We start from the raw sequence: 288,358 nt of genomic DNA, 5'->3' as shown, positions 1-288,358 counted from the left end.
CTAAGAGAATTCAGCACCACCAAACCAGCTCTACAACAAATGCTAAAGGAACTTCTCTAAGTGGGAGACACAAGAGAAGAAAAGGATCTACAAAAAACAAACCCATAACAATTAAGAAAATGGTCATAGGAACAGACATATCGATAATTACCTTAAACATGAATGGATTAAATGCTCCAACCAAAAGACACAGGCTCCCTGAATGGATACAAAAACAAGACCCATATATATGCTGTCTACAAGAGACCCACTTCAGACCTAGGGACACATACACACTGAAAGTGAGGGGATGGAAAAAGATATTCCATGCAAATGGAAATCAAAAGAAAGCTGGAGTAGCAATACTCATATCAGATAAAATAGACTTTAAAATAAAGAATGTTACAAGAGACAAGGAAAGACACTACATAATGATAAAGGGATCAATCCAAGAAGAAGATATAACAATTATAAATATATATGCACCCAACATAGGAGCACCTCAATACATAAGGCAACTGCTAACAGCTATAAAAGAGGAAATCGACGGTAACACAATAATAGTGGGGGACTTTAACACCTCACTTACACCAATGGACAGATCATCCAAAATGAAAATAAATAAGGCAACAGAAACTTTAAATGACACAATAGACCAGATAGATTTAATTGATATTTATAGGACATTCCATCCAAAAACAGCAGATTACACTTTCTTCTCAAGTGCTCACGGAACATTCTCCAGGATAGATCACATCTTGGGTCACAATTCAAGCCTCAGTAAATTTAAGAAAATTGAAATCATATCAAACATCTTTTCTGACCACAATGCTATGAGATTACAAATGAATTACAGGGAAAAAAACGTAAAAAACACAAACATACGGAGGCTAAACAATACGTTACTAAATAACCAAGAGATCACTGAGGAAATCAAAGAGGAAATCAAAAAATACCTAGAGACAAATGACAATGAAAACACAATGACCCAAAACCTATGGGAGGCAGCAAAAGCAGTTCTAAGAGGGAAGTTTATAGCAATACAATCCTACCTCAAGAAACAAGAAAAATCTCAAATAAACAATCTAACCTTACACCTAAAGGAACTAGAGAAAGAAGAACAAACAAAATCCCAAGTTAGTAGAAGGAAAGAAATCATAAAATCAGAGCAGAAATAAATGAAATAGAAACAAAGAAAACAATAGCAAAGATAAATAAAACTAAAAGCTGGTTCTCTGAGAAGGTAAACAAAATTGATAAACCTTTAGCCAGACTCATCAAGAAAAAGAGGGAGAGGACTCAAATCAATAAAATTAGAAATGAAAAAGGAGAAGTTACAGTGGACACCGCAGAAATACAAAGCATCATAAGAGACTACTATAAGCAACTCTATGCCAATAAAATGGACAACCTGGAAGAAATGGACAAATTCTTAGAAAGGTATAACCTTCCAAGACTGAACCAGGAAGAAATAGAAAATATGAACAGACCAATCACAAGTAATGAAATTGAAACTGTGATTAAAAATCTTCCAACAAACAAAAGTCCAGGACCAGGCTGCTTCACAGGTGAATTCTATCAAACATTTATAGAAGAGCTAACACCCATCCTTCTCAAACTCTTCCAGAAAATCTCAGAGGAAGGAACACTCCCAAACTCATTCTATGAGGCCACCATCACCCTGATACCAAAACCAGACAAAGGTACTACAAAAAAAGAAAATTACAGACCAATATCATTGATGAATATAGATGCAAAAATCCCTAACACAATACTAGCAAACAGAATCCAACAACACATTAAAAGGATCATACACCATGATCAAATGGGATTTATCCCAGTGATGCAATGATTCTTCAATATACGCAAATCAATCAATGTGATACACCATAGTAACAAACTGAAGAATAAAAACCATATGATCATCTTAATAGATGCAGAAAAAGCTTTTGACAAAATTCAATGCCCATTTATGGTAAAAACTCTCCAGAAAGTGGGCATAGAGGGAACCTACCTCAACATAATAAAGGCCATATATGAAAAACCCACAGCAAACATCATTCTCAATGGTGAAAAACTGAAAGCATTTCCTCTAAGATCAGGAACAAGATAAGGATGTCCACTCTCGCCACTATTATTCAACACAGTTTTGGAAGTCCTAGCCACGGCAATCAGAGAAGAAAAAGAAATAAAAGGAATACAAATAGGAAAAGAAGGTGTAAAACTGTGACTGTTTGCAGATGACATGATACTATACATAGATAATCCTAAAGATGCCACCAGAAAACTACTAGAGCTAATCAATGAATCTGGTAAAGTGCAGGATACAAAATTAATGCACAGAAATCTCTTGCATTCCTGTACACTAACAATGAAAGATCAGAAAGAGAAATTAAGGAAACAATCCCATTTACCATTGCAACAGAAAGAATAAAATACCTAGGAATAAACCTACCTAGGGAGGTAAAAGACCTGTACTCAGAAAACTATAAGACACTGATAAAAGAAATCAAAGATAACACAAACAGATGGAGAGATATACCATGTTCTTGGATTGGAAGAATCAATATTGTGAAAATGACTATACTACCCAAAGCAATCTACAGATTCAATGCAATCCCTATCAAATTACCAGTGGCTTTTTTTACAGAACTAGAACAAAAAATCATAAAATTTGTATGGAGACACAAAAGACCCCGAATAGCCAAAACAGTCTTGAGGGAAAAAAATGGAGCTGGAGGAATCAGCCTCCCTGACTTCAGACTATACTACAAAGCTACAGTAATCAAGACAATATGGTACTGGCACAAAAACAGAAATAGATATCAATGGAACAGGATAGAAAGCCCAGAGATAAACCCACACACCTATGGTCAACTAATCTATGACAAAGGAGGCAAGGATATACAATGGAGAAAAGACAGCCTCTTCAATAAGTGGTGCTGGGAAAACTGGACAGCTACATGGAAAAGAATGAAATTAGAACACTCCCTAACACCATACACAGAAATAAACTCAAAATGGATTAGAGACCTAAATGTAAGACCGGACACTATAAAACTCTTAGAGGAAAACATAAGAAGAACACTCTTTGACATAAATCACAGCAAGATCTTTTTTGATCCACCTCCTAGAGTAATGGAAATAAAAACAAAAATAAACACATGGGACCTAATGAAACTTAAAAGCTTTTGCACAGCAAAGCAAACTACAAACAAGATGAAAAGACAACCCTCAGAATGGGAGAAAATATTTGCAAATGAATCAATGGACAAAGGATTAATCTCCAAAATATATAAACAGCTCATGCAGCTCAATATCAAAAAAACAAACAACCCAGTCAAAAAATGGGCAGAAGACCTAAATAGACATCTCTCCAAAGAAGACATACAGATGGCCAAGAAGCACATGAAAAGCTGCTCAACATCACTAATTATTAGAGAAATGCAAATCAAAACTACAATGAGGTATCACCTCACACCAGTTAGAATGGGCATCATCAGAAAATCTACAAACAACAAATGTTGGAGAGGATGTGGAGAAAAGGGAACCCTCTTGCACTGTTGGTGGGAATGTAAATTGATACAGTCACTATGGAGAACAGTATGGAGGTTCCTTAAAAAACTAAAAATAGAATTACCATATGACCCAGCAATCGCACTACTTGGCATATACCCAGAGGAAACCATAATTCAAAAAGACACATGCACCCCAATGTTCATTGCAGCACTATTTACAATAGTCAGGTCATGGAAGCAACCTAAATGCCCATCGACAGATGAATGGATAAAGAAGTTGTGGTACATATATACAATGGAATATTGCTCAGCCATAAAAAGGAACGAAATTGGGTCATTGTTGAGATGTGGATGGATCTAGAGACTGTCATATAGAGTGAAGTAAGTCAGAAAGAGAAAAACAAATATCGTATATTAACGCATATATGTGGAACCTAGAAAAATGGTACAAATGAACCAGTTTGCAGGGCAGAAATAGAGACACAGATGTAGAGAACAAACGTATGGACACCAAGGGGGAAAGCGGCGGGGGTGGTGGTGGGAGGAATTGGGAGATTGGGATTGACATATATACACTAATATGTATAAAATAGATAAATAATAAGAACCTGCTGTATAAAAAATAAATAAAATAAAATTCAAAGATTAAAAAAAAAGTATTACAGAGGTGTGTCAGGCAGTTACAGATTTTGTGATGTTGGTCAGCTTTTAAAATTCCTAACTTGTGATTTCTTTCCTTGGTTGAAATAAATATAAATTTTATACCTAATTTGATATTCATAATTTTGCATATTTTTCTTTTTAAACATTCCCCTAATTATAAAAGTTTTAGACCCTAGTGAGCCCATGGTGCCCCTTGGCTGCATAAGTGAGCCAAGACACTTAGGAATGAAGTCTAGGTCTTCAACAGTCAGGGTCAAGAAAAAGAATGACAAAATATGGACATGGGAAAAGCTGGCCATCCCATGGGCCAGGACAGCTGAGCCTTCCCTTAAACAGGTTGCTGACCATGGGCCTTTGTTAAGATAAGATCCCTGCTTTGCCAATAATGTAACTTCAGTTGTTGTATTTGTTATTTTACTAAGCACATGGTACTAGTGATTCATTCAATAAACATTCAGTGACAACACTGCCTATGTGTTAGGCATCTTGCTGGGCATAGCTGGAAATAATAAGTAAGACAAAGTCTTCAACTCCAAGGAACCTACACTGCAGAGAGTGTGATAAGATAGGGAGGTACATGGATGATTACCAATGGAATGCGACAGGAGCTCTGGGGCCATAAAATTCTTCAGGAGAGACTTATTCTTTCTTGAGGGGTCAGGGAAGGCTTCATAGAGAAAGGGATATTTGGATTGGGTCTTGACATATGAGTAGAAGTATGCCAGGCAGAGAAAGGGTCATTTCTGTTAAGGGAGTAGGGTGGCTGTATTAGTAAGACAGGGTTGTGAAAGGGCCCGCCAGGGACATCAGGACACCTAAGGGGTTCAACGAGGCCAAAAATGTAATTGTGATTCTTTCAGTATCTTTTCCTAGATTAACAGTTCCTGTGCCAGATTCATCTTTATAACTCTAGCACCTTGACAGTTTACAGTGAAAAGTAGGTGCTCAAGAACAGTTGTTCAGTGAATAAAAGAAAACATGCAACACTTGTTCTAAATTGACTTCTTCAATGAATGTGAATATTTGGCTATAAAGATGTCCAGTATAGCATTATATATAATAATAAAAATCTCAAAAGAATCTAAATTTCCAGGCAAAGTGGATTGGTTAGACAAAGTGTGGTATATTCATTAATACAATAGAATTCAAAGTAGCTAATAATAACAATAAAGTTATATTTGGTAATATGAAACAGTAGTTATAGTATATTATTGAGTGGGAAGAGATTACAAAACAAAATAAACAATATGAGCCCAGTTTTGTAAATTATGTGTGTGTGTGTCTGTGTGTGTGTACACATGCATTCATGAATGTCTATATATGAAAAATTTGGAAGGATTTTTATAAATAAATTACAGATTATTTCAATTTTCTCCTTTTGCCCCCTAATTTCTCTATAATGCATATACATTAAATATGTAAAAAGAAACATGTTTTTTGAAGACTCACATTTTGGCAAAAAATGTTTATTGAAAAAACATAAAATAGTAACTGAAAGAGTTCCCTATTAAAATGCTGATACTTGTGCAGGCACGGGTGTATGCATGTGTATACAGTGTAGCTATATCAATATTTTAACACCTTGACTCACATTGAATGGTCTTTTCCTACGCATCGTCTCATTTAATCTTCACTACATGCCTGGGTTAGAGGCCAGGATGGCATTATTGTGGGTGAGAAGAAGTAAGTGCTGGTAACCGATGCTCACAGCCTCAGTCTTACCTGTGTGCACACAGCTGGTAACTGGTTGAACTGGAACACATCCATAAGCCTCTTGACTCCAGGGGTCAGAGCATTTTTCTTTATTATTCTAGAGATTATCCTGGGAGAGGCAAAAAATAGCCATATTAGTAAACCAGGGCTTTTTCCTGATGTCATAGCCCTTAAAAATCATGCTGTAGAATATTTGATGATATGCAAACATTTCCATAAAAATTCTTAAGTGAAAAAAGCAAATTACAAAAGTATGATCCCATTTTAGTAAAAAACTAAAATGTTTGCATAAACACATGAAAAAACTTGAACTAGGATATATTGTCAAGTGCAAAATGCTAGATGCAGTACATGTAATATGCTGCCTTTTACAGTAAGAAAGGTGTAAAATAAGAATTTATGTTTGTATTTGTATCTTCATTAAGGAACAATAGAAGGATACACAAACGACCAAAAGTGTTCACCTAAGAGGGTGGGAGTGGGAGAGAAACATGATAGAGGGAGGAGGGGTGGAGACAACACTTCTTAAGGAATATCTTTTTATTTATTTATTTATTTATTTTTGGCTGTGTTGGGTCTTCGTTTCTGTGCGAGGGCTTTCTCTAGTTGTGGCAAGCGGGGGCCTCTCTTCATCGCGGTGCGCGGGCCTCTCACTATGGCGGCCTCTCTTGTCGCGGAGCACAAGCTCCAGACACGCAGGCTCAGTAGTTGTGGCTCACGGGCCTAGTTGCTCCGCGGCATGTGGGATCTTCCTAGACCAGGGCTCGAACCCGTGTCCCCTGCATTGGCAGGCAGATTCTCAACCACTGCGCCACCAGGGAAGCCCAGGAATATCTTTTTAATACCACTTTGATTTTGAACTATTCAAAAACCTAAAATTTAAAAAATCTAGTAAACATACCAAAATGCATATTTTTGGATGGTGGAGAAACATATAATGTTTATTTCCTTCTCTTGGTACATCTGTATTTTCTCAGTGTTTTACATGTGTAAGAAAAGGAGTTATTTTAAAACCATTTCTTCTAAACTTATTAAAGTCTTTGTACCCTTGGTCGAAAAGAGGACTTGAACGAGATTTCTAAAGAATTTTGGGAAAAGGGCATTCTGTAGTATACTGTAAATGTGAATTCTTTTTTCACCTGAAACTGTTTATAACTTTAGTCTACCAAGCTACATTCTGGACCTGGTTTCCATTGTAAGAAAAGCAGTAGTCCCCAGAACTCCTCCTAGAATTACATTCAAAACATGGCTCCAGCTGAAAGATGAAATGCAGATTTCCCACTGAAGGCCAGTCCTCCCCACCCTCCACCCCTGCATGTTGATTCAGGTAATGCTTTAAAAAAAAATCCCTTACCACTTATTCTCAGGGAAATGGAAGAAGTCTAATCCAAAGATATTCCCTGAGCTGTTAGCATTTTTGATTGATTGTGAATTTAATATATTTTTAACTCAATTCAAGTGCTTTTCTCTCAAGAGACTGCTCCTCTGTTTCTGGTCTGTGTTGCCTGAGTTGTAGGCAGTGAAGTCTGGCTGGGTGTTTGTGGACACATTTTCTGGGCAACACTATTTGAGAAATACTGACATTTCCCCTAGCTTTCTCCTTAGGCATCAACCCAGTTTGTCTCCCCATCCCTGTTGGGGCTCCAGTCTCTTTCTTGGAAGATAAGAGTCTGCTTTCGTCTTCACAGTCTCTCTCAGATTTTTTTCTTTCTCTCCTTCTCCAGACTTGTCTCTATTCCACAGCCTGGGTCTCTGCCCAGCCAGCTTCCAAACCATGCTGTCTTCCTAAGCACAGAGGCCTCTGCTTCAAATTTGGAGGGACCTCAGAGACTTTTTAGTTTGCAAATCAGGAATTTCCTCTACCACATCTTTGCCGGAGAGTCCTCCAATGTCTCCTTAAACACCCCTAGTGACAGAGCTGACTACCTTTCAAATCAGTTGTCCATCCCATCGCTGGTGTCAGAAAGCTGTTTTGTAAGGAAGCTGAGAGCAAGCCTGTGGTCCTCTTGTTTGTTCTTTAGTTGATTTCTGATCTGGTCTGAGAGAAGGAGGATGGGGAAGAAACGTTGTTGCCCAGCCTGACCAAAGGGAGCGGGTCCAAGACTGGCACTTGTCCACAAGGCAATGGGGGGCAGTGGGGAGGGGACCTGAAAAGAGCTCTGAATTTGGCCTCAGGAGACAAGGCTTCGTCCCAGCTCCATCTTTCAACTACTGACCTAGTTATCTCGGGCAAGTCATTTGTACTCTGAATCTAGTTTCTCTCATTTATGAAAGTGGAGTTGTAGAAATAATGATGTCACAAGGTTAACGGGAGGATTGAATGAAATCATGCAGGTGAAAATGCTTTGTACCTAAAAAGAGTTTTACAAACAAGAGCACAGTTACCATCTAAGATGCTAGATGCCTAGCTTAGTGAATCTGTGAACCAGCCCAGCCCAAGGAGTTTACAAAGTGGAGAGTTTTGGGATTTACTCTACCTATACCTGTGTGTCATTGGCAGAATCAGCTCATGGCCACTGTTGGCTTTCTCTGAGGGGCCAAGCACATGTGATGACAGAATCTGGGCAAGTCAAAGACTGAAGGATGTGAATTTCCATCTGGTATAAAATGCTCATTTTCAAGATGAATGAGAAGGATTGGTGACTTGCCCAGTCACATAGTTCAATAATGGTGGGCCGGACCTTGATCCCAGGAGTCAGATTTCTAGGCACAGCTCCTGGAAGTTTTCCTGACAGAAGGGCATTTGGTGTTTTGGACAGTGCTCTTTTCATTGTTCAGGTCTTCCTGGCCACTGTAGCAAGTTTAACACCTGTTCCCCATCCATTAAATGGCAGTAGCATCCCCTTGTCTTATGACAATCAAAAAGGCTCCTACACATCTGCTATGGCTTCGAGGGGACAGTACCTCCTCTGGTTGACAACTTCAGTGATAGCTCCTATAAAACATTGAATTGGGGGTTAGAAAATGATGTTTGCCATTAACTAGCTCTGTAATCTAAAGAACTTTATGTCTCCAAGCCTTAGTTTCCTCATCTAAGAAATGAGAGCGTAGGCCTAGAGGCCCTCTGGAGTCTCCTGCATGCCTCTGTGCTCCCGGCCTCCCCTTAGCCTGCCTGCACCTGAAATACCTCCATCAGTGAGCCTTGGTGGTTAGGTCTTAACAGCATGAGTGATTTGTGTTTGTATTTATATAAACCGTTCTGCATTCTACATGTATTCTACATGTATGGAATGTGTATTATTTTCACAGTCACAGTCATTTCCTCATTCTTTCTATTCTGTTTCATTTTTGCTCTTTCTCACCCTCTCCCCCATTCTTCATGCTGTCCCCTCCACCGACATCGTCCCATTGGTATTTAAGTACGCTCAAGTTTCTGTCGTTCAAAAAACCAAAAAAAAAAAAAAAAACCCCAAAAAAACCCCAACCTTTGACCAACTTCTCTCTCTTTCCTCATCACAATCAAAGCTGTTTAAGAATTACAAAAATAGTACAAAGAATTCCCACATACTCTTCACCCAGATTTCCCAAATGTTTGCATTTTATATTTGCTTCCTCTCTCTAATTTAATATAAACGCATAAACATGTTTATATTTATATATATTTTATTTTTCCCTTTCTTTCATTATGTCTTTGATTTCTTCTTATTTCCACTATTTTTCCAATGTGTTTTCTAACACATGGATTTATTCTTATATATATTTTCTTGAACTATTGCACATAGGATGCTCCTTTACCCCTAAATACTTAATTTTCTATAAACATAAGTACAATTATCAAAATAAGAAAATTAATATTAACATATTATTTAATCTGCAGACCTTATTCAGATTTACCCACTGTCCCAATAATGTCCTTTATAGCAAAGGAAAATTCTGGATCATGCTTTGCATTCATCTGTCATGCTTCTTTAGAAGTTTTTTTGTTTTTGTTTTTTGTTTGTTTAAATTGAACAGTTCCTCAGTTTTTTCTTTGTGTTTCATGACACTGACAGTTTAAAAACTGTAGTGGCCAAGGGTTTTTGTTTGTTTGTTTGTTTTTGGTCTGGTTGTTTTTGTAGAAAATCCCTCAATTTAAGTTTGTCTGACGTTTTCTTATGATTTGAATAAGGTTATACTTCTTTGGGAGGAATACCACAAAAGTGATGCTGTGTTTTCTCAGTGCATCATACCAAGAGGCACAGGATGTTGATTTGTCCTATTATCGGTGATATTAATGTTCATCACTTGGTGGTGTTAACAGGTTTTTCCACTATAAAGTTACTACTTTTTCCATTGTAATTAGTAAGTATCTTTGGGGAGATACGCTGAGACTTTGCAAATATCCTGTTAGCCCTCAAACTTTTCACATACTAATTTTAGCACCCATTGATGATTCTTAGCTTGAATTAATTATATTACCATAATGGTTGCCAAATGATGATTTTCTAATTCCTTCATTCCTTCTACATTTATTAGTGATTTAAATGCATGCTCTTTTACTTTTGTCAAATACCTTTTCAGTGTCTATCATATTATTTTTCCTCTTAGGTCTATTAAATTATACTGATAGATTTGCTAGTATTGAACCATCCATGCGTTCACAGAGTAAAACTCACATAGGCTTTATTATTATTTTTTAAATTAATTAATTAACTAATTAATTAATTTTTGGCTGCATTGGGTCTTCGTTGCTGCACGTGGGCTTTCTCTAGCTGTGGCAAGCGGGGGCTACTCTTCGTTGCGATGCGCGGGCTTCTCATTGCGGTGGCTTCTCTTGTTGTGGAGCATGGGCTCTAGGCACATGGGCTTCAGTAGTTGTGGTATGTAGGCTCAGCAGTTGTGGCACACAGGCTCTAGAGCACAGGCTCAGTAGTTGCGGTGCATGGGCTTAGCTGCTCTGTGGCGGCATGTGGGATCTTCCTGGACCAGGGCTCAAACCCGTGTCCCCTGCATTGGCAGGCAGATTCTTAACCACTGTGCCACCAGGGAAGTCCCAGGCTTTATTATTATTTTTTAAAACTGCTGTTGGGTCTATTTGTTAATATTTTATTTATGATTTTTGCACCCATATTTATAAATCAGATTTATTTATATCTTTTGTGTATTCAGTTTGTTATTTATGTGTATCGATATTATATTCTTATTATGAAAAACATTTACAAGGTTTCTTTTTTTTTTTCCTAAGCTGTGGAACAGTTTAAATAACATTGGCATTATCAACTCGAACGGCTGGTAAAAATTCCCTGTGAAATTCTCTGAGTGTGCTGCTTTTTGAGGGAGTAGCTCTCTGATAAATTTCTCACCTCCTTTTCTGGAAATTGGTCTATTTTTATCTTATATCTGCTCTGGGGTTGATTTTAGAGAATTGTATTCTCCTAGAAATGTATTCATTTCATTCAGGTTTCCAAAGTTATCTGCATAGAATTAACAAATTAGTTTCATGATTTTTAAATTTTCTCTAATGCTTGGTTGATTTCTCCCTTGTCATTTCTTATTTTGTGAAGTTTCACTTTCTCATTGTATCAGTTTTGTTGTTGTTGTTGTTTTCCTGCTGTAACAAATTACCACAAACATAGTGGCTTATTATCGTATATTTCAGTAGGTCAGAAGTCCAACTTGGGTGTCACCAGGCTAAAAATCAGCATGTCCACAGGACTGTGTTCCTTTCTGGAGGCTCTAGGAGAGAAGCAGATTCTTTGCCTTTTCCAGTTTCTAGCAGCCGCCTGCATTCCTTGGCTTATGGTCTCCTCTTTCCATCTTCAAGCCAGTAATGGCAGGACAAAGTCTCACATGTCTCTCTGACCCATCACCCATTGTTACCTCTCTCTCTGGCCTCAACCAGGAAAGGTTCTCTGATTTTAAGGACTCATGGGTTAGGTTGAATCCACCTGGATAACACAGGAAACTCTCCCCATCCTCACGTCCTTCACCCCAATCACATCTGCAAAGTTCCTTTTGCCATGGAAGGTAACATATTCACAGGTTCTAGGGATTAGAGTGTGGACATCTTCGGGAGGTCATTCTGTGTGCCATACACTTTTTTTTCTTAATAAGATCGGTTAAATTTTAAGCTATTTTTTTATTTTTTTCTTTTATTCATTTCATCTTGATTTATTCTTATTTCTATTATTTTCAGTTTCCTAACACATTGGTTTATTCTTTTTCTTTCTACTTTTCTATTCTTTATTTTGTTGTTCTTTTTATAATTTTGGAGTCATATGCTTAAATTAATTTCTCTTCTATCTTCTCTATCAGTGCAAATAAAGATATGGAATCTCCTCTGCACATTGCTTTAACTCTAGGTTCTGATATGTTGTTTTCATTATTATTGTTTCTAGATAGATTACACATTTAGTTGTTATTCTCCCTTAAGCCTAAGAAATGTTTAAGACAGAATTTTAACATTCTTTTTATTTTCTGAAGGTGGAGGGGTCTTTTTATTTTCTGATTTTCTTATTGTTACTGGTTTTATTGTACATTGATCTGAGAATGCTTTCTTACAGCCTAACACTTAGTTGAGTTTTGTAAATGTTTCATGGGCCCTTGGGGGGGGCTGGAGAAAGTATTCTTTTTTTTTCAGGGTACAGAGTTGAAATTTTATCTACCAGATTCCTTACTAATAATTATATATATATAAGATCTTATCTATCATTGTTTATCCACTTGACCTGTCATCACCGAGAGAGGTAAATTTTCCTACTAATGTGTTTGTGTCTATTTCTTCTTGTATCTTTTATAATTTATGGTATGTAATGGTTGTTATATTACTTGGTATATAGATTTTCATAACTATTATATCTTCATTGTGGACCTTTCTTATCTCATTCAGTATGATATTTTTGATGTACAAAAGCTTTTAAGGTTTTATGTGGTCAAATTTTATCAATATTATCCACTACGGTTTCTGTGTTTTGGGTCATGCTTAAATAGGCTATCTTTACTCTCAGCTTTTAAAATTATTTAGTCATGCTTTCTTCCAGTAGTTTTGTGGTTTTGTTTTTTACATAAAAATTTTTTTAAATCATCTGGAATTTATTTTGATGTAAAGAGTAAGTAGGTGCCTCCCTTCACTCCCCAACCTTAGTCTTTTCAGATGGCTTATCAGATGTCTAAGCATCTTTACTGAATAATCAGGTTATAGGAAACATCTGTTGTTTTTGCCTCCTGCCCAGAGTCCTTTGACTCTTCTTTCAATAACAGGCCCTCGATTTTCCTTGGGGAGCCACCTTTCAGTCCATACGATTTGTTTGGAACTGACACTAGCTCCTGCTCCAGGGTTGGGTATATAAATCAACCTTGGTATCATTTCCCTGGCCATGGTTATTGGTTCAGGGCTGGGGCATGACCCAAGCTAAGATGATCAGAGTCAAGATGACTCAGCATTAAGACTTTTATTGGTATTATTTCAGAAGAGATAGTCTTTTACTGTTGGACTTGAAGCTGTAAAAGTGTAAGCCTGGGCTTTCAGGGACTACCACCATGTGTAGCCCAAGAATGAAACTAACCCAATGAAAAGCAGAGTCTGTGTGATGGAGACTAGGTACTGATGAAATTGTCTGAGCCTCTGGATCTAACTGTGTCTTACCCCTGGACTTGTCAATGATCTGAGCCAATTTATACATATACAGCTGGAGTTTTCACTTGCTAACAGAAGACCCTCTAAATGAAAAAAAATCCGCTAACTTGAAATAATGTTTTTTATCATATATAAAGTTCTGATATGAGCATATCCCTCTAATCTGTTCCATTGACCTATTTATCTGTTCTAAGGTTCATAAATTAGAGGAAATTTGTTTTCAGATAACTTTTGTTTAGTTAGCTCAATGTTTAAAAACATTTTGAATTTGAATGTTGCTGTGAGTGTTGGCTGGTAACTGATCTTGGCTGTCCCCTTCTTCAGAGAATCATTCTTGACCAAATAGGAGCCCTCCCACCATGGAGGCTATGCCCCCTGGCCACCCCAGATGCTGCTAATGACTGACTGGTGGGCGTGGCATAAAAAAAGGCCAATTCTCTTTTCTCAAAGTGAGACTGTGTTCTAGAGCATTCTTGCTTAGCTTTCTCCCTTGCCCTTTCCTACTGCCTTTACTCCTCCTCTCCTGAGAATACTTCCCAATAAATCACTTGTGCAGAATCCCAATCTCAGGCTCTACTTCTGGGGCACCTGACCTAAGAAAGAGGGAATTCTTTTCAGCTATCGTCAACACTCATTCCTATTCTCAACACTCACTAACTGGAAGGAGTAGCCTCTCTAACAGCGGAAGCAATGCAGATTAAGGACGTTAATTTTTAAAAATGTATCTCAAAGTTTTCTGGATCTACTCATCTTTCAAGGCATACCAGAAAATCAACATTGGACAATGGCCAATGGGTATATTTATTTATTCAGGCAAGATTTTCAGAGGATGATAAAACAGGCGAAATTTAGTTGAGGAATGGGCTGCTTATTAATTATGAGTAGGGAAAAAGTACTTTTTGGCATCTCTGAGTTAACCAAGTGACCGAACTCAGCATCAGTTACATCAGGGCAAATTGACATCATGTGCCTCTTGAGGTGATGTGATAGGAAGCACACAATAACACGTTAAGTAGCAGTCCTGCCAAAAATGTTTAACCTGAATGCAATCATGAGAAATCATCAAATTCAGCTTTGTGAGACTTTCTACTAGACAATAGGCTCAGAGAATGTCCTTTCGCTCAAGAGCTTGCACTTTTCACTTTTCATTGAAAAGTACATACATAGGTAGGAGGATAGATGAATTTAAATATTCACATGTGTTCATTATATTATTCTTACAGCTTTTCATAGACTTGAAATAAAAAAACAAATTTGCAAAGGAAATAAAGCATCTTTCATATAAGCACACAAAAATGTATTCTATATAAAAATCTCACGTGCTTGCAAATTTGGTGTCCATCATTCAATTAAATAGTTAAAACCTATTTTGTCAAATCATATTGTGAAATGTGCATTACGATTATAGTCAATACTCATCTTATTTCAGCTTATAATAAGATTTTCCAGCTCCTATTAACAAAAAATAAAATTATATGCTAGCTGCCAGACCAGTTAGTTTTGTAACATATATACCTTTCTTTTTAATTAAATACATGGGAAATTTAATCATAATGTCTAATGAAATAAATGGAGATATTTTGGCTTTTTAATGCATTATTTTATTGCATTATCCCCAAAAGCTTTCCACTAGAGTTCAATATTCACATGAACACACATTTACTGAAGTGTGAAGTACACATTACTTGCCTTCAGTAATAGTCATCCCGTTAATAATAATTGATAACTTTAGCCACATATCACACTGGATAATTAGAAGATAATGAATACTACCATTATCATCTTGTTTTGATAACTCCAATATGATTAATTATATTCGCTCTGCATCAGTTTGATCTTGACCTGACTGCTTTTAGTAATCTTTCTTACATTATGTGCTACAAAATATATTATTCCAAGCTTTTATATTGTTTCTTAAAATTTTTCCTAACACATTTATTTGATTTGAAAAATGACATCAGACTCTTTCTGACAAAAAGTAGTACATAGTCGGGTTTGGCTGATAGGTTTGAACATGAAGCCCAGCTTTGCCAGAGGTGTTCTAGTAAACATTTTTCAGAATGTTTAGTACTGAATGATCTAAATGGAACCTCTGAAGTTTTGATAAAATAGAGGTAAAGCATGTGATAAAACAAAAGCATTTAAACAAAAAATATTGAGTAATATGGCAGAGTATGAAGTGGCACCCATGATCCCTGTTTCCTAGGATTCCTGCCTGTGTGTCATCCTCCTCCCCACCCCTCCCTTGAGTGGGTGTGGGACCTTGGGATTGCTTCTGACCAAGAGAATACAGCAAAGATGATGGGACTGACTGATTGTGTTAATGTGATTATGTTAGATGAGGTTGTAGCACCAGTTTTGTTAGGAGAGACTCTTTCCCTTGTGTTGAAGAAGCAAGTGGCCATGCTGGGAAGACCCGTGTGGCAAGGAGCTGAGGGTGGCCCCTAGCTGGCAGACAGCAAAGAACTAAATGCTGCCAACAACCACGTGAATTTAGAAGTGGATCCTGTCCCCGTTGTGCCTCAGATGAGACTGCTGTCCCAGCTGACACCTTGATTGCAGCCGTGGGAGACCCTGAAGTAGAGGACCCAGTTAAGTCATGCCTGGACTACTGACCCGCAGAAATTGGGAGAAAATAAATGTGTGCTGTTTTAAGCCACTGTGTTTGTGGTAATAGTGTTGTGCACTAACAGATACCTAAAACAAATGGCAAAGATATGTTGAAATCCATATTTCAATATTTAAACTTTTGGAAACTATCAGATTAAGTACAAGTCCAGGTGAAAGAATTACAGACATAATGGGCAGCAGTGATTCTCAAACTTGAGCATGCATCAGAAACACCTGGAGGGCTTGCTCGTAAAACACAGACCACTGGTCCCACCCCCAGAGTTTCTGATTCAGCAGGCCTGGGGTGGGGCCTGAAACTTTGCATTTCTAACAAGTTGCCAGATGATGCTAATGCAGCTTGTCTGAAATCCACACTTTGAAAACCACTGATGTAGAGGCATTTGGAAGCTAAGTCTTGGTAAAACTTTTTTGGTATACTCATCAGAAATTGAGAAAATGATTAGATTCTAGTAACTGGTAACTTTTACTTTTGTAAGTTAAATTGTTTTCAACAGACCTAAGGAGCTGTTAGTTGATAGATCATTTAAAATAATTTCTGATGAAAGACCAGTATGTGAATTTTGGCATATAACTTGGAAAGACTTCCAAGAATGGAATGGCATTTCTATTAAAAAACGCATACACACAACTCCTTCCAACTCCTTCCATTCCTAAGTACTTGTTTAAGTGAACAAGGTATATTGGTTGGGGTAGGTTAAACTGCTGTTACAAATGGACTCAAACATGGTTCAAACATCGCCAATGTTATTTCTTAATTGGCAGGTGTTCTGCATGTGGTGAATCAGAGACCCTGGCTTCTCCAACTGGAGGAGAGCATGGAGGAAGTACACATGCTTTCTTAATAGCCCCAGCCCAGAAATAGCACACGTTATTGTCCCTCAGTGAGAACTAAGTGACATGACCACCGTAACTATCTGGGTCCAGTCAAGAGAGAAACCACGAAGTAATTTGAATAGGAAGAATTTATTAACTGTAACAGGAGATTGGAATAACAAGAGATTGGCAGTTCAGAAGTAAAGAAATAGCAGATAAAGAACAGATACTACTCACAGAGCTGAGATAGGGTGCCCATGGAAGGGTCTCTCCTTCTCCTCCACCCTCAGCACTGAGTCACCCTTGTTGGAGGGGTGTATTTGAGGGCCCTCAAAATCACACTCAGGTTCAATGATTTGTGAGAAGGACTCAAAGAACTCAGAAAAGCTGTTGTACTCAGGGTTATGGTTTATGAGAGTGAAGGTATATAGATTAAAATCAGCAAGGAAAAAGGCACTAGGGCAGAGTCCAGGGGAGACCAGATACAAGCTTCCACTTGTCCTCTCCCAGTGGAGTCATATGGACAGCATTTAATTCTCCCAGCAACGATGTGTGAAAACATTTATAAAGTACTGCCAATGAGGGAACCTCACCTGAGCCTTGCTGTCCAAGGCTTACTGCCCACATGTGTGACCTTACTTACTCAGTCTCCAGCCCTTCCAGAGGTCAGTTGATACTGTGAGGTCCAAAGCCTCCCCTCACTCTCCATATAAATCACATTGTTAGCATAGACTGCCTGCATGGCCCAAAGTCCTAGTTAAACAAAGTTACCCTTCTCAAGCAGAATATTCCAAGGACTTAGAGGTTAATTCCCAGGAGCCAGGCAAAGGCCAACCTTTTTTTGGAATGTGCAGGGTTTGGACAATGTAAAACTGCAGTAGAGGTCATGGCTATGGCTCATTGAAAGGCAGAGGAATGTCTGGCTGGTGGAACTTGATGGAAATCCACCCTTTTGGATGCCAGAGAAAGCTGCTCAAGGCTCTTTGCTACAAAACTGCCTGGGAGGGTATGATGCCAGGGGAGCTGCTCATTGCTGGGTGCTGCTGGCTACTGTGCATTGCAGGAGCCCTCACAGGAACTGGAGAAGCTATGAGCATGGCAGGGGGCAGAGGCACTCTGCTACAAAATCACCCAAGATAAGTGGCACCAGAGAAAACTGCTGGAAGCTGACTGTTGTGCACTGCAGTAGCTGGACACTGGAGAAGCTGTGGTCACATCAGCAGTCTGCACACAGGATCTAGGAAGTAAACCCTCTTCTCCTTTAATGTCACACCAGTGCCCTCTACTGACAAAGCTTCAGTGCCAACTAGCAAAGGAAAGATGTTTAAAGGGCCCAGATCCATTTCACAGAGCAAACAAAAAGGACGAATTTGAGCTGAGAGGCAATAAATTGACAACCGGCACAGCCAACTACAAGGGATGCTGGGGAATGTAGTCCAGCCAGATATCTGGCTGCAATCTTATTACCAAGAGAGGAGAAGAAAAATGACTTTGGTGGACAGCTAGCACTCTGTCACATGATATTTCTTAGCACTTACTTGAAATTGAAAATCAGGAATGAATTGATGGTAAACCCTATCTCATTCTTGCAATGAACAAATGGAAAAAACAATAACACTCCCACCCTGATGAGATCATCGAGAGATTTATTTCTGATAAATTTTTACTTTTTCTGTTTCATAATTATACATCAGATTTGGCTATATATTTATGTTGTCTTGATCAATTATGAACTAATAGTTATAATAATCACTCAATACAGAATAATATTTAACTTGTAAAGCCTTATCATCAAAGGAAATTATTTAAAATAATTTGTTGTGTACAAGTATGATAAGTAAGATATAAAAGCAGGATAAAGACTTCCAAGCATAAAAATATATTGGGATAAAATTTGGGGGGTGGGCACACATGGAAATATGGATTCAAGAATAAAAAGGAATGACAAAATTCTGTTAAGGAAGAGATTGTGTATTTTGGTGATAGTTAATGGTGATAATTTAGTGATGGTGGTAATTACATTGCTGGTATATATAGAATCCATTGTTAAATTGGAATAATTATAGTTTAAAATGTCATAATTTGCAATATATTGGAAATTATATACTTTTCAACTTTTAACAATGTGATGGAAAATACTAAATGTCAATTTAAAATAGTGCTAAAGGGTGCCTTGCTTTTCAAAATTCTTTTAGAGGGTATGTAAGCAAAAAATGTGAAAACTACTGATCTAATTCATCCACCTTGGTACATGGTATGTAACAGGTGCTCAATAACATTTGAATAAAGAAAGAAGAGACGGGAATGGTAAATAGATGTGTAAATGTAAATAATGCCCAGTGTAGACAGAGGTTGTAAGAACCAGGTAGTCCCCTACTGATACAGGTACAAATTAATACAATCTTTTTGGTGGGCCTTTTGCAGTTCATATAAATAACCTTAAAATGTGCCTACCCTTTGCCCAAACAATCTATCTTCTAGGAATTTATCCTGAAAGTCATATATGAATAAAGATGCATATTACTGTATTTACTTGTTCAATAGATATTTTACAATCATCTACTCTGTGTTGGAGAGAAAGCAGTAGCAAAATAGATATGGTCCTGCCTTCATGGAATTTATAGTCTATTGGGGAAGACAATCAACTAATCTTTCAAATAAGTGAATAATTCAGAATTGTGAGACGTGCTATGAAAAAAAGATAGTGAGTGCTGAAAAAGTATACAATGGTAGAAAAGAACATATCTAGGAAGGTCAGGCAATTAAAATTATTCACTTAGGACTTCCCTGGTGGCACGGTGGTTAAGAATCTGCCTGCCAACGCAGGGGACACGGGTTCGAGCCCTGGTCCAGGAAGATCCCACCTGCTGCGGAGCAACTAAGCCCGTGCGCCACAACTACTGAGCCTGTGCTCTAGAGCCCACAAGCCACAACTACTGAGCCCACGTGCCACAACTACTGAAGCCCGTGCACCGCAAGGAAGAGTAGCGCAGGCTCGCCACAACTAGAGAAAGCCCGCGCGCAGTAAGGAAGACCCAATGCAACCAAAAATAAAAAATAATAAATTAATTTAAAAAAATTATTCACTTATTTGCTGGATTAGTAGATTGTCTTCACCTGCAGAGACCTCGGAATTGGGATTAAAGTATGTGTGGAGGTTGAGCTGGTTGGAGGTTAGGGATGGACTTGGAGGCGGTGTAACATTTCAGGTCCAGGCAACAGTTTGCCTCAGGGCTGGAGCAAGAGGGAGCAATATACAGCTGAGACACCAGAAGAAGGCCAGGGGCACTGGAACAAATAAGGGAGAGAATTGTGCAGGGTGAAGCTGAAGAGATAGGCAAGGACTTGCCTTGTAAGGCCAAGTTAAGGATTTTGGTTTTATCCCAAGAAATGACTATACGTATTTTTTTGAGGAATAATTAATGTAAAATAAAATGCCTGGGCTTCTCTGGTGGTGCAGTGGTTGAGAATCCGCCTGCCAATGCAGGGGACACGGGTTCGAGCCCTGGTCTGGGAAGATCCCACATGCCGCGGAGCAACTGGGCCCGTGAGCCATGACTACTGAGCCTGCGCGTCTGGAGCCTGTGCTCCACAACAAGAGAGGCCGCGACAGTGAGAGGCCCGCGCACCGCGATGAAGAGTGGACCCCGCTCGCCACAACTAGAGAAAGCCCTCGCACAGAAACGAAGACCCAACACAGCCAAAAATAAATAAATAAAATAAATAAATAAATAAATAAATAAATAAATAAATAAAATGCCTACCCAACCCTTGCTACCACTTTCTGATCTCTATCACCATAGTTCATTCTTTTTTTTATTGCTGAGTAGTATTCTGTTCTATGGATACCACACCTTGTTTATCTGATCTCCTGTTGATGGACATTTGGGTTGTTTTGGTGGCTAGTGTGAATAAAGCTTATATAAATGTTCTTGCAGAGGTCTTTTTGTGAACACGTTTATCTCTCTCATGCATAAATACTTAAAATTAAAATTGCTGGATCATAGAGTATATGTATTTACTTTGATAAGAAATTGCCAAACACTGGAGCACTGCCACACTGTGTCATGCCACGTGGCTTTCGAAGAGCCACTAAAACTTTCTGTGCCTAGATCTCCCCATCTGTAGAATGGGGTCGATACCACCTACCTCACCTACCTCACAGGGTTGTTGTGAAGACTTAGAAGAACAATGTCAAATGGTTTCAATACTTTGGCGAGAGAGATGGCATAAATGAAACCAGTACTTCATGAGTTACACAAAAATGGACATTTGGTTCACTGTACCAGATACCGGAAATGTGTGTTCAGAAAAGCATTTTACCAACTCAAAATACTACTTATTTCTAGAAAAAAGAGAAATTGCCAAACAGTTTTCCAGAGTGGTTGTACCGTTTTATAGTCCCACAAGCATTGCATCCTTGCCAACATTTGGTGTTGTTAGTCTTTTTAAATTTTAAATACCTAAACCTGGGTATCATTAAAGTCTCAAGAAGGGGAATGACTTGGGCTTAAAAAAGAATCCCTCTGACTACAATATGGAGAAGGGGTGGGAGTGGGATAAGAGTGGATGTGGTGAGACTGTTAGGTGGCGATTGCAACAGTCCAGGTGAGAGATGATGGCGAATTGGTTATGGCAGTGATGACGGAGATGGGTCTGAGAAATATTTAGAAGGTAAAATTAATAGGAGTTGGCTGCTAATTGGGAACACTAGGAAAAGCCCAAATTGTTATTTTTTGTTTATTTGATTTTGGGGGATGAAGATCACTTGGCTTGGTTTTGGATATATATTTGTGGTGCCTTAATCTCCAGTAAAGGGGACTGCTTAAATATGTCATATTACATACGTACTTTGGGATAGCATGCAGGCAGGTATTGTAGGAGAATATTTCATGATATGGAAAGATGTTCAAAATATATTGTTAAAAAATAAACTTCAAAACTACGTACAATATATAGTATAACCACATTTTCCATTTGAATAACAGTACAGAGAAAAGACATCTGAAACGAAGTAAAGTGTTAACTGTGATCTCCATGTTGAGTTTTCAGAGTAGTTTTAAATTTGGGCTATGTCTTTTTCTGTTTTTCTACAAAGAACATATGCTAATTGTGTAATATGAAAAAAAGTTATTTAAAAAACACTTAACATTTCAAGAAAAGAAATTTAAGAGCACAAAACAAGAATAGAATCTCATAGGGATGGGAAAGGTGTTGGTAACAGCATCCTCACCTCTTCTCCTTTATCCTCAAGTGGCTCACCCTATACCTTCTGGGCAGGATACCTGGCCGGGATTCCTAAGCCTCTCTCAGATTTTGAGAATCTGAGAATGGAAGGGCTTAGTGAGAGAGACTGGGCTGAACTCAAACCCAGGATTTTGGAATCCATGGAGATTTCTCTGATCCCTGTCCCCAACTGAGAGTAAACGCAAACCTCCTTTGGATTCCAGTAGTATCAACCAGTTCTGTCTATGATCTCTCTCACTCCATGGAAATGGCTTGTGCGAGTTACCCATGACCTCCATTGTTGCCAACTCAGTCCCCATCCTCACCCTACTTGACACATCAGAAGCACCCGTTGATCTGTCTCCTGGAAATATCCTCCTGGTTATCCCTACTTCACCAGACACTCTTTTGCAGTCTCCTCTGTTCTTCATCTCCCCAACCTCTTAATCTTGGAGCGTCTCAGGGCTTTCTTTTTTCTCCCTAGACCTATTCCCTTAGTGATCTCATCCAGTCTCAGCTTTAAATACTCTCTTACATACTGATGACTCCTAATTTCTCTCTCCAGCCTGGATCTCTCCCCTAAACTCCAGACTTGTATATCCAAGTCGACATTTCCATTTGGATTTCTAATAGGCATCTCAAAGTTATTTTGTCTAAAACACAGTGCCTCTTCTTCCCCTACTCCCACCCTCCGTTTGTCTTCCTCAGGCTTTTCCATCTCAGTAAATGGCAACCTCACGCTTCCCTGTACTCAGGCCAAAAACCTTGGAGTCGTAACTGACTCCAAGGAAGAAATTCCTCTCACTCTACAATCCAAAACCTATTGGCTCTACCTAAAAATATATCCAGAATATGACCTCCTCGTGCCCTGGTCCAGACCACCATCTCGCCCCACCTGGATTACTGCAATAGCCTACTCCTTGGTCTTGTTTCCTTCCTTACTCCCCTGCAATCGATTTCAACTCATCAGCCAGTGATCCTTTAAAATATAAATCAGATTATGTCACTTCTCTGCTCAAGACCTCTAACAGCTAAACATTGACAGAGTAAATGCCAGAGTCCTTAAAAAACCTACAGGGCCCTAGATGATATGTCCCCAGTTACTTTTCTGACTTTCTCTCTTACTGTGCCCTGTCTCACTCCCTCTGACCCATTGTCACAGGCCTTGCTATTCCATAAATAGTCCAAGCATGTTCAAAGTCTCACGGCTTGCTCTTCCCTCTGGCTACATGCTTTCCCTTCAGATAACCATCTGGCTACTTCTGTATTTATTGTCAAGTCTTTGCTCAACTGTGAGGTCTTCCCTGACCTTCCTATTTAAAATTGCAACCCCCATCCCCATCACTCATCATATCCCGTCCCTGCTTAATTTTTCTCCATGGTACTTAACATCAACTAATGAATACTTTTATTACTTTCATTTATTTGTTTCATTTGTTTTTTTGCTCCCTTCCCCAGATGTAAGATCCTCAGCAAAGATTTATATCTATTTTTTCCCCTCCACTAATCCTAGAGCAGTACCTGGCATAGAACAGGCACTATTTATTGGGTGAGTAATACTCAGTATGCTATAACTTGTATTCTAGTTTCATGCAGACAAATGTTTCCCCCACTAGCCTGTGAGCTGTCTAAGGGGAGGGTGGGTTTCACTGCGAGGTCCCTCTCCCCACCCCCTGCGGAAACGTCTATCATGGTGTCTCACAAACAATAGATGTTTGATATATGTTTGTTAATGGAATGATGGAAGCAAAGAATCACCCACCTTAAGTATGGAGACAAAGAAGCCAGGTCATGCAGGAGAGCCCTGCTAGTGTTAAAGGTGGGCATAGCGAACACCATGATGTCTGCTCCAGGTCTCCTTGGCCCCCTGAGTTACTGTATCTGCCAGCAGTGCCCAGCACACTGATACCTGCTCTTCTTTTCTTCCTGGAAGGAAGTACATTGGAGTGTTAGCCTCCCTGGGGTTGACCCTCAACCAGTAGGGGCAGGAATTGGTGGATAAATGTCCCAGCCTCCTTGGCCTCTGGTCAATGTGGTCAGAATAAGACAATGCCAGTAGTGTTGAAGTAGGAGCTGGAGAGTAGAGCATTTAAACATTTACAAGGTCAAGAACAGGGATTTATTTGAAAATGCCATCCTAAACCTTTATTTTCAGTATCTAGCAGTGTCTGGCATCTAGTAGGTGCTCTGTGGATGCTTAGGGAATGAACAAACATATGCCTTTAATGGTGGGACTGAGCAATCTTCAGAGCTTGCTCAAAGGTGAGAATAATGTTAACTGTTAAATCTGCCTACACACTCACACACACACACACACATGCACACACACACACACACCCTTTGAATTTCCAAGGAACTCCTTTCTCCTTTACCTCCTAAGAGATTTGGTAAGTAACAATTCATCAGTGCCCTCACTGATGTAGGAGGTTAGGCCAGGATGGCCCTCTGAGATCATCTAGTCAAATCCAATCAATCCCTGAACTGAGGCCAGAGCCCCAATGTTCCACCTCCCACTGTCCAGTCCTCTTTCCACAGTAGCCACTGAGAACATTCCAAGAAAGTAATTTTGTAGGCTAACAGCCGTGAATATTTTCAGATTCAATTTCAGCAAAGTGTTACCATTTAAGAAAGTCTGCCAAAAAGATAATGCAGATGAAAATGTACTGTGTAAACTGTAAAGCGCTATCCAAACGTTAGCTATCTGAGGTCCACTGCCAAGGTCAACAAGGCCTGGGTGTAGAGCCAGCTCTTAAATTGGAGGAGCTAAGTAAAGGCTGGTCATTCAAGGGGTCCCTTCCGAATGGGACACTGGTGTCTTTGCTGGGATCAGAAGGACACAGTGGCTTGTCTGTGTGCCTCTTTCACCCCCATCCCGCTAAGTACAATACACTTGTGCTGAATAAGATCAATGCTTACATTGTATATGTGATAAAACTGATGATTTTCCAGCTTCTTCTCCTTTTGCTTGTGTTTTAGAAGCCACACACTGAGCTCCAGCCACCTGTACCACCGGGCAACGGACTGTCTCTCCAAGGTTTCCAACTGTCTGGGTACGTGAGTGTTTTTCTCCCACATTCGTTTACATTTGTCCCAGCTGCGCTACAATTTAGATTCTGCACATACTCTGGCTCTCAAAACCGCATTCTTTTGCCCTCACACTACTTCTTTGTCATCTAACAACTGAAAAAGCATTGTTTCCTTGACTTGGCTCGAGAAAGGGGACCTCGATGAAGAGTAAACTTCACATTTTCTGGGCTTTCTTATCCTAGTGCCCAACAGGAGAAGGGAGGCCCAGTGTTTGGTGACCTCCTGCATTAGGTTAACGATCTGGATATGGGCCCAGGGGGATAATGAGCCCCTGAATAATAGGGAGCTGATTGTCAAAGTCTTATCATGGTGAAGCTGAGTGGCAGAGCTTGCTTTGTCCTGGCTCCCTTGCCTTCTCCGCAAGCATCTCCTAATCTGTCGAAGCCAATGGGTTTATGTGGCAGACATTGATTCCTCACAAGCTTCGATTCAAGCGGCTGTGCACCGATTCAGGCTCAGATGTTTCTACACTTAGGGCTTGTAAAACAGTGAAAGAAAGATAGCAGATAAATTCACAGAAAGCCTTCTGTTATAGGCTTGAAAAAAGGATCTACTTATTTCTCTACTGTAACAGGAGTCTTGAAAAGCCCAAATTAAGGTGCAGAAAAAGGGTGAAATGAGAACACTAAAAGGCCTAGTACTGCAGAGAGCCCTGCAAACTTTTCCCAAGTGATATATATATTCCCGAAATCATGAGTTAAATTCATTTCACCTGCATTCACTAATCAACGTTGTTTTAAGACTTGCCATGTCCTCCAAAGAGCACGTGGCCTAAACAATGTTTGCCTGAGATATTCTCGGGAACTTGCAGTCAGCTGTGTGTACCTAGTTGGAGCTGGGCTGGTTAAGACCGGACAGGAGCACGGACCCTCCAACTGGGCATGCGCGGTGTCCGCTGGGTGACCTTTCGACAGAGGGCTGAAAACTCCACCCTCAGGATGTGCAGAGGCCTATAGCCTAGTGCAGAACCTCGATTCCCGCACCTTTTCCCAATCACCTTTCGCCGTGCTCCCCACGCCTCAGTCGGCCCTGACGCTTTATTCCTAAACCTATAAATACCCCCGCCCCTTGCCTTATAGGAGGCAGTTTTCGGACTTGTTTTCCCGTCTTCTCGCTGCTTTCCTTTTAAGCTCTCTTTTTGCTGCAAACCTCGGTGTCTCAGCATTTTGGTTTGCTGAGCGTTAGAATGAACCTGGTTCGGTAACATGGTTCAAACTCGGAAAAAGGTTTTTACTGCTCTATGGCTGGAAAGAACAAACAGCCAAAACCTTCCTAAGTTGTTGTTTTTGAGGGAACAACTATTAGTAAAATTTCTACTCCTTAAGGTCAAACCTTTTGGGGGGAAAACTAGGGAATGGGTGGTCTTCTTAACTTCTGTCTGGTTTTCCAAGAATCCATCTAAGGGGCTGAGCTGGATGCATCTTGGAACTCAGAGTCCTAGCCTAGTTAGTGATCTTTTCACGCAACCCAGGGCCCAAGCGTGAGCTATGCTTTAAAAAAAAGTTGACTAGAAGTTGGCAAGTAGGTGGGTTCAAGGAGAGGGGGTGGTGTCAGCTCACCACTGGCTAGGAAACCCTCTCTGCTTTCTACTCTCCTACTCTCTTGGGTCAAATGTTTAGCCAGAGCTTAAGAAATGAGGCGAGAGAGCAGTTGTACACAAACCATCAACTTCCACAGTCGTAAGGCTAAACAGCTGAGAGGGGGAGAGAAAGATGCCAGGTGGCTTCTGCTTGCTTCAAGATTAGACCACTAAGGGCAAGAAAGAGGCGGGTTTCAGGCACTTGGTAAACTGAAAGCAAACTTCTTTATTGTACACAGTACAGAATATAACGCAGCTTGGCAGGATGCAAACGGCCCTGCGCAGGGGAAAGTATTTCAAATCAACTGGCAGGTTAAAGCCTTTCTGCACTGTAGACTTTCCACACTCTGGAAAGAAGCAAAAACAAGAACAAAGAAACAAAACCATCAGGGAGGTGCATGAGTCCGATGGGAATGCAACGGTGATGCTGCCATCCTGTGTCCCGTGACAGCACAGGCCACGTGGCTACAGCAGGGGAGGGGAGCTCAGGCTACAGAGGATTCTTTTCGTACTTGCTAAGACAGCATAAATCCATCAAAAAAAAAAAACCCAACAAAACCCAAACCCGGATAAGTAAAGAAAGGAAAAAAATCCTATACAGCATTTACAAAAAATTAACCTCTAGCCAGCTGGGGGTAAAATATGCATCTATGTATAGACTATGTGTAGGTTAGAAAGCTATAAATACCGGTTTGGAAAGTCCTTTGATTAGAATACAATGCTAATTAAGGCCCAAGCTACAGGTTCAATAACTTTGTGGGCTAATTAGCTTCCAAGATAGGAAAATCTTGTATTTCCATAGCTATAAAATGCACCCCTTATCTCTGTGACCCTCTTCACAAATGTGCTCCTGGTCACCAGGGGGACTGTTTGAGACTACAGAGCATTCCATCAATAGAAAAACAACTCAAAGCACTGTCCTTCGCATATGAAGAGTAGCATAATCATTCTTTGTGTGCTAGGTGTCAGGGGAAGCACAGAATCCTATCAGTAGGCAGCAAGGTGCTACCACTTTCTAATTCTTTTTCCACTACTTTGAGCTTAACTTTCATATAGCTTTAGCTGGGTTATTTAAAACTTTCCCAATATAATACAGCAATCAGAGAAAACCTTTTTTAAAGTAGCAGGAAACTAAGATGCTAGTACTGCTTTACCTGTCAGTGTCGCACATAAGTCTCAAACCCTATTGAATCATATGCAGGGTTTAAAGTCCAAAAATTAAAGAAAAAGGAAAACAAAACAAACTGAAATGGAAATTGTCATCAGTCATGCCCAGGGAAGAATCCCTACCTAGGGTTTCCACCAGGTGACCAGGTTTCAAATGGACATGACATGTATTATGTACATATGCTTTCCAGAGAGGGCATGTGAGGGAACATGGGGGACTATACACATAGAATCTAAACGGTGTGTCCAGGCTGCCCTGCACACCTCAAAAATGTACAACTCAGGTGCAAATGTTCCATCAGGCTGTCTGGTGCAGAAAGCACAAAGCAGGCAATAAAAGAGGGCTTGTACTCGGCTAAGGGGACGCCCCCAGCAAAGCCCCTTTCAAGCTGCAGCGTCTTCATAAGTTGGCACTGCCCCGTTTAAAGGGCGCAGTGCACAGTTACCAAAAGGTTTGTTTTTTTGCTTTAAATACCAAAACTACAAAAATCAGTTTATAAACTGTTTTTCCAAAACAACCACCAAAACAAAACAATCCCCCGAATCAAAGCAAAACAAAATACTGTCAAAAGTATTAATCACCCCTCTCCTAAAATTAAAGCCTTCCACACACACAGCCATGTGACTGGGAAGAGAAAGGGGACTTGCTCTACTTGGTGACCACATGGCCAGAAGGTTCCCAAGGGTAGCAATGGTTTATTATTTGAGAACCACGGAGTGGGTAACAGCTGTTCATCCTTTTCCCCCTTCTTTCCAGACCAAGAGGAAACATTTCAGATTAAGCTGGAAGAGCTCTCTGAGTTTTAAGATATATTTGTAACCCTTCATGGTTTGAGCCTCCCCAACTTTGCCTACCTCCTGTTCTATGGGTTTGTGACATCTTTTTCAATAAATTGTGCAAATCAGAGCCCTTCTATGTAAAGGCATTTAGTAGTCCATGATCAATGCAGATTGTCACACACTCTGTCCTGGTTTGTGGGTACTAACCTGAACAAGGTATTGCTTTGCATATATTGTCCATGGGAAGGAGGCTCCATTTCAATTGCTTTCCCAGAAACCTTGTCAGGTTCAGAGCTGAGGCACCAGCCTTTTGGTGGTTTTCTGCCCCTCCCTGTTCCCACTCCCCCGCCAAGGTATCTGTCTTTAAGGGTGCCGATCCAGAGACAGCTTGGGTTCTCCAGATAATACTCAAAGGGCAAGCTTTGGGAACAGCCAGAAACACAAACAAAACCACTGCCCTCGTTTGCCTGAATGGGAACTGCTAGCTCTAGGGTTTGGCCGCTCAGCTGCTCGGAAACTTAGTAAGCAAAGCCTTCGGCATAGGGGAGGCTGCTGCAGCGGTCCACATCCAGGAGGTAAGCAGGGTTGTCTTCAAAGTGGGTCAGTGGCAGGGTGTCCTCCTCGCTGAGGTGGCACTCAGACTCCGCTTTCAGGAACGGACGTTGGTTGTCGGGGAAGGCCATGGAGAAAAGGGCATCGGGGTCGCAGACAAACTTGTAGACGTATCGTTCCCCGGCCACCTGAGAGAGAAAACACACCTTATGAGGCCCAGCTGGAACAGGGTGTGGGCCGGGGCCAGGGCACCAAGGGAAGAATAACGAGATATTTGTAAGTCACCAAGCTCTCAGGGAGCCAGGGACCAAGAGGCTCATTGGTAGCTGATTATCCAAATCATTCAGATTTATTTTGATAAACTGTGGGAACCTGTTACCTGCCAAGTGTTGACACCACAGCTTAGCAGTTGAAAAGAATATCTGAATTTCAAACTCATATTAGGTTCTTTTAAACGAAAGTCCTCACTGTGTTATGCTCACAGCCTAGAAACAATGGTTATGCTGATGTTGGTGCCTGATATTACGGGAAGATATAAGGATTGAAAGATGCAGGAGTCAAGACCATGTGTTCAGTTCCCTCCAAAGTTTACAGTCTTCCCAGGACAGCTTTGCTCTGAAGGGCTAGGAATTCAGAGAGCTGTGTGGGAATTTTAAGTTTGTTCCAAAACCAAACAGAACTGTGTTTTGGCTTACCTGCAGTTTTAAATTACTCATTCCATGGTTCTGCTACACTGAAGGAACTGATAACTACCTTTATATGAATTTTATGCATTATAATATTACGAGAACCAAATGGTCTTGATTAAGGGTGGCAGATGTATACAATCAATCATCCCTATTTGGGTTGTTTTGTTTGAAAGCCAGTTTACGTTAAATCTCTGGTTCCCCGGCCCAAGAGTCAGCTCACGTATGTGGAAGAAGGAAGTAGGAGGACATAGTGGCAGTGATACCAGCTCAGAAGCCAGGAGCGGATGGCTCCCAGCCTTGGCTCAGTCGCTAACAAGTCTCAACCTCTCTGAGCCTCAATTTTCCCTTTCAAAAACCGAGGGTATGGGACTACTGCTTTTCTAAGTCCCTCCCTAGACGGGCATGCTACCACTCTTTTATTTAGTTCTCATTTACTCATGGGTCATGTAATAAATATAACAATGATCTCTTACATTGGATAGCACATTACTATTTCTAGAATGTTTTCACATATATTACCCTTTGAGATTAGATTAGGGACTATTATCTACATTTTTATTGGAAACAGGCTTTGGAAGGTTGACCTTCCTTAAAGCATAAATAAATGGGAGTGCTGGATCTGAGCCCCCCAAGTCTCATTCCTGTGCCTTCCTGTACTTTTTGCCTGTTTTATTCTCAGAAAATTCTCTTCTACTTCCTTAGAAAACCTAGGGACAAGTTCATAGGGACAACTCGTTGCCATTAGTTCAATTTAACTGTGTCTTGATTACATTCCCTCAGATTGGATCTGGAGTTGGGAACAGCAAAGGAGTAATGGCCCTCCTTCCTGAGTTTAGGATTCTACCTGATAATGTTAAAACTAAAAGGGGAGAGAGTGTGTGTGAAGTTTGAGGGGAAAAAGGCAGTGACTGCTAATGGGTTCAGGGTTTCTTTTTAAGGTGATAAAATGTTCTAAAATTGATTGTGGTGACAGCTGCACTACTCTGTGCACATATTAAAGCCCCACTGAATTTAACCCTTTAAAAAAAAAGGGGGGGAGGTCGGGTGGGGTGACCACCCATCCTAGAGTATTCACTCTGTGCCAAGCACTGAAGTCAAACCCTCATTCCTGTCCTAAAGGAGCTGATACTCCTGCGGCAGATACTGACAAGCCAGGGAGTAACTTACAATACAGACAGTACGGGAAGTGATGGAGATGAGCCCAGGTGCTCTCAGAAGCAGAAGAGGGACCATGTAACTCAGCCTGAGAACTTCAGATTCTTGGAGTAAAGAGGTGATTTACTGAGAAAACAAGTAGGGGCTGGCCAGGCAATGAAGGCATTAGGAGTGTTCTTAAGTAGGACGGTAGTTTAATAGGTATTTTTTTCATTTTATAGTATGCTTGATAACTTACATGAATGATATGTATTGTTTGGTAAACAAATATATTAAGAGAAAGATGGCTATGCTAGTGAAAGCAGCCAAGTACAAGTGAGGAAATGAGGGTTTAATGGTGCCTTGAGCCTGTATGAAGCATTAAAAAGTCTGGATCTTATCCAGAAGACCATCCATGAAAAGCTGTTTTAATATTTTTTAAGGAGATGAGAAGAATATGGGGTCATATTACCACCTGCCTCTGAGAAAGATAAACCTGGCTTCAGCGTAGACAAGTTCTCAGCAGCAATGACCATATACTTCTGAGTGCATCTTGGCATCTACCATGTAGGCTGCTTAAATGTGTAAATGCTAGAATCTGGGCAACAGTACAGTATAAAATCTGGTGGCTAAGAAAAACCAATCAAAGATTTGCCATTCTCATCTTCTGCCTATCCACAGGATTTTAAGATTGTGGTTCTTCACCACCTATCACAATAAGGATTTTGTATTGGCTTCCTCAAAATTACACTTAATCCTCTTTTCTGCTACCTGCTACCAGGTGATTCTGCCATTTTGCAAACCTTGGGTTTTTAACTTGAGTTCCAGTTTCTAAGGTTCTAAAAGAGAAATAAGATTTTTTTTTACTGCCCTAACACTTTTGGGAGTATTAAACCAACATATTTGGAGGTCTCGGTGTTTCAACTAAAGACTTCGCCTAAGTTCTTATGGGAGGGGAGACCTTCAAGTCGATTCCCTCACTTGCTCCTTTATGTATATAATGGTTGGCCTAAATGTCTGGACATTTTTGTAAGTAGAGACAGTTTAAAGCAGAGGAGCCTAATTTTCCTACAGTGTCTTCCACACACAACCTTTGGCTTTCACGTACCCAACAGCATTAAAGGTGCTCTTTATTATCTCATTTAACTCAAGTTTTTCCAAGATGTTTTTCCTATCACAGAATTACTTACGAGGCTGACATTTCCCCCCAGTCATCATATACAGTTTTATTTCAGAAGCCCTTGACATTTTCTTTGAGAGTGGTCAGAGTGGTCTAAGCTTCTCTAGTAATCGCTCACCTTCTGCATGATGCCCTTTTCATAGTAATAGCGCAGAGATCGGCTGAGCTTGTCGTAGTTCATGGCTGGCCGGTTCTTCTGAATGCCCCAACGCCGAGCGACCTGAAGAGACAGGAAAGCAATGGAAACTCATTCCCTGGGCTTAGTGGTTTTCTCCCAATCCCAGGAGAGCCAGTTCTAGAACCTGACTGCTTTTGGTCAGTGACCCATTTCTCTGACCTGGAAGGAAAAGCACTTAATTCCCTCAAGACCAAACATTCAGCAAAGGTGATGATTCAGTCAAATGCTAAGAGGTGAGACCTAGAGGTGGAAAAATCCTAGCACTTTAATAAGACTGCAGAGGGCTCGGCTAGCGTCCCAGAGGAAGCAGGCTCTCTACTGTTTCTCCACATATGAATTATCGACCAATACCCATAGACCATTAGCATGTTGCCATTAAGTGCTATGGTTTCTGTAGCAGTCAATAAGGAATAATTAGAATGGTCATTCCTGAAACATTAGAAACACACTGGTGAGTTGCTAATGGGCCAGCAGAGCAAAAGTTCAATTCTAATAAGATTGGAGAGGGGCTGGGAGATGTTTACTTATAGCAGCTCATGGAGTAAAGGGGAATCGGATCATTTCGGCCTGCTGCCATCCAATCCCCTGCTCCCAGCAGACTTGCAGAATGGACATTAAAACATGTAGCACCATTATCCACTTAATGAAAAATTAACAGGGCTTCCCAAACAGTTCTGAAGTGCATTATATCCAACTTGGTCCACCTCTGAGGTGCAGTGATGGGGGGGTGTAATTGGAGCTTTGGGCAAAGAGGCCTTATAGCAAGAAAACCTCCTAGTGGAGTTCAGCAGGACAGCCAAGCAATTTCTGTTCTCAAGTATCTCAACATCCCAAATCCTACTTATAAGGATGACTGTCAAGGTAAGAGAAGAATAACCTTGGAAATATGAGGTCTTTAAATGTATGCAAACCAGGGATCATGTTTTGAACATTTTGGGTCAGTTTTAGAAACTTAAAAAACCAAAATAACTACATTCCTTTTTATTAAAAAAAAAAAAAAAAGATGACAAACATGGAATGAGAAGTAGGGAGACTGCAAGTGGAAAAGGTGGCTCATAAAACCACATTTCACTTGAAGTATTCTTTAAAAGTATTTGGGGCAGAATGAAAGCAACATCTTCTGAATTCAGGATTCTAAGATGACCTTTAATAAATACCAAAAATAATCTGATAAGTAAGGAAGAATGCATCTGTCCTAATTATATTACAGTAATTCAATAGCCACGATTCCACTCTGCCTTGCAAGAAACTGTGTGAAAGTTAAATTTCCATTCGTTTGCTTTGTGCCCCCACGGCACACATGATTATCCCTGGCTCTCCCCCTTTCTCCACATTGCACCCGTTCAACTCTTTGAAATGGTCAAAAAGGCAAAATTAACCAAAAATACATCCCCTGGTTAAAGAAGACAAACATTTTATTTTACTATTATTATTTTTGGCTGCACCGAGCAGCATGCAGGATCTTACTTTCCCGACCAGGGATCAAACGCATGTCCCCTGCAGTGGAAGCGTGGAGTCTTAACTACTGGGCTGCCAGGGAAGTCCCGAAAAGATAAAACCAATTTTTAATCAATTTCTATTTTTAACCAGTTTTTAATCAATTTCAATATTTAACCAATTTCTATTTTTAAACCAATAGAAATAGGGGTAAGAAAGAACCTGTTAAATCAATACATGTCCTTTTACCTGTTCAAAAGAAATGACACCATGAAACTGTACTTCAACTGCTGTCAGACACAAGTGATGCAGGGACCCTTAAAAGAAGCCCAGCCTCATCATTTTACTACATTCAGTGGTGGAAAACAGTTCGTGAATATTTTTCAACTTCAGCCGTGACCTCTCTTTGCTGTCACGTGCATATGCAGTAGTTTGCTGGAGAGAGGTTTTATTTATTTTTTTATTTTATTTATTTATCTTTTTAAACATCTTTATTGAAGTATAATTGCTTTACAATGGTGTGTTAGTTTCTGCTTTATAACAAAGTGAATCAGTTATACATATACATATGTTCCCATATCTCTTCCCTCTTGCATCTCCCTCCCTCCCACCCTCCCTATCCCACCCCTCTAGGTGGTCACAAAGCACCGAGCTGATCTCCCTGTGCTATGCGGCTGCTTCCCACTAGCTATCTATTTTACATTTGGTAGTGTATATATGTCCATGACACTCTCTCACCCTGTCACATCTCACCCCTCCCCCTCCCCATATCCTCAAGTCCATTCTCTAGTAGGTCTGTGTCTTTATTCCCGTCTGGAGAGAGGTTTTATATATGCACAGACTTCAAAGCAGCTCCGGTAGCCATAGTTACTGACTCATCCTCTTGGGCCAGGGCCCTCTGATTCAGTAGCCCTCACCAGGGCTGCTCCTTCTGCAGTAATCATGATGCAGCACAACTGCAGAGCAGCTGGGAATTAGGGCTGTCCCATTTCTGGGGGGAGGGGAGCAGGCAATAGCTTGCTACCAGATCCTCCTTTCTTTCATCTTTCACATTCGTTACTTTGATAGCATGCATCTTGAGGATGGAGGCCGAAGGAGTTTTAAAAACAAACAAACAAACAAAAACACCTCACGTCTCTTCCTCCCTTTTTAAGAGAGAGCAGCCGCAGCGCAGGGAGCGGCTCCTTCTAGCAGCCCGTCCTTTTAAACCTCCCCATGGCATCATTTATCTGCCACATGTTCAACAAACAACCCTACCCCCCAAAATATTCATTAATGCAGATTCACAGTTAAAATGGCTCCAGATTAAAGCCGAGTCAGTCATAATTGAGAGGGTGCTAAGCTGGATGACAATCAAAAGACATTTGATTAGGAGGCCTGCCAAAAGCAGTTCCAAAACCACAATTTCCATGCACAGTGTAATGGATATTATGGATAATTACCCAGAGTGCACTACTCAGCCACACAGCTGCCTACAATTACGGCCCAAACAGCTTCCTCCTCCGCTTCACCCTTCAAGCTTCCCCCATGACAACTTCTTACAGCTTTTTCGAGGAGTTGGTATCTTCCTGACAGTAACAAGAGTAGGGCCCTCCAAGTTACACAAGGATTAGAGAGCGAAAAAATTCAAATGCTGCATGTCCTGAGGCCAAAGTGCACATGTGGAACAGAGCTGATCCTGGGTTAAGAGAATGGAATATTCGGAGTTCATGGAATACTCGGGGATTTCAAGGTGCGGCGGAAAGAAGTACTTCCTGAAGAAACAAAGCTGTCCAACCAGCTGAGGGGAGGCTCAAGGCCACCACAGGCCTCCCCTGTGACTTGGCTGCTTGGCATTTATGTGAGCATTCTGGCTTAGTATTAGCTTCGTTATTAAGAAAGCCGGGCCCTTTGCCATCTGTTCATCATTTTCTTTACCACTGGTAGGAGAGCAGCAGATTCAATAACAGCTTTACAAAGGGTCATAACCAGGTTTACCTGCAGCTATACAGCCTGTGCTTAGGCCAGAGGCACTGGCAATAAAGTAATAAAAGCTCCTGTTTGAAATGAGATAAATCAATAAGGGCTGCCCACATGACAGACTGACTTTCAAAAAGCCTTAGTGAGTCTGGGCGACATGCTTTTCTCAAGCCTCACATAAACCAGGCCACGTTATGAGGAAAAGAATGCAGGGCGGATGCTCTCCAGTGTGGCTGGAAGCCGCAAGCACGGCTCCACCTCTAAACACGACTTAGCCAAAAAGACACCCTTAGAAAAACACAGCAGTACCAAACTCTGGCTTTGAAGGTAGACTGACTCTTAACAGAAACCGTTTACAATATGAGGTGTTGACATATTTCCATTTTTTTGTGAATGATGCAAGATCGGGAACACCATACATGTATCTTCTCTAACTGCCTTTAATGAAGCCTGCCTTCCTCTCCTATCAGTCAGGATTCTCCTTAAGTCTCCAATCCACACATTCTCCTTTGCTCATCTTAACTTTCAGGCCACTTTCTTCTTCCAAGTCTCCTGCTGTTAACCCCCATGCCCACCTGTCCCCTTGGTGTGCTAAAGTGAGCCCTGGAATTGATGGAACAACATCTACAACTGCAGTCCCTGTTCAAACTCCTTCCGAGAGCATTGGTCCCATTCCAATCACACCCAACCCAAAGATACATATTAAACCAGCAGAGCAAAACGTAACACCTAAGTACATGCTACCAAAAGAAGCATATGTCGGATTTTCAGGGAAGTTATTTCTTTTCTATTTATAATCTCTCTAGATTCTAAATCAGATAGAAATCAAATCAACCCCTTTGGGAATACCCTGGCGGTCCAGGGGTTAGGATTCCGAGCTCTCACTGCTGAGGGCCCCGGTTTAATCCCTGGTCGGGGCACTAAGATCCCATAAGCCGTGTGGTGCGGCCATAAAACCAAAACAAACAAACAAAAAAACAACCCCTTTTGAAATATGCCAAACTCAGAGCCTGATTTAATTTACTTTGTTATACTCAGGAAAGGAGGAGTTCTATGATGTCCTCCCCTTTTGAAGAAATGGTATTGGTTCTGTCCATTGGCCTTTCTGTCAATAGTGTGGGCAAACAGACAGTAACAATGTTTCTTTTTTCTATTAACAAAATAATGAAGGTTTGTGTCCTCTCTCAACCACTGTGATACTACATTTAAAAAAAAAAATCTAACTTCCTAAGATTGACCCATCTCTGATAATTTTATTTCTCTAGGTTAGAGCCATTTGAAATACACAGTGGGGTAGTTGCAACCTATAATATATTACCAAAATGTCTTACACTCTGTTCATGTAACCTCTGGTATAGGCTATGACATGAGGGCTGACACCAAAACAAGTTGGTATCACTGAAAGAACTCTTGAAAAAGACTTTCCAAGAGAGAGAGCAGACCCTATTAGAATGTAAGTCTTCATGGCCTCCCTCCCCAGAGTTTGCAGAAGTGTTACTAATACTTTTTATATATTCTGCAGTGGAGAACTCTGTCTGTGAATTATAAGTTGTCCTATTAATAGAAAAGGCACTGCCAAGCCCATTGGCCAGGCTAGAATCTGAATGAGAAGGAAGAGCATATTTAACACCGTAAAAAGGCTCAATGGAGAACAGGAACAAACATCAACAAATCAAATCATCTGATCCCAGCTTCCAGTGCTTACCTCCTCCGGTTCTATCAGCTTGAACTCCATGCCTCGGCCTGTCCAGGCAATGAAGTGGGCATTGGCTGGGTCGTCAAGAAGGGTAACCAGGAACTGCCACAGCTGAAGGGAACCTCGCCTCTGGTAAGGGGGTCCCTCCCGATACATGGTGGGCTCTTGTTTGACTTTGCCTGTTTGGGACAAAGACACATATGTGGTACTTTAGTCTCAAGTTTCTCAGCTGATTTGGGCAAATGCTAATTTGGCCTCAAGACCGATGAGCGTACTCTGACATCTTGAACCTTCCAGTTTCACAACAAACTGGATGTGGCTACTTACCTTCCAGTCTCTCAGGAACAACACAGGTGTCGTCAAAGTACAACCGGGGATCCTTCTCATATGAAAAACCTGAAGGAGAATTTAGAAAGAACATGTTGCTTAACTGTGTTCTCTGAAAACTCTGGATTTAAGGACTAAAACAGGATTCTACCATTTCAGGTCCTCAGCCTGATGAACTGCTCTATCTATGCCACACTGAATTTTGGGGGGAACTTCAACTTCACCAGGACTTAGGTGTTCTGTTCTGATGCAATCAGAACTGAACCTGCGCTTCAGTCAGAGCAGCATCAATTCCTGCTATTAGAGCTGAGACTGTAGGGAGGCACTGAGTCGTCAGTACGTTCCTTCGCATCTTGCTTACGAGGTCTGCATGGATCAGTGTGGCCGTGACTAAGCCTTTGTATCTGAAAAGACATCTCATCTATTTCAGTTGGCCTTACTGGGTGGATTTGGTTGATCTATACGTGGTCTCGCCGTGTTCCTTTTAGCAAATATTAATTTCAACCTTTCTTACTGCTTGTCCAGGCTGCCCACATACCTCATTCAATTATGAAAAAGCTTGGAGGGTAGGGAACAATGCCAAATGAGTAAAGACTTGGGCCTGTGGAGGATTTTGACAAGCAATAATTTTAAAGACAAGTTGGAGGTATTATCATCTCCAGACACTGTGGAAGGAATCTGAAGAGACTTGCTGTCAATAAAACTTATTCGTTGTATAGACAAGAAAACAAAGGGGAACTGACTGGTCCAACAACACATGTAAGTGGAAATGAAAGGCAGGCAGGGCAAAAAGTGGAAGGTGTCAAGGAGAAGGATGGCCTGGCATTCTAAACCCACCAACCCTTAATATGCATTCAACGCTGACCACCAGGTCACCAGGCACCCTGACAAGGCCAGCGGCTCAAGCCAAAGCCAGTTAGTAGACAGGCGTGATGGGACCACACCCTTGCCTGTGGTCCAGCCTGTTTCGGGGGCGAGTGCTCCAGCGTACTCCCCTCTACCCGCACACTTCTCAAGAGGAAGCGCCAGGAGCTCCTGCCTGCCCGGTGGTGCTCCCTGTGCTCGGTTCTCTGATCAGTTCGTCCGGCGTGGGGTCCAGGCCTATGAGTGTCAGGTACGCGGTAGGGGGAGGGCAGAGGAGGCTGCTCTGCAGTGAAGGGCTAGCATTAGATTTTTGAGAGCGATTTGCTCTGACTTAAAATCCTTGGGTAAAGGTGCCAAGAAAGAATCTGTTCTTTTTCTTCACAATCAGCCCGGGTCAAGTTCTTCTTGGCAGGATCAGCACAATTTTAAAGAGGCCTGGGGTCGGGAAAACACTGCCCAACCTGGAGGAAACAGACTGTTTTAAGGTTCTGTATTATTCATTTTTGTTTCCTCAGCCCCAAGCATTATTTCTCTGCTTAACTACAAAGGAAGTATATTTTATTTAGTATTTAATCCAATAAATATTTATGCCGGGCACTGTGCTAGAAGGGGGTAGATAGAAGAATACAGACGGTGCTTGCTCTCGTGGAGCTTGCATCCCAACTGGTGGAGACAGACAACAAAGTAGGGAAAAAAGAGACATGGTGTAGTGTGAAGAGTGTGGGCCCTGGAGCCAGACTGATAGACCTAGGTTAACTGTGTGACCTTGAACAAGTTAATTAATTTCTCTCAAGTTAATTTCCTCATCTGAAGACTGGGGAAGATAATAAATCCCACCTTATAGGCTTGTGAGAATTTAATGACTTGATACATATTCTGTTCCATTGACCGATTTATCTTTACAATAGAGAGCTAAGAATAGCTCCTGGTACATAAGTGTGCAATACATGATAGTTATAAGAAATTAAGACAGTAATAAGTACTTGTACATTGTGATAAGTGCTATTAAGAGATTAACTGGATAATGTGAGAGCTTTATCTTATATTCTGTCATGGATTCTAAATTCCTTTAGGATAAGGACCATATCCTGAATATCTTAGCCTCCTTATAGCACCTGGTACATAAGTGCTCAATAAGTATTTGAATAAATATGAGGGAATCTATAGTTTCCATTAAAAGATTTAAGAATGCAATACTAACTTTTAAGTTAGGGACTCAGGGACTCCTATAATTTATTTTCCAATTTGGTACTAGGAAACTGACTTATGACAAACTATTATACTTTATATTAACAAGAATTACATAATCCATCATGCTTCATGCTTTTTGCCTTGGCTACCAGGAAGCTATGTATTTCCTGACTTCCCTCATGGATTTTGCTATTCCAGTGATGTTTTAACAGCCTTATTATAAAGTCATTATAAATAAACTACAAAGTTTACACACCTGTCAAAATTGCCATGTTATTTTTAGAGCTTTTCTTCCTCTAAGGTAAAGAAAATACATTCACAGTTCACAGTATATAGGGAAAAAATGTAAATCTAGATTAAATTCTAGGTTTGGTTTTTCAAACTAATCAGATGAAGCCCTGCCCATGAGTATCGTTTTGGTGTACTTTGTGGTTTCTAGTCATTGCCACATGTGGTTCTCTAAAACATCTGGAAGATGCTGTTGGTTTAAGTGAAATTTAAGTCAGTTGAATTTGCACAGCAGTTACATCAGTTGTGGCCACAACCATCTAATCACTCAAAGGTGGCAGGAAGGAAGAACCTGTTTGAGGGACAAAGTGGAAATGAAAGATTCAAAACAGTATGCAAAGATTCCAGGTGAACGCTAAGGCAGGATGGCTGTCTTAGTAATCACAGATGCCAATCAGAAACACTTGTCTCACTATTTCACGGGCATCTGTGGTCAAGCCCATATAAGGAGGAGAGAAAAACCATGTCAGGGTAATTGAGAGCAATTAAGAATGCAGATCTCTTTGAAACTAATTTCTTCAATGTGTATGGGGTCAGGGAAGAAGTGGGGGAAAAACACAAGCTTGCAGATATTCTGTGTGTAGTAAGCAGCCCGATGTCTTACTAAAAATATTTCCTTTAAGAGCATGCTCCTTTCTAAATGTTGTAATCATGCAAAGTGTTTTCCTCCCTCTCTTCCCTCACTCCCTTCTAGTTCGCCTGCTGCAGACATCACTTGCTGCTGTAGAAACATTCGGGAACCTGGAAGAGAGCCCCACACAGCTGTGCCGATCATGGCCAGAGGTCCAGTAGACAGCCCTTCCTTCCCAGGGCTGGACACTCACTCGGAATATCCCCGGGTGCCCGTGGCAGCCACACTGGGTCTCTCCTCTAACCAAGTCAGTGGGAGGCAGCCACCCATAGAGACCACTCTTGTGAACCAATCACTCACAATAACCAGCCAATGCTTCACAGTGCTATTTTACCGGGTCTTTCAAACTTTCTCTAAAACTCTAGAACAGTGGTTGTCACCCTGGGACACATGAGAATCACCCAGGAAGCTTTACAAACTACTAATGCCTGAGCCCTACCTGAGAATTTCTGATTTAATTGCTCTGGGTGAAGCCTGGACACCAGAAGTTTTAACAGTTCCCCAGGGGATTCTAATGTGCAGCCAAAGCTGAGCCTCACGACTCTGCAGTAGTTCTCATGTGAGTGTGCATCACTATTGCCTGGAGGGCTTGTTGGAACACAGCGCTGGGCCCCTCCCCTGGAGTCTCTGATTCAGCAGGTCTGGGGTGGGTCCTGAGAATCTGCTTTTCTAACAAGTCCCAGGTGAAGCTGACTGATGCTGTAGGTTTGGGGAATCACTGCTCTAGGTATTTACGGAGAGACGTATAGGACAGAAAACAGGACATACTTCTGGGGAATGTGTTCTAAGAGAGAAATCCTTCCCTGTTTCAGCGTTCAGAAGAGAACTCTTGAAGGTACCATCTCAAGCCGTGACATAGTTCCTAAGTGCCAGTTTAGGTGATAGTGTTATCTACAGCTATATATACATAACCTCCTTGTATGGAAGGGTGGAAACCAGACGGTTCGTGTTTTCCTCGTAAAAGTTAGGGTCATTACTATGGAAAAGGATGGCAGCCCTCACAGGTCAAGAGCATGCCTCAAACCCTGTGTGCGAGATAACTGGGGATCACGATAAGTGAACTCTCGTGTTCACAAGCTAAGAAAGGTTTAAACTATGATCTCAAATCTTAGCCTGGAAACTGAGCAACTTTAAGCTTCCTTGAATATTATTATTTTTTAAAGAGCTACTCACCTTCATGGCTACTGGAGAAGTAGCCCCCTCTCATGTAGGACGACTGGCAGTTAGGCACTTCTGAAAGAGAAACAGACACACACACTCCTGTCAATAGTCTCTGCAGCTGAATCAGCACATCGGTCCAACTGCAGCACTGCGGGAAAGCCCCTAAACCTTTTCCTGCTCCAAGGTCATGTCTTTTTGGCCTTGTCTTGGAAAAGAGGTACCACTCTAGTAAGCAGCGTGGGAAACACTATAACCCACCATCTGAACGGAGGACTCGACTTGCAATCAAGAGAACTGGGAGGAAAAAATACTCACTCTCGTAATTTGCTCATTTTAGAAACTAGTTAACGTCGAACCTTGTGAGAGAGTTAATGGCAGAAAAAGAAACTGGCTTTCAAAAGGCCAACTTGGCCTTCTGCCTGTACTGACTCAGGGGCTTTGGGGTTTGGAGGGGCAGGAAGGTCACTTTAGAGCTTTCCCAGTTTGCTCTCCTTTACTGCTGATGGTCATATCCATTTCTGCTCCAAGAAGTGAGGGTATTTTTAGGTCAAAGAGATGAGGGGATTGGAAGTGATGAAGCTAGGACAAGATGGGCAGGAGTGAGGAACTGCAGCTTGGCAAGCACATTTCTACCACATTGTTACCGTTAGAATGGAACCCATGCTGAAGCGATCTCTTCTTCAGACACCATGTTATCAAGGTGTCCATCGAGACAAAAGACAGTGAGCTGAGCTGTGCCCATGTGGGATGAGGCTTCACCCTGGGAACACCTCTCAGATCAAAGCATTGTAGATACGGTAACATCTGCTGGGTGTCTTGCTTTAAGGGAGTGGGATGGGGTGAAAGACTCATAGGACCGATTGAAATGTCAGTCCCAAAGGAAAAATGCTGCTGGTCATGCCTGCTCCTGAGAAAAATACATCAAAGCCTTCAGGAGGAATGCCAGTGGACATTTTATAACCTATCGATACCTATACTTGGTAATTTTGCCATCATAAAGCAATAGACGTCTCCCTTCTGCCTACCTCCCCAGCCTTTCCCATAACCAATTTCTGCCTGAATTGAGCAATCTATGTATTATCTCAGAAGGCCAAGAGAAAATTCTATATCCTATTCCATTTGCAAAAGCCATTGAGTACATACTGCCCCACCCCCTCCCCAGGGTCTTCAAGGAAAGCACGCACAGGAAAGGTTGATAACTGACCCACCACCCTCAAATTCCTTTAGCACCAACTGCAAAAAAAAAAAAAGGAGCAAAAAAGTGTCATTTTTAAAATAAGGGGAAATGAAGAAGAGGAAAGAGTTTCTAAATGTGCAAGCTGCAAAATTCCCACTCTCCTTTCCCATAATGATCTCATTTAATAAGCCTGGCCTATAAGATATGTAGTCAGTGAATGAGTGTTCGGGTGAGGGTGGAAAGGACTCCCAAGGACAGCTTAAACTTCTTTACGTTTAAGTTTCTAGATAAGAGGTAACCCAAAAGCAAACCATAGGTGTTCTAACATGTTATACCTCTCCCTGTGTACACTGGCAACAGCTGAAGGACACAGGAATTTTCCCAGATGAAAGTACTGCAACAGAGCAGCGACTCCTATGAAGCAACCAACAGGACAAACTTTTCCATGGCGTACCCAGCACCCTATACAGCCATGACAGACCAGGCAATTTCTCAGAACACCACTCATTTCAAGAATAGAAAGAATCCCATCCTGCATGTGGACTCTCTTATATTTGTATTGGGAGTTTAATGGGTCACTGTATTAAAAAAGAAAGCCACAAAACTAGAGGCAGGACTAAAATGCAGAAATAATATCCCCTGTGTCCAGTGACTCAAAAGGTAACCGGTCTTAAGAAAGGACATCACCAAGACTGGATGGCGGCAATCTGCAGGCTCGGACTCAGATGTACTGTGCACCACTTCTGAATGCCTACTGCTCTTCCTACCATTTACATGGCTTTTCTGTTTTGTTTTGTATTCAGTTATGCATAGACATGTTTGCTTTACTAGCTCCTAAGTTCTTTGAGGGCAAATTTTATAAAACTACTCCCCAAAGCCCTGCACATAGAAGACAGTCAGTGACAACCTGACAGATGAATGAGAGACTGAAGAAAGGAACGGCATGATTTTATGCTTACCTGAATCAACGCAGTAATCCCGGGGCTCCTGCTTGATTCCCATTGGTGACTGGAATCCATGTGCTGGGGGGCCCGGCATGCCTGGGACCCCATGTTCATAGAGTGGGTCATGGTATTCTTGTTTGAATCCCTGAGGGGGTGGGGGAGGTGCAGGGACGATAGGTTCTGACATTTGCCGGTGGTAATTGGGGCGATTATCTCCAGGAACTCCTGACTGAGGAGGGAAGGGGTGGCAGGGTTCAGACAGTTGTCTCTGAAATCTGCAAGAAGGAAGTAGTAGTTACATTGTTAAGTAAGAACAAGATGAATACCTTCTATGATTTAGCATTGAGGATTAGAATCCAGATTAATGGAATTATTTGCAAAGTACTTATTAATGCTTATTTCTGGACATCTTAGACTCTTCCCAAAATTATATCGCACATTTCAAACCTCCTGAGTCAGGGACTGGCCAAAAAAATAAATAAATAAAACAATGACATGGTAGCATCTTATTTTCCATGCGTTTTTATTTCATGCACAGTCTGTGTATAGTTGGGCCAGATTACGTATCTGAATATATAAAACCAATTATTTGCAAATATCACATGTTATGCTTGTTTACTGGTTCCTTCATTCTCTAACCTGTAGACAGAATTAATTTTTAAAGACAGAGGAGTATTTAACCAGAAGTTAACCAGTTAGAAAACGTAGTTAAAAAAAAAAAAAAAAAGCCTACATGTAATAGCAATCAAAGCCATAAAATCCCTAGGAATAATCAGGATATGTGTAGGCTATACAAGAATAAAATCTTAAAACTATTTTCTAAGCAACAGATCTAATGAAAGAAAATATTTAGGACTTGGAAGGTGTTCACTCACTGAAAATTATTCTGTAAAAGCAATTCCTTCCCAACCAACTTGACAAAATGATTCTAAACTTTAAAAGATTAAGAAAGAAATAATGATCTATTAGATTGACAAATATCATAAAGCCACAATAACAGGAATACAAAGAATGAAAGATAGGCATGTCAAAGGAATCCAACGAGAAGTCACAAACTGTCAAGCACATTCCAGAATATGCTACTTGTTAAGGTTAGCATTTCAAATAAGAGGGGAAAAAGATCCCTGTTTTATACCACATGCCAAAATTTTTATATAAAGATTTCGATGTGAAACCACGATAGTAAATATATATGAAAACATATCTTGGAGTGAGGAAAAACCTTTCAATACATCATAACAACAGCAGAAATCATGAAGATAAATATGGATATATCTCCTTGTATAAATTTCTGTAAGTCAATAAACACCAGAAACCTAAAGAAAAACAATAAACTGGGGGGAAAAATCTATAATAGTCAGAAAATACCAGAAACAAGGCCCCAAATTAAACAAACTGAGGAAAAATCTCTAACAGATACAGTAATGTTAATACTGTTGATATAAAGAGCTTTTAAAAAATCAATAAAAGATGGACACGCCAACAGAAAAAATGGGTAAAGAACATAAACGGGGAAATCACTAAAGAAGGGATGCAAATGGTCATAGACAAAAAGTTTAACTTCATTAGTAATCAAAAAAGTAAGTTTTAAAAGTCAACAATGTAACCCTATAATATTAAGGTCTTACTCTCTACTTTTAGTTTGATCCTATTAATAGTTTTAATCAAATAATTTGAATTTGATCTGAATCAATCTGTGACAACAGGTGGCCAATAGATTTCTAGAACATCAAGACTTAAAATCTTAAACTGAAGAGATTTGTGTGCAGATAAAACACTGTTTAGATCAGGGTATAGCGTGGCTCTCACTCTGTGAGTCTTTACTATCTTACTAAAAGCAGCAGCACAAGACCATTTTATAACATGAAGATCACCAAACTATTTTATATATATTTATCCTTTTATCCCAGACACCAAAAGCATCAGAATCTGCCTGGCCAATTATTTAAACAAGCTTTATGAACTCTGTAAGGTTCAGTGGGCACTGAATGCATTACAGTGGATTGTCACCAGGAGCGCAATTTTCAAGGTTGCTGTTATTTAAGGAAACCCTTCTGTGGTCTTTGAAGTGTAAATCTGAAACTTGGGTTTAGGCTTGACATTTAGAATACAGGCACCAGGAGCATGCTGCACCTGATTTTTTTTTAACGCAAATTCTGAAGAAGTGGGCAGAAAAGAAAGTGAAGATACTCTTTAGGGCTTTTTAAAATAAAGTACCCAAAGTTTATGCTAGCAGGAACAGTAATGAGGGCACCCACTTTCCATGTTCTCTCCCTCCCCCGCTCTGCAACCTTCCTAGCACCTTCCAAAGTAACCTCCACAAATCACTTCTTTGATGGCTCTGAGACAGCACCGAACCGCTCAGTTCTGTAACCAGAGCCTGTGCAGCTGGCAGGCCCAATCACTGCACTTCCACTCAGCGCTCATCTTCTCACTTTCCAGAATGAAACTCGAGAGTTGGTCTTCTATGGCCCCCTCAGGAAAAGGTACTTCCAGGTGGGCACCAGCCAGCAACCCTCATCCCCTCCCCCCAGCATAACTTTAAGGATGCATGGCCTGGGATTACAGGCCTGGGATCTGCAGAACAGATTCTATAACTGGGATTGTTTTGTCCTAGTTTGTTTTGAGGGAGCGGGGGTGGCAAAGGGGAGCTTAAGGGTAGGTCACAAAACCAACATATTTGGAAGAAAGATTCTCTCAGAGCTTGCTGCCGATAATGGCTTTTATTTGCAGAGATTAGTAAAGTGATTCAGTTCTTGTCCTCAAATACATTCTGTGAACTTTACTCACTGACCTTCATTTGAACCCCCTTCCCCTTTCTGCAATCCTTCTGAAGTATCTAAGAATGTGTTGTATACATAGCACAGCTATGACAGAGATGCCTCTTGTTTACTGAGGCAGGCAATCATTTTCAGTGGAGGGGTGGCTCGGTTCCTAACAGACCTCTTCTTCCTCCTGATAACCACTCCCCCCTTCCACCACCCCCTCACCCCGTGATCCCAACAGATTTCAGGCCATAGTGAGCTCACAGTTGGTGAGCAAAAGGAGACTTCTGACTACTGAGCAAGCCTAAATTCAATAGGTTACAGATTAAGGCTTTTTTCAGTGCCAGTTTATTTAAAGAATCAGTTATTTATTTATTTGTCAGATTTATATAGCGCCTTTCCTCCCAAGAGCTCACCCACACTACCAACATTTGGTTTACATTATGAAAACCGTTAGATGCTTTTTCTGCATTTCCTTTTCGGTTTCTGCTGCCAACACATAGAGTAAACACAATCCTTAGAGAAAAAAGGAGAAAAGTGTGGATTCAACGAAGGCTACACAGTGGCTGGCTATGGGTGCCAGGTGAAGTAGGGTGACAGTTCAGAGGCTAGCCGAGAGATGATACAGAAAATTGGCTAAGAAACCACCACCACGTACTTAATATTTCCGTTAAAGCTAAGAGAAGATAGAAAATAGAGAAGCAGCATAGCTGGGTAAGAGGCTCTGGCTGCGAAGTCAGAACACACTGGGCTGAAATCCAATCTCTACCCCTTACTAGCTGTGTGACCTTGGGTTAGTTACGTAAATGCTCTGAGCCTCAGTTTCCTCATCAGGAAAATAAGGACAGTCGGGTTACTTGTCCCAAAGATCTGTCGTAAAGATTACATAAGATACTGTGTGAGACAGGGCCCAGCACGCTGTTGAGTTCTTGATTTTATGTTACCTTCAAATGTCACCATCAACTGCCCATGCCACCCTGACCCGCACAGTAAGCTAAATTCAGAAGGTATTCAAATGTAAGGGACGATCTTAAGGAACTGGGAGAAGACTTTCCTCCACACAAAGTAAGAGTCTCCTAGCTGCCTAGTCAGTCGGTCTCCTGTCTCAGAAAGAGAATGCTGACTTTTATTCCGGGTGGTAACATACCACCTAACTTCACATAATATTGATTTTCCTGACATATACCAAGAGCCAGGCACTGCTGCAAAACAAAACCCACACATTGTCCCTAAAAAGCCCACCAAAGAACTCTGAAACAGCTCTCAGGACTCTGTGAGGCCTGTTGGCATTGCTTAAACTCAAATTGGCTTAAACTCAAATTGGCCTATCTAAACTATGGTAAAACATAAAGAGATGAGGAACAAAATATGTCCTTTAAAGGCCTAGATATTTGTCTGATTTCTCATGATCTAATATGGAAGAAAAAAGGTGATGTAAATACAAGATGTTACCAGGAGATTAGATGGTGAAAGTATTAGTTTTACGTGTACAACATTAGTAAGTCTAATGATGAAAAGATTTAGGGATACAGGGAGCTTTACATTTTTAAAACTTAACATTAAACAGTGAACCAACTAAAGTTTCTGTTGTAGTATCTACATCATTTAACGAAGATTCCTTTAGGATAATTTTCTTTATAGAACATAAAAGTGATTTTTGACATAAAATTGTCATGGAAACATTGAGTACTTTCCCTGTGCCAGTGTGACTTCATCTGATTCACCCAATGAGCTAGTATTCTCCCATTTTCAGATGAAGAAACCAAAGCCTAGAAAAGTTAAATGCCTGCCTGAGGTCCACAGATAGGAGAGACGTAAGTGAGAGAGCAGTGTATTCCAAAATTCTTAGATAGGAAGTAGCAGAGCTGGGATTCAATCTCAGGCTGTTAGTCTGTCCAACTCCAGAGCCATTGGCCTAGACTATTTGTACAATTGTTTCTATAATTGTTTTTAAATACCCTCTTGATGACATTTAAATAACAGTCATGTAGTCCAGGCAGCTAGAAAACTCCCATATGTTTGGAAATCAAGAAATATATATTTTAAGAACTCCAGGATTGAAGAAATAATAGAAAACACTTGGAACTGAATTTTTTAAATACCACAAATCAGAACCTGTGGGATACAGCTAAAGCAGGACTTGGGAAGGGAGATCAAATAACTGATTGTCCCAGCCATGATATTTTGGGGAGTGAAAAGGGAAGCTATTAGCAATTACTTTCATAAACCATAAGTGACCCAGGAAAAACTGAATGTTTGGTCACCCCAGCCTTAGGAGAAATTTTATTTGGTTATATGGTTATAGTATAAAGAAAGAAAGCTAAAAAAATTAATGAGCAAATCATCCAACCAAAGAAGTTAGAAAAAACAGAATAAGCAAAGAAAATAGAGTAAAACATTTTAGTAGGAGCAGAAATCAATGAAATAGAAAACATCCAATAGAAAGAATGAGCAAAGGCAGAGTTGATTTGTTGAAAAGATGAGTGACATAATCTGCTAAGACTAAGAAGGTCTAAATAAATAGTATCAAAAATGAAAAATGGATAAACAGATGCTATAGAGGTTGTTAAAAGGACATTACGAACAGCTTTATGCCAATTAATTTTAAAACTCGTAAAACAGAAAAATTCCTAGAAAAATAATTTATTAAATTCACTCAATTAAATAGGAATCCCCAGAGCAAGACCATAAAAGGTGAAGACACTGAAGCAACCAGTAATTAAAAAATCTTCCCACAAAGAAAACATCAGGCCCAAATGGTTTTACTGGTAAATTCTTCCAAAAATTCAAGGAATGAAAAACCCCAAATTCACACGAGCTATTCTGGAATATGTAGAAAGGAGAATACCCTCTACTCATTTGGTGAGTATAACCTCAATGCTAAAACCCAACAAGGACAATATAAGAAAGAGAAAGTATACATTATTCTTAATCATAAATACAAATGCAGAAGTCCTAAATATATATTGGAAAACCTAGCCCAGCAATGTATAAATGATAATACATAACAAATAATTTTGCCTTATCACAAGTATATGAGGTTGGCTTCATATAACTCAATGTAATTCATAACATTGAAAAATTAAAGGAGAAAATTTGTTTGATCCTCTCAATAGAGGCAGAAAAAGTGTTTGATAAGACTCAGTATGTAGTCATATTAAAAAATGTCAGTACACTAGGGAAAGAAGGAAATTTCCTTTAGCTTGATAAAAGGTAAAAAAAATTTAAAAACCCAAAAACAACCCCCCACCCCCCAAAAAAACCTATAGTAAACACGGGGAAATGCAGAAAACAAGCCCTTTTAAGATTCAGAACCAAAAAAACCCCATACTCGAACCATTAGAAGTACATTATTCAGTTTGTCAAAGAAGGTTCCATTAAGCATCTATGAAACTCAGTTTTGGATCCTAAAGTGAATTTGCGCTGCCACACATAACACGCTGTTAACAGGAGTGCGTGGAGAGGCATGCGTCAGACAGGCTACAAGTGTGACTCACTGTCAAGTTCTTCCCTCTCTAAAAACTACAAAATATGAAGGACAAAAATGAATAGCCATTTATTAGGGATGGACTTTAAGAGAGGAAGTAGAAGCAAGAGAAAAACTTGCATTTATTACATCTCTTAATCTAGCATCTTTAGGGAATAAATAGTTTTCTATTAAATCACAATTCTAGAAAACGTAGGCTCATCCTTTAAGCTCTGAAGTTTCGATCATAACCACTGAGGGAACCTTCTCAATCAGGCCATTCACTCCTTTAGATTGTGTGGTACACAACGGACCCTTTCTTGATGACTCTGGGGACTCGGTTCTGACTATCGATTTCAGTGTGATAGCCTATTGCGATACTGATGCCCTTAGGAAGCATCAAGAAGCAGAGGATTTTTCCACCATCAGGGGTATCTCCTTAAATTTTGTCTTTTCTTGAGTTTTTGCTTCTTGATGCCACGTAAGTGTGACAGCAGTGTATTCCAAAATTCTTAGATGATGTTTTTCTTAGTGGAGCCTCTTCAGTTGAATTGTGGGGACTCAACTTGAGATGGAATGACAAATGGAATAGTAAAGATGAAAACATATCTGGCCAGGACTATGGGCATAACATAGGAATGTTTTCTAAGTTCCTCCACCCAGCACATGTAAACATCGTAAACAGCACAGTGAAAACTCCTGTGAGAGTGGAAAAGCTGCATGAGAAGCACTCTTCCTTTTCAAGGAGCAGCTGCTCTTTAAGGATAAATGGAACATGTCTGAACATGCCAAATTGCATGGTTTTTTTTTTTTTCTCCTCCTTGAGGGGAGGAAATAACGAACATAAATCACGGCTTTCAAACACAGTATTTATCTTCTAAAAATGAATTTTGAGTTGTAAAGAATTATATACTAAGATTATACAAAACATTAAGAATGTACTCTTGACTGGATTATATTTTACTTGTTTAAAGTATAATCTTAGCAAACAATCGCTATCAATAAACATTGAAGACAAGATACTGAGCTAAATGTGGTCTAAAGAAAGGGGTCTAAGTCATGATTTTTAAACCTCAAAGAGTTTGCTCTATTCAACTGAAGAAATAAGGCACTCTGTGAGCAAAACAGAAAATATAGGTGTTACAATGTGGGCTTAGATAAGTGATGTGGGAATTAAGTAGGATTTTGTAGTTTAAGAGATGGATAAAGTTCTGGTAGTTTAGGAGATAAAGAGATAGATAAAATTCAAGGTCGAAATGGATTTCTCAAGGTCCCTTACTCAGCTTTCAGTAGATTGTTAGCAACCTCCCTCCTGCAAGCATAACCAAAATGGTGTACTTATATGTTAATGTTTTGGCTTCTAAATGTAGGACCCTGTATTTGGCTATGTGACCTTTAGGAAGTCCTTTAGATGCTCTGAGGTCTGATTTTTTTTCCTTATCTGTAAAACGGGGTTTTTGTTTTTTTACTCTGCCTTGGTTACAGAGCTGTTAAAAAAAAAGCTCAAATAAGACTATATTTCCTTCTATCCTGCAAAATATCACATTTTTGTTATGGGGTTAGTTTTGAAGCAATATTCCCTCTAATTTAAATTAAAAGTCAGCAAAGAACAAGCTACAGTTACAAACTAAAGTAATCTCCCCCACTTTCAGGCACGTATAAGTTATTGAATATGTAATTATTAAGCTTGTAATCATACATGACTACAATTCCTATTACTTTTACAAAATCAGACTAGGGATTTTAGTTTGTCTCATTTTATGCACGCTATCCAGTATCTACAAGCAAAATCAATTGTCATGTTTTTGATGTATTCTGCATCACACAGATATCAAATCTCATTAATAACAGACAAGGGCAATAAGAACAAAATTCAGAGTATTGGGTACTTGCTGCTTAAAAAGAAAAAAAAGATGGGTTGGAGTAGGCGTGGGGGGTAGAAGAGAGGGTGGCACCATGATGTCCCAAAGTGTGACAATAATATTTCCAGGTCCTGCCCCAAAACCACAACTCCATCTCTGGGGTAGAGCAAGAAATCTGCATTATTAATAGCCCCCCACGGGGACTCTTGTGTACCCTCAGCTTGGAGACTACAGTGGTCTGGGGTAGAAGCCTAAGCACCCAGTCTTGCTTGTATTTTACCTCCCTAGGCGCCTGCCCTTCACCCCAATTTTCTCAAGGATCTCTATCACTCCCGTGTGTATGAGGTCTTTTTATTTCAGACCCACCATTCCTAAAGGCAGAGGGTAAGGGGAAGTGAGTGCAAGGCGGACAAGCAGATTTCAGGGAGGAATCACCCCCCAAAAGAAATACCTACTTTCTGGCTCCTGCCTTTGGACACCTGAGGACAGACACTCAAATCTCAGGGATCAAATGTCCTCCTTTTGGGAGGAGGCAAACCTACTTCATCACTGAGACTAAGGCTCCCTGTCTGCCAGGGCTGCAAGGGGATGAATAACCACAGCAGAACTAGGGGATTTCTCCCCCAGTGTAGTTAGCCATTGACACCATCTGTTTACACAGGCCCCTGGATAAGAAACAGAGATTGGGAGGAAATAGGAATAAAATAGACTGAACACAAAGTAATTTTCCTTTCTATATGGTGTAATAAATATAAAGTTTGCTAATTATTTCAAATACCAAACATATACCCCACCCCAACCCTCCTCTTCAATTAATAATCCCTGCAGAAAATCAGAAAGATACTGTTTAAAAACATAAAACCAGAAAAATTATTGAAATAAAAATGGTATCCAGGCTCAAGTTCACAAGCTGGCAGGCCTGAGGGTGATTCTGCCCCCAGAGAGGTTTTGTTTAGTCTGCAAAGTGTTACTGCTGTTTTAAATTTGAATTAGTTGCCAGCTTAAAACAAAACAAAACAAAACAAAAAAACCTCAAACAAACCTGGAATTTCTACATAAAAATCCAAATTTCCAAATTTTGAAAAACTATAAGACTATTACTACAAGGCAAGAACTAGCAAAAGCTTCATGGTAGCTGTCTCCTTCAGATGAGCTCCCTGTGGAAAGCAAGGCCCACAACTAAGCCAGCCCCCAGTAAGCACTCTCTCCTCAGGCCCCATATATCACTGGCGTTTGTGGCCCCCTGGCTTCAGCAGGGGAATAAACACTAACCAAACAAGTTATATAGTTCTTTATGGTGACTTTCACAGCAAAGGGGGAAGGGAATTGGAACCAGGCAAGAGTGTTTACTTTTCTGCATTTCATCTAGAAATAAAGAAAGTGACCTCCAATTAAATACCAGCAGGCATCTGAGTTGGACCAGGCCAGGGGAAGAAACACTCATACATCCTTCCTCTCCTGTCCTCCTCCCCCACACCCACCTATGCAGAGCAAGAAAGACAGAAAGGACAAACAACGGTCACCACCTGGCAGCCCTTGGTAACCACAGACAACTACCCGCTATGTTATCTCCTCATCCCAGAGGGACTTGAAGTAAAAAAAAGACAGGTCCGCAGAATATCCTGTATAAAGGAAGGTGACAAGCATCCAAAGTTCTAGAATACTGCAGATAATGGACTTTGAAGGCTGGGACCTAAGAGGTTAAGTTTGGTGTTTGCAGAGTAGATTCCGTTTACATCTTAGTTTTTCTGAGAATTAATGACTTTGGATAAGTTATTCCTGATGCCTCAATTTCCTTATTAAGAATGTAGAACTACCTGGAGTGAAGTCAAGATCTCTATCTCAAAAGTGAAAAATTATAAATAAGGTCCTTGGGTAATCCCCTACTGTAAAAATGTGTTAAAAATCAAATGAGTAATAATACCTCCTATAACTCAGCAATCTTCCCTAATACGTAAGTAAAATGGTAATAAAGTATTTATGGGTAGCATAAACCAAAGTGCAATTCTAGCAGGCAGCATCCAATGAGGAGCCAGGAAACCTGCCCTCAGCCATGGTCAACGGACTGTGCATCCTGGGCAGGCCCCTCTTCCTCTGCCTCTGCAATGGGGAGAGTACCAGCTACCTCTCCCCTACCTACTTCACAAGGAGGTCGTAATGTCTATAACCCATGTGCAGTACCTCAAGTACAGGGTGATATATAAACAGGTCATATTCATATTATTAGTAGTCTTACCTCACAAGATGTCTCAATGGAATGAGAACTTTATAGGTACCTGGTAAATATGACTAACTGCTTCCCCTCTCCCTGGGAGGTAAAGGGGAGGGGGAAGGAGGCAGTAAAGGAAGCCCAGATATGCACCCACCTCTGTTCTGATGGATACTGGCTTTCAGGCATCATCTTTGGCATCTGCAGGGGCTGATGTGGCGGCCGGGGGACCGCAAAGGTTTGCTGCTGTGGTCCAGGTTCTGGAAGTGAATGAGGGCTGGGGGTGGGGCCCACACCTGGTACTGGGCCAGCTGCAGGGGCATGTGCCGAGGTGGGCAGAGTTGCCTGAGGCGGGGGAAATAGGGAATTCTGATGGGTAGGCGACAGTGGGGTGGTAGGAGGGGTTAATGGCTTGAACCCAGAGGGAGGCTTCCTATCATAGGCACTGTAAACAGAAAAAGAGAAGGAACCATTTAGCTGCAATGAAGCCATTAGCATGGTCACCAGGTCCAGCTTGCAGCCCACGGTTGCCAGGAAATGACAGCATTAACATAGTTAAATTGCTGGCAGCCCCGAGGGAATATTTGTACCTCTGAAAAGTGACAAACACACTGCGTCACAGGGACTTGTTTAACACTTCTAGTGATTCTTCTCAAAGATAATTTTAGCCTCTGCTTCCGGTTTCCTTTTTCCCCTTTTCTAAAAGAATTCTCCATGTATGCGTGTGCAGGCGTGGATAGATGAGGGGAGAAAGTATGCCTTGGGAGGAGTTTTCTGGCCCCCTCTCCAAGAATTCCAGGGTTCCCAGGAATTAGAATCTTTATTGAAGATAAATTTCTGCTGTAACATCACTGAACTCTTCTCCTCCCCCTTTCAGGCAGGTCTGTGTTTATCTTCCAGAGCAAAGAATGATTTAAAATTAAAGCTTCATTCCTGGGGCCTGGATATTCTTAAGTAAAGGGCACAAGCATGGGGACTTTTTCATATATTCTGATTTGAAGATTACTTCTTTGGTGCTTAAAGTTCACATTAACATATGATAGACATGAAGAAGCATATATTCCCTCCCTCGAAGCCACAGATCAAATATCCCAGCATTCAAGGTTCTTTCCCTTAGGAGGGCTCAGTACCCCATGAACTCAGTACCCCCGGAGAGCCGATTTAACAGTTTTGCATTTTACGTGCAGACAAAGCCGCATTTGGACTGGCTACACCTAGAGGATCATTACACTGCCACGAAAGATGGGGTGCGCTACACTGAGCATCTGCTGAATAATACTGAAAGCAATCAGCGTGCCGGCCACTTCCAGGCCAGCCTTCCTCTGGCTCCACTTACCAATAGTTGTAGAGGCACTTTTCTCCATAATTAGCACCGAGAGCCTGTTCATGGCTACAGGACGACAGCTCAGAGGAGGGGCTGTGCAGCTCCCGTTTGATCTTGGCTGGAGGTGGGGCATGAAGCACCACTAAAATCAGAAGAGGGATGAGGGAGGAACAGAGGACAGCTGATTAACAGGGAGCACAATGCTTCCTTCTGCAAACCCTATACTAGCTGATTGTTCTTGGAACTCGTGTCAAATCACATGCCAGAGAAAGCCCAACCCTTAACACAGAGCCTACCATCTAAAACCAATGAAAAGTTCTTTAAAGTCAGAAATCATCATCTGACACTTTACATTAGCCAAGTCTGTTTTCACCAAACTTCTTTGGTGTTGGGTCTGCTTCCTAGCAGTTCTGAGGCCCTTAAAGATCCTGTAGGTGATGAAAAATCTTCAAGAAAAATGCAGGTGTGATAGAATACCAAGGATTGCAGATAAGAACAATTTTGTTTCTGAAAAGGACAAAACAACACCAAAAATATACTGGTAGACATTACACATTAGCTTATCAAAGGCTTAAAATTGCTGTGGCAAAATACAGGGGCATATATACAAATTAAATATATGACTTTAAAAAAAATACATGATTTTGAAAAGTCCTTCCTCAAGCAACTAAATATTAGCTCTGAGTAAGAAATACTCAATTTTAGGGGCATTTCAAAATTTTAAAAGCAAAGGAATACAACGATGGACCAAACCACAACCGAGGAGAGGTTAACTGCATACAGGAGGAGGCCTGGAAACCTCTGTGCTCATGTCGGCTCCATGCCTGTCCTAGTACCCAGCCACGAAGGGCAGGCTCTCATAACCAATCCTTTCACAGATGGTGCCAATTACTTTTCCTAAATTGATAGCATACAGAGCTGTTGCTTTATGTTTAGAAGTCGACTGCACATTCCATATGTGATTCTGAGAGGGCAGAGGAGTAAGAGTTTTTCAAACCAAGGTGACTTAACACGCAGTGGCAAAACCCAACCAGTTTTGTCTTTTCTGCTGTATCTAGGAGCTAACTCATTTTAGAGAGGGCGTTTTACCCAAAGTAGAAGGGCAAACTCTAAAGATGCTGGATCGTAAGGGTTGTCTTCTAGCTACGGGCTAGAATTGCTACTCTCTGTCCAGCATCTGGGAAGGAGAGGGAGGGGAACGAGTTAAGCTTTCCTGCCAGCTGTTCTCCACTGGATCCAAATTCTCATTAAATAGCTAACAGAGCTTAGTGCTCTGGTGACCCACTAAAGTTTTCTGTTCCACTCAATCTTTACTTATAAGCCATCTTCCAGGAGCTTGGTTTTCTTAGTGATTCTATTAGGGAGAATTAGCTAAAGGATCATCCCTTTCCTGTCTGGAAAGACTGAACAATCTTCCCACCAACTGGTTTCTCAGGTGCCTCCTCCAACCACTGAATTCTGGACTCAGAAGTGAACAAATGAGACTGAAGACTAGATCACAGATGACAAGTTTATAAAGCAAAGTCCTGCCAGGGACTGACTGGCAAGGGCAGGTTTTCATTATTCCTTTCCTACATAATGCCAACTGCTTTTCCCGAACATGCAAAATAAGTTCAGAACTGGCAGATTATATTTAGAAGTCATTAGAGTCTCTCTTGTGATTTTTTGATGGTGACATCATGGCAGCCAACCCTCAATTGCTATCAAATGTTTTCAGACATTCAGACACAGAAAATGGCTAAGCTTGTTGTTGTTAGAATGTTGTTAGTAAACGAGAAGGGAGAACTGACGACTTGACACAGAAAACCATTTCTCCAATGCAGTGGATGCTCTGGTGGTTCTCGGCACTGCCCCTGTGTCATTGCTTCTCCTCTTACCAGTCTTCTGCCATAAAAGTTTTGGCAAGATAATGAGGGAAGGTGATGATGCCCCAGCGTAAACAGAAGTTACATGTCCTGGAAAGTACTTTTCTGACTTTATCTAAAGAAAATCATTTATAATCACTGTTTTACCGAAGTTTGGAGAGTAAACAAGTTATGGCATTATTCAATTTTCTCACTTCAGGTTTTAGAAATGTTTTGACATTTTCACAATATTGTTATACAAGTTACCAGCTCTGCTGACAGAACTAACACCAGAGGGTAAACCAAAGTTTCCCAGAAAGCAAACTTTCATAATGTCTTCAGGAATAGTATATACCCATTTTGAAAGAGAATCTAAGCTTTTGGCTAATTGGATGTCCTGATTCCCTCAAATCTACACAGTACTCTTAGTGTGTACTACACCATTTTGGCTCTTGATTGTATGGTATCTTCTACCACACCAAACTGTCCTATACCTGGAATCTTATGTTCTCTAACCAAAGGAGGAGTTCAAGAAATAGCTGATGAGTGCTACGGTCTGAATGTTTGTGACCCCCAAAATTCATATGTTGAAATCCTAATGCCCTATGTGATATTAGGGGGAGGGGCTTTTGGGAGGTGATTAGGTCACAAGGGCACAGCTATCTGAGGACACAAGTCTGTGACCTGGAGGGGAGCCCTCACCCAACCATGCTGGCAAACTTGATCTCAAACTTCCAGCCTCCAGAACAGTGAGAAATAAATTTCTGTTGTTTGTTAGCTCCCCAGTCTGTGGTACTATAGCAGCCTGAATCAACTACGATAATAAGTGATTGAATGGGTTATATTTCCAATTAATTCTTAACCTTGAAGGTAGGGACCACATTTACCCTTCAAGGCTAGACACGATGTTAGTCATAAATATTCTTTCCCTCAGGAATCAACCATTCGAAGGAGGGAGAGAGAGGAGAGTGGTACAGAGCAGGAATGAGAATTGGAAGTTTCACAGATAACTGACAGGAAAGCCAGTAGGGGCCCTGTGAGGGGTTAGGACGAAGGCTCGGTCTCCAAAGGGACTGCTGGGCCAGAGGATGTATGAAGGAGCCTGACGGTGGTATGCACTAGTCAGAGCCAGTCGTGTATTTTAAGCAGGAACTTAGAAGTCCAAGGAATGCTCCTTGCTTTCAGCCTGTTCCCTCTTTGTAAAATGAGATAGGTGATGCTGCCTTCAGAAGTTAAGAAAATGGCACAGCACCTTGCAGATGGTGCTATGATGTTGTGTAATTATACACTGTGCTTTCAAAAACAGAGTATTTACCTTCGCATGGGCGACTTACTAAACGATGACAAAGACTGAGGACTATGAAGCACGGCAATGAACTGCAATTAAAAGAGGAGCATGAACTTCTTAGGAAGTTTGAAAAGAGATGCTACTTGACTATTTGAGTTGATAAACATTTTCTACAATTAGAAACTTTGAGTTTAAGCTCAGTTATAGAAGATGAGCCCATAAAGCCAACAGTGCCCTGAGAACAATTCCTGGCAAACGTGGGCCACCTTCCTTGTTGTAAAAATTTCTTTCATTCATTCATCCAATCATTCATTCATTGAACATCTTCCATGGGTCAGGCATCCTGAAGGTGTTGGGGATATGACGGTAAACAAAACAGACATGGCAGTCCTTTCTTCAGGGCATGCATAATTTAGTGAGAGGTCTGACTTTCAGCATCTTCCCACAGATGTAATTAGAGTTGGACTACGGCCTCACGATCCACTTAATTCAGGCCCTTACATTTATAGATAAGGACCCTGAGGCCCAGAGGAGTTAAAGGAATTGCTCAAGGTCTTGGAGCTTCTGATATTGGAGGGGAAAGGAGGCAAGAGCCCCCCACTGTCATTTCAGTGATCTACCACATTGACAGCAATGGGAGGTACTGCACTCACCCACTTTGTACATCAAAAATAGAGGACATAGACCTTTTTTTCAATGAAAACAACAAAAATACCACATTACATCTGGTTTAGAGAAAGTGTTCTAGAACAAAGGAATAATGGATAAGAACTAACACCTCTGGAAAAGAACCAGGTAGACCAAGAGAGAGGCAGCCAGACAGACCCCTTATCATTGGCTTTGGCCAGTTTGTTTATATACATTATTTTATTCAATCTTCCCAACCCAGTGAGAAAGCTACTTTCACTGTCTGCATTTTAGAGATGAGAAAATCAAGGCTCAAATGGTAAGTAATCTGCCACAGTCTCATAGCTGTAAGTGATCAGGATACTGTCCTAAACAGTTGTTAGTCATTCCATCATATTGCTTCCCAGAGGGAATCTGAGAGAAAAAGACTAAATCAAAAAGGGATTAAAAGAAATACAGAAAGAGGTCGAGAAAGAAGACAACACCAGAGAAGAAGATGAAGGAATACTATTTGCCAATTATCAGGGTCTGTGTCCTCATGTTTACTCTGCACTCGCCAGCTGGAGGCACACCTGATACACCTGAATCCACTCAAGGGCTTACACCTTCCCCATCTCTAGGCCACCAAAATACCCAGGATCCCTGCCTCACTCCTACTGGCAACTAACATCTCTTGACTCCAGTGGCCTCTACTTCTTACAGTCTTTGCCTCCCATCCTAGCATTCCATCTAGAAGATCTCATTCTCCCTTCTATATCCTGCTGATCAAAATCTTCTCATTCAGATAGCTGCAGGCACTTTGGAAGGCCTGGCATCTTCTACAGCCAGTCACTGACCAGCCAGATGCCACACTGTTGCCATGGATACCATCTCGCACCCCAAATGCCCCACCCCTCCTGAAACTGCTTCTTGACATTCCCTCTTAATGCCACCTCTGAGGCAAGAACACTTTGAGTGAGCTGTCTGGACCCCTATTTGACTATAAGAACTCTGTTAAGGATTCATGCACAAATATATGAGAGTCTCTGCTTGTCAGGGGTAGGAAAGACAAGGGTGGCTGGCTGACAAGATATAAGTCCATACCTGTGGGCATGCATTACAAAGTACAATGTGCTGCTTTGTAGACCATCATAATACCATCTAAAATTTAGATACGATGTTCACAGATCAACCAACTTAACTTCACAGTTGCTTTTCTTACTAGGGAACTCCTTGGAATATTTTTCTATCTGACACAGTGATCAAAAATCAAGCCTGATCCTAGCCAATGCAGTAAGTTAAGAAAAATGAATAGAAGGCAAAAAGATTAGAAAGAAAAATGTAACTCTCATTATTCACAGATGGCCTGGTTGGGTACACAGAAAATATTAAAGAATCCACAAAGTATAATAATCAATAAGCTAATTTACCAAGATCATTGGCTACAAGGCCAGTACATAAAAAGAACGATTTATATACACAGTAACTAAAACAACGTGACATTCAAAAAATACATTTACAATAGCAACAGATAACATCAAATACCTAGGAACACACCTAATAAAAGACATGCAAGATATCTAAACTGAAAACTATAAAACCATGAGGAAAATCAAAGAACTCTCAATAAATGGAAGAATATATTATGTTCATAGGTTGGAAGGTTGATACTGTAAAGATACCAATTCTTCGCAAATTTATGTATAGGCTCAATGTAATCTCAAACAAAATTTCAATACTACACAGAAATGAGAATGAAGAAATTACAATCACACTTAACAACACGGACTCATAAATAAAAGCCAGACACTACAAAAAAAGCCAGACACTACATGAACCCATTTACAATAACATTCAAAAGGAAACAAAATTACTCAAAATTACTCTAGGATGGAGGTTACTCCTGAGTCTGGGGGTGATGCCTGTTCAGGGGGCACATGGAGTCTCCTTGTATTTTGATAAGTTCTATGTCTTGATCTAAAGGCTTGTATAGTTTGAAAATTTATCAAGCTGTACTCTTATGATTGCTATGTGTTATTTCAATTGTTCCTATTTTTAAAAAAAACAGCCCTCTCCTGGTCAAATAGCATCACTGAGTTAATACTAAGATTTCTCAAACTTTAGAAAATCTTTCTTCTGTGATGGTGTAGAAGCAGTCTTTCAAAGATATAACCCAATTGTTTCAAAATAGAAAAAAAAAATAGACAAACTAGTCCATTCAAGAGAAATAATAATTCCCTCTGCTGACAAAATCTGTTTCCTGCCCACAAGTACAGGCCTGTGGATTCTGTCCAAGGCAGCTACCCCATGCCAGTGCTGGCAGTGAACTTCACTATTACAGCACAGAGGATCAAAACAAAGGAAAACACTTTGTTGAATGTTATGATGCACGACAGTTTGAGTCAAAAGGAATTTTTTTCAGAAAGACAAAAACCACCTTGTCTAATAATAAGCCTTTCCTTTGGTGTTTCGTGATCATCAAAATTTCAATTCGCCACAGTCTTTGTTGTGAATACATACAGCATTTATGTAGTCGCTGAGTGTTAAAGAAATTGCCAATCAGTTATACCGCGGTCTGCGCGGGAGAGAGACCAAGACCATCCTACTTCTGCATCACACACGGGCTCTGCCTGCCTTCTGTCGGGTGCCGCCGCTCTGATTTGGTTTTGGGGTTTTCCTCTCCACCTTCTTCAGTTTCATTACTTGCATCTGGAACAGACTCATCTTTCCCAAATCAGCTGTGCAGGCATGACCTCAGGGTAGGACCTTATGTGGTCACGATTGACAGCACGATCTTCTTACTGTACATGGAAGGTTGACTTTGGGCATGTCCATGAGGCTATGTCCCAGGTGGCCAGCCCGTGTCTCCAGAGCCTCTCACAGCACTCGTGAACAAACGTGGTGTGGATGTACACGGTCATGGCTGAGACACTTCTCAGGATTCCAGAGCCATAATCCTAAAGGGAAGGTCCATTCCTAAGCTTACTACTCCCTGTGCCACCAGCTTTGGGTCACTGTTCCTCTCTTAGGCCACTACCATCCTGCTTCATTTCCCTCCATAGTATGGAATACATACTGTTTAGTTCAAGAATGATGGTGGGGGGGAGCCCGAGACACCTGCCTGTACTGCTTTTTGGCTGTGGCTGTCAGTAGAACTCAAGGAAAGAGGGCAGAGGGACACATGAACTTAAAAATGACACTGGCAAAACAGAAATGCAGAAGCCGTCTGGAAGGAGCAGGTATGGCCTCTTCTCCCCTGATTACTCTTAACTTGTGAGGGTACCCAGTTGGCAAAGACCAGAGGGCTTTAAGTCACCAGGTGCAGTGTCCCTTGAGTTCTGTGCACAACAAAACCAAAAGGCTTACTTTCCAACATACTGCTGCCTTTCCTTAATGCTGGCCTGTTTTGGACAAATTCTGAGACAAAGCATAGATAGCTAGTGAGTAAGAAAAAAGGGGTAGACAGGCTGACGTTTATTTTAAGTTCTACCATACTACTAGAAGAGGTCAGAAATATGTCTTTATTTTAGGCCTGAGTAGATTAGAAATTCATTTCAAGCATAAAATATATTCCTAATCTCAATATTCTTTGCAATTGCTATAGCAAATGACAAGGACAGGAGATAATACCCTGGTCTGGGAACCAAAGAGGTTTAAGGGAGATGAGATAAGTGGACAGGTTCTGGCACTTAAAAAGAGTATCTGGAAAAGGAGATGCCTTTTAGATTTCTAAACCAAATAAGAGACATGCTCAAACCCGTTTGAATGGATGGTTAACATTGATTCTGCCTGGCAACAGTTGCCAAAAATAAAAATTTGAAATGTTATCAAATTTAGTTAAGGGGCACAAGTACTAAAAGCAGAATTGGTGGAGATATGGGGGACTATGTCATTTTCTTTAATATATGATACAGCTAACCTTTGTAAACATAAATTCAAAAATTGAATATAGCAAAAAATCATCCATAAATAGTAAAATCAACTATTTAGTAAGCTTTGCTAAAAAATTGTAATGAATCCCTCAAAAGCTCTCTCCTTTTGAGGGATTCATTTACTTAGTTATATGCATGTTTAGTTCTCTCCAGGAACTAAACATGCATGTAACTAAGTAAACATGCACAAACTCTCTCCATCTGATTCACTCTGTTCTTCTACCAGTGTTTCGAGGTCAACATAATAACATGGATATGAGAGGTGAGAAAACCCAAAACATAGGGAATTTCCAGGCCTAAGGTCAGCAGTTCTGTATGTTGTTTGCATTTCTACATATCCTTTAGAAATGTACCCTAAAAAAGTCAACAACTACAAAACAACTGGCCAGGACCCTTCAAAAAAAGTCAGTGTTTTTTGTTTTTTTTTAAAAATCTGTATTGGAGTATAATTGCTTCACAATACTGTGTTAGTTTCTGTTGCACAACAAAGCGAATCAGGCATAGGCATACATATGTCCCCATATCCCCTCCCTCTTGAGCCTCCCCTCCCATCCTCCCTATCCTATGCCCCTCTAGGTCATCGCAAAGCACCGAGCAGATCTCCCTGTGCTATGCTGCTGCTTCCCACCAGCCAACTATTTTACATTCGGTAGTGTATATATGTCGATGCCACTCTCACTTCGCCCCAGCTTTGCCCTCCCACCCCATGTCCTCAAGTCCATTCTCTATGTCTACCTCTTTATTCCTGCCCTGCAACTAGGTTCCTCAGTACCGTTTTTTTTTTTTAGATTCCATATATATGCGTTAGCATACGGTATTTGTTTTTCTCTTTCTGACTTACTTCACTCTGTATAACAGACTCTAGGTCCATCCACCTCACTACAAATAACTCAATTTCATTCCTTAAAAAAGGTCAATGTTATTGGGGGGAGGGGGCAAGGTAGGCAGATTGTTATAGATTGAAGATAAAAGAGGCATAACAATAAACATAATGTGTGATTCTTAATCAAATCCTATATCAGTAACAATGTCAATATCAGTTGTAAAAGACAGCTTGGGAATATTACTGAATAAAAGTTAATTTTCTTGACTATGTAGAAGAACGTCCTTCGGAGATGCACACCGAAGTATCTGGGGGGTGAAATGTCATAATGCCTGCAACTTACTTTCCAATAACTTGGAAAAAAAATATCTATACACAGAGAAATGAAGTAAATGTAGCAATATGTTTTAAAAATAAATTGATAAAACAGCTATTATATCTCATCTCCTCCAAGATACTTGGAGAAAAAAATTATCTTACGGTTGACTAACAGGTCAGTAGACGTGCTAAGAACTTCAAAACCATGCATTTACACACGAAGGAAGTCACCCCTGGCCTATTACTAAACTGGAAGGAGACTGCCCTGTTTATACTGTACCTTTACCATGTCTGGATAATACAGCCCTGGCAATCTAAAATTACACAAGGACAAATGTTGTCATACTCTAACATCTAAGTCAGTGATTCTCAAATATTTTTTTGCCCCTGGCCCACTTAGAAAGGAGAAGGGAACACCCAAGAGAGGGCAAAATGAAAACTGCCACTACTATCACCATGACTACTGCCCAGTGCCACCTCTACTATGGCCTGGGTAAAAAGACAGCAATTACACAAGTACAAAATATTAACAAAAGTAAAATTGATCAGTAGTTCCATATACATATTACTACACATATAACAGGAACTAACACATAAGCTCAACTCAAGATCACAAAGCATTTTTGGACAAAAAAGAAATGGAGAATGTCCACTCCTTGTGAATGTATATGCACAACAGGTTTAGAACACTACCAGAACAGATGAACAACTCATTAGATTTCATCCCGAGTCCTCAGAAGGGCACAATGCAGCCATCATCAAGCTGTGAAGGCTGGCAGAATTAAAAGGAATTAAAGTTCTCTTCCTCGAGGTTCTCCTTCATTCTTCCCTCCAAGCAGCTGGTTTGGCTCCTCCTGCGCATAAAGGCTGAGCAGGGCCAGGGCCAGGAGAGGAAGCTTGAAATGGGTGGCCTGGACTTTTGGTGCCCTGAGCCTTGGGGAAAAAAGGCACAAGAGTTTCTGGGAGCGACAGCTGGTCCAACCTAGCTTATTAAGCTAAGAGATCAGAAAGGAGTGTGTGGAGCTGGAGACCTAAATTGTGTTCAAGTCTGTTGGCTTGGAGAATCCCCTGTGCATTTATGTTTTGGGAATCAAGAATGGCAGCAGGACTCTGGTATGGAAACAGGCTCTCCACATAACTCATGGGAAATATGACAAACATCTGGTACAGCCAACATCTGGGTGAGCATACCACATACAGGGGCTGAGATTTCAGGGTAGGTTCATTCTGAATCTCAAATGGCAAGAATAGCTGCATTTGTCCTGGGCAAAGTCCTACATGGAGAAAGCAAGGCTTCTGTTCTGGGATAGAATCTGGTATCAGTAGGTATAGGGAAAGATCTCTTCACAATTGTCACAGTGGCAGTATTCAAGATTTTATTTATTTAAAGTAACTTTTGTTTTCATCACACTAATAAATTCACATAGTTTAATAAATCAAATAGAACTACAAGGTTTATGACGATGAGTAACAGTGGTAGTATTCAGGGTTTTAGATTGGAGATTGATGGTGGTGGGGGGATATGTTGATTATTCCAGCTTATTCTTTCCTTACTTGTCCTGTTTCTCAGTAAGGACCAAAGGACTGACTATCACCCTGGTGATATATTTCAGGGCCCCAGGACGTAAGATCAACCATGAAGTAGCAGAATTCATCAATTAACAATTAAAGAAGTCTTCCCTATATGGCCAATATCATCTTCTGTACAATAAATAGCGCAAGAGCCAAATTAGGAACTGATAAAAACTAGTTCCTGGAACATCTGGCTCCAGGAATCAGATTTCTCCCAAGCAGTGGGAAAAACCTACAGTCAGCAGAAGAGAGGCTTCAGGAATTGGTGTGTGGACAAAAAAACCCACTCTGTTTTTCATGATTTAGAGCTAGAAACTTGGGGTAACATAATCAGCTCAAGAAAAAAGCCTTTGAACTTATCATGACATGGACTATGGGAAAAGACCGTCAGATCCAACAAATAGGGTTATAATTACATTGGTATTGGAACAGGACCAGCCCAAGAGCGAGATTCAAATCTTGATGACCCTGCATGAAGATGGCTGGGTAATACCAAAGTGAAATAATAACCTACAAAACTAGAGCCAGGTCTTGCTACAGTGGGAAAAGAGGTGAGGGAGGAAAACACCTTTCTTACTCATAAGAGTAAATGAGGTTATATCAAGTATTTGGAATTCTAGAGCTGGAAACTTTGGGGGATGCAAACCCAGGAATATTTTGTTGGTGAGTTCCTATAAAAAATGATAGGCACTTACTTGAAAGATGGTGTGGATTGGGAGTTTGGGATTGACATGTACACACTGCTATATTTAAAATGGATAACCAATAAGGACCTACTATATAGCACAGGGAACTCTGCTCAATACTCTGTAACAGCCTAAATGGGAAAAGAATTTGAAAAAGAATAGATGCATGTATATGTATCACTGAATCACTCTGCTGTATACCTGAAACTAATACAACACTGTTAATCAACTATGCTCCAATATAAAATAAAAATTTTTTAAAAAGGTGGTATGGAGACTGTCTCCAGAGAGACCCCTCTCAATTCACAAATGGGGTGGCAGAAAAACAGGGTTAGCAGGGACATGAGACGATCACTTCAGAATTCTGAAAATGGAAACCTAGAGGTCTTGAATACAAGAGTTAGAAATTAAAGGGAAGAAAAGGAGCTTAAAAAAAACTGGCCCAACTTTGAAAAGGTATAAATAGCATTAGTAAAGAGTGGTATCTGAAACTTCTGAGAGGTCACCTGCAAAGGCAGTGAAATTTCTCCCAGGAGACAGGAATTAGAGTTATTGATAGAATGTCTCCCACCTGGGTTTTAAATTAGACAACAGAATTGATACCATGAAGAAGTTAAAACCATGAGGCCATGCTCTGTAGGCCTCTCTTCCATTTTGTTTACCTTGGATGACCCTAAATCTCTGCTATGGACTCGAGCTGACAAGAGCAACATGGGTCTAGGTTGTGCCCCAGATCAAGTATTGGGCTTGTAGAATGCTGCTTTCTCAGGGGGAAAGGCTGGCTGTATGTGAGATTGGTGCTTCGATGACAAGAAGCTGCAGTGTTCACACTGGCTCTGGAAAGTGAAATGTTGCTAAATTTTGTTTGGATGGGCCTGTGTTATGGTATTTTATGCTCTTACTGCTCCCTGGAATGTGGAATATATGACACAAGATAGATTCAACAATGGAGAAACCCAGCTCCAAAGATGCCAAAGCTCCAGCTTAAGGGGCCCCGAGGCGTAGCTTCCTTTAGACCCCCAAACAAAGCCCTTCTGGCTAGGGTAAAAGCAGGAAGAGATGAAAATGGTGGTTTTACACTTATAAAGGGATTTAAATTTCTCTGTGGAAAAGAGGGCCTGACTGGACAAGGGGGTTATACTTTATAGGAAAGGGCTTTATTGGGGGCATTCTTACACTGCTGGGGTCTTATATGAACTAGAGTGTTTATATTATCTAGTAACTTCATAGAATGGGGAGGGGAGGTCGGTGATTTGGAGGTTTGCTTCTGCTAGGCCCAGCTCCATGATATCATCCCACAAAAAGTTTCCTCCCTCCCCTGCCCCCTCTTCCACTGCCTCTTCCAGCAATGGCAGCCACTGGTGGCACAACCAGGACACGGTATCTCAAAATCAAATCACCAGCTGAAATACTATTGGGCAGAAGATGAAAAACTAAATTTTGCCCATGGAAGTCAGTTTGGCAGGTCACTGTATAACGTACACTTGCAACCCAAAAGGTAGAACAGTACCACCCAGGCTGACCACTCAAAATGTGGGGGGCACTCTAGCCTCCAGGGGGTGCTCCAGGCTTCCCCTACCTCTTTACCCTGCCTCCGGAGAGGAGAAAACGTGACCCAAGACAAGGGTGATGCCCAGGTCCTAAAGCGCAGACAGAGCGAGGATAGCTTTGGCTAGGAAGAGAAGTGGTCCTCGAGGCCATCTATTTGCTACTTCTATTTGCCAGGGTAAAGAGGTTGGCTGGTCATGTCCTTGGTCATCAACTAGGAAGAGCAGTTGCTAAATGGAATTTATAGGACATTGGCCTTATCCTTTCTTCACCTCTACCAGTACTAACAATAATGACAGGTGATTTTTTTAAGGACTTCTATTCTAAATCTGGCTAAAATAGAAGGAAAAAGATTCTTTGTATTAATGCCTTCTTTCTCCTCCCAAAAGAAGTGGTCATGTTAGTAAGAGGAACCCACCTTGGCTGAATGTACTAAATCAGGAATGTCCTGACTCAGAGGGGAACTGCAGGTCAGAAAGGGGGCCTATCATGGAACAGCTGCCTCTCGTTGAAACTGCATCTTTCAAACAGTCATTTTTAAATAGAAAACTGGTTACTCGAATAAGGAAGATAATTTAATGCCAATGGTAGTAGAGAGGTTTTTTGGGTTTTCTTTTGACCCAGAAGAACTAGTTTCAGATTTACTTCAAGTTTACACTCTCTCCACACTTTAGTATTATTCTTGAAACAGCTTGGATTTGTACAGTTCATTTTCTTTCAGGGACTCATTCATCCTAACAATTTAGGATTGTTATTTTAGAATTCCAAAAATGGAAACCCAGAGGCCTTGAATATAAGAGTTAGAAATGAAAGGGAGAAAAAGGAGCTTAGAAAAGATCTGGCCCAACTCTGACTGAGGTAGGCTGGTGTATTATAATACGGGGCTCTGCCATTAAAGTATTTTGTACAGAACGAATATTTCTAATTGCATCAGAGTGTCACATCCCAAAACTCTAGGCCACAGAGAAACTAATATGATAGACAACTTATTTGCTTAACTTTTACCATGGAGAGAGAGAACTAAATAGAGCCCTGTTCTCCCAACTCGGGTTCGGTTAGAGGTGAAAGGCTGGCTCCCCCCACTGTGGGCTTTCCGTCAGCCACAGCAAATTCTACCACGAAGGGCTGCTCACGGGGGAACACACCATCAGGGAAGGGGGAAACAGCGCATTCCTCCTGAATGGAAAAAAATGCAAGACCAAACCTTACACCCCTTCTATAATTTATTCCCAGTTTATTTGATTTTCATCTAAACTGGCATTAAAGCATCAACAATATTTGAAGTGGGATTTAATCACTGTGGAAAATTTTACCTTCAAGTTTAAAATTCATCTTAAAAGTCTGACGGGAGAAAACTCAAACCCTAGAGAAATAGGCTTCTCCTACGAGAGAACCATTCCCTTCTATTTATAACCCCGACGCTCCTGAGAGCAGAAACGCACCAAGTGTGTCAAGGGTACCTAAACTGTGACTTGTCCCCTCACACATACAGCCTTACTGGGGAACAGCATTAGCCACACAAAGTCTAGATGCAGCCTGGGAAGACCTGGCTAGTGTATGTGTTTAAAAGAGGAATCAGAAAATGAGAAATAGCGCTAGCTAGTTTTTTTCTATCTATCACTAAGGTCATCCCATGGGCTTTCAGAACTCATGTTACAAACTTACTTCCCTGCAGGCTGGAGGCTGGTGTTGGGGCCTGCTGAGCAACAGGGCGGGGAGGGAACAGAACAGAGAGCGGTGGTGTGCAAAACACTCCCCAAGTGTCGGCTGCGCGCAGAGCGCCATGCTACAGCTCAGGCAGACGTGAAGAAACACATGACAGGGGTTCTCTGCTTTTGGACACACTTAGAGCCTGAGAGAAACTGTTTGCTTCTTGTTTCGACAGGAATGGAAATTGGGAAGCAGAGACCTTGTTTAATATGTCAAAATACAGAATACATTAAAGCCCTACGCTGTTTTCTCCTTATTCCCCAAGAAATAAGATCCCAGGCTGGTGGGGAAGGAAAGGAAAGAGAACGAAGTTGAAGAGGAGCAGAAATGTTCTGACTCTGCTGAGGTCCCCTCAGCACAGTGACATTATCCCTACGGAATTATTCTCTGTTAAAATTCAGATTAGGAAACTTGGGGTAGGCCTTCCAGGATCTGGTCTTTACTGTGGGCAGCCAAGTAGAAGAGACATCCCCCCTCTTCTATTCTACCTTTTCTATGGGAAAAGTATAAAAGACCCTCGTTAAGTGCCCTTTCAGGCAATTACAAAGCATTTCCAGGCACTCAGCTGAAAAGTGTTTATGTAAGCTAAGTCCTCCTCAGCCCCTCTGGAGGAGCACAAGTATCAGCATCCTCTTACACAGCCAATATCTAGGGTTACCTCCTGAGAGGTTTCAAACTCTCTCACAAAAGGACAATCTGCCCAGGCCTGTTCTTTTTTTAATAGGGAAGGGAAGACATTCTTGCAAGACCAATTTACAGCAAGGGAAACATTTCAGGAAAAAAAAAATCCTTACAGCAAAAACACAAATGCAAACAGCCTTGTTAGGTTGTGAGGATGAGAAGCAGGAACTAAGAAGAGCTCTTAATTTAAAACCCTGAGGAAATGGCACCAGATCATTACTATTTTGTTTTTTTAAAGGATTGTCCTTTTTATGCTTATCATACAGCCCTGGTCTAGCCCACATGGCCCTTTGAGGTGGGGAAGGGGGGGGGGTATGTCTGCGAGCTGTTAGCCAAGAGGTTGGAAGATGTTTAGGGTGGGCGATCCTGAGTCAAGTGTACCCCTAGAACCTGGCCTAGTTTGGGGGTGAGAAAGCCACTCTGGTGTTGGGGTTCCTCAGAGGCTGGGTTCTTTCTGGTACTTCCTGGGATGTTAATTGAGGAGAAAAGGCATTTGATGAGTACCCCATGGGAGGGTTGCTGCCATAGTGAGGCTCCCCCATAGCTGAGGCCCAGTCTGGGAAGGGTCATTTTAAAATGACAGGTATCTGACCACAGTGGGAAATTAACCGGGAGAGAGAAGGCCAAGGAGTCGAGAAATTACAGCTAGGTCCCTCCCATGTTAAAATGTTAAGTAGAAGTGCTATAGCAGAAAAACACCTGTTCTTCAGGCCTGGAGTAAAGACTGGAGAAGAAGAGCAGGCAGGACTCTTCAGTGGGGAGATAAAGCCACAGCCCCACGGGAACCAAGAGATAAAAGGGTAATATCCTCAGATCAAGTCTCAACACCTCTCTCTCCAGGGAAGCTAAACCACCCTCTCTTATTATCACTCCCTTTACACAGCTACAGTCTAAAATGGGAGACACAGAAAGGGGGGGCGGGCCCATGGGTCAGTAGCAGCCCTTCGCCTAAGCCCAGGCCCCCAGCCTGGCAGTTGGAGGGTTAAAGTCAGCACTTAAAAGAAAACTCAAACCCCATTAAGCCCAGGCTTGGAGAACAGGGAGCAGCAGGGAAGCCAAAGGAAACTAATTTTGGAGGTTCTCCAAACTGCCAATCACCAGCATATTTCTAACAGTCCCAGTGTTGTTTGAGTTGGTTGTTTTTCCACAGCCTGCACAATGGGGTCTGGTTATTCATTGAAAAAGTCTGCAAGGGAGCCCCGCCCTCCATTCACAACCAATTTGGAATGCTCCATTCAGGCCAGGGGGGGTACTCAGCCGCTCAGCTCGCTGGGGCCGACGGAGCAGAGCCCAGCTGTCGCCGCAGGGACGCTTGCTCGGCCGGCGCGCTGTGTTTATGTAAGAAATTCAGACCCTGCAGGCGTGCTCTGCACTCTCCCTGATTCAGATGGTCAAGACGCTGGCTGAAATCCGCAAGGGTGTGCAAGTCAGCTCCAAGTGAGGTCGGCAAGTGCCCTCTGGCAAAAGAAATCTGTCTTGTGCGGCCCACTTCAGACTCTGACTGTAGCTACCAGCTGAGAGAAACAGACTTCAGCGGTATTTCTCCTGCCCTCAGGGACGAACTGGTTTGCATTAGAGGACAGCTCCCTATGGAAGCCAGCCTTTCCAGACTCCTTGCTTTTCCATTCATTGCCAATAGCTGTATCGGGAGCCACCTGGCTTCCTCCCCAAGGGAGTGGGTCTCTGGAGACACCCACTACTAGATTCTGGCTGCAGAGGGGGAGGGGTCGAGCTACCTATTATGAACAGTTTCACAGTTCCTTTTCCTGGCTTTGCATCCGGCCTGAAAAGTTTATAATACCCCCCGGGCATGCTCATGAGACATCAAAAGAGAAGGGCAGGAGATCTGGGGGCGGGGGTGGGAGTGAAATCTACTCCAAGGACAACACAAAGTACAAGGCTAAAAACTGGTTGGGTTTCTATTCTTCTCAAACCTTCAATAATCACCCTAAGGGAGACCTTATGAAGCCAGTGTGACAACTAGACTTTATTTCAAGGCAGAATATACTACTTTAGGAAAATTTATCTCCAGGAGATAAATTTTAGCACATGGGTTTTTCTTCTTTTTCGAAACATACTGGACTATTTTCAAATGTCTTATGTGGACCTCTTCTCACTGCCTGCCCCCATTCCCACAGCCAGTGAACTCAGATAGTGACACCGGAAGCATTTCTCTGCATCTTTCTAACTACAGACTCTCCATTCAACGCCTTGAGTGCTCTGCAGATCAGTCTCAAACTCCTGGCCTTTTAATAGCTAGATCTTATCCTGCTCCCTGGAATCTTCACCCTTGGCTGCAACTTTCCTCTAGATGTTTCTTTCTGTTAGGCAGCGGAGCCTCCTTCATGAGGGGGCTCTTCTCAACTTTAACATCTGAGTTGCTAACATCTGTCATTTATCTGCCAAGCCCAAAGGTATACTTACCTTGTGATTACACACACACACACACCCCCCTGTGCGGGCATCCACCCACAGACACACTCGGGGCTTAGTGTCTTGTCTCTCCTTTATTTTAAGCTGAGCCTCTTAGAGGGATGGGACAATGATAGAAACTGACGACCAAAGCCTCTGTTAAATGAGCTTGATGAGTTCACAAAATGAATTTTTAAAAAAGAAACCTAATCCGGTACTGGCATCAACATGCCTGGCACTTGTCCAAGAGCTGGGAGCTGCAACATGACAAGACTCTGAGCTCCTTGGATTCCAAGTGGAGAAGCACTGTGTGCCAGGGCACAGATGGGGCCCAAGCTGCCTCAAGGGCAGCCATGTGCCCGAGAGGGGGCTGTCAGCCTCTGAGCCCGGATGTGCTTTACCACCATGAAAACCGCAGAAACACGTGGAGGGAACAGTCTCTGGGTAGAGAATTACACACCCCACCCTACCCCACCAGCGCTAATATTTTTTTCTAGGATTGAAATTAAAACAATGATACTACTAGATGGTTGAAATGGCAGATAGTACAAATCCTCAGCTTTATCAGTCTACCCATGTCTTAATCTTATAAAGCCGAAGAATGTTGAAAAACAGGGGATAGACTGTAATTTCTTGATTGATGCCAGGATTTTGTTACCTCTGGAATCTACAAAAGTGATCTGCCCGGCAGACGCAGATGTAATTCCCCATTCCAAGTCTTTTGGGCCAAACACAAATGATTGGAAAGGATACTGGGTTTTATTAGAGGACTGAGAGCAGACAGACATAGAAGAGGAAGAGAAAAAAAATCTATTGTTTTTAATAAGCCTAACTGAATTAAAGTCAGATGAAAAGAGATTTCGTGTAAACATATGGCTCTGTTTGATAAATGGGAACACTAGGTCTTGGGTCCTTAGGAGTCCAGCATCTTAGGGATCTTGGAGGCTATCAAAACAGGAAGGATTTCAAATCATTTAGTCCCTTCTCAGTGGTAAGGTGGTGAGTGGGCTAGCTAACAAAGACTTTGAAAGGTTTGTAAAACTTGGAGTCAAATAACCTCCAGTTTTCATCCTCTTGCTTTAGCACGCTTGTTTCTTCTCCCTACCTTCAGAGCTACCAGCTCTGGATAAGGATAAAATGATAGGCTTGACTCCCTCAAGCCTCTTATTTTTAAAGTGCCTACTGTTTTCTCTCTTACCTTTTATAACAAAAAGACTTTAGGATGCTCCTTTCATACAGAAATGGCCCAAGGACACAGAGCAAGTAAATGTACAGTTTTGCTACATCATGTCTGGGGCCAAAATGATGTGCCCTCTGCCAAAGGAAGGCACTCCCTCTACCATATCAACCTCCTATGCAGTAAACAAACAAACAAAAAAACCAGATGAATAATATCATATAGAAACAGGATTAAGATCAATGTATGGCAGGCTCAAGGGCTGCCATAACAGTTAATCCTATTTCCCCAGTCATCTATTGCAATGTATTTATGAAATGTCGATTTTTATCAGTTAATTAGCCAGTCCTTAGGAAATTACCCTTACTTCCTCCAGTCGGTCCATTCTTTTTGAAGCACAGATCTAAAAAGAACACTTCCAGGGGAAAATAAGGTCATTCAGATTTTAAAACAATTCTTCAAATTATATTTGGTACAGAGACCATCTTTTAAAATAAGATTTTACCACACCTTCTCCCCAGCATAAAATATTTTAGTTATTCAAAATGCTGACAGGTAAAACAGTCACAATATCACAATTCAAACAAATGAGTGAGATTTTTAAAAATCAGAACTGAAATCTGCATTAAAAAAAAAACCCATTTATATATGCTAAAATCTAGTAATTACCCTAAGGTGCCCAAACAGTCAGCTCAGAAAAATGAATGTCGACTACCCACCCCTACCCCACATCTAAGCACTTTGAGTTCCATTCTTATCCATGGTTTTGATTTGCAGCTAATTCTGTGAAAATGTGTAGTAAAAATGTGTGGTACACATCTATCTACTGACCCACATTCCGTGGTTTCGTAGCTCTGTGTGTTAAGGCACATGTAGCTACACACACATTTATAATATACAGGATATATATTCATAGTTTTATCTGTATACACACTAATGTCTTCTAGGAAACATGTCTGTTTCATAATTTTTCTGTTTTATAATTTCTTTCTTCCAAATCCTACATGAAAAAACTCAAAGCACCAAGATACTGAATTGGCTTCTTGGGATTGTAGAATGAAGAGAACTGTGGGTTAGACTGGGCAGCCAGCGCTCTCCCAGGCCTTCTTGAGGGCCAGCTCCAGGTATCTGAAATAATGAGGGAGAGCCCTGAGCAGCCCTGAGCGTGACAGTGCTCCCTGGCTCTGCAGCTTTGTGAGAGCTTCTTCAAGGATATGATTTTATACATTTTCCCCCCTCATTTCACTTAACCCCTCCCACTTGCCCCCAATCACTAGTCAGTCTCCCCAGCTATCTGGACCTTGTCATAAGTAAAATGAAAGGGTTAGGCAAGACCCTTTAGTAAAATGAAAGGTTTAGGCAAGACCATCTCTACAAGGGACCTCTAGCTCAAACAATCTGGGATCTTCAGGATTATTTATCAGGATCAAGGGACGATGGATGGCATTGGCAGAACGCCTATGTCTATAGGTTAAACTTTCTATTCCCTTGAATGTAACCTTTAGGAGTTTCCAGGTGGGGGATACTTTACTAATGTCTGAATTTGTGATGTAAGGGGAAATCTATACAACTAGAAGTAGGCTGGGCATTTCTATAAGACTTATAAGAACAGTGGTTTCATTTACTTAAATCACACTTATAGATGGATGTCTACGGGTAGGAACCCAAATCTAGAAAATTTACAAAATATAATCTCTTTAGAAGTTGAGCTTACAGTGTTTTATCAAAAAAAGGTAAGCCATAATCTTCAAACCTGACGTTCTAAAATAAAACGTTACCCACATTACTTGGTATTTCTTTTTCTCTCTCACACACACACTAAAACTCTCACACATACAAGATGGAAAATTAATCAAATCATCAGTAATAGGAAAGGTAGACTACTACTCGTGGCAGGCCACAGAAGAATATTTGCAGAAACAAACATTTCTGCTACCCTAGGGAAGATGTTTGCTTTACCTAGCAAGTGTGAGTTTGGTTTATAGTTCATTGATCGGGTGATTCAAACCAATTCATAAGATTTCATTAAATTTAAATGAGCTTCCCCCCCTCCCCTGGAACAATCATGGGTTCTTCCAGAAGGTGACTGGAGTGGAAGCTGATCCTCAGCAGGAGGTTGTGAGATGCACTCACAGAGAGTTTGCCCAGCCCTGGGCTCTGCCAGCTCCCATCAGTCTACACTGCCTGTCTCAACTGCAGTCAAAGCAGTTACACATGTAACAGCAAGGATAAATGGCTCAAGGATACACCTCCCCACATTTGTGTTCCAGACTAACCTCTATTTGAATCTATCCTTCTTGAAGCTCCATCTCCAGAAATAAGAGTCAGAGAGGGGGAAAGAATTATTAAGAGACTTTTTGAGGCTACTCAACCATCTGCTTTATCCTTAAAAGACAGAAAAGCTCAACCTTAAGAAGTTAAAGCAAAAAGCAAACAAAGTAAGAAACACATCACACTTGGTAAGCAGAAACATCTCCCAAAGCAGCTCCATTTTAGGTATGGCACTTTAATTAAAGAAGTTAGCACATTCTATTTGCTGAGCAGGAATTATTTCTAAGGAGCCAAAACACATTTATTGATTCCTTCACTTTAGCTTCTTCCTGCAGATAAATATCTCTCCAAATATAAATCCTGTTTGCTGACATCTTAATCTAAAGAACATACCTTTGATTCAGCACATGAAATCAACCTGAATGCAGTCATCTCACCTTCCTTTTAACTCTTTTGGGTTACAGAGAAACGAAAGTGTCATAAAAGCATTACCTCTGCCAAGAAAGCCACCTCCCAAACAGACTGCAGTTTATGCTGCTCTGAGCAAGAACCGGAAAGGCTGGGCAAAATTGTCAACACGGAACGAAGTAGGATTACAAATCCTGTCTTTTATCTTGCAAACACACACACACACACACACACACAATTTAGGTTATCTTTATTTAGTCTTTTAGTGGCAAGCTTCCCAATCACTTGAAAGCAATCAGAGGGCAATAATTAACACGCATTTACTCTCCTATAGAAAACATTCACAGCAAGCTGTGACAAAGCTAAGGTAACCATGCATCTGTGGGTTACAGTTTGTTCCCTTTCAAAGTTTCCCAGCACTGCACCTTGAACACGAGGCCTATCATTAAAGAATGTTTAGCTGGTACCTCTGGTCTTTCATTTATTGATTTAGAACACCCAACTTTTACTTAGACCCAAAGATAAGCTCTCTCCCAGTGGCATTTTTACACACACACACACACACACACACAAGATAAAACAAAGCTGGGAAGAATGTGTTGGTGCAAAATGAGAAATCGAATCCTTGCCTGGCTCAGGTGCTTGCTATTATAAACTATGACTAAGACACGAATTTCTCTATGATGCAACTCTCAAGAGAGGCAGCATTTTTCTCCAGGCCTCTCTTAAACCTGCTCATTCGCCAGTAACTAATGCTCTCTAGAGCTGCCCTGTGCTGCTCAAATTTCATCAGCCAGCTTTGTCCTTGATAGCTCTTCCTGGACCATAAAATCTCCCAGACCTGTTGAGGACAGCCCCAAAAGATCAGCGTAATGCGAACCGCGCCTGTGCCAGCACAGAGAGCCATCTTTTGAGCTCCCACTGCATTTGTTATCTCAGTGATATGAGCACTTAAAGACCATTTTAAGAAAGTTTTTACTCTTCTCTGAATGATAAAGTCCTGACAACTACATGAAAAATAAGTGTAAATCAGGTCACTCTGTGACCACTTTTTGTCAACTTTGAACTAGAAACAAAACTGACAACATGTTTGGTGAAGCGACAATTAACTGGAATCTTCCATTAACTATTTTCTGCACCTTTAAAAGAAAAAAAAGTCAGGCTCATGATTTGCATCAAGGATTTAATTTATAAAACAAACCGCAAAAAACCACTGTAAAAGGAAGACTGATTTATGGATGCTTGGTCCAACAACTTATATATTTCAATTAATTTATCATTTGGATCTTGAAGCCTTGCAAAATTCTTAGGCAAAAAGACATTTTAAGATAAAATCATGTTCAGTAAATCTCACCTGCAATACAATAAAAGCACTTTAGAAATAATTTCAATAAGGAATGAAACAAATTCGGAGGGAGGTTAACTTTGAATTATTAAAAGAAACCAAACACATTCCACTGTCCAAATATGCTGGCTACAACTGGAAAGAGTATTCTAGACTTGGATGATCCAAGACCAAACAATTTCAGAACACATGTGCCACCACCAGAAAGGTACTTACAGTTATCAGACTGAAAATCTGGGACAAACTGTTCGTCATCAGGAACTTGTGCTGGAAAAGAGATTTTTATTTTAGACCTTTAAGTTTTATTAAAAAGCACAGTAAAATGTTTTATGTGGAAAATAGGACAGCCAAGAAACTTGCCTTCAGCTAACCAAGCCTCTTGAAGTTGACTGAGATCCTGAAACAACTCTGGAATTGAAAACAGAAGACACCAGAATGAGGAGAATTCTTCTGCTAGGGAGAAGAGGGAAGAGCTGGCTGCATGCAGCTTTCGCGGGGAGCCATGTGAACAAGCCACAACAGAGGGGAAAGCTTCACTACCTTCAGAATCATGAGCCAGATCTGTGTCCAAAAACTTCCTCTTTCTGTCAATCACAGGCCGCCCTCTACTCTCCTCTGACCGAGATTTCTGAAAGAGGCCAACAGACAGTGAAGACTCAAGTGTAATAAAGGGGTCCAAAGGGGGTTGTGCCATAAACCAATAAGGAGAAGACTCATGTTCGAAGAGGGAAGACAAAACAAACCAAAAGCCACATAAACTTACCCCTGGGACCATAAAAGGGACTTGTTGATCATAAAAACCATCCATGGTGCTTCCAATGTCTCTAATGTCACTTTGGAAGGTCTCAGCATTGAGTAATTTCTGGGGGGAAAGGGGTCCTCCTGTAATATGAATTTGGGAGATTTTAACCGAGAGGGGGGAAGAAAGAGAAATGAAGTAATTTTATATTGCTTGTCCTTTTAGGGCCTGTGCAAAATCACTACCTTTCTCTGAGGTAATTAAAGCCCACTTCAAGGTGTAAGCTTTACAGACTAACGCTGGGCTTGATTAAGGGCATCAAAGATTCATGGTGTACTTAGTGCCAAATCCATTCAGCTAGTCAGTCTTTTAATCTTTTTCTCTCTCTTTTATTTAATCATTAAAATTATAGGTTTACTACTACCTGTCCCTTACCAAAAAAAAAAAAAAAGGCCTTATTTTCGTTAAAAAGGGCTATTTCAAGATTCTCTCCATAAGAATATTCCCCAGGGCGTTTGCAGTGTTAGGGTTTTTTTTTTTTAGACATAATTTAATTTTTGACAGTACAGTGACAGGAAGGAGAAAAACTGGGTTTAAGCATTCCAAATTATTTGCAATTAAGAATCTGACATACATAGTGTTTCTAAAAGTATTTTGTAGGTCAGTGGTAAAACACTAAAAATAGTTCCAGGAATACAACGATCAGTGGTATACTTATCTTCATACACAACTTTTTATTAAAACTTAAACCTTCTGTCCAAACAGCTGTAGTGTCTGTAATGTCACAGATATCTCTGTGGCAACTTACAGAGATGTCTGTGATATCTCCAACTTCTTAAAGAATAAAGTAGCTATGAAAAGTAACGCATAAAGTTAACTAAATTCCACTGCACATATTTTAAATGCATCTCTACCACAGATCTTTAAAAAGCATTAAAAGCAAAAGATCCATGGAAAGAGAAATGAGTTTATTATAGTGAAATCATTTTTTCTCAAACATGACCAAAAAATAAAATTAAACTTGTTTCAGCACTGTCAAGTGTTGGGGCTGGGAAGGGAGGTTGGGGGTCAGAATGGAGAGGAGGAACTTTTTCTAATTTGAGAGGTATAAACTAACAATTTTAGGAAAGTGCCATTTTCCTGAACACTTTTATTCTTCAAACAAAAACGTAGTTAAGTCAACAAAATGGGGGAAACATTAATTTCACTCATCCCAGCTCTAAGCAATGCGAAACACTTCAGGATAAATCTTTTCTTTAACTTGTGTAAAATTTTTAGATAGGGAACTTTTTCTCAGTGGGCAATTCCATCCAATTTGTTTTTCACACTGTGTGAAACATATGCAATTTTTGTAAGTTAGCAGGATACGAGGAAACCCTTCACGGCCAGCCTCCTCTCAGCACTTTGGTCCAAGTAATAAGATATTTTCCAAGTCAAAGAGAAAGAGGGAGAGGAACAAAACTGCACACTTCATAACTTCCTAGAAAAACACTTCGGCTAGCCTGCCTGCGTGCCTTCCAAACAGCGCTAAAACGTTCAGAATAAAGCTTCTTTCCCAAATGTCACCAACCCGTAAACAAAATCTGAGGGGCATCAGCAGTGAGTTGAGGGGCAAGAAAATGAGTTCTCTGCAGCCTTCAAAAATCTGTCAGATTAAATAAATCGTGGCCTTAGAAATTCTGTAAATGTCTATTGGGAGAAGGGGACAACGGGTAGGAGATCGGAGGGAGAGATATTTTCAGAGTCTCACGATGAAATACGTTGCAAAAATACTTCACCATGAAGAGCAAAAATACCTTTTAAAAAATTAAATGAAAGAAAGAAGCGAACCCAAAAGAGGAATCAAGGATCTTTAACGCAGCTCTCAAAGTTCAAGGGCTAGAAAAATCGTGTTCAAAGTGTAATTTTTTTTTAAAGCCTGAAGGGAAGGCTCGAGTTCATCCAGGAGTTTAAACCACTTCCTTTGTGCCCCCCCCCCCTTCCCGGGGCCCCCAGGAAAAACTTTAACACAGCGCAGCGGCGCGATCGAGGCCCCACCCCCGCGGCGCGCAGCGGGCCCGGTTTTATGAATGAGAGAGAGCCGCGGCCGCCACATCAGGTAAAGGCTGTAACTGGATCCCTCTCACTGGGCCCCATTCACAAAACAAGACACACTTCCACCCAATTCCCAGCCTTCTCCATTCAAGAAAACTCCTTCAGATGCGCCCCCGCCCCCACTCCCAAAGCACGCCCAGCCTCCGACGCAGGCCCCTCACCCCAGCGTCCTAGGAAGAAAGCTCAATGCTTCATTCACAAAAAGGGAAAGAAAAAAAAGCCGCAGGGAGCGGCGAGCCAACGAAAGAAACCCGCTTCATTCATAAAGTCACCCACATTCATAAAAACGAGCTGCGGCGCCAGGCGCTACCAACCGCCTCCAATAGCCCCCCCCCAAAAAACACCCTTCCAAACATCTCTTTGGCACCCCTCCTCAATCAGGACTTCGGCTCCCCCAGAGGTCCCCTCCCCTCTGAAAACGCGGTCAGATCCCAAATCCAGCGCGAGGCTCCAGCATCTCTCCATCCCCCGCCCTCCGCACCCATTTTTTTTCTTTTCCACCATCCCCAGGCCGCGGTTCTGATGCTCTCCTATTTCTCGAGAATCGCCATGCAGCCTGACGCCCTCAGTCTGCTGGGGGTGGGAGTGGGGGGATTGGGTGTCCGCTTTCCACAACCTGAAACTTGCAAGGCCTTCATAAGTTCCTGGCCGACCCCCAACCCCGGAGGCTGCACATGCCTATGTCACTTAACCCCTCCAGGTGCTGGGGTGGGGGTGCATCACTCTCAAACATTCCCCCTAAGCTGCTTCAGCCCTCTCCTCCCCCCTGCAAAGATCTGACGAGTGCCTCTTCTCGCGAGCCTCCAAGTCCCCTCGGGGCTCTCAGGTCTCCAGAGACTGTAAAGCCCGCAACTCCCCGCCCCTCCATCTCCACCCGGGAGCCTCCGCACCTCGCGCTCCCGCTCGCCTTCCCCGCGACGTGCGGAAACCCGCTCTCCGCTAGCTCCGGAACCGTTAGCCGCCCCCGCCCGACGCATCCCAGGAACCGAACCGGACCCGGCCGCGGGAGGAGGGGGTGGTCAGCCTCGGGAGGGAAGGGGACCCAACCCCAATAGAAAGTGCACCCGGACTCTGAGGATTCTGAATCAGCCAGTGAACTCTCGCCGGCTGGGCCCTTCCTGGACACCCCCTCCTAAGCCCCCTTGTCTCCTCGACGCCCCCTCACCTGAGGCAGTGGCTCTCCTCCCCTTGCAGCGGCCCCGGGGCGCAGGCGCGCTCACGCACGCGCGCACCGGGCCTGGGCGCCTAGGCTAATGGCTGGGCCGAACCGCTCCGGGGACGCTGAACCGCTCCGCGAACCAGCCGCTGGACTCTGCGCCGCAGCTGCCAACCAGGCTGGAGCGCTGGCCCGGCCCCCAGCGGCCTGCCGCTCCGCCCTCTGCTATTGGCCCGCGGCTATAGCCCAGCAGCGTTCCCATTGGCCCGAGGCCGCTCCAGCGGCTGTCCATCACCTCTTGTTTACCCTCTCTGCGGGCAAATCCAGCCAAGCCGCCCCATCAACTCCGGTCCCCATTGGTCAACAGCGCGTCCCTCCCCCCATCTCAGGGGTCTGTTTTACATAATTTATGCACCGGGGGCCATTGGCCAATCAGCACAGGCTTGTTTATATAATGAATGTAAGGACGTTTTTCATTCATAAAAAACGCGACCTGAGGGGGAAGCTTAGCTGAGTCAGTGAAGAACTTAAAGGGGCCGAGGGCCTCGAGGAGCCGCAATTCCTTCCTTCCCTGCAGCTCTCCCAACTTTTTACCGAGGCTTGGCTCTTTCCCCTTCCCCATTCACCCCTAACTTCTCTCCCCCACCCCCCCCGCCCCCCAGCAACACCACTGCCAGGACTGGGCCGCTGGGCGCCAGTCGTTTGCAGCTGCAGCACCAAGCGAAGTTATCATTTTAGAATTCGGGCTACAGGAATCCGTCATTCCACCCGGAGAGAAACTCGCTGACCGACCTGGGCGTTCGGCCCATAGAAACACAGAAAACGGAAACCGAGCGCTCTAATCTTAGTTACCTTTAAGAGAGGCCTTAATTTCCTTTAACTATGTTTCCAGTGGGGGAAGAATTAGCACCATCTCCCTTTAAAATCTGAGCTCTCAAACAGACTTTAGTTACTATTTTATACTGGCCGGCCAAGGCCCAACCAAATCCCGTTTTCTCCCCACGTCTAATTGCGGTTTATAACCGCCAGAGTGGGTTTTGGACCCGAGATGAGGGAGGGTCGGCGCTCAAAGAAATCCTCTCCGAGGACTGCACCAACCAGTCCGCAAACCTAGAAATAGAAACATAAAGCCCTCCGAAACGGGCTTGCAGAGTTAGATCGCCTGCCTCCCTCCCGGGGCTGCTGTTTTCCATTTAAGTGTTGAATGCAAGATGGTGTGTTTGCGAATTAGATCCCGTGCAGCTGGGAACGACGAGAAGCTACTCCGCTTGCCAAACGACCGGGCACTAACTGCAATTGCTGAGATTCTTAACAGGGTGTTCCGGGAAACAAATAAGCAGTCCTCTCCCCTCTCCGCCCCCTCTGCCCCCTCCTGCAAGGCCGTGGGGCGGCTCTGTGCTCTCCCCCAGGATGCTGGGGCTTGTGAGGGAGCTCTTCTGTTCTCGTTCTGTTCGTGTGCCCTGCCGTTCACCCCCGTGTGCCGGCGGTGGGGAAGAAACACGCCAAGTATCAGGGGAGTGCGCCTACAAAAGGGAGCCCCAGGCAACTCTGGGGCTGCCTCATACCACCACCATGGGGAATGCAGTGTGGCTTTCTGGGAAAAAAATTTTAAGTAAAAATTTGCCCACTTTCTTTTCTGCTTCCGCTTATGGGTTCTTGGTCTGTTTATAGCCAAGAAATGTTGGAATTCACCAAAGGAAACCGGGAGTTTGGAGGCCCAGTGCTGACCAGGCATGAGACTTTGCAAGAGAGTGGGGTGGGCATGAGCGGGTGGGTGGGAAAGCACTCTGAACTTTTAACAAGCAGTTCCATGATATTTAATTTCCTAGGAGAGCAATTTGCTACCTACCCCAGCTCCAGTGGAGTTTTCCCTTAGTGCCTCTCCAGGAGTGCCATTTCTGTTTGGCGGCTAGAGTACAGCCCTAGCCCAGTTGTGCTCCCAGTGTGTTGCTGAGGGCTGTCTCCCTGGCTAGACTCAGGGACCAGATTAGCTCCCCAGTCCTCCTCCTCCCCAGCTTGTCTGCCCCCATCCTGCCCCACCTCATCCCATCTCATCCTGCTCTCTGATCTAGTTTCTCCAGAAGAGCTTTTGAATTCCTCTTCGCTTCAATCTGTCTTCAGGCCTCAGCCTGGTAGGCCTGCAGCCCATGGGGCCACATAAACCTTGGTGCATCATCACACTGGCTATAGGGAAACAGTGCGGGACACTTCACAGCGACTTCCTCCATGGGGTTGGACTTGAGGCCTGGAGTGTGACTTGGATGACCTTTGCCTCGAGCCAAGGCTCTCCATCCCACCTTGGGAAGAAAAGCTGATATTTCTGGATTAAATAGTAATAAATAGCAGCTTAGTTGGGGGGAGGGGAGGAGTTGAGGGAGGGGTTTTTATGAGAAGATTGTCACAGACACGAGATCATGGAGGGATTTACATCAGAGTAAAGCTCTTGCCAATTAATTATTTAGTCATTCGGTAAACATTTATTTTGTACTCAATACTCAGCCAAACCCTGTGCTCAGCAAAAAAGTTACAGAGATGAGTAAGATCCAGTCTTTGTCTTGGAGGAGCCCACCATCTATTGTACCATTTCAACGGCTGAAGTTTACTTAATGTATAACCTGTTCATGCCATGTATAATTCTCTACAGATTATCTCATCTAGTCCTCATAAGAATAGTACTGAAGTGGTCTCTACTGTTAATATCTGCACTTTATAGACAAGAAACGGAGGCACAGAGAGATTAAGTAACTTGCCAATAGTTGCACAGCTTGTAGGTTTCTGAACCTGGATAAGCACTAAGGCAGGCAGGCTCCAGAGCCCATAAGTGGCCGACTTAGCATGTGCCTTTGTTGCTCAGAAAACACCAGGAAATATCATTTGAACCCCAAATGGTAGAGGGCAGAACTGGTTGAAGTCACAGGGAGGCAGATTTTTAGCTCAGTATCGGGTTCGGAAGAACTTTGGAATGTTTGGAGTGGCCCCAAAAGGAATACTGCTGCTGGTAATGAGTCTCCTGTCACAAGAGGCATTTACGCAGAAAGATTTAGTGCAGAGATACTACTGCACTGGGTGGCGTAGATGAACTCAGAGGATTGCTCCAGCTCTGAGAAGAACATGACTCGTGTTGGACAGGGGTTCAGGCCCTGGGCCCAGGCACCTTGCCTCTGCTGTGAAATGTGAGGGTATAACTCATGATGAACTACCTTGCCAGACTGACGCCTGGGCCCAGAGTTTGTTCCTTACTGTTAAGTGTTTATGAGGTTTTTTTTTCCACACCTCTTCTTTCTTTTCTTCTGCTTCTCCTTCTTAGTGACTTACCTCCCCCGCTCCCGTCCCCATCCCACTCCCCTGTCTTCTTGAATTATCTTTGCCTTTAAAAAGAGTTAAGGGTCGGTATTTAGAAGTTCGTTGTTTAGTACACCGAGTCCTTCCTCCTAAGAACATTACTTACATTGGAGGATTTGTCCAGCCTCTGTTCTGATGTACCATTCCCTCTCCTTCAGGAGAGAAATGGGACTGGAAAAGATAACAAAAAGAGAGACCAGCCCTCTGGAACATTCATCTAGTGTCAATCTAGCCTTTGTTCTCTGGCAACAGCAAAACTCAATCACAGTAGGATAACTAGCCCCTTGTTCTTCGATTTGCAGTGTGTTTTCAGAGGAATAACACAGAAGGATAGAAAAACAAGTCCCTTGCCCCCAGCCTGAAAGCTTCTGTTTCCCTTTAGAGGACTGCTTTTAAAGTCTTCCCCTAAAACCCCAAAAGCGAGTTAAAGTATAATGCAGGTAACCCTGCCTTGAGCTGATCACCAAGATGGCAGTGGGCAATGTGGCAGCATGGTGATCTTGGTCTCTCTCACAGTGGGACAGTGCCTCCCCTTCCTCTGATCGAAATGCTGCAGGGAGTGTGGCCCTGTCTGGAGGTGAGGGTGTGGGCTACATGACCCTGGCGGGGGTGGTCCTTTCCCATTCTTGTATAATACAGGGGAAGGGACTCGAGGACTGCGTCAAAAAGGTGCAGCAACGTTTTTCTTGTCTTCAAGGGATAAAGGATTCTATCTGGTTGTCACACCTTCCTTTGTAAAATTCAGATATAAATACCCTAAAAACTGAGGCAAGAAAAGAAAATCTTTTAGATTCAACGTCTCTTCAAACGAATAGGTGCCATATTGTCTTCAGGGTTCTTTGTAGTCAGGGAATAATAATAGCTGACATTTACTGAGTGCTTAATATGAGCCAGACACTTTTCCAAACACTTCACATGTATTAGCACGTTTAGTCCCAACAACAGCCCTCTGAGGGAGGTACTATTATTATCACCTACACTTTTCACAGATGAGGAAGGTTAGGTGCAGGGAGGTTACATAAATCGCTACATGGCTAGCACACAGTCAGAGGGAGACTGTACCCACGGGACCCCCTCCAGAGTCTGGCCAGTAACCACTCTGCTGGGCTGTCTCAGCTCCAGAGAAGGTGTGTGTGCTTAGTGACAGTAGCTGACACCAAAAAATCATGTTACTGCACCAGGCCATTTAGGGGCTTTGCCTATACTAACCCCCTTGATTCTCCTAACAACCCTGTGATGTAGATACCATTATTATCCCTATTTCATGCATGATGAAACTGAGGCACAGAGAAGTTAAGTAACTTGCTCAAGATCGCATAGCCAGTAAGAGTTGGAGTCAGGAGCCCATCGCAGATCTTGTACAGAGTCCTTGCTCCGAAGCACTTTACTATGAAGTCTTAGCTCCAGCCATCTTCCAACTCTGTCGTCTTCCCTCATCTTGCCTTTGGAGCTCTGGCTGCTTCCTTGCCATTCCCCTGGGAGTCACTGTGCTTCCTTGGGAACATGTTCCAGCAAATCCAGGCAGACTTCTGAATTATTATCTTGGGCCAGCTCGAATTTGTCTTCATTAGAGCCATGTCAGAAAGAGACTAGAAATTACCTGTACTGAGCATCCCCTAGATGCCAGACTCTGTGCTAAGACACTTCACATACATTGTCATTTAGTGCTCCCATTCCTTCTTGGAGGTGGTGATAATACCCAGTTTGCAGATGTGAAAACAGAGGGTCAAAGTGAGATTTTAAAAACCATGTCTGAGGCTTCACAGTCAGGAAAGACAAGCCAGGCCTCTGATCCAATAGGTTGATCCTGTGACCCACTGGCCTAGTGGGGCCTCATTCTTCTCCCGGCTCATTTCCTGAGCTTGAGGACACCCTCTCTCCTACCTCTTTCTCCTAATTCTCAATTCTTAGACTTTGTAAAACATCCATTATCAAGAAAACTTGGGGGCACATGTTATATTTAGATTCCTGACTGCTGAGGAATTTCTTCCTTAAGCCCCAACCCTTACCAGAACCATAGGGTGAAAATCTTTGGAAACTTCCCATGGCTTCTTATTGCCTTCAGAAAGGAGTCCAGCTCCAGAACAGGATCTTTACTGCTCCCTGGTGACTCCGCAGCCTCTCTCGAGCCTCCTAGACCTTGGGTCCGGCCATGCAGGACAGAGCTGCCTGTTCCTTGAGCCCGTCACCCATCAGCATCCTGCTCTACCTCTGAGGCCTGTGAAGGGTCCCTGCATGAAAGAGCCTCAGATTGCTGGGCTTCTGGGGGATCCCATGTCTGATCTTTAGAGTTTTCCTGCTCCTTTTCCATAGCAGGTTGTCAAGTGGAACTTCTCAATACATAAAGAACACGCTTTTCCAGCAGCCCCTCATATTCGCTGGGATTTTCTGCCTCCGATGTACCACGTGCTTGGAAATCAACAAACCAAGGGAGTTTGAAACGGGTGTCCACGGGTTCTGAGTGAGAGCTAAAGGGCCCCCTCCAATGAGGAAGTGGATGAACTTGAATGTGTAGACTTGGCAAAATCTATTTTGACCTTTCGGAGTCCTCTTTTTGCTTCCTTCTGTGCTGTTAGTGGAGAGTTTCCTATGGCCAGGGGTTAACCCTTGCTTGGATGTGCTCAGATTTGAGCCCCTGAAATCTGAGTAGCATGGTAACCTAGAACTTGCCCTCCTCCAGCTGTGAAAGGCTTGTGGCGTTGCCCCACCATCCTACTGGGCGAGCAGGCTGAGGGGATGGTGGGGCTGGGAGGTGCAGTCTCTCATGGGCCTGCTTCACCGTGGCAGCTGGAGAGCGGGTGGTGAGGGGGGTGGTTCTTTCAGCTCTTGGCTTGGTTTGTGAGTGCCCACCCCCGCTCGGGCTCTGTCAGGCCTGTGAAGGGGGCTGTATTTATTTGGAGTTGGACAAAGGGAAGATCAACTCTGCCCAACTGGTAATAGAGCCCTCAGGTGAAATGCTCCACCAGTGTGGATTCTATCACAAGGCTTCAGATGGGGCGTCCAGCCTGCCCGTTCACCCTGCAGCAGTCTCCCGCCTATTGCCACCTGAAGCCAAACAATCAGCGTGTTTAAAACAAGTAGGTGGCTTCTGCTGACCTTTCCCCACCTAGATTCTTGCTAATAGTCTGTCTCTGGCCCCCAACCTCTGGGACGTAGGGCAGCTTCCATTTAAACCAGAGCCCACCTGAAAACCTCTCCGCACCCCTGTTCCTCTCCCTTTTTTGCCTTCTCGCCCTTTAAAAAGCCAAACTACTTGGCTGGAAAGGTAGACTCTGAGCACAGCATCTCGTCCCAGGAAAGCTCTGGCTCCTCAGCAGCACAGAGGTGCCGGGTGCTCTGCAGTCAGGCTCTGCCTCTGGCAGGACGCAGGTGCTCATAAAACCATTAGGGACCATGGTTTAGATGCCATCTCCCGCTGCTGTGCCATCGCTGGATATCTAGGAGGCTAGAAGTTCGGCATCTGACTCTTAAGAGGGATTATCAGCTTGATGTAAGCGAATGCTCAGGCATCTCATTTGTGGCTTATTTCGTGTGTTTGTTTACTTTTTACTGAAGTATAACATACATACAGGAAAGTACACAAATCATAAGTGTGGAGCTTGATGAATTTTCACAAAGCAAGCACCTCTGTGCATCTAGCATCCAGATTACAGAATATTTTCAGCTCACCCCCCAAAGGACCCCTCATCCCCTCCTCTAGTCTAGTGGCTGCCCCTCCCCCCGCTCCACAAGGGTAGTCACCGTCCTGGCTTCCAGCATCACAGATCAATTTTGCCTGGTTTTGTACATTATATAGATGGAATCATACAGGACACACTCTTTTGCATCTGGCTTCTTCAACATTATGTTTGGAAGAGTCATCCATTTTGTAGTGTGTACTTGTGTTTTGTTCTCTTCGCTGTACAGTGTCCCACTGTATGAATATATTACAACTGATTTTTCCATTTAATTGTTAATGGACATTTGGGCAGTTTCCAGTTTTTTGCTATTATTAATGACGTTGCTTTGAACACTCTAGTGAGACTCTAGTGTATGTCCTTTGGTAAACTGCAACCTGATTTTCATTGTTCATTTAAGATATAGTCACAGAATTCATTTTCTTGTCTTATTTCTTTGAAAAGTGGCAGAGACTCATGACAAAAATCTCAAGATCACAGAAAGGTACAGAATGGAAAATAAACACCCCACATCACCTCCCGGCCCTACCCACTCTTCAGAATCATGCACTATTAACAGTTTCTCAATATGTTCTACTGCCTAGACAATCATATCTAAGTATATGCATTATAGCCTTTAAAAAACCACAAATTGGACTTTACCACACTGTTTTTCTGCCCCCTGCCCTTGCTCCCGCCACCCATAGCACTGTAGAGGCCAGGTAATAAGTGGATGGGAGTGTTTGGCCATGAAAGGCAAACGACCCTTCCCACCTCTTAGACTAGGCTGGGCTATAACTTTTAATAGGCCCTTACCTTATTAAGGTAAGACGCACGGGAGTTTACACAGCCGTAAATTTCAGTTCCACGTCCAAAAACATTTGTTGAGTGGCCGGTGTCCTCGGTGTGAGGCTTGTCCGAGAAGAGCTCCCAGTCTGGTGGGAGGTGGGCGAAAGGCACAGGAACAAATAGCTATTATACAATGTTTGCAGGTGTCGTAACCGAGGCCTGTAAATGGGTTCTGGGAGTACAAACGAAGGAGCAGTGAGTACATCCTGTTCGGGTCAAGGAAGGCACCAGAGAGGCTTGACATTTGGGCCAACCCTTGAGTGATTAATTACTAGGACTTTGCTGGGCAGAGTGAGGAGGGAAGGGCCTTCCAGGCAGATAGAACAGCGTTCACACACACCGAGGCCTCGCGGTCCCTGGAGGGTCCAGGGACTGGCAGTTGTTCACGTGTGGCTGAACTGTAGATGTTCAGGCCGGGAGGAGATGTGACTGAGAGGGGGCTAGAATGGATACTTGGGGACAGGGTGTCAGGCGTCTTATATAGTCATTCGAGGGGCGATCATTCACACTGTGGAATCATGGGATACACCTCATAGATGCTTACAGATATCAACCAAAAGGCACACGAAGACTGCTTCCAACATCATACCTCTGTATTGCCCTCCATTACAGCATATATCACATTGTTCATGTGTCCGTCTCATCCATGGGACAAATTCCTCTAATAGGGACACTTTGGACGCCTGTCTGAATTACCCAGCCCCAAACATAGCACCTGGCACTTAGCAAGAGGTCACCAAAGGATGAATGAACATGTGAATATGCAAGCGATTTCTACCGAACAGCAAACCCTCTGCTCGAGAAAGGGGGTGGCTGGGTTACCCTCTCTTGGTGGATTTGTTTTTATGCATGGCCTGCTTCGGCCTGCCCACCTGGTAGGCGAGGACTGAGAAGCGGGTGACCTGGGCTCTGCCATAGCTCAGGTTGTGGGCTGAGAGAGGTGCTGCATTTTCTTAGCAGCAACACCTGGGCCCTGGGACACTGCGTTTCATTTCAGCCAGATCTGGGGTGACATGGAGCTTGGTGGGACCCTAAAGCCTCATCACGGCCCTTAGCAACCCAGAGCAATTCATACTGCACCAGAACGCCCCAATCTCCCATTTGCATTTTGGAAATCCAGGCCTTGTTCAGAAGGAGGGGATCAGCCTCCTCATCGACTTGTTCAACCCAGATCCTCCCCAACAGGTGCCCCCTTGCCCATTGGGCTGGCAATCTTGAACAGCTTTCCGTTTCTCCTTGGGCCTGCCTGCTCCTCCTAAGTGTGGCCAGCTTTCTGGGATAGACTCCAGGGCACCTAGACCATCTCCTTTAGGCAGGCAAGAAAGATCAACATTTCAGTCTGACCACTGAGGAATTTTCTTCATCAGGTAGCATCCTGGTTGGGAGGATTTCATGTGCCCTTTGACTTGAACTACCTTTGAAATCTTTCCTCACTCTTGTTACTCCTCTCTCCACAACCTAATTGTTTCGGATATTTATCTGGGTTTCAGCTGGACCTTCCCACCTAGGAATGTTCATCTTGAACCAGGAAACTGATCTCAGGGTCTGTCCTGACAAGGTTGTCTCTGCCACAATAGAATATAAAAGCTAAATATGGTCTTCCTCTTCCTCCCTATATCTTAAACTGCTTTCAATGACAAGATGTACTTTCTCATTACGGGATCCATGTTTTATCCTTTCCAACCCACGCATCCTGACTGGAATGCAGGCAGCATTCATTTACAACTATGTGTACACCTTGCAAATGTAAATTGTAATGAGGTAATCCATATGGTAATATGGTAATAGCTCTATAGACTCCCTTCTGGAACCAGTTCTTGATTTATTCAAAGATCTTCAGTGGGTTAAACTACCTCCCCCTGCTTCCCAGATTCACAGCCTTCTCTTGCAGTTACTAAGTTACATCTGCACTCCTTGTGTGGTGAATCGAGGGTGGACATGAAGAGCCAAACCCCCATTTCTTAGCTCACCTCCATCACTACTAACTGACACAGGCTGGGACCTGGGACCCTCTGCTGCAGTGCTTGCACCTGGACAAATGTCTCCTCGAGCAACAAAATACAAAGAAAGCATAAGGGACTAAAGATAACAGCGTGCATGCGCAGTTGGGGCAAATTCTTGATACAAGACACAAAAAGACCAAAAAAACCCCAGCTGCCGCTTCTGAAGAGCTGGAAGCAAAAACAGGGTGTCCGGAGCAAAAGCAGGGCACTGCTCATGCCCCCTGCACTCAACACCACCAAAGGGGTGGGCAGACCACCTCAGCCACCCCTCTAGCCTGACCCCTGGACCCACCCCTACCCTCGCCCCATATAAGGAACCAGCTCACCAACCCCCTTGGGGAGTGAGCAAGGGAACACTTGTTTTTGCTCCCCCTCTGCTGCAGCAGGGACCCCAATAGAGCCTTGCCGGAATTTCTTGTCTGGCCTCTAGTCAATTTCTCTTGATTGCGGAAGGCCAAGAACCCTGGCCAGTATCATAACTACGTGACTGTTGGCAGGCCATTTCACTTCTCTGCACGTCAGTCTCCTACTCGAAAAACGGGAATCACAACTCCTGCCTCACAGAGCTGTTGGATTGTTCAGTGACAGCCTGAGTGACGATATCCAGTGCCTAGTAGGTGTGGGCAGTGAACCTGGATTTCCCTCATGGCTCTGCCACTTGCTCAGTGGGTGAATTTGGGCAAATTCAATCTCTCTGAGACTCAGTCTTATCGTTTGTAGAATAGAGATAATGCAAACCTTAAGATTTCCGAGGAGGAATAAATACAATATTCAAAAAGCACATAACGGAATGTCTGGCAAGAGTAAAAACATAATACATCTTCTCCCTCCCCTCTTCTCTGTATGAATGCAGCCACTAGGTGCTAACCTTTCATGACCACTACTGACTCTGTCAGTATCCGCCCCCACCAACCCTGGTAAATTAAAGAGTTCCCAACATTTTACTTCTCAATGTATTATTTCCTCCCTTGTAGATTTCACTTAGTGTTTTCTTCTTAACTACTTTTCTCTGATGTCTAGTGTTTCTTCTTCATTGATTTCTGGAGGAACTAAAGGAGTTGGGTTGTATCTCGGGACAGAGGGCAGAAAGCCTTCATGAAGGCTGTGCTGTTTGAATGGGACCTTGTGGAATGCAGAGGGGTTTAGAGATCATAGGCAGAACAGTGTGATAAAGGCACAAATGTGCCTGAGTGTGTGATACGTTGGCGGAAAAGGGGTGTCATGTGTCTGAAGCAATGGTTTGTAAAGTCACCCAGGTGTCCTGGCTCATAGCAATCATAATTTTCTTAGCAGACCACGAAGATTTTTTTTTTTTTTTTAAAAGACTACCACACCTAGAAAAATGGTACAGATGAACTGGTTTGCAGGGCAGAAATTGAGACACAGATGTAGAGAACAAACGTATGGACACCAACAGGGGAAAGCGGCAGGGGGCAGGGGTGGTGATGGTGGGATGAATTGGGCGTTTGGGATTGACAAGTATACACAGATGTGTATAAAATTGATGACTAATAAGAACCTGCTGTATAAAAAAAAAATAAAATTCAAAAATAAATAAATAAATAAATCCTTAAAAAGACTACCACAAAAGCATGTGGTATATAATTCTATCACATGAACCAATAACAATTTTATTAGTAGAAAATGGGAATTTATTTTACGTGTACATATAAAACCACAAGCATGAGCACATGTCTGTGAAATAAACAAGCTGTTAAAGACACGTGATGGGCTCTTCCTGAGGCTTTTCCATGAATTTTCACCAGGGACTTGTTTTTTTGCTTTGCCATCTGTAGGCTCTCACTAGCGCTAGGCAGAGCTGCTGGTGCCAAAGGTTTAACAAAAGTTGATGGGAGAAAACTTAACATTGGGGAAAATTGTATCTTTGAGCACAATTTGGACAAGACTCCATTATTCCATTTTAGTAAAGGAACATTTCTTTCCATTGGATGGGACTTCTGAGGGCCACTGAAATGCAGCCTGCCAGACAGGAGGGCTGGGCTGGATGCTGGGGTGGGTGGTAGGGAGGGTGGGGGAGGTGGAGGGCAGAGGAAGGTGAGTTTGGAGGGAGTTGGGTAGGGACTGTGTGTTGGTGATCTGAGGAATCTGGATCTGATTCCCTGAGCAAGAGGGAGCCAAGGTAAGTAGTCCTGGAGTAGGGGAGGGACAAGTGGAGAGGGGAAATCTGCAGAAGACAAATCAAATGGGTGAAGGGTGGCTTGAAGCGCATCAGAGCAGAGAGGTGAGAGGAAAATCATGCAGCTTTCAGATGAAGAGATAGGGGGATCGGAAAAGCATCTGTTAGGTGCCTTCTTGCCCAGGGCCAGATCACTCCAAAGTGCAAATAAACAGGATGGAGTCCACAGGAAGGATGGGGAAGGCTGTCTATGGGCTGCTGGTGCTCTGAGTGCCTCAGAATGACTGGCATCAACCCAGCACACCCTTCTGCTGCTGCTTTCTGCCTCTGCTGGCTGGCAGAGAGGAGGGAGAAAGGAGGTCTAAATTCCTTCAGTGAGTTAAGTGACTAAGCACACACCAGGCTGGGGACAGAGACTCATGTTTGCTCCTCCCCCCTGCCTCCCTGCCCCCCACACACCAGGGATTTCTTCCAGGGGCCCTTCATCAAGGCTGACCATGAATGGTAGAGGTCAATTCAAGCTGTTTTCCACCCAAGTCCACGGTTGACAAGTAACAGAATCCTGCACACTGTTACATTTGTTATTTTTAAAGACTTGGTACATTATTATTTGTTAAGGGAGTGGGGATCAGAAGTAGAATTTGTTCTTTTCAACAGGCAGGCATGCATATCTATCATGATACTTAAAATTTTTTTAAATTTATGGCCTAATTCCAATCAGAGAAATTTTGGATATTTAATACTCGCTTTTTTAGTAGTTTCCCTCAAATTGTTTTTAATTTTTTAAATGAGTCTTCTTAATTCACCCAAACTGAGAATTTCACCTTTGAAAAGTTTTTAAAACATTACAGATGATAAAATCATTATATACCCATTGTGTACAATTAGAAAAATACAAAAAACAATTAATAAATGAACAGGTACCCATAATTCTAGAAATGAATACTGTTGACATTTAAACATATTTTTTCCCTGTCTTTTTTTTTGGTCGGGGGGAGGGCACTGTTTTGCACAATGGAGATTTTTTTTAACAGAACTTTGCATTTTACCTAGCATGATATCATAGACATGTCCCCCAGGGCATTAAACATTCTTCATAAATTCCATTTTTAAATTTTGCCTAATGTACCTTCTTATGGCTATAACATCATTTACTTGTTCCCCTGCTGTTGGATATTAGGCTGTTTCCAATTTTTTGAGGTTAGAAACAACACTACCATGAACATTGTGTGTGTGTGTGTGTGTGTGTGTGAGAGTATAGGTGTGACTGTTGGAAATCTGGCCATACTTTGTTGCCTATCTCAGATGAGGGTCAAAGGCTCCCTCCCATTGTGAATGACAGCTGTCAGGCAAAGGGAGGGCTGGGCCAGAGGCATCCATCTGGCTCCTGGGAGAGGCAATAAGACTCAGAGCACAGGGGTATTATCAACATCAGGGAGGTCTTGCAGTTCCACTTGGTAATGGGGGAATCTAAAAGACAATTTTCAAAGGAAACATAGAGGTTTTCAAAAAGTCATTTGAATTGATTGGGTTAGTATTGTTTGGCTTTTAAATTACATGTGTTAAAAGATAGAGGATCTAATGAGTAGAGAGTAGCAGTTGCTTTGAATAAAAACTGGTAGGAATAGGCAGACATTGTCTTCTGTGCAGGCCGGCTCCCTTGGTGAAGCGGTCCCCCGGGAAGGAGCTTTGGGGTCAGCAAATCGGAATTCTGACTCGAGCTGAGCTATCTCGGGGCAAGTTGCTTGGCCTCTCTGAGCCTCAGATTCCTCACTTACAAACTGAGGTGGATGAGGACACCGTCATGGCTCACCTGCAGTTTGTTGAGAGGAACTGAACACCAAGTAAGGGGGAGGAAGTGGTGGCTGAGGCTGTGCCCTGAGGAGTGGCTGAGGCATGTTCCTGACCCAGAATTCTAAATAGATGTGCCCGTCCTCAGGACAGCCCAACCCAAAGACTCCCGCTTAACAGGACATGGAAATGAAAGGGGAGTCCTGGGTTATATTTTCAGAATCCACTGCAGGGATCTTAAGCGATCTCTCTTCAGGCGTTTAATAAATGGTTTAATTTGCGCACACTGGGTTTCCATAACTGATAGTTCAACGCTGTGCTTCCCACGCCTGCACCCCCCCCAGCCTGGTGGGGGACAGGGCTGGGCTAAGAGAACGCTGAAACATTGCATTCCTCCCTCAGACACTTTAAAACCCTGCAATCAAAGCTGAGGCCTTATTCGGAAACAACGGTATCCGATGACAGCTTATTATGGAAGGTTCTGAACTTCTAAGAATTCCTTAGTAGGAAACAAACAAAATACAAAGATCTCTTCCGAATTTTCTGCCACTAAAAATTTTTATCTTTCTGACTTCTCCAACCGTGCTGCATGTTTGCTAAAACGTAGGCACCCAGATACAGGGCATGTGATGCTTGGGTGGGCAGAAGGCTAGCTTCGGTGGGCCAGGGAGCTGGAGAAAGTTTGGTTCAACTCCCACGCATTCCTGGGAGGTAGATTTCTCCATTAGCTCACCGTGGACATCAAGTAAAGATTTCTGATGGGAGTGTGTTGGTGTGTTTTCAGATCCCAGGCACTTCTGAATCTGTAGAATGATAGGAAAGAAAATCTTGATCACCTGTCAGGTATGGGATGCTGACAGGCCCCAGGAGGTTTTATTTAGAGATATTCCAGGGGGAACTTACCATCCTGGCTTCATCTGCTCTGCTCTCTCAGGAGGAAAGAGTTATGCTTTTCCTGCTCCCACCCTGGACGTTTTATTTTTACAGTTCTTTGAAGTGCCCTCAGAGAGCTAAGCCTCAGGCTGAAGGCTCTGTGTATCTTTGCAACAGATTAGAACACATTCACATTTTATTTGTTCCCAGAGCAAATATTTCCCTTGGAATGAAACCGAGGCAGCGGAACAGGATCAGGCAGGACCGGCCACCAAAGAGAGCCCCGCCCAGCCCCCAGGGCCTACACAGTTGGTTCTCCCCTATTGGCTCACTTAGGCCATAGAGACCCATATTGATTCCTTGATTCATTCAGAAATAATCAGTGAGTGCCACCCATGAACCAAGCACTGTGCAGGTTACAGAAGTAAAAAGAGAAACAGATTCTGTCCTCAAGGGCTCATAGTCAAGTAGAGGAGATAAGAGGTGTTTGTATATGAATGACTCTAATCTAGGTGAGAAAGAAAAAAGTCTTCAGAACTCAGGAGATCAAATGTTCTGAGGTGGGTGATTATTCTGTGTGTGTGTGTTAAGGGTGGGAGGACAAGCGGAAGGTTGTGATGTGTATGTGCCTCTGTGTGTGGGGGGCTGTGTGTGCATGTTAACGGGAGTAAGCCTATGTGTACGTAGTAAGTGGTGGTAGTGAATGTGGGTGTGACTGTGTGGTAGTGGAGGTGGTATGTATGCGTGTGTGCATGAGTGTGTGTGTGTGTATTGATCATGCTGGTGGTAGAAATGAGGTAGGAAAGACTTTTAGGCGAAGGGGGGTGGGTAGGAAAAAGATGGGTGGGGTATATGTGTATGGTGAGGTTTGTGTGTGTGTGTGTGCGCGCATGCGTTGTCCTCGGTCGTGGTAGGGCTGAGAGGGAAGGTCTACTGGCAAGTGCAGACGGGGAGGAGGAGGAGGGCCCAGCAGGCAGGGGAGTTGTGCCAGCAAAGCCACGGAGATGGGACAGCTCTGGGGGGCACGTGCAGGGGGAGGGTGGGTGGTAGGAACTACGCTAGGAGGGAGGGTTTAGTTTTGATAAATGCTTTCTGATCAAGACAATGACCATTTGGCACACACCAACTGTCCCTCATCCTAAGCTCCTGCTAGGATCTTGGGTTAAAGGAGTCTTTTCCTTCCCTGAAGGTCAGACCCCAGCTAGAAGTCAGGCCTCCTGACTGACTCTCCGAGCGTTCACCGGGCCCCTTCTCAACCGGCACTGCTGCACCAGGGGTGCTTCTTACGGTTTCCAGCCTCCCGAGACCTCAGGATAGCGAAGGTGGATTCTACTGGGCTCGGGGCAGAGGAGGGCTAAATGCTAGGATCCCTGAGGCAAAGGTTAGAAACCAGGCAGTGTGTAGCTACCTGCCAGCAGAGCAAGGGGATCTCTAGCACCCTCACAATTCACGGGCTGCCTGGGCTAGGATCTGCATTTTGTGGAGCTTTTTAAAGAACAAACAAGGAGGCAGATGGTAGGAGCTGGCTCCCTTTCTCAAATTTTGGTTTGCTTTTCATTACTTTCCCCTTTCTAGATAGGGTCAAAGCTGCCGCATGATTAAACCTTGGCCAGATAAGAATGTTTTATTTCCATTTAATTAGACAAGGAAAAGAAACTAACATTTATAGAAAGTCTAATATTTGCAAGATACATGTCCTCTTCATAGTTCTCTGAGAGGTAAATATCATCATCTTCATTTTAGAGATGAGAAAATTAGGGCTAAGAGAATTAAGGTAACTAGCACAAAATCACTCTGATAACTTCTGTAGTGAGTTCCCCATCACTGATCTCCTAGCTGAAGCTTGAACCTGTCTGTTTGGCATAAAAGACCATGCTCTTTTTATAACGCTTCCTGAAGTTTAGGTGGCAGCATGATATAGTGAGGTGATGGTGCATTTTATCATCAGATGGACATGGTTTCAAACCCAAGCTCTTCCCTGTACTGATTGGGTATGTGAGCTTGTATTCCTTCCTTCCTTGGCAAATATTCAAGGGCCTGTTATATTCATGTTAAGCACTGAGCTGGGAACATATCAGTTAACTCCACAATCCCTGGCCTCTCAGAGCTCCAGTGTGATGGATAGTGCAGACCATGAAACAGGCAATTGCAATGTAGTTTGAGAAGTGCTGTGATGGGGAGGGCACCAGGTGCTATGGGAGCTTCTCTGTCCAACATGGTAGCCACTGACCCCAGGCTAGTGCTGCCAATGTAAAATAAATACTGGATTTTGAAGACTTAGTATGAAAAAAATAATGTTAAGTAACTCATGAATAATTTTTATATTGAGTACGGGTTGAAATGATAATATTGGGTTGGCCAAAATGTCCGTTTGGGTTTTTCTGTAACATGAAAAACCCGAACAAACTTTTTGGCCAACCCAATATTTGGGATATGCTGAGTTAAATAAAATATGTGATTAAAGTTAATTTCACCTGTTCCTCTTTACTCCTTTTATGTGCCTACTAAGAAATTTAAACTTACATATGTGGCTCACATTATATTTCGATTGAACAGCTCCACTCTGGAAGAATAAAGACATGGGATGATATTTCCTTAGTGCAATGATCTAAGAACACTTATCACGTGACTGCCCCAGGAAGGCACACAAGAGTTGCTTAACAAGTAGGAGTTTCTTTCCTTTTCCACATCATCTAAGTGGCCACTGTGGAAAGGGTTGTTCATTGTGGGACCCTCGGTCCTCTGATGTGAAGAGGGTGTCAGGCGACAGCTCCAGAGCCTCTAGTTCAGCCCCCCTGAGGATTCCTTAGTCTTTGGGTCCTACTTCTTGAGAGGTAGCTGTTGTAATCCTTCTCTCCCCTCCCCCCAATAAAACCAGGGCTGGCAATCAGATGAAATAAATGTTGCTTATTGCCATGACCCCAAGCCATCTTTGCTTTTCTTTATTTTAGCAGAGGAAAGTCATGTGCAATATTTTGAGTCTGATGTTCAATATCTTCATTGAGTTGAAAGAAAAGAGGAACTGTTGGATTAACGATAAGGTCTTTTTTACCTATTAGATTCATAAAACTGGGAAAGGTCTTGGGAATTGACTAGTCTCACGGAGATGCTTGCTTCTCAGAAAGTGAGGCTCTGAGAGGCTAGGTGGCTGGCCTTGGGTAACAGAGCCAGCCAAGCTGGATGGGACCGGGAACCCACTCTCCCAATCTCCCTGTTCAACACGCATCTGCCACCCCACATTACCCATTCTTCTCTGAGATGCTCCCTTCCAGCTCCTGCCTCCCAAAGGCTCTCCCTGTTTGGCACTTCGTCCTCTTCTGCTGCCTTCTCTCTCTGACTTGGTGTCTTCCCTTTAATGTCAGAAATGGGAGTCAAAAGATGGACATAGGATAAAGGATGGGAAGAAATTAACAAGACAAAGTGGAACAGAAAAAAAAAAAAGAGATTTTGAATAGACATTAACAAATGAAGCCAGGGAGACTTTCTTGGCTTTAACAGAGGTTCAAGTGAGAAGACAACATGGGTGTGTTTAGAGGAGCATGGATTTGGCTTGAGCCTGGCCATATGGCTTTGGAAAAACCTTAGTTTCCTCATCTTTAATCAACTTCACTGGGCTGTAGTGAGGAGTAAAAGAGACCATGTTTCTGAAAGGACTTTGTGATCTGTGAAGCACCACACCCATGGTTGTTATTAGCACTCATTAGAGGATAGGAGATGTCGGCTGTGAGAGCAGGATGAATTAGCAGGGTGATACAGGTGCCAAAGAAAGCTAACGTGGCATCCAGAGCGAGGATGCGGCTCTGCACTTGTCCACCCGTTTCTGTGCTGTGTTCAGTTCTGGGAATCGCAGTTTAAGAGGGACCTTGGCAAACTGTTGTCAGTCGCTCCACAGAAAGTTGCAAGAATAGCTTAGGGTCTGGGAGTCATGACATATAAGGGATGATTCAAGGATTTAGAGGATGTTTAGTCTGGAGGGAAAAAAATAAAGAGTTAGGACAAGGGAGCTGTTTCCAAATATCTGAAAGCTGTCCTGGAGAAGAGAGGAGAGATTTATTGTGTGTTGCTAGTGGCCAAGTCAGGGCCCAACGATGGGAGTGAATGGCTGGCGGATTTGGGTGCAAGAGGAGCCTATCTAAGGTTCAGAAAACCACTCCCAAATGGGCTGCCTGGGAAGGTGGTGGGCTGCCCATCAGCGGAAATCTTCAAGCAGATGTGGGTGTGCACAGACAGATGTGGTGCTGGGGAATCTGGCTCTGGCTGGAGGAAGCGCTAAGTGCTCTCTGGGAGCCCTCCCATTCTGAGACCACGACCATGTCCTTCTGATCTCGCTGATCTTTCTTTGCTGCTTCCATCACCACTTTTTGCTGCCTTTTGACTTTTTGTCCCCCCTGTGAATGGCTTTAGAGTTTTAGATTCAGAAATATTTCTGAATAATATGTGATAGTCTGGTTTAATGGAAAGTAGGAGGCAAGAACATCTAAAAACAGTCAGTTTTGTTACTTTTAAGGGCACACAGTAACCTGTTACGTGGGGGAAGGAGCAGGAACATGGTCCCCTGTGTTAGAAAATCTTGTAAATGTTACAGCAAATGGCTCATTCTTCACTATTGTTTAAAACACAAACACAACTGCTTAAGGCCTTTGTTCTTGAATGCACCAGCATTTTCCTTGTTTACCCAATTCTTTTGTTAGCTACAGAGATTCAAGAAAACACTCACTGTAAGAATTCAGTATCATAAACAACTTTCCAGATTCATAATTTCAGTGTTTTGCTGATTTGGTAACATGAAATTCTGTACAAGAGGGGTTTTCTTGAACTCTTGCCTCTAGAAGAGTCATTTTCTTGAGGAAAATATTTTTCATGCATAGTTAGTGTTTCAGCTGGGAGGGTGATAGCTGAATCTCCCCAGCTGAGTGGGCAGCTAAGCTATTTCCAGCATTTTCTTCTGCCCCCAAGTAGCAATTATGCATCTGTCTCACAGTGGCCCTGCCTCAAACATCCTAACCAACATTTCAGAAACCTCCATCTAGACTCAGAGGCACAAAATAGAACTCGGTAGATCCAGGTGGAAGGGGGAGGGAATGGGTAGGAGTGAGTAACATTTTGCGTAGGTTCCCTGAGGTTGGAGTCCATGCCCATCCCCGAGGATGACAGCAGGGACATGGAGAAGACTGAGGGTTCCAGGCGTGAGTTCCAGGGCTTTTGTGGCAGGAAGAGCCTGGAGAGCAGACAGCAATGGCTCTTCAAACCCTGGGGAGTGGCCAGTCAGGCCAGGCTGGCCAGGGAGATGGGGGCTGAGAAGGCAGCAGGAGCCTGCGGCGAGCAGCTGCCAAGCATCCTTGGCTCCATCCTCGGGGGCTGCTGCCCCACGGCAGCGCCCAGTCCCCGAGGCTGCTGTGTTGGGCCCACACCTCCTTGCCCAGCCGCATCCAGGTGTGACCCTGGACCCTTGGCTCAGGACAGCCTCCACCTGGAGACCAGCGGAGGGACTTGTTCTTGGGGTCTGAGTTCTGGGGCGAGGGGCAGCCAACTCTGATGTGGAGTCCACGGCCTCGCTTCCCCTTCGCCCTTTCATTGCAGACCAGCTTCCTCTCCCGGTCTCTTCTGTCTAAGTGTGCTCTTCTGCAGGCTCCTCCCAGAGTGGTCCTGCCCTCTAGCAGGTGTGGTACAATGGTTCTCAAGCTTTCGGGGGCACAAGGATCTATCAACAGTCCCAGGTTATAAATGTCAGGTCTCAGGGTCCTACTCTCAGAGATCATGATTCAGGAGATCTGAGTGGGGTGCAGGAATCTGGACTCCCAAATGTTTCTGATGGTAAGCAGTCCATGGGCCACACTTGGAGAAACACTAGTTTAGAGGCAAGAACCTGAATCTGGGGGTATGAGAGAGACAGAACTAGGATACTTATTGTGTTACTTGTTGAGTAAGCTCATCACTTTTTCTGCGTCTTTGTTTCCTAATCTATAAAATGCTAACCACTTCATAAGGGACTCTTCAGATGTCAATGACATTGTGTACATAAAATGTTTAGCAGGTGCTTCTTTAATAGAATTTTTGGCTTCCTCTCCCTCTCCTTCAATCTCAGGCAAGTGGCAGTAGAGTTTCCCTTCTTCCCTGTTTTGGCGTATCAGTGGTACCCGGCTCCCCCAGCAGTGGGCAACTGTGGAGAGGCTACAGAACAGTCTAGAGAAACATGCACAGCTCCAGTGCTCTTGGCTGACCAGACAATCCTGATTTCTCAAGCCATGGCATGAAAAAAAAACCCACCAGGAGGTCAGAGGCCAGCCATCTGCTACCATTTTTATTTGCAGTAAACCACAGAGTCAGACATACACACACACCGTATGTTACAGAACAAGTCCACGGCACTCTAGGCAGGCAGATAGGCAGGCTGGTGCAGGCACCCACCATTACAGAACAACATATCTATGGGTGGGCGCGTGGGCAGTGGAGGTGGACAAGCCGGGAGGGAGGGATCTGGGCCCTGGCACTGTCTAGCTAGTTGCTGCCTCAGTCTCAGCTGGTAGAGTCTGCATTTAGGGCCTGCAGTTGAGGGGTGTTAGAACCTTTAGCTTCATTCAACCTGAGCCCAGAGTCACCCCCAAACATGGAGGTTTGGCTAAGTTCCCTAAGAGGAAGCAGTGCTTTTCTGTTGGTGGGACTGAATTTTCTCCGAATACACTGGCAATTAGGAAGGGTAAAAGAGGTCTGATACACAGAAGGGAAAATGTTTACACTTCAGCGATTGGGTATGTGTGTCTGTATTTGTGTGTGTGTGTGTAAATGTGTGTATAGGTGGAGGGCTTATCAAAGAGTTTCCTTGTAGTGTTTTTTTTCCATGTTGGCCCCCCCAAATCAGCTGATTTCTGAGCACTATCAATCCTCAAAAGGGAAGGAAGGTAGATTCTCGGCTGAGGGGGTAGGAGTAGCCCTCTGGGGTCAGCAGGGCTGGGGGGAGCCTTGGGGCTGGTGGAAGACCCACGAGAACAAGGATGGCAGCGTTTACTCCAGGTGAAGGCAAGATTGGTGAAGTGGGAAGGTCTTCAGAGCCCTCCTTGTGTGATAGATGGAGAAAGAGATGTCCCAGAAGGCTACAGGACATGTCCAAGGCCACATGGCTGAGACAGGACTGTAGCCCCCTCCCCGTGTTGCTCTTGTTTCCCAGGCAGGATTTCTTCCTTCAAACCACCATAGCTTCCTTCCTCAGCAGCCTCGATGGAACATTTGCCAGATTTTTCCAAGATAGAAGGGTCTTGTTTTCTGCAGAGAGAGAAAAGCATCCATCAGAACCTCCTTAACAGGTGGTGGCTTCTTGGAATTATGGTTACTTGCTAACAATAATCCTTTCTCTGAGGTCTCTACCGAGCATTGAGGATGACGGTACAGAGAGGAACACAAGGTGACTTCTTCCCATTCTACAGGAGAGGGCAGCTGTGCTGTACGCTGGGTCAGCAACTTGCTGTTGGATCCTCTTCTCTTTAGTTGGATCTCCTGCCTCTTGCCATCTGGAGAAGGAAAAAAAAGATGCTGCAGGTTTTGAAATCTGCTTCCTTGTCAGGTGACCTGCCCATTAGAGAACACGGCCTCTATCAAGACCATAGGCTACCTTGGCAGGTTCAAATAGATCAAAAGGGGCACATTCTGGGGCACCAGGCCCTGTCCAAGCATTGACCTGGCCTGCTCCCTACCTAAGGGCCTGGGAAAATGGCTTTGGAGAGGAATTCTGTATATGGTGACATAGGAACCAAGGCTGAATGACCACCACCTATTATTCAACGACCATCAGCAGAGCACAGACATTATGCCACGTGGGCTACCAACTTGGTGTGAAAGGTTGGACTCAATTACATCTAAGGAAGGGCTTTTCCAACAAGAGGGGCCTATGATTCCACAGCTCCCTGTTCAATGGACTTTTCAGATCAATTGAGATAGTCTATCAAATTGTGACTCAAGAAGGGTTATGCTTGTGGGATTTTGCTTATTTGTTCTCTTTTTGTTGATTTTTATAGAATTCAAACCCTCTTAACTGCCATGGCCTCTTGTCCCTTCTTGTTCCTGATTCTGTTGTTTTTACACTGAAACTAATATACTTATGGTCTAGGATGTTGAACTATGTCATTTTGGGTTAAACGTCCCAACGGTTCTGTCCCCACAAAGGTGCTTTACGGCTGAGATGTGACTCAAAAGGTAAAGAGGAAAAGGAGTGTAGTATTGAACAGGGGGTAAGTGAGACATTGAGGACGAGTTCTTGACGGGAGAAGCTGTGAGACGCTGAAATGCATCCTGAGACTGGGCTCTGGACTATGTCCTCTGATCTTTTAAGCACAGACTTGCCTGGAGATAACAAAGTGGGTAGATATCTCTTATGATCCCTCTCATCCTCCGATTTTATGTAGAAACACTCTAGAAAGAGAATCACGGGGGGGGGGGGGAAATGAAGAGAAACATCATGAGGATAAAAGGAAGAAGAAAAAGTAGAAGCAGCGGACCCTGGGGGTGGGTGGAGGTTGAGAAAAGCAGAATGTGATGGGAAAAAGTGGAGAAAAGTAAGAGAACTGCACTGAAACATGTTAAGAGGTTAAGGTACATGCTTAGCAAATAGACTCCTTATTGATGAATACATGAATAGATGCATTAACTATCCTCTCTAGCCCCATTTTACAGGTGGAAAACCTGAGATATAATTTGACTTGCCCAAGTCCCTGCTGCTAACTGGTGTCAGGGTGGGAAGGGGAGTCGGCCCACGAGAGGAGCAGTGCAGAGCTGAGTAGAGGCAGGAGAGCGCTCTTCCCCCGCCCCGAGGCTGCGTGGGGAGGAGTTGCCCTTGGGTTGTGGCCTGTGAGGCTCTGAAGGAGACAGGCTGAGGCCCCAGCCTTCTCTGGCTTTGCCTCCCACTAACCAGGCCTGGAGTAACTGAGGCAGCAGCGTGGAGCACGTTACTGCCGAGGGCCTCACGGGTCCTCCCCGTCCCTTTCTTTTCCTTGATGGCCACAGAAGAACCAAACCCTGACCTAAAATCTTCCCTCCTCCTCTAGGGAGCCATGTGAAACATCCACTGGATTTGGAGGTTGGGCTCCTGGCCTTCCCTTACTTTCTCTGTCTCCTCACGTTTCTTTGAGTCTTCTGAGTGCAGTTCCCAAAAGTTTCTCTCCTCCCTCAAGAAAATGGAGGCTGGGCAAGGACAGGAGTTCTTCCCAAGTCACGTGGAGGCAGGATCAATTTCCTGCAGATGGCCTGCCTCTGGGGACATCTGACAGATTTCCATAAATCCCCTTCTTTTCATCCCTTTGGGGGAAGACAGGAATTCCCATCTATTTTCTCTCCCTCTGCCCCAGACCCTGCTCACAGACATCTCAGAAGGTACACTTGAGCTGGCATCCTTCGAGTCATCAAGAAGGCTTCTGTCCAGGGAGATCAGCTCGGTGCTTTGTGCCCACATAGAGGGGTGGGATAGGTAGGGTGGGAGGGAGGGGATATGGGGATATATGTATATGTATAGCTGATTCACTTTGTTATACGGCAGAAACTGTTATACAGTATAAAGCAGTTATACTCCAATAAAGATGTTAAAAAAAAAAAAGACTTCTGTCCTCCGATCCCGTTTTATTTCTCTCTTTGCTCCTCTGTTGAGATCCCAAGCAGGATGGGCTTATCACGGAAAAGAGCCGAGGAAAGGGCAGTGCCACTGGGAAGAGGGCTCAACATATGCAAGTGAACTTCGTCTCTGTTACTCCCCCTCAGGAGACCGTGCCCATTTAGAGCACTGGGATACAGGAGGGGACCCTGTGCTTCCTCTTCCCTGCTACCAAATGACTCACGAACAACAGTATAGACAGGCCTCTGGTTCCAAGCAGACAGAGAAAAGGCAAGTCATGTTGCCCAGAGGAGGCAGCAGGGGTGTGCAGACCTGGCCCGCCGTCGTCTCCGGGAAGGCCTGTCAAGAGCTCTTCTCCAAGCCCCAGGGAGCTCATGTGTTTTCACGCCCATCAGTGGGTCCTGGGCTTCAGGGTGCCGGGGGTTAGGCTGGAGGAGGGAGCTCAGAAGACACTGTGTTCTTCCAAAGAGTGGGTGCTCTGGGAAGAAAACATGTTCCCCCTGGCAGGAGGATGAAAACAATCTTCATTCCCATCTTAGTCAACACCGACTCTCATTCCTCATGGCAGCAGTGTCAGGAAAGGAGAAGGTGGTACTTGGTCTTATGAGCCCCACGATGTTGGGAGATGGCGTGGTGGGCTGGGGTGTTTAATGAGTCAGAGGTCTGCAGCAGTGCACTGGGGGTAGAGATGAGAAAGCGTTTCTTCCTAACGTGTGGGAAGTCGGATGGGTGCTCAGTTAGGTCCACCGGCCACCGGCTGGGAATCAGGCCTTGGGTGAATACCAGGCCTTGCTTCCCAGTTGTTGCTGCCACCTAGGCTGTTCTTAAACAATAAACTCATTTCATTCATTGACTGAGATGGGCTGAATATTCTGAAACCTGCTGTCATTCATTTTACCATCCTCCCTTTGGTTGGGCAGAGTCACTTTTGAAAGCAAGCCAACCAACCACCTTGCCCACCATCTTGTCCAGAACGTCTGCAGTCAGCCCGCCCTGACCCCAGCAGCCGAGCACAGAGCACGTGAAGCGTTACCTGCTCCCCTTACACTTTGCCCATTGAAACTGATAGCTCGCCCTGCTAAGTGGGCCTCCCAGATGGTCTCTCGGGGCTTGACACAGCTCCAGTTCAGTTGCCCCAGCGGAGGGGGAGGGCCTGTCTGTACATCTCAGCAGCTGTCTCCTCCCCCAGTCTAGCTTTCTCGTCTTCACGTGGTGGGGGCAATAACGAGAACTGGTTTTTATATGGTTTTTAAACGAACCTGCAGATATGATGTTACTGTTTTATTTGTCCCAACTAGTACTGTGCCTTGTCTTCCTGTAACTCCTACTGTTTTAAACAATATTTATTTCAAAAATTAGAACATGCATCCTTCAGGTACATTTCTAACTCCTCCAAGTGCTTTGCGTTTTCTCTCTGGCATCATCAGTGCTTATAACACTCCCCGATTTAGTGTCTTTTGAGAATTTAGTTAACGTGCTGTTTACCTTCCTCTTTCCAGATCAATCAGGAATGTTTTGAATACAGCTAAGATCTTCCTTGGGTTCCATCCAAAACTTTCTCCTATCAGTGACAGAGCAATGTCCTGGTTAACATCTACTTGTGACAACTGGATTCAGTCAGTTGAGAAATGACTGAGCTCAGATGCACAACACCCTGAAATCTTCCTTCAGCAACATGGATGATACACACAATGTTTAACACTTAAAGAAGGGATCCCCCATAATGATGTATGTGTAATATTTTGGTGTGAGGTGTCATGACATCTATAATTTAAAGTATTCCAGTAGAAAAAAAGATGAAGCAAATATGGCAAAACGATAACAACTGTTGAATCTAAGTGATGGGTCTATGGGTTCTCGTTATACTTATGGCTCTACTTTTCCGTATGTTTGAAAATTGTCGTAATAGAAACTATTCCCAGATGGTCTAATTCCAGGAAGTATATGTAACAGGGGGTGGGAGCTCCAGGAGGCTGATGGGGTGGATGGGAGTGGGAATTACTTAGTCCTCATAAGTTTATGATCATTACCTTAATGCCTGGTGGTAGCACAGTGTGATGACAGCAAACCCCACACAGCAATTCAATGACATCCTCTATCATTAACACCTTCCATGCACGGATGGTTCTCTAAGTTAAAAGCTCTAGTTCTCAACCTTTTTACCTCAAGGATGTTGGGGAGAGAGGAAATATTCACCAGGAAAATTTTTCTTTTCTTGAAGATCATGCCATTTTCTGGTAACCACTTGTTACCAGTTGTTTTTTTTTTTTTTCTTTAAAGAAAAGGACAAGAAAAATAAAAGTTCATTAATTACTTTGAAAGTACTGTTGTTTAGTCCCTCCACAGCAGACTTTCTGGAATATTTCTCTGGATTGCCACTTATATTGTGACATTTATAAATTCTTTTTTTTGGTATTATCTAACATAAAAAGAAATTACCATTTTTATTGCCCCTCACTTGTAATTCTTGCGAAGATTCCATTTTAAAAATAATTTTTTTTTTGGAAGGGAAAAAGTTTTTTTGCATTTTTCTAGAAGCAGTCTTTTTACTCCAAATTATGATTCACTCAACACATTTTTAAAAGGACACTTCAAGTCTCCATCCCACCTTTAGATATCAGGTACTAAATTCTGATGTTTGACTGCCCGACCTCACTTCACTGGACCTTTGATGTGGTCTCTGTGTGTCTTTTAATACGATCTTTAATATTCTGTGAATACTCTGATCTGGCTGAACACCAAGGTGTTCACGTTGCTGCTCTGTTCTCTGATCGGTGTCTTAGGAGGCGGCCCCGGCCCCACTGTGCCTGGGGGAAAGGGCCTAAGGGAGGTGGGCAAGGTGTGTATGGACTTGCTGCCGCCCAGACCTGCTCTGGCCACTGTGCCACTGTGCCCAAGCTAATGCCGTTTCCCACTCCAGCTCTGTGGAAGGGGGAGGGGAGGGACTTGGATTTCGTTTTGAGAAGGAAGTAATCATGCACAGGGGTGGGGTGGGGGTGGGTTTGGGTGTAGTAAATCCCTGTCACCGTGCTTGAAGCTCAGCGGCCTCAGCCAGGGCACTGCCGGCACGAACATGGGCTCTGAAAGGCAGATCCTGACAGATCTGAATCCCAGATCTGCCCCATGAGATTTGCTCTGTTTCCTCATTTGTCCAATGGGGAACCGTATAGCTCTGACTTCATAAGGTTCTGGTGAAGTTTAAAAGTGGTCATAAAAGCAATAGGCTTTGGACTGGACAATAAATGATAGTTGTTATTTAATAACCATTTCATCAATGCCTGGACATTTCCATTTTACCATGAACTCAACGTTAAGCTTTTTTAAGAAAAAAGGATTTCTTAGTCCTTTCTTCCATTTTTGGACTGAGTGTTCAGGCTCATCTCCCTTGCCCAAATAAACCTGCTAGAAAACCCAGTTCTCTATCTCTTTTCATCTCATGAGTCTGTATCTTATTATGCTGATCTCTTATTGTGTTGTAATTCCACTTCTGTGCTGTCTTTTTTTGTTTTGTCAGTTCTGACCTGACCTCTCAGAAGTAGACTGCAAATATTTCTGTCTTTTTGTCCAAGTTGAATTTCATATTTTCTGAATCATGAAGCTACCCTCCATGTGACCTAGAAAGCCCTTTGATGATCCATATTTAGCTGTATCCATCACTCAACAGATGTCTGAGTAGTTAAAGGCCCTCATGAGCTCCCTCTACATCCTGTGGTTTCAAGTTTCCGAGTTGTTAGTTAAAAAGCTTTAATCCCTTCTACCCACTTTCCCCTACCCATTCCAGGGTAGAAGGACAGATACCCATTTTAGCTATTCATTCATTCAACAAGTATTTACTCATTACCTGCTACATGCTTGATACTGGGTTAGATGTTATCCTCTTTGCTTCCAAATTGCATTTTCTAATTTGACCCATTTAGACGAGTACTCTAAGTTTTATGATTATTCCTCTAGAATCTTCACTGAGCATCCAATTAAATGGTCTCTTCTACCTGTAGTGTTTCCTGACCCCTGGGAGACTCGGAGGCTTAATCGCAAACCCTGGTGCCTTGCTATAAGGCACCTGCCATTGCATCTACAGATTCCAAGATAACATAGGTTCAGCTTGGGTTCCATCTCAGGGAGTTTAGTTAGCAGGTAAGTCTGCAGGGCTCTGCGTGTTGGCTTCCACCATGAACATGAAGAATGAAGTGGTAGCAAGGGTGAAATGCCCTGCAAGTTAAGCAGCTAGTTTCCAAAACCCCGTGGTTTTCTGTGTCCCTGGTTTCCCACAGAGATGCCCAGGAGGAAAGATGCCTCTCTGATTTTTGAGCTCTCTGGATCTTGCCATTAGATAGCATCTCTTGGCATCTGAAAGGCAGCCTGCCATTCTGTTCTCCCGTGGAACACAGATGGCCCAGCCCACGTCTATCACTAATGAGGATCACATGCAGAGCCTTCTTGCTGGAGGCTCCCTTCCACAACCCTAGCTCTCCTTCCCCGTGCAGGCCAGTCACTGCTGACCATGGCATTTAATTCTGAGAAGGCTGCTTGCTGCTCTCCCACTCACAGAGTTGAATAGAAAAATCTATTAGGTGTGCCTTGGGAAACGATTCTCAATCAGCTAGAATGTGAAACATTGAGGGTTAAGGGATGGCTGCCAGTTTGATTGCAAGGGTGAAGTTTTGGGTTCTAGCTGCCCAAGGAGGCTGTTGAGTTTCCATATGAGCAAGCACTGGAAGTTCTTCAGTAGGAACATGAGTAGATGGCCAAACAGAGGTTGACCAGATAGGACATCAATTTTTCACTGCTGTGTAATCTCACCCAGGATGATGGTAGGGTTGGAAATAGTGAGATAAGAAGGTTAAAGGCATTAAAATATAGTAGAAAAAGCATAAATGTTGATGTAAGACAGACCCATGTCAAGTCTTTGCTCTACTACTTGCTATCTGTTTGACCTTGGACAAGGTACTTCACCTTTCTATGCACTAACTCCTTTTTCTGTGAAACAAGCAAAATGCCCAGATCATGAGGATTAAATGGGATAGCACATGAAAAGGCCTTGACACAGTGCCTTGTACTCAGCAAGCCATAAATGAGAATTCCCTTTCCTGTTTTCTTTCTATAGTAGAAATTTAAAAGATGTACTTGAGTATGGTGGAACGTTAAAGTGAGCTAAAAATGATGGCCCCATGTGAAATTCTACACAATTCTGTTCATCTGTTTTATGCAAAACTTGACTGATATTTGAGGTGTAGGATAGTTTCTTTTTCCTTGCTATTTATTGCAAGTCAGATGCAGGTCTGGTACTCGTGACTAGGAGAACAGTTCCAAACTGCTAATATGAACACCAACAGAAATGCAAAATCTCTTTTGGGCTTAACACTGTAACTCATTCCTTTAACTTTCAGAGCTGCCAAGGAAAGATCACCACCACCACTAGCTGCCCTTGAGGGCGCCAATGATTCTGGTCAATCCCGCCATGTACAAGTGTGGTCTAACTGGTCAGTACCAGTTAGACCAGAAAGTACTTTTCTAGAACAAGGAGAAAAGTACTTTAGAAAAGTACTTTATGAATATTATTTTCTGATCCAGAGATCTCTCTGGGAGTCATCTTTCACTCTTTCAGAAAACAATGGACACTGAGGTTTGCTGCTCAAAAGGAAGTACTAGACCTATTGATTTAACACTGATGCCTACAAAAATAGTTTCAACAGCTTTTAAACAAGGTAGATCAATCACCGCTTGTTCCTCCTCAACTAGGTCAAGGCTCTTCCTATAAGAGCAGGTGGCTGTTCATTCCCTCACAAGTCAGCTCTTTCCATATTCAGCCAGCTAGCTCCAAGAGCGGTCATTAAATTGAATAAACATCGATCCTTTCCACAACTGTGTTCTTTAGACCTGGTTCTGTCCTCTAGGTCTACACAGATGAAATCTGACCCCTGGCAGCTATCCTGTTTTCCCCTTAATTTTTCCCCAATCCCTTCTCTACTCAGGAAGCAAAGAGGCCAGATCCTTGATTCTTGCTTGAAGACACGTAGAGGGGAACAATAAAAGTAGTTAAACAATCACAGAAGAAACTAGAAAGAGTGTCTTAAGAAGAGAAGTTCCTTGTCCTAGAAAAGTACTTTATGGAATATTATTGCAGAGGATGGTTACTTCCATGTTCCCATCTCCACGGAGAACAAAAAGAAGAAATGGTGGGCTTAAGGCAGTGTTTCTAATCTATGGACATCAAGAGACAAATCAAAGCCCACCATTTCTTCTAGAATGGGATCTAGTACCTGACCACAGAACTCTTTTGTTCATGGAGCATTTTACGGATACTGGTATTGTGTGAAACACATTTTAGGAAATTACGGTTTCAGATATGCTGCAGAAACTTAAACTAGACTTTTGAAATAACTTCCTGATTGATTATGGTCAGATCCTGGGACTGGTGGCCAAGGAACACTGAAGTTTCCTTCCTTGGAGGGTTGGTAGACTCTTCCTCTCTCCCCTTCTCTCTCCCTTTAATATCAGCATTAGACATCCATCTGCCTGGGAGCCTTGGGGTGTAGGTCGGTGACACAGGGAATCTGGGAGTCTAGATCCTTCCCATCCCCAGAATCTATTTTTATGGATCTCAATCATGGTAGTGTTCCACGGAAGGTACAGCCTAGCTAGGGCTGAGGGTTTTGGCTAAGAGGAGAGGGGGCTAGAGATGGGAAAAGTTGATGCAATTATTTTTGGCAGGAGTTGGAACCAAAGCAGCAGGAGAGAGTAAGTTTTAAGACTCTCTGGCAAAGTAACTTCCTAATCTGTCACTGGGTATGTGTAAAAAAGTGATTAGTGGGTCTCTATATTTATCATGATTACTCACAAATATGTAATTTACATAATATATACAGCACATTAAGTACTATGTCACCTTATATAATGTCCATATGTATAATGTATATGCATGTTATGTAACGCCAGTCTGGAGGTTCTTCCAGATTCTGCCAAGTATTTCCTAATTTATTTGGCAATTTTAACATATCTTTTCCATCTGTGGAAAGAACTCTCTTGAGAGGAGCTGGTCTCTGACCTGAAATATAATCATTCTACCAAGTCTGTCTCCATTCTCAACTCACTGGAGGAAACCTACAAAGACCAAGTCATAATGAGATGCAACGCCTAGCCCATTAGTCCAGGGACAACATAATGTATTGAAGACTTCCTGTTTCATTCTTTTTACTGCTAGAGGGGTAGAACTGTGGGGGCAGGTGAGAACATGTCTGGGGCATGGCCAGAATCAGAATGGGATGAGGAATAAGGGAGGATTCTCCCCTGACTGCCTAACTTTGAGAAGTCACTAAATTATAGTAAGCCTTGTTTTCCTCATTATTTAGATGGGGCTAATAATATCTTCTCTGTCAACGTCAGGGGTTGCTGTGAGGAGCATTACGATGAGGTACTCCACAGTGAGAAACCACAGTCCCAGTAGTTAAGGGATGAGTTGCAAAGTCAGATTAAACACCACCACCAGACTTACTGAGGTTACAAAATTGAAAGTACAATTCCACCGATGTTTGCTATACTTTGTGGCTTTAAGGAGGACATGGGACATGTCTCTCAAGCAACACTGCCAGTCCTGTGCACCACAGTGGGCAGGCAGGGGCCAGTCTCTGACTTGTGAGTCTCTAAGGATCACTTTCACCTGTTGATAGTGCCATGTCTCAACAGCCTCAATCTTGGGGGGTTGAGGCTGAAACACATGCAAGAATTTCTGCAAATGTCTTAGAATCAGTGACCCCCAAATTGAACCTGCCTTCATTTCAGAATCAAGTGGCTTCCAAGATAGTACCTGTTGTCATTCTGAGCTTGTTATTCCCATCCCCAAGGAGCCCATCATTCAGGACATTCTTCAGGTGGCCTGTTTTCCCCCTGCCCAGTGTTCTGAACTGTTAGGTTGAACAGGATGGCTCTAGATCTCTGTCTTAGACGGTCCTAGATGACTGCTTCTTTCAGAGTTAGGATCAGTTTGTACACACAATCTTAATTTTCCCTTCCTTGTGCAAAGTTCCTGACCCAGTGTTAGGAGATTAGAGGGAGCTCAGTGGAGTGACGTCGAGTGGGTCCAGGTTTCCTTTTCAGAAATCTCAGAGGGGATGGAGGCTGAAGGACCAAAGGTGCCGAGGTGAATGTTTCTTTCTACCAACAAAGCTCTCCACAGACTTGCCCTCGGGGAAGGCGGTGATGCTGTTGCCAGCTGAATGAAGCCCAGTGAACTCTGCTGAGGCCCCTCTGGGCACTGGCTGGCAGCTCCTTGCTGAGGTGCCTCTGTCCTCCTTGTGCCTCTCCACTGAGGTCATCCGGGCAGCCAGAGGTGTTTCTAGATTAAGAGACTATGATGACCATGATGAGATGACATGTGGAGAGTTTAATTTGAAGATCTGTCCGCTGCCTTCAACCCTGGACCAACTTCTCACCAGGTCAGGCCAGAGAGAGTCTCTGGGAAGTATTGGGAGGCCTCATTCTCTCATGTGGGCTTGTCCCGTCCACACGTGTGCCACACGTTCATTCCTCCCTGGCAACCCGGATCCAAATGGAATCGCTTCTCAGTGACCAGAAATGACCCTTTTCCAAGATGTGTAGGTTCTTTTCTCTATTACATATCTTCTTAGTGGTACCTAGTCTCTTAACTTTTCCGAGACTCAGTTTCCTTATCTGACAAATGGGAGAGTAAATCCTGCCCAGCATAGCTTTCATGGTGTTTTGAGGATCTAGAATAGAAATTCTCAGTCTCTTTATGATAAGGAGATACTTTAATTTCCCTTAAATCTCATGATCACCACGGGGCAATGTGCCTTGACAATGAAATGGCAGAAACAGGGAGTCAGAGCCTTCTTTTTCTTTCCCACTTTCTGTTCTTGTACTGCATATTTTTTTCAATCCAGAAAAATCCACCAGTAAATAAATATTTGTATATATAAATATATATATGCTACATATATGTACACACACCTAAGACCTTCAGTAGGGCCTCCAGGTCGTGCTCGGGGAGTGGTCGTTGCAGAGGCAGGAGGGAACTGCCTGACGCCTTGTCTCCTGGTCTCAGCAAAAGGCCCTTCCCTCCCATCTTCTTTGCCTTCAGGAATAGTCTGCCACCAGGGCTTGGAACTCAAACAGGAAACACGCTGTGGCTTGAAAAAGAAAGAAGCTGGGGGTGGTTTTTTTTTTTTTTTTCCTTCCCTTTTTACACAATATTATGACACCAATTTGAAAAATAAATCTCAGTTTCTCTGCTTTCCCTCCCAGGTGTTCACAGAACTAAGAAAATAAATACCACATCTAAGGTGTGCTATGTAGGCAGCTCTGGGGGCTCTTGGAGCCGGCTCTAAACAAACACACAGCCACCAGAAGGCTTCAGGAAAATCACCAGTGCCCACTGAGAGTGCGCAGAACCAAGAAGGGAAACACAGCTTTCCACAGCCTTTCTGCCTCCTCAGCAAGTTCCGGGAGAAGCTGTCACTCGAAGGACAACCGAGAAACCAGCGTGCGTATGCTGAGTCCTGCCAAGGGCTGCGATCTGAGAGTCGGAGGTGATTTTGTCTCCTCACAGAGGGACCTTTGTGAGCGTCCCCTGGAACGCAGGCTCTTTCCCTTGGCCACATCCGATCTCCCCTTAGACAGGAAACCTGCAGCCTGCTCCTTGCGAGCGGCGAAGAAACTTGCAGGGCTGGTGGAAAGAAAGGGGGGGTTTCTCCTTCAGTCTCAGAAAGTCCCGCTCAAGGTCTTCTGGGAAAGTGGAGGTTACTGCATGAGCCAGCTGCACCCTGGAGGGCCCTAAGTCCATTCACAATGTCCTGCCGGCACTGGCTCTGTTGGAGTGTGTCCATGGTTGAAATAGAATGGATGTCAGGGTGAAGCCTTCTTCCTGAAGGGTGGCTTGGCTTCCACTGGTTGGAGAAGTGTGTGTGTGTGTGTGTGTGTGTGTGTGTGTGGTGTGTATGTGTGTATGTGTGTGCTTCAGTTTCTTGTCTTCTCTCTTGGTTGAACTGGCATTGGGCATAGTGTCTAGTCTTTTGAACGGCTCTTCCTCCTCAGAGAAAAGAAGCTGCTCTTCTGGGGGGGCCCCATCATCATAGGCGCTTGGTTCTTGTGAGTAATTTTAATCTAAAAGCAAAGAGGCAGAAATGAATTAGTGGCCTGCAAATTCCGGGAGCCTATGGGAGAGTGAGCTGCAGAGAAAGGAAGGGAGGCCAGCTTCAGGCTGGAAGGAGCCCCGTGCAGAAGGACGACTGTCCTTGAACAGCTTCAAAACTGGCAACTGGACCCTGACTGGGCCTGGCGTTTGGCACTGCTGGAAGCAAGGGGCGGAAACGCTGGGGAGAGACAGGTGTGAGCTTCCCACGTGGCGATCAGCTCACACCTGTCTCATGTTCTTGCTATTCATAGTCTCTCAGAATGTCACAGCCGGAGGAGACCTCAGGGACCATCTCATTCAACCCCTCTGCAGGATAGATAAAGGAATGGAGATCTCAAGGCTCTCTTGAGCCTTGGATTAGCCTAAGGTTGCACAGAGAGGGCCGGAACAGCTAGAGCCTAGTTCTTTGGATTCCCCGCCTCCACTGCTCCTGGCCATTCCTGCCCGGGCAGTGCAGAGATGTCAACCAGTAACTCCAAACTGACCTAGAGGCTTCAGTCTGACCTCTGACCCAAGCGCTACTCAGGTGGAAAGTTTCCAAGGGAGTCTTTTAGGCGTTTCCTCTTTTCTTAGTCTTCTAGGGGAGACCCAGGTTTCTTTTAAAAGCTTTTATTTTTGTTTGAATTTTAGGTTTAATGAGTGCCTTCTCCTGCAAACTTTAAGTCAATTGGAAGTGAAAGACACTGGTGAATTCTCATTTTTTGGTCTTTCTTCCCAACCCTACCCTCAGGGTATGGCTTCAAAATGCTTACTCCCTATTTGAATGTGGCCTGGTGACACTGATGCGTTGATAATCTGCATTGTCAGTCCAGCAACATTTATCAAGTAGGAAGATGATGTGGGAACAAGAGGCACTTAGGATTCAAAGACCTGGGTTTGGGTCCTAGGACTCCCCCTTCTTTGCTGTGAACCTTTGGACAAATCATTTAGCCTTCAGAAGCAGTGCTTGCGGAACCGTAAAATGAGGATAGTAGCATTTATTCTATTTTTCTCACAAAGTTGTTGTGAAGATCAAATGACAATCTGTCAACGAAAGCCCAATGTAAACTGTAAAATGGAATGCACCAGTTAAATAATTTATCTTACACTGGAGGAGGAGAAAGATGCTTGTCAAAAGAAACACAATCTATGAACCTGTTCTCATGAGTTTTACCACCTACTGAAATGACAGTGTGACCCTAGAGAACAACAGAAGAACTCTTGAAGAGAGAGACCCATCAACAAGTTTAGATGTAGGATAAGCCAAGAGGTGTCAAAAAGAAGTTAGGTAAGGAATGAGAAGAACCTGAATGGAGCAATTGAGGAAGAATTTTAAGATATGAAAGGAAGGGAAGAAAATGTGTTGGTGAAAGAGAAAGGGAAGGCACTAGGTTGAGGGGCTACATACCAGCTGGTTGAGTGTGGACCAAAGGATGAGAAATGAGGTCAGGGATACAGGTGGGCCAGTTGGTATAGGGCTTTAAAGGGGAGGAGGCAGCAGAGATTGGGCTTAATATGAGGTAGTGGGGAACCATGATAACTTTTTAAGCTGGAGGATAACATGAAGAAAAGAGTTTGAAGGGAATTATTCAATAGCTGTTGTCAAGATGAGCTGGAGCTGGGAAGAGTCTGGCTAAGAGGGTTCTACTGCAAGCCAGGTTTAAATTTATAAGGCTCCAGGATATAGAAAGAAAAAGATGGGGCCAAAAGTCATTGTGGGGAATGAACATAACCTGGGGGAAGGAAGCTGAAAACGACTGTTAGGTTGGTTTCCATCAGCCTGGAAATCTAGGAGGGGAGTAAGTCTCTCTGTTTTGTGGTAGTCACCAGGGGAGCACACCGACGACACATCAAGTACCGTTTTGTGTTATGTGCCTTATTATGGGCATTGTCTTTATCTCAGAATTCAGGGAAGTGAGGCACTTATCTGTGGTGTGCAATTTAGCCCCATCTGATGGTAGTGATTTGTGGCACATTTCCTGTGGTAAGCCTTGTCCCACTCCGGAGCACAGGAGCCCCGAGGGGAAGAAGACATTCATCTTATTCACCTTGGTATTCCCTGAGCCAGCGCAGAGCCTGTACCTGCTATGGAAGTACTGACTAGTTAGCACAGCCAAGAAGAACGGGGGAACGTTCTGGCAGTGGAGCTGCCCATGCTTGGGACAGAGAGTGGCAGCTGTGGCACCGCTTACATTTCCCACTGATGGAGTCCATTTTTTTAGACCGTGGAAGATCCTTGTTTCTCCTTTTTCTCCCTCTAGCTGACCAGTTTATTTGCTTGTTAGCACCTCCAGGGCAAAGGGGAGGAGGTGAAACTCAAATCCCTTTCATTTGGGTTTTCAGCAGTTTTGACAAAGGTTTTGATGGGGCAGGAGTTTGGAGATGCTGGGTAACGTGAGGTTTTGATGTGGTTTGTGGATTCTACTTCTACAGATAACTGGGAGTTCACTGTATGTACATACACTGGGGGCAAGAAGTATGAGATCATGTCCTCATCTCGAGTCAAAGAAATGTCAGTATCTTACCCCCTCATCCTCAAATTAGGAGGGGCTAGTGGGTTAAATAGGTAAGATCCCATTTTAGGAGGTAGTTGGATGTGGTTAAATCTGCCTTTTCAACCCCTGAGAGAGCATCCCACATTTCTGTAGTTAGAACCCAAACTTCTCTGGTCAGGCAATTAACTAAAGTCTGTATGATTGTCTTAAAAACCCTTCATCACATTTATAACATCTGGCAAGCACTAGGGACAGCAGCCCCATGCTCTTAGTTTTCTGTTTTATTACAGAGAAAATTTGTTAACAGTTAAACATGTCACATTTTCCTTAGAAAGTCCTTGTTCATAGTGTAATAATAGTCACCCATTTTCCCCTTCCCTAGGTAAGTAACATTTAATTCTTTAATGGAATTGGAGATTTTTTGGGTTTTTTTTGGAGTATACTTTGAGGTGAGAGGTTACTATACAGTTATCCCTTGGTATCCATAGGGAATTGGTTCCAGGACCCCTGGCGATACCAAAATCCATGGATGCTGGTTCTATACAAGTCTCTTGTGTAAGATGGTATAGTATTTGCATATAACCTATGCACTTCCCGTATACTTTAATCATTTCTAGATTACTTATAATACCTAATGCAGCGTAAACGCTATGTAAATAGTTGTAAGTATAATGTAAATGCTATGTAAATAGTTGCCAGCACACAGCAAATTCTAGTTTTGCTTTTTGGAACTTTCTGGAATTTTTTTTCCTGAATATTTTCTATTCAAGGTTGGTTGAACCCAAGGATGCGAAGCCCATGGATGTGGAGGGCCGACTGTATAATGGCACTTTCCCAAACAGGCAATTTCTTGGATACCATATGTTAAACAGTCCATTACTTTCAAATTAGTTTATGATCTTTCTTCTCTCCTTCATTAGTTTTTATGTATACTAGGGTTTCTTAGGGCTCTCTTCTGTACTATTATCTATCCAATATTGCGTCAATTGCTGTGGTTTTATAACTATTTTAATATCTTGTGGGAAGTCCTTCTTCACAGTTCTTTTATAAAATGCCTTAGCTATTGCATTGTTTTGTCAAGTAAAAAAAACTGCATTAGAATTTTGTCTGGGGGTTCCTATTTAGAAACATAGGATGTTTCTAAATTCAAATCTTTTAAAAAATATTACTTAAGTCTTGAAATCTTCTTCATCTATTTTTCACAATTCAGTTTGGTATTTTGTTTTTGTCTGTTGCCATTATAATACTTAAACTTTTTTCTATTATATTCCTCTGATTGGTTATTGCTGGTATGTACAAAAGCTATTAACTTTTGTCTATCTTTCTGTACAGCTTCATTGAAATAATTTAACCTATGAGGTTTTCCGTTGATTTTATTAGCTTTCTATATACATAACTATATTATCCGCAAATAATGACAGTTTTGATTCTTTTCCAAATAGTTATATTTCTTTTCTGCTTCATGTGTTTTGCATTGGTTAGAACTTCCAAATAACATTAGCACACATGTCTTACCCATGATTTTAATGAGAATTCCGCTAGTGTGTTACATAAAATATTACTCATTGGTTTAAGATAGATATTTTTCGGGACTTCCCTGGTGGTCTGGTGGTTAGGACTCCATGCTTCCACTGCAGGGGGCACGGGTTAGATCCTTGGTCAGGGAACTAAGATCCTGCATGCTGCGTAGCACGGCCAAAAAAAAAAGGAGATTTTTTTTCTGTTTTTTTCTTTTGAGGAAGTGCCTTTCTGGTCTGAGTTTTCATCTTTAAAAATCAGAAACGTTGAATGTAATTGAGTATTTTGGGGTCATCTATTCATATTATCATGTGATTTTTCTATCCAAACTTATATAAGAAGACATCCTTGCATTCCTTTGATATATTCTTCTTGAGGAGTGAATGATTCTTTTAATATATTGTTCAATTCTATCTGCCAATACTTTAACTATAATTTTTGTATCATGTTCATATTTGAGATTGGTCTGTAGTTTTCTATTTTTAAGCATAGTTTTTGTTAGGTTTTTGTATCTGTCTTAATTTTATCAAATGGATTGGGTAGCTTTCTATCTTTGTTCTATGGAACAGTTTACATAAATATTTATTCCCTAGTAATATGGAAGAACTCACCAGTAAGATCATCTGTTTTAAGATCATTGTGGATGTAATTCTTTGAAAACATTTTTCATTTCATTAAGGTTGCCTAGGATTTTTATAAGACGTTCAAGTTTATTAGAATCAAGATAAAACTATATATATGTCATATAATCTTATTAAATAAAACCATTACCATATTTATATTTATATTACATATGTATTAAATATTTTAATATCTCTAATCTCTGTTTTTCTTTTTCTCTTTTTAAAATAAGGTTTTCAAACATTTGACATGTTTAAAGAACTAGTTCTAGATTTTCCTGTTTTTTAATTGTTTAATTTCTAATTTTATCTTTATTTTCTTCCTTCTGCTTCTCCTAAGTTTGTTTTATTATTCTTTTAATTTGGGGATTATTCATTACATTTTTTTCCTTTTCAAATGATGGAAGTATATGAGACTCTGAATTTACTTCCAAATACATTTTAGGCTATATTCTATAAGGTTTGAATGCGAGCCTTCTCATTTTTATTATTTTTTAAATAGTCAATAATGTTAGCTTTGATCGCCTCTTAAATCTATTATTCTTTAGGAGAATTTAAAAATCTCTGAGTGATTGGATTTTATTTATTCATTTAATCTTCTATTATTAATTTCTAGTTTTATTGCTTTGTGGTCACATAAAACAACCTTTATAATTTCTGCTTCTGGATTTTATATATATGTTTTCTTTGTGAACTAGTTTATGATCTATTTTAGTAAATATCCTATGAATCCTTGAAGAAATGAGATATTTAATTATTTAAGGCATAGTTATTTCATCCAAGTTTAATTTTTAAATTGAGGTATAATTGACATATGACATTATATTAGTTTCAGGTGTACGACTTAATGATTTGATATTTGTATATATTGTGAAATGATCACCACAATAAGTCTAGTTAACATCTGTTACCATAGTTACAAAATGTTTTCTTGTGATGGGAACTTTTAAGAGTTACTCACTTAGCAGCTTTCAAATATACAATACAGTGTTATTAACTATAGTCACTCTGCTGTATATCACATCCCAGGACTTAACTTATTTTATAATTGGAAGTTTGTACCTTTTTACCCCCTTCACCCGTCTCACCCACCCTGCTCCCCCTACCCCCACCTCTGACAACCACCAATCTGTTCTCCGTACCTATGAGCTTGTTTTTTAAAATCCAAGTTTTATGTCATTTATTTTTTTTACAGCTTGACCTCAAAGACAGAAACAAATATTTTAAAGCCTCTCAATACCTGTCTTTCTGTCAATTTTTTATATATGTATTTTTCTCAGAATATACATCTATACTGATTTTCACAGTATATATATATATATTTTTTTTTTAAAAATATTTGTTTATTTATTTATGGCTGTGTTGGGTCTTCGTTTCTGTGCGAGGGCTTTCTCTAGTTGTGGCAAGTGGGGGCCACTCTTCATTGCGGTGCGCGGGCCTCTCACTGTCGCAGCCTCTCTTGTTGCGGAGCACAGGCTCCAGACGCGCAGGCTCAGTAATTGTGGCTCACGGGCCCAGCTGCTCCGTGGCATATGGGATCTTCCCAGACCAGGGCTCGAACCCGTGTCCCCTGCATTGGCAGGCAGATTCTCAACCACTGCGCCACCAGGGAAGCCCCCACAGTATATATTTTGATTCTGTTATTAAACAACTAAAATTTTATGACCATTATATCTCAAAATTGAGAGTACTTTTTATTAAATAAAAAGTGACATTTTTATTCCACTTTATGCTTTTGGCATGTTGGAAGGTTAGTTTGCCCCAAATTATCACTTCTTACTTTTAATTTCTCTATGTTTGTTAAGGATAAGATAAAAAGATATATATACATGTCTTTCTGTTTTAGATGTATCTCTTTATAAGAAGTATATCATTGGATTTTAATTTTTAACCCAGTATGAGAGTCTTACACTTTTAATAGGGGAATTTAGCACATTTATATTTTTTTGTCATTATTGATATATTTAGCCTTAACCTCTTTTATCTTAATCAAAAAAATTTTAAATGTTTGCTTGTTATTCACTTTCTGTCTTGTGCTACACTGACAGGGTTCATTAACTTTAAATTCTCCCAGATTCGAAAGGTGTGCACCCTGTTTTTAGTGTCACTAGTAATTATCTAGTTATTAAAGTTTTCTTCAGATTTACATCCTGTAATTATCAAAGTGAAGAGAGACAGTGAAAAATTTAGCATTTTTACTATTCTTTCAACAATATCTCCCACATGCTTTCAGCCTTGGTGAACATAACTTTAGGTTTGGGATCCAAGTTATGAATGTTTACATTATATATCTTCTCTTTCAAAGAATGATTTTTGCCATTTGCATTCAGTTGCATAACCATATTTAACAGTTTTTTTTTTTACTTTATTCTAATTTAACTGGTTTTAATTTTTACCAAAAGTTCTTTTGTTGCTGTGCTGTCCCATCATTAAGCCTTCAATTAGGAATCACTTCATAGTATGTGCCTTCCAGAAAATGATTCAAAAAGGGTGCTTTTGTTTTAACTCTTTCAAGTTTAAGAATGACTTTCTGTTACCTTCTGCTGGGGACCGAATTGTGTTCCCACCTCCACGCCCCAAAATTCATATGTTGAAGCCCTAACCTCCAATGTGAGGGCATTTGGAGATATGGCCTTTAAGGAGGTAATTAAGGTTAAATGGAGTCATGAGGGTGGGCGTCCGAATCCAATAGGACCGGTGTCCATATAATAGGAAGAGACATCAGGAGTGAATGCACACAGTGAAAAGGCCATGTGAGGACAAGGTGAGAAGGCCATTGTCTGCAAGTCAGGAAGAAAGGCCTCACCAGAAAGCAACCCTGCCGACACCTTCATCTTGGACTTCCAGCCTCCAGAACTATGAAAGACTATGTTGTTTAAGCCACCCAGTCTGTGGTATTTTGTTAGGGCAGCCTGAGCTGACTAACATACCTTCCACAGACTGAACACCATAAAAATCATTGGGTCACAGTTTTTTTTTCATAGTGAGTTGTAATCTCTAAAAGGTGGCATGGAGAGAGAGTGGGGATAGGAGAAGTATCTGGCTATTTTAAAACCAGTGCTTGGATCTGGAGGAAAGCAGTCCAGTTTCCAGATACTACTGAGCTAGGTGGCCGAGGGTTTGCTTTCTTCCAGCTTTTTTTTTTTCTTTCTTTTAGGAGACAGGAGGAGCTTGGATAGATGTTTCTTAATTCAGCTCCATCAAAATTATAAGTAGTACAAATTCCCTCCATCCTTCCCAACTCTAACAAGGTGGTAAGATATTAGGTTTTGCTGTAGTGTGTTCTCATTCTTTTCTTAGACTTCATAGAAACCAAAAGATTGAGGTAAGATTTTGCAGAAAAACTTCTACTTTTGATAACCTTTATAAAAGATGACATTTCTAAAGTCTCTGTCTCTAGGGACTAGTTTTACAATTTGTAGAAGTTACATGGAACAAAGAATTATAGAAATAAACCTACAATTCAGACCTAGTAACTGTCTTATGAAAACCTCTTTTCTAGAAGACAACTTGATGTTCTGAAGGGCTCCAAATAGCAGGCTATCGAGGTATCTGAATACTCCACTAGAGTGAGGAAGCTCAGAAACACAACTTCTGTCTTGAGATTTGCATCCTCACAATAGTATTGAGGACGTTACTAATGTAGTATCCCAGTGAACATCCTGGGCCCTGAACACCAGGACAGTGGTTTATCTTTGCCATGGAATTTCTAGCTGCGTTTCTGAGAACAAAGTGCTAACAAAGGTATGGTAAGTCAGGGACTGGGGTTGTTCCCTTGATTTTTGTTTGTTCAATCCTTTATTCATTGCCAAACAAATATTAATATTATTGTGCAACTATTACAAACAAACCAGGCACAGTGCTAGGTGCTGGGTAATATGGCTCACAGAAATGCCATAAACAAAATAGATAACCCGTGTGGTTACCTTTTCAGGGGAGCTTTCAGGTGGGTCCTCGGGGCTGCAGGTGCACCTGGGGTGCAGCGTGTCTGTGCACTGTGGGAATTCTCCCCCAGGAACCCCGGTGGTCACAGCAACTAGGTGGAAGTTTGGCGGTAAGTGTGCAAATTTGGCTGCCATATAAAGAAGCACTTTCTAGTGATTAGGCTTGTTCATCAGTGGAACAGTCTTCTTTTTGGGGTGGTAAGTTCCTTGCCACTGAGTGATTCAAGCTGAGGCTCTCAAGGATACTGTAGATGAAGCCTCAGAATTCACCATCTAGAACCATAAGCTCTTTGAAGACGGGTCTATGTCTCCTTTGGTTTTGGAACTGGTGTCTCCCAGTGTCTGGCACATAGCACATATTCAATAAAAGCTTGGCAGGTAAATGAATGGGTGGATGAATAAAGTGGAAGAGAAGCTGCACTAGATGATCTCCCAAAGCTCCTGTAACTCTGAGATTCAGAGTTTCATATTAAGTCAGTGCCCCAAAGGGGCCCAAAATAAAGCTTCTCACCCTCATCTCAAAGACTGGCAAAACTTACCGTGCAAGGTGGCTGCATCCAGGGCTCTCCGTCCACTTGCATTGGCAGCAGCTTGTTCGTCCTGGAGCCCCGAGAACAGAGAGCACAGTGAGCTTCTTGGAGTCTGAGGATGAGGGTTGCCCCCACCAGGGAATAGAAGTGGGAAGACCTGACCTGCCCACCTAGGAGTGGTTCTGAAGACTCTCCTGGGGGGGTGGGGCTTGCTGAAAACAGATTTCTGAGCCACGTCAGGGGTCCCGACTTGACAGCTGTGGGCCAGGCCCAGGGGTCTGTGTTTTAATAAGCACTATGGATGATTCTGTTGCTTTGACCCCCAGACCCTACTTTGAGAAACATGGCCCTGGGTGAGCAGTGAAGTCCACAGGAGTCTGGGAAACAGCGGCCAACAAGTATGGCAGCACCACAGCTGAGTGGACCCTTAGTCAAACGATCAGCCAGAGGGCCTGTCCATGGTGCCAAAACGCCACTGTGAAATGGAAAAGGTTATGAAATGGGGAAAGGCCTGGTTTCAATGTTGAGTGAGCAGTTGCATCATGTCAGTGAGGTAACGTCTCCCACTTAAACGAGGTACAGCTCAGGTCTGAGTGTGTCTTGCCTTGCCCCCAGTCCTAAAGCATCCCCTCTTTTATCTCCTGAACAACAGTAGACGCTGCGGTTGCATGGACTGTGGACCTGGCTTAGCTGGGAAAGGGGGTCATTGGGAATGTGATCCCCATGGGTAGGCAGAGGAGAGAGGAGAAAGCGTTGCTTTCTTGCTTGGGTCAAGGCGTCTTTGGCATATGGATTATTAAAGGAGAGAGATGAGGGAGAAAAGGCAGGTCCTTTCGGAGGCCTCTGGTCTGGGCGAGCAGGGAACAGTTGCCACCCACTGGCCAGAAAGCCCTCACCTGGGTTTGGCATCTGTCCTGTTTCTGAAATTATAAAATGAGGGAGGCAGGCTACGTTTCTTTTTTCTTTTTTTTTTTTTTTCAGGCTGTGTTTTGATGTAGATGATTCTCCGACTGACTCTGAGGATATTTAATAACAAGAACCAATAAACCTAATAATAAAACAAATAAGAGGAGAGAGTGGCATTTTGGTTTTGGGGAGTGCAGAGAGTATCTGGGGAATGCCCAGGAGGCTAGGGCTTCTGACTCACCTCCTCTATTTCTATCTGGAAACAGAAAATATCCTATCTCTTATACATGTTTTTAAAAAATTCTTCAGAGACCAAATTCTCTGGTCTACATATGTTATGGCTTAGATGTGCTAATGGACTGGACCTACTCAGTGTTAGAGTCATGGGGAAAGGACAGAGAAGGAACTACAGAGGTTAACCTGGAAAACAGGGGCCCCAGCACAACAACAGCCCAGCGAAGAAGAGAAGCAAAGATTTGGGGAATAATTGAAAAGACAGAGGAGACACAGAGAGGGAATGAAGAAAGGGGGTTAGTGGGATAGATCAGGGAACCAGCTCTGAGGACCTTTCTGAAGGATGCAGGGTGGCACTGAGAACAGCGTTTCTCTGAATGTGCTCTGAGGACATTCACCCAAGAGGTTAAGCGATAAAAGGGTTCTGTGTTTAAATAACTTCGGGAAACCTGCATGTGGTGGTCCCCTCCAGGAGATCCCCAAGACACACGAATAGATTTGATCTATAGAAATTAAATGGGAAATGGAAAGGAATAAGGACTCCTGAAATAATCAGGTGGAGAAAAATCTGTGACCAGTTGCATTTATTAAACAGAAGCAACCAAAATCAGAAGATCCCCTCCATTAGACCCCATCTATTCAGGAACCTGCAGTGGCTGACCTGTGTGATCCATACTCTAGAGAATTGTCATCCTCTTAGTCAGTTATGACGGGTTTGCTGAGGTTGATGGTTTAGCTCTACAAAGGTATATGGGATTGCTAACTCTAATAAAAGTATTTCTAAGACCACTATCCAAGAAAGAGCAGAGTGGAGCACAGAGCCTGGTTTTTGTTAAAGTGTGCCCTCTGGCATGGCTTGAACAGTTCAACTTGTAAAGATAAAGAAGGCAAGGAGTTGGATATCTGGTTCTCTGGACCTCATAATATGACAATCCTATTTAGAGAATCTCACCAATTCATTCTAAGAGAACAGCAAACTGGTTGTGGTGGGACCCTTTAGTTGATGTCCTGGATGGTTGCATTATACCTGGTTAGGGAAGTGGTCTCCAAAGACATTCTTTATAAATGTTATCAAGCTTCTGCCCCACCCCACTCTCTCTGCACTGAAATCTAAAGATGGCTTCCTAGTTGTTATCTGTAAGAATATTCAGGGAGGTGGGGAGACTGGGGGGCTGCTGGGTGATGAGGAAGCATACCTGATGGAGACAGAGGAGCACTGGGCCAGCCTCCTGCCTGCACTCTTCAGGCCAGTGTAGATCTGCCCCATTTCCATGGCTCCCTCTAGCCCCACCACTTCAAGAAGCTGGTCACTGAGGTCTGTAGAGTGAGACAAGCAAAAGCAGTGCATACACATCTCTCTGTTTCCCAGTCTGGTTTGGGCCAGAAGGTCTGGTCCCTAGATGGCCAACCCAGAACTCTCAATATCCCTTCATCTCCTACCAAACAGCATTTTCATCCTCATTCTGAATAGGGAATTTCCCCAGAAGTCAATAAATGTACCTTTTCATAAACAGAAACCCGGTTCTAGTAAAAAAAAGGTTTTGATCCAGAAGGTTAACATGCATCCAATGAATAGGCTGACATATCCAGAAGCCTCTTCAAATGGAGAGTAACATAAAGGATGAACCAGCTATTTCTGAACTACAATCCCCCAGTGCAGCTAAAGACACACTGGTTTGGGATTAGGATAGGAAGGAATGCTGATGAAGGTCATTAGCCAGAGTTGGATCAGGTTTCTCTTCCCTGAATGTGTGAATAACATCTTGGCCCTACTGACGATGACTGATGCTTAATTAACTTCAAATTTGGCCTGCGGTAAGCCAGTGGTGAGCCAACCTCCTTGGACATCCTTGGGGAAGTCAGTGACCTCTTTCAGGACACCAGGTTCCTAATCTAAGCCAAGGAAAAGAATATTTCACCTACACCAGATTATTCTGGGTCCACAGTACAAAAAGAGGGATAGAAAATACGAGTCTCAGGCTCAGAGTCACACAGGATCGAGGGCTTCCCACAGGGGCAGTTGCTTCTGATTCAGCACCTAGAAGAGGTCCTTTTTTTCAAAGTTCCTGGGGCTTGGATTGTGCCTGTCCAATTTCCAGGGAAAGCAACGGCAGGATTAAGGTTTGATGGTGGGCCCAAAGACTCATTTTTACAACACAACTTTTATTTATTTAAAACAGAAGCAAATAAAAAGGCAGATTCTTTAAAAGCTTCCATTCCTTCTTTGCCTACTAAGGCAGGGGAAATTCTCTCATAGGTTGTGGCTAATCACTAACATCCTATTAATATTCACGAACTAGAAAATTGTTCTATGTTAATGTTTCTGCTTATTTGACAGATGGCTTCTGTCTTCTAAGGTGCCTCCTGATACAGTGCGATAATGTGTATTAAGACTGGCAAGGAGATATTTGGGTTTGTCTTTACTTTTTTTTTTTTTTTTTCCACACACACTGTATTTTATTTTTACAAGAGATAAATAAACTGACACCAAGCATTGTGTCTTTACTTTTTTGTTTAGAAGACTGTTGTTTAAAAAACAGTCTCTTGACGGATATACTTCTTTTTTAACATCTTTATTGGAGTATAATTGCTTTACAATGGTGTGTTAGTTTCTGCTGTATAACAAAGTGAATCAGCTGTACATAAACATATATTCCCACATCTCCTCCCTCTTGACGGATATACTTCTAATGAAAACAGTTAAACAAACTATTGGGCTGACCACAAATGTGTAAACTTCGCTGAAGTCTAACCTAATGATCACTAATGGACATCAGCTGCCAACAGAGACAAAAACTGCATTAGTCTCTCTACACCCATGGTTTTCCCCTCTACACCCACTGACACTCCCATTCTCCTTCTCTGGTACTCCTTTTTTCACAACTGTGAAAAGATACTGTCTCCTTAAACCCTCCATCTCATTTGGATTTGGAACAAGAAGCCATGAATGGGCAAAGTTTGTTTAGGAGAACGCTCCAGGCTCTCTTAAGGAACTTAGATCCAGTAAACAACAAATGTCTAAACCTCTAGTCACTTAATTAGTTCCCTTCTTACTAAAGTGTGTTGAATAACCATTGGATAGTTTTAGCTTAATGTGTCATTTTACAGTGTCTGTGAAATCAATATGGGTTGTGAATGAGAGAGAGAAGAAGAAGGAGGAGAAGGAGAAAAATGAGGAGGAGGGGGAGGAGGGAGGGGAGGGAAAGGGAGGGAGGAAAGACGTGTAGGGTGTGTTTAGGGGTGAGGAGAGTGGGGGAGTCATACTGGGGTAGGAGAAAGGAGGAGGAAAGAGAGGTAGAACTTTTTAGAAGTTTCTCTGTTGGCAGAGACACAGATGTCTTGTAAAATGTTGCTCTCTGTACCAGGCTTTGGTATCTGACAGTGCTGTGATAGTTCAGTGTTTTCCCTCCTTGAAACATTCCCTGGTAACAAAATGTTCTAAGAAGCAGGGGACTTAATAGACTCAAGTGTTTCAGCTTTTACAATGTCTTGGTCTTTTAACAAATTTTCCTGTTGAATGGCTTTAACTCGAAAAGTTGTTATCACTTCCCACACATTACCTTGCAGCTATTACTTCCCACACATTACCTTGCTTCCTGGCTCTAGAAGAGACATAATGCAGGCTGATCTCATCAGTATGGGGGGTGGGTAGGGGCAGGGGTTTACACAAATGTGGGACTCGGGAGATAAGTGCAGGGGGAGGGGCTAGGATCTTCTATGTTTCACCATTCGGCCTTTGAATCTGTACTCTGAATCTTCCCCGGCATGAAGAGGCTAGAATGACTCCTGTTTACTACTGAAGGAAGATTTGCTGGCTCTTCTGTTTCTCTTCCATTGCCTAACTGATCTTTCAACTTCCTAAAATGCCTACCAGGAAGTTCTGCAGTAAAGAAATATATTCGGGCTTCCCTGGTGGCGCAGTGGTTGAGAATCTGCCTGCCGATGCAGGGGACGCGGGTTCGAGCCCTGGTCTGGGAAGATCCCACATGCCGCGGAGCAACTAGGCCCGTGAGCCACAACTACTGAGCCTGCGCGTCTGGAGCCTGTGCTCCGCAACAAGAGAGGCCATGATAGTGAGAGGCCCGCGCACCGCGATGAAGAGTGGCCCCCGCTTGCCACAACTAGAGAAAGCCCTCGCACAGAAACGAAGACCCAACACAGCCAAAAATAAATAAAATAATAATTAAAAAAAAAAAAAAAGAAATATATTCAACTTTGTTTCCCAAACTTATTGGACCATGAGACTCTTCTTTTGTGTGATACCTAGAAACAGTTTTATAGGTATCCCTGGTAGTTTTCTTTGGAACACATTTTGGGAAATTCTGGCATCACTCAATTCCCTGTACTTCCTCTAGCACACAGATACTTATGCAGAAACTAAATCTGGGGTTAAAATGAAACAGAACAGAGCACAAGTTGATGTCCAGGCACACAGAACATTTAATGTTCAGAACTTAGAATCCAAGATCAGGACATCTGATATACCACGTGTCTGCTTTACCTTAGGTACCAATGACTCAGAGTGTGGTTTGGCAATTCATATCATCTCCATATTCTCTCTACATTCTTCAATTCGTTTGTATTTAAGATGGAATGTCCATGTACCTTAGCAAAACAGGAACTCATTAATTCACTCACTCGATCATTCAACAGTTACTGATGGCAACCAAGTGCCAGACACTGTGTTAAGAACTGGGAATGCAAAATGTTCAACTCTTGAAGGACTCTTGGCCAAGAGGGAGGAAAAGCGTTAGGTGTAGAAAATGTTGTCAGTGAACTATAGGAACGAGGAGGCCTGAGTAACCGATTATGACTGGGCAAGGTATGGAAGGAAGTGTCACAGACATTTAAGGAAGGTCTTGAAAGATGAATGCCAAGGTAATTTGCTGGGTTAAGAAGGAGAAAGAGGAAGGACATTCCAGGGACAGGGATGATTGCGTGTAGGACTGGATAGTCACTGGATGCACAAGGAAATTAATTTATCAATAAACTCACTTGGCAATGTCATTGGAAAATATAAAAAGTATCTCTCCCTAATGAGAATTACTATCTAGAGATTTTTTTTTTCCATAGAACTATGAAAAGAGGGTCTCTGGGCTGGGCACCAACTTGTTGCAACCACAGAGCTAGGTCTTTCAGCACTGCTCCTGGTAATAAAGTCTTGTGCAGTGCTCTGTGTGCAGCAAACACTTCCTCCAAGAAAGAAAAAAGAGGAAGAATGGGAACATGGGAACAGGAGAATGTGGAAGCAAAGGCGGAACAGCAAGGACAGCGATAGCAGTTCCAATCTGGTACACTTGATTCAGCCTCCAGTATGGGATTTTATAAACGCACATCTGCTCATGTCACCTCCACAGCAAAAACCCTTCAGTGGCACCAACCATGACACCAAGCACTGGGAAGGGAAGATGAAACGTGCACGCTTTCATACCTATGATCAGAGTGTAAACTGGCAGAAAAGTTTTTAGAAGTTTGGTAATAAATGTCTAAAACTTTCACACTGTTGATTCATTTCTTTCTTGATATTGATCACAGGAAACCATTGAAAAAATCTAAGTTCATACAAATATGAATATTGTGGCGTCATTTATTACAGTGAAACTTCCCCTCCCCCATTTCTACCTATATGAGAATAGTTAAATTATATGGTATCAAACTATAGAATTTTACACTGCTATTAAAATGTTTACAGATTGCAAAAACACTAAATATGTATATGTTATAACTTTAAGTGTGAAGGCAGGATATAAACTTACTTCCACAGCATGTTCTCAACTATATAACAACATGCATGGAAGAAAAGAACAAATTTTCCTAAAATCTTAAGAGTTGTGAGTTCTGTGTAATTAGATTAAAGGTGATTATTATTTTCTACTTTATGCTTTTCTAAGTGTTTTGCATGTCCTATAAGTGTATATCACTGTTATAATTTAAAAGTCATTTAAAAAACCTATCAACTGCTGTTCATACTTGTAAAGATGTTAAGTTCCCTGGCTTGATGATGCCCAAGACCCACCCCCATCTGACAAGAGGCTGCCTCTGTACTGTGATTTCCTGACATCGTAGGGATAAGTTCCTGCTCCAGACATACACAACAACACTTAGCTCCCCAATAAACCCTACTGTTTCTCTCTTTTATGCCTCTACCCATGCCGTACCCCTGCTTGAAATGCCCTCTTCCACTTTTACCTGCTCATCAAAACCCAGCTCAAGCACCGTCAACTTCAAGAAGCCTCCCTGGACTTCCATGCCTGCAGTGTGATTTAGATATTCCTCCTCAATCTTTCCCAGGTAGACATATATGGTCAAAGAAAGAACAGGGTGGTTGATGTGTTGCTGTGGGCAAGAGATGGGTGCAGTAATTACTGTACCACAGGATCTAGGTCAAACAGGGAAGGAGATGATGGACTAGGCGAAAAGGGAGAAGCCAAGTGAGAGACTTGATGAGTTCCAGGAGCAGGTGTTCTGAGACGGTGGGAGAAAGGTTTGGGAGGATGTGCTGTGAGTGGCGCTAGGATGACAAGTTCTACCTGTGGCCCCAGTGGTGGGCAGCTGAAGGAGAGGGTGGTGATAGGGATCAGAGTCAAGGAGAAGTGCGGCTAGGTCAGCAGTTCCTCCACTTTGCTGCATGTTAGAATTACCTGCGGCGGGGGGTAAAAATAATAATACCCAGGTTGCCCCCATACCAGTTAAATCAGAATGTGTGGGCCTCCTACTGTAGAGCACAGGGAACTGTATTCAATATCTTGTAATAACCTATAATGGAAAAGAATCTGAAAAAGAATACATATATGTATATATTATGTATAACAGAATCACTTTGCTGTACACCTGAAACACTGTAAATCAACAACACTTCAATTAAAGAAAAAAAAAAAAAGAATGCATGGGCCTGGGAGCTAGGCATCAGTATTCGCCTAGCTGATTTAAAGATTCCCCAGGTGATTCCAAAACGCAGACAGTTTGGGAACCGCTGGGCTAGGTTATTGGGTAGATCATCCCCATAGGCCAGCGGTTCTCAGAGCGTGGTATCAGCATCACCTGGAAACTTGTTAGAAATGGAAATCCTCAGGCCTCACCCAGATCGACTGAATCAGAAACACAGGGGGTTGGGCCTGGCAGTCTGTGTTCTAACAAGCCCTCTGGAAGATTCTGAGGCACACTCAGAATCAAGTTGGAGAACTCGAGCCTTAGGCAATAAAACTGCCAAAAACATACGCAGGAGTTGAAGAAGAATATAAACAAGTTACTTCCTGACTGCTTTGATCCAGAGCTTCTTCACTTGAAAAGGAGACGTTAGGAATAATAATACTGACCTCAAAGTGTGGTTATGAGATTAAATGGCAGAGGTGTATGTGAAAGTGCCTGGCACAGAGTGGGCTCCAAAAACATATTAGGTTCGCTTTCCTTTTCTGCCACATTCACCCTGGCAACTCCCAACAGTCTGTCTGTCTGTCTACCTTCTTAGAGCTGTGTACAAGAGTCCAGACCATAATAGGTTAAAACATCTTTAACAATCTTCAGTGTTCCTCATGGCTTCACACCTCCACACAAAGGCCGTAAATCCAGGTGAGCTTTAGATGAAGTGGGCATCCTGCTCCAGCTGTTTTTCTTTCTTTAAACTCTTCCCTGACTCTGTTCCTTTTCCCACTTCTTTGATCTCAGCCTCATTTTGCTTTTATTTCTTTAGACCTTCCCACAGTCTGGAGGAGGGGGTGGAGCTCAGTGCCAATAGGTAAAGGCTGGCAGAGCGCTCCTATTTAAGGGGCACATCTTCCCTGTTTAAACCCTCTGGAAGCCCAAGGACAACATCTCAGTTCTTAGTGAGGCATGCAAGGTCATTCGCTATCTGGCCCTGTTCCCAGCACAGGTATCCCTCTGCCTGGAGAACTCCTGTTTACCCTCCCGGGACACTCCAGGAAGTGTGCTTTTTCCTTCTCCTCTGCTCAGTGGATCTCACCCAACGACAACTGGACGCATCACTCTCCCAACCCCACTGAGAGTTGAAGGCAGGGATGTGTTCTTGTTTTGTTTATCTTTGAATCCTTAGCAACTAGCCCAGCCCTTGGCATATAGAAGGCTCCCAATAAATGTTTGTTGAATAAATTGAATAAGATACATGCTTTAGTGCCAAAGACCTTGACAGGTTTAGCCTGAAAGAGGAAAAATATAATGATTAATAATAACGATAACAACTTGCCTAGATTAAACTGGGTAACAGGTTTTCCACGAATTAACTCATTTAATCTGCATATAACAGATAATGATGACCCACTCTGGTTTTCACCTCTCTTCTTTAATGCATAATTTTTATGTTCATACTCATCTTGGCTGCTGGTTCACATTAATGAACATTCAGTCCTTTAAGATGTAAGGGATATGACGTGGGTGTCATGATTTGGGCTCCTCGCTTGTGGTGCCCTGGAGAAGCGTGGGAGATCCTTAGCCTAGCTGGGTGCTTTGCTACCCTCAATCTCACTCCCACCCTGCTTCCCCTTCTATCAGCACTCCAGGGTTCAGGTCTGAGGGCTGCAATGGGCTACCCCCGGAATCAAGCAACCCTCAGTGGAGGTGCTGAAACCCTGACTATGTGATGGCACCCAGCAAGTTTCTGAACCACCCCATTCCAGTGGTGAGGAAGGCCGCCCCATACCCTAGAGCAGCTGTGTGACATAATAAAACATGTGGGCTCTGCCCCTTTACCTGGGTTATAGCAGCACAGGTGGACTGAGGTGTTAGGTGTCTGTGCTTACTTTGGGCTAGAATCCTATCAGTTCAGCAGGTAACACCAGTCAGCTAATGCTGCTCTGAAGCTTTGACTGACAGGGGTATGTGTCTGATTAATTCGAAATGCAAAAATTTGTCACTACTTCATACGTGGCCTCTGACAGACAAATATGGCATCACAGGGATAAAGGAAAAAGCTCAGAAACTCTGCACAAGTTCTTGAGTTTGGGGCTAACAGCTCAATGGCTGTGTCCATACAGGGCAGGGCATTTGTTTTCTCTGAGTCTGTTAGTTTGCTAGGGCTGCCAGAACAAATCCCACAGGCTGGGTGGCTTAACCAACACAAATCTATTCCTTCACAGTTCTGGAGGCTGGAAGGCCAAGGTCAAGGTACGTCTTGCACCTTGCAGGGCTGGCTTCTTCTGAAGCCCTTCTCCTGGGTTTGCAGATGGCCACCCCTGGCTGCCCCTTCACACAGCCCTTCCTCTGTGCACACGCATCTCCGGTGCCTCTCTCTGTGCCCAAATGTCCTCTTCCTGTAAGGACACCAATCAGCTGGGAGTAGGGCCCACCCTAACTGCCTCATTTAAACTTAATCACCTCTTTACAGTCTCTGTCTCCGAATACAACCACATTCCGGGGTACTGGGGATGAGGGCTTCAGCGTATGAACAAAATTCCCCCCCCCCCCACAACGTCCCTGCCCATAAGAGGGACAATAATAAAACATACATCATGGGTTATTTTGAGGACAAAAGAAATAAAGAATGTGAAGGTGCTCAGTAAACAGCAATTAGGAACATCCCTTATCACTGGGCTACTGAGAAGCTGGCATGCACAGGGAGGGGCTGTGGGAGCTTCTTACTCACCTCAGAAAGCAAGGATGCAACCTCGCTCTGCCCTGCAGCACGCCAGGTTCGGCCCCCAGGTTCTGGACGGGTGAGTGACAGCTGGCAGACTCGGCCTGCCAAGCCTGTGGCAGGCATCACCTTGGGCTCCTCTCCTGCCTCCAGATTTCCATGGAGATAGGCCACGTGCCCTTGGTGGCTCAGGAACCCAGAGCCCAACATAGCCGGGCACTGATCAGCCCACCTAAGCTTCCCACTGGGTCTGGTCTGTGCAGATGAAAGGCTGCTCCCAGCTAGAGAGCTTCAAAGCCAGCTTAGAAGCATGGTGGCTTGAAAACAGGCTGGGGGTGGGGAGATGGAGATGGAGGGGGCTTTGGGGCTTCCTTGGGCACAAAAAGGTGAGCAAGGAAGGAAGGCTGTAACTTACCTGCCATGTTCCCACCTGGCCTTTCAAAGCACCAGGCCCTCAGGTATCCCAATCATAGCTTATCTGAAGGGTAATCTATGACCAGTGCTTTCCCTAGAGATCCTAACTCAGACACAGCATAAAGTCAGAGGGCTCCTTGCCGGTAAACGGAGCAGGCAGGGGGCTCACTTCCTGGCGTTCTGTAAACCCAGCGTAAAGAACGTTTTACTGTGAGCCAAGCTGTGAAGCACAGAGCACGGGCTTTGGACAGACTTAGGTCGGAGTGCCTACTGTTTGGCGCTCACTACTTCTATTACTGTGGGACAGCCTCTCCGAGTCTGTCTTTTATCAGGAAAATGTAGGTCTAGTAACCTCACTGGCAGGGTTGCTGATGAGGTTTAGAAGTGATGCCATCCAGAGCCTGCACAGAGAGCACACAGAAGGCCCTCAAGAAACAGTGGCTGTCATTGTGATTTTATGTTTCTTTAGAAAGGGTGGTCCTCAGGAAATTGTCTTTGCTACATAGTAAGTGCGTGGCCTTCTGCAGATGGTAATCAATGTAATCCAGAGAAGGTAGTCCAGGAGGAGGAAGAGGAGGGAGAGGAGAAGATGGGGGGGGGGAGGGTAGGAAAAGAAAGAGGAGAAGGGCACTGAGGAAAAGAAGAGCAGATATACCGTGACCTTGAGATTTTAGGGTGACTGTCCCTCCCGGCAAGAGAAGCATCCCTATTTCAACTTTTTTCCTTTAAAACAGGGAGCTTTTACTTGGAAATGAGTTCTTTAGTTCCTTTCCTTTCCCCGCCTTTGTGTTCGTGTGTGTGTGTGTGTGTGTGTGTGTGTGTGAGAGAGAGACAGAGAGAGAGAGACAGAGAGAGAGAGAGAGAGAGAGATACAATCCCACAACGGGCCTGGTGGCTTTCCCTTGTTCCTGGGCTGAGCAATGAGGATGCAGAGGAGGATCTGGAGACCTTACAGGCATGGCTTTGACACCCCTGGTCCAGCTGGGCACCCCTTCTGACGGGCGTTTCCTTTGTGTCCTCGTCACACTGGTTTGCAGGTATCTTCCACTCCCAGGGGTCTGTAAAGCCCCATCAGGGCATAAAAGTGGCCAGAGGGTATTGAGTAGTCTTGGACTCTGGATGATCCAGATGGAAACGGGAAGGAAAAGCAGCCCAGAGCCACTGCTTTCTGAGGAGGAGAGGGGCTGCAGGGTGGAAGGGAGAGGAAATGTGTTGGCCCAGCAGGCAGGGGCCGGGGTTTCTGCCTCTGCTCTAGCTGTCTAGTTGTATGACCTTGGGCTAGTCACTTTCCTCCACTGGGCCTATGTTTCCTTGATCGGGGGTGAGGGCATTCTATCCTTGAGTTTGGTTTGAGCTCTTCCAACAAAGGTGGAGGCTGGGTTTCCTGCCCGGCTGGGTCAAGAGTAGCTTGGCAGCAGGCCTGGCCGCTTCTCACACTGCAGAAGGCAGAACATTCTGTGCAGCCCTACACTGAGGCAAGAGGAAGAGTGAGTTTGCGCTCACAATGGCCATTGTGGCTGGTTCCTGAAAGCCTGCTTGTGCGGTGGGGCCTCTATTCTGTGTGGCTTTCTCTTCCCGGGTTTGGCAGGGCTCTGATGAAGGCTCGGTACACTGGGGGAGGGGGGCTCCTAATCCCCTCCATGCCTAAGGGCCAGGTGCTTCAGAAGGGGAGGGGCAGCGTGCTGGTGGAGTTGTGTGGTGGGGAATTTCCCCGGAAGAAATGGTCTCCTGAAATGGCTCTGAAGGGAGGGTCTGACATCATCATCATGCCTCTAAGAAAGACCAAGAGTGAGAATATCCCATATGGCTTCGGAGGCAGTGGAGCTACAGGAATCTTGACCAGGTGGTCCCAGTGAGGACATGAAGAGAATGACTATTACTGGACACAGACTCCAGGCCAGGCCTAGAGCTTTGTCAGCTTTATTGTTTTTAATCTTTGTGGCTACTCTGTTGGATAGACACTATTATCCCAACATAAAAAAAAAAAAAATCTTGAGACTCAGAGAGGTTGAGGAACTTGCCTAATGTCACAAAGCTGGCATATGGTAAAGCTGGAATTCAAACCAAGGCCGGTCTGACCCCCAAAATAAGCTCTGGATAAAGGACTCAAAGCAGAGACCAAACATCTTGGCATGGTGGGGCCTCTCAGTGCAGGGAAGGGGGCGTGGAGTGGGGTAAGCCTATCCTCAGCTCCTCGCAGGGGAGACTTCTTGTTAAATGGAATGCCGACTCTCTTGGCCTGAAGGTGAAATACTAGTTGGTTTATTATCTGGCATTACTTTGCCCACTGAGCTCAAGAAGCTTCAATTCCACATACAGTGTATGTAATAGAATCAATCAATTAGCGGTGAGATCTTCCAGTTCAACTCAAGCCTGAGTCTCAGGCATGACACACATAAGGTACATTACAGAGAGCGACACCCACCAAATGAATCACAGCTCAGAGGGACGCACATACCCAGAAAGGCAAAGCTAAAGGATAGTTGTGACTTTCTGGTTGTTGAGTCAAGATCAACCAGAAATGGGGAGGTGGGGGAGGGTACTGTGGTGTGAATGGAAAGAATGCCAGGTTTGGTATACTTGGACTTGGCTCTAGTCCCAGATCCACCAATTAGTGTGGCCTTGGACAGGTCAATTAACCTCCCTGGGCTTCATTTTTCTAATTATAAAGTGTCTCTCAGGGGTGTTGTAGGGGACTGAAACGAGATGATGAATGCAAAATATTTCTAGCATATGGTGCTAAATTCAAGTAGGTGCTTAACAAGTGTTGGACGAATTGTCCGGAAAATGGGAAGAGATGGGTGCTGGCTGCAGGCTGGAGGTGGAAAAGACACAGGGCCCTGCTTAAGGCATCCATTCTGCCAACAGCAGCCACTGGTAATGGGGAGGGCTTTGGGGTGGAGGCAGACAGGAGAGGGTTGAGCCTGTGGGCAGAAGAAGCGGGGACCCTGTTGGGTGGTTTGCGGGGAGGGAGGCATCATCCACAGGGTAGTGTCCCCTTTGTCTGTCCCCCACTTCCTGTTGGCTTTTGTCCATTTTTCCTCTTGTGCCACTGACTCCTATTCAAGGCCTCAGAGTTGTAAGCTTGTGTTCTGCACCAGCCTCCTAACTGGCCTCCTTGCTGCCAGTTCCTTTCCTTTTCCTTGAATCCAAACCGCGTGCTGCTCTCTCATCCTATTGCTCTTGGCTTAAAACCCTTCATTTCTTCCCATTATTCAAAGGATCATATACAAACTCCATGGCACATTACTCAAGGGTCTCTACGTTTCCAGTCTTCCCCTTTGCTATTTCTGTGTGCTAATGCTGTAGTCCATGTGCCTCTTCTCTCATTCAGTCCTTTCAAATCCTTTCCGGCTTCAAGTCCTGGCACACACACATTCTATCTTGTTCGTTCATTCATTCATTCAGTCAGTCAGTCATACATCAAATATTTATTGATCACCTCCTAGGTGCCTGGCACAGTGCTGGGCGGCTGGGGATTGAGTCCCTAAGGAAAGCCCTTCCTTTTCTTACTCCCCACGCTCTAACCGTACTCTGTTTCTGCCACTCCGTGGCGCTGGCCTATCATGCCAGTGGTAACATGATCGTTCTACATATATTTCTTATATTAGACTGGGATCTGCTGGAGGTTGGAACCATGTCACAATGGTGCTTGCACCCTCTATGGCACCTGGAGCACTCGGTACTTGAAGGCAGGTTTGAATCAGCTCTACTGGGTATCATCTGTATTCTTCGGCCAGTCACTTAACCCCATTAGCCTCAGCCATAAAATAGATTAAATAATTAAATAGGCAACAGCTTGGCCCATAAATAAGTGCTCAGTAAACAACAGCCCAATACATATTTTTTGATTAATTAAGAAGATGAAGCACTTTTGCACGACTTAAAAACAGATCAAGAAGCACAGGCTGTGCAGAGCGTGTGGCCAGTATGGAGTTTTGCTGTGGGCTGGGTCTTAGGAGGTGCCAGATATTAAAGCTGCTGCAGGGGAACAGGAGTTGGTGGTGGGTCAAGATGGGGCAAGCAGAAGAGGGAAAATCTAAGATGTCTAGGCCTGCCAGACAGCCAGTCTAGAAGTTTCTTTTGCATGTGAAAAATGAAAGTTTCCTTGGTTCTTTGGTTCTATTTTGAGCAACAAACCTCCTAAGGCAGGAATTCAGTTGGATTTTACCTCCAGCTTGAACCTGTATGAGCAAGTTTCCCTCTGCAGACGTGGAACAGCCTCCGGAGGCCCTATTCTGCCTCGCCCACCCCTCCCAGTCTTGGCGGGGTGTGGGGGGGTACTCAGCTGGAGGCAGAGTCCTCCTGATTCACAAGTCAGCTGGGGAAGAATGAAGGATCGCTTCACTTGAACTTCTAGTAAATGCGGGTTGGGTTAGGGACAGGCAGAAATGGGGAGGCTGGGGTGGGTGGTCTGGTGTGTATAGAAAGAATTCCATGTTTGAAATACTAGGACTTGGGCTCTAGTCCCAGGTCCTCCAGTTTGTGTGACCTTGGACGGGTCAATTAATCTCCCTAGGCCTCATTTTTCTAATCTATAAAGTATCTTCTTGGCATCTTCAGGGGCAGCAGTCAGGCCCACCAGTGCAGTGCTTTTCAAACTTGAGTAAGCATTCATCACCAGGGGATCTTGCTGACAGGCAGATTGGGCTTCAGGAGGTTTGGCCTACATTCTGACACTCTCAGGTGATGCCCTTGCTGCTGGCTGTGGACCACGTGAGGTTCTAGTGCAGGGATGGGCAAACCACGGCTCGAGGGCCAAACCCAGCCTGCTGCTTGTTTGTGTAAATAAAGGGGGACTAGGACCCAGCCATGCCATTCGCTTGCGTGTGGTCTATGGCCGCTTTCACGCTGAGTGGTTGGAGGTAAGCAGTTGTAGCCGAGACTGCATGGCCCACAAAGCCTATTTTAAGAGTTACTATGTGGTCCTTTACCGGAAAAGTTTGCCAACCTCTGCTCTAGTGGACAGAGGGCTGGCCTGTGTGAACTAAAAGACCTATATTTCAGTCCGGGTTTGGCCAAGGGCCAGCCACTTCACCTTGCTGGTTCTCCCTCTCCTTATCTAGAGGACAAAAGGATCTCTAAATTTCTAAGAGACCAGTGATTCTGGGATTTCAATACTACATAGAAAACACCACAGTTTCTACAGAAACAGGCATCTGAGAATCAGGTTGTGTGGCCTTGATTTGGAAGCTGCAAAAACACACCTAGCCTAACCCGCAGAGTCCAGCAGGCAACGCTGACAGGTACGGAGGGACTGCGTGATGCAGAGGCAGCTGGGAACACATAGGGGCTTGGAGAAGGGACCAGTGAGGATGGAAGGCAGACCTTCTGGCCTCCTGTACAGGCTGATGCTGGCACAGCAGCTCTGGAACATTGCTCACGAGCATCACACACACAAATTTCATCCCATCAAACACGATTCCCTATCTTACTGCTCCAGGTGCCCCTGACCCTGGGTGCTTTTGGTCAACCAATACTAATAAGCTCTTTCAAGGTCTCAGAGACCGTGCCAGGCACAGGGATGTAGAAGGAACTATGATATCTGGAGCAGAGGCGCTCACATTGGGCGGGAGAGACACCATGTGAGTAAATAATTACAGGAGAGTTCCATGAGCCGCTGTGACGGGAAATGCGTGACTCTGGGTCTCTAGCTTGGGCAACAGGTGATGCCATCAACAAGGCAGGGAACGTGGGGATGGGCAATGGGCTTTAGGAGAAGGGGGAGGGTGTGTAAAGAGGGAGAAGAGAATGCCTCATCTGGGTTTGGGGCATGTTGATTCCAACGTGGGTGCTTGAGGGACTGAGTGACAAAGCTGTGATTTCCTGTGAAAAGCAGAGCAGAGTCTCTCTGTAGGCCTGCCACTGTTGCAGAGGAATGACTGGTGCGTTGCCATGGTTACTTCCCAGTGCTGAGGGGCGTCCCAGTGCACACCCCCCAAGTGCCCCTCAGGCTCTTTAGGGGTCGCTAGCCTTGCTCCATCTCAGTCCCTAGGTGAGACCTTGGCCAGAGAGACCTCTGTGAAATGCACACTTTTTAGGAACATTTCTATTTTTCAACCCGAATGAGCCGTACATGGCTGGCGATTGCTCACTACGACTGTCTTTCTGGTCAGATCTCCACCAAATGGGAAAATTGGGAACATACAACCCTGGACAGCTCCTGAACCCAACCAGCCACTTTCTGTTATGGTTTCCTACAAGTGAGGAGAGAGCCCTGAGAAGCAATGAACTCATGTACTCATGATTATCCTATTGTCTCATCTGAGTTCTGGCTCACCACCCGGGAGGGTGGATCTATGACGGCTGGATGGCGTCCCTTTATCTGGCTTTGGGATTCAGGGTACGACCCATGCAATTAGTGAAGATCCACATGGGCACACAGGCAGATTGAACCCCCTGTGCCCACAAAGTAGTGGTGTCAACTGACTTTGAAGTGGGAGGGTTTTCCTCTTCCCAGGTAAGACCCTGGCATCTGGGTGGCAGATTTGATGACTGTATGCTTTTGCCAGGAGGGCGTCTGTGTGAGTGCCTGCTATTTGGTCTGAGTTCCAGGCTAGCGAGCCTATCTGTGAGCCACGCAGTGGCTGGCTGGCCTTGCTGGGGTGCTGAGTAGCCATGCCACTCTCCCCCTTAGCACTTATCACAGATGCTAATTACATGCCTATCTGTGGGATTGTTTTACTGAGGCTTGGTTCCCGCACTCCCTAATGGCTGCAGGCACTAGATCTGGTTTTGCTCATCAATGTGCCCTGGTGCCTGGCATTTGGTCGGTGTTTTAAAGGTGTGTGTTGAATAAATGACAGAAAGCCTGTCACTGCTGCTGGGAAACTGAATCAAAATGTATATCCTACCAAAGATCTCCCTGTTTTTGTTTACCAGGAATTGCAAAAATTATTACCTAGGGGAAGTCTGGGGAGATTTTGCCCTCTCTGCTTAGAATCTTGTCTAGGACACCCTGGTTTCAGTTCACACGGGGTTGACTAAGAAACCTCACTGAGGGTAAGGTAGCCAGCTCTGGGTGACACAGCCTCAAGGCTGCTGCTGGCTCAAGGCTGAAGGCTGGATGGGGGCATACACAGAGCCGCAGAGAAGAGTCTGAGAACATGTGTAGGAAGTCTCCGCATTCACATCCAGGGTGGGGCTGGAGAGAACCAATGGCAGAGCTTCCAGAGCTTCGCTCCCTAGCCTGGGGGTGGGGTGGGGGGGGGGACTGATCTAGCTTGTGCCATGCATGCCCTTGGTGCTTCAAGGCTCGGCACCCTTACCCTCACCTGGCTTCGCCGGACAGCCGCTCAGGTGGAACCTCCACATTGGCAGCAACAGCCAAACACACTTAAGCACAGTGCCAACAAGTAACCCTAGAGTTGTGGGCTGTTAGAACCATAGGTAATTTAAAGATAATCCAGACCAAATTACTGAAGCAGAAGTAAAGAGAGTGAAGTTCTAAATTTGGCCCTTTTCTCACATACTAAATACTCACCACCTTCCACTGATCACTTAACAATTTTTCTGATTACTATTGATCAAGCGCTCACCACGTTCCAGGCATTCCGCTAACTGTTCTGCATGGATGATCTCATTTAACTCTCAAAACAAGGTGACTATGCTGATGGAGAGAGATTATAATTGTTTCCATTTTGCAAGGGTTGAAATGGAGGCTTGGAAAAATGCAATGATTCAACTAACATCACATGGCTGGTGGTGGGGAGGTCTGGGTCTTCTAGCTTCTAGTTCAATGGTCAGTCCCTTACTCTACACTGACTCTCAGCTATAAGTCCTCCAGGCTATATTTGAATTACTTATTTGAAGACAGCCGGCACATCTTACTTATCAAATAAGTTTCTAATGGTTCCATGAAACTAAATTCTCAGTCTCACAAATACTTGCATCGAACTCTAATAAGACTATTTTTTTTTTTAAGATTTTTTCACTGAGGGTCTGCTCCTGTCCAGCTCCAGAATCTACTGCCCACTGTGCTCACAGGCCAAAGGCAAGATTCCTTCCCCCCTCTCTCTCTCCCTCCGACAAACATTTCTGTAGAACAACCTGAGCCAGGTAGGATGTTAGGCTTTGAAGGGGACACAGAGATGAAGAACACATGCTCCCCATTTTCCAGGTACTGGCAGGAGAAAAATATGATGAGGATACACGTGCCTACGAGACAAGGCAACCCATAATCAGTGTACTGTCAAGACAGAAGCCCAAATTAAATGCTCTAGGAATTCGGAGGCCAGACTCACTTCCAGAGGTGCCACCATAGGCTCTAGGAAGGAGATGGCCCTTGAGGTAGGTCTTGTAGGAGGAGCAGAATTCCAACCAAGTGTATATGGAGCCTTTCCTTGGACTGGAACATAAATGCTTCCTGTTTTCTGAGTGTCTGGCTTGTGCAGAACACATAGTAGGACCTCAAATAAATTTTCTAGTTGGACACTAGCCACTTGGGGCTAGGCTAGGAATCAGGGACTTGGTTCTGATGTGACCACTGGACATAAATTGTATAAGTCCTATTGCTTCTCTGGGCCTCTGTTTTTCCCAACTATGAAATAGGGACATGCAGGGGAGTGGGTATAACCTTGCTCATGGGTTTCTGGTTAGGGTTAGGTTAAGTTAATATATGAAAAACTATCTGCAAGCCAAAATGAAGTATAAATACTTGTCACTATTCTTACTGGTATTATAAAAACTAAAAAGAACCATTGCCCAGGTACCTCTCATTTATCCAATAACCTTTTTTGGACTAACTACACTGGGTCAGGCACTGGGGAAAAGATGAATAATATCCAGCCTCCATCCTTGGAATTTGAAAGGTCTAGGAAAGGAGGCAGTAGGTACAATTTATGGTATAGGTTTAATGTGCTAGGGCAAAGGCTGGGCTGGAGTTTGGCAGGATCTCTGCTCTTTCTTAGTGATAGTGCAGATAGGTGGCAATGCTGAACCTAAGAACTTCAAAATCAGGAATTCAGCTGGTATGCCCCAACATAACATAGCGTTAAAGGTGAGGAGAAAATTTATTTTAAAGTTTGAGCTTATACTATGTTCCAGGCACTCTGACATCCATCATCATGACAAGCTAGGTATTATTATGCCAATTTTACAGATGAGGAAGCTGAGACTCAGAGAGGTTGGGTAACTTTCCAAGGTTTATAAGACTAGAAAGTATAAAGCCTAAATTTAAACCCAGGTCATTCAACTGCAAGCTTGGTGCTTTTCCCAGGACCACTTCTTGCTTTCTAATCAGCCAATGGTTTTATAGAACTCATTCCATGCTCATCTTGATTGACCTGCTTTCTTGCCTTGCTTTTCCAAGGAGAAAGACTGACCTGTGATGAGATTTGACAGTAACATTTTCTGTTGTCATTTCCTTTAACACTTCCTATGGTAAACCCCCTCCCTCCCACTATTCTCTTCTGACCTCTCCCTCACCTCCAAGCCCAGTGAAACTGCCAAGGAATAACGAATTCCAACAAATAAAGAGCCTGCAGAGAAAGATCCCTACCTTCTCAGCCACTGGCCTATAAACTGAGACAAAACACACCGAAAGAAGGAAGAAACCTGCCATATAATTCTGTTCAAGGAGTCCACTAGACCAAAACCTGGCCATGCCTTAATTCTGTGAAGCTGTAAGCAACCTATGCTCTACAGGAACCTGTATGATTGGCAGATTCGCCTATTTTACAGATAATGAAAACTGAAACCCAAGAAGTTGAAAGGACTTGCCCAACATCATACACTAGTGAGAGGCAGAGTCTGGACTGGAACCCAGGACTCTTGACTCCCAGGCCAATGCTTTTCCACTTTTCAAAATGGGTTGCCTCTTTAGCGTTTCCTCATTAACATCTCATCTTAAAGGAGATCATGGCCCTTTAAGAAAGAGCTTGCACTGTAGGTTCGTTCTCTGCAAAGCCCAGAAGCCAAGACTCCCTCCTCAGCCTCTGCTCTGATCAGCTCCTGTCCTCATCTAAAGAACAGGAAGTAGCTGCATTTTTAGCTCTGAAAGCATATTCTTGGGGTGGGAAAGGGGGATTTGGGGAAGAGAGTTCCTGTACATGATGGTCATGAGCGATCAGCAGACACATTACTCTTGCTTGAAGAAGGGGAAGATACATGGTAAGACATACAAGGGAAGATGACGATCGTCCTTGAGCCCCAACCAGAACCCGTCCTCAGCAAGAGCGTCCCCCAGCCCCTGCCTGAGGGGAGGGGGATTCTGCCCTGATTCGGCTCTGCCTGGATGCCAGAGTGGCGGCTGGGGTGGGAACACCGGGGTGGGAAAGTTTGCAGGAACTTTCTACAACTTCCAATGCCTCCCCCACCCTCTGCTGGCACCCACAACTTCCCCTGCCAAGGGAGGAAGGAGGAACACATTATTCAGTTTAATAATTTATACAAATTGAAAAGTTTACTCTGAAATAAAGGGGACTTAAGAGGGAAGCAGAGAAAAAAAAAATTCCCAAGTCTTCTCTTAAAGGACACAGGTGTGGAGATTACCCCTCTTGATGACCTTGCTTCAGAATACGATAATCTGACTGTTTAATAGGTAGGTCTGGAATAAGTCAGTAACAACTCCCTCAATGGTTGGCCAAGTTTTGTCTCCTTCTACTGGTGGGATCACATCCAGCCTAGGACATCAAAGAACCCAGACCCAGATTCCTGGACACTTGTCTGTGTCAGTGGTTCTCAAACCCCGCAGCCCATCAGATCATCTGGGGAGCTCATTACAAAGTTAGATTCCCAGGAACCAACCTACAGATTGATTACGGAGCTCTGGGCTGGGGCCCAGGACTTCATTTTCGATAGGCAGGTCTGGTTTAAAAATCAATGGTCTGGTCAGTCCCATCCATTCAGTCATCAAAACTTTTATACCAGATGCTGGTTTTACGGCAAAGAAAACCAACATCCCAAAAAGTAGGTCAGTGCCAGCGCTTGGATTTGAATCCATTCTCCTGCCTCCTCAGGTGGGGTCTTTGCCAAAGCCCTCACATACGGCTTCTCCCCACACCCCTACCCTGGCTCACCAGGCCACTCAGAATCCCTGCGGATCAGCGAGGCCTGCTCATCCGATCCACAGAAGAGGCAGAGCTGCCAGGAACTTTGATTGAGGCCCGTCTGGTTCGCTGGTGGCAGTGGCTGGTAAGGGGTAGGGCTGAAGGTAGTTTTAAGGGCACTCTCAGAAAGCTGTGTCCTGTATCATGGTGGGTAGTTGATGGCCTCTAAGGCACACTACCCAGTTGTTCCAGGCAGGAAGAAGAGTCAGCTCATGGCAGGGTGGCAGAGGCAGAGGGAATGAGGGGGCAGTAAAAGAAGATGAAGTCTGGAGGTGATGAGAGGCCAAACCATCTAGGACCCTCTAGGCCACATGAAGAGCTTTAGCTTTTAATCTGAGCCACTGCAGGATTCTGAGCAGGAGAGTGGCATGGACAGACATATTTTCCCAGGGGCATTCTGATGCAGCGGTGAGAAGAGACTGTAGAGGGTGGGGGAAGAAGCAGGGAATCCAGTTGGGAGGGTTTGCAGTAATCCAGGGGACAAGGGATGGTGGCTCAGACCAAGGTGGTAGGAATCTTAGATATTTTTAAAGAGTAGAGCTAACAGATTTTTGGATGGGTTGGGTATGAGATATGAGATAAAAGGGAATCGAGGATGGTGCCAAGTGTTTTGGCTTAAGCAGCGGGCAGGTTCGAGTTATCATCAACTGAGATGGAGAAGGCTGTGGGTGGAGAAGGTTTGGGGGAGGGACGTCAGAGATCAGTTTTGGACTTGCTGAGTCACTGGCACTCACGTGGTATTTAAATAAAGTCTCACTACTTGATGAGATCATCAAAGAAGTGAGTACAGACAGAAAAGAGAAGAGGGCTGGGGACCCTCCCGCATAAAGAGGTTAGAGAGAAGATGAGGACTCAGCAAAAGAGACTAAGAAGGAGTGACCAGTGGGAAACCAGGAAGGTGTGGAGTCCTAGAAGCCGAGTGGACAGTGTTTCCAGGAAGAAGAAGTGATCAGCTGGGTCAGATGCTGCTGACAGATGAAGCAAGATCAAGATTGAGAACTGACTATTGGATTTAGCTACTGAAGGACACTGGTAACCTTGACACAAACAGCCTTTGACTCCTAACCTCATGGAGTCCCACAGTTTGACTACTGACTGTCATTTAGGGCTCCCTTATTGTAACTTTTCTCTTCTCAATTAGGTTATTAAACATTGCAGCATCAGGGATGACGAGTCAGTGTATCTCCGAGTCCTTGTAAGGCTGTAGAAGCTTCTAGAGCCTGCTGTAGACCCTAATATAGTTTGCTGCCAGACCCGCCTGAACATCCCTCCCACTGACCTAGAGCAATTTTCCTCATGCTTGGCTTACCTTGAACGCAGAATTTCAGTTCCTTGGGGTCAGTGACGACCTTCCTGCTTTCCCGGATCACAGCCCGGTTCTTCTTGGTTTCTCCCCAGAGATTGGTGCCACCGTACATGCTGGGAATGTTGAGAATAGCAATGCCTTCAAGGAAGATGCTGCTCAGGTCCACCCCAACTCCGTCACACTGAGGGGCAGGAGAAAATTTCATCCGTTAGTGTCCTCAGTATATCCCAACCCAAGGTGGCGCGCGCGTGTGTGTGCGTGTGTGTGTGTGTGTGTGTGCATGTGCATGTGTGGTGCGGGCTCTCATGGAGAATGTGAAAGGCCATCAGCCACCAGCCAGCCTCTGTCAGAAGCTGAATCTTGGGCAACGTTGCTCTGGCCTAATGGTTTGGCCACTGCAGTGGGATGAGGGAGGTCCAGTCCTGGTCAGCTCTGGGGAGACAGCACAAAGCTTCAGGAACTGTCTATAGATCTAGAAGGGCTTTAGGAATGGTTCAGAAGACAACTGCAAACTGTTCTCCAGTCCAACCTCATTATCATCAATCCTGCCCCTCCCTAACCATTGTGAAGATCTGGTGGAGCACTGAGTCCAGAACCTAACATAGCATATTCTCAACAAATGACAGAAAAGTTTCATTTTACCCCTTCTTATTTTACCCCTATTGTGAGAAGTATAAGACTTTAAGATTTGGATGGCTTTCAGAATTTTCCTGTCTCCTGTATCTCTATCGTAAGTGCAATTTTGGCATATGTGCTTGCTGATGTAGCAGAGTTTCTTTATCTAGTCTCTACCACCCACATCACTGCCAGGTACAAAAGGCCAGTAGGCTCCAATCTGCCTGTCTCACATATCTATAAAGTCAGCCTACTTTGGCATAATGCTTACCAATGCAGCAAAAAAGATATTAGCTCTGATCCTCGTTCCTCAGGATTGGAGGTAGTTTACTTCATTTACAGAAGAAAACATTACCCAGAGAGGTAAGCTAAGTTATCCAAGATTGCACAGTTGATAAATAACAGAGCAGGGGTTCAAAGTTGGGGAATCTGACTACAAAGCCCAAGCTCTTTATCTTGCTTATTGTGAGGCAGGAAAAAAATCAAAAGCATGCAACAAAAATCCACTATCTTTGAGGTTACCAACAAATCCAAACTTCCAGAGATTTCTTAACAGATGAGTAATAGAAAGGTAGGGCTTGTTGCCATTCATTTTGGCATACTTCCTGATTTCTTTGCAGCTCTCAATTTATCGTATCTTATCATCCCTATGACTTGTCTCCCCAGCTACAAAACGGTAGAGAGTGAGCTTCTTTGGTGACTGGGAATTCCTTTCTTTATTAGGAAGGTCTGATTATTTGAGAGGTCTTTTAATGTTGAACCTGATTCTCTTCCTTCCTGCTTCCACCCATTGGTCTTATTCTCCCTTCTGAAGTCAGACAGAATGAACCTCCTTCTTCTCCATGGAAGTGCCCACTGGGTACACGATGATATGCATACATCATCATCAGCATCATCATGCATATGCATTAAACATTGCCATTTGCCAGATAGGCTTTGATACGCATCTCATTTATTACCTTCATAATAATCTTATAAGTTAGTTACTAGGATTACCCTCACTGTACTTTTGGGGAAACTGAGGCACAGAGGCAGTTAAGTAACTTGCCCAAAGTCACACAACTTACAAATGGAAGTACACAGATTGATGGCAGGCTGTCGGAGCCTCAGTCTTACCCACTCCTTTCTCTCTCCTCCCTCTCACACCACCATTTAGTTGTGCCTCTGGGTTGAGCACTGTCAACTCTCTGGCTCCTCCTGTGGGACTTGCCCCGTTCTGTACACACTACGGTTTGCTACTGTCCTACTCCATAAGGTCCTGGCACTGAAAAGAACACCAATGGCAGAATCTGATGGCACAGGCGGCAACGGCACCAGCACTTCCTGGGTCTGGGATCCCCTAATGTTATCACGCCCCAGAAATGAGATAATGTGGGGAGCCCATGTAGAGGCTCAACATGTCCCCCATGATCATTATCCTTAGTGTTAAATATGATCAAGTTTGCACTAGCTCTTTTATGAGCAGCTACATGACGACTGAATCACTTCAGCTTGAGTGGGTGGTCATCTCAGGCACTCAGGCCCTCATCCTATCATCTACTTCTCAGCCCACTCTTCCCCATCCTGAACTTGTGTAGGTATTTTTAAATAACTTAGAGGGTTTTGCACTTATTTAATTTCATCTGACTTTCAGCCCAAGCCCCCACCAGTCCATCTAGTTTATATTAAATCTTCATTCTGTGACCCTATGCAATAGCTCTCTTACCATTTGGAGATTAAGTCTATTAATACCCATATATAAAGGGCAAAACAGGGAATAAGCCCTCTCCTTGGTCAGTTTAACACACCAGATATTGTGCATTAAATGGCCCTCGGGGTGTGGCTGCCTTATCAGGGCTGCATCCTCTGAACAGGACTGCCACCCAGCCCACTTTTCACTACAGTGTGGAATCATGGAACTCAGAGATGAGAGGGACCCAAGAGAACATGTCCTATCTTTCATCAGTGAGGCCCAGTGAGGTTAAGGATCTTGCCTGTGGTCACCCAACTTACTAATGGTGGAGCTAGACTAGTATCCAGGTGTTCAGACTTCAAGTCTGTGCTCTTTCCACTAAAACATAAGACATTGTGCTGAGATCACATAGCATTTCCTAAATAACCACCCTACAACCTCTATCAGAAAAGGAATAAGAGAACTCATATTAAGCCACTAATATCTGTAAAGGGCAAGTACTTGGTTAATACTTTATTCCAGAATTTTGCCAGGGGTTGGGATGAAGTATATCAGTCTGTGGTTTCCAGAATGTATCCTTTACTAATTTTTAAAAAACTGGGACATTTGTCTGTTTGCCTCTCATTGGATGGAACCCACTGTGTTTTCTGGATTTGTCAAAGTGGTCCCCGAATGCCATCTATAGGTTTGTCCAGCAACTTGGATTCAAGTGTGTATGTTTTCCAAGGCCAGTTAGTTCTCTATTGATCAGCTTTGGGCTCTGATACCCACCTTTATCATCTGTTCTTCCATTTTTGGTTAAGGCTACTCTCTCTCTGGAAAAGATAAAAAAAACTTTTTCGGAATGTCAAAGTCGTAAAGAGGTATGCTTTCCATGTTCTTTTTTGCTTCAAACATTGTCTAACATTCTGCTTGGCCTTCAGCTTGTCCAAAGCTAGGCTCACAGGTCTGAGTTGCCTTGTGCGTTTACACCTGGTTGCATGCTCACACCCTGTCTGTGAGTACGTGTACAACCCTCCAAAAGCATGGGCTCAACCCAGAGTTCCTTGTTGCTGTCATGGTGATTCTTTTTTTTTTTTAAGCTCTTTGCTGCTTTCTTCTTGATCGAATTAATGAACTGTTAAGAATTTATTTTGGAATATCTTCCATCCTTTTGTCCTTTATACATGTATTCTTTTTTTAAAAAATATTTATTTTGTTGCGCCAGGTCTTAGTTGCGGCAGGCGGGCTCCTTAGTTGCAGCTCGTGGGCTCCTTAGTTGTGGCTCGCTGGCTCCTTAGTTGTGGCACGTGGGCTTCTTAGTTGCTGCATGCATGTGGGATCTAGTTCCCTGACCAGGGATCAAACCCGGGCCCCCTCCATTGGGAGCGAGGAGTCACATCCATTGTGCCACCAGGGAAGTCCCCTTACACACATATTCTTATTTAGGGATTTATAAATAAGTCAGACTTATTCTCTGACTTATTCACTGGGTCAAACTTTTCTCCAAACTCTGAAATTAGCTTTGCTCAACCCTGTGCCCCGCATTGAGTTCTTGAACCCTTATCACCTCCTAGACCACTCAGTCACTTTCTCTGTTGGTTGTAGTTACTTCTGCATGACCTCAATTTATTCATTGTTGGCCAAAACGCCCCCTCCCTTCCAGAGGTAATAATAATAATACTAGCAGTTATTTGACAAGAGCTTCCTTGTGCATTGTGCTGGTCCTTCCCTTACATTCTCTCTTGGGATGCTCACATGAACACTGTGAGGGAGGCACCATTGCTACCCCCAAGTGACAGGGTCTCAGAGGGGTTAGGGTGCTGGCTTAAGGCTACACAACTTCCCCTCTACAGGCTGGCAGAGCTCGGTTGCAAACCTAGGCAAGCCAGATGCCAGATTCTACTCTGGAGATGAAAGAGTCAGTGCAGCAAATTGGGACTTTTGCTGATGCTAGACTTGTCGCAAAATTAAACTTCCAGCTGTTGTTTGAATAATTGAAATCTCCCACTACTACTCTGTATTGTAGAGTACTTAGAGCAGTGCCTGGCACGTCAATGTTGGTATCAGTATTATATTTTGCCTCTGTGCCAGCTTTGTGTTAAAAAAAAAAAAAAAAGTAAACCATTAGCACAGCACAGTCCTCGGCACACGGTGTTCCATAAAGTCACTTTTCTTCCCTACTGCTGTTTTAAGTGTACTCTGTCCCCTCCATCTCTAGTCATAACAAGCTAGGAGTGTTAGTTATTAACTTGGTAAGCCGTTAACCTCTCTCTGGAAGAGCAAACAGTCCTCACTCTGCTTTATGATGGAATGTCCCCTTCCCCCACTATCTCACTGAGTCATAGGTGGACTGGGGCGAGTAGAAGAGGTGGAGGGAGCCTGGGGACTGTTGGATATAGCTGCCCCCCACCTTTGGAATGCACCTATTTGAAAATTGAGAGGCAGTGCCTTGTCTTGGAAGGAGCATGCCTGGGCTTAGAGACAAAGAGATATGGGTTTAAATCCTGGCTCTGTCACTTGCCAGCTGTGCGATCCTGCATTGGTTCCTTAACCTCTTTGAGCTTTAATGTGTCATCTGTAAGATGGGGTGGGGATGGGGAAATAACATCTACTTCGAGGGTTTGACTGGTCTCTGGAAGACAGCAGCATTCCAAAACTGTCTGCATTGTTATTACAGTTAATAATAATACTACCTGTGCCATGAGGCATTTTTCAGCCTGAAATCATTCTCCCACTACCTGAGATCTTGCTGGAAGCATTTTAATGGCCCCTTGGCCCAACTCATGCTAGTGGGAGCCTTGCCTGACCATACCCGCATGCCCATTTTCCACGCTTCTTGGCCTAGACACCACACACTGATTTCTTTCAGAACCCCAGGGCTGCTTAAGGCTCGGGAAAGGTAGAAAGTTGCCCTGCTGGATCTGGGAACGTGGAGCCGAGAGAAGTACACTGTAGGCGTAAATGGAACACCGGCCCCAGGGCCGCTCCCGGCGGGTTCCTGAGCTAAATCCTCCACTAGTTCCATGACGTCATGGGGCCCCCTCCCCCTGCTGGGACCCGGGTGGGGGGCGCCTCCTGGGGAGAGCGCAAGGAGGACGGCGGTCCCTGTACGCACCATCGGCCGTCGCTAACCTAGGACCGGGCTGGCAGGCTCGCCCCTGAGCCGAGGCTGCGCTGCAGCGGAACCCAGGTATTTACAGCCGGGTATGGGTCGAAACAGAGAGCTGTTGTCCCCGGCTGCCTGGCAGCAAGCTCGCACACGCCCCAAGTTGTGCTCAGAGTGGGCGCGGGCTGCGAGGTGCCGGACGCGGGCCGCCCGGGTCCGAGGCAGCAGCGCTGCAGGCGCGGGGTGGGGTGCACCCAGGCCAGCCCGGTTCCTGCCCGCCTGGAAGCCGTTCAGGAATCTGCCGGAGCCCAGGCCGGGAGCCGCCCGCGCCCGCCTGCTCCAGGCCTTGCTGCGCCGGCCGCAGCTGTCGGCAAGTTCAACAGTCGTCCCCACTTGCGACGACAGTACCCAAAGCTCTAGTGTCTTTCTAAGCCAAGGGATGGTTTGTTTAGTGGAGGGCCGGTGGGTAGTCTTATTCATGCCATTCCCCCAACCCCCTCCCCCATCTCTCAGATCCTTAAAATCCCCATAATTCTGGGCAGAACTAGGACCCGCCAAGTTCTCCATGCTCTCTGAGGGGCAGAGAGCCGAGGAGGTGAGAGAGGGCAGTGGTGCTTCCCTGCCCGGGCCTCGGTCTTTTCCGAGACCAGGGTGCGTACCTGCCGGCCTCGGTGACCTGAAAAAGGCGGCGGATCTGAGTGAGGCCGCCTCCATTTCAGCCCGGACGATCCTATTTAGGAAGGTCCTCAGAGAAGGAGATCCCATAATTTATTTGATGACCTGTTTCAGTTTTTAGCAACTAGGAAATTCTCCCGTCTTCTAACCTCGATTCACGGTGCCACAGATTACGCTGATTTTCTCCAGTTTAGAACGCAGATTGTTTTGTTTCATACTCCTGCCATTGGGCAGTGTCTGCTCTCTGGAATGACCTCTTCCAGGCCAGATTATAAGGTGTAACCCAGGCCTCGATGCCTCTGGGGGCATTTGTCCCCTTTCAGCTTGAAATTTTCTTTCTTGGGTTCCCTGCCTCTGCATTATCTTGATTGTCTCTCCCATCTTTGGTGACTCCTTCCTGGACTTTCTTTTTAAAAATCTTTCTATTATGGATATTTTCAAATATGTAGGAAGATAAAATAATAAATCCCATGTACCCCAAATCTCAGCTTCAGCAACTAGCAATTCACAGCTAGTCTTATTTCAACTCTACCCCAGTTCATTTGAACTATTTTATAGCAAATCTCTGATATTCTATCATTTCATCTATAAATACTTCTGTATGTATCTCTAAATGATGACTCTTAAAAAAAAGAATTATCTCAATTCGCTTATCACTCTTAAAAAGTAACAATAATTCTTTAACATTGATAAATAGCCAGTAATTGTTCAAATTTCCTCAACAGTCTCATTTGAAAAAAAAAATGTTTTGTCTGAAAGGTCTACAGATTAAATTTGGTTGATATGTCTTTTAGGTTTCTTCTGATCTATAAATTCCCTGTTCTTTTTTTTTTTCTTGCCGTATAATATTTATTGAAGGAAATGGGTAATGGGTCATTTGTCCTGTACAGCAGAGCAAACTTTAACGTGCATACGAATCACTTCAGGATGATTAAAATGCAGATTCTGATTTGGGAGGTCTGAGGTGGCCTGAGACCGCATTTCTACATCCTCCCTGGTGATACTGAGGTTGCATATATGATGGACCACACTTTGAGAAGTAAGGCCATATAGCATTTTCCAGATTTTGGATATTGCTGATTGCATCTCTGAGGTGTTTTTAAAACATATTCCCAGCCTATCTGGAGGCTTGATCAAATTCAGGGTTGACATTTTGGCAAGAATACTCTATCAGTGTATTTCCTATTGCATCTCATCAGGAGGCAGATAGTTTACTTGTCTCATTTTTTGGTGATGTTCAGGTTGGTTAGTGGGTTCAGGTGTCGTCAGCCTGACTCTTCCATTATAGAGTTCTTAATCAGTGGATGATGATCCTTGTCTGGACCCATTATTACAGTCCTTTAGTGGTAGGATACACTTGAGGACACCCTAGCACCCTTTCTGTGCTCTTCTTCCAAATTTCTACAAATGCCATTTTCTCCATGAATTCTTCCTTTCCATTCTCCAAAAAGGATCTCTGTCTATCTCTCATCTCTGCATCTGTGTTCTCATGGAATCAAAGACCTTAAGAGTCTTGAAAGATCATTCAGTCTAATTACCTCATTTTATAGATGAGAAAAATGGAGGTTAAGGAGGTAAAAGGAATGGTCCATTGTCACATAGCTAATCAGAGTCATCAGATCTGGAATTAGACCTTTGGTCATTTAGATTGGCAACCAAGAGGACATGAGTGATTTTGTAAGGAGGAATTTTGGCAGCTGGATGAGGGCCAAAGCACAGAATCTTAGAATGGTAAAGCCAGATGGAACATTAGGTTTGGTAATGTCTGATTACCAAAATGAGAACAATGAGGCCTAGAGTTGGTGAGTGACCTTTCCAGATCACACGGCTGTCTCTTGCAAGAGTTAGGGCTTAATTAGGGCCACATATATAGGCCACAGAGTTGGGCCTACTTGCTTCTGTTTCTGCTGTACTCACTGCATAAACTGCCATGCAGCTCTTTTATGCGTATTAAAATCCTACCCTTCCAGCTCAAAAGCTAACTCCTCTCTGAGGCTTTTTCTATAGAGGAAATTGCTCTAGCTAGAAATTGATGTTCCCCTTCTCTGAATTTTCATGGCATTGTTTTTCTGTCGTATATGGAATGTATATTCTGCCGTAGATCATGCATATTTGCCTGTCCCCAGGAGATTTTAAGCTCCCAGAGGGGAGGGACCATATGTTACATGGCTCTGTGTTTTCCATAGTTGTGGTATGTCTTACCCATTTCAGAAGTCCAATATAACTATTTTTTAATTGGAAGAATGTGTACAGAGATCCCCAAACAAAAACCAAAGTGTTCCTTAAAGAAACCTGACAAGGTTTTTTTCCTTCCAGATGAGTTCCCGCAACTTCCCAGGATGAGTATATTGACCGAATAAAGTGGACTGAATACCCAGATTAGGGAGAAATACGGAAGGTTAATCCAAGTCTGCAAGAAATGGTCCTCTGATCACAGCTAAGGGAACTCTATATCTGAACAGCTGGTAATAAGAATAGGACACATGGGGCATGATGTATATGAGACAAACATTAAGAGACAGAAGACAAAAAGCACTCATTCATCCATCAAGAATGTTGGGAACCTACTTTGTGCTAGACCCTGGGGATGGAGTGGAAATGGGACACAGTCCCTTTCCTTAAGGGACCTCCTGCAGGTCAACGCTAGAGGCAGTGATATCCTGCTAAATGCTTAACAGCAGGATCTCCAGGAAAAAAAGAAGCTCTGATCATGGTGTTCCACAGTGTAAATATTCCCACTATGGCAAATTTCAAGCTACAAATGTGACATCACCGAAAGCAAAGGTAGGAAGAGATGTGCCAGCAAGCAAGCTGGCCCCAGCATACCACTGAGAAGGCAGTAGATATCTGCATATCTGCAGGGCCTATGGCCAGAACAGAGGAATTTATTGGGAGCGAAAGAAAAGCAGTCAGGGCAAATAGTGCTGTCTATTTTCCCTAGAGAAGAACTAGAAAGAATGTTTTTAGTGTCAATAATCTGATGTGTATCCTGAGGGAAGAAAAGGGAAGAAATTGAGTGGTGTTGATGAGTGGTGATAGCATTTCTAGAAAGACAGTCTGGTATTATCTACATTAAAAAAATTTTTTTTGGCCTGGCACGTAGCTTAATCTTCCAGAGCAGTGGCTTCCCCTGCATTCAGAGGAGCTGTCTTATAGCATTTTCAGAGCTCATGTCTTGCTGTGGGCAGTTAGATACTAATACACATGTGTTATATGATAATATTAATAGATACAATTTATTGAGTAACTATTATGAACCAGGCACTTCATATATTTTATGTCTAATCCTTACAGCCCTGCAAGGTTGGTATTTGTATCCTCCTTTTTACAGATGAGGAAACACTGAGTCAGTGAAACTGAGGAAGGTCCTTGTTTTCCCAGTTTATCCAGGTTTGTGGTGGGCTTCATGAACTTACAGGTTTCCTACAGAAGATGCAAATGACAAGATCAAGAAGACAGTCCAGCTTATAGAGCATATACCTGAGGCCTGTGAATTTTGTGCTTTGTTACCTATGAGACTACTTTTGGAGACTTCTAGATATAAGGGATTTGATTCTTCATTTTAAGGAGGACACTGGAAAAAATGGAGTCTATCAAGAGAAGAGTGGTCAGGATAGTCAGGAGTCTGTACATCAAGTTGTATAGGAACTGGGGACGTTGGCAAAGATCAATAGGAGATGACATGGAAGATAGATTTCAGCCCTATGAAGGGCAGTCGTGTGGAGGAGCAGAAAGGCATGTTCTGTGTGCCTCCAGATGGTGGAAATAGGCCCAAAGATGGGGAATTCAGTCATGCATCCCACAAACACTTATTGGGCCTCTATTTTCTTCCAAGCATTGTGCTAAGGGCTGACAAGGGAAGGATATGGCGATGAAAGGGACATACATCCTTGTTCAACATCGTGAAGAACTTTCTGAAAGTCAGAGCTTTCTAACAATGGAACAGGCTTCTGGAAAAGTAGTGAGCTTCCTACCCTCGGAGTATTCAGGCAAAGGCTGGATGTGTACTTATCAGAATGTGCCAGAATGAATCTTTTTGTTGAGCGGTACATGGGACCAGATCCCCTTCCAGTTCAGAGATTCGGAGTCTTCATTCAGCCTTGCTTCGGCAGGCTACAGTGCTGTGCTGAAAAAGTGTCATCACGGTCCCCCTCCTACCGCCCGTGTCCATCTAGCTGCATGCTCCGCGTTCTCTGACACTGAGTGGTGGCGGGCCAGTTAGACTGGAAAGTGGCTGCCATCTGTGACAGGGATGATGGCATTTTGGCGGGTTTGTGTGGGCTCCAGGAATGCAGCATTGAAGCCATGTACACACAACCTGCTTAAGAACATCCCATGGGCAGAAAATGTTTTCTTCCTCTTCATGCCTCCTCTGTTGCTGTGCCAGGCGGGCACAATGGTGCCTTTGAGAGGGGCAGCTGGAAGGGGGTGTTGGCAGGGAGGCTGGAAGTAGAACATTGCAGCTGAGGGGGAACCAAATTCATTTCCAGGAGCAAGCCTGCCCTGGATGCCAGTTTCCAAAACAAAACTGCTGCTTCTCAGAGCTCACGGTGGTGGGTTGCCTCAGAGTTGGACAGAGGGCAAAGCCGTTTCCTATCCGCTGCTCCATCCTCCCCAAGTTAAAAAAAATCCTGGTGTGTTGAGGCATTCTTGCTCTGGATGCAGATTCATGGGCTTTGCTGTCTGTCTGGGGAGCTCAGACCAACTTGGGGTGGATGGGGCTTTCTGAAGGGTCAGACTTGCTTGCAGATAGAACGGGGCTGATGGCCATAGCGGCAGGTAGGCTTCTTGGCCACCAGAGAGGGCTCAGGATGGAGACCCTTCCTTCTGCCTTTCAGAGTCACTTCTTCTGACCCCCTAGCAGCCCTGCACCCTTGCTGCCAGATGGGCTCTGCCCACTCACCGTCTTCACTCTCCTTGGTGGGAAAGAGGTGGGAGAACTCTGGCATTTCCTGTCCTGGGTTCACAGTTGTCCCAGACCCTCGGCTACTTTCAAAGTTCTCAGCAACAGCTCAGAGATGGGCGTGGGAGGTCTTCCCACTCACCTCACAGTTAGGAGAAGGCCTGAGTACCGGACTGCAAGCTCAGCCGTCTCCCACTCTGTGTTGCAGTTGGAGCAAGGTGGGTTCCCTTTTACTTTGGCGGCTTCCAACAAAAAGGTATCACTTGAGTCCGGTCAAGTAGTAATTTCTGTTAGTGTTCACACTAATTATGGGATTTTTTTACACTTGGGTTCAAATTGTACAATCAATAACTAGAGAGCAATTACTTCATTTCAGGTACTGGGGAGACAGGATGAATAAGATAGAGGCCTTGCTTCAGACAGCCGACTGCTTAAGAGATATGCCAAGTTCTGAATGGGAGCCCCACCACCAACTCAGCTGACACATACATTAGGGGGAAAGCAGAGGTGTAATGCAGAGGCCAGCTCCTACCGGGAGGGCTGTGGCATTGTGGGAGCATGTGGGCTTTCATCTGATCTGATCTTGCGGTACTTATCTTTAGGAGACTCAATTTCCTTGAGTAAATAATACACACCACGCAGAACTGTTATGAGGATTAAACCCGACAGTGTACCAAAGTGCCAGGACAGAGCTTGTGGCCAGGTGAGTGCTCAGGAAGTGACTGCTGTTGTTATTAACTTGTGGATCCCAATGGACTTGAGATACAATGTGTATGTGCACACATTATTTAACCGCTCCTTTGTTAGGTTATATGCCCTTCCTGAAAGAGTCAGTTCTTCTCCTTTCTTAATTCCTCTTCTATAGAATACTAGCATCAGCAAGTTTACGACCTCACTAAGATAGATAACCAAAGACCTATCCACTATAGCCAATGAACATATTTGTATGTAATATTCTCTGTCTGTTTCATAACCCAGTTGTAGAAGCAGAAAAGGATTGGAATAGTTCTCATCCAAGGTCCCTGAATCTCCTGAGTGTAGAGATGAAGATCATGAATTCTTTTCAATATTCTAAGAAGTCTAAGAGAAATAATACATTTCCCACTGACAGGGCCTCACAGGTCATTATTATTTAAAAGATGCATTTGTTTGGTAGACATAGCTTGGGGAAAGTTATTCTTTCACTAAGGGACCTTGGTGGGTAGAAAAGTTAAGCTTGTTGGGGCAGAGGTTAGCCAAGAGATCGCCCAGGAATCTGTGTGGGGGTGCCTTGTAGCCCAACATGCTGAGTCATGTGACCCCAGCCTCAGTCTCCTGAGACCTCCTCGGGCCTCATCTATCCACTGTGCTGCATATACCCCTGTCTGCTTTGTGAAAATGTAGGCATGAGAATTCATCCCTAAAAATTATTCTGAAGTCCTTGGGAGACACAAAGCATATGTAGCCAGGAGTCTGAAGACAAAGAAAATCAAAGCAATTCACAAAGAACAAAGGAAATGGAAAAGAACAAGAAAATAAAAGCATATGGATGAATGGAGGCTTGAAGTGAAATACAGGGTATGCATGTGTAGGGAATAAAAAAGAGGGTCATTTAAGAGAGAAAAAGTTATGTGTCAGAAACTGTAAGCAAACAATGGGATTTTTAAAGAGGAACTGACAGAAACAATTTCTTCGTAGTAGGCTGAAAGATTTTAAGGATCAGTGAAGGAAACTTATAGTCAGTGCGTGGCTGAAAGAGGTAGAGAGATGGAAAGGATGGAGCTGTGTTTAAAAATGGATAAAGATTTAGGAAATCAAAGAATCACAGAGGTCCTCCAGAGGCCTGCTTTTAAAGATACAAAGGCTAATATTATTACAGGATTGAAATAAGGTCAACATTAGAACAGTACTGATCCCTGATTGCTGAGACTGTGGGTTACTTTTCCTTTTTGCCTCTCTATGGTTTAAAATGTTCTACCATGGATTTGGATAGCTTTTATAATCAAGAAGAGAATTTAGCACACGTAGTAGGAGGGAGCAGGAAGAAACTGAGGTGGGGTATTTGGAGCAGTGAGAACTGTAGGATGGGCAAGAAGGAGAAATCTGAAGAGCAAGAGCTGCCTTGGGTGGCCTCACAGTGAGGATGCTGCTGGAAAGATGGAGCCCCTGGACTTGATGGAGGAAGTGAATGGACTCCAGAGACGGGAGAGGATGTCCTCTAAGGCCCATTCCAGTCTTTGACTCCAGGGTTTGATGCATGATCAGGTTGCCACCTTTTGTTTTCTAAGAACTCAAAATCCCCTGCAATGCTCTCCTCAACTTTCCCTTCCCCATGAATACGTTTTCGTTTCATCTCCCCTGGAATCACTGTGGCTGTGTTGATGGGCTGAGCATTTGGCTAGTTCCCACCTTCATTACTCCAAGCTCTGAAAGGCTCTACCTGCCCAAGCTGAGAAGGTGTAGATGATGCCAGAAGAGGCCAAGGTGCTTGAAGTTCTCTTCCCTCTAATTGAGGAGTGTGCAAAATTGCCAGTGGATACCAAGGCAGCCATGGGTTCTTTCCTGCCACTGACTGGCTGGGTGAACTTGGCCAAGCTACTGAACCTGTAAAGTCCTTGTTTTCGCTCTTCTGAAAAATAATGACACTTGACTGGATTGGAGTAGCTAAAGATATCTGCTCAATCTTAAAGTAATCTGATTCATTATTTACTCAGCTTCTTTACATGCACATGGCTGTGCTAAATATTAGTTTTAGAATTTAGGATTCTCATAGACAGGGCCCATCTCATGATATGGCTTCAAGATCCCTAGTACTGTGCCCAGCACATTGCCTTTTGTAAAAATCACGTTTAAAAAATTGAGATGAAATTCACCTGACACAAAATTAACCATTTTAAAATATATGATTCAGTGGCCTTTAGTACTTTCACTCACGCTATCTTTTTGAAGTGTTAGAATAACACAATCTTTGAGGTTGGTTCCGTTTTGTTTTAATAAAACAGTGCTGCACTGCACCTCCATGCTCATCCCCTTGTGAACTCACGCACAGGAAACTCTCCAGGTCTAGGACGTGAAGAACCTGCTGGGTCATTTGGCCTACAGGTGCATTTTCAGTTCAGCATTTGCCGTCAAACTGCTCTCCAGAGTGGTTTACCACTGCTGTCTGTCCCCCGGCAGTGTCTGAGAGTTTCCATTTCTGCTCCTTCTCCCATCGTGGGGTGCGATATTCCCCATCGTGGTGTGGGAGCCCCACAGCACAGAGCAGGTAAAAGAAATGAACCAGCTTCGGCAACGTCACCACGGAGAGATCTCAAGAACTAATGGTGAGTGAAAAAGGCAAGCTGCAGAGCACAAAAGGGTTGTGGGAACTCGACTCCATCCAGAAAATTTTATTTTTTGGTTACAAAGATACTTGAAGGGAATACAACAAAATATTGACAAACACCAATTCTAAGTGAGGGGGAAATGGGAGGGTTTGATCTAAAAAGTTCTCAAAACCTTGTTGTATTAAAAAAAAAATCCTCAATTAAAAGGGGGGAATTGATGTGCAGAGATTCCCAAAATATACTGGGTAACAGATTTTTTTGAAGCAGCTTCCACATTTGGACTCACTTTTCCCCATGCAGAGGTTCATATTAGTGGAGCTGGCTAGCCTTCCCTTGTGAACATTGTTTAAAAGTAGATACAATATCAAGGAATTTTGGAAGTTCTTATTTTTAACCAGTAAAATGAAAAATTTCCACAGCTTGTAATAAAATAAGTGCTCAAGCAGAAGCCTGCCTCTTTTGCTCCATGTAACTACAGCTCAAAACCTGTGCAAGGCTATTCTGGGCCTGGGGTGCAGGAGGTGACTCAGTGTGTCCCTCCCTCACCCTTCCCCCACCCGTTTATTCAGGTAAAAGCAGATTAGAATAAACATCAAAGGCCGCTTTGGAAGGGAAGGGAAGTCAGAGACGTTGAGACCAGGGCTGATGACAACCATGTGGGTGACATGCTGGCTTCTTAATTAGAGGCAACCGCAATTTATGAGCACCCATTTCCCAGGAACAGCACTAACTTTCACAGCTTCCTTTGTGTGCCCATGGAAGAAGCATTTAGAGCATGCATTCGCAATATATATATTTTTTGCTCTCTTTTTCATAAATGTAAAAGTCTCATGCCTGCTTTTAATGTTATCTGAAATGTGAAAATAAATAAATGTATGTGACTACGAGCAGATCAAGTATACCTCATACCTGTGAGAATCTCTGCTCTAGAATAAAGTGCCAGTACTGCCCTGAAACTCCCGAGTTTTGGGCAAATCTGGATTTGAAGCCTGACCTGACCACTCAGAGGCTGTGGACCTCAGGTGAGCTTCTCGCTTTCTCTTAGCTTCTATCCCCATCTCTGGAAAGGTGATATGATACCTGCCACTTGGGGCTGCTTTGTAGATTCTGTGAGGCAGTTAGCAACACTGCCAGTTAACTTAAAAAAATAACAAACCTGAAAATGTTAATCCGAATAATAGCCTTGGGAAGTAGGCTAACCCCTTTCTTCCCATTTTATAGATGAGAATACTGAGGCCCAGACAACACACTTCCACTGAGGAGGGCTAATGCTTGTCCGGGCCAAGCCCCTTTCACTGAGTCCCCCCCAGCCAAGTATCTGCAGGTGAACAGTAGATCTGGAGTCACCTTCTCCCCAGCCTTAGTCTTTGACCCCTAAATAGTGTCTAGGGTGATTGCTCATGTGGCTCCTCAAGGCCCCAGGATCCAGTTTCCTTAGCACTAGTTAAGTAAGTATTATATTAACCAGCTCTTCTTGTATGTTCTGTCAACTGGGCTGTAAGCTTTATTTCAGAGAAGGGACCAAGTCTTCTAGGCCTCAGTAGGCCACAGGCCTCTGAAAAACAGGCTGTATTCCTTGTGAGAGACTTTCAATGGAGACCTTCCCTGCATAAGCTCATTTTAGCTTTAAGTTTCACCATCCAAGTTTTACCAAGGTGACACACAGACACGAAACTAGAAATAGACTTTCCTATCTGTTCCCCTGAACCCCTTACCTTTGTGCCCTTTCTCAAGTCGCTGAACCTCTCAGCCTTAGGTTCCTCAACCATAAAGTGAGGACATTAATATCTTCCCTGCATGTTCTGTGGATCAAAATAAAATGAGATGCTGTGTGGGAAAACCTTTGGTAAACTTTAAGGCAGTTTCCCTCTCTGACTCTCCTCCTGTCCAGCCTGAGCCCCCTCCTTCCTCAAATGAGCGGTAGGACTGTGCCCTCTGTTCTCTTAAAGCATTTCTCAGCAGACCTGCCCAGCTGCCCCAGCTGAGACGGGACCAAGTGGTCTCACATTCAGTAAAGGAGGAAGAAACAGTGCGTCCATGCTGAAAAATTCGCCGAATTTCTAGTGCTTGTTAGGTCAATCTCTGTTTACTGTGTTCTAAGCTAAACTCCTTCCAGGATGCCTGAAATCTCCTGTCTTACAAGTTTTCAGCAATGAAATCTTGGTCAAGTTACTTAATGTATCTGAGCCTCAGTTTCCTCATTTAACAAAATATGATAATACTTGCCTCACTGGGTTATTGTATCAAATGAGGACACATTACAGTAGGCAGTCAGAGCCTGTGATTTTTTTTCCCCTCTTCCCTCGTTGCTTTTCTCTCCCTTCTGTTTATCTTTCTAAACCTCCGTGCCTCAGCTTGCTTTCTGTGACGAGGGGATAAGAATACCTGGCCTACTTAGCTCCCTGCTTGTTGTGTGACTCTGGAATAAAGGCTGAGGTAGGGCTTTGGAAACGATGACATGTAGTATAAATACCTGTGTGGGGTTATTCCCTGGATCGCTGACCTTGAACTGATGAGTGTGCTGGTTCTCCCAGGCCTGGGCTGTTGTGTGCAGTGGCCACATGTAGAAGGTCACTTAACATACCTTCTCTTACTGCTCTTCCTGAGGCCCCTGATGCTCTCACGTCTACCTGTGGTGCCCTGCAGCCTCCTAACACCTGCCACTCACACGCCTCCCCCTTCTGTCTCTTTCACCTCCTCTGGATCGCAAGACCCAGGACCGTCCACCCACTGCTCCCTGGATACAAAATGATGCCTGCCCCAAATCCTCCGGGCTGTCAGAAGCCGCCTATCATATGAGCCCCCCATCCTTGGCCTCATGAATAAATACTAAAAAGACTCATTATGGAGAGCTAAGGAAAATAAGACGTGCTCCCAAAGCCCCCAACGGCCCACAGTGTGAACACCCTCCCCCGCTGCAGAGGCCACCAGCCCCCTCTGCGGTTGAAGAAGAGCCACTGAGTATTGGACTCAGAGGGGCCCGGGGTGCTGCCGGCTGGGAGCTGGGAGGGCGGGGCCCACAGAGGCAGGGGGGCTGAGCTGCTCTATTCTGGGCACAGTTTCAAGGCCAGCTGCAGGGAGAACAAGCAGTCGCTGTGTGTCTGCAGCTGGCAGCGGTTAGGCCAGGGCTGTCCCTCACTTGGGGTGTATTTAAAGACACCCCAGCAGATGATCATGCCAACAGCAAAAATGCACACATAGCTCCAGCCGCGTTCAGTCTCCAGCCCAGCCCTCTCCTCCTTCCCTGAAGCTCCCTGGCCGTGGATTTACGTATCCATAGAGGATGGCGGGCTCCTCAGCCTTTCCCCAGTGGAGGTGGTACCACCTGGGGACATGTGCCCCCGGCTCCTGGGCCTCTCTGTCCTCTGACTGAGCCGGCTAAAAGTTCAGGGGATTAGCTGGGGCGGCTCCTCCCACCCTGGGGTTGGTAACCCGGCAACCGCTGGGGAGAGGCAGGCAGATGAGTCAAAGAGAAGCACAGAATCTCTGGCTTTGTGTTTTGTTTGTGAAAACTCCCTGTGAGCGCAGGGTCCCTTCTGCAGGGAGTGGCAGGGCTTTCCCACACTGCTTCAGGCGAAGTGCTCCTCCCCCAAGGGATGCCCGGGCCCCCCTTCACTGCTACTGCAGGCTTAGGGACAAAGCCCATGGGCCGAGAGGAGCCCATCCCCGCCGAACTCTCTGACCGCCTTTCACTTGTTTTTCTCAAGTGAGAACAAGACTACAGGCCTGAATCCCATGGGAAGGGGTTGGGGGGGGGCGGTGCGGGTTGGTAAACTGAGAACTATGGGCAAGGGACCCGATGGGCCTGAGGTCCAGCAGAGCAGAGACAGCAGGTGTGCAGAGAAGTTTGGGCTTTCAGGTGGCCAGAGACCAAGCAGACCTTTTCATAGAAGTGACAAGACCTCACGAGAGCAGCCCAGCAGATGCGGGGTGAGAGGTGGGAAGTGGGCAGCTTATCCGCCGGGAAGGGAAGCTGCCAAGCTAAGTGTCTGAGGCAGGCTGCTCCAAGTGCCGGCAGAGTTAGGAAAACACGAGTGCACCAGCGGGATCGTCTGTGTAATTGGAGGGGCCTGGTTCAAAATGCAAATACAGGGCCCTTTGCTAAAAAATCATCAAGAATTTCAAGACAGTGTCAGAAGAGCATTAAACCAAGGGTCCTTCTGAGCGACTGTGCAGGTTGCACACTCATGAAGCCGGCCCTGGGTGCCTGTGAGTCAGCTCCTTGAAAGCAGCGGCGGGCGAGCTGGGGGATGTCTGGCCACCTCCGGCCTCAACCCCAGACCCCTCAGCCCTGTGGCCATCAGTTCCCAGACTTTTACCAGGCTTGGGACATTGCCTCTACCCTCACAGCAGCTCCTTTCCCTGCGTGGGCAGCACCTGTCTTCACCTCTCGGAAAAGGGGAACTTTCAAGGCCACAGTGGGGAGAGGGCTGAGGGCCAGAAGGGACTGCGGCCCTGTGTCCGCTGGGCCTCTAGGTCTCAGAGCCCCAGGACTCCCTGGACGGGCCGAGAAAGGCAGGCCCCGTGACTGGAGCCTCCTGGGAGTGAGGCCGTGGATGTGTTGGGAACAGGATGGATGTACAATGGACTACACTTGGGATCACCTCTTGAGGATGCTACAGGACATGTCCTGAGGGTGTGTAACAGTCCAGGAGCAGAACCAAGGTCCAGCAAGCCTTGGGAACTCACCTCCAACTCTATGTGGTCGTGGAGTTTCTTGCAGGTGGCTGCGAAGGTCTCTGAGGTGCCGAATTCAAAGTACCACAGCTTGTTCTTCATCCTGGACCACGAAGCAGAAAGATGGCTCAGTGTTCTGTGTTTGAAATGGTCGTGTACAACAGCTCTGCTGTCGGTGTCCCCAGCCTTATGTTTTCAGCACTTGTTAATCGGATCAGGGATGGAAAATTTTTAACCAACCGTTCTTGCTATGAACTTAGAGAAAAACCCATTTATTTCTTAGACATCATGGCTACTCTGGGTGAACTGCCAACAGATCTATGAAATTCCTGGTCAGAGCAGGAGAAAGGCCTGCTTTGCCTCCGTATCTGGATCAAGGGAGGAGTTCCATGAAAGTCAACCAGAGGTGGCAAGGGACAGCATGCTCTCTGGTCACTGTCCTTTCTACTACTAACGCAGAGGAACTTCAATAGTTGGGGTACAAAGGGACGATCAGACAGCCCTTTGAGACTTGAGCGATGTACACTCTCAGGACAGAGGGGGAACAGCCCAACGTTAAACCAGCTAAAATGTGTGCTACTTTGCCTGTGCTTTGATTGGGAGAAGCAGAGTGGAGAGAATTGGACACAGATTTGCAGGCAAGGTGGAAAGAGAAGAAAAAAAGTGAGTTGTTTGCTAGCAATAGTTCCCCCCACTTCTTTCTCAACTGTGTTTGCTTAGGCTATGACAATCCTTGTTCTGTTTGCTTCAAAGTAAGAGCTCACTATTTTGAGCTTTAAAATTTTTCAACATTTTCCTTATTGGGGAAAAAAAACCCACAATGGGGTTCCCACGCAGCTGGGAGCTTTGCGAAGTCAGATGGTGTGTCCTGACACTTGGTCGTTTTGATCAGATGGGCTCACCAGGAAGTGTTTCTGAAGATATTCCATTCCTTCCATGCCAACTGTCATCCCCTCATCAGGGGCTGGCTAAGAGAAGGGACACTGTCCAGTTTATAAGCTGGCAGATTCTGCTGAGGAAGGATTAAACAAAATCACATTCTTCTTGGCACACTCTTCAGGAGAGGGGATGCCGCTTTGCGTGTTGCGGATCCTCCATCCTCAGATCTGTGGACTAAGAGGAAAGGAGCATTCTTCAAAGGGAAGAAGGCTCTTATTTCTTCCTAGTATTCCTTAGGTCATACTGTTTAGAATAACAGACAAAACTTTTCCCTCTCTATTTCTCAAAGAGTCCACCTAGAACTTGAAGATGAGACTGTGTCCTCCCATTGCGTGAAGATTTCTAAGACCTAGTTGGGAAGGTTTCTGACTCTTGGTATGCAGGAGAAGAAATGACAAATGATGAAGGAAATAAGAATAAGCAAGATTTATGGAGTTATGCTCATGAAGAAAGTTAGAAGGACTGGGTGTGCTTTAAGTAGACCAGTGCTTCTCAACCAGCGTGCTGCGGCACAGGTACGCCTGAGATACCAATCTCCTCAGCCTTCAGGGTGGCCAGGTTGGGGTCTGGGGCAGGCTGAGCACCCACCCTCCCCATGCCACAGCTGGCATTCTCTTCTGTGTGAGAGAGATGCCAAACAAGTGCTTTTGTTTTCTATGCCTGCTATGATATGCATAGGAAACACTGCTCTGATCACTAGTTCTCTGTATGCACAGTAATGTGAATACAAACTACCTGAGGATTTCACTGAAATGCAAATTCTGATTCAGTCATTCAGGATTTGGGCATAAGAATTCCTTGTTTTCTAATAAGCTGCTAATGCTGGTCCAGGGATCACACTTGGAGCCGTGAGGATCTGGAGACTACATTTGTGGTTCTGAGACATTAGTATTCATAAGAATTACTTGGCGAATGTGATTAAAATGCTAGTTCCTGGGGTCCAATTTGTAGAGATTCTGTGTGATAGCTGTGGGACGGGGCCCAGGAATACGCATTTTTATGAGTGCCCAGGTGATCATTATGCAGGTGGTCAGCTGTCAGGACTTTGAGAAACATTGCTCTAGATCCCAGTGAAATGACAGCCAAGGAAGAGGACAGACCGATTAACCCTGAAAGAGAGGATTCCTCAGGGAGGACAGAATGAGGGTCAGTTCCTTTCAATAGACTGTGATGGCAAAAGACCCAGTAATAGGAAAAACACAGATTGTCATAAATGTCAAGGTTGAGGATGCCTCTCCAGCAGTGAGAGCATCTCTGCAGCCAGGAGACCCGCATTATGATTCCATTTTCAAATATCACTGCTGGTCTGAATCATGACTTTCGAAAGTTATTGCCAGGAGATTTAGAGTTTTAATAAAAATTTCTGGAAGCCACAAGCTATTTTTGCCCAGAAGTGGCTCTTCTGATGACCTAATAAGGTTAAGAGGTCATGGTTAGGTCAGTATCGCAGAATGACTGAGAGGATCAGACAGACTGCTCTTCCATTGCTGGTTAAGTGTCCATTGCTGGCTGTGTAACCTAAGCCTCAGTTTCCTGATCTGTAAAGTGGAGATAATAAAAAGATCTGCTTCAAGGGGTAGTTGAGAAGATTAAATGGGATGACTGCAAAGTACTTCCCATAATGCTTGCTGCATGATAAATTCATCAAGACTGTCAGCTACTTACTTATCAGTTATAATTTCAATGTCTTTTGAGTTGGCATGTTTGGATAACATAATAAGGTTAAATGACAGATCAGGTTGGGTAGCCGTAGACATTATACATTCAAATTTTTCTGGGACAGAAAAATATGTGATCATATTTGTCAGATCATGTGTCTTGACTTTTGGTTAAAAATACATGTTCCCGACATGTCTAATCTAATAGATTTTTTCCAGAGTCACAGACCACACCCTAATCCTTGGTTAATTATCTTGACTGGTCACATGATTGTCCAAAGACATGATGTTGATTGCAAATATGCCTTTAAGAAAGTGCACGTCTGGTGTGAGACAAAGTAGTTATCTATTCAAGAAATATTTGTTGTGCCAGGACTAGATAGGGTGCACTAGGTGCAATGAAGAACAAAACACAGCACTCCACGGGCCAGACACCTGGGAAGGGCAGCCAAGGAAACAGATCATAGGGTCGTGTGCTAAGCACTGGGACCACCTAGGAGGTGGGACATCCAATGCTTAGTGGGACCACCACTCATCCTAGGTGGGTGATGAGTTCCGAAGGATGTGGAAAGGAATAGGGAAGGTGGAGGAAGAACATTCTAGGCAGAGGAAAAAGCCCAAGCAATGGCACAGGGTAAGAGAGGGCATAGACCTGCTAGAGGGGATCTGGAACTCAAGGAGGGGTGGATTGGCCAGATAAGGCTGGAAGGGCAGATAGGAGCAAGATTATAAAGGCTGGGATGCCATGTTTAGGTGTTTGAGCTTTATCTTAAAGTCTATAGTGTGTCATGGGCCATCCTTAAGTGGGGGTGGAGATAGGGGGTGGCAGTAGTGACCTGAACAGACTTGTGCTTTTTAAAGATCACTCTGTCCCAAGTCTGGAGAGTGGACTGCAAGGGGTGGGTACAGACTGGAGGCCTGGAGAATGGTTTTTAGGTGGTGTAGTAACTCAGGAGAAACCCAGGAGAGAATTGGGAAGGACCTGAACAAAGGTAGTGATAGTAGAGCTCAGGAGAAGAGAAGGGATTCACAAGCTAAAATATAGGAGGTGGAATTGACAGGGCTGGTTTGTTGTAAGGAGTGAGTAAGAAAGAATAGTCAAAGTGACACCCAAGTTTTTGTCTGAGATGGCATGATTGATGGCAGGTGCTGTTCACTGAGAGAGTGGCACAGGAGATCAATTCTCCAGTGGCAGTCCTCTTTGTAATTGAAGGACAGCACTTTTGTGTTGTGGCTGATCTGTCCATCCATCCATCCATCCACCCACCCACACATTCACTCATCCATCCATTCACCCATCCATACATCATCTGTTGAGCCATACTATGGACCAGGCACTGTATAAAGGCCTGGAGATAAGTGATGAGTAAGACAGGCAGGATCTCTGCCTCACAGAGTTTACATACTTTTAATAGCGTCCCCAAGATGCTAACCTCTGCCCCACAGGGAACTATGTGTTCAAAATCTGACAGCTTTTGGGACTTCCCTCGTGGTCCAGTGGTTAAGACTCCGCACTCCCAATGCAGGGGGCATGGGTTCGATCCCTGGTTGGGGAACTAAGATCCCTGCATGCCGCTTGGCGTGGCCAAAAAAAAAACAAAGACAAAATCTGACAGCTTTTATTTCTCCTCTTTTAACTCGGGCACATTTTAGTTAGAAGTAAATACATTCTATTCCTATGGTTCTTTGGTTTTGCACTCTGCTAAACATTTCACGTGTACTATCACTTTCGATTCCCTGAAGAGCCTTGTGAAGTAGGTACTATTACTACAAGTCAGGGAAGACTTGGGGGAGAAGTAAGTTGCCTAAGGCTGCAGAGCAAATAAGTGCGGAGGGGACACCCAACCCTGACTGTCGGACCCCAGAGCCTGTGCTTTGCTCCCCTGCCACGGTATCTTCTCATGCTTTTGCATGTTGTGTGGTGTGGTGTTGTGTGCTCCTATTACACTGCCTAGGCTGCCCTGGTTGTCCTTCACGAGGCTGTGAAATGGATGCAGGTGTGGGCCTGGGGTGTTAGTGGCTGCATCATGCACTAGGAAATGCTGTCTGATGAAGAGTGTGTGTGGCCCCCCGCCCCCCTCCCCCAGGTCCCAGTGGCCAGGGAGGTTCTAGAGGAGTTTCAATTGGATTTGTCACAGGAACCTCCTGGTCTTGAATCTACACAGTCTCAGAAAGTCAGGGAGACCAGAATTGATCCCTAGAAAAGCCAGATGCTCCCAGGACACGCTGCACCTTTCATTCTCTCTGCTCACCCAGAAATGAGGCAGAGGCAGTGCCCTTGCACCATCTCCTACACAGAGTGAAACAGGGAAAGCTGGGAGACAAACGTAAATTGTTCCTTGGGTACCTCCAACTTCAGCTTCAACGCCGGCCAATTTTGGCCACTCATAACAAGAGAGGGTAGTGTGGCCTAATGCAAAGACCCCACGATGGAATCGAGGAGCCCTGCCTTCAAATTCTGACTCTGCCTTTTATGGGTTGTATAACTTTGAGCATTTTTTTTACTTTTCTGAGCCTCCTTACTCATAAAATGGGTAAATACCTAATTCACAGAATGTTATAGATACTGAATGAGACATGTAAAATCATCTAGAACAGCTCTTGGTCTATAGGCCCTCATCCCCTATACACATTAAAAGTTTGTTGATTGAATGCCACCAACAGCCTGTCAATAATCAAAGTACTATCTTCCTAATGAAGGTCACATATCTTGTTTCTCAGAAAAATTGCCGCTAGCCTTATATTAGATAATATAGAGGAGGATTACTTTGGTTGCCTCTGTCCTGGCCACCAAAATGGTTGAAAGTACAAAGGCTGGGGCCATGGGGGTAGGGGCAGAAGAAGGAAGAGACTCCTCTTGGGATAAAGGTTGATCAGGTGGAGATGGCCCCCAGAACCCTGCATGACTGAGGCCCACTAATGGTGGGCCCTCAGGTGGAGGTTGCCTTCAGGCCAAGTGACACAGAGAAGACAAGACAGACCCTCTCTTTGTATATGTTGGGAGGTTGTCGCCAAGGACTTCACTGGCAGGCCTATCTGAGGCCGGGTTCCCTAAAGGTTTCTCAGCTGCTCTGAAAACAGGAAGGAAGGCAAGCTCCCAGCCTACTGTCATTGTGTACCGAGACACCAGGGAGCAGTAATCTGGATTCTTTGGTTCTGTCTACACTGGCAGAGCAGATTCGTATAGCATATAATCAACAGGTTATTTGTTGATCTGGAAGTAGAGAAAGCCTCTCATCAGGGAGGCTTTGGGCTTTTGGTTTTGCACTCTGATAAATATTTTACATATATTATCTCTTTCCATTCTTGGAAGAATCCTATAAGTAGGTACTCTTGATACAAATAAGAAATTCACAGGTTGAAGCAAATTCACCTCTGCCTCATCTTCTCTTTTCCCCTTCCCCTTTTCCCTCTACCAGCACCAGCACCTTTCCAAAGCCTTTGGTAAAAGCCAACAGGCATGTCATACCCTGTAATTTGACAAAGCCCCCACTCTTCCTGCTAAGTAGACAGCCTGACTGCCAGCGTTCCTCTTGTCTTTTGAAGATGTCTCCCCCGCCACTTTACCCTTAGCCCTTGCTGGAGGTTTGCTGCTGCTGCATGGGGCACTGGTTTTTGTCTGTTTCATTTTCAGTTGTACAGGAACATGGCATTTGGAATCCATGAGGCTAGGGTTCATGCCTGGCTCTGCCACTTCCTGGTTAGACAAGTTATTTCAGTTCTTTGACCCTTCATTTCTTCTTCTACAAAATGGGAATATTATTTTCTACCCAGCAGAGTTGTGAAGCTCACGTGGCAAATGCAAAGCACCAAGCAGGTGTTTAACACATGGGAAGTGCTCCCTCACTGTTCTGTCTTGTTGCTAGGAGACACACTCACTGGGAGACTCGTTCCCCAAAGGCTGCAGGGGTAGGGGCAGGAGCAGTGTGCCAGTCTATCCCAGGCAGCCAATATTTTTTGAAGAAAATAAAACTAACAATGTTTTAATGACTTCTGGACTGCTTTTTCTGCATCCCTCTTCCTGAGTTTTTTTTGGCCCACCATTTCTTTCCTTCTCATAATCACCTTTCAGCTGGAGATGACTAATCCTTAACCAGTTGTCCTGAGGCTGGTTTCCAGGTCCACGAAACTCCTAGGTTCACTGTCAGGGTCTAAACTACCCCGGTGAACCTGTTCTTGAGGCAGAAGCCCCTTGTCTGGGCTCCAAGGGACTCTCAGTCACATGGAGGAGCGGCAAACAGCAGCAGCGACACCATGGGTTGATTCTATTTCTGGGCTTTCTTAATTTCCCCCTGCTTTCTAAGAAAATAATATTGATTATCAGTTGAATCTTTTCATTTGACAGATGAGGGGAAAATGAGACGAATTAAAAATGTTCTTTTATATTTGTCAGCAATTTAGGGCTGGATTCAGTCACCATCCTGACAGCCTATGAATAGCCTGTCTTCAAGGATGTCCACAAGAAAAACCAAGCTAGCTGCTGGGCATTTTCACCAGCAAAGGCAACGAGCTTCTGGTGGCCCTTTTCTGATAATCTAGGAAGTTTTAAGGGCAGGAGACTTTTGAAGTCATCAAAACATGAAAACATTTCTTTGGACGTAGAAGGCTACAAAGAAGACACTAGAGCTATTTCTAGAAATAGGAGCCCTTGAAGTGAAGGTATTCCTCTTTGTGGTTTGGACTTTGATAATCAGGTTCCCTGAGTGGGTCATGACTCAATCAGTCAGTTAGGCCTCTCTCAGCCCAGGGAAGCAGACGCTGCCCACATGATGGTGCTCTGTGTTGTGTTGAGGGAGCCGAATGATATGGGGGCCATGCTGGGCCAGTGGGCAGGAGACTCCCCTCCAGCCCCAGTTCTCATACACACTAGAAGGTGATACCGCAAGAGTTACTTGGGGACTCCCAGACTCAGTTTCCTCATCCTATAATGAAGGGCTCGGAACGATGGATTTCTGAGGTTTCTCCAAGCTCCGTGAACAACTTGAGATAACAGGATACAGGGCAGGGTCGGAGGGCCCACGTGCACCACAACCAGTGCCGTGTAGAAGTGTGGGCCCAAGTATTGCCAGAGCTGCCATTTTTTACAAAGATGCCAGAAATGTGTTTTTATGTAAAATCTCCTGATTATTAAAGTTGGCAACCAGTTCAACTCTTTAAAAGAACACTGTATAGGCCAAAAACTACACATCCAGGGAGAACTATGCCTAGCCAACAGGCTACTTCAGTACACTAGCTATACATTTTCATAAGGTTCATCTCAACTAAAAAACAAAAACAAATGATCTCACTTAATACCATGGGTTTGCTGGGTTACTGGTGGTGGTATTGCTATGACTACTAAAGATAGTAGACTGGTGCCAGGTTATTAAGGAAAATAGTAATCTAGCACAACCAGACAGGTATGATAGCAGCACAGGAAGGGCAAATGCAACTTGAGCTGGATGACGACTGTTAGTAATAATACCGAGACTACTTTATCTGTTAACATTTTACATTATTTGAATCCCAAGTGCTTTTGGACGTTTAGTAATTGTGTTAACTAAAGTTTAGATCAAAGGTTTCAAAAAGAAAAATAAAAGCCAAGGTAGGTAGGCTTAGTTCTAAGGCCAGGATGTCCAGTCCTGTAAGGGACCAGTGACTGTCACCTCACAGGTGCTGCAGAGACCATCTGTGTTACCTGCACACCCAGCTGCCCTGGCCCATCAGAGAGCTTGTCACCACACGGAATCCACCCTGCATGCTGTCCCCTGCTCTCGCTGTTCACTGGAATGGCACTCGGTGACCTGCAGGCACAGAGCTGTGGATGGCAGGGGCTCTTCTAAGAGGAGGCGGTGACCCCTTTGGTACAAGGGAGAGTGAGCCCCCAGCAGTCAGGAAGCAGGCTTTATAAATAGCTGTTTCTGTTCTCTGAGTGTGACTCTTGTGCCCGCTGTTCCTGCCAACAGATTTGTCTTGGCTCAGCTCAAGGGGCGAGGTATTCCCTGGCTTTTTTCCATACTGGGGACAAGACTGGTGCTCATGGCGCTCAGAAAAATCTAGGGTGGTGAATGGACGGGAGGACTGGAGACCGGAGTCCAGGAGCGGGTGGGCAGAGGTATGGGGAACAAGAAAGAGGGGAGCGCTCAAGAAGGGTCTAAAGAAAATGAAAAGACCAAGAAAGGAGGGAGAAACCCGCCTAGCATGTGTTTTATAGTATATAGATCGAATCCTCTTTAATAACCTATGAAGACACTTCTGAAGTCATTTTCATGTGTGAAAAGTTACCTGCAAAATCACAGATGACAGAGTGTTTGCACTTAAGGGAACTTTGGGGTCCAAGGATTCCCAGCCAGGAGATCACAGGTTCCAAGGAATATTCCAAAGTATGGGAGGAGTCCATGAGTTGCTGTCAACATTTCTTAATATGTAATAGTACTTGGGCATTTACTCACAACAAAGACTGCACAGACTAACTAGTGGGTTAAAGTGTTTTGTGATGTCAAATGGAATAAAATCAATTACATCGGTTACTCTTGGCAACCAGAGGAACTGATTGAATGGCAAATGGATATTGTTGATTCATAAAGATGGAAAATGAATGATTACTTAGAACAGCCTTATGGCTGACAGAAATCTTATTCAGTATGGCACCCACGGTGGGGGGCTGGTGGTGAAGAATAAATAAAAATAGTGCACTATTGGATAGGATCTGGGTGCACGCAGAATCATCACTCCATACCAGCTCTGGATGGTGCTTCCTTTCTAAACCATAGCAGCCTTCTCAGGGTACAGATTAGGTAACTGAGACCAGTCCTCAAGGATGCAGTGGCTGGAATTCGAACCCCAGCTCCCAACTTCCCATCCTTATCCCTTACGTTTCCACTCCCCCCGCCCCTCCTGCGGCTATGCCCCAAAGGCATCTGAGAGAAGTGGAAAGGTCAGCCAAAGCCACAAGAGCTGGTGACTGCAAAGCTGCGGGCCATTCTCATGCCTGCCTGCGGGCTGGCTTTGATCGCATCTACTGCTCAGGCCACGGGAAGGCCACGAGCTCCAGCTCGAGGTTGGCCGGCTCGTTGCTCAGGACCCCGCGGTGCTTTTCCCCACAGAGTGTGCAGTCTGGGTCTCCCTATTGGTCTCCGGTCTCCACTCTTGCCCCAAAGTAACAAAGGGCCAAACCCACTGGCCTCATCCAGAGCAGTCTCTCTACCCCTTCAAGGGTAATTCTAAGCTGCAGAGAATCTGCTCCCCCTGAGCAGTGACCCTTCTCTTGCACACAAGACAGTTTGTTTCCGTGGACTAGGGACAGAGTCTCCTTTGGTCGGCGCTCCCGAATTCTGCCCGGCACCCGACAGTATCTCCTGCTAAGGGCAGGACTCCAGCACGAAGCCAGCCAAAGTCTGAAACTGGACCCTCCCCCAGTGCAGCACCCAGAGACACACCTGTGTGCAGGCACACACCCAGGCCCAAACAGGGAGGCTTCTCTCAGGCTCTCCATCCACGGGTACCGAGCACACTCACGGCCTCTGATGCTCTGAGGCCCCAGGGTCTCTCCAAAGCCCGACTTGAGAACCGCCACAGTGATGGGAATGCCACCACATGGTCCTGCCACTTTGGGGGTGACCCTCAGGAGAGACAGCTGGTGAGGCAGCTAGGGTTTTCCTCTCCTGAGGGCCTGAGTGTCTAGAGTGTCTTGCAGTCAGTATCTGTCCTTGCCAAGAGAAAACAGCTACCTTCCCCCATCCAAAAACGTAAAAATAAAAATAAAAATAAAATAAAAATCTCACCGAGTTTGGCTGTTTTTAGCAATCCTTTCTCCCTTTGAAGATTTATTTGTGGAATGAAAATCCCCTTCAGGCCTATTTGGCTGAGGCTACAGGGCTCTGAATAAGCTCGATCGCACAGTTCTCAGACAGCAAAATCCAATACGGGGACAAAAAGCAATCCTGCTCCCGGAGGGAGAGGGGCAAAGGCAGATGGGTGTGGGGTCTCTAAGGTTCTGTAACGACTGCTTAGCTGTTGTACAGCTTTTTGATTCCGAGCTACGTTTTGCCAGCACTCACACATCCATCAGCCCAGGAAGCTGGTATCTGAAGGCAGGAAGGGATGGTTAGGGCCGAGGTGGGGAGGACGGCAGATTAGAACATAGCCCTGAACACCTGGAGAAGGTAGGCTGAGGAAGCCCTCAGAAGCTCCTGCTGAGGAAGGCCACTTCCTGGGTCCTGAGCAACCAAGGTTAGAAACTGAGGAACTGTCTCGGGGAGCAGGAGGCAAGCCCCCAAAGTAGGTCCACACCCTCATCCTACCATAATTCACGCTACCAGCATTCCCAGGGAGGCCCCGAGAGAGACGGCAGAGCTTCCCCTCCCTCTCCATGCCCTCCACTCCAGCTCACCCCCAGCTGTTGGGAATCCCTCAGTCCCCACTTATCCAGTGTCTATTTTGTGCTGGACCCGCACTAGCTGCTTCAGGAGCCAAAGGGTCCCCTCACGGGGTCCTCACACCTGTCTTCTGTGGTGGGTGCTATGTGGTTATTTTGCAGATGCGTTTGGGGCTGTTGTTTCTTGGCAAATGCACGGCTGGCCTCGAGTGGTATCGTGGTGTCTGAGGGGTGCTGGTTGAATATCTCTCCCTCCCACAACCAGCCTTTCTGAGCTTGAGGCGCTGCCCCATTTGTGATAGGTCAGGTTACAAAAGTTCCATGCTTAAGCCAGTTGTTTGTCACTCGGAGCACATTTTCCCATAGAAACAATGTTATGTTGAGATTGGGTTCTCAGAGTAACTACCAAAGGCGATTAGCCTGTTAGGTATCCAATGTCTAGTTTTGGACACAGCTGGGTAGAGCTAAAAGCCCTGGTTAGAAGCTAGAAAGGCCTGGGTTCCAGCCCCAGGTCAGTTACTTACTTGCTATGTGGCCTTGGGCAAGTCATTTAGTCTCTTTCCCTTAGTTTCTTCATCTTTGAATTGGGATGATATTCCCTACCTTGCAGGGGTTGTTGGGAATATTAGTTGAGAATGTATACGTGGGTCCTCTGACATACACTCAAATAATGAAGCAATACAACTCCACTGCCACGTATAAAACTGGCTTTGTGGCCTCATGGATTCTGAGTCCCAACTTGAAATACAAATGGCACGTCTTTCCTGCTGAATTTGGATTGGAGAATATTTGCTTTCTTCAACTTCCTGGAAAAGAAACATGGGGACTCTTCCACCCTAAAATCCCTGGTGGCCACCCTTTAGTCTGGGCTGGAGTTCTGATTAGACTGGGACTGGAGTTGCCAGAGGGAAGTAAGAAGCAGAAGAGGTAGGAAGGGGAGGAAAGGGCACGACTCAAGTATGCATCGTATTTCTTCCTTTGGCTTTCATAAAACTGCACGATGATCTGGTTACTTTCTCCGAAGTTTCCTGTGCCTTCCACACCATGAGCCAGTTGGATGCTTCCTGGTCAGAATTAAATACAGAGTAAGGCAGTTTCCTCCTTGCTCCCTCTACCTTTTAAATCATGAAATTGTTTGCAAGGCAAGTCAACAATTCATTTGATGGGGCAGATACCTGAATAAATATCCTCTTCCCATCTTTATTCCATCTTCTTCCTGTGCTGCTTTGAAAAAATCTTAAATGGGAAAGCATCAGCCAGAGCCTCCCTCTGCCTGAGAAGACTGCAGTATACACCGCCAGCAAAATCCTTTCTTTTTTGCCTTTTTGAAAATCTCATCCGTATGCTCTCGGCTTTGCTTCCACTCGGACGTTTGTGACTTCTTCTACTTATGTACACACTCCTAACACCTATTTCAGTGACGGTGATCATGTGAACTTGTCACCCTGACCTAGCATGGTGTTCTGGCTGTGTGTTCTACCCACCACATCTCTGCTGTCTCGGAGGTCATGCTTGTCTCCCCTGTTCACTTTGCCCCGTCACCGTGCAGTTGGCAAACGTGTCCCCACTGTGGATGTGACCCCACTGCCAGTCCCTCGGAGAACTGCTTAGCACCCCCTTTGCCAGGCCTCATATTTCTAGCTCACACCTGCTGCCCCTCTGTGGGTTGTGATTTTAGAGTTTCATTTGAACATTCTACTTTATCCCCTTTAAATCTCATTTTAAAGCTCTCCTGTTTGGTCTTCAAGGCTCCGGCCAAAAATATTTTTCTTGGTTTATGTGACAAGCTCCCAATTCCTTGCCAAGGGGCCTGTCATTCCAGCATCCAAATCCATGGTCCAGAGGAATAGGCGTTCTCAGCTCAGTTACAGAGCAGCTCGTGTTCCCCATACACGCATGCCTGTTTCTTCTAAAATCTTGACTAATGGCTGAGGAAGAGACTAGAGCATCACCTCTGCCCCATGTCCCTTAGTTTCCTACCCAAGATACCAGAGTCACCAGAGATACTAACCAGGATTTCTCTGGATGAGTGACTTGTTCCCACACCCATGGCCAGAAGGGAGAAATAGTCTATGGGTTATTTGAGCATGTTTACTCCTTTTTGTCTTTAATGCAGGGGTTTTCACCAACGTGAATTCAGCAAAATATTGGTCTCACAAGACGCTCTGGGGTATGGGGATTCTGTGGTCAACTAAATTTGGGAGACTAAATAATTTATCCTGCTTTTGCACGGTCTCAGTAGGTTAGAATCTACATATACCAAAGGCTCTACATTATCATACAGAAAAGAAATAGATTTAACTTTGAATTTTCCCATGATTGAGCTCCCCTGTCTTCCTGTGCCTCTCCTTTTAACATCCCGTGGAATGCACTTCAACCAATGCTAATTGCTTGAAGAAGACAACCTGATTGTGACTCCCACAGGCGCTCATCAAACCTCATGATGATCCTGTTAGCTGTTCTACTTTCCCTTCTCCAGAAAGTCCAAATCTATCTCCTTCGGGTACAATCTCATACTTTAATTTTTTTCTCCCCAAAAGGGATTGGGCCTTCCCTCTTTATTTCTATGTTATATCTACTTATTAATCAAACTCTGATTCTGCTTTATGTTCTCTTTGACCTTCTGAGTGCCTTTTCTTTCTGGATCATTTCTTTTAGGATATCTAAGAACCCTTCATCAGTGCAAAGACACTGACCTCTTAGGTTTCCTCAAGCCTATTCATTCTCTCCTTCGGTAGGAGACCAGTTTACATTTGCAACACCAATAATTTGTGACCATGGTGGAGCAAAAAAAAAAAAAAAGTAATTGGCCCCCATCATATCCCTAAGTTTATATTTCCTGGGCATCAGTGTGACAACTTGGAGGCCTACAGATCTTATGAGGCTTGGAAAGGTGTTTGACTTGCACAGTGGTTTTTAAAATTGGAAGATATTTTACATAAACACCTGGAGCCCAGCTTCTCTTGAGAAATCAGATCTGTTAACACTGGGTTGCTTTCCAACCTGGCAACAATTGACCAGAGCTGAGTACTGGCTGCTCCCATTACACAGGGTATATGCTCTCCACTTTGCCAGAGTTACCACCACTCCTTAAAGCCTTATATGCTCCCACTTCCCTCATTTACATTAACTGCCTGTCTCTGCTGACATTTGGATTTGTGAGCCCCTCATATAGACCTCTGTAGTTTCCTCCTGGGAATCTTCCTAAAACTGCCTCAAAAGTGTCTCTCCCACTTCCTTCCCAATCTGATCCTTTCCATCTGTGCTCTGGTACCTTTGGTTATGAGTCCTAGTATGTGTCTGGTTTGAAGGTCTGACCAGCTGCAGGACAGTAAGAGCTGAAGCTGTTGGTATTTGTAAAGATCATGTGCACAGAAATGAAATATCAACCCAAGCCCACCTTTTTGGGGGAGAATTTTTTTCAGTTGTTCGATGTTTATAAATCAGGTACAACCTGGTAAGTTATCAACTATTCAGCAATCATGGAACACCAAGTAATGAACTTGTCCTTTAACTACTGCAGAAGTAGCTTAAGTTCATGTTTACCTTGCCCCTGAATTTCCCACTTTGCACCCATGGATGGTTATTATGAATGTTAACATTATACTATCAAGTCTTGATAATTAAGGGACAAGTTATCCAGTCCCCAAATCTCTTCTTCTTTTCTAACCCATTGACTTACTGTTGGTCATTTAATTTTTCTGTAGTACACTCATCTCCAGTTGGGTGGGGAACACGATTATAAGTACAAATCATGAACCAGGCCATCGGCTCAAGTTGGAGGGCATCCTGGTGTATTTTCCTCACCCCCAACCCTGCAAGTGTTTGCAGAAACCCTGATTATAAGCAGCCTCCACCCCTCTCCCTACCCAAGTTCAGGGACGAGGTGGGACAGAAGACAAAAGGGAGAACCTGATTAACTAGAATGCTCTGTGTTGACGGCTCCAATAAAAGTTTCACTGAGATTAACAGTTCGGGGTTTTAATTTATCCATGACATTCCTACCACCTCTTGCCCTGTGGTAACCCAAAGCTGGAGATTACAGACACACTTTCAGCTAATTGAGTTCAAAGGCAAGGTAGGGTACTTGGCTTGATTGGCACTTTGGAATGCTCTCCAAAACGGTCCACTTTCAAGATTAAAGGGACTCTTCATTCAACAGAATAGAAAACATCTTGTTACTAGACAGTGAGGAATTTCAACCTAAGTGTAGGTTCAATAAACATGAATATTCAGCAATTATGTTAAGTCCCTGATACTTTGACAACTTGAGGGTATAAGTACACTCTTGGAACGAGGAGAGCCTCTCATTCATTGAAGAACATTAGAAGATCGGGAAAAGGCTTTCTTAGTAAAATGTGAAGTGGTAAGGCAAAAAAGACAAAAAACAAAAAACAAATAAAAACCCCCACCACCACTCCTACAATCTTCAAAGTAGAGATCTGTAATCTTCAAAGTAGAGCTCTGAAGACCTCTCTCAGAGTGATGTTTGTAGAAGGGATGCTTATACTGGGAAGGGGGTTAAAACCTAAAATCCAGTCCAAAGCTAAGATTCTATATGTTGTTATTATAGGTAAGAATCACAACACTATGCATTTAAATGAGAGATTCTGCCATGTACTCACATATATACTGCTGTATGTCCTCCTGACAAATTCCTGTATAACAAATAGCATCACACCAGCACCTGAAACATTTCAAATCCATTTATTTATCTACTCTAATTCTCATAAGCATCTTGTGAGAGCATTGTAATTTCCATTTACACACCAGAAAATTAAGAATCAGAGAAGTGACTAACTCGTGAGGGATTAGCATCTACATTTCACATAAGGGTGACACAGCCTGAGATATGGAGTTGTAAAGCCATTTGCTCAGGGTTTCTTGAGAGATAATTCACTTATTTCACTAAAGAGAGTTACTGAGTTTCCTAATAAGTATAGCAAGAAGATGAATTCAGAATTTCCTTTGGCCAAATAATGAATGCAGTAAAATTTTCTTTAGCAGATGTTGATTTAAATGAGGAATTAATCACTTGAATCTTTCTTGAGAGTATCTATTACTCTTCCAAACTCCTTTTAATAAAACTTGTGCAAGTATGAAGAGTTTAAGGAAAATATATTGGAATGAATACGCTAATCACATCAGCTCTAAATATAAAGATGGACTCTGTATCACAGAAATGCCCTTATACAAAAGGACAGTAATTCTCCAACGTTTTAATTAGTAAAGTACGATTAAGGGTGAATAAGATCTGATATTCTTTTCTCTGGAGCTAAAAACAAACAAACAAAAAAACACATTCTGCTAAGTTTAAAAGCCACCTAAGTCAACTTCTGCATGAGAGAATCTGAAATTGTGGTGGCAGAAAAGAGAGAATGACTTATGGATTTTTTTTCAAAATGGATTTCTACTTCCACAAGCAAACAGCATGCATCAAGGTTCAGAGTTTGTACGAAGTTGGTTGGTTTCCATAGCTTTTCTGGCCCTGATATGTACTAACTCCCCCAGGTTAGCAGAGCTGGTTCCCCTTATTTCTATCCTCTTCTTTCCGCTTCCCCCTGGGGTTACCTCTCCTCCTCTCTCCCTGGGTCTCTGTCTGATTTAACAGCCTGCACTAGCCTAACCCTTCAGCAAGGCTCAGTATATAAAGGTCCCCGTGTTTCAGGAACCCTGACATTTTGGCTCTGGAAATACTTGGAAGAATAATTTATTCCTTCATTGATATTTTCAACATTGATATTTTCAAAAAGCATTTGCTGACTCACTACCTCACCATCCACCCGCTCACCTACAGGATAAATTGCAAACTCCTGTGCAGAGCACCGAGACCCTGCTGTAGCTGCCTTCCACCTCACCTCAGAGCCACTCTCCTTTCCTCTTGTGTTCCCGTCTTCTCACACTTCTGCCCTTGGCCCAGCCTGCTTCCCTCCTCCTAGCACACACCCAGCTCCTGTCCTCGTGAATTCCCATTTCTCTCTCAAGCTCACGCTCAAACGTAACCTTCTTTCCAAAGTCTCATCCCACTTTCTCAGTTAGGTGCTCCCACTCATTATTCATGTCCCCTTGTTAAAACAAGGCTCACCATATTATATGGTTTTTCCATCCCTTGTGAGGGTTTGAGGGAGGGTTGGTATTGGGAGTTAAGTTGTGTTCCCCAAGAAGATCTGTTGAAGTCCTAACCCCCAGTGCCTCAGCATGTGACCTTATTTGGAAATAGGGTCTTTGCAGATGTCATCAAGTTAAGAGGAGGCCATCCTGGATTAGAGCGGGCCAAATCCAATGACTGATGCCCTTATAAGAGGAGGGAAACTTGGACAGAGAGACACAGAAACACAGAGGGAGAATGCCATGTGAAGACAGAGGCGGAGATTGGAGTGATGCAGCTACAAGTCAAGGAATGCCAAGAATTGCTGGCAACCACCAGAAGCAAGCGAAGAGGCATGGAACAGATTCTCCCTCAGAGCCTGGGAAGGAACCAACCCTGCCGACATCTTGGTTGCAGACTTCTAGCCTCCAGAACTGTGAGAGAGAAATTTCTGTTGCTTTAAGCTACCCAGTTAGTGGTAATTTGTCACGGCAACCTTAGGAAACTAATACAGTTGCTAAGAGCCTCTATATATGCTCATCTTCCCAACTAGGCCCACGGACTTCGGCAAGTAGGGCCTGTGGTAATCCATCTTTCCTCTTGGCCCCAGCACCATGCTAACAGAATAGATGCTCAATACGTTCTGGCCGAATGAGGGCATGTGCTCAGCACCACCCTTCTGGTTTTAAGTCAGTGGATCCCCAAAGGGTTCAGACCCTGCTCTGAGTGAGCAAGCTTGTGAACGAGGTAGAGAGAGTTTGGTGCCAAAATGATGACTTATAGAAGACAAAGAGGAAAAATCAAAGTAGGAAAAAATGTGTCAAAAACCTTGTAGATGGATTCTAAGAAAAAGCAGAGGCCAGGGCTGGGGGTGGGCAGGGAGGGACTCTTCAGAATATTTTAGAGTGCATTTTGAAACAAGTGCTAGGTGATGATTAGGTCCCAGAAGGAGATGTCATCCTAGACTGAGAAATTAAGGGCACTTGGGGGAAGGTGGGAATAACGGAGCAAGCAAACAGTAAGACTGCCCCGGTGTTTGGGAAGGAGAACTTTATAAAGGGCCCTGAAGGCAAAGCAGGTGCATTTAAATTCTATAAAATGGGACGTGGGTTGTAGCAGCAGATTCTCATGGGGCAGAATCGCGACAAAAGCCACGAGCAGCTCCAGGTAGGGTGGGCCTGAGAGGGAAGAGCATCAGCATGGGCCAGGGGGCTGCTGAGGACATGCTGAGGAGCAGTCATCTTGGGGCCCAAGTGGGAACTGAGGAATAAAGTGGGTGAGGGGTCTCTCAGGGACCCCTGGTCATTGGTGGGGTGGAAAGCAGGGGCTCCCATTTGGTAGCACAGTGACTCACTCCTGGGCTCAGAGAAGATGATGTGTTTGTCAGCCCAGATGAATGAGGCTGTCTTCTGTTTTTAGAAATCTTTGCAAGACATTCCACAATACTTCTCTCAATAACTCATTTTAGCCTTTAATATGTCTCCAAGCCAGGCGATTCTTCCTCCCATTCCAAACGGCAATTCCTCACTTTAGAAGTACATTCTTCCCCTCGCATTCTTTCCTGAGCCGAGAGGAAGAGTAAGGAGGTGTGGTCACTATTTCCTGTTGTGAATCCTTCACACCCTTGAGGCCCATTCCCAACACATTCTCTGCTTCTCCTCTCCAGGAAAAATGATTTTTTAAAAAAGTTTTCTCATGGGCCTTGTTAATTGTCTCTGCGGCTCTTCTCTTGTCTCTTTCCTGAGTGCGCCTTTGGTCATGGGGCACCAAACTGGGCATTCAGGGAGGCAGGAAGTGTAGTGGGTTGAATGGAAGCTGTGGAGTCAGACAGACTAGGTTTGAATAGCCACTCCCCTAATTAGTTGTATGTTCTTTAGAAAGTTGTATAATCTCTCTGAGCCTCAATATTCTCATCTGTAAAATGGAGCAATAATATTTATGTGCTCCTTGGAGAATTGTACCAGTTAAAAATAATACACATAAAACTCTTGAAAGCATTCAATAAATGATGGCTCCTATTGTTAGTATGAGTTGGAGCAATGCTGATTATATTGGGCTTATCACCTTCGTGAGCACTGCAATACAGCCTGATAGTCATGCATGCTTAAAAAACTACACCACTGCAGAGTCCAGATGGCAATTCTTGCTACCTCTGATGGTCACATAAAACACAAACTGGTCTTTTTCAGATATAGCAAAACTATGTACAGGACCAGGAACTGTGCTAAGAGAATTATATCTTTTTATTTGCTCTCCACAAAAGTAGAACTGCATAACATATCAAGTAGTTATTTCATTTGCAAAGGGACTTGAGTAATACCATCTTTAAAACTCTCATATTAACTGAACAAAATCACTGGAATTTTTTTAATTGGAAAAGACAATAAAACTCCCACTGCAGATAAACTCACTCCAATCAGCTCCTTTATATCATTTTTCTTTTATAACCTGTAAGTGCTACTGGGTTAATAATGTTTTAACCCAGTGTATACCATGTGATCTTAAGTAAATAAGATTGTGCAGCAAAGTGCTGAAGGAAAATACGTTAGAATGCTAATAACGTTTACTTTTTTGGGGGGGGTACAATGTGATTTATTTTTCTACAATAAGCCTTTATTTGAATAAGGAAAATTTGTTTAAAAAATAGTACATAAAACTTTATAAGGACATATTATCATAATTATTTTAAAATATGTGTATCAAGTAAACTGCTGGAATGCACAAAATTGGCAATATTATGTTTTTGAGTGATGGGAATATGAGTGATTGGTTTTTCCTTTAACTTTTCTGAACTTTACAAATTATTTATAATGATTTTGAAATATACTATGATATCATACTATATGATATATTATTAAATTATATAATGATACCTGTACTGTTATTTTATTGAAGATACTCTGTCAAGATAAATGAAAAAAATGTCATGTTTTTTTGATGACTCCTACCCTATGACCAATAGATATTTACCTGTCCCTCTTAGAGAATCTCCAAATCTCAGAGTTTTAAGGGCTTTTCTGAGTCATTTAACATGACTATTATCTATGTGGGTTCTGTCTTTGTAATAATAAGAATGTTAATAATAATAATAGCTGGCATTGACGTGCCGAACCTCTGTAACAAGCATTTTAAATGCACTGTTTCATTGGATCTTCAAAATAATTCTACGAGGTAAGGCACTTGTGGTAGGCGGAATAATATCCTGAAGATGTCCATGTTCTAACCCCTGGAACCTGTGAATATGAATATGTTACGTTACATGGCAAAGGGCAATTGAGGTTGCAGTTGGAATTTAAACTGGCAGTCAGCTGACCTTGAGGGGTGAGATTATCCTGGGTTATCCGAGTGAATCCAATGTAATCACAAGAATCCTTTAAGGGGAAGAAGGAGGCAGAAGAGAGACTGTCAGAGGGATGCAATGTGAGAAAGACTTGACTGGCCATTGCTGGCTTTAAAGATGGAAGGCGGCTATAAGCCAAGGAACGTGGTCAGTCTCTAGATGCAGGAAAAGGCAAGGAAATTTATTTTCCCCTAGAGCCTCCAGAAAGGAATGCAACCCTGATGTGACCTTGATTTTAGCCCAGTGAGACCTATTTCAGACTTCTGCCCTCCAAAACTGTGATGTAATAAATGTGTGTTGTTTTAAACCACTAGTTTGTGGTAATCTGTTACAGCAGTCGTAGGAAACTAATACAGTATTATATTCCAATTTTACAGGTGAGCAGACTGAAGTTTACAAGAGTAGCTTGGTCAAGATCACATACAAGTGGTTAGTGCAACTCCAGCATTTGAATCCAGGTTGTCTGATGACAGAACCTGCCCTCCTGGGCACTTGGCTCCACTGGAGCTCCAAAATGATTGTCCAGCGCCTGCTTGGGCGTAACATGTGAAAACTCACCACACCTGTTCCCCTACCCATTAGCCCCCTGCACTTGAGGATGGCCTTAATCAATTCCTTGGTGGAATTGATGTCCTTTATATGGGGCTCAAATTGGTCTACCCAGTCACTTTTCCCATTGATTTTTCACTCAAAATAACCTAATTCCTCCTTTATGAGAAGCACTTTTAAAATATTTGAGGCCAATAATCACTTCTTCCTAAGTCTTCTCTTTGGGTGAAACAATCCGCAATTTAGCCCTTCCTTATAAGACATGGTTTCAGATTCCAGCACTTTCCTGACCTCTCTCTTCTGGAAAGCATCCAGACTGTCAACACCCATTTGAGGACCTAGCCAGTTCCTACCTTACTGTCAATGTGTGTACTTTGATTTTCTTCCATGAGGTTATCATGCTAACCTTAACCCTTCTGAACTTCATCATATACTATATCTTGAGCTCTTTGATGGAAATATTTCTAGAGAGCAATCAATAAATAAATACTGATAACTTTTGGAATATCTGGCCTAAAGACTTGAAAACAAAGCTGGCTTTCAAGTTCCTTCTGATATCATCACAAACTGATTCCACTCTTCGTTGACATGAATCATACCTGGCAGGATACGTTCCAGCCTGGCGGGGGCTAGAAGAAAAGGCCTGTTAAGCTACAGTAAGGAACTGTTCTGGCGAACAAGCAACTTTGTAAGGAGCCTTGAGATATCATAGGCTGCTCGTGTGTACCAGTCTGAGCAGTTGTGCTGTCTGTTCCAACGTGGACTGGGGAGCCAGGGGGAAAATGAAGGAAATGTTAAGAGTCCATGTGATTTCATATCATTTAAAACACTGTGAATCTTTAGAGCAGAGACCTGCACACAAAGATTAACAGCAGCCTCCTAAAATCTCTGACCATCCACAGCTTTAAATGATCTATGTTGCTGTTCCCTCGTTCCTGCAAATAATCAAGGGCTGACTGTAAACAAATAAGACAGCCAAAAAAACCCTGGTCTTCAGCAGTTGCGTGATGATGAACGCCTGGTGAAAAAAACACGAACCCATATTTCATTCATTTCACTAGCTGCGTCTCTCTCTAGGAGGGATGGGGGATAAAACATTTTTGTGGGCTAGTGTAGAAACATTTGACTAATTAAGTAAGTGGTTCTGTCAGACCTGACTTGAAGACTTGAAGGTACTTGAACACAAAGCATAAGGTTTGCATTTCCTTTATAAATACATAGGGGAGTAAGAATAAAAACAGAAAATGCCATAATCAACTTCACTTGGGGCTTTTCTGAATCCTACATGTTTGAAAAAAAATAGTTTATATATTAAATATATATTGAAGCAAACAGGTGCAGACAGTTTGGACTTCTGAGTCCTACCTAGGGCAGGTCTGTCTTGGGCTGCTGAGTGTTAGATAAGAAGAAGCAAACCCAATTCAGGCACAGAATGAAGATTTTAACCCTGATGTATCTGCTGCTGTTGTACATTTATGCTTTGGGAAAGTCAAAAATCTGGGCCGTAACACTGGGCTCCCTCACAGGGCTCCTGGAAAGAATAGCTTAGAATGGTCTCATTTTCAGATACAAAAAGAATATCTTAAGTAAATGGTGATACAGTTTGTGCTTGTGATTGCAGAGCATGCTACAGGTATTCAAGAGAGGAGGCCTTTTTGCTTCCAGAACTGTATGGCTTGAGCTTTGCTGGCTTCTGCTTTGCCTCCCACAGAACATCTCTGTGTCCATCTAAAGTGGGAGAAGAGATGCTCGGAGGGTGAGGGGAGAGCGAGCATCAGCGAAGGAAGGGGAATCACACCTCCAGTGTCTGACTGCCCTGGGCCACCCACCTACCCACCAACTGTGCACTCCATGGCCCCAGCTGGTAAGCCCAGATTTTCCATGGAGCGCATGGCACCTGTCCTGCAACTCCCCCTTACTCACTCCCACCCTGTTCCTCCAGTTATAATGTCAACAGGGGTCTGTGACCCCTACCTCTAGCCTGAAATTGGCATTTGGACTTAAACTCCCTGGTCTTCAGACCCCAAATCTCTGCCTCTTGAACACCCATGGAGCCAATGAAGGGAATTTTTACTACAGCTCCAGTCTGTAGAATCCAATCCAATCCTGGCTAACTGGTGCCATCTTCCCACCCCCTAAGAGGATTTGGACAGATACAATGTATCACAGCTGGCATCTCCTCCAACTTTTAGCTGTCCTCCAACTTTTCAGGTCAAGGGCCATGTCAATGAAGCAAAGACTCTATAACTGAATCCCACTTGCCACTCCACCAGAAAAGCCTTTTATTGTCAATGCCTTACTGGCAAATTTAAGGCAATGCTTTCCTTGTGCTTGTCATTCAATAATATGCAGCAACAAATATTTACTAAGAACCTACTATGTGCCATGCACTTACACATTATCTCATTAAATACTTATAGCAACCTTGTAAGATTCAGGGGAGGAAGCAAAGGATTAAAGAGATTAAGTAACTTGCCCAAGGTCACATAGCTAGTAAGTGGCAGGGCCAAGTTCTGATGCCAACTTAGACTATACCCTGCTGCCTCATTCTATAAATACCTATTAAGGGCTTAGTTATTTGCAAGATGTATTGCCAGCCTCTTAAGGACTCAGGCTTCATTAGGGCTTCTGGGGAACCCCTCATCAGCTACTCCACGGGCCTGGCTCCAAGAAAGTGAACACTCCACAGCCCGCTCGTGACTCAAGGACTTTTGGGAAAGGTGGTCAGCTTCTGGTAGGAATGAAGCTCTGTTTTCGGTCCCTTTCAAGGACCTAACAGGAAATATCTTGCTTCAGCCTAAACTGCTGAGGGACATATTCAAGTGGATGGCACTCAGCAGGTTTGGAATACCACATTCCTCAAGTGCTCTGAGTTTCTGAGCAACAGTGAAAAAATCCCATAGTTAGACTTCTCTTTCTGGATACTCACTGACAGTGACATGGGAATTAGGTAACTTATATGTATCTGTCCCATACATACAAAACGCTTCACAGAGAGTGAGTCCAGAAACTTCGTGGGGGACTGGTTCTTGGATACCTGGAAGACACTGCTGGCTCCTCTGCTAATTCTGACTACCGCCTGTTTGAGGGACTGATAATCCGTCCCCCTCCTCTCCTAACTGAAACCCTCTTTCCTCCATTCTTTTACCTTTATTGCCAACTCCTCACTCTGTGAGCCCTGGCAAATGTGTCTTCTTTTTTTGATCTCCTCTCTCCTTGCTCGGACCAGTTCATGGCTGTGAGATCTGTATAGCTGTATGGGAACCCACACTGAGAAGGGCCCTGTGGTTGGTTTAATGCTCTGCTGTCACTGACTTGAAATTCTTAATGATTTTTGAGCAAGATGCCCCACACTTCACTTTGCACTGGGCTACGCAAGTCATGTAGTCAGTCGTGCTCCTTGCTGTGGACACTGAGATAGGGAGAAGAGTCCCACCGCACAAGGTAAGAGTGGTGGGATAGCTGCGGTCCCTCTCTGGAACTCAGCAGGCACTTCCACATAGAGACCATCCATAAAGGTGGATCCAACTGATACTAGCTCCACCTTCCTCAGCCTCAATTTCTTCATCTCTAAAATGGGGACAGTAGCATTTACCCTTGCATGTCATTGCAAGCACTGGGTGGGATCATGTATAACGTACCCATCAGAATGTTTGATATACAATTGGTATTTGCTTGATGCAATCCATGGAAGACAGCAAGTGCAGAAAACAGAGTTTGAACTCTAGAATTAGAAGCTGGCTTAAATCATATCAGCCCCACTGCTTAAAAAGATGTATGACCTCGGCTGGGTGACTTGGCTTCTCCCAGCTTCAGTTCCATTATCTGGGAATGTTAGTATTTACCTCGTAGGGCAGTTTGGGGATTCAAATATTCTAATGTATTTAAAATAACTAGTTTATCACCTGGCATGTAGTAGGAGCTCAAAAAGTAACAGTTCTTAGTTTGGTTCCCTTACAACACAATTTCTGCACTCTAAACAATTCATTTACAAGTGATGTTAGGATACGACCATTATTAAGTGTCTTATATGATACAGCTTCCTGTATACTCTATGACCTACAACATGTAGCCTCCTTGTATGTGAAAATCATTTTGTAAAAAATATTTGAGGCTTATTTTTTCTTTGCTAGACTATGAATTCCTTGAAGGCAGGAACCATGTCTTATTTCCCCTTGTGTCCTAGAACACCTTCTAACACATTATATAATCTCAGGTGAATTAAATCTCTCTTTCGTTTATGCCAACGAGATGATAAATATCATAACATTACTAAGTTAGCAATTAGTAATTAGCCTGTTAATGATTAGGAAGTAGAATGAACTCAATATAGCCCTATCCCTGCCATTAAAGGTCTTCTAATACTTGACATCACACCTGGCTCATCATCCAGCATCCTTGGGTCTGGTTCTTACTCCATGAACAAAACGATTCCACAGGGAACAACAGTTTTGTGCAACCAACCACCTTCCTTGCCAACAAACAACCTATGTCGAGAGGCCACTGGGGGAAGAATTTCCTGAAACCCCAACAGTTGAGTCATAATTTGATGCCTCTTAGGACTCAAAGAGGGCTCAGAACTGTTGCTTTTAACAGTTTGAGTGGTTATGGGTCCCTTCAAGAACCTTCTGATAGTTATGGACATTCTCTCCAGAAAAATGTACTCAATGTCTTACATACAATTCCAAGGTGTCTTCAGAGCTCCTGCAGCCCTTGTACCTAGGTTAAGAATTCTTGTTATAATAGCGCAGAAAACTGAATGAGCAACGCAAAAGATTCAAGTTTCCTGATAAATTCTAGCCCTGACTAGTCGCATTCCCTTGTTCAAAACAAAGCAAAACAAAACAGTTACAAGTCCCTAGATTTAACCTCAGGGTTATCCCTGAGGGCCTAGTCCCAGGCATTAACAGTAAGGGCATCCAGCCAAGCAGTGACTACTCTTTGGAAAACCTAAGTTTAGCTGAGTAAAACTGAAGCCTTGTTTGATAATATCATTTACATTTCCAAATCCCCGTATCAAGCTTTCTTCCTATCCCTTGTGGCCCTTCCTAAATTTAGCTGCTGGTGTAATGGGGTAACCATGGCAACAACCACCTGCCTATTTAAAACCATCTCCAAAGCTAAATAAGGAATCCTGGAAAAACATGGCTGCTCGCCTGCCTCTCAGTGGACAAACTGGGCACTCCTGGGTATTTTCAACATGAGCAAGCAGGCAGGGTAGAAGCAGCATGGACTCAAAGTTCTTAATAGGAAGTGTTCTGGGACCTTGTGAAACAGGGCCTACCTCTACGCCACTATGTCTTCACTTGTTAGTAGGCACATGGATTTACATGCAAATCCCTGTGTCTGGCATCCTTAGGCGACCACATGACCTTGACCTCAACCAGGTTAAGAGTAAGATGCACACCTAACTGCAGAGAGTAGTCTTGTTGATGGAAACTGGGAAGTGGGGAGGAAAAGCAGTCATTCAGATCACAGGGAAACTGTTCATACTTGGGGTTGAAATGAACAGTTACAACTTTTTTCTGACAGAGGTAGCTTTCTAACTGTACTTAATCATGTGGATAATTGATGATTGCTCTATTTATGTCATATGTTGACTGTCTATTGATTTTTGGAGTATGGAGAAATTCTTCCCTCCTTCTGCTTCCTTGCTCTCTACAAACTACGGAGGTTTTGCTTCTTTCCACTAAAGGAGACCACACAACAGACCACACTGAATAGCTTGCTCTTGCCCAAGCAGGCTGTTTTCCATCACTCCTTTGGATCTTTTGGTACATTTGGTTCCTTCTCGCTGGGTTGACCTTCTCTTTCTGTCAACCTGGAAAGTACTTACTTGTTTTCTGTGTCTTGGTTCAGGCATCTCTCTAGTTGGAAGACCCTCCACATCAAATTCCATGCCCTTGCTTTATGTCACCTTGATTCATATCATTTAACACAAATCACTCTGCAATGCTGCTTTCCAGTCTGTCTCCACCCCTGCACTGTGAGCCCCCTACACATGTCTATCCAAAACACCTATACAACAGTGCCTGGTACTGTTTTCAAAAGATACATTCGTTGAATGAATGAACAGAACCCCCCATGGATTTCACAAACATTTGGCGTCCTATCAAGCATGTGTGCATGAGTATGCACAATGGTATCTGTGTAAAAAGAGGACCGTAAAAGTCTGGAATGGATGGAAGAGAAGGAGTATTTTTTTAAAGTGATCTTTTTGGTGTATATATTAGAGTGAAAAAGACTGTGAGAAGAGCATCAGTTGATCTGTAAGTCTGTGACTATAATAGCAGTAGGGGCTGAAAATATACACGTTAATAGTGTTCTGTGAGCTGACTTGGTGTGTGTGAGAGAAAGTACATTCTAATAAGGTTAGCTCAGCTACTATTAGACTCCACAGATCACTTTTCCTGAAGTCAAAGTAGCTTCATTACGTTCAGTTTCTGACCCCGAAAAAGACTTTCTGATTCTTGGTTAACCTCCCAGCCATGGAGTCCGGGGAAAGGAGGAGGGATGAAAATGATGGAGGTCTGTGGGAGTGCCTGGCTTTACATGAACGTGTGCGGGTAACACGGGACTTCTGCTTGGCGGGCTAAATAAAGTCAAGTCTCTTAGACTCAATCTGAGCCCAAATTAATACCCCCTCTCCTCCCCACCTGCCTGAGAGGGGGGGGGTGGGATCAAATGGTCACTTAGATAAGCTCCAACAAAAAGGAAAGAGAAAGAATGCAAATTAACCACCGAGAAGAGGAAAAGGAGGGAGAAAGGTAACTGAGCAATCCCAGGGTAGCTATATGCCACCCGCCGGCAGAATGGTTTGACTTTGCAAATGATCTGGTTTTCTTTTTGCTTGGTTTTTGGACCTCACAGCCTGCCTGCACAGGTGCGCGGGCTGAGGCTGGGCTCGGGTGGGCTCCCCGCCTCTGCAGGGCCTCCCTCTGCTGCCCTCTGCCGGCAGGGAAGGCGGAGGCGGAGGCGCCGCCCTCTCGGCCCTCTCGGCCCTCTCGGCCCTCTCGGCCCTCTCGGCCCTCTCGGCCCGGGACGCGAGCGGCCACCCCCTCCTCTTTGCGACGAGGGGAAGCTGAGGCCTCTGCCCCCTGCCAGCCCCTCACCCGAGGAATCAAGGGACTGGGGCTGGGAGCAGTTGGTTTTGAGAAAGCGGCGCGCCCCAGGAGGGGGATCCAGTTAGTCAAGCGCAGACCCCCACTCCCCAAGGCGGGCGCACCACGCCCTCCCTCCTGGCCCCAGGCCCTCCCTCTGCACATCACCCTCTGCGAGGGGACAGGCCACCAGACTGCGGCAGGTTTCTGACATTGCTTTCTTCTTGGAAATGGAAGCCCTCCTTCCGGCAACGTGGCAGGAAAAGCGCTGGGCAGCCGGGCCGAGAACATTTCGGTGAGAGCAGGTGGAGGCCTGGGACAGGCCCGTGGCCGCGCGGGCAGGGCAGGCGGGCAGTGCAGCCCCGGCTACACCCGCTGGGCCCTCTTACCTGCTGTTGAATTTTTCAGGGTGTTTCTCTCTCATCACGTGGAATCTGTGTGCGATGGAAGCATCCTGAAAGGCAAAGGAACAGAAAGCAGATCCCTGGTTAGTGGTCCTGACCCTGCATAATGTGGAAGGAAGGGAAGCGAGCACACGCTCTCACCGAAATCCCCCAGATCTCACAGGGGAGACCAGGGAGGCCCTCACAGAGGCTGGACACCAGGTCCAAGGTTAGGGGCCAGCGCCCCCCATCCTGTTAGAGTCTGCAATGTTCACTCTCTACCCGCCCGAGTTCAGGGAGAGCGAAAGGGGACGCAGCTGCCCTTTGGGGGCAGGGAGCGTGTCTGGGTCTGTGAGCAGTGAGAACACAGAAGCCCACGTGGGGCTGAGTGTGAGTGTTTGCAAATGCCTCACCCTATTCACTCTTTAAAAAAACACTTTGTATTCTGGAATATTCATAAGAAGCTGCAAAAATAGTACCGAGAGTCCCTGTGTCCCTTTCACCCAACTCCCCCCAGTGATAACATCTTGCATAACTCTCTAAACCAGAAAACTGATGTTGGTAGATGCTGTTATATATTAACTCTTAATCATCCATATCAGTAGATAGAATTGGTAGCATTGGATAACAGGCTTAGCAGATAATTAAAAATATATTTAAACTTCTGGCTTCTGCCTCTTGATCACTCCACGGAAACAACTCTCCCCAAGGTCAGTAAGAGTCTCATTATCACATTCTATGGACACTTTGCTGTCCTCCTATTAGCACATTCCTTTGCTGCACTTTGGCCACCTGCTCCTCAGAACTCACAGGATAGTTCTCATGTCACCATGCTTCCGGGCTCTCCATGCCCGGAGCAGGACTTCACAGCCCTGAGCCCGTTCTGCAGCCTACACTCCATGCCACGGGCCATCTCGAGTTCTCACAGTTGTTACTAACATGTAGCTGCTGATGTCTCCACAGTGTATCGCTCTAGAACCAAACCTGAATTTCAGTCCTAAAACTGAACTCATCTTTCTTCCTCAAATTTGGTCCTCCACCCTTGTTAATGGTCTCCTTTTCCAGCAAAAGAATGTGCTACGCCCCACCTTCACAGCTCAGGCCTCCCCCCAGCACATCTGGGGGGGGGGGCAGGTGGTGGGTTTTAGAAATAAACAGGTTAATTGAGCTAGGAATGGTGGGGGTGGGGTGGGAGAGGGTGGGAGGGGAGAGGGTGGGGGAGGGTGGGAGGGGAGGGGGTGGGGGGAGTGGCGACAGAACAAGGGAGCTGATTCAGATTTGTGCAGGGAAAAAAAAGATACAGAAACTCATTTACTGGACTGTGTAGCTAAAAGAAAACTCAAATTTCACACGGTGAATTTTCAGCTAGTGCATATTAATTCCTTTTCTTGATATGGAAATTCGACAAAAGAAAATTTCTGAAAAAAAAATTTTTTTTAACATCAGGAGGTGTAGCTCAGTGAAGAAGCTTATTTTGAGCATGTGCTGTGTGTGGGGAGTAAAATACAGGCTAAGGGTGAGGACAGAAAATCCAGAGGCAAGTTGGGGGCAAAGAGGAGCTTTTGTAATATTTGCACTTGGCAGAGAAGTAAACCCAGCTAGCAGCCCCTGTTGAAAGGCAGACAGGACAAGTCAAGGATATGGGCTTATTTTATGGTTGGCAAACACTCTTTGCTGAAACAATGTATCAGGAATTTAACATTTTAACTCTAGTTATTGATTTCTTTGTTAGTTTTTTGTTTAAGACACATCAAGAGTTGAAGTTTAGGCACCCCTGTGGACAATGGTGGGAGAGGTGCAACACCTTGCGGGGGCCTCTGTCCTCTGGGCCTATCCAGCCTGCACAGCTTCTCCAGGCAGGAGCGCTTCATGCCCCCAGTTCCCTCCTCTGAGCAAGTTTCGTGAACACTCTGAATAAGATTCATGTGACATCTGTCAAATGCTTCTTTAGAATTCAAGAAAACATTCCATCTACTTGTGTTCTTTTGAAGCACTAATTTTCTTCTGTCAGGAAAAAAGAAAGAAGAAAGAAAAGAAAAAAGCAATCACATGTTGCCTGGCACGATTTGTACTTCACTGTCCCCTGCCCCCAACACTGTTATGACTGGCTCCTGTTTTTTTAATTCCCTGGGATATGTGCACAGGCCCCTGCCCTCTGTGTAGTTCCGATTATCCTTGTTTTTCTTTTCTTTTCCATAACTAGGTTTTGCAAAGCTTCTTTTCACAAAGACCAGCCTTTACAATATTACTAGTTAAGCATGTGGTTCCTAATTTGACAATGTAATCCCGTGGTAAATACACAAAGTGGTTAGAGGGAGCTGAGCAGGTCCTTTGCTGTTCAGTTTTGAAAAGGCAATGCTGGTAAAGACTCTGACCATGTTTCTCTACCTGGGGATTAAAAAGAGAGGCAAGATTCACCTCCATCCTCTTCTGGGCTTCTCTGTGCCAGGCACTGAGCTAGCTGGCTGTACTTACATTCAGTAGTGACTTCATTTAAATTTTAGAAACCAGTGCTACCATGGTTCCAACCCTTTCTTGTAATAATTCCAGCAAAATGAGACTTCTGTTCGGACGGTGCGGGTGGAGGTGGGAATTGCACACCCATTTCTGATGGCCTCATTCTCCAAGGTCCTTTCTATGAGGTGTGCGGTGAAAAGGAGATAAAAGCAGTATGGACACATGGCTACTCTTTCCTGAACTAAAATTCCCAAGTGCAGAGTTGGACAAAAGATTCTTGTGCCCCTTCCAAATATAAGCAGTAGTCATTTGGACTCTGAGCTATTTGGATGTCTAGGCCAGTCCCGTCCAATAGAAATAAATTAAAAAAATTTTAGTAGCCACATTAAAAAAGTGAAAAGAAACAGATGGAATTAATTTTAATAATACATTTCAATTAACAAATATTATCACTACAACATGTAGTTAATCTAAAAATCATTGAGATATTTAAAATTCTTTCATACTACATTTTTGAAATTTGATGTGTATTTTATACTTATAGCATCTCTCAACTTAGAGTAACCCCATGTCAGGTGCACAATAGCCACATGTGGCTAATGGCTACCATATTGGACAACGTAGGTCTAAGTCACTTTGGCAATCTATGGAGATAAAAAAAAAACAGAAAGGAGACAATAAGACAGATTATTTGGAATTTGGCTTGTTCTGAAAAATGACAGCAGATTGGGGAATGAAAAAGAGTGTAGACCCCTTGTCCAAGACACCTCTCAGTGGGTCCCATTGTTCTAGTACCTTCTTGGCTCTCATAGGTGACAGACAAGAACCTGAGGCTGAAGGAATTTAAAAGGCTGCAGGGAAATGATGACTTTCTGACAAATTCCTTAATGGGTCTACCATTGTGGAAACTTAGCTGGTAAAGTCTAATAAGTACAGAATGTAAGGTAGAAGATGGTGTGTGGGTTAGTGTAATGACTGTGGCCTCTCCTTGGCCCCTGGGTTCCCCTAGCATCAGAAATAGATTTCATTGACTCAAGGGATTAGCTGTTTACTTATCCTGTTAAGGCTCAGTGAAAGCAGAGCCTTTGAGGTGTTCAGAATTACACATACCACAGGAATTATTTTGCAGTCCCAAACTTCCTGTCACTGATACCTGGCCATCCTGACATTTCTGCAAATCCAAAAATAAAGAGCAGGGATGAGGAGGCCAGAGAAGTCAGAGGAAGTAGCGTCCTGAATGACTGTGTTTAAAATCTCCTGCCAATGGTTGTTATCAGGTCTCAGGGCTGAGAAGGCCAACAATCTCAGCTCTTCATTGGTGGGGAGCTGGCGTGTCTTGTGGGTGATGGGAATGTGGTGACAGTGAGGCCCTCGTCACTCTCTCATTAGGGTAGGAGTCTGCCCTGTTTATCCCTCCATCTATTAAATGGGTTCTATTGGCACCAAGAGGAGTGAGTGAACTCATCGGGGTGAATTCTTTACCACCTAGGGACACCATGGCATCGGTCATTGTCACCACCTTTACAAATGCTGGGCAGCAGACATTTGATGTCAGTAAGATATTCCAGGTCCTCCAAAAGAGGCGAAGACTGCAGCTCTCTTTGCCAAAGGAGTCCGACTCTAATCATCTTAAGGAAGTAAAACTGGGGGTTGGTTTACATACTACTTCTCCTCTTACAAAGTTTGGGAAGTCAAATAGGGAGCAAGAGCTTCTGCAAATGTCAGCCCCAGATTCTCTTAGGGTTACATGTTGGCTACTTGTTTTCTCAAGAATTTCCCTTTCCAGCTTTTAAAGAGTGAGCACACAAACCCTGCAAGCATTTTATTGAGACAAGGCTAAGGGTACACTAGTGAGATAAAAACAATCCTGGTTCTTCACTGCTTTGCAATAAAATATTAAACACGCACAAGCTAAAGGTATATGAAAAAAAACAGAAAGATTTTGTGAAGTTCTTCATAATTTGAAAGATGAACCGATTGGATTATTATAGGTCAGCCCAGGGCAAATAAATATCTTGACTGCTGAATGAAATGGAGAATCTGTTCCTATGCATTTCCCTTTTTTTTTTTGCCAAACCGCACACCATGCGGGATCTTAGTTCCCCGACCAGGGATAGAACCCGAGCCCCCTGAAGTGGAAGCGCGGAGTCTTAATCACTGGACTGCCAGGGAAGTCCCTCTATGCATTTCCTTGGGGGACAATTAGTCTGTATTCTTTCCTTCTTTTCCTCCCTCCCTCCCTCCCATCCCCCCACCCACTTCCGTCTTATTTGTAAGAATGAATTAAAACCATGCTCAGTTTTGGCTTTTGGGATTAGGGCTTGGTTATCTAGTTGAGGGGAAGTTGTATCTTCCTTTTCGGCATGGTCATCCATTTGGTCAGCAATACTAAGTGAATGTCATTTTTTGCATATGGCGCTTGGCACACATGGACAGGGAGGCCTTAGGAGTCCTGCTTTTTCTGGCAGCCAGAGCTGGGCATGTTAAGAAAGAGAAGACTTGGGGCTGAGGACTCTGAAGGCAGCCGTGGGTGTAACCTGCCATCTAGAAGCTCCCAGGCAGATCACCCAGTCTTGCGGCTCAGCTCTCACTTCTGGCCCATGGCTTACAGGTGCTGCTTTCCCCTCCTTTGTATCTTTTCTCTCTGTCATCTACTTCAGATCTGGGTTCTGCTCCTGTGAAGAACCACTTCCTTTGACCATCCTTCTCTGTTCTAACGGGTTGTCTTCACTCACTGAGGACTTGATTGGGATTGTCTGCATCACAATTATCTCAGGGGCTTGTTAAAAATGCAAATTCCCAGACCTTGCCCGGACCAACTGACTCAATATGAATCAGGATCTGTCACAGGGGTGGAATCTGCATTTCTGACAAAGGGTACAGGTGGGGTATAGGCGAGCCATCATGCACTAACTTTTAAGGCCCACCTCCCCACCCAATGCTGCTGCATTCGGCAGCATGGAGATGGAGGGCTGTGCAGAGGCTGCATGGCTCAGAGTCCATAGCTAGGTGGGCTCTGGAACTTGACTCTAGTGATTCCCGGCTCTATCACTCACCAGCTTGGACTGGTCTCTATCTTTCTAAGCTACAGATCCTTCTTACAAAATATAAAAGGGCAAGGGCTATACCCACCAATAGGGACACTGTGCCTGGTGTGCATTAGGTACTCAGTACATGTCAGCAAGTTATCCTCTGGTTTAGGAAAAGGACACGAGTTTCTGTCACACTGTAAAGATGGGAAGCCCGTGCTCCAGAAGTCCTCTGACCCCCGAACACCAGACCTGTCAGTCCAGTCTGATTTGCAGAAGCTGAAGACTGCGTGAAGTGGAGCCTGAGCAGGTGGTCCCAAAGTAGAGGGGCTTTTGAGTCAAGAAGAGGAGGGAGAGGTCTGCCTAGGTCACTGGGGGAGGAGCTGGAGGGTGCTAGGGAAAGACGTCTCCCCCAATGAGGGCAGGGGAGCTGGGGAGATAAACCATATCAGGACAGCAGAGACCCCTGAATATGTTTCTCGTCCAGCGCCCCCATCCTCTCAGAGCCTGATCACAGGTCCAGCAATGCCTCTCTCTTCTGTTTTAGTAATAGAAAAAGAGGGCGGCATTGGGAGTCAGAAAATGAAGGCAAATCCCTTAGTCTAATCCTCTATTTCCTCACTTACAGAATGGAAGTAGTACTGCCCTCCAGTGTAATCATAAGAATCAAAATATCTGTGAATATGGTAAATTTTAAATCCCGTAAATATAAGGTATTATTATTCATTCCTTTTCTCTTTCACGGTTCTCCTTTTAGTTTTCTTATTAAAAAACAAAACCCTTTCCTTAACCCTGCTCTTCCCTCAAGCTACCTATCATTTCTCTTTTTCTTTCCTTTTTTTAAACCACCACCATTTGCAAAAGAGGCACAGGTGATGATTGAGAAGATCACACAGTCTTGGTCTGGAGAGGCTTATGTGCATATGAAACTGGGCAGCATAATTCCCAAGACAGGGAAGCAGAGAGGAAGGAACCTGGCTTCGGAGCAAGGCACAGTGTGTGTGCGCTTCCTCGCCCGGTGTCCTGAGGCTTCATCTGTAACATGCGGATGGTGGGGACAATAATCCCCACCTGCAGGATTGCTGTGAGGACTAAAGTCTAGCACATTGGAGAGCACGCAGTAGGTGCTCAATAAATGCTAGTATCTTTGTTGCACCTTCCTCCCAAACCCCAGTTCTATTTATGGAAATGATCGATAACTTTTCTCCCCAGTGCTGTCCCCAACAGTTTGGGAAGCAGTGTCCACCCCATGCACTTTGGACCAGAAGCTGAGTTCAACAAAACTAACTGAGCTGTGCTACATGTGATGGGAGCTAGGGGAGGAAGAGGAACGTGGTGCTGTCCTACTACCGTGTGTGTGTCTGTGTGTGTATGTGTATGGGTGCGTGCGTGTGTACGTGCACGTGTGTGTGTTTCAGGAGGGCTGAGACAGGCACATTAAAACAATCCCTTCAATCTAAGGCAGAGGTGAGCACAGAGGGCTGTGGGCGCACCAGGGGGAACACGGAGCTCAGCCTGAGGGGTCAGCCAGGAGGAGATGCCCCAGAGGCTTATGAGCACTTGGATTGTGGGGAGTGGGGCTGGGATGAGGGGAGAGAACAGGAGAGATGGAATTCTGAGAGCTAAGCCAGTAGAGCCAGCTTGAGACAACGTCTTCCCTGGAGGATCAGAATTTCCAATTCTGGAAGCTCACATGAGAGTCTCCTTCTGACCTCAGCCCTTGGTTATTTCTTGGTGTCGCTTTTCTTTAACTACTTCAAATTATCCAAAGGGTAAATAGGTCTTTTGAAAAATGTGCTGTCTTTTGAATGATAGGGGCAGGAGCTTCCTCCATAATCATGGGCGGGGCTTGGTGCGATAAGGATGTCCATGCCCAGGCCAGATGCAAGGATGCCTGGACCTGAGTCGAGGCTGGGGGCAGCCGAGATAGGTAAAGAATAGGGACCCAGAGGGGACAGTGGAAGACTAGAACCCTTCCTGCCCACCCAGGCACTTGTCTCCCATTCAGAAGAGCCATCCCTGGCCAACTCACCACGCCGATGGAGAAGTAGTTGTTCATGATGTTGTATGGGACCTGGTCCCCATTCTCCACCTCCTCTCTGGGGATGACTTCCAGATGCCAGCGGTCCAGCATCACCAAGGGGCTCTGCTCAATGTCCTTCAGGATTTTTGTCAGGCTGCCGCCTTCATAACCTGTGGAGCACAGCACTGCATTTACCCCCAGAGCAGAAAGGCTAAGTTGTTGCTGATGCAGCGGTCAGGGCAAGGAACCTCTTGGGCATCTGGGGCCAGGAGACTCCCCAGTGTGTCTGTGGGCCAGAGCCACTCAGGTTGCCTGGGCCACAGAGAAGGAGAGGACACTATGGAGTAATTAGAAAGAAGCTGGGGTGATCTGGAAGCCAGAGTAACAGGGGTAGGGCTGGGTGCCGGCCAGAGATGGGCAGGCCTGTGTAGCTGAAGTGAGCCCTGGGGAAGTGGTGGGCTGGATGGTCGGGAAGCTGCCCATGGGAGAACTAAGGATCTGTTCCAGGACTGTGTCATGATGGAGATGGACAGCACCGTAGGCAGAATTTTAAGACGGTCCCCACATTTCTTGCCCCCCGGGTATATATACCGAGCAAACCCCCAGGACCTGTGGATAAGATGGGATAGTCACGGTCATGATTTGGTATATTACATGGCACAGCTGACTTCAAGAAAGTGAAATTATCCTGAGTGGATCTGACCTAATCAGGTGTGTCCTTAGAAAGACTGGGCTTTCCCTTAAGAAATAGATTTGAAGCTTGAGAGGGATTGGAAGTAAGGGGGACTCTCTTCTGCCAACTTTGAAGATGGAGGGATCCATCGGGCGAGGAACACGGGAGGCCTCTAGGATCTAAGAGTGGTCCCAGCTGACAACCAGCAAGGAGACAGGGACCTCAGTTCTACAACCACAAAGAACTGAGTTTGGCCAACAACCTGAATGAGCTTAGAAACATATTCTTCCCCCAGAGTCTTCAGAGAGGAGCGTAGCCTGTTCAGTGCCCTGATTCTACCCTGTCAGGCCCTGAGCAGAAGACCCAGTCATGCTGTTCCAAGACTTCTGACCTACAGGACTGTGAGCTGATAAATGGATGTTTTAAGCCTCTATGTTTATAATCATTTGTTACTATTATATAGTAGCAATAGAAAATTAATGTAGCAAGTGAACTGTAAGTGAGAAGTTAGTGGGAGAGACAATCTTTTCTTTCAAATAACACTTCCATGTTCCTGCTTACCTTTGGGACAACCTTGAAGAGTATTTTCAAGTTGTCAGGGCTCTAGTCCGCTCCTTAGGGGATGCCTCACAAGACAGCAATGATACCAACAAGGTAGCTGAGGGCCTTGATGCCATCTGGGAGCACAAGGCTGTGTGAAATTTGTGCCTCGCTAGGCTGCCTAGACGCCCAGGGCATGGGGCGACAAGTCTGCCTGTCCCCTCTTGAACAGAGGGTCCTTCCCTAGCCCAGTGTGTGGTTGAGGACCCTGGGAGCTCTTCCCATGCCTGCCAACTTCCTTCTAGGGCTGGCTCCTGCTTGCTCTGCCCCTGCCCTCCAAGCATGCACACTGACCGCTGCCGGCCTGGTCTTGGATCACTCTTGGAATTGATCCGCCATCTGGAGTCTCACCCCAACTCTGCCTGCCAGACTGATCTGTCTGCTCCATGTGCTGACCTGAACCTCTCCACTCTCTGGAGCACGCCCAGCTCCACAGGGGCTGTTGCAGTTTGCAAAGTTCTCCTTAGCTCCTGCCCATTGCCCTGTAAGCTGGCTACCATTCTGAGTTCCCCCCTTAGGTGAATTTCAAAATGAGGGCCCCTGGCCATGGGGTCCTAAGATAATCTGGATGCCCCTAGTAGCTGGCAAAGTGGCTTTTTGGTCTGCATTCTGAATCCTAATTCAGAAGATCAATAGTTTGGAGAGGGGGAATTTCATGCAGAAAAATCCCTAAGTGAGCCCCTACTGGGATGAACCCTGGAGGGGAGACAGAGGAGATTCTACCCTAAAGTTGACTTGTTCTACTGGGGGAGGCAGACTTGAAGCTGAGTTTCAGGCTGATAGTAAATCTAGTGAGGGGTAGACACAGGCCTCGGCATGGAATGGAGGTTAAGGAAAAAGTATGGAGTAGAGATGATCCCAGAGTTGAGTATTACTCCGTGGAATGTGATCCCTAAGAGGGAAGTTCAGCCTAGCTCTGCAGAGCCTCCCTGTAGATTGCAGCACTTGTCTCCAGGGTAAGGCCTCTCCCACGCAGACTCACCCCCTCCCCAGCGGAGACAGCGGGCCAGGTCATTTCCCGTTCCAAGAGGCAGGACAGCCACGGGTGGATGCTTTGCGAAGTTGGCCTTATCTGCAACCCATGAAGAGGAAGAGAGAACCATATGCCATGTGATTATAGAAGGCTCAAGTTGTCTAGTTATCCCTGATCTAATGCTTGAAGCCCTCCATAGCATTCTTTGTTTGAATTCTTCTCCTGATGGGGAACTCACTACTTCCTAAAGCCATCTTTTCCATCTGCAGTGTGTTAACCACTGCAAAGGAATCTTTCAAATTGAGTTAAATCTGTCTCCCTGTAACTTGCACCTGTTTATCCTCATTTCATCCTAATTCTTTCCTTTGGGGTGAAAGCATATAGCTCAAAAACATTACTTTGCACAGTTTTAATCTTTAATGATAAGTAGCATTTACCCCATTTATCCCTCAGACAGACCCTGCAAGGTATTATCATTCTTATGGATGAAGAAATGGAGGTTCACAGAGGGAAAGTCATTCCACAGCCAGGATCCAAACCCAGATCTCTGTGGCTCCAAGTCCATGCTCCTCCTTTCTTCAGAGGCCAGGCAGGTGCATAAATAGTAAAACAGGTGGGTCTGAGATATCAGAAAATGGTGGGGCACTTGGAAAACTGAAGATGCCTCGCCTCAAGTCATTCAGGCTCAGAAGCTTAAAAATAACATTGTGTCTAATAAGCAAAACCCCCAGGTGTTATTTGGCACCCGGGTACCAGTTTGCCACTTCCACCACCTCCCAGACCTGCAAACACACCGATTCCTAATCCTATCTCCCATGATGGTTGTAAAGGAGCATCAGACTGAACTGTTAGAGAAAGCACATCAGAACATGTATGTTTTAATCTGGCTGTAGGTCTACAGCAGCATGTTGGCTGAGCTGGGAAAGTTGAAGGAAGCCAGACACCCACTGGGCTCTGGAGGACACCACTTACATAAACCTCAGTGCATCAGGTGCCGGGGGAGGATGTGAGGGATGTGATTGGGAAGCATGGCTGGGGGTTGAGCGGGGAGTGATGCAAGAATCAGCATCCTGCGTGAGGCTCATGCTAGGGCTGCCCCAGCAGAACAGGTGTTCATAGATGCCCCAGGTAGTCAGACTCATGCCGGAAGTGGCTGAGCTTAGGCAAGACTCAGGGCTGAGGTTACCACCAAGAGGGTTGAGATGGAGTAAATCAGTGGACTCTCTCATTTTCCCAGAACACACAGTCCACGTTTATGCCTCCCTGCCTTTGCATGTGCTCTTCCCTTTGCCTGGAAGGCCCTTGTTTGCTTAGGTCTGCCCCTTCTTCTGTGGTTCCCATCCCAGCAGATCAACCATCCTCACAGTGTTGAGGCTAGAAACCTGGATGTCATTCTAGATTTTTCCTTCACACACCAATTTCTATATGCTGTCCCACATCCATTTACACATCAATTTCTATATGCTGTCCCCTTAATAGCTCTCCAGGCAATCTCTCCTCTCCATCCCGTGGTGATGGCTGAGTTCTGGGACAGTACGATTCCTTCCCACTGCTATTGCTGCAGCAGACTCCTCTCTGCCTTCTCGGCCTCCAGTTCCACCCCCTGGTGTGCCCTCCACACTTCCACCCAGGTAGGAGATCCTTGCACCATGAGCCTCATCACACTGGTCCACTGCTTTCCCTTCTGTCATGGCTCCCACCACCCCTTAGCATGCAGCGAAGCCCTTCCTGGCTCTGCCTTTCTCTCTAGCCTCATCCTTCTCACGTCCTGCCTCCCACTCGACGTGTCAACCTTGCTAAAGTGCTTTCAGGGCCTTAAATCACAAGCTCTCTGTTGCTCAGCACAGAGCCCTCCCTGGTTGCCCTAGTCTGGACCTGGTGCCTCTCCACAGTGTTTCTTTAGTACCAGGGGTGATCTCATCACACTGTCTTGTAACTTACTACTTGTTTGTTCCCCAAATGTCCTGTAACCTCCCTAGGGGAACTATATCTCATTCACCATAGTATCTCCACACATATTTACTGAAGGCCTAGGTGCCGTGTTAGGTGCTCTGGCTCTAATAGCAGGCAAAAAAGCCATGGCTCCGGCTCTCATGGTACCTACAGTTGAGAGGGAGAGACAGCTATTAACAAGGTCTTCATAGATATGATGCATAATTTCAGATTCATACTGGGAAGGAAAAGGAGTGTGGTCCTGTAATGAGTTATCAGGGAAGGCTTCCCTGAGGAAGCCACACTTTGGCTGAAATCTGAAGTAGAAGCTGACCAAGCAAAGGCCAGGGGAGCAGAACAGACAGGCCCTGTGGTAGAAGGGACACTGGTGCCTTCAAGGGTCTGAGAGAGGGACTGGGTGTCTGGGTCTAGAGGGAGAGGATGGCGGTAGGAAATGAGGCTGGGTGGGCAGCTGCTAGACCACTTAGGGCCCTGTGGAGCATCTGAAGAGTTTTTAACTTTATCTAAGAATCCTGAGAAGCCACTGATACGCTTTGCACACATCACAACCCCACTGACATTCAGGAATGACCACTCTGGCTGTAGCAGGACAGCACATCAGAGAGGGGACCGAAATGGGGCGGCGGAGAGCACAGAACAAGGGCTTCAACCTCTCTTGAATGAATGAATGAAAACTGTGCAGTTATTCCTTTTACCCTTGTTTTTTAATCTTTGGGCCACTAATCTGTGAAAAAGCAGATCACCTCACATGACCTTTCTGTTCTGGGCAGCGTATATCACCTGTATCCTCTGCAGCTGAATTTTATAAAACTTATCAGCAAAGCCTACTTTCTCCTTCCCGATGGAGAGGGACCCGTGCGAGCAGCTCCAGCTACTGCAGCCATCCACCCCCTGCTGATCAGCTTCTCCTTCCTCGGCTCCCAGAGGACGCCTCCCTCCTCCCACAAACAACTCCAGAGCCCGAGGTGACAGGAGAGCGTGGGTGGCTGCTTGGCAGGGCTGTGTCCATGGAAACCAAAGTGCCTGTGGGGGAGTAGATGTGGCAGGTGTGCGGGGTGCCGGTGCCCCTCCTCCAGGTGGTCTGCTTACGACCCCTGGGGGCCCAGGCTTCTCCACCCTGTTCAGGGTCTATCCTGGCCCATCCTTGACGCCTTCCTTTCCCTCATCTCCCACATGAAGTCTGTCAGCAAATCTTGCTGGCTCCGCCTTCAAAAGACATCTGACTCCTCCTCACCACCTCCTCTGTCACTACTGTGGTCCATGGCACAGTCCCCCCTCCTCGGATTACTGCAGGAGCCTCCTAACTGGTCTCCCAGCTTCCGCCCTTTTCTGTTTCTGTAATCTGTGGTGTCCCTGCTTTGCTTAAAACCATCCAGCATCTTGGGACCTTCCCAGTATGAAAGCCACATTCCATATAATGTCCTACATGTCCTAGTGACTTGGCCCTGCATTATCTCTGCTTTATCCCCTGCCACTCTACCCTCACGCACTACACCCCAGGCACGCTCTGCAGCCTTCCCACTGCCTTTGGCAGCCTGGCCTGCTCCTACCTCAGGGCCTTTGTATTTGCTGTTCCTTCTACCCTCAGGTATCCGCAAGGCTCACCCTCCTCCAGGTCTCCATGCGAATGTCATCTGCTCCTCGAGGCCTTCGGAACCACCTGGTCTTAGATTGCAACCCCACTCCCTCCGCCGAGCTCCCTTTGCCCCTTTTCTGCTATGTTTTTATCACCTTCTGACACACTGTATGTTTCACTTATTTCTTTGTTTATTGCCTGTCTCTTCCCTCTAGAAAGGAAACTCCGTGAGGGTGGGATATTTGTCCTTTGTTCACTGCTGCATCACCAGTGCCTTGAGGGGAGCTGGGCACCTGGAGGTGCACAGGTAGGATTTGGGGAATGAAGGACGAAAAGACCAAAGCAGCGCAGGGCTTGTTGCTCTGGGTCATCTCGGACTTCGATGACCACCCTCCCCAACAATACCCCTGGCTGCTTTCCTATGCTTATGTCCCATGTCTCAGTGTTTATCTGGGTGCTCCAGGGTTAGATCTTGAATATACCCCTTGTCCCAGAATTTCAGAGTCATTCTCCATCATTTACTGGTGGTGCTGTGTCCAAGGACCTACAGATCCAGGCAGAGCTGGGCTAGACCCAGGCCTCCTGATACCCAGCCTGGGCCCTCCCTTCTCTCCCTATAGCCTTTTGGATCTCGGCATATTGGACACAGCCCACCGTGGCGCTTCTTTGCTTGCATTCATCTGTGCTTCCTAGATGTGCTTTCTGGGCTCCAGCTCCAGGTGTTCATCTCAAGGTGTCTTGCCCCGGGCTATGCATCAATGCTTAGCTCTTTGGCTTTTATCCAGCACCCTGGACCTGCCTGGAGTCCCAGTCCTGCTCCTTCTCCCCGCAACCCCCCCTCTGGCCTGTCCTGCGACTGCCTAAACCCCGGCCGTGACAGCTATTTATGAAGCAAGGCCTGAAACTAAGCTGTTACATCTGTACCATTGGGAATCCTTCCATTATCTTCTTTTATTCTTTTTTCCACCCAAAGTAGATATTTGGTCAAGCACTGGTCCAAGAGTAGAAACAAGGATGAACAAAACATGGCTCCATTTCTCTTTCTTGTTTATTGCCTTCCTCTGACTTTAAATATATTTATGATAAGTCAACTGCAAAGGCCCTTCCAGCCCATTCTTACCAATGCAATCCAAAATCCAGCCAACCGTCCCATCTCCTCCGCAGGCCAAAACACGGAAGTCTGGAGTATCACGGAAAAAGTTAAGTCTGGAAGTAGAAAGGCCAAAATGGTTTTGTTTACAGGCTGACCTTTGACACTCCTTGAGTCAGAGTCCCCCGCCCGCTCCCTTCCCTGGGAGTATGTTATGACCTTGATTCCTTTTGGGGTTGAAAGGGTCACTTAGTGTTATGAAACCAGAACTTACTAAGCAATGCCATTGAGTATGAATCCCATGGAGCCATCTTTGTATAAGGAGATGCTGACTCACCATTCAACACAGAAAATGGTTTTCTAGAAATTCTCTATGATTTAGGCAGAGGAATCCATAGTTTGCTTATTTTGGCACTGATACAACTAACCCCCGGCATTCTGACTCCTCTCCAGCTCTCTCACCTGCTCTGTCCTCACGACCTCCCCTTTAAGTCAGATGCACTGAGCTGGCGGGATCTTCATCCCACCCAGACCTAAGTGGAGTGAGCATCATCTCCCCGCAGCGGCCTTAACCCTTTAGAGCAGGGCTCTTAACCTGAGGTGCATATCTAAGGGGTCTGGGAGTAGAATCCAGAGGGCTATGAACTGGAAGAAAATGTTACACTCTTATCTTCCCTAAGCTCTAAGTGAAATTTAGCATTTCCTTCAATTATGTATGTAGGCCACAAATCACAGGGGTATTAACAATACCTGTGACTTTGTTAAGCAGCCGAAATCACAGGTATTTCGATGTTTCACTACAGTTGTGGCAGATATTTTATATCACTTCTGCTCATCACTGCTTTTAATTTACAATAGCTATTAGACCTGTCTCTGGAACTTGGTATATAGTGTCTTAGTAAATCACATATATTCTCCTATCACAAATTTGTTTTTTAACCTTTCGATAACTGTTCTTTTCAATATAATGAGTTTCCCTGTTACTCCTATATATTTCATTTTATACATTAAAAAATATTATCTTAACATTAAGAAGTGGTCTGTAGACTTCATCAGACTGCCAGATAGGTTCCTGGTGCAAAAAAGGTTCAGAACCTCTGCTTTAGCACAGACATGACCTGTGGAGGCCTTGAGGTGGGGCTTGAGAAGCTAAAGCTCAGTATTTCCTCTTTGCCCTGCATGGTGATCTGAGAAGACCCCTTCTGAGTCACCAATGCGAGCATGGACAAATTAACATCCCCTCCCCTCCCTTTCTCTTAAAGAACTCTGCTCTCCTGTATGAAGTGGGTTCTGAATGGAGGCTCCCTTCAGCTAGACAGCCTGTCTGATTACAGGCTAACATGTACAGCAGAGAGAGATACTCAGGGCACAGTGGCTCTAGAAGTAGCCACCAGGCTTGTCATCCTGGGCAAAACCAATTGAGAACAGATGCAGTTAAGTGAGAGTACTGTCTGTATTCAAGTATTAAAATGCCCTAAAAGAGAGCCGGCTGGTAAATGTATTTGTGGGCTGCTGCTCAGTCACAAGTCACAATGGAGCAGTAATTGGCAATCATGGTGACCGTGATGGCACGCGCAGCCGTATGGGTGGGCTCTATTTTGAAGTTAGTTTTACAGGTAAGTCACGGCAGAGGTGCTGAATCTACATTCATGTTTCTTTCCCCTTTACTGGGTCTTGCACCAACCCTGCCATTAATAATAGCTTTGTGTCAAACCAAAGACAGGGACAGAGTTCCTTTTTAGAGTCCTCACCCCAGCCCCTAGTAAGGTCTTGCTGAGCCCAGAGTAGAAATGCAGGTTCAGATGTTGGGCAAAGCAGCTGTGCGTTGGAAAGCCCAGCCTAGCAGGTGCAGGTCTGAGGACCTGGCACTGAGATAGCTTTGGGCCGGCTGGCAGATGTCTCTAGTGCACTGTCTCTGGCTAGTAAGAAGGTACCAGTCTTTGGGTACCTTCCAGCCCTAATGCTGGAGGGGCCTCTGATTACAGGGCTCATCATGTCCGCCACCAGCACAAGGACCAGCTCCTCCCATAGACCTTGGGTTGAGCTGCAGAGGGGCTGCCTTGTCTCCCCTCATTGTTCCCTGTCTCCTTGACACTTTGCTGATGAGCAGGGAAATAGCCAATAGGCAAATGACAGGAGGAGAAGGGCCAGGGGGAGCTTAACAACCTCAAACTTGGATGATCCAGGAAAAAAGTGATTTCATTGAACAACCAATTGTCTTGATCCTTACAGGCCCCCACAACAGAACATGCAGTGGAACTCTGAGTCAGCTGTACAGATTTCTGAAACACGGACAGACGGTGGTAAGAAAACTCCTTCCTTCTCCCTGATGATTCAGTATGAAGATACCAGCTAATATGGCCTTGCAAATAAGTTAAAGTAATCTACCAGCCCACCCTTCTTGTCAAGCCAACAAATGACATGTGCAGTTTCTCCCTCTTACAAAATCAACAACTTTTTCTGGGATAAAGCACAGGAGGCTACTTCCCAGAGTTAGCCATAATGGGTGGTCCTGAGTATCTCCAGGAGGAAGTAAGAGTAGATATGAGGAAAGAAGAGAAAAGGAGTGAAATGGCAGGAAGGACAAGTCCACTGATGAAAGAGACAAAAAAAAAAAGTGACCCCAAAAGCTATCTTCTTTAGAGATCTAAGGGGGCGGGGGAGAAATAAGAAGTAAAGATCGTATCTCCATACCCTGGAGTAGGCCCCCCATTGTCCAGGTTGAAAACTTGTTTGGGGTTGAGCAGATAGTGGAATTTCCGAAGAATTCTATGGAAAAAAAAAAAAAGAAAGAGAGAGAGAGAGAGAGAGACCGAGAGAGAGAAGGGGAATGTCATTGTGAGAAGTCACAGGAGGGCAAGTACCTCTGCAGCCCATTGATGGTGGGAACGTGGGTCCATTTATACCCAAGAGGGGAGAAGAGTGCATGCAGGCCCTGCAGACCCTGAAGTCCCAGGTCTGGCTGGCCTCACCCATGCCCTCACCCCATTTCAAGGTCTTCCCCACCATCCAGGACTCTAGTCTCCAACCCCAGGAGTAGCACCCCTTGCACAGAGGACAGGACAGAGCAACCCGGAGAACAGAATTTCCATTCTCCTAAAGACTTCTCCTTCATGGAGACCTTCTCCCAAATGTTCTGTATGTTCTAGGTAGTATGATTCTCTTCTTTGTGGGCCAGACAAAGGCACCAAGGGACTCTCTATGGAAAGGTCCCCCAAATCCTGGGATCAGGAGGACATGCAGGACGTGGGGTTGGGGCAGAGGAGGGCTGGGGGCAGTGACCACATCTAGGCTTGGTTCCAAGCTCCAGCTTGAGGCTAATCAGGTCAGTTCAGGAGGGGTGCTCTGCCCCTAGGACTGGGGTGGGGGCTCTCCTAATTCTTGCTTAAACCCTGCTTATTATTTTTTAAAACCTGGATTCCAGATCACCCTGCCATCTGTTCACTGCCCCAGAGCTGAACACTGGGAGGCAGAGCTGCTCTGCTCCTTGCCACCCCTCCCCTCCCCTTCTCGTGGGGCATCCCACAGACTGGGCGTTTCCTTCACTGAGGAGACGGGTGCCCTGCTTTCTCAAGGGTGGGATAGGTCAGGAGGTCTCAGCCAGGTGCCTCTGCCACGTCTCTTAAATCAAGAAAAGACTTGCAAGGCTGGGAAGTTAACGGACGTCTCAGAACTTGGTCTGATTCCGGGAACCATAATAATGGCCCACGTGACAGGCCCTAGGCTAGCACTGTGTTTATTTTAATGCTCACGAAACCCCTGTGGGAGGAGAAATGATTATTACCTCCATTTTACAGAGGAGGAAACCAAGGCACAAGGACATTAAGTCCCTTGGACCAGGTCATCAAGCGGTCTGTGGTAGGGTTGGGATTGGACCACAGGTCTGCCTTCTCCACAGCCCACTCGGTTATGGTTGGCCTAGCCTCTCCATCTCGAAAAAGAAGAGAACATACCTTTCTCCTTGTCTCCCTCCACTCTTGGGGTTCACCAAAACCAGCAGGGGGTGGGTACCCGGGGTGGGGATGATCTTATACTTAAAAGGCAAAAGAAAAAGAAATTAGCTCTGTTTCAGCCAATAGGAGGAATGCGATGAGAGTGGATGCTAAGACAGCTCCCGGGAGAGAAGCGGTTCCAGGCATGGAGGAGAGGAGGTCAGGAGGCAGTAGGTGCTGGTCCACTGGCTGAGTTTTCTGAGGGATTAAACAGCTAAGTGTCTCCAGCCTAATGGCCTTTAAGTAGTGTTAATGGTGACAGGCATTTGAAGTCGGGATCAGAGATGGGGCAATGGCATCACAACTTCAAATTATTCACAATGGTGTGGCATTGTGCCCACAGCACAAGATTAGATTTTGTGGGGGATACAACTGATTATGATCTTAAAAGTTAGGGCCATCTGGTCCTACGCCTAAATAAAATAACAGCCATGGAGTTAACTACACTTCCACCCCAGTACCTTCCATATCCACATTTCCAGCCCCCATTTTCCTCCTGAGCCCTGGTTCCACATTTCTCACTGTCCAGTGGGTACATTCAGCCAGATGTCTCACCAGAACACGCTCCAAACCGGACCTATCTTCTTTCCCCACAAAACTGGCCCTCTCTCCTGGCTACTCTTATTATTCATCCAGTCATCCAGGGAAGACCCTGTCCTGCCAATTCTTTCCCTGGAATGTCTCTTTATCTCCGGCAGCTGCCACAGTGCCCACACTGCTCGGGCCTTGCCCCCCTCAGGTGAAGCCCTGTATGCTGCCCCCATGCAGTTCCTTCCCAGGACGTCACTAGTCATACCACTCCTGCTCAGAAACCTTTAAAGACGTCTCATTACCCAGAGGATAAAATCCAGATCTCCTAAGCTGGCATGCAAGGCATTTAAGTGCAGCCCCAATCTACTGTTCTCTCTTAATTACTCTAACCTTCACTGCAGTTCCAGCCAAGCCTGGCTATTACCTTCTAGGGAGTTAATTCCCACCCCTTGGGGCTGCTCACACTGGTTTCTTCTCCTCCTTAATGCCCTGAAATGCCCACTTCCTTCTTAGCAACCTCTTAAAAAAGAACTCCTCATTCTCTGGGCCCAATTCAAGAGCTACTTCCTCTATGAAGTTTTCCGTGATCACTGCAACGAAAACTATTGCACTTGAAGCATATATTGGTTTGGCCAAAAGGCTCGTTAGGGTTTTTCCAGAAGATCTTATGAAAAACCAGAACCAACTTTTTGGCCAACCCAATAATATCTTCTGGGTTTCTTCTGTTATCATTTATTTGTATATGTCTTTATTTTTTATTTTCTCAGGTAAATATCACAAAACATCAAATGGATTTTAATGCCTCAGGAGCAGGGCGGGTGTGTGTATAACCTTTCTACCAAGGGCCCCATTGTCCCAGATACAAGAGTGAGTACTCAATAAATACCTGTGTCTTCAGCAGAAGGACACACCGATACAGAGATGCAGCTTTGCTCCATATTCACTATCTAATGCCTACTTTTCCAGATTGCAAGCTAAAAATTCACCAAACACAGGGCCATATTGTTTGAAATGGACAGCAGCACCCTTTATAAATTTTAGGAATTTTCTCATCTGCCAAGGGTGATTATTTGTGTGAAAGCCAGAAGCATCTTGGAGCCTAAGGAGTAATTCTTTATCTCTGCGGGTGATATTCAAAATGTTTAACAACCTGTACAGCATGGGCGCTGCCCAATCAGAACAGATGCAGGATAACCAGATAGATGTCAGCTGTAAACGACGGACATACCTGCACTGTGTGTGTGTGTGCGCTCCATCTGACTTTCTCCCTTTCAAGGTGTCTAGAGCTTTCCCACATTAAGCATCATTGCTTATGTTTTACACTCATCCACATGTTCTCATTGAATCTTGGAGCATCTATGGGAGGTGGGCAGTGCAGGGATTGCTATGCCCCCTTTCAAACAAGGAAACTTAAGGTTCAGAGGCAGAGGAGAAGGCCCCAGTGTTCTATTTCCTTTTCTGGTACTTGTTCTACCTCACCAGGCTGCCTTTCCTGCATTCCCTGGAACTTTGTGAAAGGCACAAAGAGAAGTTCATTGGTGAATCCAGCTAAAAAAATGAGTTCTGAAATATACGTTTAAGGATGAAGAAGAACTTTTGGATCTAGTTAACTCTGTTCTGGCAGATCACATTCTGGAGACAGCTTGGCAGTCCTGGAAAACCTAATTGTCTATTTTTAAGCCACATTCTTGTTATTATTCAGGGAGTATGCATATTGAAGTTTTATGCAACGTGTTCCTAAAAAGGTGATAAAGCCAGTTTGGCCAGCCACGGGATCAACCAACCTCCCTTCGCGCCACTTGCCTACAGTGTGGTTGTCAAAGGTAACCCCAGAGGCTGGAAATACAGTGTCCTGTGTGATATAATCAATCAGATAAGAAAGCAGATGTTGAGATGTGTTTCTCTAGAAGCCAAATCCTGTTCTCCCCTCCACAGCCTTGGACCAGCTTAGAACGAGTGAGTAGACTTGGGGCTTGCCGAGGTACCTGCGTTACAAGTTCATCCTTGGCTGACATGCTACCATCAGACTTCCCATCTTGCCTGTCCTATAAAAGAGAGGAAAGACAAGCATCTTTTGAAAAAAAAAAATGCCTACTACAAAAAAGGAAATCAGAAGAAAAACAAATGGTTAATATAAAGAAAGAGAATAGAAAACCAGTATAGTGTAGGGAGGAGTTTTTCAAAGTGGGACTTTGGACGTAAAAAAAGAAATGTTCCCTTTGGGTTTCTCAAGGACTCTCCAGGCAGTTGTCATCACTTGCCCTGACTTTAACTTCGAGACACTGGAAGGGACACAGTGTTTCAGAGGAAACACTGAAATGGGCAGAAATCTACTTTGTTGATTTAGAAGCTTGAGCTTTGGGAAGCAAGGTCTCAGATCTGGTTTCTCTGTTAAGCACTACCTAAATGATGTAATACTAAGTCTTATGTCCTATATTGTTTGTTTGCTTTTTCAATGTTTATTATTCATTTCATTGAGGTTTAATGTCACATATAGTAAAATGCTCAAATTTAAATCTACAGTTCTGTGAATTTCTGCATACGTATACGCCCTTGTAACTACTGCCTCTTCTGGCGTAATTCTGTTGTGACTCCTGATACCTTATTGGTTTTGCCTGGCTTTTGAATTTCATATCAATGGAATCATAGACCATATCTTTTCTGAGTCCAGGTTCTTTGGTTCAGCATTATATTTTTGGGATTATCCATATTTTTGCATCTAAGCATGGCTGTTTTCCATTGCAATGCAGTTTTCCATTATACTAATCTGCCTCAACTTATTTGCCTATTCTCTTGTCAATGGTCATTTAGCTTGTTTCCAGTGCCTGACTGTTATGAATAAAGTTGATAGGAACATTCCTGTACATGTCTTCTCGTGGAATAAATGCTCATATTTCTCACAGGAGGGCAATTGTTGAGTCATAGAGTTTGTGTATTTCCAACTTAGTAGATACTACCAAATAGTTTTTAAAGTGGTGGGTTTTTTTCTTTAGTTTTTAATAAGAAAGAAGATGGTTAAGTCAAGGGTGAGATGTGAGGAATCAGTGGAACTCAGCAGCATCTTTAACATGGAAAGAGAACAGTTAAGGTGTTTGGTGCTTGGCTTGAAAGAGGGGTATTCAACACAGGAGACAGAAAAAGTTTCAGATGGGGATAAACAGAGTTTAATTTTGCATCTTTCATTTCCAAGAAGGGCTGTGACACCCAAGTGGAAATCTTCAAGGCAGAGGAAGGTCCATGTTTGGACACAGGAGAGAGGGTGACAGGGACAAGGGAGGCCTGGGAAGCCTAGCTGTGCACAGGTGGTGACTGAGGTTCCATATATGTGATCTGCCTGCAAGGTGCTTAGAATGAATGCGCTTTCCTTGCTGGGCCATTTCAGAGCATTCTGGGTGGCCAGCGGTTGGAATCATTTTAGTCAGGGAAGTTTTCCCTCACAATCTGACTGTGCAGCACTGACCTCTTTTAAACTTGGGCTGAAAACACAAATCCTAAGAGTTGCTGAGGGAGCCCTCTGAGGGATGTGAATGTCTGAATGCTGCCTGCATCTGAAACATGAGCGGGGGTTGCAGGGGAGCCGGAGCCCCATCGGGGTGGCAGCACTTACCTGGGTGATGGGGTATATTGACGTGGGCAGCAAAATATGGTCTCTGAGCTCCCCACCGTCACACAAAGCTGACAATTCACATTTGCGGTGAAACTGGAGGGAAAAATGAAGATGAGAGTGAGTGAAAGTGATCAAGGAAATGTCAAGTATGAGGGTTTAGAAATTTACTAGGGAGGCAGGTTGTCTAGTGCTCCCCTAAATCCTGATGCACTGCTGGCTTTCACAGTATAGCAAAGAGAGAGAGAGAGAGAGTGTGTGTGTGTGTGGTGTGTAGTGTATACGGGTGTGTGTGCTTGGTTATGGGTGCCAAGTCTGCCGTGGGCAGAGAAAGGAGACCAAGTGCTGCCCATGGCAGCTGGAGCAAAACGGTCCCGAGCAGGCCTGTGGCCTGTCCGTATGGCACCCCCATGTGGATTCCAGAGCCCCCATGGGATATTTGCTCCCTAGGCTCTGAGACACGGGAAGGAAGGAGATCTTGTTGAACAAACTCATGAGAGGCTGGAGGTAAACCCCATGACTCGACCTCTGCATTTTAAGAGTTCTGCAGTCTGACACATCCTTTTTGAGGCTGATACCCAGTCAAGGGGACAAGACACGGCACTGAGTCTGCTTTGGAAGGCAGGTCAGGCAGCTCCAGGTGTCCAAGGAGGAAGTGGACATTTGTCATGGATGATGGCAGTGGGCACAGGCCTCTTGTCCAGGCAGTAGGGCTGCTGTCAGGAGTATGCCTTCCTCTGATGCAGGTGACTGAGTATCTAATTCCTCTCCCACTGTGTCAGTGCCCCCGGCCCAGATGACACCCAGGCAAAAGAAGTTAATGGTCCAGCCTGCTGTTCACAGCTGCCTGGCCACAAAGAGAGTAGATTGGTCAGCTTCTTTTTAAGCAGCCCTGGGGGGTGCCCTCTCTCTGGGCATCTTGGTGATTGCCTGGAGGAAGTTAGACTTAGGGCACTGAACAGGGGCTCTAGGCTCCCTCTCTAGCCTTGCCCACATAGCTCTGCTCATGCCCTCTGGCAGGATGTCCACTGCTGCCTGGCTGCAGCTTTGAGCAAAAAAACACACTGAAAAGCAGCAGGGCTGCCCTGGGCGCCAACCCACCGTCATCTGGCACCACAGGCAGTGCCGCGCGGTGACACTCTGGTAGCACTTGATACTTTTGTGGCACCGGTCACACTTGACAGAGGAGTTCCCTTCCACCCACGCGTGCTGCATCACCTGCAGGAGGGAAGGGAAGGATACCAGGGAAGGCTGCAGAACCACATCCCAGGGCCCTGGGCCTGAGGAGAAGGGTCTGGGAGGAGCACAGGGAGTGGGGAGGCCAGAGAGGGTTGGTTCCTGTTTAGTAGATGCACTTCTGGATGCCGGGCTGCTTTGCTGAATTGCACTGGTGTGGTCACTCCCTACCCAACCTCTATCATGCTAATCGAGGTAGATGGAAAGCCACTTTGCCTGCTCTTTGAACAGTTCATCCCCTCCGGCAGAAAAGCCTCTGAGCGTCTAGTCTGGCAGTTCATCTGTCTGTCACCGGAACTCTTTGCAAAGGGATGTGTTTGTGTGTGCCCTTTTCTGGAAGGCAGCGGGGTGCAGGGAAACGCAGGAGGGCTTGGACTACAGACAAAACTGGTTGGAGTCATTGATCTTCCACTTTGCAGCGGGGTGACCTTTGGCCAGTTCCTGGACCTCTCTGAGTCTCAGGTCCTTCATCTGCAGAAATTGGCATAAAATGCCCCACCTCTGGGTTTTCTGGGAGGATCCAATGAGACAGCACATTTGGAAGGGCCTTCCTGGCACAGTCCTGGCCCTTGGGGGGTGCCCCTGATGGGGAATCCCTTCCCCCTCTGTCTTCTATGGGCTGGTGCCTCTCAGCCTTAGCAGCCCCTCAGGACTACCTGGGCAGCATCTAGAAGTCCTAATGCCCAGCCCTCACTCCAGACAAAATAAATTAGAGTCTCTGGGGATGAGACCCGTCATTAGTATGTTTTAAAGCACCCTGAGTGATTATCATATGCAGCCAAGGCTGAGAAGCACTCAGGAAGGAAGTTAGAGAGAAAGCCCAAAGGGTTAGTGTGGGTCATCAGCCAGTGGCTTTCACGTCTGTTTCCTGGAGAGCGGGTTGTACCTGCCTCCTGGCCAGGACATGCCCCTGAAGCAGCCCAGGAACTTGGGAAGCAGGTGGGAATGCATGTGTGTGTGTGTGTGTGACAGTAAGTGCAAAGCGACCCATGACACCAAATTCTGGGGGTCTGAGCCCTCAGTTAAGTCCCCCGGGAATTCTATAGAACTCCTCAAAAAATTTTTCACCAGGGTATCCCTAATAGCAGAAGAGGTGGATATGGACTCTGGGGGAACGTGGGACATAGCCTGAAGTGCCAACTACAAGCACAATATTAAAAACACGTGGAATATTTGCATGATACCATCCATGTTTGTATTAGATGAAAGTTTTAAATTACTTATCAATTAAGTTACTGTGTCCTCCTTCCAAAAGATTTTCGGTAAAACTGTTGCTCTAGAAGATGTGTCACATTTACTTTGTAGTTTCTCCTTCTGCCATTCACCCCTGAGGGTATAAAGAACTCAGTTTGCTAATCAGTTTGTTATCTACATGGTCGCAATGAATTTGTTCTGAGATTATTATTATTTTCATTTTACAGAGAAAAAATATGAGGCTGCAGAGAGGTTAAGTAACTAGCCCTAGGTTCCAAGGCTGGTAAGTGGCCAAGCAGGGACTCATGGCCAGGTCTCCTGACTCCAAGTCCACGGTAGTCTCCCAATACCACGTTGCCTTCTCCATCCTCTTCCAGGATCAGAAGAGATGGTTGAAGACTTAGGTTGCCCCTGGAGACTCAGAAGGTCGTGAATGTGCCCTGCTGGTCCCTCAGAGGTCTCCCTCTGTTCCAAGTGTGGCAATGGCAGGAGTGCAGGCTTAGGGCCTGAGCCCAGGAGGTGCACCATATGTCCTGGTAAAAGGCATGGACATGGAACGGTGTGTGTATGGGCGTGGTACGGAAGGAGTAGACAAGAGGCCATGCGGTGTCTCACAGGCATGCATGCATGTCCCTGGAGGTGCCCTTCTCTCTCAGAGTCCTACTGGGGAGGGCTGGATACCACTCCCACCTGCTAACCATCTCCTGACTCAGATTCCTCAATGGGGTTTTCCCTCTGCAGGAACTCGGAGTGCCTTTCCCCTGCTAATTTGAAGAAGAGTCTATTTCCAGACTCAGTGAATGGTACCAGCCAATGGCCACCTTAGAAACCTGGTAGCCATTTCCAACCTCTCTCCCTCTCTCATCCCCTACATGACTGTCACCAGGTCCTGGTGGTAGGACCTTCCAAATTATCTCTCAGACTCTCCCTTTATGTCTTCCACCTTAGCCAGTGGGACAGTCAAAACACTCAACAACCGGCATGGCTGGGGGACACTCACTCAGCACAGACACAGCCATCACTGTGCTACTGCAGACATAGCAGAGCATAGTGGGTGAGTGCAGACCCCACCCCAGTCAGGCCCTAGGGCAGCATTAACTCTTGCCTGAACTGTTGCAAAAGTTTTTTTCATCCCCTCTGATCTGATCTCTCTCTGGCACCATGGTCAGAGCAATTAACCTAATTCGCACACCCAAACATCTCCTCACGTACCCAAAACTCTTCAGCGGCCCCTTAGCTACACATGAAGCCCCTTCCCAAGTCCTCAGCTGGCCTCACGAGACCTGGATCTCACCAGTTCTGCAGCACATCTCCCACCGCTTCCCTCTAAGCATCCTCTATCCCAGTCACACGGAACCAAGTACAGATCCGAGAATAAGCCGCGTCTCCATGCCTTCACACTTGAGGCTTCTCCAGCCTGGGGTGCCTTGTCCTCCTTGATTCCTTATGAAATCCTGCTGATTTGGGTTCAAGACACAACTCAAATGCCATCTTTTTGGTGAAAGCTTCCCTGTCCGCCACCCTTGGTGCCTCAACTGTATGTCCCACACAGTCCTATCGCTACTGTACAGCTCGCTACTTTGCGCTTTGCTTACATGCCTGTCTCCTCCCACTAGACTGCACAGTCCTCCAGGCTGAGGACCACCTTTTAACCTGCAAACCCCTGGCACAGGATCTGGCACACAGTGGGCACCAGGGAGATGCTAAATGGATTGACGGATGAACAAGATGGTTTAAGGGTGGTCCTCAAGGCAGAGAAGGGACTGTATAAAGCTCCCAAAGCCCCTTCCTGCCCAGGAATCTGTGGAGATGGACATGTTGCCTGGGACACAGCATGCAGGAGAACAAGGCAATAGGTATCACCAACCTCGCCGCCCCTTTTGGTTTTTGAGTTCGTTTTGATACACCCAGGAATGTTTTTGGATACACAGCGTTCATGGACAGTGTATTTACAGTCTGAAAATAAAAATAAGAAAAGTGACCGTGAGTGACCATGTAGGGAAGGTCAGCCATCCCCCTGCCCCCCACCCCAGCTGAGGCCCGTGCCTCCCTCTGCGTGGCCAGTCAGGGGCAGGGGACATATGGAGCTGGCCTTGCCTAATGGCAATTCAAGTCTCCAGTTGTTCACTGAGAAGAGTCCATGATTATCTCCCAGACATGCTCCTGCACCCTCCACCTTGCCACACTGCCTTCCACCGCGGGTGGTGAATGCAGCAGGAAAACATCCCCAGAAAGGTGCTTTCCGCTTAAGGGGAGTGAGGAGTCATCCTGGCTATGCCAATGCCACAGTATTGAATGTCAGGATGTTGGGGAGTGGATAGCAAGGCAGGGGTCTTCCTAACTCTGGAGACAGGCAGGCCTGGGGCCTGAACTCTGGCTCTGCCATTTGTAACTACCCACACGATCTAGGGTAAGTTCCTTCACTGCTCTGAAATTCAGGGTTTTCTACAAAATGGGAAGAAGATTGCTTTCTCTTTGCAGTATTACATAATTTGTATAAAGCGCCACGCATGCGGGTCAGAATAGCTATTCCACAAATGACTGTTGTTGTTACTGTTTACGACTGTGCCAACAGGCCTAGAACGTACTAGGAATGAGGCTGGCCTATGAAAAGTGGGTGAGAGCTGGATTTGAAATGGGTGCTGGAAAGACAGGTGGGCCCCTACTTTTGCCTGCTGACGCTTGCTCTTGGTGGACACTGGGCCCAGCTCTGCTACGATGACTTTTGTGGCTGAGGTTGCCTGCTGCCTGGCTCCTGTGTGCATGGCAGATAAAACATTTCGGTGACCAGCCCTGTACCCGACGGCCCTCGCTGCAGCAGCAGCTCCCCATTCCCTGGAGGGTTCAGGCTGAGTGCTTGCTGTCTGCCTCCTGAGGTGGGGGGCAGGATTCTGCACCCACGCACCCTGGGCCCTACAAAGCCTTCTTGCTGCAGCCCCTGCCCTCTCCTCCTGCTCCGCAAACCCACCCTCTTTCCTACATGACCCCTTCTTTCTTCCTTCTCCTCCATCTCTTTCTTCTGTCCTCCTTTCCAGTCTCCCTCCTTCCTTTTCCATGTGTGTTTTTTTCTCCTCTCCCATCTGACTTTACTAAATGGATTATAAAGTGAAACAAATGGATAATTTTAATTCTATTGTATATATGAATATAGTTGCTTATTAATTAAAAAAAAAAACAACAGGTTCTTCTGACCAACCAAAACATTCACTAGCAAAACTCAATTGAAATTATTATGAGATGCTTTTTAATTACATTTGAACCTTAATAACTTTTTTTCTAGGCAGTCAGGGGCCTATGATGAGACTCCAATAGGATAATATTTGTCCATTTGACTTGGGTAGAACAAAAATAGGACATGGAAGTTTTGCTTTATTTTCTGCTGTTGGAATAATATGGCAAGTCCCTCAAGCTAGGAAGCAGAGATGCCTAAACTTTTCTGGGAATGGCTCAATCATGTATAGAGCAAGACAGTTCCTGGGAAAAGGGGTTTGAAGGAAGTTTACTCACAAATGCAGCACAGGCCTTGCTTCCGAACGCCCATCAGCATGACATGGCAGAAGTTGCAGTAGGTTGGTTTCTTGAAATGCTTCATGGTCCAGGCATGCCTCCCATCCCCCTTGGAGCCCTGCGGGGACAGCAAGGGAATGAGATGCAGGCAGCCCCACTCTTTCTAAAAAGAGTCTCTTCTAATATTTGGAAAACAAGTTATTCACTTATTTTACTGTTGTAAAGATTATTTTAATAGAAATGCAAATCAAAACAAAATTCTTTGTGTGTGTGTATTTTCTAAAATAAGCAAATATTAAAAATTAGGGCCATCTGAGTGGAGTATGTGTGGGGGGGGAAGTGGAAATCAGAACAATCTTTCTTTCTTTCTCTCAATCATCTATTAATCATCTATTATCTATCAACGATCTATCATCTATCTATCCTTTAAATGTTTACAATCTTCAACTTATAAATTTCCTTTCTTGGATTCTATCCTAAAGAAATCATTTTTGAAAGATAGATGAGCATTTTTGTGCTCTGTCAGATGTTTAACCCAGCATTATTTAAAATAACTGAAAATATCCTAAAGGCCTCAAAATGACCAAAAGGTTTGTGGTACATCTGTATGATTTAATGTTAAGTGGCCATCAAGAAGATATTTATAAGAACATTGAATGGTTTGGGAATGTGCTCATGATACTAAGTTCTAAGGGAAAAAAGCAGAATGCAAATTTGATGATCTATTATGATCTCGGTTTTATACAATGATATGTTGTACGGGAAGAAAAGTCACCAAACTGTTAAGAGAGGTTAGCTATAGCTAGCAGCACTATGGATTTATTTTATTCTCTAATTTCTACCTTCTTCTGTATTTTCCAAATTTTCTACAGTGAGGAGGTACTAGTTTTATAATGAGGAAAAAATTCGCTTAGTAAAAACAATGTACTGCTCTCATCACCTTTCTGTGCACAGATAAAACAGCAAAGAGACAGAGACAGAAAGAGGGTTAAGCCATTTCCCCCTGACTTGGCTTGGAAGCAAATTCATTCTATCCACTAGATAAGCCGAGCCTCACATAATCACACACCTTCCCTGGACACGAAAGCTCCCACCTTCCAGCCCCTGGGAGCACAGGCCTGCTGGAGACTGTGGCTTCAGGAGCATCCCTCCACGTATGGTGTCCTTGACCTTTTGTCATAGGCTCCATCAAAAGAGTAACACTCTTGGGCTGTTGTTAAGGGTAGTAAAAAGTACTGTAAGGTGGTAAGGAATGAGAGTCAGGTACATGGAGTCCAACGTGCTGGATTGAAACCCACTTCTTACTTCTGCGTCCCTCTGGTTTGGGTTGGTCATGGTGGCCAGACCCATTCCTGTGCTCAACTCTTCTGCTAATGGTCTCTAGAGGAGCCCACACGCTTTTTCAAATGCTGGTCTCCTCCTGGGGCCAGGATAAGTTCTTTTCTTCTTACCACCTCAAAACCCTGCTTCTTCCAAAACCTGAGTCTTACAGAATTAAAGCCTTTTTATCTAATGGCTTCTACTTTAGTAAACGGGTTCACTAACTGATTAAATGATCCACTTAAATATCGATTCATTCATTCCTTTGACAAACATTGACCTCAAGGGATTTTTGTAAAAACTAAGTGAAATACTATAAGTGAAGCTCCTAATCCAGTGCCCGACACATTGTAAATGAAAACATTTATTAAGTTCCTACTCCGTGCTAGGCAGTAGGGGACACAAAAATAAGTAAAGAGTGTTTTCCTACATGTAAGGAGGTAGATTTATACCTGTTCTAGAAATGAAGAAGCAGAGACTCATAGAAGTTATATAAATAGCCCAAGACCACACAAATAATAAGTGACCAAGCTGAGCCCGTAGTCACAATGGGGGCTCTTGCTGGCCTCGGAGCCCATGCTCCTTCCATGCCTCTCCTGTACCTCCACAAACCAGGGTTTTCCTTCATGGACAGAAGGGAAATTACAGCACTCTTAGCAGACCCAGCTCCTTCTTCATGCAGCCCAAGGGACGGTCATTTGACCTGAAATACCTTTATCAGCACAATCAATTAGTATCTGAGAAAGGGAGCATCAGCTATTTTCATAGATACAGGGTAAGAAGCAAAGGGACCCTGACTTGGGATAAAGTAACATTTCTGGTTGGGTTATAGCACCATCATGTGGCTCCTTTATTTCTGCACGTTGGCGGCTGCAGGGTGTAGGAGTAACGTTCCTTATGCACGCCAGGTTTCGTGTTGAGGCTGCAGTTCCCTTGGGAGACAGATTGTTTCTCATACATGCCAATCAGAGATCCCCAGACTTTTCAGTGGCCGCATGTGGGTTTTGAAAAAAGCCAAACAATCAAGGTGGCTTTTAAAACATCGAGGAACACTTTCCCTAGAACCCCAACTATTAATGTGAAAACATATAATTTAGTGCCTATTTTCAAATAAATGCATAAAATTTCAATTAATAAAGACCAAATGCACATTTGCTTTTTGTTTGCATTATTCCTGAGGTAAAGTATGGTCTTAATACAAGGCTGATTTGGCATTAAGGGGGAGACACTGGGGAGAATGTTGAAGAAATAATGTCTCTCCCTCTTCCAGCCATAAAACAGTGGATCCCCTCCAAGCAAAGAGTTGGTGGCACTTTGGACTCAACAAGTCCAAAATAGGAAACAGAACTAGAAATTGGTTCCTTGTGATTAAAATGTCCCATCTCTATTTCCATGTTTCAGAGAAAAAACAGGTGCATTAGAACAGCACTCAAGCAGAACTTCCACTTTGATTCAGCTATAATGTTGAGCCTCGATAGTAGAAAGTATACCTAACCTATGTGAGCACCCCCAGGTCCTAGCTCATGTGGGTTCGTGCACACAGTAGGTTCTTGGTAAGAAATCACTGCATGAGAAGTCTGCTGTTACTGAATATGGAAGATGGCCTCTGGTACTAACTAGGTGTGTGTCCATGGGCAAGTGCCTTTACCTCTCTGGTCCTTGGTATGAAAAATGAAGGGGACAGACCAGGGAGCACCAAGTTCTCTTCCAGCTCTGACCTTCTAGGGTTATAAGGAAAAAGGAGATCCTGGTTCATTGATTTCTATTTAGCACTTGGAAAGAGCTGGACATGCTATGAGATAATTGCAGGATTCTTAGTCTTTGAGTGTTGGAGATGAGGGCTCAGCTTTAGTCCTGAATTGCAGAACCGTCAGATGCACACAGCACAGGCAACAACATCGGCTAGAGGCTAACCCAAATGAACCTCCTGTTCTGTCCCTCTCTTTTGACATTTCAATAATCTTGAAGAGGTATTGTCTTACAACCCGTGTGACTGTACTGGTAAACGCTAATGTCACCATTTGTACTTTTAGTTCTAATCTTCCCTACCTCATGTATGGTAGCTACTTTCAGATGCCAGTGATTTCACATTAAGCCTCTACATGTGTTCCCTACTCTGATCAAAACTGGGAGGTTTCTCTAAAACACCCTGAACTTTCTTTCATGTGGGTCTTTGATCAAGCTATTCTCTTGGCTGCAAACTCTCTCTTCTACCAGCCAAATCATACCCATCCTTGAGAGCCAGATCAAATATACTAGGTCTTTATCTTTATCTCAAGAATGGGATATCAAAATCCCATACATCCTTCAGAGCCAGGGCAAACACCCTCCAAAGTTTCTTCCACTGGTCTCACTCCTAAGTGTGAGATGTTTGAAAGTGCAGGTTCTTTGGAGTCAAGTACAAATAAATGCTGGCTATTCTTTTTCTTCTCCGGACTCAGAATCTCAGTTTTCCATCTGTTTAAATGGGTAAAAAAAAAAATCTACCTTATCCGGTTGTTCTGATTGTTAAATAAGATATTATCATTGAACGCCCTCTGCCTCACAACAAATCAGTATTTTTTCCTTTCTTTCTTCCTTTCCTTCCTTCCTTCCCCAACTCTCTTAGCATTTTTAAACCTAATTTGTGGAAAAGATGGAATTCTTCTCTGAATATTTTTTGCCCTTTGCCTGGTTGAGCATAAGTTTCCAGTGGGTGAATATTGTATCTGTTTTCCCTCGTAGCCCTCAGAACAGTATCTTTATTTAGTAATAATTTAGTAAACGTCTGTCAAATGAATGAATTAATATTTCAGGCACTAATAGGTAAAAAGAGAGAACTTTTGGGCTGGCCTACAGCATACGGGCTGTCCATTGGGAAGTCTGGGGCAGAAGCCAAGGATATTAACTTCCACATGGAACCTGATGCTTCTGAAAGGTGAGAGGTCTTTGACCTCAAGCTTGCAACTTACAGAGTCGTCCATGCCCAGGAGGACCAGCAATGGGATGGTGGTCATCCCTCCGTGGACCCACTCCTGGAGAGACACCAAGCCATCCCCGTCGTAGTCCATCCCTTGTAACATCTCCTTCAGTATCTGTGGAATCCATAGAGCAACCAATGTCCACTTTCATCTTCGACTTCTCTGCCCCGCCCCTGCCCCGCCCACCCTGCCCTTTTCTTTCTCTTCTGTTCTGTGTTTTCTGGCTTGGGTTTTACCCCTTTCCCCTCTGATTCGGAGTGAGTAGAGCATTGAGGGAGCAAACGGGGGTGAGGAGAACAGGGGTCCAGGCCTGGCTCTGCCCTGACCTGTGTGGCCTTCGACAAGCCACCCCAACTCTCTGGATTCTGCTTTGCTCATCTGTAAAATGGAACTAGTATTGCTATGTTCGCAGCATGGTAGTGAAGATTAGAGAAAATGTATATAAAATGCTAAATATTATATCGGACTCATAGGAGCCCCCAATGTAATTCTTATTATTAATATTATCTAATGATTGAGAAAAATCTTTAAAAGTCTTTCTAGCTCTAAATTCTCTGATCTCTGAGCTCCTGTTATAAAAATTTAGCTTTGGTGAAAGCGTTAGGGGGTATTATTATTTGAATTAGTCTACACTTTCCCCTGCTGCCTCTAATCTTTCCTATCAGGGAAGTGGGAGATCAAGGTGTAGGACCCAGAGAAGTCACCTCTAAGAAGATGATCTGGGACAGCCTGCACCGTAAACATGTGTTTCCAAGTCCCACTCTCATCTTGGAAGCTCACTGGAAAGTCACCCCTTGCTTTTGGAAACTCACAGGTCTTAGCTCCGTGGGATCCCACTCGAGATACTGGGCAATGTGTAGCATCTGGTTGACAATACGATCCATCTCCTAGAAAACATCAAGGAGAGAAGCCAACTGAAGATGTGTTTTTACGAGCAAGACTCAAAATCAAACCCCGTGGGAAGATGGGCAGGGCAGAGTGTGAGAAGCAGCTGGTACAATATACTGGCATTTCATCAAGCACTCACTATTTGTTTTTGCTCTTTATTTCTGCCTTGACCACAAAGCTCACAAGAAACACAGACCGTGGATAAGCCAGAGGTATGCAGAAAGCTCACTGAACACTGACCTCCTCCTAGACCCACCTTCCTTCCCCTATTCTGTGCTCTGACTTAGCATAGAAAGCACTCCCGTTTCCTCCTTCTTTGTGATCCTACAAATACTTACAAACCAAGGCACTTACTTCTTCCTTCTTTTCCCACCCCTCATTCCCACAGCTATAGCAACTTGGGATTCATCTATACCCCTTGGGGGTCAGTTTCAGTTGGATGTAGAGCCACTGTGTTGGTCCTTTCTCAGGCACTATGATTCAGATTCCTTTTGGCATCTCCTTTGTTTCCTTTGTATCAAGTCCTGGGACCAGGACTCTTGGAACAGGAAATTCATGAAGGGTATGTTTGCCTAATGAGTGAGCCTTTTGTTTGGTACCAAGGCCAGGCTCCATCTAAAACCTCACAGAATTGTTGGATGCTAATGAATCAGTGCACTGAGAGTCCCACTGAAACACACTGGACTGAGAAAGCACTTTCATGTCTTGGGCACCATCTAAGATGTTCATAGTAAGGTTGATTTGGGGACACAGGTTGGAGAACTGAAGCAAGGTTTAAAGGTGTTACTTTCACCAGGTAGAATGCTGGGTCAAAATAAGCAGCAAGCTAAAACCCAACAGGGATTTTTAAAATTGTATTTCATTTAAAGTAGAAAATAACCCATTGCAAAACTGCAGATGAAGTGGTAGATGGGGGTAAGGAAGTGGGCAGAATGGTGGGAACAGGGCTCAGCAGAAGTTCCAATGGAAAAGAGCTCGTGAAACTAGTTGGGTCCAAGATTCAATGTGAGCAAACGATGTGATTCAGGAATGGAGAATTAGACTCAATCTTGGGCTGTGTAAATAGGTGGGCATTTTCAGGAAGCAGAGTGGGCAGATGTCAGGAAGAACTAGTTCCCTGATGTGGATACTTAAAGAGTCCTGGAGGGGTGGGTTCAGTTCTATGCCATATTTTAAGAATGGCATTGACAAACTAGAGCTTGACCAAAGTGGAGATTTAAACCTTCCTTATGAGAAACAGTGTAGAAATTAGGAAATATGACCTTGGGGAAGATTTTTGGGAAGATGTGACAGTACCTTCAAGTACCTGAAGGCCTACTGTGTACAACTGGTACTCCACTGGTCAGCTGCCCTGGTCAGCTACAGAGTAAGCCTAAGTCAGCAGAAGAAATGGGGGTGAGGTACTCCACTGGTCAGCAGAAGTAAGCTGAGGGATGGAGGGAGGGAAGAGTTGAGGGTTGGCCTATTTTGACCTCACCACTGGGTTGGGGGAGGGGACAGAAGAGCAGAATCAGGTTTTGGATTGAAAATTTCCCTGGCAGACTAGCGATGCCTTGTGTGCGGGAGGGATGCCTTCTCTAACAGTCATCCCCAGTGGTGGAGCGGCTGTTTTAAGGTACCGGGTGAACTCTCCATTACTGGGAGTGTTCACAAAGAGGCTGGGCATCCAACTGCCAGGGGCTCTTGGTGGGAAGTTGAAAGAGAGAGAACTATTTTGAGACTCACTTCAGTCCACCAGTGTTACCTTCCAAATAGATCCAGAATTTAACCACTTCTTACCACCTGCAATGCTGCCACCCTGGTGCAAGTTACCATCATTTCTTGTCTTGCTTATTTTAATAGCCTCCTAACTGGTATCCCTGCTTGCATCCCTACAGTCTAGACTCAACGCAGCAGCTAGAGTGATCCTGTTAGGACCTAAGTCAATCATGTCACTCCTCTGCTCAGAATCTCCAATGGTTCTCTACCTCTCCAGAGTAAAAGAGAGAAAACCCTTTCAATCACCTGTAAGGCTTGATAATGCTTTGCAAACGCCCCGTCCCTTCTCATTACTTCTCTGATCTCATCTCCTATTACTCACTCCAACCTCATCTGTTCAGTCATCCTGTTCCACCCACTCTGGCCTCCTAGTTAATCTGCTAACATTCCGGGCATCCCTCAGCACCTTTGCACTTGCTGTTCCCTCTGCTTGGAAGGTGCTTCCCCGTGACTCACTCCCTTCACCTCCTTCAAGTGTCTGTTCAGATGTCCCCTCCTCAGGGAGACCTTCCTTGGCTCCTCCAGCTAAAACTGCAGCTCCCTCCAATACTTCCTTTCCCTCCTTTATTTTCCCTCTAGCACACATCTCTATCTAACACATACTTGACTATGTTTGCAGGGTGTGTGTTTGCACTAGAATGAAAGCATCATGAGGGCCTGGATCTTTGTCTGTTGGCTCACTGATACACCTCCCCCAGTGCTTAGAACAGTAGCCTGACATATATGAGATACTCAATTAATACGTGTTGATCAAATGCTTGAGAGTCTGTGATTCTCTGGTGGTTCCCTCACATGACCCAGCTCACGGAACTGCAATGTGGCTGCAGGGATCCCACAAAGACACTCGGGGGTTGAGTGGGAACCGGGACGATGCAGTTGGTCTAGTGGACTGGTTCCCTTTCTTCCTCCCTCTGGTCTGACTCAGCCCCGTGCACTTCAACCTCAGAGCCTTTCTGTTAATGAGTCCCATCTCTCACACTGCCAGTCATGAGGACAGGGCCTGTCTGATTCTCTTTGCCTTTTCTCCTCTCTGCCTTCTTCCTTTTCCATCCTTCTTCTCATTCTATGACCCCTGACCTGTCCCTGCCTCTTCCTGAGGGGAGGTGGGGATGAGACTCAGGCTTTCCCAGGTGTGGTGGGATGGGATCATGTGCTCAGAGCAGACAGAGCCAGACTCCTAGAGCTAGTGCCCTGGGGTATGAGAGGAAGGCAAGGGTGACGGCAAAGCATGCCAGCAGTTACCTGCCTTCCTCCTGTCTTCTTGCCCGGGTCTCGCTGCCTCTCCCCACCTCCTCTCCTCCACCCCTGGGCTTCAGCAGGAAATTACAGGGGGAATTTCTGAACCAGCTGGGAAGTTAAACTAGATGAGATACTAAAGCATCTCCCCAACCTGAGATTTTGCGATTTGAGCTTCTGGAATGAAAAAGCAAGTTGGAGTTCACTCTCCTCTGGGCGGCCTCTTTGGAAGTAGAAGGCGGGGGGTTCTAGTCATCTCTGCAGCTCATATTGAGACACTGCTATTCCTATGAAGATAGAGCTGAGAGTGTTCGGCCTCTCCCTTCACCTGCTCCCCTCTCCCTTCACCTGTTCCCCTCTCCCTTCACCTGCTCCCCTCTCCCACAGCCTCTCTTGGATCTTGGAGGGATATTTGGAGAGCTTACCGCTTGGTCCAGGAGACCATTCTCATCCGAATCATAGAGACGAAACATGACTGCAAGAAACACAGAGGTGAGGCTTGAGATGTCCTCCGGGTACCAGGGATGGGCTGAGACTTTGCTGCTGCCAGTTTGTAGATCAGTTCTGACCATCACTGGAGTGAAGTCCATTGCAGCCAGCTCACCCACCCTCCAAGGCACAGAGTCTGACCTTCCTCACAGTGGGAAGAGGGAGGAGAACCAAGCCACCTGGCTTCTGGGACTGTCTAAGCAATAACTCTGCAGCTGATGAGGTCTGGGTCTCGAGCGTGATTCCCTGTAGAGCATTCACACCTCTCAGCATCACAGGAACACAACTCAAAGCAGATGCCCCGCTGGTGGTGGGGCAGAGGCACCACAGTTATAGACGGGACACTACTTCTACTGCACACAGAAAGGGTGTGGAGTTAGGCAGGTTCAGACCTTGGCCCTGTCCTACCACCTCTAGGGCATCACATAAGTCATTTATCTTCTTTAGGCTCAATTTCTTCATCTGTAAGATGGAGATTATAATAGTTTCTTTATCCTAAGTTTTTTTCAAATGGAGATTAATATGTCAGTGATATGCTAAATCTATAGCACTTGGAATGTAGAGAGCACGCAACAGATGTTATTTATTTTTATTTTCTTTCATTAATGAATATTTATACATGGCATTTAATATGTACAATGTACCATCCTATGCACCTTATCATTATTACTTATTCAATCCTCAATAATGCTATGAAGTAGTTATTATTATAGAAGCTATTATATTTCTTTTTCTAAAATGTCTACATGCAATTCAGAAACATCCTCTACCATGTTCTAGCTGTAGAGAGGTGATGGAAGATAAAGATTTGGGAGTGAATTTTGGGCAAAGGACTAAATGTTCATTTATGGGATTTGGAAACTTGCCATTTCATTCATCTAAAAGGTAGAGAGCCTGTCTGTGGTCTCAGAAGTAAGCAGGGTGGGGAGCAGAGCTGAATACATCTTCATTTCCCTCCCATCCTTTAAAACCCTTCATCATGCCTGTGTTCTCTGTGGCTGACCCTTCCCTTGTGTAACTGCTCTGGACCTCTTGGGATGTACCCACAGGGTCACAGCACTCCTGTTAATTTGCCCTTGTGTTGTCACTTCCTTCTACATGTTTTATGTCTCTGGACCTTGTGTTTATTCAGTGGTGTCTCTGGTTGGAGTTTAAGTTATTTAAAAGTCATGGGCTTCCGATTCTTTGTGACTCCTCCAAATGTCCTGGTCAGAGACACTCTGGGCCCAGGTGGCTCTAACATGGAGGCCTCTTTGGTCCCACTGTGCATGAGGAGTAGAATGAGAAAGTGTGAGCAAGCATCCTATTTTTTAGCAGCATGGCCTTGGGCAAGTCATTTAACTTTTCCATGCTTTCTTACATATAAAATGAGAACAATCATGTCAACCGTCTAGGGTTACTGTGAGGTTAAAATGAGAAAATGCATTTAAAGTGCTTAGCAAAAATAAGGTGTTCAGTGATGAGTTATTATTGTTATTACATTGATGATGGGTGGGATTTCAGGCTATCATTTCCAAAAAAAAAAATACATGCTTGGTTATTTAGAAAAAAAACTTAACTTGGTTTCAATCGCTAAAATCAGAGATGATTTGAATTTATTTAATTTAATTTAAAAAAAAAAGAAAACTTTATAGGACAAATTACCAAGTTTCTGCAACAAAAAACTGTAGGGAAAAAAGTAAGCAAAAGATTAAGAGAGGTGCTTCCCCGGTGGCGCAGTGGTTGGGAATCCGCCTGCCAATGCAGGGGACACGGGTTCGTGCCCCGGTCCGGGAGGATCCCACATGCCGCAGAGCGGCTGGGCCCGTGAGCCACAGCTACTGAGCCTGCGCGTCTGGAGCCTGTGCTCCGCAACGGGAGAGGCCGCGACAGTGAGAGGCCCGCGCACCGCGATGAAGAGTGGCCCCCGCTCGCCGCAACTGGAGAAAGCCCTCGCACAGAAACGAAGACCCAACACAGCCAAAAATAAATAAATTAATTAATTAATTTAAAAAAAAAACAACTCACAAATCTCAGAGCAACTATTTAAAAAAAAAAAAAAGATCAAGAGAGACTAAAAGAGACGTAGTAACAAATGGCAATGTATGGACCTTACTTGGATCCCAATTCAAACACACAGTGCTTGAATTGTTCCCCAAGTAAGGGAAAATAATGAATACTGACTGAATATTTGATAACAGTAAGGAATCGTTTTCTTTAGATGTGATTGTGGTGTTGTGGTTATATTTAAGAAAAAGTTATATTATTTTAGAGGTACATACTGAGATATTTACAGATGAAATAATAACGATGTCTGGAATTTGCTTCAAAATAACCTGGGGCAGAAGAAATGAGTGGGAGGTATAAATAAAACACGACTGACCACAAGCTGGTAATTGTTGAAGGTGGTTGATGGGCACACGGAAGTTCTTTGTATTCTCTACTTTTATCTGTGTTTGAAATCTTCTGTAATAAAAAGCTTTTAGAAATACAGTTTCTTTTCATTACCATTACAGGACTCAGTCCGAGAGGCACTAATACGAGGAATTTGCCACATTTGCTCCTCTCTGGTAGTTATGAACAAATATAATGCCTGAAACTCAAAATCCAACTGAATGTGGGAAATAATTTGACATTTCCCTTTTAACATTAGTCAGAAGAAACAGAAATCTGGTACATTTGCTTCCAAATTAGCATTGAAGACTTGTAATTGTTAACACTTCAAACCTATGGGGGAGGTTTTAAGCTTGCTAAGAGAGCAAACTGTTTCATTTTGTTTTGGGCAAGGGTTAACCTTTGCCAGACTTTTCCTAATGCTTAAATTTCATTGACTAGTCCGATTATTAGCTGGAATTTTGACTTTTGCTATAATGTGTATGCTTTTCCCTCAGTGTCTACTAAGATCCCAAGAGATGCCAAAACAATATATATTTTTAACAAGGTCCTACCTGTTATCTGTTTCAAAGTTTGCCTGTAGGCTCGCAAAGGTCAGCGAGACCGTCCCCAGAGTGAGTCATCTGCCAGACCGCAGGCTGCTTCAGCCACTGTGGGCTTTCCTTTCTGCCCCCAGCTATTATTCTCCTTCTGAAGACATGTTTTTGAAACCAAGCTCAACTCCCTTAATTAACTAGCCCTCTTTCTCAAGAGGCCAAAACACTTGGGGTGGGGGTGGGTGAAGACATGGAAATAAGCTATAACAAGATAGAGGTTGATTAGATCTCAAGAAAAAAAGAGTTCTTCATAGTTAAAGAGTTGTTTGGGCATGGAATAGGGGAAGGAAGATAGATGTTGAAAATCTCCCCTTGAAAAATCTAAGAGGAGGCAGCAGCTTTCTGATTGGAGGCTTTCAGGAAATCCTGCCAGCAAAGGAAGGGAGTCTTCACCCTTTGCGGAGACCCCTTACCTTTCCAGATCTTGGTTCTCAATACCAAGGTCTCAAATGCACCTTCCACCCTATACAACTGGTACTGTGTTCCAGGGCAGATTCTAGGAAATATTCATGTCACTGCTGGTGACAGGGCAGAAAAGCTCCCCCAGGGAGGCAGGACCCATTCCCAGGATCCCAGATCAACCTCCAGCCTGTTTAGAACAATAGACAGGACACTAGCTCTTCCTCTAGGAAAAAGTCGAAGCCCCTTGACAGGGTGCATACTTACATTCTAGCTTATCCTGAGGTCTCCCCGTTTCCAGCAAGGACAGGTAACACATGACATCCTTCAGGTACACTATGGGGGATTCTGAGCCTGAAGACTGAGCAGCATGGTTTCCCAGGGGGGTCGCAGACACTTGGTCTTTAGTTGGCACTTGCTTCTCAGTGATCTTTGATTCTGTGACAGGCAAGAGGAAAGCATCCAAGGACACAATGTTTAGTAAACATGAAACCCTTTGTTGCCCTATTCTTTTCACGGTAGAGACAAGAATTTTATGAGTGTCTTCAAAAGCATGGATTACAAAGATATGATCAAATCAGTGGCCATAGAAATCCAGTTTGTAGAGTTCATACTTTCTGAATGAACCCCATTCTGACCCTTTTAAGAGTCTATAGCCTTATAAGAAATTCACCAATGCTCTGGGAATTTTAAGAAAAGATGATAGTGATTTTTAGTAATATCAATAGCCAACAGGTAAATGTCATTTAGCCTAATTTTGGGGGGAACACACCCAATTTGTAGAGGTAATTTTGTCTGGGATTCCAAAAGTCCAGACTATTGGTTATTTACCAACATACTGTTTTACAATTTTCTTCTCAAATGCATTTAAAGATAAATAAAAAGATGAAAGTTCGAAAGAGAAAACTGGGATTGACAACTAATTTCCAGAAACTAGGAAGAATTGTGACTTACTGAAAGCCTAATCAGTTGCATAAAGAAAGTATAGAGAGTGGCTTATCATACCACAGGAATAGAGTGAGCTTTCCCTCTGAAATTTTCCTTCTCATAGGTAGGAAGACTGTCTCTTTGCCCTCTGGTTAAGAAATATGATGTTATTACTAACCAGAAAACCAGGCACCGATATTTTACGTGTGAATTATACTCTTTTGAGGCACTTTAAGGGCTATCTCTTTTTCCCCAGCCTCTTTATATCCATGATCTCAATATCAAATAAGAGGCTGCAACTCAGAGAAAACACAGGAAACAGTAAAAGGAAGACTGGCAGTGGAAAATCTAACCCAAGTGTTGTACCACCAAATAATAGAGTGCTGAAGGCACAGGCAGAGGGAGAGATAGCCTTGCTGGTACTGCCTGCTGGGGAAAGCAATGCCACCAGTACACTCTTTATTCAGAGAACCAAAGTGCCAAGCAATGGCAAACAGTTCAGCTCAGGACAACAGAGCTGTGCTAGATGAAAGCCTACCAGGTCCTAGGGGTTAGGCTGTGGTTTGAGAAGGGAGTTAGCCATCACCCAGATGGACAGTGGGTGAGACCAAAGGCCACCTGACATACTCTGTATGTTACAAAGGGTCCTGTGAAGAGACCAAGATGGGACCCATGAAACAGAGTTGCAAAACAAGGAAAGGAAGCTTCATCATGAAGTCTCAGAGGACAAGATCTCTGGAAATAATTTCCTACCGGACAAGACCCTCGGTAGGTTGCAAGAAGGTGTAACCTCTATTAAACAGGAGCAGAAAGCCTCAGGGGTGAGCAAGTTAAGATGAAAACACAATAGGATGAGATAACAAGGATAGTGAGGTAGGGGAAAACTGTCATGAAATTACGTATGCAACAGAAGTATTAAAATCATCACTGGAGGAAAAGTTAGGGAAAAACTTAACTTAATAGTGTATAAGACAAAGGTGAAAAATTCTTTGTATAGGGTAGCCCATTATGCCCCAAGTTACTGTTATATCCTCAAATTATTCATCCATTAAAACACTATTAGAATGACTTCTATGCTGACTAAACTGGAATAAGAGGGACCAGAGTTACCCTCCTAGTGATGCAACTAAAAAACTGGACAAAAGATATGAAACAATGGTCCGTAGGACATTGCATATGGCCAACACCAAAGGGCAATCCCAAGAGATGGGAAACAAATGAGGTGATCCCTACAAATGCCACATCTTACTGACTGGAAAGAGTTTCTAGGCTGTGGCACAGGGAGGGGAAACCCAGGCAGATCCTGGAAGTTTCTCTGAGTTGCAGAGATGGAGCTGGGAATCTGGGGAGCCCAAGGTGACTGGAGTTCACAGAGCAGAGCACTGAAGAGGAGGGAGCTGCACAGAGGGAACTCCAGCTGGCTCTGCAGAAGGTCCCTTTGAGTAATCAGCAGAGAGTTCCCTCAATTATTCATCTGAGTAGTGATTAGCACAGATGTGTGAGGAAACTACCTGAGGCTGGGGAAGGAATCAGGATGAGAGGGAACAATCCCTGGAAGGCATAGAGAACTAGGCATAGTGTCTATTCCCAGCAATCAGAGTAGAAAACTCCCATAATTCATGAATCATTGAGTAGAGTACTTAGAGAGTTTTGCTTTGCTAACTGGGCAAAATTAGCCCTAGAAAAAATGCCTCCCTGGTCCTACCTAACAAAAGCTTGACCCAAAAGGTCAACCTACCACCAAACCAGCTTTACAACAAATGCTAAAGGAACTTCTCTAGGCAGGAAACACAAGAGAAGGAAAAGACCTACAACAACAAACCCAAAACGATTAAGAAAATGGTAATAGGAACATACATATTGATAATTACCTTAAATGTAAATGGATTAAATGCTCCAACCAAAAGACATAGACTGGCTGAAGGGATACAAAAGCAAGACCCATATATATGCTGTCTACAAGAGACCCACTTCAGACCTAGGGACACATACAGACTGAAAGTGAGGGGATGGAAAAAGATATTCCATGCAAATGGTAATCAAAAGAAAGCTGGAGTAGCAATTCTCATATCAGACAAAATAGACTTTAAAATAAAGACTATTACAAGAGACAAAGAAGGACACTACATAACAATCAAGGGATCAAGCCAAGAAGAAGATATAACAATTGTAAATATTTATGAACCCAACATAGGAGCACCTCAATATATAAGGCAAATGCTAACAGCCATAAAAGGGGAAATTGACAGTAACACAATCATTGTAGGGGACTTAAACACCCCACTTTCACCAATGGACAGATCAACCAAAATGAAAATAAATAAGGAAACACAGCTTTAAATGACACATTAAACAAGATGGACTTAATTGATATTTATAGGACATTCCATCCAAAAACAACAGAATACACGTTCTTCTTAAGTGCTCATGGAACATTCTCCAGGATAGATCATATCTTGGGTCACAAATCAAGCCTTGGTAAATTTAAGAAAATTGAAATCGTATCAAGTACCTTTTCCGACCACAACACTATGAGACTAGATATCAATGACAGGAAAAAAACTGTAAAAAATACAAACACATGGAGGTTAAACAATATGCTACTAAGTAACCAAAAGATCACTGAAGAAATCAAAGAGGAAACGAAAAAATACCTAGAGACAAATGACAATGAAAGCACAACGATCCAAAACCTATGGGACGCAGCAAAAGCAGTTCTAAGAGGGAGGTTTATAGCAATACAATCCTACCTCAAGAAACAAGAAAAATCTCAAGTAAACAACCTAACCTTACACCTAAAGCAATTAGAGAAAGAAGGACAAAAAACATCCAAAGTTAGCAGAAGGAAAGAAATCATAAAGATCAGATCAGAAATAAATGAAAAAGAAATGAAGGAAACAATAGCAAAGATCAATAAAACTAAAAGGTGGTTCTTTGAGAAGACAAACAAAATTGATAAACCATTAGCCAGACTTATCAAGAAAAAAAGGGAGAAGACTCAAATCAACAGAATTAGAAATGAAAAAGAAGAAGTAACAACTGACACTGCAGAAATACAAAGGATCATGAGAGATTACTATAAGCAACTAAATGTCAATAAAATGGACACCCTAGAAGAAATGGACAAATTCTTAGAAAAGCAGAACTTTCAGAGACTGAACCAGGAAGAAATAGAAAATATAAACAGATCAATGACAAGCACTGAAATTGAAACTGTGATTAAAAATCTTCCAACAAACAAAAGCCCAGGACCAGATGGCTTCACAAGCAAATTCTATCAAACATTTAGAGAAGAGCTAACACCTTCTCAAACTCTTCCAAAATATAGCAGAGGGAGGAACACTCTCAAACTCATTCTATGAGGCCACCATCACCCTGATACCAAAACCAAACAAAGATATCACAAAAAAAGAAAACTACAGGCCAATATCACTGATGAACATAGATGCAAAAATCCTCAACAAAATACTAGCAAACAGAATCCAACAGCACATTAAAAGGATCATACACCATGATCAAGTGGGGTTTATCCCAGGAATGCAAGGATTTTTCAATATATGCAAATCATTCAATGTGATACACCATATTAACAAATTAAAGAATAAAAACCATATGGTCATCTCAATAGATGCAGAAAAAGCTTTCGACAAAATTCAACACCCACTTATGATAAAAACTCTCCAGAAAGTAGGCATAGAGGGAACTTACCTCAACATAATAAAGGCCATATATGACAAACCCACAGCCAACATTGTTCTCAATGGTGAAAAACTGAAACCATTTCCACTAAGATCAGGAACAAGACAAGGTTGCCCACTCTCACCACTATTATGCAACATAGTTTTGGAAGTTTTAGCCACGGCAATCAGAGAAGAAAAAGAAATAAAAGGAATCCAAATCAGAAAAGAAGAAGTAAAGCTGTCACTGTTTGCAGATGACATGATACTATACATAGAGAATCCTAAAGATGCTACCAGAAAACTATTAGAGCTAATCAGTGAATTTGGTAAAGTAGCAGGATACAAAATTAATGCACAGAAATCTCTTGCATTCCTATACACTAATGATAAAAAATCTGAAAGAGAAATTAAGGAAACACTTCCATTTACCACTGCAACGAAAAGAATAAAATACCTAGGAATAAACCTACCTAAGGAGACAAAAGACCTGTATGCAGAAAACTATAAGACACTGATGAAAGAAATTAAAGATGATACAAACAGATGGAGAGATATACCATGTCCTTGGATTGGAAGAATCAACATTGTGAAAATGACTATACTACCCAAAGCAATCTACAGATTCAATGTAATCCCTATTAAACTACCAATGGCATTTTTCACAGAACTAGAACCAAAAATTTCACAATTTGTATGGAAACACAAAAGACCCCGAATAGCCAAAGCAATCTTGAGAAAGAAAAATGGAGCTGGAGGAATCAGGCTCCCTGACTTCAGACTATACTACAAAGCTACAGTAATCAAGACAGTATGGTACTGGCACAAAAACAGATCAACAAAAACAGATCAAATATAGATCAATGGAACAGGATAGAAAGCCCAGAGATCAACCCACGCACATATGGTCACCTTATCTTTGACAAAGGAGGCAAGAATATACAATGGAGAAAAGACAGCCTCTTCAATAAGTGGTGATGGGAAAACTGGACAACTACATGTAAAAGAATGAAATCAGAACACTTTCTAACACCATACACAAAAATAAACTCAAAATGGATTAAAGACCTAAATGTAAGGCCAGACACTATAAAACTCTTAGAGGAAAACACAGGCAGAACACTCTATGACATAAATCACAGCAAGATACTTTTTTGACCCACCTCCTAGAGAAATGGAAATAAAAACAAAAATAAAGAAATGGGACGTAATGAAACTGAAAAGTTTTTGCACAGCAAAGGAAACCATAAACAAGATGAAAAGACAACCCTCAGAATGGGAGAAAATATTTGTAAATGAAGCAACTGACAAAGGATTAATCTCCAAAATATACAAGCAGCTCATGCCGCTCAATATCAAAAAAACAAACAACCCAATCCAAAAATGGGCAGAAGATCTAAATAGACATTTCTCCAGAGAAGGTATACAGATTGCCAACAAACACATGAAAGGATACTCCATATCACTAATCATTAGAGAAATGCAAATCAAAACTACAATGAGGTATCACCTCACACTGGTCAGAATAGCCATCGTCAAAAAATCTACAAACAATAAATGCTGGGGAGGCTGTGGAGAAAAGGGAACCCTCTTGCACTGTTGGTGGGAATGTAAATTGATAGAGCCACTATGGAGAACAGTATGGAGGTTCCTTAAAAAACTGAAAATAGAACTACCATATGACCCAATGATCCCACTACTGGGCATATACCCTGAGAAAACCATAATTCAAAAAGAGTCATGTACCACAATGTTCATTGCAGCACTATTTACAATAGGCAGGACATGGAAGCAGCCTAAGTGTCCACTGACAGATGAATGGATAAAGAAGATGCAGCACATGTATACAATGGAATATTACTCAGCCATAAAAAGAAGTGAAATTGAGTTATTTGTAGTGAGGTGGATGGACCTAGAGTCTGTCATACAGAGTGGAGTAAGTCAGAAAGAGAAAAACAAATACCATATGTTAACACATATATATGGAATCTAAAAAAAAAAAAAAAAAAGGTCATGAAGAACCTAGGGGCAAGATGGGAATAAAGATGCAGACCTACTAGAGAATGGACTTGAGGATACGGGGAGGGGGAAGGGTAAGCTGGGACAAAGTGAGAGAGTGGCATGGACATATATACACTACCAAACGGAAAATAGATAGCTAGTGGGAAGCAGCCGCATAGCACAGGGAGATCAGCTTGGTGCTTTGTGACCACCTAGATGGGTGGGATAGGGAAGGTGGGAGGGAGGGAGATGCAAGAGGGAAGAGATATGGGGACATATGTATATGTATAACTGATTCACTTTGTTATAAAGCAGAAACTAACACACCATTGTAAAGCAATTATACTCCAATAAAGATATTAAAAAATTAAAAAATAAAAAAGTAAAAAAAATTAAAATGACCCACGTTTGAAGTTTAAAAAAAAAAAAAAGGTTCTGAAGAACCTAGGGGCAGAACAGGAATAAAGACGAAGAAGTAGAGAATGGACTTGAGGACACGGGATGGGGGAAGGGTAAGCTGGGATGAAGTGAGAGACTCGCATGGACATATATACACTACCAAATGTAAAATAGCTAGTGGGAAGCAGCCACATAGCACAGGGAGATCAGCTCGGTGCTTTGTGACTACCTAGAGGGGTGGGATAGGGAGGGTGGGAGGGAGGGAGATGCAAGAGGGAAGAGATATGGGAACATATGTATATGTATAACTGATTCACTTTGTTATAAAGCAGAAACTAACACACCATTGTAAAGCAATTATACTTCAATAAAGATGTTTAAAAAAAAAAAAAGACGAAGAAGTAGAGAATGGACTTGAGGACACGGGATGGGGGAAGGGTAAGCTGGGATGAAGTGAGAGACTCGCATGGACATATATACCTACCAAATGTAAAATAGATAGCTAGTGGGAAGCAGCCACATAGCAGAGGGAGATCAGCTCGGTGCTTTGTGACCATCTAGAGGGGTGGGATAGGGAGAGTGGGAGGGAGACACAATAGGGAGGGGATATGGGGATATATGTATACGTATAGCTGATTCACTCTGTTATACAGCAGCAACAAACACAACAATGTAAAGCAATTATACTCCAATAAAGATGTTAAAAAAAAAAAGGTCAAACTATTTCCAAGTAAACCTAAGTGTATCCCAAAACAAAGCTCAAGAATATTTATAGGAATACAAAAATATCTAGTACAAACAATGTAAACTTTTCAAAGTTTGGCATTCAATAAAATATTGCTACGTATGCAAAAAAGAAGAAAATGTGAACAACAATAAGGAGAAAAATCAACTGAAATGGATCCAGAAATGATAGAGATGATATAATAGACAAAACGTTTAAAATAGTTATTATAACTCTATTCCATATATCTAAGTAGCTGGAAGAAAGATTGAACATGTTAAGTAGAGACATGAAAGATATTTAAAAATGCACACATCAAGTGTCTAGATATGATATGCTAAATGAAAACTACAAATATACTGAGCGGGATTAATAGCAGATTAGATATTGCAGAAGAAAAGATTAGTGAATTTGAAGCATCGCTACTGAAATTATCCAAAAGACTACAAAAAAAGAAAAAAAAAGAGGATCATACCAGTGAGCTGTTGGACAACTTCAAGTAGTCAAATAAACATGTAATTGGAATACCTGAAGAAGAGGAGAGTCAGGAGCAGAAAAAAAATTAAAGAAATAATGGCTGACATTTTTCCAAATTTGTTGATATTTGATAAAAACTATGGAACCTCAGCTACAAGATGCTCAATGAACCCCAAACATAAGAAATATATAAAAAACTATACCAAGGAACACCAAAATTAAATTGATTAAAATCAGTGATAAAAATCATAAGAGTCCAGAGAAAAAAAGACACTTGATATAGAGAGAAACACAGGTAAGAATGACTATAGCTTTCTTACTGGAAACAAAGTATGCTAGTAGCCAGTGGAGCAACATCTTTAAAGAACTAAAAGAAAAAAAAACCCTGTCAAATTAGAATTCTTTACTCAGTGAAATATCTTTAGAATTAAAAGGCTAAATAAAGAATTTTTCAAATGTACAAACCATATAGAGTTGTGTTACAAGAAATGGTAAAGGAAATCCTTTCACTAGAATTACACTATATGGAAACCTGGATTTATACACAAGAATGATGAGCACTGATAAATATAAACAGATAAATATAAAGAATATTTTTCTTATTAGTTAAATCTTTTAAAAAGATAGTTAACTATGACAATAATAACATGCTGTGTGGTTTATAACATGTAGAAGTAAAATGTAAAAGTAAAAAGCACAAAGACCTGGATAAGAGAAATGGAGGTATGTTGTTGTAAATTTCTTATAGTATATGTAAAGTGAAATTCTGCTACTTGAAGGTAGACTGTGATAGTTAAAACAACTAAGATAAGAAAGGAGATAAAGTGAAATCATAAAAAAATTCAATTAACTTAAAAGAAGGCAGAAAAAGAGCCAAAGGGAAAAAAAGAACAGAAAAAAGAAAACAAATAGCAAGATGGTGGTTTTAAACCTAACTATATCAATTATCACAGTAAATGTAAATGTTCTAAAACTCTAACTAAAAGGCAGATATTGTCAGATTGGATTAAAAAATAAAACCCAACAACACGCTTCCTATAAGAAAGTCAATTTAAATATAAAGACACAAATACATTAAAAGTAAAACAATGAAAAAAGATATACCATGGCAACACTAGTTAACCAGAGTGGCTATATTAGTTATGAATATAATTATAATAAAGTAAATTTCAAAGCAAAGAATATTACTAGGGATAAAGAGAGTCATTTCATAATGGTAAAGAGGTCAAGTCATTAAGACAACATAATACTCCTACTAAACATTTCTACCTCTAGGTCTTTACCCAAAAGGAATGAAAGCTCTCCGTACAAAGATTTGTATACGAATATTCATATTTTATTTTTAATAGCCAAAAACTGGAAACAACCCAAATGTCCATCAGTACATGAATGGATAAACAAATTTTGGAATATCTACCTGTATACTGAAATACTAATCAGCAATAAAAATATGTTAATTATTGATACACACAACAACATGCATGAATTTTTAAATTATTATGCTGAGTGAAAGAAGTGGAAAAGAGTACATACTGTATCAATCTATTCATATAAAATCTAGAAAATGCAATGTGGCCTATAGTGACAACAAGCAGATCAGTGGCTGTATGGATATGGAGATGGGTGGGTAGGGAGGGTGGGAGAAAGGGATGATAAAGGAAACTTTTGAGGCTGATGAATATCTTCATTATATTGATATGGTGCTGATTTTATCGGTGTATACAGACATAAAAACTTATTAATTGTACATTTTAAACATGTACAATTCATTTTATGCCAATTGTACCTCAACAAAGCTGTTTTAAAACGAAATTGTCAAAAAAACTAAAAACCAAAAAACAAAATTGTTGTTATGTGCAGATAACATAATACTCTACATAGAGTACCGTAAAGACTTCATGCAAAAACTGTTAGAACTAATAAATGAATTCAGCAGGGTAGCAGGATACAAAATTAATATACAGAAATCTGTTGCATTTCTTTATACTAGCAATGAAATATCAGAAAAAATTTTAAAATCCTGTCTAAAATTGCATCAAAAAAAACCAAAAAACAAAAAACCTAGGAATAAACCTAACCAAGGAGGTGAGAACTATAAAACATTGATAAAGGAAGTTGAAAATGATTCAAAGAAATGGAATGATACCCTATGCTCTTGGATTGGAAGAATTAATATTGTTAAAATGGTCATACTACCCAAAGCAATCTATAGATTTAATGTGATCCTTATCCAGCTACCCATGACATTTTTCACAGAACTAGAACAAATAATCCTAAAATTTATACGGAACCACAAAAGACCCAGAATTGCCAAAGCAATCCTGAGGAAAAAGAGCAGAGCTGGAGGCATAACCCTCCTGGACTTCAGATAATACTACAAAGCTACAGTAATCAAAACAGCATGGTATTTGCACAAAAACAGATATATAGATCAATGGAACAGAATAGAGAGCCCAGAAATAAACCCATACACTTGAGGTTAATTAATCTTTGACAAAGGAGAATATATAGTGGAGATAGGACAGTCTCTTCAGCAAGTGGTGTTGGGAAAGCTGGACAGCCACATGTAAACCAATAAAATTAGAACACACCCTCACACCATACACAAAAGTAAACTCAAAATGGTTTAAAGACCTAAATATAAATATGACACCATAAAACTCCTAGAAGAGAACATAGGCAAAACATTATCTGACATAAATCATAGCAATATTTTCTTAGATCATTTTTCCGAGGCAAAAGAAGTAAAAGTGAAAATAAACAAATGGTACCTAATCAAACTTAAAAGCTTTTGCACAGCAAAGGAAACCATCAACAAAATGAAAAGATGACCTACAGAATGGGAGAAAATATTTGCAGATGATGCAACTGACAAGGGGTTAATATCCAAAATATACAAACAGCTCATAAAACTTAATGTAAAAAAACCCAATCAAAAAATGGACAGAAGACTTAAATAGACATTTCTCCAAAGAAGACATATAGATGGCCAACAGGCACATTGAAAAGAAGCTCAACATCACTAATTATTAGAGAAATGCAAATCAAAATCACAATGAGGTATCACCTCACACCAGTCAGAATAGCCATCATTAAAAAGTCTACAAATAATAAATGCTAGAGAGTGTGTGGAGAAAAGGGAACCCTCCTACACTGTTGGTGGGAATGTAAATTGGTGCAGCCACTATGGAAAACAGTATGGAGGTTCCTTAAAAAACTAAAACTAGAGCTACCATATGATACAGCAATCCCACTTCTGGGCAAAGAAGAAAACTCTAATTTGAAAAGATACATGCACCTCAATGTTCATAGCAACACTATTTACAATAGCCAAGACGTGGAAGCAACCTATGTGTCCATCGACAGATGAATGGATAGAAGATGTGTTGTATATATATACAATGCACTATTATTCAGCCATTAAAAAGAATGAAATAATACTATTTGCAGCAACGTGGGTGGACCTAGAGAGTATCATACTAAGTGAAGTAAGTCAACAGAGAAAGACAAACATTACATGATACCACTCATTTGTGGAATCTAAAAAATAATACAAATGAATTTATTTATAAAACAGAAACAGACTCACAGACATAGAAAACAAACTGATGGTTACCAAAGGGGAAAGGGAGTGGGAGGAGGAATAAATTAGGAGTATGGGATTAACAGATACATACTACCATATATAAAATAGATAAGCAACAACGATTTACTGTATAGCACAGGAAACTATATGCAGTATCTTGTAATAACCTATAATGGAAAATAATCTGAAAAAATATATACCTGAATCACTTTGCTGTACACCTGAAACTAACACAATATTATATATATATATTTTTTTTTAAATTTATTTATTTATTTATTTGGTTGCGCGGGTCTTAGCTGTGGCATGCGAACTCTTAGTGGCAGCATGCATGTGGGATCTAGATCCCTGACCAGGGATCGAACCCGGGCCCCCTGAATTGGGAGCGTGGAGTCTTAACCACTGCACCACCAGGGAAGTCCCTAACACAATATTATAAATCAACTATACTTCAATTAAAAAAACATTATGACAGTCTTTTCCAAAGATCCTTTGGTTACCAGAGCTTTGAATGGATCTTGAGCCGTTGTTCTAGTCCTCATTGAGGTCTATTGTTCAGTCCAGCAGTCGAAATGCTGGGGCCCAGAGGGACTGAGTGGCACACAGTCCCACTGGTGTCCTACCTGCTCATGCTGCCTTACATGAAATACCCCTAACCCACACCCATCCGAGCACATCCCTCAGGGACTACCCTCTTCCAGAGCACAGAGGTTTTGCCCAGGTGCCACATCACATACCCTTCTAAATGGGGGTTCTTGGGCAGAGCTGACTTGTTCCACCTTCTCTCTTAGTCTCTGCATTACTTCTTGCCTTTCAGTTGGGCTGTGTGGAAAGAGCTCCAAGCTAGAGGCAGAAAACTGGGTTTGTGCTAAATGGTGTGCGATCTTGCACAAGAAGGCTTATTCCCCACACCCAACCTCAGTTTTTTCATCTGTTAAAAGACAGACTTGCATTAAAATTGATGTTTACCAAAAGTTTTGAATGACATGAATAATGTTTGTGAATATAATGCTAAGTGAAAAACAAAGCTGGATCCAAAATTATATATATACAGTCTGATTCCAGTTCTGTAAGAAATTTATGGAAAAAACCCTACAAGGATACATATGTATAGGTGTGTATGTGTGTGTGTGTGTGTGTGTGTGTGTGTGATCACATTGGTAGATTTAGGTGATTTTGTTTCTTTAGTTTTTCTGTACTCTTCAGAAAACTTTTTATTGATACAATGTGTTACTTTTAAAACTGGAAAAAAATAATAAAAAAAAAATGGAGGGACTTTCCTTGAGATTCCAATAGTCCAAGCTGCTGAACCATCTCAACAGCCTGAGGAACTAAATAAAAACCAGGAGAATGAAGTTCACATTGTTTATCCCATCTTTTCATGGGCATTCGGGGAAGGGTGATTTCAGCCATTCCTGAGCTGACATCCACCATGACCGAATGACATGTTGCTCAAGGCTCTGAGCTGACCTCTGGACTCAGTGAAACCCCTGTCTGCTGTGCTTATGGACCCAACCATGCCCCCACCTGGCTCTGGGAATGAATAACTTAAAGCGGGTTGTTCTAGATCTCAGCTTGGAGCTTGATCTGATAGGCATAAACAGCCATATCAAATGAGAATAGAGTTTCTTCTTCTTGGGCAACAGGAAAAGGGTGGAATTTTCAACAGATGGCCTGATCTAAGGTGATTCCAGAACTTGGCTCTTCCTTGTTGGCAGAGGCCCTGCTCTGTGGCATCCACCTGTCCCTACATTCTTGTTTTTGGTGAATAGGGGCATCTAATTAAGACATTCATGGAAGGTGGCCCAACAGGAAAAGGATTTGCTACTTAACATCACAAGTTACAAAAGAGGATGAAAAAATGCTGTACACCTCCCTGGGCCAGCAGTCAGATAACTGCCCTTTCATGACTGGACCACAAGAGACTGATATTCTGCATGCACAGGAAAACAGTGCATGATAAATCACTTCTCCAGGAGCAAGTCTCTGGAAGTTGTTCTGAGACCCCAAATGATACAGATATTGCAGATAAACATGGTGGTCAAATAAGCCAGCCAACGTCTATTATCATCATTCATTATCTTTTCTCAAATATCACAAAATGACAGGATCCCCACTAAGTCCTTGTTTGGTACCTTGGAAACTTCAGCCACTGAAACAAACCCTGCCCGGACAATTTGGAACCTCAGGGAATGAAGTGTAACTTCTCTCAGGTTCCTCTTGAAGTTCCAGATACTTGGACTAAGAACATCTATGGGTAAAGAATCTGGGTAAAGAAAAAGATGCTTTTCTTTGATTTTTTTGCTGAGAGTTTAGAATAATCTCAAAGCTTCCAGTTTGAACCTTTTCTTTCTACCATGAGAATGATTTATGTCATAAAATGCCCTCTCTATTCCAAATAAGATTTAAGACTTATTTATGACTTGAATCCATTTGACCAAGGGGCCCTAGACCTAGCACGCCTGGGTGAGATGCTGGGCAGAGGGGTGGGTGAGCCTATACTTTGCACAGTCTTGCCCTGCTGCTGTCCCTGAAGGCCTCAGGAAGGCACCAATACTCTTAATCCTTGCTTTCTGGAGCTCTATGAGAAGTCTGGATTTTGCTGAGCTTATGGTCCAGAGGCAATTCTCCTTTCCCAACCATGTTCTGCTTTCCATTCAGAGTGAATTTTTGATCTCATCAGTCTTTCAGTTACACACTGAAAACTCTATAATCCTCTAGTTGCCCTTTTGGCAATGACTGGAAAAAAGATGAGAACTACATCTAAGCACCCACTCGAAGAAATTCTCTCATCCTAAGTCTCTGTTACAATTAGTTCTCATTCAGTTGTATTATCTCTTACCTATTCTGCCATGTGTGTATGTATGTATATAATATATATTGAAAGATACAATAAAACTGCATCTTTATCCCCTGGGCACATCCCAAGAGCTGGAATTCACCAATGTGCATCAATCTTTTCCAAACAATAATGCAAAGGAAATAAGGTCTGTCTCTCTGAGTCTTTGTATGTGAAGCTCCAAGAGCAACCTGGGAGGGAGACAGTCCCTGAGAGTCCTTCCATGAGAAGAGGATGCCCATCTGACACAACTGGAGACTGAGGGAGCAGACCGAAGGAGATCTTGGCAGACATGATGAGTTGAGAATAGGGTGTACTTCTGGAGGGTGGCCTGAATAATAATTGCTAATATTTACTGAACATTTACTCTGTTCCAGGCACTATACTAAGCATTTTACACACATAACTCACTTAACCTTCATAGCAACACTTACTGTCATCTCATGTTACAGATGGGGAAACTGAGGCACAGAGACGTTGTTCAAACATACCCAAGGTTTCAGAGCTAGGTGTTGTCAGAGCTGGGTGTCAAACCCAGGAAGTCTGTCTCTGAAGTCCAGATTCTTAACCAATATGCTTATTACCTGACCCAGCTTAGGTTGATAGTGTCCAGGAAATTTGTATTATATCTTAGAACAGAGGTCAAGGAGGATAATCTTTGCTCTTTCCAGTTTTACTAGGAGCTTCTGCACTTGGGACTGTGCCTGTCAATAGCCTGTCAACAGAGGAATGGCCTCCCATTGATAAATGTGCCGGGGAAGTTTCCACATCAGTCACGACCCAAGAGAGGGTGCATGGACAGCCAGGCATCATGATGGTGGCTCCACTAGGACCTAACCAAATTGGTGCCTTTACGTGGAGACAAACCTTAGTCCAGGCACCTAAAGAGAGACCATTGCTTCCTATCTTGGTGCAGGAAAGAGCAGCAGCTTGGAGGATGGACAATTCTGGGTTGAATCCCCAGCCCCTCAGCTCGCACAGTGGTGTGTAATCTCTTAAAGCCTCAGCTCCTCAGTGTGTGAGGTGGCGTGATTACAAAGGCTAAGGTGAAACATGCGATAAAGCAGGTGCCTGGCAAATAGATCTTCAAAACAACATTAGCTGGCTTCCTCTTGCTCCTCTCAACTTGTTCAAACAAGTGCATGTAAATATCGTGGGAAATCAACCAGAGCACACTCTTACCCTCTTTCCGTAACCCCCTTCAGTCATTCACTGGTAGCGTCATCTCCACCTCAGCCCTACGGCCATTTCTTCCCATACACTCTCTGTCTCTCTCTCTCTTTCTCCGCCCCCCCTCCCCCCACCGTACGCTTTCTCCTTCTCCCCTCTTTGGCTAGGCAGACAGTAAACATCTAATGAGCTGTCCGAAGTCCTGACCCGCCCTGTTTTGGGACAAATGAGCAAGAACCTTCATCCAGCCTCAGAATCCCAACACATTTGAGTGTCAGGGGCCCCAGAGGTGGAGGCAGACAAGATCTGCTCAAAGGCATACAATTACATGGAGACGAAACTGCTGGTTAGATTTTCCCCCTTCCCCAAGGATGAGGTACTGCCCACTCCTCCCCCAAAGACTTACCCATATCAGGGGCACAAGCCTCGTCTGCTTTGGCAGCATTATCTGCATTCTGTATGTTGGAATCTGGGGAATAAAAAGAAGATGTAGAGACCAGCCCATGCCCTCTAGGTTTTTAGAGAGGCAGGTAGGAGACTTTCTCACGAAGTCTGGATCACTTGGGCTATGCCCATGTCTCTGGTGTCAGCTGGATTCATGCTCACTTACTGGGGTTGGTAGTGTCTCCCCCATTATAGCCCAAACTCCAGAAAGACAGTAACCACGACTTTCCCCTCCGGTGACTCTCCCAGGCTAGTCCCAGCCTGGGCATAAGAGCTGAATGTGCTCTCCAGGGACTGGCAGCTTTTGTGGGTGGCCCACCTGCCCCTGCCATACATTAGGTTGTGCCTCCTCTTCTCCCCATCCTCTCCTCTGATCCTGAGTGGCAGGAATTATGCCCTCTTTATTTCTCTTACGGAGAGATCCATCAGACAGGGCTTCCTGAAAGGGCAGGAGTCTTGGTCCCCTGGTCTCCGTTCCCCCCTCTTCCCCATAGGGAAGTTACGAGGCACAGAGGACCATCTAGGAGTGCAGGCTGAACCTGCGGCAAGTGGGTTAGAGCTGCAAAATCTCCCTTCCATCTTGGGGAATGCTGGTCCATGTACCTGGGCCACTGGCTTCGCTGTTGCTGGCCCCCTCCTTTGGGTGGTCCGGGGTCTCCTGTCTGGGCTTCTGGCTGAAGGCCAGGAAGAGGTGTGTGCTCAGTGGCTGTGGAAGGTCCACCTCCAGGTACGCCCTCATGAACAGCTTGAAGACGTCATAGCTAATAGGCTGAGAAGGGATAAAGAGGGAAAAGTCAGTGGAGAGAAGTGAAGAGACAGAGGGCGGGAGAGAAGAAGAAGGAATGGGGGAGCTGGCAATGGAAAGGGAAGCAGAAGGGAGTGGAGTGATTGGTGGGGGCAGGAATGAAAAGGCCTGGGAGTTGATAGAGGGTGACAAGCATAGGAAGCGGGGGTAAGACGTGAGGAAGAGAAAACGCTGGTGGTTGTGTGTTGGGGCTTGGTGGGCCATGGAACCATGGGAGGCTTTCGTAACAAGACATGTCTAAGCTTAGGAAGAAAAGGGGGTGCTGAAGACTGAGCACTGGGAGTGAGGGCTCTGCCTGAGTCGGGGACCACATGAGGGTTTTGTCTCTAATGAGCAGGACTAGGTCAGTGCCCTGGAATCCTAGGTAAGATGAAGAAGAATGGTAGGGAGAGGGAGGTGGGGAGGACAAGACAGGGGTATGGGATTAAGAGATACAAACTACTATGTATAAAATAAAAAGCAACAAGGATATATTGTACGGCACAGGGAAATATAGCCATCACTCTGTAATAACTTTAAATGGAGTGTAATCTATAAAAATATTGAATCACTATGCTGTATACCTCAAACCAATATAATATCATAAATCAACTGTATCGCAATAAAAAAAAAGATGAAGAAGGATGTAGTTGAAAACACAATGGAAAGAAATCGCTCTTCTGCGATATGTCAATTTTCTGCTTATGCCGTGAGGGATGTGATTCCTGAGGATTCAGGTCTCAGAAAATAAAAAAGAACAGGCTCCATCTTTCATTACTTTCATAACTGATCTTCTTTGGACAACCCTCAAGATAACAGGGGAGGGTGTGTGTCTGGCTCGACTGCTCTCAAACCATGTCCTTGTGAAGGTTTCAGGCACTAGGAGAGAAGAGCAGGAAGCCAAGGACAGAAGGTAAAAACCAAGAAACAAAGCCAAAACCTCTCCCTGCTGTATGTCACCCAGTGCTGCCTGGCTTCTGGTCCCAGGTTGGGAGAACTGTGCCAGAAACGGCTGCTGCACTCAGCAAACACTCGGCAACAACAGTGCGCAGTGAGTCATCACTGGCTTGTGCTTTGATGGCATCAGATTCTTCATCAAATCAGCAGATGCTCCTGGAAATCATCTGAGGAAGCACTCCTCCAAGATCTGCTGTGCAGGCTTTTGTGAATAATAGCGATAAAATCCCTTTTTGGGAGCCTGCTTGGCTCTCTCTGAAAATGTTGGTAGCATTTAACCCCTTGTCTCTTCTGGAAGATCTGGGAGCCTACCCGGAACCAGAGTTGGCTGGCACGCGCACGATCAGGTTTTGGATACAAAGTCCTGGTCCTTAAAACCAGCAATGCCCTCTGGACCCCACCAGGAGGGAGCTTGCAAGGCAGTTTCTCCTTAGCCCCAGGCTGGGCTATTTAAACATCTCTTTAGCAGAGTGAAGGAAGCCTGATTCAGTTGGACAGAGGATAATGAAGGCTCATTACCAGATGAAGGCATCTCTAAGCAAATGGTGGACTCACATTTCTTGTGACAGCCACCAATCTCTATCTCTCTGCCTTTCCTGCCCTAGAATCTCTGTGTCTCTCTCTTGTACTCTTTCTGTCCCTCTCTGTCTCCACTGCCTCAACACCTCAGAATGTCCCTTCCACACACATCCTCTTTTTCCCAGTACACATCAGCAAAATCTTTTCCTCCCACTTTCCCAGTTGAACCCACCATGACTTGCAATTCCACCCTCCCTGCCTCTGATGGCATCTCCCGGCACCTGCTTGTCTACCTGCAAGCACGTTCAGGTCACTCTTCCAAAGAAACTGCTGGCTGCTCGAGTTACTAGCCTGTGCTTCTTCCCTTCCCCTTCACACTTCTCCTCACCTCCTTAATCCATTCAATTTGGATTCTAGCGCATCACCTCTGAATCTGCTCTCTTGAAGGTCACAAATTCAATGGTCTTTTTTTTAGATCTTCTCATCTTTATTATTAATTTATTTTAAAAGGCTCTTTTTGCATCGTCCTTTCCTTTGCACTATTTTAATCGACAAGTACTGTTTTACAATATAGTTTTGAGTTCCAAAATGTTCTGTTAATTTTTTTTCTGATTGGCCTCAAATTGAAAACTATCAGCATATTTCTAGAAAACAGCATATACTAAATGATTTAACAAAAAAGGAAATTTAGTTAAACAAAGTCTTACATAATGCTCTTAAAAAACCAAAGCTGAAAGATCTTCAAACAAGATCAGCGTGAGATTCAGGAGACCTCGTGGCTGGTCTGAGGTCCACCACATTTTCCTCCTTTTTTGAATATCAGGTTTTTCTTTAGCAAACTGTGAATGCTGGACCAGAAGATCTCAAGTTCTAAACTTCTATTAGATTCTTCCTTAAACCAGTTCCTCTTCCTGACACTACAGTTTCTGTTCATGTCAATGGCAGCATTATCCTCCAAATATTCCAGGCTCAGCTTGAACTCCCAGTTGTCTGAGATCAATTCTTGTCCCTTCCTTCTTTCCACTGTTCTTTCGCAACATCTGTCATATCCAGGTCTTTTCTGTATCCATTGTCCGTCAGCCTCACCCTGACAAGGCGACTGTTGAAGTCCCCCATGCTCCTGGTTTTCGACTCCTGTTTCATGCGTCCTATCTGGACAACTGCAACACCCCTCAAAGGCTTCCAAGCCTCTACCTCCATCTGTTAGTCCTCTCATCTTTTCCATCCTTGCCAAGGTGATCTTCCCAAAGCACAACTCTGATCAGACTGCTTCCCAACTCAAAAACTTTCCATGGCTTCTAATTGCCCATGGGAGAGTTGAGATCACTTGTCTCCAAACTTTTAAAATCATGCGCCCTTCTGTAAGATTTTCAAGCATACATTGCCATTTATCTTTACTTATACATTATATATATGTACTACTGCGCTCCGCTACTATACATTATAAAAGACACACAAAGAAATTAGAAAATAGAAATTAGATGAGATAAAAATCAATGTAAATAGAAGGTCTAATATGCAGGATTCCTACAGTCCAGTGGATCATCCTGTGCACTCCCTGAGTCCTTTGGGATTCACAGCCCTACCATAATCCCACTCCAACCTAGATCTGTAGCTACTTCAAGTTCGGAGACCATTCTGGTCTTTTCTCATACTATTCTCTGTGTGTACCTTCACATTCTGCCCACACTGATCTCTGTGTTCTTTCCTGGCCAAGCTTCCATGTACTTACATGAATTGCTTCCTTCTCTACCTGTTAAAATTCCAGCTATCCTTTATGGCCCAACTCAGATGCCACCTCTTCCAGGAAGCCTGGTATGATCTCTTGTGCCTGAATTGCTATACATTTCCACCTTGGTTCCTGACTTGGGACACTCATATCTGCTGCCCTTGCAATATACAGTTGTTCATGACATACACACCTTAGTTCCTCGACTAGATCTAGAGCTCCTGGAAGATAGGGAAATGTCTTATTTCATCTTTGTATCCTCCACACCACCTATCACAGTATTTCCTGATAGGTGTTTTAATGGATGTTGGGTTTCTAGTTGGTACACTTGGCTGTCATCAATCATTGTGGGGTCTGTTCAGTCAATATATATGTAGTGAGTCTCCCAGGTACAAGACACACTGCTGGGCACCACTGGAGAACACACCAGTGAATTAGGCATGAGTCCATACCTTTAAGAGACTCAGTGGGAAAGGTATTGAAATAATTCTAATACAGGGTCAACAGTGGTGAGTGTCACAGCAGAAGAACTGACAAACTATTATGAGAACTTAGAAAACAATGATGATTGAACACATGTCTAACCATTTATGGCCCTATCCTGGGGAACAAAATGGCATAAAATAAGCCCAGAAACACAGAGCATTCATGTCAGAAGAGCTCAGAGTAGACTAGATCTCCTTACATCACTGAGACTCTGGAATTTTACTGATTTGCCCCAGCCAGCTAGCAGCAAAGCGAAACCAGAAGCCTGATCGTCTGACTCCTAGTCCAGTGTTCCTGCTCTAGTATCTGATCTGTCCCAGGCCCTGGTGCTGACATCGTGTTCCCTGCCATTCCCTCTAAGCACCCCAAGTTCAGTAGGCAAGGAAATGTGACTGAGGGCCACTCTCAAAGTGATATCTGGATTGTAAAAGAGTAAGTTCTTTACGAGCACAGGCCAGGCTCAGGGTAGCTGCTTGGTACATGTGTCATGGGTAGGGAGTGGCTGGTACTCTGCCCAAACCAGATAAGCAACCACTATGTAGCACGCTGACAATTCTCAGAGCCCTGGGTAACATCTTAGACACTGCCATTGTTCAGACATTTTTTCTTTTTCCCCAGAAACTGCAACTTTCATGTGGAAACTAGCTAGGCAATTGTTAATTCTTCCACAGGTCAAAGAAGGAAGGAGAACTAGATGGAGAGTTTATTGAGCATTGTACATACGTGATCTTACTTAAGTCTCAAAACAACAGTGTGACGTGGTACTATTACTGCCATTTTGTGGATGAAAAAAATTTTGAGAACATAAATAACTTGCTCAAGTCATAAAGCAAGTGGCAGAGCTGTGCTTTGTGCTAAGGTGTGTCTGAGTCTAAGATCATGGTGATACCAGGCCCCCCTACCTTTTTGGCTGCACTGCTTCCGTCTGCTTTCTGGCCATCTTCAGCTGTGCTCTGTTCTCCAGAGAATCACTCGGTGTCGGTGGGCAAGGGCACGCTTGTCATGGCCAGATGCAGCCCTGCCACTCTGTAAACTTTTATTGTCAGCCACCCTTTCCTAGCAACCTGCCCCTTCCCACAGCTAACTCATTTCTCGTTGAGACATTTTAGCAGCAGTAAGCCATCAAACTCAAGAGAATTTAAACCCTTGTTGTTTCTGAACCCCGTGCTGGGACATTATACCTACTTGAAGGCAGCCACATTGTGAGAGAGAATGAAATCAGAGTGACGGAGCTCCCCTAGGACATGGCAATGGCAGGGTATAAAGAGCGGGGGCCAGCCTGATGGAGGCGGGGGCTTGCTTCTGAAAGCTCCTACGGCCTTCACACCCTCGGCAGCCCTGACCAAACTGTTCCCCTCCCACTCTCGTCAGCTTCAGGGTGGACAGGCTGAGGAGCAGCCCCCGCCAGTCTTTGTTCCTGTGTTTTTGGAGGTGGGGGTGGGAACTGGGGGGCTGCAAGTTCTTTGCTGGCTTTGGCATCATTTCCACATGGTTCCTCCTCAGGAATGTTCTTTGAAAGGGTGTGTTCTCAATCTGGCTCCTGTTCTGGCACCTTTCCTCCTGCTTCATTCTCAGGTGATCAGTGCATTTTATTCAAAGCACCTCTCAGGTGTACCTCGAGGGTGTGGGCTCTGTTGATTCACTTCCAGGGCCCAGAAGAGAAGGAGCTGACTCAAGGTTCGTTGAAAGGATGACAATATGAATAAATAAGCAGCCAGCCTCCTTCCAAGTTTGTCCTGCTGATCAGTTGCTTTTCTGCTATTAGTCCTCATAAAAGGACCCAGGACCAGAGAAAAGGGAGTTGAGTTTAAAACATTTTGGGGAAAGGTAATAGAAGGGTAATAATAATGGGCACTATTTTTAAGTGTCCTTAAAGTGCTAGACATTTTGCAAAAAGCATCTTATTTAATTCACTCATCTGCAAACTTCAAGGTCTTTCTTTTTGGTTGTTTTATATATTCAGTTCACGGAAGAAGAAACTGAGGCTCAGAGAGGTGAAACATTCAAGGCCACATTGCTGGTTCGCAGCAAAGCTAGGAGTCTAACCTAAGAGCATAACCTCCAGGGTCATGGCTCTTAAACTTGGCCCTGCCAGTAGGAAGTAAGTTCTGGAGGGGAGGAACTATGCTTCCTCATCTTCATATCTTCTACGGCATCCAGCACAGTGCCTGGATGCTCAAGAAACATTAGATGAGCTGGATTTGAAAGCAGGGGAGGTCTTGCATGCATTTATTCATTCAACAAATGTTTGTTGAGTGCCTGCTATGAGCCAGATACTCTTCTGGGCACCGGGGACACATAGCAGTGAACAAAACTATTCTAGTCGGGGAGACAGACAATTAACTAAGTAAGTTATACAGTGTGACAGATGGTGAGAAGCACTAAGGAGGAAAATAAGGCAGAGCAGGAAGATAGGAAGTGTCAGGAAAGAGAGTTTAACATTTTATATAGAGAATATGACATTCACTGAGAAGGTGATTTGAGCAAACACTTGCAGGAGGTGAAGGAATGAATGATATGGATATCTGGGGGAGGAACATTGCAGGAAGAGGCCAGAGCATGGGCACAGGTGCTAAGGTTAGAGCAGCCTTGGCTTGTATGAAGGCATCAAGGAGGCTAATATGGCTGGGAAAAAATGGGAAGAAGAGTAGCAAGATATGAGGTCCGATAGTAGGGGAGATGCAGATTGTAATGGTCCGATAGTAGGGGAGATGCAGATTGTAATGACTGACTGTAATTTTGACTCTGAGTACCAGGTGGGCAGACCATAAAAGACTGTGGAACACAGCAGTGACATGATCTGACTTCAGTTTTAACAGACTGCTCAGGATGTGTGTAAAGAATAGACTTTCAAGGTCAAGAGCAAAAACAGGAAGCCTAATGAGGAGACTACTGCAATAATCTAGGCAAAATATGGTAGTGCCTCAGGTCAGGGTGATAGCAGAGCAGGCAGTAAGATGTGTCTGGATTTTGGATGTATTTTGAAGGTAGAAATGATGGAGGTTGCTGATGAATTAGATGTGGGATGTGAGAAAAAGAGAAAAGTCAATGATGACTCCATAGTCTTAGGCTGAATAACTTGAAGACTGGACTTGTCATTTACTGAAATGGGAAAGACTGCTGGAAAAACAGGTTTTATAGAGGAAGATCAAGGAGCTCAGTTTAGCTTATGTTAAGTTTGAGATACCTATTTGATTTTTAAGTGGAAATGTCAAGTAAAGGGGTAAGAGGAAAATCAGAAGAGTATAGCGTCCTGAAAACCAAGTGAAGGAAGTGGAGGAAGATTTGACCAATCAGGTCCAATGCTGCTGAGTAAAATGACTTGAGTTTTAGCCACATGGAGGTCCTTGGCTATTCTGACTAGTGATTTTAGTGTAGGTGTGGGGGTTACATGCTGCTTGAAGAGCTTTCAGAAAAGTGGGAAGAGGAGAAATTGGAGGCAATGAGTATAGACACATCTCTGGCACAGCTTACTTGCTATAAAGGACAGGAGAGAAATGAGGTGGTAGCTGGAAGAAGAAGTGGAGCCAGAAAAATGTTTTTTAATGTAGGAGAAAGAGCAGTATGTTTATTTGTTGATGAGGAAGATCTAATACATAGAGAAAGCTGATGGGAAGGAGATGGAGTGAGAGTGACAGAGAAATACGTTGCTGAAGCAATGCCTGTCAATAGACCAAAGAGGATGGGACTGAGTGCACAAGTGGAGGGGTTAGACTGAGATCAGAGCATGGAGAGCTTGTCCCTAATTACAGGAGAAAAGGTACAGCTAGGTGGGCACATAAGGTGAGGATTTTGGGGAAGTTTGCTTCTGACTGTTTCTATTTTCTCAGTGATGTAGAAAACACAGTTGATAACTGGGAATTGAGGAAGGGAGGAGGAGTGAGAGATTTGAGGAGAGAAGAGAAGGTATGATGTGGCCTTCTAGGACAGTGAGAAGGTGAATGGACTTGAGGAACTTATGATTCCAGGTAGCACCAATGGCTCACTTGAAACTTGGGAGAAAATATGTTGAGAAGCATGTTCTTCAAAGTGAGCTAAACTTCTAAAAGAGGAACAAATGATGGGAAGGCTAGAACGTGGGGTTTTTAAAGGCTTGAAATGAAAATGTTCTTACCTCATGTGGGTCATATTGTTTGAGGCTCCCACCCTCATTAAATTCAGCCAAGACATCATTTATCTTCTTGGAAGAATCTGGAGAGACATAATCCATATGTGAAACACGGTGAACACTGAATAGGAGCTGGACCAAGTAAATTCTCCGTGTCTAATCCTGATTATGATGGAGTGAGCTCTCATTCCAGAACCACATGGAGGAATGTCACCGTTATCTGCTCTTCTGCCCTCTCATTTATTTATTTTTTAGTATATTTTCTCTCTTGCTGTATGAACTATCTTTCTAAAACACAAATCTGATTAGATCATGTCTCTGCTCAAAACCCTTACACAGCTCTTAACTTTCCCAGGATAAAGCCTAAACCCTTAGCTTGGTATACAAGTACTTGGTGATCTGACCTAGCCTATTCCTTATCTCTTCCCTTAACTTTTCATTCACTCCATTTTTCAGCCACATCAAACCACATTTCTAGAAATTTCTTAATATGCTCTGTACTTTTTCATGGAGTCTCTTCTCTGTATTACAAACTTCACTCAATTCTCAGTACCCAGCTCAAATGTCAACTCCTTTGAAAAGCCTTCCTTTATTAGTCAGAGTTAATCACTCCCTCCCCTGGCTCCCACATGGCTTGTACATAACTCTGTAACAGCACCTGTCATATGGTGTTATATTTATTAACTTGCCTTTCTTGCTCATCTCCTGCCTCAGTTCAACCTTGAGAGCTGTAAGTCTTTGTATACCATATCAAGGCCTGACATATAACCAGTGTTCAGAAAACCAATATATTAGATGATCGAATAAACATCTGAGCAGAAATGTTAAAACATTTAAAATTTTGTTAATTAAATGGGATGGGTGGGCATCAAGCCTGGCAGGGTTCTGTCCTTGGTGCTGAAACAGAGACAGGATTCATAAAGCATGGTAGTTTAGAAAATTCTGCTTTCCATAGGAAATAATTTAGAAACTACTGGAGAAAATTGTGGGGTTTTTTTTTTTTAAAGTTTATAAGGGAATTGGGAGTCAAGAGAAGGGAGTCAATAATTGTCATTATAACATCCTGAGTAGTTACCAGTACTCTAGACATCAAAGAAAACCAGGATTTCTGCACTCTCTCTGTCTCACAGTATTGTGGATAATTAAGAGCTTCTCAAGCTCCATTATTGCCATAATTTAAACATCTGAACAAAGGGCAATGTCATTAAAAGCTGATATAGTGTTCCTTGGTGTTTGGGCTCTTTGTACAGAGGGCTATGCTTTCTTAGGCCTACGTAAAGTGGATGTGCTTGTGGGCTGGGCTGTTCTCCATGACTTTGCTGACTTGGATTCAATCAAGCACAAGTTATAATCATTTCAGGATTGAGACATATTGAAATGCCACAGGAAAACGCTGCTGTTGCCTAAAAATGGACATTTCTTTCTGAAATTCAAAACAGATGTTGGAAAACTAATAGCTCAGTGAGATCCAGGCAGCAGATGCCATCAATTTGGGCTGCTTCCAGTCAATTCAGAAAACACTATGGAGAGTAAGATGTTGCTAGGTACTGTTGATGAACTAGTTGGGGACAGGATATGAGTAACTGTGGTAATAATAGCTGCCCTTTATTAAAGACCTTTACTGCATATTCTCATATGCTCTCCCCTACCAGTCCATGCAAATTTGGTAATATTTTCTTCCATTTACAGATGAGGAAACTGAAAGTCAGAAAAGTTAAATGACTTGCCTAAGAGTCAGCGTTTTGACACAGGTCTAGTCTGGCTCAAAAGTCTGTATTACTCTTCCTTAAGCACTATTCACTATTACTTCCCAAACATTTGCTAACACAAGGAAAGGTGTAATTAATGCTGTGGCAATGATATGAAGCTCTAGGAAGCACAGAGTGGGGAAGAAGTAAAATAACAGGGAAGAAGTAAAACTAGGATGAGAGTGGGGTTAAGGTGGGGACTGGGGATGCCCCATGAAGGAGGTAGCATTTGAGCTGGGGTGTAAAAATGAGTAAGGTTTTGAAAGGCAGACATAAAGTGGACAGGGCATTCTCAGAAGAGACAGGGTGAACAAAGATATGAAGATGGGCACCACGGGACCTTTAGGCAAGGTTAGAACCAGACAGTAGTCTGGGGCCAGATTTGTGGGAGTACTGAATGCCGAGTTAAGGACATTGATTTCAAACTGTTGAAGACTTTTTGAGTAGTAGAGTAACATAACCAGGTCTATTTTTAAAAAGCCACTCAGGCAACAGAATGGAAGAGAGGTTAGAATTAGGTCAGATTTCAGTTAAGGTCACACATAAATTATATTCAAATTATTCTATGAGTAGCTTAAATATTTAGGAAAAAACACTATATTTTAGAATCTATTTCAATGGGAGATTTTCAGCTCAGCCAGAATGGCCAAATTTTTTAAAAAATGAAAAATTTGGAGCATGGGTCTTCCTGGTGTGGCTTCTGCAAAAGTAGTATAGAGCCAGCATTTTGACTGAGAACCAAGAAAGTGATTTCACTTGAATTTTGTTTTGTTCTGTTTCCCACATCTTTTGTTCCTGCTTTATTTTTCTCCATAGCTCTTACCACCATTTAATATACTATATATTTTACTTCCTTAACTTTATTTTTTTTAATTAATTAATTATTATTATTTTTAAACATCTTTATTGGAGTATAATTGCTTTACAATGGTGTGTTAGTTTCTGCTTTATAACAAAATGAATCAGCTATACATATATCCCCATATCTCCTCCCTCTTGTGTCTCCCTCCCACCCTCCCTATCCTACCCCTCTAGGTGGTCACAAAGCACTGAGCTGATCTCCCTGTGCTATGTGGCTGCTTCCCACTAGCTATCTATTTTACATTTGGTAGTATATATATGTCCATGTCAGTCTCTCATTTCGTCCCAGCTTACCCTTCCCCCTCCCCGTGTCCTCAAGTCCATTCTCTACATCTGCATCTTTATTCCTGTCCTGCCCCTAAGTTCTCCAGAACCATTTTTTTTTTTTCAGATTCCATACATATGTGTTAGCATATGGTATTTGTTTTTCTCTTTCTGATTTACTCCCCTCTGTATGACAGACTCTAGGTCCATCCACCTCACTACAAATAACTCAATTTCGTTTCTTTTTATGGCTAAGTAATATTCCATTGTATTTATGTGCCACATCTTCTTTATCCATTCATCTGTTGATGGACACTTAGGTTGCTTCCATGTCCTGGCTATTGTAAATAGAGGTACAATGAACATTTTGGTACATGACTCTTTTTTTTTTTTTTTTAACAACTTTATTGAAGTATAATTGCTTTACAATGGTGTGTTAGTTTCTGCTTTATAACAAAGTGAATCAGTTATACATATACATATGTTCCCATATCTCTTCCCTCTTGCATCTCCCTCCCTCCCACTCTCCCTATCCCACCCCTCTAGTTGGTCACAAAGCACCGAGCTGATCTCCCTGTGCTATGCAGCTGCTTCCCACTAGCTATTTTACATTTGGTAGTGTATATATGTCCATGACACTCTCTCACCCTGTAGTACATGACTCTTTTTGAATTATGGTTTTCTCAGGGTATATGCCCAGTAGTGGGATTGCTGGGTCATATGGTAGTTCTGTTTTTAGTTTTTTAAGGAACCTCCATACTGTTCTCCATAGTGGCTGTATCAATTTACATTCCCACCAACTGTGCAAGTGGGTTCCCTTTTCTCCACACCCTCTCTAGCATTTATTGTTTGTAGATTTTTTGATGATGGCCATTCTGACTGGTGTGAGGTGATACCTCATTGTAGTTTTGATTTGCATTTCTCTAATGATTAGTGATGTTGAGCATCCTTTCATGGGTTTGTTGGCAATCTGTATATCTTCTTTGGAGAAATGTCTATTTAGGTCTTCTGCCCATTTTTGGATTGGGTTGTTTGTCACTTGAATTTTTGATGTTATTGTCACATTTTAGAGATTCCACGATTCATCCTAGCAGAAATCCTTTGGTTCTCAAGTGCTATTGAGCTAATCTTGCTTTATATTTAAATGTATGATATGTATATTTATATACACATAGGTGTATATATTTGTTTTACATATAAACACATACACTCATGTATTCATCATATGTACACATTCAAGTAAACAGGTTTTAAAAAGAAAAAATAGCAGAGGCATTCATTTGAAAATCTTTGACCACTAGCCTAAAATTAAATAGGAAAAAAGCAACCTAAGAGATTGCTGGCTCCTAGATTTCCATGAGGGGTGTTCCTCACCATACATTTACATAAATCTGTTTTATGGGCTTTTATGAGCTCATAGCATCAACACCTTTCCCTTTCAAAAAAGGGAAACAATCTAATTCTCAAACTTGAGACCCATTACTTTCTCCTTGGAGGTCCTTTGATACTTTATCACAGCTTTCTTCTCAACAGATTTCTGGGCTGGGTTGCTCTTTCCCTGAGGAATAAGTGGGCACTGCTCCATCCTGTTTGTCTGACGATAGTTAAGAACAATGAGGGGCTTCTTCAGAGCATTCCCTGATCTTACTTCAGGCACCACGTGTGGACCCAAGAGCACACAGCCTCGGTGGAGACCACCCTGCCCAAGTCTGTGCTGTAACACCACCTCTAGACTCACAGGAGATGGAGTTCCATTTTTAAGTGTGCAAAGCAGAGCCATGACCACAGTTCTTTGCAGCAACTCCTATTTTGAATACCTGATATGTGCTAAGCTCTGTACTAGTCACTTTATGTATTTTATTTAAACCTCCACAGCTAACCCCTAATATAATAGTTACCCCTAATTTAGAGAAGCAGAAACTGAACTTTGTGGAAATTAAGTGATTCTTTCAAGGGCACAGAACTAGTGAGTGGGTCACTCTTACTTTTAACATATCTAATTAGAGTCATTGGATACATGAATACTGGTAAATCAGAAGATAAGGCCCTCCTTCTATGACAATGGCTGTCAAATCTGACTGCATGTTAATATCACCTGTGGACCCCTAAACACACTGAAACCCAGGCCTCATCCCAGACCAATTAAGTCAGCATCTCTTGGGGAACTCAGGAATCAGTATATTTTAAAACTTTCTAGGGGTTCAAATGTATAGTCAAGGTTGAGAACTGCTGTTCTATAATGTGATTGTATTATTAGAAATAATAATAAATTAGGATACTGCTGACCTTGTTGGATAATCATTGCAAAAGGGAAAAAAAGGTTATAATTGTGCTAAATCTAAAATTGCTGTCCTGGGCTAACATTCCCCATAGTTTAAGTGGACAGCACTAAAGGACTCCACCCAACAGGTCAACTTATTCAGCTGCTTGGCAACGTAGGGACACATTTTGCATTAACCCACCCTGGTGGGACCATCAGCACACAGTTTTACCCCAAATTAGAGGTTTAGAAGGCTCTTTTCTGTGATCAAGGTTGCTAGTGATATCAACTGCCTCAAGAAGTTTTGGTCTAAAGTTGTTTCTTGATGCCAAGAATTCTGGGACCTTAACCAAGCACTTGTTCCTAGTGGTTTGAGCAAATCCAAAGCCTTTTGAAGGAGAAAATTTGGCCCTACTCACAGGCATCTTTTTTTAATATATATATATCTCCTTATTGGTGTATAATTGCTTTACAATATTGTGTTAGTTTCTGCTGTACAACAAAGTGAATCAGCCATATGTATACATATATCCCCATATACCCTTCCTCTTGAGACTCCCTCCCTCCCACCCTCCCTATCCTACCCCTCTAGGTGGTCACAAAGCATTGAGTTGATCTCCCTCACAGGCATCTTTGCAGCCACGATTGTGTGGGACAGAGATGTCCTCGGAACAAACAGACACATCAGAAGCTTCAGTGTTTACAGCAGAATGTCAGCTGCGCTGCCTGAACCAGGACCCAAAGTTTATGAACTGTCTTCTAGTTAGGAGCCCTGAGTATTTGGCACTAGTCAGACCATTAAACTTGGAAATAACTATAAATCAACATTTTAAAAAGTGAATCTGAAAACCCATAGATGAGAGTGAAATTCTAAGGTACATGATAACTTTCTATACCTCCAAGTTCCCTAATATCATCTCAAACTTCCCTAAGATCGTCTCAAACTGTAACATGCATGTGGATTGCCTGGGGATAAGGTTTAAACGCAGATTCTAATTCAGTAAGTCTGCATCATGGCCTGAGATTCTGCATTTCAAGGAAGAGCTTAGGTGACACCAATTATGCAGGTCCATGGACCTCACTTTTCATGAGCAGACCTTAAGCAACGTTCCTGTGTATCTGTGGCTGACTAGTAAGGATTGCCTGTCACAACACAGAAAAAAAGCATGATGCTGAGCCTAGAGGAACATATTCCACAGACTGGGAAGATCATAAATGACTCTCAACCCAGGGAGGGAAAGACACAGAGAGAGGGAGAAGGGAAAGTTGGCACATGAAGGGAAAAAAAACCTAGATTTTCCTTTTTCCAGTGAAGGCTGGGATGTATGAATAAGTTTTCTAAGTACTCAGGGAGTCAAGAACACAGTGAGATGCACAAAAGCAAGAATGGGGTTTTCCAAGGGTCCTAGAAAGATGGACGATGATGTCAGAACAGAGCTGCCAGGCCTGCAGCACTGCTTCAGAAGGCCCACCTTTGCAGCCAGGAGGAGTCGGGCCCTGGGGCGGAATGTGGGAAGCATGTATAAGAAGTCCAGCATCATAAGCACCAAAACGGTCTCCCAGTTAGCCTTCTTTTCCTGTTCCCTGCTTATCCTCAGCATGTAGTCCATTGCCTGTCATAAAATCGATGTTCAATAAAAATTTACGGAATAAATGAGGGCTAGAACAGGGATTGGGTTTGTCATGCTTGTCCCATATGTCCTATATTCCCAGGGGCATAGGGAGAAAAGGTAGACCAGTGGTTCTCAATCTTGGCTGCATGTTGGAATCACCTGGGGAGCTTTAAACACTACTGATGGCTGGGTCTCACACCTACAGATGATGACTAAATGGTCCAGGGATGGGGGAGTATGAGGGCAGGACATTGCAATTGTTCAAAGTCTCCCAGGTATTTCCAGTGTGCAGCCAAGGCTGAGGACCACTGGGGCCCACCAAGCTAACTTCTCGGGGAAACCCGTGGAAGTGACGGCTCTGCCACAGTGTTACATATAGAATAAGAGAAAAATACTTTACGTTGAAGCAGAGGGAATTTTGGCTGATAAAGAAAACCCTCTTTGGGATACTAAGTTTTTCTGATTCATCATAAATGACCTGAATGGCTGGTATGGCTTATTTGTATAAGTAAAATTTGCATTGCTAGCAAGATTTCCCACTTTTTCTCCAAATAATTTGGCCTCATCAGTCATAGGTGCAGGAATGGAGGAATAGTTACCTTCTTGCATCTAAAAATGTGGTCCCTGGGCCAGCAGCGTCAGCATCACCTGGGAGCTTGTCAGAAACACAGAATCTCAGAACAAGCACAGACCTACTCATTCAGAATCTGCATTTTAACAGAATCCTGGAGATTCATGTGCACGTTCAAATTTGAGAGCCATTATTTCCAAAGAAGTCTCTCCCTATCCATAGATTCTGTGACTGTTTGTGGGCAGAGTCCCAGTCATCACTAATGAAAAGAAGGCCAGTCGCACCAAAAGAGATGTGGGTGAGAAACAGCTGTGATTATCCCTTTCACGATGGAAGCAACTAGACATGACCCTTTACGGGCCCAGGAATCCATGAACATGTGATTAAATCTCACTCTACTGGCCAATATAAATAGCAAAGTTTCAACAAAGCTTACTTAGAGCTTTACATTGTTCTACAAATCAGCCCTAAACATTTTCTCTGACAGGTTTGAATTTTGAGCTATAAATTATCTACATCTTAAAGTCAAAAACTTTGCCTTGATCTCATTCTACTGAAATATATTTCTGAATAGCAGAATTTGCTGATTCATTCTCTTTAAAATGTATTTAAAATTTTTGTCCAGGTACAACAAGTCAGCAAGAGAAAAAAGCATCAGGGCTGCCCTGCACTGAGGACCCTGCTGACCTGTTGGAATTCAACACCCGGGAACCAGCATGGGGGTTAAATGAGACCTTCCTGCCCAGGAACCCTGCCTTGGGCCCTCTTTCTTCTTGTCTACACCTTTCCCACTATATCAAGGGGAGAATGATTGTTGGTGGTAACTAAGATGAAAAGATTATGGAAGGAAGAAGATGGGACTCTGGGCCAAAGAGACTTTAGACTCCTCTGTGAAGAACTAAATAGAGAACAGAAGCATAAAGGGGGAGGGGGTCCCATCTCAGAGCCTTAGAAGGGCACTGAAGCAAACCCCAGTTTTTTCTCTATTTCTTTGTATGTCGCTATTATTTTTTAAATTACCTAAAACTTAGAAATAAGAAAAAAAGTGGGCAGCACATCTTTTCAATGTCATATGGAATAAAGGCTACCCAAGGACTATCTAGGTGAATGTACTTAGTTCTACTCACTGTTTACTATTGATTAAATGTATTAAATGTACCAGATTTAGTGAAGTTACATGTTAACTTACAGATTTTTTTCCAGCAGATATGCATAGAACTGTCTGGTGGAACAGATAACCCAAAAGATTAGGGTTTGTTGTCCTGTAAGACAGTAACCAGTTTTGTATCTAACCAAGCAATCTTATCCTTGCATTTGTTTACAAAATTGCCTAACTAGGAATTTATGGATTTGTTCTGTATCCATCCAGGGTCCGTCCATACCTCGCTTCTCAACTTCAACATCTTACTGGCTCCTCCACTAATTAATGAGTTAAATAAAATCTTTGGCACATGTTTATTAAAAATTTTTTGTTCTATTATAATTTAATTAACATATATATATATTTATTTTTCTTTACCAACGTATGGTTGAAGGTTGAGCTCCAATGAGTATTTTCTGTTTAATTTATTGAAACTGAATTGAAGCAAACTGAATTTACCTGGAATTGAAAACATTGGTTCTAATTCTTATTCTGCCACTGACTTTCTGTGTGACCTTGGGCAAGTCACTGAGCTCTTCTGAATTTAGTGTTCTCATTTGTAAAATGGATAGTAGTTGCACTTGATCATGGCTAAGATCTCTCCTAGCTTTAAAAAGTCTACAAAATCAAGCAACAACTAGCTGATGTAGGAAATGTTTGGTTTCACTTCTTAGAGAATTAAAAGTAAACATGGATGTTTTATTGGGGTTTTTTTTCCCCTTTTTCCCTTTATGAATAAGATGGTAGTTTCTGTCCTTGATAAATCATGGAAAAAACTGGAAAAATCCCCTCCCCCCAAATAATAGGATTAGGACAATAAGCCAATTATCTCTCTGAAGCTGTTAGGGGAGGGTCAGTAGGAGCATCCCCACATGCTCACACCCTGTGAGGTTGAAAAGAAACCTGTTTAAACATAGAAACTAAGTATTGATAGGGCTAATGAAGGTCATTTAATCAACCAGACATCTGATGCTCTAACCTCCCCTCTAGTGTGTCAGCCAACTCTGCCCAGACAGTTCTAGGGAAAGGAAACTCAGTCACTTTGGGGTCCATTCTTGGATAGGTTTGACCATTAGGAATCATTACTAATACTAATACCATTAGTATTCCTTACTTTAAAGTCTTTCTTCTGATGCTTTCCTCCCATTAGTCCTAGGGCTACTTCTTGAAGCCATTCAAAATCAACTTTACACCTTCTCCCCACAAGAGCACTGTAGCTATTTTAATACAGCTAGCTCTCTCTCACCCTTCCCTGAGTCTTCCCCTTTCCAGAAAATATGCGTAGTATTTTCATCCATTTTTTCATATCCAGGCTGTGAGGCCCCTCACCATGTTGCTGGCCCTTCTCAAACAAGTTCTGGTTTGTCCATATCCACTGGAAACTGTGATGCCCAGAAATAAATTCAGTTCTCTAGAAAGGTCTGATCAGGGTAGGATAGAATGTGGATATTGGTTTGCCTTACTAGAAACTATGAGTCTATTAATACATCCTAAGATCACAACGGATGATTTGGTTAAATAAAATAATGTACATGTACTCAAAAGAAATCTCTGTAACCACTAAAAACCATGCTTCTGAAAAGTACTGGATGATTTGGGAACACCTCATGACATGTTGTGTGCTAGCTAGTCTCCAGAGATGGCTGCTGCCAATCTTCCTCCCTGCTGTGTGTCACTGTCCCATGAGATGTGGAGTCCATCCCTCCACCCCATCAAATCTGGGCCAGGCCGGTGACTGCTCTGACCAATGGAATGTGAAGAGAGTTATGTTCTAGCACCTCTAAGCCCAGGTGTTAAAAAGGCCTGCTGCTGCTTTTATGCTCTTGGAGCCCTGAGCCACATGTACAAAGTCCAGGCTACCCTGCTGGCAAGAGAGGCCACACAGAGAGGCCCTGGGAGATGAGAAAGCACTTGGAGGAACAGGCTCCAGAGAGGAGCGCTGAGGTACCAGCGAGTGAGTGAACAGGCCATGCTGGGTCATGTGAGGCATCCCACCTGCAGCCCCAAACACTGTGGAGCAGGAACTAGTCATCCTGCTGGGCCCTGGCCAGGGTGCCCGAGCCACAGAACCATGGGAACAAAACCAAAATGGTTGTTTTAACCTATCAAGTTTTGAAGTTCTTTGGACATAGCGATAGATAACTGAAACATATTGTTAGGGTGAAGAAAACAGCACGCAAAATAGCCTAGCATGTTTGTTTTTTAAATATATATATACGTATATGTGTGTAGGTGTATGTGTAGCTTGATATTTATATTTATACACAAACATACTAGCTGTGGTTTTCACTGGGAGATAGGATCATGAGTGTCTTTAATTTCATCTTTTCGCTTTTCAAAAATTTTACACTTGTTTTTATTTTGTAACAGAAAATTCTTAAACTGTCACATTATCCTTTTGACAAGCACTTTACAATCTTAATTCACATTAAGTTTACTGTTGATTATATATATATAATAAATATATATTTTATCTCTTGAGAGTATTTTAACATGGCTTCTCCCCAGAGAAGTGGCAGGGTTTATGACATTTAAACAGGACATACAAAAAGCCTCTTGTCCTGAAATTCTTGGCCTCTCCCACCCGGAACTGCACTGGAGAAAGTTTTCAATTCTCAGGCTGTACACTTCAGTTATTTCGCTACTGTAAAGCTACTGTTTTTGTGGTTATGGAAGAGGGGTTGCTATGGCAATGCAATCTGACTGAATGCCAGAATGCGTCTAAAACTGGTAGAAGTGCCTTTTTCAGGGTTTCCTCTGAGGATTAATCATTTTCCAAGAATTGTATCTTCTTTTCCTCTCCTGTTAGAAATGGTGCCGGAGCACCTCAGCCAGTCCTGGGACACGGACAAAATGAGGATGGGTCCGAGAAGGACAAAGCTTACGGTTGGAAAAAAAGACCACAGAGGAGCCATTTCCTACCAAATACTCGGGTTTCTTTCCACCCCTCCCTCCTTGACTGCTTTGCCACATTTGGACCCCTCTGTCCTTACTTTCCACAGACTCTCAGGCTTTGAGGTATCTTTGTTGGCTTCCTTTCGTTCCACAAGTTGTGAGGAACTTCCACAGCGATTTCCCACACATTAGCATTTGTTCATTGCCACGTTTCCCATCTTAGCTCTTCAAACGAGATTTCATTCAAAGGACCTGCCTGCCCTCCCTGCCCTGGCAGCTTCCTCATCCAGGCCACCTTGCACATAGCCACCAGATTCATGGCTCTACATTTTGCCACCTCAGTCCAAATGCCATGCCTTGACATGCGGGGCCCAAGGCCTGCTGCTACCCACATCCCTCCCATGTCCTCCTCCCCACCCTCCTGCTGCTTCTCTCCATCCAGCTCAGAAGTTCTCCTTACCACCCCATAGATACCTTCTCCCTTTGTGCCCCTTTACCTTTGCTTCCACAGTTTCTATCCCTCCCCCCACCATCTACTACTCACATTTTAAACTTCTTTTTCCCACAGAGTTCATCCAGCTAAATCCTCTGTTATGAGTTAAGTTGTATCCCCTGCAAATTTGTATGTTGAAGTCCTAATTCCCCGGTACCTCAGAGTGTGACCTTATTTGGAAACAGGGTCATTTCAGAGGTAATTAATTATTGGTAAGATGAGGTCTTACTGGAGCAGGGTGGGTCCAATCCGAAATGACTGTGTCCAGACATTAAGAACAGACTTCTGGTTGCCAAGGAGAAGGGGGGTTGGGGGAGGGATGGACTGGGAGTTTGGGGTTAGTAGATGCAAACTGTTACATATAGAACGATAAATAACAAGGTCCTACTGTATAGCACAGGGAACTATATTCAACATCCTGGGATAAACCATAATAGAAAAGAATGCAAAAAAGAATGTATATACGTGTATAACAGTCATTTTTCTGTACAGCAGAAATTAACACAACATTGTAAATTAACTATACTTCAATAAAAAAATAAATTAAAAAAGTAAGGACAAAAAAAGAAAAAAGAAGACTGTGTCCATAGATTGATAAAAAGGGAAATTTGGACACTGAGACACATGCACAGGGAGAGTACCACGTGAAAGATACAGAAGACAGTCATCTGTAAGCCAAGGACAAAGGCCTGGCGCAGATCCTTCCCTCACAGCCCTCAGAAAGAACCAACCTTACCAATACCTTGATTTTGGACTTCTGGCCTCCGGAACTGTGAGAGACTTTCTGTTGTTCTAAGCCACTCGTATCAGTTTCCCCCAGCTCTAAATTCCCTTCTCATTTGTGCACTCCGTTTAGCCATCTCTGCCAGAGGTGTCTCCCCGCTGTCTTAAGCCTGTTCTCTGCTTGTATCACAAGTGCATATCTGACTCCCTAACAAGATTCCGATTCCTCAGGTGAAGCCTTATCTCTCTGCTTCTTTTTCATCCCTGACAGGGCCTGGTACTTTGCTGACCTACGGAGGAGGCTGAATTAGATGGAGTTTACCCTGGAGGATGATTCCTTGCTCCTGTCAATATACTGCAGAGTTTCTCTAAACCTACTGCGGTCAGACAAGAGGCCACGGGCTCCAGGTCACCAAGGAGAGACGGACCAGTGGCCCTACAGGGGAAGCACATGGAGTCATGGCGTGTTAGGCCTGGAGGGATCACAGGGAGAGATCATCTAGTCCAACCCTTTCAGAGGACACAGAGGCTGGGCGTGCGGCCGTGGGGATGGGGGACTAAAGGGTGGGGTGGGTGTTAGGGCTGTCACATCACAGAGAGCAAGAGCCAGAGCTGGCATGAGCCCGGCCCCCGGCTCCCAGGCCAGTGCAGGGGCTGCCTGCCCTGTGGGAGGGGGCAGGCTGCCTACAGGGCATTCGGAGGACCACCTGGGCACGCTCTGTAGGGCAGGTCAAATGCGCTACAGGCCTAGTGACTTACAAAAGCACCAGCACGATCAACGTGAAGGGAGAGGGTTAGAACGATGAGGTGGGGTTGGCAGTGCAGCTGAGGGCTCTGCCAGACAAAGGGCTCTGCAAAAATCGGTGCCGTTGCACAACCATGACGGGCACTGTGTGTGTGCAGAGTGCAGCGGTCAGCCCGGGCAGACTCCTGTCACCAGTCAGGATTAGGAGTGGCCTGCGGGGGGCACGGCTGTGGGCCTCGCCACCACTGTGGCTTGATGCACTGAAACTGTTCCTGGGTGCAACTAGTGAAACCAAGAGCTCCACGCAAAAGCCCAGGTTTTTCCAGAGCAAAGTCGAGAAAGAGACACCCATCAGAATTCCGTATCTTGCTGAAAGAAGGCATTGGGTCCAAACACAAGAGTATATTAAAGCAAATGACTGAGTAACATTGTAACCAAGCAGCCTGCAGCCCTTCAAAAGTTCTGCTATAAAGAGGTTTTGATGACCTGAGAAAATTCTTACAATATTACACTAGGTGAAAAATGCAGACTGAAAAGAAAAAAGGTATATTCAGGAACTCAACCACGTACAGCAATATGCACAGGATGCATCCAAAATGTTCATAGAGTTTAGCTGTGATTTTTAACCTACTTTTTATTTTCCTTCCCTGTATATTCCAAATTTCTATGGTGAGCATGTATCATTTATAGAGTATAAAGATAATTGTGTTTTTATGTTTAAAGACACAAATTCTGTTTTTATAAGGAGGTATAAGCTGATCCCATTCTCTGTGCTTTGCAATGATTATGCTACTCTGCTCTCCAATAATGCTCTCCCCAACCAAGAGGAAATCCCACCCCAGATGCGTCAATCCATTTACTCACATTCTGCATATTTCTGGAGTTGGCCAAATTCTTCTGGAGTGAGGGAGACCCACCGTTCTTCACTCATCTTTCCCGGGTGTGCACGCTTGAGGCTAGGGAGAGAGTTTTGTTCACCAGGCTGTAGCCAAGGCCCAGCCTAGGGCCTGGCTCATTGCAAGTACACGATGGACAAGTCTTTCAGGAGATTTCTCGAGGACCCAAGTGTCTATGGCAGCAGCGGGCACTGTTTAGCAGCTGAGAGAAGACCTCTGCTATTCCTAAGGCAACATCCTTCTATCTGTAGTCACGGTAAATTCAGAAATCCTTGCTTTTCCTGGGCAGGGGTAGAAAAGACATTGGGAATGAGAATGTTAGAATACATACGTCATCTTTTCTTGTAAAGAAAAAAAAAACCCCAAATGTTCTTTGCTGAAAGCTCTATAGGAGGCAATGGTTCTCAAGGTTGGGGGGAAGCCACCTGAGGGAATTCGGAAGAGGACATACAGACCAGAGCAGCACAAGTCCAGACAGCTGTCTGGCTGGAGTGGGGGTTAGGTGATCTGTATGAAGAGGTAGCCATACTCCCAAACTCTGGAAAATTTAAAATGTGTCTCATGAGAGGTGGTAGTAGGGCCACCTAAGGGCATCCTCTAGTCATGAAAATGCCTCAGGCTGTAGGTGTCTCACGAGTAAGTACAGGACAGTAGCTCATGTGGCGTGATTTGAAAGGTAAGCCAGTCTCTCCTCCACTGATTTCTAAATTCCACTATTAGAGCTGCTTACCTTCCTTTTATGAGTCATTGAGTCACTCTGGAAATTCAAATACCACTCCCCTCAAGGCTGGCTAACATCCTAGTGACTGAAGCAGTTTTCTTTCCTCTCAGAACCATAAAAACATGATTAAAGGGAAGGGCTGCTGGGTCCATTGTGGAGAGCCTGAGGGAGGGAGGGAGGGGGTGGATTCAGACAAAAACTTAGCATCTTTTCCTTTGAGCCCCTCCTAGCATGGTGGCTCTATCAGTCCTACCCTCAGTCATTAAATCAGTTTAATGAGTTGTGAAATTAATGGGGTGTGCTATTCTAAAAACACATAATACAATAGCATAGAATGCAACGGAATGAGATGGAATTGAAAATAAGAGTGCATCTCCTTTCAGTTATACATACATGTATACACCTATCATAATATAAAGTGTATTTCTTATTCTAGGTTGAGGTTAAAAAAATGTTGAAACGTCATCAACCTCATAGGACAAGGAATAAAGACCAATGTTACCAAAAAACAAGCCCAGTTTTAATAAAAGAGAATCCATCGTAGAGAGTCAGACTTGAAGGCAAGTCTGGGAGTCTGGAGCATATGAGGAATGGTGGAAGGGTGGCAGATCTGGACAATTCTCTGCAGTGGCAAATAGACTTGGTTGGTGTGGACCTGGAGGGCTGAACTAGAGCTGAGGGAAGATGCTGGAGGGAGATCTTCTGTAAGGAGATCCTCTGTAAGGAAGACCTTCCAACAGTCAGCACTCTCCAACAGTAGGAGGAAATGCATGGCAAGGGAGTGAGATGCCTGCATCTTTGGGAGCATTCAAATTCTAGTTTCTCTCCTTGAAAGGTCTAATTCTCGGGGCTTCCCTGGCAGTCCAGTGGTTAAGACTTGGCGCTTCCACTGCAGGGGGTGAGGGTTCAATCTCTGGTTGGAGAAATAGGATCCCACATGCCGCGGGGGGGAAAAAAATGTCCTTCTCTTCTTAATCCACTGGCCAACTGGATTCTGCTTCTTAGCACCTGCTCTTGCCAAGGTTTCCAGTGTGAAACTTAATAAAGGGAAACCTCACTAGGATGGAGGCAGGAGGCCAAAAGGGGAAGCTCTCACACAGTAATACTGATGTCAATTGCAGGAGGAACTGTCAATTATAGACCCCAACAGAAGACTGGTCAACAGGAAAGAATCATCAATTACAGGCCCCAGCAGGAAAAGGTGTACATTGCATGCCTAGAAGAAATCTACTACCCTAGCAATTCAACCAATGAGTAACTGTCATCACCCTGAGCTCTCACTTTTGTCCAATGGACTTTTATTCAAAACATCCCCTCCCAACTTCCTCCTTTTTTTCTATAAAATAACATTCCTCTTTGTTTTTTGGACTTGCCTATGGCATTTGCTATAGCTTGCTTGTTCTGAATTGCAATTCCTCTGCTATTCCCAAATAAACCCATTTTTGCTGTAAAATAACTGGCTGTTTTATTCTTAAGGTCAAAACCAGTAACCCAGTTGTCAAATCCAACAGGCACCTTTCAGGCCTTCTTTGCTTTATTTGCTCTCTATGCAGCCTTGGCCTTTGCAGAAAACAACCCCCTGGAAACTCTTTTATCTTTGTAAGTGTTCCTCCTCCGTCTCATTCCACTTTTTCTTTTGCCATTGTTAAATACTGGGTGTTTCCACAATCCTATCCTCAGCCCTCTCCTCACATTGCACCCTTTCCCTCAGGGATCTCATCCACTTCCACAGCTTCAATGACTCCCAGGCATGCTGCTCCAGCCCTGCGCTCTCCCTTCAATCCAGATCTGCATATCCAACTGTCTACTGTGATTCCCTTCTATGTCCCAAACTACCCTGAATCAGCACCTTTCCACGCCCCCAACCTGCCCTTCCTCTGTATTCTGGTCATGCCCAAGAAGAGCCAATACTCAGGCCAGAGGCCTGAGGCTGAACCTAAGCTCCTCACCCTTTCTCTCCTGCCAAACCCAGGCACCAGTCTGGGAGTGTGACTGTCCATTGTGTGTTCCCTCCTCTCCATGATGCCAGGTGGCTTGTTAACTCAGACCCTCATCTGCCTGGTCTCTGACAACAGCCTCCTGCTGGTCTGCCTGCCTTGGGTTTTGTGTTCTTCCCCTTGGTCTGCTCTAAATTGCCAACCAAATCACATCTTTCCCAGTAATAAAATTCTTCAGTGGTTTCTATTGCCTATAGAATAAAAGGTAATCTTCTTTTCATGACACACAAAGCTCTTTATGACCTCGCCTTTGATTATCAATTCAGTCCAAAAGCAGGACCTTTAGAAACATTTTCCACCATACAAGGGAATTCAGCATTGCAACTGGTATTAACACTGCTGCCAGACACATTTTATACTGTGCTCTATGCTTTACATATATTATCTAATTTAGTCCTCATAACAACCATGTAAATTAAGCATTGCCTTCCCTATTTTTAGACAAGAAATATGAGGCAAGATGCTTAGTAAATATGGTGAGGATAAAGAAGGAACCCCCCAATGCTTTTGTTTAAAAATGCCTCTCTGATCTTATCATTCTGCACACTTTCAGAAGCTCAGAACTCTAAGAGGACCCAGAGATACACAACGTGATAGAACACCACAGAACTTGAAGTCAGAAGGCAGGGAATTTGAGTCCTGACTCTGCCTCTTATAACTATTTGACTTTAAACAATTTTTTCATTTCTTGAATCTTGGTTTCCTCATCTTAAAGATGGGAATAACTAATAAAAAAATCTGAGTTAGTATTAGGATTGAGTGAGTTAATATATGCAAAAAACAAACAAAAAACCCCCCAAACCCCACCTAGCATAATGCCTATCACACAATGGACACTCAATAAATAATTTTTGTTATCATCCTATTGCAAATACAACACTTAGCAATACGACAATCAGCTGACAGCATTTGGGTGCTTTGTGCTGTAACATAGATTTCTGAACTTGATCTCATCCTGCTTCAGGTTGCTGTAATTTTGTAATTACTCATCAAACTTTTATCCACTAGTTTTAGCACCCACTGATGATTCTTTCCTGGATTAATTGTTACTATGATAGTGAATTTCTAATTCCATCCTCCCTTCTATATTAGTTGGGATTCTACTGTGAGGGAGAGTTTTCCCTTCTTTGTTTCTTTATACTATACTATACTTTCTTTATACTATAAATACTACATATACTATAAATATATAAAATGTTTACATAAATATACATAATAAATACATAAGTAAGTATAAATGTGTATTAATTTTACATATAATATATATTTACTTATATTCACGGATTCTTACTTTACTCAATGGCTTATAATCCATTACCATCGTTATTTGTTTTGATTTTCAAATTGTCCCAGATTTGGCCAGAGCAAGCTCATTCAAGGTGATTCCTTGTTCTTTAGACATATTCCTATCATTCTCTGATCACATCTTTATTTTCTGGTACTACAAAATATTTCAGGATCATCTTTTTCTTCCTCAGTACTGTCCTGAAATCAGTCATTTCCCCAAAGATCCCTGATTCTTTCTAGTGGGGAATGGTTTTTGAAACCAAGGTTTGGGTACTAGGTATGCTCATTGCTACTGGGGTGTCACTACTTCTAGGCCCTGTCAGGGACAGAGCTAGGAAGTACATGCACATATACACACATATCTCATCTCTGGCTATTTATCTATCTTCCCGTCCATCCATCCATCCATCCACCCATGCATCCATGTTAAAAACCCCAAGTTCATACTCATACGCTCTGTCGTTCCATATTGTTAAACTCCCTTCTCCAACAAACTCTGTTTCCATTATCTACAACGTGCTTATTTTCTCAACCCTAAAATATACAGAAAGTAGTTTCGGAAGTGCTAGCCACATCTCTGTGAAAAATAGAGTTCAAGATTTATTTATAGTTCCTTTGTCTTCATCCAACTGCATATCCTCAAAGGACTATTTTCAGAAGTTACTTAGGTTAGTTCTTTCCCACTCCCATTCATTCCTGTTTGTATTTCACTGTAGGGTTTTCCTCCATTGCCACTGATTCTTTTTTAGTATGGTTTCAAAAGTCAGAACTATATAAAAAGGTTTCTTCAGAGAAGCCTTGCTTTCCCCCGTTCCCTTTACTCTGTTCCCATCCCCCTCCTTATCATCTTTTCCCCACCCCATCCTTATGTTTTCTAGTTTATTCTTCCTGTTTATTTTCACATCATTGAGCAGATATATGGATATTTTCTTATTTCCCCCTCTTTAGCTACAAAAGGTAGCACACTGTAGATTGTCTTTTGCACATTGTTTTTTTCACTTAACAAAATATCCCATGAATCACTCCATATCTGTTCATAGATATCCTCCTCATTTAGAACCAAATTTGACTCCAGCATTTACCTGCTTAAAACCCTTCAGAGGCCTCCACTGGCTTCCAGGATTAAAGGCAGGTTCTTTAGGCAGCTGCAGAAGATCCTTCAGCTCACCTCCCCATCCTTACTCCAATGACCTCCTGTTCCACGTGCTCCACGTTACAGCCAAATCAACCTACTGTGTACTCCTAGCACCTAGCAAAGTATTTGGCACATGGTAGGACCTCATAAACATTAGTTAAGGGACTGACAAATACACCATGCCTTTAATCTACCTGGAATTCCCTTCACTCCTTCCTTCCCATAACAAACCACTACTCATATGTCTGGCTGCAGATACAAAGGTCACTATAGTTTTTCTGAACTCTTTGAGCAAACCAAGCTGTTCTCCCAGCTGCGTTCCCATAGAACACATACATTGTGTGTGGACAGGCACATGTCATTGTGTTTGGACAGGCACATGTCACTCTATATTTTCCTGTTGTAGTCGCTGACAGTCCCATGTGGGAGACAGACACCTGAACAGATAATTAACACACAGCTGGTAAGAGGAGTGGTACAGATATATACAGGGAACTATGGGGCTAGCTACTGTGTCTGTAGCAGGCACAGGGCAGGTGGAAAGATTCCTGAAGTTGAGAAGGAGTAACAAGGTAAAGAGGTATATGTTGCAATAACTAAACAAATACTCCTATTATTATCATTGCTGTTCCATTGCAGCTCAGTGCTTGGCTTCATAGTGGAAGAAGAAACTGCACCATTCTTTTTTAAAAATTTTATTTTATATTAGAGTATATTGATTTACAATGTTGTGTTAGTTTCAGGTGTACAGCAAAGTGATTCATTTATACATATACATATATCCATTCTTCTTCAGATTCTTTTCCCATATAGGTTATTACAGACTATTGAGTAAAGTTCCCTGTGCTATACAGTAGGTCGTTGTTGATTATTTATTTCATATATAGTAGTGTGTATTTGTTAATCCCAAACTCATAACTTATCCCTCCCCCACGTTTCCCCTTCGGTAACCATAAGTTTGTTTTCGAAGTCTGTGAGTCTGTTTCTGTTTTGTAAATAAGTTCATTTGTACCATTTTTTTTTAGATTCCACATATAAGTGATATCAGTCTTTATTTGTCTGACTTACTTCAGTTAGTATGATAATCTCTAGGTCCATCCATGTTGCTGCTAATGGCATTATTGCATTCTTTTTTATGGCTGAGTAATATTCCATTGTATGTACCACATCTTCTTTATCCACTCCTCTGTTGATGGCCATCTAGGTTGCTTCCATGTCCTGGCTATTGTAAATAGTACTGCAATGAACATTGGGGTGCCTGTGTCATTTCGAATTATGGTTTTCTCCACATATATGCCCAGGAGTGGGATTGCTGGATCATACGGTAGTTCTATTTTTAGTGAAACTGCACCATTCTTTTCTTTTCTTTTTTTTTAGAATGAACATAATTTAGTGTTTTTATTCATATTTTTGAAGTTTGTCTGAAATATATTAATAAACCTTTACATAACTTGAAGGTACGGCATAAGGTTTGTTTTTTAAAATTTACACATTCAAGATTGAATAACAAGTGTATTAATATAAATTTTTTTCCTTTTCAAATATAACTCAAAACAGCTTTTATCCCAGTTTATTTCTCCATTTACTGGATGCATTTATGGAAGGCACATAACAGGTATTTTGTTTTCTATTACAGCAACTTAAATGGAGGTAAGACATATAAACCTACTTCTGTTATTTAAGGAAACTGGCAGATTTTCAAATAGTGCTACAAATTACTATGACACCAGATACTATGGGTACTTTGAGAAAGCCTCTTCTTAGGCCAAAGGATAATTATTTTGCATGTCTTCTTATTTGTTAACTATATATAGGCTGACAACATGTAGAAAACTTGGGCTTAAAAAAATTGCTTTGCTGTTTGGGAGTATATACTATAATCATCCCCAGGCTATTATTTAAACCAGGGGCCTATTGCCTATAGGCCAAATCGGATCTGCCACTTGTTTTTGTAAATAGCTTACTGAAACTGCACCATTCTTAATTTCCAACAGGAAACACTGCCTGACTCTCCAGATGGTAACTGCTGACCATGCTCCCACGTGACAGTCCCCTCTGGTTTTCCATCCTTTGATAGAGATGATGGCTACTGCACAAGAGGGCTTGCTCCAGCTGACATCTCTTGGCATTTCTCTTTCAGCAGCCTATCTTATCACTTCCCTCTTGGAGGCTCTTTGCAGTGCCAACAATCTTCTTATTACCACCCTGAACATCTTTGCTGACAGAAAAAAATGTAATAGGATCTTCTAAATAACACTCAGATTGGATATTGTCAGGCTTGGGTGGGAGAAGAGTGTTGTACGTCCCTACAGCTATGCCACTCTTAGCACTTGCTTCAGCTCCCCTGGCCTCAGTTTCCTTGTCTAAAAACGAGGGGGTGGGAGTCATGGTTTTGAACACATTTTCTAGCTCTGCAATTTCATATCCTGGATCAAATCCTGTTTGTTCTGTACAGATGCTGGCATGGAAATCACAAGTCAGAAGGAAGATGGCAAATTCAATAGGTATTGAATTGCACCCCAGGTCTCTCTATTCATTCCAATGAATCAGCCATCGCCAATTATCCAGGAACAAACACCTCTTCATCTCCTCTTTGCTCTCATAAAAATATTAATTTACAAATATAGCATCAGATTGGGGGAGCTTGTTTATATGCGTCTGATGATTTATAACAGACCGTAATGAGTATATTTTTTAAAGGGAAGAATCACTAAAAACTAGAAAGACACAAACCCCTCTCTCTTCCCAGACTTGTGACAAGTCACATCTTGATAACTGTACCATCTCTGGGCTTTTGCTCTTGCTGATCCTTCTTCAACTCTGCAACTCCTATTCAGCCTTTGGAGTTCAGTTCAAGTATCACCTACTCTAAGAAGCTCCGTTTAATTGCTTGGACGGGGCTGGACATATCTTCTCTGCTATCCTATAGCTCCTTGGGCTTTTCTCCATTGCGGCACTCACCACATTGCAGTGTACTTGCCCACTCTTTCCTGCGAGACTGAGCTTCTTCAGGGTGGAAAGTGTTCTGCCCACTTTGTAGCTCTAGTTAATAGAGGACTTCTAAGGGTTCATTTCTTGACCACTAGAAAAGTGGTTCTCAACTTTTTCTGACTGAGACTATTTGCATGGAGCAAAAGTCCTACCACACCTGTTTGCATTTCCCAATAGAAAAAGAACTGGGTGCTAACAAAGAACTGGAGAGGAACAAAAGACACTAGTTGACGTAAAATTGATGATAATATTAGTTTTGCGTCACTTATAATAAAAAACATGAATTGGTGTATATATTTTAATATTAAAGTAATTACCCATACATTTATAACTATAAACTATAATCTATAAACTTATAATAGTCACTTTATTAGGCTTAACTTACAGTATGTTAGGGGTTAACTTGCTTGAATTCATCAAGGAACTGTCACTTTTGTCATAGTCTATTACATTGACAGCCTCCTGATATTCATGTCCTTTTTATTCTCTTCCCCGTGAGTCTGGGCTGTGCCTGTGACTTGCTTTAACTTTCAGTAGAAGTGATGTTGTGGCAGTGTTAGGCCTAAGCCTGAAGGCCTGACAGCTATCACTTTTGTGCTCTTGGAAGCACTGGACTGCCATGTCAGGAGTTCAGCCACCTTGCTGGAGAGATCACAGAGAAACCATGTGGACAGAGGGAGGAGAACCAAGCAACCCAGCTGATGATGACACCTGAAGCCCCTGTGGTAAGATCCCAGTCAAGCCATCCAGCCAGCACGCAGTCAAGTAAGCCACCCTAGCTGTGATGCCGGACATGAAGCCACTTTGCATTTTACAGCTTTAGTAGACATGATGTGGAGTGGAGATAAGCTGTCCCCGCTGAGCCCTGCCCGAGTTCTGGATGCACAGAATCATGCAGAATAATAAAATAACGGTTGAGCCACTACGCTTTAGGATAGTTAGTTATGCAGTCATAAATAACCAAAACAACTGAAGAAGCATGTTTGGGTTCAGACTACATATGTATCTGTTTAGCAAGAGAGTATGCATGATTCATGCTTGAACTGCAGCTTGCTCATGTCTTAAAATCTAGTAACTGGAAAATTATAGGCCTAAAATACCTTTGATGCAAATATGTATCACTGCATGCTGTCAGGTTAACCAATTATCCTCCACAGACTAATGTGATAATGATGAAGTTAAATGAACTACCATTTCTAATTAAAAAGCAAGAACAGCAGTAGCTGAACACCACAACCAACTCAAAACAAGTCTGACATTGCAATGATAACAGCGTGACCTTTCCCCAGGTCACAGGATTCTCGAACCATCTGGCTGAGTGAGGAGCCAGTAGTTGCTGAACGTTTAGAAGCAGCTTGACTTCACAGATAACCCAACTAGAGTCCCTGGAGAACTTGGTAAAGATCTAATTTGATTTCATGAATAGCAAATATGAGTAATCCCTAATAACTCATTTAGTAAATTACCAGTATATAAGTCCTTACATAAACATACAAATAAAAGCCTTGGATTTGTGTGCTACCCATAAGAATTCAGAGAGGACTTGCATTTGAGGATTCTGCATCTCATTAGTGGCCTCAGAGTGAACATGAGAAGCCCTGCTCTGGCGGAGGTGTGAAAATGTCAGGCTGAACAGAGCTGCCCAGGTGCAGGGGACCGGTAGCCAGGAGAGGCATGCAGTCTCCTGGGAGAAGCTGAGACCTGCTACTTGAGGGGCTGCCTTTGGTGCAGGCAGGCAGTGTCAGACTGGGGAGTGTTTAAATCCCAGGGCCATCACAGCTCAAGTGGGCTCATTCATTCATTTATTTGTTCACCTGTTCTACAAGTCATTAAAATGGAAGCTATAGCAGCAAACTTCATTTATAGACTATCACACATCTGGTGCTTTGCACACTGCATCTGTAATAGTCACCAACCCCTGAGAGGAAGGTATTTTGATGCCCATTTTACAGCTGTAAAAACAGCCCCAGAGTGATTCTCTTAAGTTCATCCATCAGTAAGTGACAGAACTGGTATTTGAACTCAAGTCTGTTTAGTTCCAAAGCCCATGGTCTTTCTTTCACCATAACACCTCTGGATGAATACCTATTGAGTACCTAAGTACCAGGTCCTGTGCTAAGTGTTGATACCATCAATAAACCAACTATGGAGAGCCTAAATCCTCATCCTCAAACTGGAAGGTAAATTAGAAGCCAGAGGAAAAACCATGGCATGCACCTGGAAAGCCAGTATTACTTGAGGGGAAAAACGTCTACATTATATTAAACATGAACAGAGAATGGCATAGAATGCAAAATATTCAGGAAGCTTGAGGTAAAATATGAGACTTTGGAAAAAAATAAAGTTCTTGCCCTGGGGCCACCTTTGCTCTCAAAAATGTGGGAGAGTGTTCACTTGGCTCTGCCACTAGGGGCACGCTGCAGTGGAAATGCTAAAGAAGTGGGGCTATAAACATCAGGACCAAGGTCCGATTCTGGACTCCAGAGCTGAGGGGCTGATGTAGGGATAAGAGCATGAGAGGAGGCCTCCTTCACAAAACTAATGCCTGGGGAAAATGACTCACATCCCGTGTCAGGGAGCCTTCTTCCCAAAGCACCAAGCACAAGTCTGGCATTGGAATTAGAACAGAATTCAGATCTTGGCTCTACCACTTACTAGTATGTGACATTAAACCAGTGTTCTTCATCTCTAAATGGGTATAATAATAGTAGTAGTACATGTTTCACAGGATTGTTATGGGAATTATTTGTATAATGTTTTATGAGTATCATAGCAAGTAAAATTTCCTATCAGTGGTTCTTAAAGTGTGGTCCTCACACCAGCAGTACTGGCATCAACTGGGACCACGTAAGAATAGCAAATTCTCAGAACCCACCCCAGATCTACAGAAATTCAGGGTGGTCCAGCAATTTGCGTTTTATAGAGCCCTGGGGATTCTGATGCATTCCAGTGTTTATAAGCACTGCTTTACATTAATGTAAGGGACAGAAAGAAGAAGAGAAGCTTGGACTATCTGGAGCTATTCCTTCTCCTTAAGGGGGCCCTAAAGCAGACAGATTCTGGATCTCTTAAGTCAGTTCCACTTTCCCAAGGCAGGAAAACATTACAGGGAAGCCAGAGCCCCATGATTGTCAGATGTCTGTCATCCAGCCGAGCTCCTAAAATTCTCATGTTATGATTTATATTCCCTGGGGAATTTTCCTTTCTTTACAATCTGGATCTATGTTTCATACTCCTCCTATCACATTTTGTGCCAAATATATAATCTTGAGAGGGCACAGAGCAGATAATAGGAGTTTCCTACCATAAAGTGAAGGGCAAAACCCAACAAACAGAAAAGCCTGAGAGGGTGAGAAAATGACAGCCCTATTCATGCCACAGAGCATCCCTGTGTCAGGAATGGAATAGTCACAGAAGAGACACCTCAAGATACGAGTATGGGGCTCAGGCAGAGCTAGAAAAAGACAGCACTATAAAAATATCAGGTATTGTGGTGGCAGTGGTGTGGTGTGTGCTTGTGTGTGTGTTAACAATAACCACAACAAAGCCATACCACAGAGACAACACCCAAGTTTAGAAGTGTGTGAAACCGCATTAAGCTTGGAAAGTTCCTGTGGGCCAGGAGGAGCTTGTGGTGAGCTGGCCTGTGAGCATTCTCCACTTGATGAACCTCTTGTGTTCTCCCTCCCCTCCCTCCTCTTCTACCCCTCCATCTCCATTCTCTAATTCTCCTTTCCTTTTCCTTCTCCCCACTTCCTGATTCCCATAACAATCTGAAGAATAGCTGCTATTTATTGAGAATCTACTGCCTTCTCCACATTAATATAATCCTCAAAATAATCTTTCAAGGAATTATCATGCCACTGTATCTAGGATCAGACTCCTTGCAGGCAGCTAAGCCATTATTCAAATCCATGTCTGCCTGATGCAAAGCCCATACTTTCCCCGGCATCTGTGCTGGCTTTCAGACCTGGGAAAATTATTAATACTATCTCTAGATTACAGACTGCCTGAGGATCAATTTTCTGGCTCATTTCAGGAACCCAGGATTTAGTTT

The 288,358-nt window shown here is 43.8% G+C and overlaps 2 protein-coding genes and 1 long non-coding RNA gene across 6 annotated transcripts; 1 reads left to right on the top strand and 2 right to left on the bottom strand.

Annotated features, from left to right (window-relative positions):
• Positions 1-26,970: 26,970 nt before the first annotated feature.
• Positions 26,971-82,498, bottom strand: ETV5 (ETS variant transcription factor 5). The gene is made up of 13 exons (XM_061194379.1): positions 82,365-82,498; positions 79,130-79,248; positions 78,907-78,994; positions 78,727-78,774; positions 78,583-78,633; positions 55,758-55,887; positions 54,579-54,866; positions 44,135-44,394; positions 42,011-42,070; positions 37,864-37,932; positions 37,546-37,715; positions 32,385-32,486; positions 26,971-29,451 (listed from the first exon to the last, which is right to left on the bottom strand). The coding sequence occupies exons 2-13, from the start codon at positions 79,172-79,174 to the stop codon at positions 29,230-29,232; spliced, it is 1,533 nt and encodes a 510-aa protein (XP_061050362.1). The 5' UTR covers positions 79,175-79,248; positions 82,365-82,498; the 3' UTR covers positions 26,971-29,229.
• Positions 82,499-114,027: 31,529 nt separating this feature from the next.
• DGKG (diacylglycerol kinase gamma) lies at positions 114,028-276,263 on the bottom strand. 4 transcript variants are annotated; one of them, XM_061194375.1, is made up of 24 exons: positions 276,139-276,263; positions 261,967-262,043; positions 253,981-254,146; positions 253,340-253,402; positions 237,401-237,571; positions 233,702-233,751; positions 230,207-230,281; positions 229,386-229,508; positions 225,115-225,232; positions 223,475-223,563; positions 220,279-220,395; positions 219,181-219,273; positions 217,559-217,618; positions 215,004-215,083; positions 213,745-213,819; positions 211,081-211,166; positions 206,441-206,530; positions 204,195-204,355; positions 196,683-196,747; positions 168,276-168,366; positions 149,332-149,509; positions 128,171-128,291; positions 125,844-125,904; positions 114,028-116,717 (listed from the first exon to the last, which is right to left on the bottom strand). In XM_061194375.1, exons 1-24 carry the CDS (start codon positions 276,203-276,205, stop codon positions 116,619-116,621), a joined length of 2,376 nt encoding a protein of 791 aa, XP_061050358.1. In that variant the 5' UTR covers positions 276,206-276,263; the 3' UTR covers positions 114,028-116,618. The 4 variants fall into 4 exon arrangements, with proteins under 4 accessions (XP_061050358.1, XP_061050359.1, XP_061050360.1 ...); XM_061194376.1 differs by lacking the exon at positions 213,745-213,819; XM_061194377.1 differs by lacking the exon at positions 220,279-220,395.
• Positions 154,598-164,473, top strand: LOC133094004 (uncharacterized). Its single transcript, XR_009701346.1, has 2 exons — positions 154,598-154,787; positions 157,695-164,473. It is a non-coding gene; the product is annotated as an uncharacterized LOC133094004 (long non-coding RNA).
• Positions 276,264-288,358: the final 12,095 nt, after the last annotated feature.

Source organism: Eubalaena glacialis, chromosome 6 (assembly GCF_028564815.1).
Source record: "Eubalaena glacialis isolate mEubGla1 chromosome 6, mEubGla1.1.hap2.+ XY, whole genome shotgun sequence".
NCBI lineage: Eukaryota > Metazoa > Chordata > Mammalia > Artiodactyla > Balaenidae > Eubalaena > Eubalaena glacialis.
This window is presented reverse-complemented; position numbering and strand designations above follow the sequence as displayed.

Excerpts from the sequence above, each read along its gene's own strand:
- DGKG (XM_061194375.1), bottom strand. The coding sequence starts at position 276,205 with ATGAGTGAAGAACGGTGGGTCTCCCTCACTCCAGAAGAATTTGGCCAA. Across the intron at positions 237,572-253,339 it reads GGCTTGTGCCCCTGATATGG|AATCAAAGATCACTGAGAAG; the intron begins GTAAGTCTTTGG and ends TGCCTGTCACAG. Across the intron at positions 229,509-230,206 it reads ATCCCACGGAGCTAAGACCT|ATACTGAAGGAGATGTTACA; the intron begins GTGAGTTTCCAA and ends TGGATTCCACAG.
- ETV5 (XM_061194379.1), bottom strand. The coding sequence starts at position 79,174 with ATGGATGGTTTTTATGATCAACAAGTCCCTTTTATGGTCCCAGGG. Across the intron at positions 78,775-78,906 it reads TCTGGCTCATGATTCTGAAG|AGTTGTTTCAGGATCTCAGT; the intron begins GTAGTGAAGCTT and ends TTTCAATTCCAG. Across the intron at positions 54,867-55,757 it reads AAGTGCCTCTACAACTATTG|TGCCTATGATAGGAAGCCTC; the intron begins GTAAGTGGAGCC and ends TTCTGTTTACAG.